At 46.0% G+C, this 218171-nt stretch overlaps 2 protein-coding genes across 4 annotated transcripts; one reads left to right on the top strand and one right to left on the bottom strand.

Moving 5' to 3' along the window:
* The first annotated feature begins 471 nt into the window (after positions 1-471).
* On the top strand, positions 472-114283 carry LOC121067197 (sine oculis binding protein homolog). 3 transcript variants are annotated; one of them, XR_005818150.1, is made up of 9 exons: positions 472-645; positions 9419-9557; positions 11443-11628; positions 22913-23064; positions 61450-61545; positions 91606-93560; positions 109109-109435; positions 111143-111211; positions 112270-114283. XR_005818150.1 is itself a non-coding variant. In XM_040551379.1 (7 exons), the coding sequence occupies exons 1-6, from the start codon at positions 550-552 to the stop codon at positions 93556-93558; spliced, it is 2622 nt and encodes an 873-aa protein (XP_040407313.1). In that variant the 5' UTR covers positions 472-549; the 3' UTR covers positions 93559-93560; positions 109109-110372. The 3 variants fall into 3 exon arrangements, 2 of the variants coding, with proteins under 2 accessions (XP_040407313.1, XP_040407314.1); XM_040551379.1 differs by lacking the exons at positions 111143-111211; positions 112270-114283 and having other exon boundaries at positions 109109-110372; XM_040551380.1 differs by lacking the exons at positions 61450-61545; positions 111143-111211; positions 112270-114283 and having other exon boundaries at positions 109109-110372.
* A 31183-nt stretch (positions 114284-145466) lies between these two features.
* SCML4 (Scm polycomb group protein like 4) lies at positions 145467-187443 on the bottom strand. Its single transcript, XM_040553398.1, has 7 exons — positions 187237-187443; positions 181732-181861; positions 179339-179539; positions 176095-176289; positions 158717-158983; positions 150476-150621; positions 145467-146115 (listed from the first exon to the last, which is right to left on the bottom strand). Exons 1-7 carry the CDS (start codon positions 187435-187437, stop codon positions 145990-145992), a joined length of 1266 nt encoding a protein of 421 aa, XP_040409332.1. The 5' UTR covers positions 187438-187443; the 3' UTR covers positions 145467-145989.
* Between the last annotated feature and the right edge of the window lie 30728 nt (positions 187444-218171).

Raw genomic sequence — 218171 nt, forward strand, 5'->3', positions numbered from 1 at the left:
GCAAGCCCCGCCCGCCGCCGCCGCCGCCGGGCCGAGGCCGGCCTCCCTCCCCTCCTTCCCTCCCCTCCCCTCCAATCCCTCCCTCCCTCCTTCCCTTCCCTTCCCTTCCCCTCCTTCCCTCCCCTTCCCCTCCTCCCCTCCCCGCGGCCGCCCCCTCCGCGGCAGCCCGCCAGCAGCGCCACAAGCAGGCGCGGGGCCGGCTCGCTCCGCGCTGCCTCCCGTGCCCGCCCCGCGCTCTCGCCGCGCCGCTCCCATGCAGGCCGGCGGCGAGGCAGAAGATGGCTGACTCGCCGGGCCACCCGCCGCCCCGACCGCCCGCGACCCCCGCCCGCCCGCCGCCGCCGCGCTCCCCCCGGGCCCTCCGCGGCGCCGCCGCCTCCTCCTCCTCCTCCTCCTCCTCCTCCTCCTCCTGCTGCTGCTGCTGCTGCTGCCACCACTGAGAGCCGCCCCCCCCCCCCTTTCCCCTTTACACCCCCCCCCCAAAGCCCCTCCCGGCCCCCCCAGAGCACCAGCAGCCATTTCATCTCCACCACCAAGTAGGCGCAAAAAATGGCAGAAATGGAGAAAGAAGGGAGACCTCCCGAAAATAAAAGGAGCAGGAAGCCGGCGCACCCGGTCAAGCGGGAGATCAACGAGGAGATGAAGGTAAGGTGACTGGGACGGGGAAGGGAAAGGGGGTGTCCGTCCCCCCCCCCACCCCCGGCACCCCACCACCTCTCCTCTCCGCCGTGCATGGAAATGAAATAAGAAAGGATCTCTTGTCATTTTTTTTTTTTGTAGGATGCACTGAATGTGTCTCAACTCCGCCTCCTGGGCTGAAAACAGAGACGAATTCACAGGCTGCAAATCCTTTTCATTGACCAGCTTTGATTTATTTATTTTTTAAAAAAAAACTCTCCCTCATTGGGCTTTTAAGCTCCTTGGGTGCCAGTCATCAGCCCTTTTTTTTCCTTCCCCCCCCCCCAATAACCATCCCCTCAGGTAGCGGGGGAAGCCCTAAAGTTAGGAAAGAAAGGGCCCTCTTTTAAACCCCGCATTTCTCCCCTTTTTCAGTAGCCAGCTGCAACTGTGTAATTAAATTGTCAAAGTGAAACGCTACGGGCTGAGCCGCGCATCTTCCGTGCACTTGAGCATGGAGACCCCTTTCCTCTCCTCCTGCCTCCTCCCCACCCGGCGGAGGGGAGCTGGAAGGTGGCTGGCCCAGGGCTGCATTTTTGGAAGCCCGTTTGTGGGTCGCAGGGCTGTCCTGTTCATTAGGAAGCAGTGCCAACCCAGCTGTGCTCAGAGGTAGCGCTTGAGGCGGCCGCTCCAGATGTTAGGATGGCTGCGATTGCACAGAAACACATTTCGGGGTTTCTTGTATCAGGAGGTTGCTGCTCCAGGCTTGACTGGTCCTGTTTTTTTTTTTTTTTTTTTTTTTTTTGCGCCTGTTTTTCCATGCCTGTTCCACCTCTTGTTTGTTTTGCGTCTCTGATTCCCCAAAGTTGGGAAAGGTGTATTGCGAGACTTCAGCCAAACTTGTTGTTTAATGCGCGTATAAAGTGATTAAAGCAGTGTTAGTCTGGCTAGGGGATCAGGCTGCTGTCATTTAATCTGAATATGTCATTTATTAAAAGACTGATCGTAAGTGGAGGTCTGCCCGGAAAATGTCACACGTTCGCATAGTATGTATACTATATAGGCGAGTATATAAATATGCATGATGTCTAGTGAAAATATCTTTGCTTTCCGGAGCACTGATCTCCCCCTGTAAAATTAAGCAGGAATGCACGATCCCCTCCCCTGCCCCTCCTCTGCACACCACTGGTTTCGGAGCGGTGTCCTTTGCTGCTGGAGGCAGGCAGCGTTGCTCGTTGCTCGTGCTGCCCGTGCACACGGTGCTGTGTACGCACAGGCTGCAAATGTGGACGGGAGCAGGAGGGAGCGGTGCTGCGAACAAAACAAGGCACCGCTGCCCTGCGTGGCGGTGGCAGCTCTTTGGAAACAAACCGGGCGAGTTTCAAGCGTTGTTACGCTTTGCGAGATGTATGGCACATCCTATTTTTGGGCTCCGTACGGGCGCCGGGGAGTGAGAGTCGGTGCTGTTGTGGTCCTGCATGGTTGTGAGGGCTGCGGAGGGCTGCAGCACGGGGCACTGGCCCCTCAGAACATGGCTTAATGCGATCTATACGGATTGCAGCTTTTAAGTTTCATAGGTTCTAGGATTACAAATTAGCTAATTTTAATCAAAACATGTGAAATGTTATCCTGGCTGGATATAAAGGCTGACTGTGCTGGATCCTCTGGGTTTGTTTTGTTTACTTTGGCTGCAGGCACACTCAGCGGTTTGGGAGATAGTTGTTCTTCTACAGTATAACAGATGTTTGTCTGAAAGGGTGAGGAAGAAACAAAAACAACATTGTGTGAAGGAGAAAAATTACACAATTTTAAACTAATGCTTTGGTATTAAGCACTGGCATTAGCCTTCGTGCAGAGAATTTCTCTTTTTTAATCATTGGTAGCTGCTTAAGGCTACAGACCTCAAGATTTCAACTGAGTTAGTAATTAAAGGCAGATAGAAACAGCCTTTTGAACCAGTCGGGTCTCTGGTGGAGGGCGAGACAACCGATGGCAGAACCCCCCACAAAACGCAGGCCACCTTACAGTGTAAACGCTGCTGTTATGCTGGGAGACGGCATTTTTAGTAGGACACTTGGCTGCTATAATCCTAGAAGGAAAGGAGGGTGAGGGGGACAGTCTTATGAATTTCTGGCTCGTCGAGAAAGTTAAAATCCTGCACTTTCTATTTCCTGATGAGTTAAGATGTCTGGTTGTTCTTCGTAAACCCCAGGAATACAATAATGTAACAAATTGGTTGCATTGTGCAAAATGTGTGCAGCAAAATGACACGGGGAACACAATGTGCCCTTGTGTAGGTTCGTATCTGTAATGTTCAAACAGCCTGGCTGTTTCCCTTCATCTGAACTGCTTTCATCTGGACCAGTGTAAAATAAGCTCTGGTAAGTAATCACGGCAGAGCAGAAAGAAAGGAATGTATACAGCAATAGACAGCCTAAGCTGTAAAAACTGTAACCTGAGTATCAGCAGCAGATCAGATATCAAGGCTTTAAGGTAGGGGAAATGAAAGAGATGAAGGGGAGGAAAAGACGAGAGAGGGAATGGAAAAGTCAGCCTGGAAAGTGAAGGAGAAGTAGGAGGGCCCCCTCAGGGAAATTTGGCTCAGGGATTAGGGAATTTTATCATGGTGTACAGTGACCTACTCAGGTTTCAGCCCACGTTGGATCGAATTGCCTCCCTTTGCTAGCAGAAAGAAAAAGGGCTGGTGTAGATGTGATTTTTTTTTTCTTCGGGTAATAAAAAGGCCATTGGTACAAGTGTCTATTTTAAGTACAGCAAATGCAAGGCGCTATGAATGAGCAATAAAATTACCTCATCACGGAGACTTCCTTCAAGATTTGCTGTTCGATATAGTCGGATATTTACTCAAGAAGGTTCGCACAACCCAACTGCTCGCGCGTGGTGTACGCCAGCACTGGTGGCACCGCTCGCTTTGACCGCGGCCGGGTGTTAGTGTTGCTTGCTGCTACCTTGTGCCAGAGATTGAGTTACATTTTTGTTATCACTACCGTAATGTACACGATGGTTATAAGAAATTTTAATTTGATACATTGTTGTGTGCAAAAAGTACATGACTCTGCACAGTTTTCTGATATTGCGTTTCAATGAAAAATATATTCGGGGGAACTGGTTTTGTTTCTTTGTGACCTTCAGTCACAGCCTTTCTTTTTTTCTAATGTATTTTTTATTTTGTCCCCATTCCTTCTTAGGATTATGCTTTCCATTCCCCCTGCCCAGAGGTAGCCTTACTCATCCCACACTTTGGAAGGAGAGCAGAGTAGCTCTGAAATTCGGTTGTGTCATTCCTCACGTGCTGGTGAATACCAGGATGCCCAATAGACCCAAAGCCAGCAGAATCGGGGAAGCTGGCCCTATTTCAAAACTTCAGATTTTTTTTTCTGGTTTGATTGATGAAAGCGCTTGTGGAGGCTTTCACATCCCTCCCTGAACCTAATCCCGTTTTTCACCCTGCTGTCAGGCAGCAGTGCTGCTCGAGGGCAGCGGCCGGGTGCGCTGAAATCCCATGAAATGCACTGGGGTCGATTGGATATGTTGCAGCAAGTGGGTTGTACTGGAAGTTCCCCTGAACAAACAAGACAGTGCCTCCACATGTTCAGAGTCTCTGTCAGCTGAAAAGCTGTAATTTCACAGGGCTGCTCCGTGCGCCCAAGGAGTTTACCATCTATAAATATTCTCAATAACGAATTCGGATCTAAAATTGGGCTCCATTCCTGATGCCTAGAGCTTAAGGCAGCCCCATCTGTTACAGTTTAATAGTAAACTCATCAGAAGATATTTCAGTTTAGCGTTCTAATATTCCCCATTTGGCGTTTAAAAGCACTACCGTCAGGATTAGGAAAGCGGTGGAACAGGCACGGCCGCGCCGTGCTCACAGCGAGCCAGATAGCTGCGGACGCTAAAGAGATTTCAAGGAAACTCCTCCCTTCTCTCCTGAAAAGCAAAAAAACACGTTCGCGAAAGTGGAAAAGCAGACAGACTTTATCGGCTGTGGTGTTTTGGGATACCGAGGCGGGTTTTACTGCAGAGCCCGCGTGGAGGTGGCTTTGTGGGGTGGCTGTGGAGGGGAGATGCGCTGCCGGCACAGGGAGCCTGGCCTACCTGTGAGGGCTTCCCCGCCCGCCTGCCTTGTAGGACACAGGGAATTATAGCACCCCCAAAATTGTCTTGCTGTTAGCACAGAGGTCTAACCATACTGTTCAACATGGCGACAACATAAACACGCAAGGCTGGCAAAAAAAATACCACAGAATCGAGTTTGCCTCATGAGCGCAGGCACATTTTTATTTCCTCCGTGAGGTGAAAGCGAAGAGCGAATTTGTGGGGCTCCACACCTGGCGGGTTGTGCATGCAGGGAAATGGAAGGGAGCCACTGCGCTTCCTCCGAAATCTGAAATAAACATTCGGCAGTAAAACCTAGAAGAAAATGAGTCTGACAGACTCGTTCCTCTGCGCGCTTCCTGCCTCCGCGTTTGCCAGGCCTGGGTCTGTGAGGCCAGGCCTTGCCCCCTGTGGATAGGGTTCGTGGAGAAGGAAAGGCAAGAGCTGTGGGATGGAAAGAGAAGCACGGTTCAGCTTCAGAGTGTATTAATTAGTGAAAAATTGGGAAAATGATGCATTGCGACAAAAAAAAATCAAGCCATAGGTGTACTGTTACGACGAAACAAATGCTAAAGCGGAAATGAGTGTGATTATATTTTCACTGCCTCACATATAAGTCTGCCTCACGAAGGAGAGAAACCACAGCCTGGCCAGTCAATGCACTCTTCTTCGTCTTTCCCGTGAATAGGAAGCAAATTCAAGTCAAAATAACGAGTATAATGGTCGGTTAGCTAGCCTGGCTCTTCCAAAGGGGAGGGCATTTCTGCAAGTACAAGAATGGAGAGCTCATACAGTTAAAACATGCAAATTACACATTGTCCCGTGGGAGGGATAAGTGGTTTGGGACCTGGTAGGGGGCAGAAATTGCTGTCGGTGAGGAAAGGGGCTTGGCATGTGACCTCCTGGCAGGGTATTGTGAGGCTCAGTGCTGTCGTTTCGCTGGGAAACCTGTGAATCTGGGCTCCCGGGTTCCAGCCGAGCAGTGTGATGGCTGAGCGGGGATTTGGGGATGATGGTCAAGGTTTTCCGTGGAGTACTGGTTGTTCATGGCATTTCAGCCCTCTGGCAGGGATTTAGAGCTGTGTTGGCAGCCTCTGTCCTGCAGACCCTCCACATCCTTTTGGGGAGTGGGTCTGAGAGCAGGCATGGGCTAGCTTGGTGTCTTTGCTCTCCTGGTCCTGCAGAAGCTTGGAATCACAGCTCCAGGCACATCCTCCATCCTGTCACCCGTGCTTGTCTTCGCATCTTGTTTGGCCTGGGCTTTGGCAAGTCCATCGTCTCTCACTAGAGCTGGTTCCTCTCTAGCGTGCTTCATCACTGCTTCTTTCACTCTCCTGCTCCAATGTCAGGTCCCACATTCTTGCTTTCCTCAAGCACCGTGGTTACAATCATCACCCTTCCTTTCAGCAAGCCTTTGAAGCTTGTACATCTTTCAGTAAGCTTCAGCTCTGCAGGTGCAGATTGTGTGTTGATCGTCTTGCTTCCTTTCCTTAACTTCAACAGCTGAGCCTCTCCCCACTCCCTGCATTCACACAGAGAAAAATTGTCTCACCTCATTATTTGTATTTTGATTATTGCCACCACACTGGTCTTTACACATCCCCTCTCATTATCATATCTTGAATCTGCTTAGGCTGGGCCTACCAGTGATATGGAAAGAAAAGAGAAAGTACGGAAACAGTGAAATGATGGTGGTCAGCTTCAGGGCAGGAGCTTCAATGAGCACTTGACCTGTGTGACCATCATCTAGATGTCAGACATCACTGTGGATGGGTATTTTAATTAGGAGCCTGAAAGAAGGTGATATTGTTGCTCTGTGGATGCTCATCTATGCATGGGAGTCAGTGTGGAAAAAAATTAAAAATCCCACATTTCTCAGCTTTGACCATCAGCTTGTTAAGGATGTGATCATCTTCTTGGTTCAGTATGTACAGAGTGCTCTGTAATGGAGCCCCGGTGTTAGCCACTGAGAGAACAGTATTAAGAGTGATAACCGTCATTGTAATAGGTAAGACAAACTATGAAGGAGAATGGCTTAACTTTTTTTTTTTTTTTTTTTAATTCAAGCATCCTTGTGGAGAAATCACTGTGTGAAAAAGATACTTACTATTGTTACCGCTGATATGTGACCTCATTATACTCTCATTGAAGTTAATAGCAAAGACCCTGCTAATTTCTTTATTTTGTACGAGTCAAGTCTCTATTATGACTAATTTCAAAATCAAATGTATTTTTTCTCATTATGACTGTTCATTTTTGTGCATCACTCAACATGAACAGTAAAATGAGGCTTGAAAGGTTCTAAAGCTTTGTGCCACTGCAAGCCCAACAATCACTGTGACGAGGCTCTGAAGAGGGACAGCAGCTTGTTGCAGCAAAGAATAAACATACACAGCCTTGCTTACATATTCCTTGACAAGTAATTAAAAATTACTCATTGTCTGAGTTGATCAACGGTGCAAATAAAACACAAAGCATCCGCAGGAGGCAAATTTAGAGCTACTCAGTTAATTGGGCTGCATGGAGCCTAAGTCAGGCAGCCTTTTGTCAATTGGCCTCCACCTTGCTGGATTAATCTCCAGGGCTGCGTCTCCACAGCTGAAACGTGGCAGAGCAAGGGAAGGTGACGGAGCTTTCCTTTGGGACTCCACGGACCCCCTCAGGTCATTCTGGGTGGGCTGCACTGGCCAGGTTTCACTTGCTGTCTCTGGGTTGTTTCAGTGCTGGATTCCCATGGGGTGGAGGTGGGGTTATTGCATTTGGATTTTCAGCACTGAGAAAGGAGAAATCATCTCAAAAAATTAAAACTAATAAACAAAAAACCCTTTAGAAAAATGTTTCTGGTGTTATTTAAAACACTCACTCACCAGCATCATTTACATGAGAATTTAAATACCTATTTTAGAAATGGGGATGGGTATTAGCCACATTACGCTGCAGCGCACTCTTTGTTGCAAACTGCAGTGGTCTCATAGTTCAGATGTAACAGGCTAGCATACCTGTAAGGCTGAAACTGGGTGCAGATGTGGAGTGGTGCGATGTTTTCTGGCAATTTGGGGCTGCACAAAAGAGCCACAGAATCAAGCCTTCCAGCGGGAGGTCAAGTGAAAGGGGAAAAACCAGGGGAATCGATGCTCCGTGGGTTTATTGTTTTGGTTTTCCTTTTCTCGGAAATCGTATTTGTAGCACAGTGGCACAGGTGATACTCCTGGCAGAGTATAAATGGCCCGTGCGTATTGCTTATAGCCGCTTTACCAGGGTGACAGGAACACCTATGCAACCCCGTGTGATGAACGAGGCGACAGCGGCGTGGCTCGGATGGTCCGGGGCAGGGTGCCTGCTGCAGCTTGGGATCCGGAAGCAATTAGGATCTGATTAATTTTATTTATTTATTTAAATGACTTGAGGATTGCTGTGTTTCTATCATTAGGCTCGCTCCCACTCAAAACCTAAGCTGGTGCTGTTGCTAGAGAAAATCTAGCAACCTGTGGATTTGGCACACGGCATTTATTTTGGATGGGTGTCATGTTCTGCTTTTTCTTTGCTGATAGCCAGGGTCACAGGAAGATTGCTAGTCAGGATCGTTATTTCAGATGTCAATATTTTACGGTAAAATCAAGTTTGGAATTTGTTTTAAAGTAATAATAAAAACACAGAGAGACCAAACTGAAAGTCTTTGTTTGTGGCTCTTTCGTTTCATTTTACATTTGTCATGTTACTTTAAGCTGACCTTTGCAGTGACAATAATTCATTAGCCAGTTTCCCCCAGGAGTTTCCTAAACCCATAAGCCGTGCCTCCATGGTACCATGCAGTTTCACAAAGCTTCATTGCCTGGCTGCAGGGTTCTTGACTTACTCCACTAAATCTCCTGGCCCGGTAATGAGCATTTTCCGCAGAAATATTTTTGACACATGACCTGGAGGACATGTTTTCTAGGGAAGTTTGAGAGTTATGACAGTCGTGTTCCATGTTTTGCATTTCCACACAAACATAAAATGTAAGCACGCTGCTGCTTGGAAATTGTTTTGAAAATAAATATGGCAAAACAGAAAAAGGGTTTTCTTAAACAAATGTAAGAGATTTTTATGTGAAACACTGTGGTAAAATGCCTTCATGGTAAAGAGTTTTTAAGTGCCTTTAATGTGCAGGGGTTTAAAACTCTGAGGAAGAATGTCTTCGATGTGATTTTATTTCATTTGGTTCACGTGCATCTCCAGGAACTGTAATTGTGTCGGTGACCTCCTCCAGCTGAAAAGGCTGCAGCGCAGTAAGATTGATTAACTGCTGCCTGAAAAAATCTTAGTTTTCTGTTACTCATATCTTATATTTCTGCTGCAGTCTTAAATATTTTATGGTAACGCAGACACATTTTTGTGACGAATGTATGATAAAACATTTCCGACACTGAATGCCAGAGCAGAAAGGCATAAATAACTCTCCTTTTCATTTTCTTTAAATTACAGATGTATGAGTCTTTGTCATAATTACATGTGCCAGTCTGAGATTTAAACGCATTACACTTTATACACTTGACTTGTGAAATGCACATTAGTCTTTGAGGAGGTGGGACAAACCTGACACTTCCTCGTGTAGCAAAGATACCGTTCGATTTATGTAGTCCTCCCTTCATTCCAGATGGTTATTGATTACATAAATAAGTAGGTAATTTTTCTCTTTCAGAACTTCGCAGAAAACACTATGAATGAGCTCCTTGGCTGGTATGGTTATGATAAGGTTGAACTGAAAGATGGAGAAGATATTGAATTCAGGAACTACTCTGCAGATGGGGAAAGCCGCCAGCACATTTCTGTTCTCAAAGGTAATGAGATTTAATGTTTCTGTGTCCTCGCAAAGAAGGATTAATACCTCAACCTGTCTGAATTGGCGGGGACTAGGGAGCATGTTCTGCTGCTTGCTTTGTGGTTGATTTAAATAAAAATACCTGAGAGTGCCTCCTAGTAAGAGGAAGCCAATAGGGTACAGGGAAAATCACTTAACAAAATTGCTGTTGGTAGGCACTTAGTAACACGTCTTCACAAATAATACCTTTTGTGAGTCAGCTGAAAGTCAAGTTCCTACGGTACCAATAAACTGCTCGCCACTGGAAAAAGAGAGAGAGTTTTCTTAGCGGTGTGGATTTAAGGAAACCCTTTTGCTTTCCAAACAAAGGTTTTTGGCTCAAGGCTTTCTAAAATCCCAAAAGGTTTCGAGCTGGGATATTCACAACTCATGCAAGAAACATCCTGAACATTCATAAAAGGCTCCTCGGTGATGTTTGTAATATGCCGTGTTCCGCAAGTACTTTACAAGTTCTCAAGGGGTAGAGTTTTTTTGGGATGCTGCTGGATCTTCACACGATGTGATACGAAATTACTCACCGTGCAAATGATGGGATTCAGCCTTTTTTTTGAGTAGTTCACTTGCTGCCTTCTGACTCCTCAGCCCCAGCAGGTAGGTAGGGGCTTGTGGTCAGCGGGAAAAGGAGTGTAGGACGTTGCTGGATCTTGGCTTTCCCAGCAAGGGTTTCTCAGAGGTGGGGTATAGAGAGAAAACTGCAGAAGCTTTTAGGGTACCACTTGTCACTGCACTTGCAGACAGCAGTGTTTGGGCTTGCTTTCTGGTGGCAAGCAGCAGCATTGTACTCATTGAGTGTTGCAATGAGTACTGATACCAGAGAGACCAGCTCTGAAGAAGAAATGGCTAGAAAAAAGGTGGAAAAATTAGAGGTAAGGTGAACCAATTGAACTGTGTTAAAAATGAATGTTTGCATCTTGTTAGTTGTGTAGTAGTGACATTGTTGATCAATATTTATATTTCATCGAAAATGCAGTATCGTTAAGCCACCTTTGAAGAAACTTATTTCAGTGTAGTAATAGGATTCATTTATTTATGTTTTCCTAAATAGATCTTCTATTGAATGCTTTGTGGCTCCAGGCTATGCCTAATGAAATCTGTGACATACTTTTTTTCTATAGGCACATGAGACAAATCATATGTTTTATGTACCAAACAAAGATGTCGAATACCTGTGCCAGGTAGAGATTTTTGGTGTATGCAGTCTGTGGGAGAGAAAAAAATGTGTTTCTTTTTCTGAGTGATGGGAGGAGAGAGAATAATAACAGTTAAGTCCTACCCCATAGCTACCTGAGGTGCATTAGAGAAATTCCTACAAATACAAATCCAGAAGTGCTTTGGGATTAAAGAATTAGAATCATGACTGTCATCATTACATGCACACTTTGCTCTGATTTCAATATTTTGTTCCTCTGTTTAAATCCTTTCCACTACTTACTACTCATTGTATTATTGAGACGAGAATTAGGAATTCTTTTATTTTTCAGTTTATGCTTCTTGCACTGGTGAAGCCACGGCATGCTGAGTGTGATCACCATGAAAACAGTGCATATAAAGGATAGGAATATGGAATCATTGACTAAATAAGGCAGGCTGGAGATATATATCACAAAATAATCCCACTTTTTTTTTTTAATATAGTTGTTTTTAGTGTGACTTTGATTTAAAGAAATGGAACATGTTCGAGGAATAATGGAAAGTATTCATTTGTTAAAGGGGAAAGTATCTGTATTTTTTGTGCACTCTTCTTGTATTAGGGTAAGTAATGTAATGAACAGGTTGGTGAAAGTATCAAAGCATCTAAGAAATATATTTGTCATACTGTACAATGTGTTCTTTGTGTTTTACAGAAAATTCTTTGCCAAAACCGAAATTACCCGAGGACAGTGTTATTTCACCGTACAATATAAACACAAGCTATCCAGGGCTTGCCACAGGAAATGGACTTTCAGACTCACCAGCAGGGTCAAAGGATCACGGGAATGTACCTATTATTGTCCCATTAATTCCGCCACCTTTCATAAAGCCACCAGCAGGTAAATCCTAATGAACATTTAAAAATGATGACTGTCATTGACACGTGTCCTGAGATTGCTAGGATGTGACTTAGCTGTAAGAGCGCTTTAATAACCAGCCACAGGGAACTTAAAGACAGGGTGGGGGAGTGACTTTCTTTGTTAATATTCTTGAAAAACTTCTGCAATGCAGTGTCAACAGACAGGCTCTTCTGCTGCTTGTGACACTCCGCAAGCTGGATTATACTCCCTCAGCACTTGAGCAACATCTGCTTTTAAAAAAATTATATTGTTTTGATGAATAAAGCCTTTTAAGTAAATTAATGAAAGGTGATTAAATTAAAAATAGGCTCCAGGAGGGAAACAGTGAAAGAGACAAAGCCATCAAATCAATATCGTGTCTTTATATCAGGTTAACAAGCTCATCTTGGGAAAACTGTCTCTTGATTCGCATTGAAATCCCTGACCATCGTCTCTTGAGGGTTTAATGTGATCTTGACTCTACCCAGGAGACTCCAGTGAAATGTTTTACGTTTTCATTAGATTTTTATCAGGAGTGATTTCATAACATGCCATTCCTCGGAGTTTATGTGAAAAATGATTTATTCTGCTCTGCATGCTGCTTACCATAATCCGTGAAAGTAACTCGTAGAGCTCCACTAGGGTGATTAATTGCGGTGGTATTGTTTGCTGTCGTACACGGTGCGGTAATTGGTGAATGTAGGTAGCAGCAGGCTCGGTCCCGCTTCTGCAGAAGTCCCTGGGTGTCATCTGGCTGCTCGTGGGTGACCGAGGTGACCCGTGGTGCCTACTGAAGATGCTGGCCTGCTGCGCGCAGGGAGTCGCTCTGGTGACAGAGTCCCCACCAGCCTCGAGGATGCTCCTGCAGAGGTAGAGCAGCTCATAGGGCCAGGTCCCAGGGGCAGGTGGTCACCTCTGCCCTTCACTGCACTTACTAAAGGTAACAATAAAATACTGGTCAGTCCAACAGACGGTTTGCCCATTGATAGCGGCGTGACAGATACAGTGGCCCCTCCCAAATTATTTATATGCCATTGAGTTTTTTCTCCAAAGAAGTATCCTAATATGCTATGAGTAATTTTCAGATGTTACCCAATATGCGCTCCGTGCCAAAGACTTTTCATCTATTTTATACGGTATTTGCTAATTACCAAAGCTATTTGGGCCCATTCCTGCAGCCCTTACACAGCTAAAGATCTCGGGCCATATGGGCTGGATCCTCAGCTGTTGTTGATTTGGCCCTAAAGCTTTAATCAAGGGCTTGTGTCGTCCCAAGCTATTTTCTCCTCCAATCTGAGTCATGAATGAATCCAGAATGCTGAATTTGTGGTACATGAACACAAGGCTGTAACATGCATTGCGCAAACTGCCACAGCGACTGGATTTTTATGACATCAAACAAGCAGGAGGAGATGGAACGATGAAGTAGAAAAACAAATTACTGCAACAGTAGTTAAATGGGCACAGGGGAACCTTGGCCAACTCAACTGCCTTCTGTTCTTTGCCCGTCCACCTACTGCTTGTGGTCCTGCGTTCAGATGTACCCGTAAAGGTAGTACACAGACAAGGCTTTTCATAAGTATTCTCCATCTTTAGGTTTTTACTTCATTAGTTCATAATGAAAATCAATGTTTTACTCTCTTAAAGGATATGAAATGCATAATCTCTGCCTCCTCTGACTTCATCGCACGATCAGTAATGAGCACTAGATTACCATGACTTCTGAGCAAATGAACATATTTATCTCACCTTTGGCTTAGAGAGCAAAGTTTGGGAGGACTGGAGAGGGAGGAGAACCACAGCCTTTGTGGGATTTGCAATAGGCACACGTAGTAATTGCTGTGTTTTATCTTAGGGCGTAGGAGCCCTAGTCATGATCACCCCAAAGAGCCTGCAGTGAAGCGTAAGGCAAGAAGCAACGGGTCAACACAAGTAGAAAAGGGAGTACAAAGGAGCCAGGAGAGCCAGTGTGCGAGGCAGTGGTCTTGGCACCGCACTTTGACACCGTTTTGTGGGCACTGCATCAAAGCAGAGAACTTCAGAGTGATGCAAAGCCAGGCAAGGGTAACTGGGGGGATGTTTTCTCGGAGCCCCTCACAAGCGTGGGGGCAACCTGGGGAGCAGCACAAAGGTACTTACTTGATTGTGCAGGCAAATGAAAAAGCCTGGCATCAGTGATTGCTAGAGCTGAAAGTCAGCATTTTCAACGTGGTGGGGGCAGTCTGTGACTGGCCTGCTGGGACAACAGGACCAGCTTGTGTTTGGTGGAGTTAATAAATGAAGAAAGGGGACAGAAGGGAGCAGGCAGAAGGAGTCTAAGGGAAAAGCTGGAAAACTTCAAGGTTAAAATGCTAGGCAGAGAAAGGGTTCTTTGCAGCATGTTTGGCATGGACAAGGCTTAAGGCAGGCCAGAGGGAAAACCAGGTAGTAATCCGCTGCAGAGACTGAGATGTGAGATGCTGAGAATCAGGATGAGTCCAGTCTTTGTGGATGGACAGGGAGAACTTTTGCATGTTGCATAGGAAAAAAGTCAACAAAGTTTAATTCTAGCTCAAAAGAGGGTGCCCACAAATGAAAATGATGGATAAATCATGAACCTTAAGGACGGGAAAGATGATGGTGTGGTCTACTGTTACTAAGCAGAGAATATGGAGTGAACACTCAGGGAAAAATATCAAGACTTTAATTCTTGCCATATTGATCTTGAACTGAAGGGTCAGTACCCATAAAGAAGTGTCAGAGAGACAGGCTGAGGCAGTCATTTGGACAGGAGAGCAGTGGTCTGGAGAGGATAAGCAGATCCAAGAAACAGCCACAATGAATTATTAGTTGAATAATTTTTGAAGGTAAGATTCTGTAGAGGTAAGGAGGAGAAGAGAAAGAGCAGAGCACTGGGGATGCTCACAGGAGCCTGAAGGGAGAAATGAGACAGATACTCTGTAAGGTGCACAAATGTAGCAATTGCAGAGGTAGAAAAAGCATGGGGGAAAGACACATCTTTCCAAGGAGGCAGATTTAATTCCTAATATCAGAAACAGCTACCAGCTCAAGGAGGAGGAGGAAGGAGTACTGGTCATGAACTATGTCTAGGAAGCAGTCACTGAAGATTTCAGCAGATTAGGTCTTCCCTGAGTGTGCTGGAAAACTTCAAACAGTCTCCTATCTACACTTGCATTTTAAATGAAGAGGCTAAAACTTTGAAGAGTTAACAAAATAACCTTTTTCCCCATCATTCTTATTTTATGACATTTTTTTTTGTTTTGAAAACCAGATCATTTTGAGCAGTGTGAATACAATTCATCTCCAAGCTGTTCTGCTTTCTGTTTTAGTCAAATGACAAATTAGGGAAAATTTGCTTATACAGTCCTGGAAAACATTAGACTCCCACCTGACCAAATACAAACGGCTCCAATAGAGGTGTTCTCTCCTTGTGGTACCCTAAGGTTACACCCAAAAAAGGCTGGGTTAAACACATGGGCCCTGTGTGGTGCACGGGCCATCCACAGGTGTGAGTGATCTTCAGGCTTAGTCTGGAGTACAACCCGTTGCAACAAGCTGATACTAAGACGACTTCTGCCTGGTGTTAGAAGATTCTTACTTTCTACAAAGCAACCTAAAGAAAGTATTTTTTTTCAAATTAAAACAAAAAACCAAAAAACATAAGAATGGTGAGGAACAGAAATGCGGAAGCCAGGAATGATCTGGAAATAGCAATACCACCACAGCTGTGCAGGGTATATGATTGTAGTGTTCAGTACCAGCCAGCCCAGTGTTTGTTCTGCAGCCATTAGTGCAGAGAGGAAATCTGGGAGGGCGCCCGGTGACTCTGCCCTTCTGCTCAGACAAGCGTGGGCATCTGTTGTTGCATGGGATGCAGGATGGCTGAGATCTAGTCTTCTTGGTTTTAGAAGAATGCGAAAGAAGAATGCAAAAAGTTCTTTAAATGCAGGCAAGAGCACGCTCCCTCCTTCCCCCAGCACCTGCTGCAGGCTGCAGTGTCTCCGTTTCCCTCATCCTTGGTTTGCTTTCCCTCGAGATATTCGTGACAGTGCCTCGGTAGGGGAGGATGACTGCTATTTGGCCCAGCCTTCGAGCTTGGGTGTTGTCAAAGTGTCCCCCCCACGTAGGTGCAATGTACAGAATACATCTGCTACCCACAGTGCTGCAAACAAGCCCCAGCTCCCCCATGGCAGGGCAATGGGAGTTAAGTTGGTGCATCAGCCGTGCAGCTCCTGGGATGCAGCAGAGTCCCTGCCTGAAGAACACTCTGGAGCTGCGTGCTGTAAACTGTATCAATATTTAAATTATGTCGGAGGGATCTAAAAGCATAAAAGATTTTTAAATGGTAGTTAGCAGGGCAGTAAAGCCGAATCCCACAATTATCTGTCTGAATTCACCAAGGAATTGGTTCTATGACTGCATTACCAAGAAGGCTTATTCCAGGCAGAACCCAGTAGCAGTTTCCCTTAAATAAAGACCACATTATCAGACCTAATTAAGCCTATATATTGAGGTGACTTTCATTTTACTGCACTCTGGATCCTGCTTCAGTATTTTCCAAATCTTATTCCAGTTGCTGAACAGTTTTAAGATTTCTTTAACTGCAGCTTTAGTGCTCTGATAAAGACCACCACAACAAATCTTAGTCAATGCTCTTCAAATACTTGCTTTGGTTTTGGTTTGAAAAATCATCTAATTTACACTGCTCATAGGGTTATTAGTGCTTGTGTTTTAAAATGCCAGTGGTTGCCCATCAGCCTGCCTCTTCTAGCCCGTTGTTGATGTCTTTTGCTCTCTGTGGAGGGCTGAGTGTTTCCCTTGTGCTAAAAAGAAAATCACAAAGTCCACATATGCACTTTAATAGCATATATTAAAAACGCACAGGGAGTTCCCCCTCCATTAGCTGAAATAGGTGCTTTTTTCTTTGCATGTTTAAAACCTGCCTAAATGCCAGCTTTTATTTGTGTTGGGCATTCAGCTCTTGCTGAACTACGCATGAGAATACGCCTCAACCCATGCATAGTAAACATAGGCAAGCCACAGTTCCCCCAAATGAGTTTTTGAAAAGAGCTGGGACACTTGACTTTCTTGGCAGAGCAGTGAACTTTAAGAGACTGGGCTTTAAAAGGAAATGCACTATGGACCCCATGAGGTATTTCCATGGCCATGGCAGCAACAAGCTTTCTGTTGTAAGCCCTGTTTTTTAATCTTCCTCTCATAATTACTTTTTCCAAGGTACTTCTTGTACCTTGAGTTTGTCACGCACCCCATCTGTTTAGAGGAGCAGTACTTAACAAAGGGTTCTGCAGAAATATTGCACACATTTTGTTTGTTCACTTTTTAAATTTAAGTTTAATCAGATAAAGCATCTTGGATATAAGAAAAAGTATGGAAATGGTGCTTCTACTTTGCATGGGCACATCTGCCTCAGGAACTGCTTGGAGGTGACAAAATCCAAACGCGTGCTGCTTGGTTGTCTTCAGTGGAAAGCCAGAGTGCCAACCAGGTAACTCAGGATTAACCAGTATGAAATCCTGACTGGTCCCAGTGGGAACCACAAACACTTACTGCTGATGCTGCACATGTCAAGTTAAGATCTTAGTCTTCAGATCTTTTTTCAGCTTTTCATTGGAAAGCATTAATGAAAACAGCTATAAAATGTAAAGATGTGTGCTGGTGGATTGGGCGTAGTTCCCAGCACGGGGCTAAGGGACTGTTCTGGTGGATTCCTTAAGCCTACCCCCCACTGAAAAACTGGGATCCAAACTGCCAGTGTGAGGGGGTAGGATGCAGCAAAGAGGAAACAGGGTTAAAAATAAATAGATAAATAAATAAATAAGAAAGCAGTAGTGGTGAGGCCTGGCTGCTGATATCCGTGGTGGCAGGAAACTCACATGCCAGGAAGAGTTGGGCTGCAGGGAGGCACACAGGAGGATGGGCTGCCAGAATATTTTCTGTATCAGGTCACAGACACAACCCCAGCCAAGGCACAGGTTCCACATGGACTCGCTTAGTCTGGAGGATGTACCCTTTGAGATCTCTGTCCCTGACCCTGCGTCCTCATCGTCCTCATTCTGCTCAACATCACCATTGTGGTACTGCAGGTGGGCACCTTCAGGAGTAATTTTTTCTTCTTGCCAGAACAATCAAGCGTCTCCTGCTGAATTTATTGCAAGGAAATGTGGAAAGTAAGATTTTGGAGCACCTGTCCAGGGATCATCGTAATCTTCAGGATTAGAGCTGTGACTGCATTTAGTTTTGTCTGGATTCATGAAACTAAAGTTGAAAATGCCTATCAGTGAGTTCAAAACAGTATTAGCAGAATGTTGCAGCCTTAAAGTTAGTAAACGGATCGGGGTTTAACTCCAGAATTGTAGGGATTTTAGGATCATCCTGCTGAGCACTGTAGGCCCTGCTGGTTTCCCTAGATAAAGGGACAGAGCTATACATGATGGATTTGCTCTGTTGTGCTCGCTGCCTTCCTTCCCTTCTCCCCACCTCTCCGAATTACAGTTCCATATAAGATCAATTAGTCTAAACTGCTGCTCATTGGTTTTAGAGGAACAATTTTCTGCAGCTCCTTCACACTGGTTTGAAAGGAAAAAAAAACCAAACCGAACATTCTGCTTAATTAAGACCTAAAGAGGCGGTGCAAACTTTTGATGATTAATTGGAGCATGCTTTAGACTGATGCATATTTAGTTATTATAATGTGATAATTTTATCTTGTTATACAAACTGCTCCCTTTGGGAACATGATTTAACACTGCAAACACACCGTGTTTATTGCATTGTTCATTATGAAAAATACACAAGAAAAAAACCACAAGGAGATGTATCTGAGTAGTATCTGTGCAGTGGGTGCAGGGAGTACTTCTTCCACCTGTAGTGACACAACCCGGGGGCAGAAAAAACACGGTATTGGAACTCCCACAATAGTTCTTCCTATGAAGAGTGGCTGGAAATTCAGGTCTTGTACTACGTGTGGAAGGAATACGCCTTCCTGTTACCTGATGCGATTGCAGGAAACAGCCGTGGGGATATTCTGCTGAAAACTCAACATTACTGTTCAGTGTGGCTCTGACAGCTCCCCTTTGTCTTACCTGTAGGAGTACCCGTGCTATCCCTCACAGGTGTGACGGATCTGAGAACATGCTCAGCACATTGCAAGAGCGGGTCATAAAGTGGCAAGCCTAGATGGAGAAAAAAATCGATTGCTTTCGCTTCAAAATGATCTGTCCTAAGACTTGCAAATTTCGTTTTTGTACTTTACAAACGTGTGTCAGCCTAACTTACGTGAGTCCTGAAAGTGGTGGTGAGTGATCTTCATCAGCAGAGCTGCTCCAGCGAGAGCTCAAGTGGTGGACATGGGCGTGCTGTCAGGGTGAACTCCTGTTACTCAAGAGGATATATTGGAGATATTCAAGGCCCGTCTGGACGCCTACCTGGGCAACCTGCTCTAGGGAACCTGCTTTGGCAGGGGGGTTGGACCCGATGATCTCTTGAGGTCCCTTCCAACCCCCACAGTTCTGTGATTCTGTGATATGCACAGTGAGGCTACCAGCAAAAGTTTGTGTACACTGGAGAGCATTGCCATGTCATACACCTATGTGATTATCGAGAAGAAGCTTTCTTAGTGCAGACCTAACCTGAAAGAGTCATAGAATCATGGAATAGCTTTGGTTGGAAGGGACCTTAAAGCCCACCCAGTTCCAACCCCCTGCCATGGGCAGGGATGCCACCCACTAGATCAGGTTGCGCAGGGCCTTGTCCCACCAAAAGACGTCAGAAGAAAGATTCAGGACGTGGTCTCGAACTCAAGCAGTCTCAAACTACTTGATTTGAAATTCCCCGCTGCCCTGCATTCTTGTCCCAGGTTCTTCTTGCTGAGCGTTGCAGATACTGGGATTTGATACGTTTTCCTGAAAGAAAGGCAAGAGTCTGGTAAAGTGATTTTTAAAGAATTTGGACTTAGGAAACAAAGGTCTGTGAAAAAGTGAGAGGAATCTTATCTTGAATGGAAAATTTGAATTACTGGTTTCGGATTATTCCAGTTTGTGTTTAGGAAGACTGCAATTAAAGCACCACCCTTTGGCTTTCCTTATTTCACACAATCTTAATGGATTTTTTGAAAGTTATTGCTTCCCACTGCTGTGGATTGTAGTGGTAGAAATACATGGACTATTAATTTTCTGTTAATGTTGCAGTCCTCTTTTTCAGTCACTAAGCTTAATACATTGTTGTGAAACATCCTGCAAGTATTTTCACAGCTTCTGCTCAGATCTCATGTAAACACCGTCAAGAAGGAAAGCACACTATCAGGTCTGGACCTTTATTGTCCCTAGCTGTCATCCACATACCCTGCTGCTTAAGCCTTGGTGCCTGGCTCTGTACCTATCCCTAGTTAGCTTCTCTTAAAGCTAAAAGAAAGGAGTTGGTTTTAGAGCAAATTCTCCTCCCACTGGGCTGCGCGCGGCTCTTGCTGGTGATCCTTGGGGAATTAGATATTGGATATTCTCCTTTTTCACCTGCTGAATTGCATTACGAGGAGATGCAGTTGCATCAAAAATTTAGTTGGCCAAACCTACACCTGAGAGGGCAGATGTGACTTAAAAGTGATATATCATTGTGCTTTTCCAGGGAAAGCATGCCGTGACCCCCCAGCGTGCAGGTAATTCTCTTGTAGCAGTGTTCTGGAGTCTTATAAACGGAAGAGGCATCTACATTTATTATTACCGTTACTGTTAAAGGGACTATATTGCGTGTGACTATTTTTTAACGACTTGTGGAGGAGGGAGTAGAAGAGAGAAATAATTGAAGTTCTTCATATTTAGGCAGACTCCCTCCACTTTGCCCTTCCTCCTTTCAAAACGATGAAAATTTCGATTAATATTGATGATGCCTTCTGGATATCAGCTGTCTCTTCCTGGAGGTGCAGGCAGTGGCTGGTAGTAGTTTGTGGACTGTTTTCTGCTGTTTTATTGACTGCCACATCCATGGGCCACAAGTTAAGCGATGCTGAGCAAGGCATCATCCCTCCCCTCTCCTCTCCTCGCTGGGGTCTGTCTGAAAGGAAGCCTTTGGCAGAAGGAGGTGGATGAGCCTTACCATCCTGCATAACATCACGCAGAGAAGTGTGTGATGTGGCTTTTCCGTGTGTACAGTTGCTGCTGGGATGCTGTGGACGATTGCGTGCTCTTACTGATGGTCCATGGGAGGCAGTTAATGTGTGACCATGTGCAGGAGCTGAATGGCAGCTAAGGTTTTTCCCCTCTTAAGTCATGCATGAAAACTCCTGAGAAATCCCTGTGGCAGAGCTCTGCTTCTCCTTAAAACTGTGCCCAAGACAAGCCGGCCTGCTTCAAAAAGAGGTGCTCCGGCACCTGCTGTGCCGGTGAACTCTCTTTCAGCTCTGTAATTTTCTTTTTTCATTAATGACAGTTATTCTCACCAGTAATGAAGGCTGTTATAAAGGTATCACTGGTAGATCTATTTTCTGGAGACAAAATACTTCTTGTCAGTAGGAAATACAGGTTGCTGTTACCTGAACCAGGAGGCTGCCGGCTGTTCTCCTTCGGCTCGCAGGCTCTCCTCTTGTCCCGGTGCATTCAAAGGGGCAAGCTCAGTCTGTAAGGAATTGCTTGGTTACGGTGCAAAAGCAGCCGAATCGGGACGCCTTTGTTAAATCTCGGTACTTCAGATGGCTCGGGATGAGAATGGTAAGAGCTGCCGTGCTGTGCTGGGATAGGCAGAGCGAGGCTGGCACGGGGGGAATGCTGTGCGATGCCTGCCCCCCCAGATTGTGACCCCCCCCCCCCCGAGTCCTGGCCAAATTGGTTAGATTTCCCTCGATATTCGGTGTATTAAAGCATTTATAATATTGACAAATCCCACTAAAGAGTAAATGATGAAATGCATTAAGCACAAATCTGTGTTACAACTTAGCCTTAAATACGGCTTTAAGGGTAGATGGTCTGATTAAAACTAAAAGGTCATTTTTTTTACATTGTACAATTTTATTTGTAGCTGTAAATCATAACACAGTTTGTGGAAGGAAAAAAGTTATTAAACTGGCAATATTTATTCCGTTAAGGTGAATAAAATGCGGCACGTAGTTCTGAGTTATGACAGCTGGGGAAAGGAGCCAAATCACTCTGCTAAAAATTAGTTTGCCAATAATTTTACAGAATGATGACAGTGTAGCTTCGAAAACAAATCCTTTATAGGGAAATGGGATGGCTGCATGACAGACACTCTGAGCCATGAATTCTCCACAGCTCATGGACTAGGAACTGCTTTAACAATTAGTCTTCGGGGACTTTTTTCCCAGCAGTTAGACAATGGCTGCTGCCTGTAACCAAAAGGTCGTGCTGTACAATAGAGTGGACATCGGGACAGAAGAACTCTGGGTTTTGAGTCAAACGATTCCTGCTGACTTGCTGCAGTCGTCTGCCCAGGAGGCTTAACTATTCCCTGCCCCTGTCTGTGAAGCTGGCTGAGAATGATGACTGCACAAGGATGTCGCTAGGACTTCAGTAATAAGTCCAGTTGTGCATCTCAGAAGGCATACACGTCACATTCACAACACACATTTGAGAAGAGCTTGCTCAGGGGGTCTGAATTAAAATTTGGCTGATGAGCATAAAGACCGGGAAGTAGCCTGGCAGGCCTTACCGGCGCTGCATCTCCATTCTTGCTCAAGTCTGGGTTTTGGTGACTGCTATATTCCAGTGAAAGCTCCCATTTTACACACTTGTCATTATTGCGAAACAGCACTGGAGTGGGGCACTTCATTTCCCTTCTCATTTAACAGAGGGCTCTTGTTAGAGACCTGCTTTGGTGCAGTACTGTCCAGGCGTGTTTTGTCACCAGCTTGCTAAGCAGAATACCCGAAGGGCCTACTGCAGTGGACTGTAAGCAACAAGAGCAGAGCAGCAGGACTTACTAAGCCTCTGTTCCTGGTTCCTTATTTAATAAAGACTTGTGCACTCTTACACATGCTGAAAAGCTCTCGAGACTTCCAGAGCTTTTCAGCAATGCACCGTTTTTAAGCTAATAATCTTTTCCAGCCGTCCTAGAAGCTCTGCCAGTCTGCTAAGCCTGGCTGGCACAGGTCACCTGTGGAAGGAGCTGGAAGTCGCAGGCAGGCACATTTCCACTCCCAAACACTGAGAGGTTAGAAATAAGATGAGCCGGTGCCGGTTGTATCTAAGAGTAAGTGTGCAGATGTCTGAGGAAGGTGTTTGCATCTCATGTAAACATTGTTCTTATATTTTTGTTGTAGAAGATGATGTGTCAAATGTACAAATAATGTGTGCCTGGTGCCAGAAAGTTGGAATCAAGCGCTATTCCCTGAGTATGGGAAGTGAAGTGAAATGCTTCTGCAGCGAGAAGTGCTTTGCAGCTTGCCGAAGAGCATATTTCAAGAGAAACAAGGTAAGAGAAATAAGGAAAGATGTAACCTGCATAGACATAGCTTTAATTGGGCCCAGCCTGGGTCTCATTTAGCATCTAACAGAAGCTCTTTTCTTTTGTTTTCTCTGTTTCACCCAGTCCCTCCACTTTCCATCTGTATTGTCTGTTGGACTGTCAGCCCTTTACTAACCTTGTTTCTTTCAGTTTCCTTCAGCTTGATGCTTGGGTTTTGTGAGAGTCAGTGAGTTTAGGTAATAATAAACAAGAACATAAGAGTCCTGATTTGGCCTCAGGGTCTCAGGATGCTTGCTGCACACACACCACTAAGAGGAGGCACCATGCAATAGAGCAGAGGGTGGCTGCGTGTGACTGTGTCAGCTTTACCAGGTAGTGCAAGTTGTGTCACAAATTCCATGACAGTGGGATCGTGGCCAGCAGGTAAATGCTTTTAAGGCCTAAGTCTTGGCCCCATCGTGATAGTGGACATCTTCCCACCGAGCCTAGTGAGCAATAGTTACATTCTTTTAAAGTGTACCGTGGCTAATACATGATCATAGCTGCAAAATTCAGACCTTACATAGTTTTTGGTTTGGGGTAAGTGATGTTAGAACATCTACAGTAGCATGAAAACCCCTCCTACTCAATTTAAATTTAACTTTGTCTAAAATTAGAATGTAATCCTAATATCGAATGCCTACAAAATTGCTGTAATCGCTGAAGTACAGTGCCTGAAAATGCCCTCTAGGCCACTTCAGCAGCTGTTTTTCTGCAGCAGTATGTGCGATATGTCATGTAAAGAAAAATAATGAAGGAGCACTCCAGCATTTTTTTTAGTTGTCGAAAAAGTAGCTGTGTCCTTCTGGTATTTACTAGTGCAAGAGGAGTCTTTGGATAGCCTTTATTGTCTTAGAAATATTTATTCTTCATAAAACCCTTTACATCTTGGTTTTCTGAATGATACTGTTTTCCCTCATGCTACAAAACATTCAAGGCCTTTCAAGTTGCAACAAAATTCAGGTCTCCAAGTCTGGTATTTTAAATATGTGCTGATAACAAATAAACACATAACACATGTAGATCCTAGATTCAAGATGCACTGTTATAGCAAATTACCCTCCTTTGTAAATTTGGGTCACATTCTCCTGCCAAAAAAAAAAAAAAAAAAAGTGCCTGAAGAATTAGGTTGCGAAGATCAGTAGAGTGGAATTTCAGTGGCAGTCTTGGAGAATCAAGCTCATAATGTCTACTGGAGCAGACGGGCAAGTCAGAGTCACGTGGAGTCCTCTGCCAGGAGTGGTGTTTACGTCTTCTGTCTAGAAGTGCAGAGGAGGGAAGTACACGCCCCTAGGATGCTCCTCACTTCAGAATGAGTTCCCATGTAGTGTGTGTATGTGCACGCTTGCACACTTACGTGCATGCTGTTCAATGTCTCTTGCAGTGTGACGGACACTGGGATAACAGGATCCAGATCACAGTCAGATGATGTGCCCGTGACTTTCAGTCACAAATTGGCTTGAGTAAAATAGATCCTAAGAGTGGAGGTGTTGCCAGTGATCCTACTTAGGTGGTCCTGTATATCCAGCAGCAATAAGCACCAGATAACTCGGGAAACCTTGAGAAAGTACATCCAGCTGATGGTGGACGCTCCTTAATGTATATCTTAGATCCTGATATGGAAGGTTTAGATCCCCTGCTAATTAAAAATAAATCAATGTTAACATAATGCATAGGCATACTTCAATGTTTTACTAACCCATGAGTAGTATGATTCAGTAATAGTTTATGGCCATGAATTCAATCAGTCAGGTAACATGAAAAAGTTCCCTTTTACCTAACTTAGAATTTATTACCTATGTGCTTTGTTGGATGTCTCCTTGCCCTTGTATTATGAGAAAGGATGACCCAGATCATCTTATTTCCCCCTTTTTTCTGTACCTCTATTAACTTCTGGAAGCTACACAGTTCTGGATATTTTCCTCATCTTTTCATCCAGAAAACTCTCTGTACCATTTATTATTTAGTATGTAGCTAAATAAAAATAGATGTTCCTAATCTTTTAATATAAAACTATATCCCAGTGAAATGCCCTATCCTTCACTAAAGAGGTCACAAATTAACAAAATGTCATAGAAGACGACTTGATGAAACATGGCAAGATAACATAAAGTCAATAATGTTGGTTGCTTTGTTGTCTCTGCTTCAAAATAAGCCAGTGAGTCAAATTTTCTCCCTCTTTGCACCTGTGGGACTGGTAATTGCACAGAATCCAACCCAGCTGGGGAAACCTGGAGCTGCCCATTGCATGTGTATTTGTGGCATTAAATGATCAGAGGACAGAATATTTAGGAAATGCAGTCATTAAATTAGGACAGGTATGGGAGAATTCAGCAGACCCTCGTGCTTCTTATTTTGCACTTCACCTGTTAGTAATAGAGCAGAGTGTTGAGGAACAGGATCGAAGGAACAAGGCTGCGATAGTTTCATATTTAACCGCTGACCTTTAATCTGTTAGTACTGGTGCAGCAGCGTACCTGTCTTCTCCATGAGTCTAATGCTTATTTATGTATTTGAGAAAGTTACCCTGCTCCACACTTTCTCACTTTTCAAACAGAGGAGTAAAATAGTCACGTTTCACCTGCCTTATGTGTGTTTTAAACAGCGGACCTCTGCAACAATATAGGGTTGTATTACATTAAATATGTACAGCTGCTGCGTTTCAGGGAGCTGATAGGACTTTGTGGTCACTTGGTTTAAGGCTTGAATTTCCTAATGGATCATGCTGAGCAGTCTTCCCTTTCTCACTCAGATGAGAAGTGCTGCAATAAGCACTTGCTTAAAACAATCAGGCTGTTTAAACAGTAAAAATTAAGTTGTTGCTGATGTCTTGAAACGCCACTAAGTAACGCTGCAAATTCCACACCCCTGAATGCCAATCGCTGTGCTCAGAATTAGGATTTTTGTCGCCACCTTAATAACGAAATCCTCTCCCATAGGCAGGGCAAGTGTGCACCCCCAGAGATTCCCAGCTGGGAGGTGTGCATCCGTCCCTCCGTGCCACTCGAGCTCCAGGCACCGTCTGGGTGCGTAGTCAGGGCTGATGGGGAGCTTCGTGGCCCAGGCTGGGAGCTTCTAAGGAGAAAGACTTGCACAATTGGAAGTTGCTTTTCTCGTAAGAAATGCAGATTTTGCCCCGAGTATCCTGCAGTCATGACCATTTAAAATTAGCCGTATTAGCAACCATGCCTCGCAAGAAGGGAAATATATGTATTTTGCGGTTATAATGGCTCTCCCCACAGACTGTAATTTTATCTAAATTACTAGAAATAAATGAAGAAAAAATTGATTTTTCTTACCCCTTTAGGCAGAGAGTGAATTGTTTAGACTATACTGATTTAGAAGAAACTTCCAAGTGCCACATTCCCCCCCCCCAACAAAAATAATCAAAATCTAAATTCTTATTTCTGTTTGGTCTGGTATGCATAGTCAAATATAGATACTGAACTAGTGCATAATGATAACCTGTTGTGCATAATAATACCAATTAAAAGAAAGAGTTGCGGGAGAGGGAGCATTTCATACCAATGTTTGTAATTGAACAGATTTAAGACTGGGAGCTGTTCTGATGCTCTCTTCCTAAGAGATTTAGGTTTATAGGCCAACTAATATAAAGTTAAGCACCAAAGAGGCACATAAGGGCAAAAAGCATTAGACCACCAAGTTTCAGAGTATTAAATTTAAAGGGAACTATTGGATTCATAATTGGATCCAGTGAGTTTGAAGCCTGAAAAGATTAATTTTGAAATTAAGTTTATTGAATCAATGGGTCAGAAAACAAATTTATTATGACCAAATGGCCAAACCTAGCACAAGGACTGAATTCGTAGAGGTTATAGGCTCTGTTCACAGGTACAATAAAGAATAATTTACTTGATTTGACTAAGATCTCGGAGAAGAAGTGGCTGTGGGGTTGTCAGCCAATATTTCATATTTGACCTTGTCCCTGCTTTGCGCTGCCTTACCATCAGGAAAAAAAGGTGATAAACGTTTGTGCTTACAGCACAATCAAGTTTCATTTGTACAAACAGAAAGGCGTAAATCAAAGAGGGAAAGCAAATTGCTATTTAGCAGCACGAAAACGTACATGGTGAGGGGTCTGTTCCCCCTGTATGGGACAGGGATTCGTGGCACCCAGCGTGGGTCGGCAGCGAGCAGGGGAGAAGCTGCCTCCCCTGCCCGCCGAGCAGGCTTGGATGCAGGCTTGGGAAAGGTGTCCTTCCTGCAGACCATCCGCCGAGGCAGCGTCTGGCTTTGCCCGAAGTGGCAAGAGGTGTTCCCATTGCAGGGGTGGAATGAAATCCCGGGCAGGGTGTGCTTTACGCTCTCCTGTCCCATCAGTGTGGCAAGGGTGAAGGTGAGCAACCAAATGGGGCTGTAGGGAGTCACAGGCGTTTCTTTAGTCTTCTGTTCCTTATGTTTTCAATTTATATTTCAAGACAATAAACTGCACACAGCATCGTAAAGCCTTAGTACTCTTGCCTGAATAAGTTTTTGGTTAATTAATATGTAACAACATGTGATTAGTATGGATATGAATATACAAACACATACTGAAAACTGGGAGTAAACAGAAGCTATCATTCCCCGAAATTAATACTGAGGATTGTCAGAGAAAGTTCTCTTGATTTCAAGCTTAATTATGCAGGCTAACAGCGAATAAGAAATATTTAACAATCTCCCTGCTATGTCAGTGAGTAATGGCAAAAAATGTTACTCTCGTCTCTTTCTTAGGCACCTGCAAAATTTAATTTGTAAAATGATGATCATTCACGAAAATTTTGAAAATCGCTTAAAGCAACTTGATTCGAATAATGCCCCTGACAAAAAAAAAAGAAAAACTTAGCTGTTACATCTTCCTTTAGACTCCTTTTCCATAATAAGCTTTGAAACACATGGGGCTCTGAATAGAAAACCCATTTCTCCTGGAGATTTAACTTGCATTAATTAGGTGTTCAGAAAGGTCAGTGCAGAGCAGGTGTCCTACCTGGTTTGCATGCAAGTGTCTTTTGGTTTTACAGAGCAGCAGAGGAAGGAAATGTAATGAAGAGTTGACAAACTTGCTCGTTCTGATGTGGGTTTACGTAGGATGTATGCGCGTGGCTTTACGTGTGCTCGTGTCTGGATGTGCACGCATGCAGGTGCGAATATGCATATCTGCCACAGAAGCCAATTAATAAGGTTTCTTGCTCAGGCTTGAAGGTGGAAGGGGAAAAGGATGACAAGCATCACCATAGCTGTGATTGCTATGTTAAGATACAAATGAGTGCTGATGAGTGAATTTAGATGAGACGCTGAGTCTGCAGAGGAAATAGTTTAAGCGTGGGGCACAGTTGCAAACTTCTTTGAGGAACTATCTGGGAAAGGGGGGGAAGGAAAACATCCTCCCTCAGAGGATGTTGTTAAAGTATGCGAAGGGTAGAAGGCCACAGATGGCGACCCAAAAATCTGGAGCAGACACTGAGATAAACAGCAAATCCCGAGCCATGAAAGAGATGGGTGGCGTTAGTCAGAAGGAAAAGTGTGCAGCATTCTCCAGCTGTTATCAGCTGGCCTTTTTGCTTACTGGATACTGAAACCAGAAGGCTCGTAAAATTCCTTCCCTAAACCAGAGGAAGGTTTTTCTGTGGTTCGAAGAGGCGAGGAAGTTCCAAATTAACCTGCAGAGAACATCAGTCAGCGTATCTCACTGCTCACCCACACCAAAGCAAAATGTATTAACACTGCTAACGATGAAATGCATCAGCACCTGACTGATGCCACCAATGCCTTAATGAAGGGATCTGGCAAACCAGCATGCTTGTCAGTTTGCAAACTCGATGGACATTTTACTGTCCATCTGCTGCCATTTAATACTGTAAATTTGAATCAAATTCCCATTGTCTGAATTGCTAGCAGGTATCCAATACAATTAAAAGGCGTGTTCACTTTTAATTTTAACCACCATGTCACATTACATCAGTCGTGTCGCATGCTGGCTACTTGGGCTGTATCGAGATGAATGTGCTAATTAGGACCCGAGAACCTGCTGCCTCTTGGACAGCAGGCGTTTGATTCGAATGAATCGACCAGCGTACGCGAGGTGTCCTCGCATCAGTTCTGGACAGCTCCAGTGATTGCATCTCTCCTTGGTGCCAGAAGCAGGCTCTGTTTACGTGCAGATGTTACAATAAAATACCACTAATTGCATTAGGACTTGACTAGAAATGCTTTTAAGGTTTTCGTACACCGGGTGTACGCAGTTTAGACTAATGGCGTGGGTTTAAATAGGGAGATGTTGTGGCACATTGATACTGGAGATGTGAAAGGAGTTTCTCTCTACCAGATATGTCCTCAGAGTGACTGAGGAAGAAAGATTGCTGGTAGCTATTTTTCTGGAGATTACTAAAGTGTTTTACTGAAGTCTTAAATCACTTAGATGAATTTTTGGAAGGGAAAGAGAGATGCTAGGGGAAAAACAGACATTTTGCTTTGTTAAAAAGTTTGGCAAGGTAGGCTTCATGATTTGTGTCCAGAACATTTTTATATCACCAGGGGGTTTTTGATTAAAGCGTTCAGATGCATAACAATGATGCATTCAGAAAATGAGCGGATACAATACACTTGGGTTCTTACTTTACCTCTGAATCCCTTTGGCTCCGATGTACGTGAGCTAGACAGTCATGCAATAAAATACCACTCTCCCCTGCACTCCAGTCCACATTGCGTTAGATTAGCCCAAGCTGCCTTGACCCCATATAAATTTCTGCACCTTCCAGCTTTGTTTCCACACGATCCATACAGAATGAGCATCGAAAACGGTGCTTATTCTGATGAAAACTTAGGGTAGATCTCCAAAGTGAATCTAATTTGCACAGATTATATTTGATGCCACTTTTCCCTTTTGCTGATGAACACATCAATCATTAATACTAATAAGAGCTGGGCAAATAATGAAATGCATGTTAAATAATGTGTTTGTTCAAAAATATCATGACATTTGAATAAATTATTGGCTTAATGCATCTGTTCACTTCCCAGTCAGCTCATTAACTTAGGGAAATATTGAAAAAGTAGCTTGAGTATTTTTTCACTCTCTATATATTTTTATTTAAAAAGCAAAATTAAGCAAATATGGTTTTCCAAAAATATGTTTGGATTAGGAATGCTGTTGTGAATGACACCCCGTTGATCACACTCCCGAAAAGATGCTTGGAGTATTACAATTAACCACATAGTTTAACTAGATGCAATTCTGTTATTTCTGGTCCTTTCTTAGGAGCACCTGTCGCTGTTGCAATTCTCTCCAGCATTAGTTAGTGGCTGAGTAATTTGTGCAGGTGAGGTGGCAGTCCAGGGGAATGGTGACGTGTTGTAAGCTGCTGGTCTGTATTTAGTTACTCTCTCGCTCTTCTGAAGCGGTGACTTCCCTCTCCATCACGCACAGAAATCTTGGGTCAAATTCAAGGATGAAACTGTGGCAGACCAAAGGAATAAATCACACTGCATGTCTTTTGTCCCCTTCTAGGTAGGAAAGTTTCATCCCTTTAGCTTTGTTTGCAAACACTTACTGGTTTATGGGAAGATGGAAGAAGCCCGTACACGTTAACCTTGAATTTGGCCTCATGAATCTCCACGAGGCTAGGAGAGGCCAAATGGATATGATTTAGAAGCTGCCGGAAGAACAGGAAAATCTACTACCGGGAATTGTTAGTTAAAGTCAGCTTCTTGCCGTATATCAAGTAGTGCTTGATGTGCAAGTGTTAAACTTGCTGGAGGAGCTTGGTGGTTTTTGTAGGGCAGAAGTCTGAAAATGTCAAATATCTTTCCTGTAGAAAATCATTTCTGCAATAGTAAAAGACTGTTTGCTGGCCAGCTAAGTGCAATTACAGGCTGCTCTCTGTCAAAAACCCAAGCATTTATAACTCACCCATTTGAATTTAAATTGGGCTGAAAGTAAACATATGTTGCAAGTTGCCAGCCTGGATGCAATTTTGTAGCTCGAGTAAATGTACTCATCTGTTTAATAATTTTTCGAAGCAGTCATAAAGTATCTGCTGGTTTTGGGGGTGGGAGGGTTTTGTGCCTGTATGCGGCTTCAGATGGTTTTGGTTTATTTCATCTCTTGCCTAAGGAGCCGGCGGCCAGGCTCTGCCTTCGTTGCACATAGGGGTGCTTGGGTCGGCGGTGCTGGTGGAGCTGCTTTGGAGGTTTTGGAGTGTCCTGGGCAGGTGGGGACGTGGGGACGTGGCTCCATCTCCACCCGTTGGCTTGGAAAGCAGAGCAGAGAGGCCCTCTGGCTCTTAGCTGGGCTTTGCACGAGGAAGGAACTTCGGTGTAGTGTAACAGCCCCGTGCAGCTTCACTTGGGAGAACATGGGACCATTGAGGGGCTCAGCTCCCCCCATTAGCAGTGGCCTAATACAGGACTTTTCCCCGTAGCACACAGATACAGCTGCTGTGTGTCCCATACGCCTGTGGCCCTTCCCTCCCCTGAAATTCAGACTGCCAAGTCAAACGTGAAACCCATAAAGTTATAAATCAAACAACAACGCAGCCTCAATTAACCTTATTATTTTCAATTTAGCCTCCACGCTTTCATTGTTGTGCTGCACAGCACTACCAGACCAGGTGGACGAGAACTCCTGGAACTACGCACCATCAAACATTTGGGTGGGAAGGGACCTTACAGACCATCCAGTCCGTCCCCTCTGCCACGGGCAGGGACATCTCTCACCAGATCAGGTTGCTCAAAGCCCCATCTAGCCTGACTTTGAAAGCTTCCAGTGATAAGTCTGATATAAGTATTAATTAATATAAGTATTAAAAGATTAATTTAGGGATTTAAAAAGAAAAATGGCATTTAGATGTTTATGAGGAGATGGGTTTGAATAGTTTCATGGCCTGGTGGGAATGGTCAGCTTCAACTGGCTGTTGTCAGTTGGTTGATTTTTATGTCTCCATTTGTAGGAGCAATGTACAAGTATCAGTGTTTTGGTAATGCAACTCTTACTGAGTTTTGTCCAATGCATAGGCATTAAAACAACAGGTGAGTACACTCCTAGCTTCAGTACCACCATACGGTAACTTCATCCTGAGGAAAGGAAGGAAGAGGAACTCTGAAGGAGAAGGCCCTGAAATAATGAGGAAAAGGGTTAACCAAGAGAAAGTTTTAAAGAAGGAAAAAGAAGCATTGAATCACTCTGGAGGCTATTTAAGAACACCATATTAGATGCACAGATGGTACATATACCTCTGAGCAAGGAAAAAGTAGAAAGGGGAGAGTAAATCTGGCGTAGTTCTGTGAAGAAGTGCATAAGCTTAAAGGGACACTGTCAACTGAAAAATCACACTTCGACTGGAAAATTTGTTACCTACTACTGTTGCAAACAACACCTATGATTACTGTAGCTGAGAGATGTGACAAAAAAACTCGCTCTGCTTTTTGGTGGGCTTACTTTGGGCTTGGTCCAAATTGCATCGGCGTCAGTGGGTGACTTCCCATTGATTTTCCTGAGCTTTGGATCAGGCCCTGTGCATATTTGACTGCACATTGTGTACAGGCCATTTCAGTATTTTGCATGCGGTCTGCTTTCGCATTGTTTCTGTGGTTTTTCACACAGCAAGAGAGGAAAAAACATTTTTTTCCAAATTGGAAGCGTGTTGGTTAAACTATGGAAACGCCAGTGGGGTCCCAGGCACACTTGCACCAGAAATACCAAGTGTGTGACTTTTTTAAGACAAAGCTCCTCCTTCAAAAAATCTAAAGACACGATCAGATCAGTTATAACAAAAGGTCAGTTATAACAGGGAAATTAAAGGAAAGACATATATACACATCTCTGTAGATGGTGTAGAAAAAATATCTCTATTAAAATAAAACAAACATCCCCTTTTAAGTCCCCAGCTCCCGTAGGCCACCCAGCAGTGACTCCGGCCCCTTCTGAAAGAGCAGAACAGCAGAAAAGTTAAATTAATTTTCTGTGTCCACCTTCCCCACAGAGGATGATGGGGAAATTCCTGTTCCAAGGACACTTCACAGGAAATCAGAGTGTGGCCTTATAACAGAAATTGATGTCTCTTAGGAGGAAGTTACGGAGCAACTTCAGCAACTCGAGTGCAGTAAATCACCAGGACCAGATGGTACTCATCTGAGTGTTCCTAAGGAAATAAAAGTGTGAAGCAGCAGAGATATTGACAAGGATCTGCAATATATCATTAAAACCAGCAACTGTTCCTGAAAATTTGGAAGTCATTTATCTGGTGTTAGAAAGAAAGAAAGAAAGGAAGGAAGGAAGGAAGGAAGGAAGAAAGAAAGAAAGATAAAAAAGAAAGAGATAAGAAGGTTGCTTTCTTCCTGAGCATTGGAAATGACGTCAAGAGTTCCTAAATAATTTTAATTTTAGTGGTGGAAAGGCAGAATAAGGTAACTTTCAGCTAGACATGACCTGGCAGGTTGTAACCCTGTAAAGAACATTGTCTGTTGTAAGTAGACAAAGATATTTAGGTGAACATAGCATATTTGGCCTCCGGATCACGTTTGCTGGATAAGGTTGTTTATTTCTGATGCATTATTTGATGTCTGTGGGTATCTTGATGCGAGCAATGAATGCGTTTTGGCACAGCAGCATACCTCGGTCCACATTTCCATACGAGGTTGGACATTTCAACACGAGGCTGATTGCATTCCGCAGGACCTGAGAGTAGTGCCAACGCAAAAATTACTTTCTACTGCTGAGGAACGCTTTTATATGTGTGACAAAAGTTTTTAATTCACTTTGCTACAGAAAAATTAATCGTTTCTAGAAAAAAAAAAGTTGGATTTTTTAACAAAATGCAGATACTTCAACACGAAAAAAACACTTAACCAAATGCCCGCTGCCTGCAGTTAAACCATATGGGCAAGAAATAACATGGGCGTACAGAGGTTTTGCCAAACAAACACAGCTAGTATGTACACACATGCACGCTAATTAGCCGAGGGAGGGAAATTAGAAGTTCTAATGGATTTGGAATTTAGTAAAGCACTTGAAATAGCATCTCATGAAATCTTACCCTCAGATTAATTCAAATTGCTTTGGATGTGAATGCTGTCAAGCGGCCTGTAAACAGGCTCAAGGAATACAGCAAAGGGTGGTGATAAAGAGCAGCGTATCAGGTTGTGTGGATAGAGAGGTACCGCGGGGACGTGCGTTAGGTTGGTCTTGTTTCATGTTTCATTAATGATCTCCAGGACAGAACGAGCAGCGTGCTCGCTAGCTCTGCAGACGGTACTGAGCTAGGAGGAGTTGCAGATACCAAAATAATTCTCTGGAGGAATTAGAAATAATGAAAAAAAGCAACTAAATTGCTTTTGCTTTGACAAAAGCAAGTTAATATACCTAGGGAAAAGCCCTGAAAGAAATACTTGGTGGAATGAGTAAAGCTGGACAACAGGCTGAAGCTGAGGCTAATTAAAGGTAATAAATTGGACCGTGCAGATGTAGTGGTAGTTAAGTGGCCATGGCCAGGTCAGCAGTGTTAGGGCTGTAGAGGCTAGCCACGTGGCTGGGACACGTGGATGGAGCAAGGAGCAGCGAGACTTGGAGGCAGCGTGGACGGGCAGGGCTAAGGAATGTGCGGTCCAAGGTGATTTAGGGAACGGGAGGGTGCTAAGCCTGCAGAGAAGGAGGAGAAGGCTGGGAAGAACTTCATCCATTGCAATTTCAGTGTATAATAATTTGATGTGTGAGTACGTGCAACTGTGGCCCGAAATCAGTGGCTTTGCTGGGGATGGGATGGCGTGAGCAAACCCCAGCAAGCACCATGACTGGTGCCGGCGGAGAGAAGGGATGCTTTGTCTTTGGTGTGCTTTTTGTCTCCTGCTTCTGCAAAAACTAAAGGGTGACACTCACGTTCAGTAGGCAGTATTAATTCCTAAAATGATAGTACCAGTTTTTAGACTTAACTAGGGCTTACGTTAAATAGTTGCATAGTTTTAATAAAACCGATGATTATTAGCAAAATACATAGCTAGGCCAGGAAAGACAGGAACAAAAAACAAACCTCATCCACCAGAGATATTGCCTGCCAGGCCAAGCCTCAGATGCATCCTATAACTGCAAAAATTATAGGATATTTTTCGCTCCTTCCTTCAGCTGTTGGTTGCTGTCAGGCGCAATTTGCTAGGCTGGGTGGATGAATGGTCTGAGCAGTATGCTGAGACCTCATCCTCCGAGCAGAGTGCTTGCGCTGGTGGCGTAGTGAGCTCGAGGGACTTGGTGCCATAGTCCAAATCTGCATTGACATGTCCCATTTGGTTGGCCAAACTCGTAGCTGGTGTGAGCAGGCATCGCTCTATTAATATCGCTGGAGCTACATATATCAGTTGCGATTTTGGCCCAGGAACTGTAATAGCTCCATGTACCTTTTACTTGATCTGGAGAATCTGTGGATTTGCTGTAGTGTCACTGGAAATTTTTTTATTATTCTTGTTAACATGAAAATATTTGGTCTCACTTGCACTCATCCTCAAATCTCTCATTAAAATTGGTAATGCAGTTATCTGTGTCACCGCACTGTTCTTTTGAGATATTCTGAAAATTCCCGTATTTCTTTATATTTACTATTGATGCAAATATAGAAAGTACAGGAGACTTTTTATAAACAGATCAAAGCAGCATGTGAGGTTGTGTTCAGTCTTTCACAGTAAGGGCTATTTTTAGAGGGGTCGTGTAGAACTGACTTTAATTCACTGTATCTGTACATTTCAGTGTAAAATGTAATGTGCAGATACCTTTGTTATGTTAAGCTTTTCCAAAGAACACAACTAGAGATATTAGAACACGTTGCACAGTTTGTAAGGTGCTTCCTAAAACTGATTTCCTAAAGGCAGCTAATTACAATGGTGGATCGAATGGGGTTATTTTGAGCTTTTTATTTCTTCAGCCTTGAGCTTAGGTTTGAATATCTCAGTACAAATTGCAGAACAGAATATGCAGTGAGGCAGTGATCACCAGAGTCAAAACAAAGGAGGTACTTTGGGTGTGCTGATGTCAGGGGCAATGATTCCACTGATGCCAGCGGGGTGATAATTGAATCCAAAGATACAAGGCACTGGTGATGTTTTAACAGGAAAAATGAGGAATTAGGTATTTCTCTGTGTGCATCATGGTCTACAACTAGCACTATTTGCTGATAAAACTGGGTAAGATACTTTAAATTTAACCTAATTTATATTAAATAAAATAAAGCCCAGGTGTGCCACACTTACTCAGGCTGGATAGCTCTTCATTCTCCAGTAGCCCAAGGCAGTGAGGTAATGTGCATTTTTCCTCCTTCACCATTCTGCCTTATCCTTCCCCTTGCTATATTAAATTGAACCTTCTTAGCCTTTAGAATGCAGCTGCCAAACTTTTAACCTCCCTCTGGCTGTGTCTTGCTGTATTTCCTAACCTATTTCTGCATTTTCACCGGCGAGGTTAGGATAAGGTATGCATTCGCTCTTCTATGTTGTGTTCCGTATTTGCTGCATGTCTTGTATTGTCTTATGGATGCTTTTTATTTTTATTTTTTTTTGTCGAAAGGTGCCATTTAGATTCTCTCTCTCTTTTTTTTTTATGTCTGTATGCTTAACAGGGCTTAAGTTACCACCCCATTAAACAGTCATTTCTTCTGTGTGATTGTGATTGCTGGAATGTAGGCTGCTATTATTAATCATCTTGCCATGTGCACTGTTACATTAATCATGCGAGGAGATGAGAGTGTGTAAGTTTGGGTCCAGCAGGATGACAACTTCTTATTCGTGGTGGCACGAAATTCAACTCAAGGACTAAGGGAATGACTTTTTACGAGCCATTTCCATGTTTGCCAATTTCGAGCCCCGCTCTGTGCCACCCTGCAAGGCTCTGTGCTGTTTGTGACCCGTGTGGACGTAGGGATTTCATGAATAAAACATGGGGTGCGGGAGCAGTCAGAACAAGCAGATTTGCGTGTCGTTTTTGCTGGGGTTCAGCAATGGATTTACCCTCGAACACAGCCACAGAGAGGATGGTTCTGCTTCCCGGGGCCTCACGCTGTGCACGCAGGAGTGGCTGCAGTCGTGCACGCAGGGCTCTGGAGCTGCTCCCCCTTTGTTCCCACATCGCATGTGCTCTGCTGTGTCCGTGTGCCTTCACGTAGCCCTACAGGAAATCTGCTTTCACGCACAAGGGGAAGAACGTCTAGCGCGTTTTCTGCACATAAGCGTATTCTCTGGGGAAGCGTGCTTGCGGAGGAGCGAGGAGGACAGTACAGCTGTAAGCAGTCTGCTCGGAGATAATCAGAGCCCCAGCAGGAGCACCCTCCGAGCACAGCTGCACAATTCCCTTTGCTCTCTAGAAGGCACTGCACCCTACGTGCAGTTTCCAAGCTACATTTAACACAATTGCCCATCAGCACTTAGGAAGCAGTTACCACAGAAACCCAGCAGAGACCAATTAGTCACATGATTAAATTAATTAAAATAACCCAGGGTATCTGCCATCTTGCTTCTTTCTGCTACACATAGCGCATGACCCAGACAGAGCTGTAATTGGGTGGCATCATTGTGCCTTTTAATCCTAGAATCGTCTTCGTACTGTAGTAGAGGTGGTCTTTGATTTCTCCTTTTCCATCGCCCTGCGTAAATCCCTTCCCAGAGATCCGCGTCGCTCCCTCGCCGCGAAGATGCATTATTCCTTTTCTGTGGATCTGTGCTGTTGCACAAAAACATTCTCCAACCCCCTCAATAAGCCAAGTAGTATCAAATTTACAAAACATCAGATTTAACAACAGCGAGATTTGTTATGTTTGGGATAAGAGGATTTGGAAACATTTTCAATTGCGCAGTTAAGACTTTTGGAGGTCTTTAATGACAGCTCTAACAATACTTGCCAGAGAGAGCTCTGTAGTATGTATTAGCACTTGACCTGAGAATTGTAAAGCACTAAGAAAAGGCGGTTATGTTGTGTCTTCATTTCCCAAGTAATTCTGTTATTACAGTGGGGTGCGTTTAAGTGGAACAAGCTGTCGGTGTTGTAACGCTGCTTCCTGGGAAAGACAGGCAGCCCGGTTGTTTCCTCGGTCGTTTCTAAAACCTAGAAGCACACAGCCTTATTCTAACGGAGTAAATCACTCCTTTGTCCTTGGTCCTTTGGCTGGCCTGAAAATGGCATCCCCCAGACATCCGTGTCATCTAGGGTTTCCTTCTATTATACCAGTGTCATACTTCTGCATGCACGCAAATCATCTTTACCTGAAGCCTCATAAAACATGGGACATTGCAATTTCCATCTCGTCAGAGATTTCCTGGTGACTGCTCTGAAGTTACCTTGATCCACGGCACCGATGGGAAGAAAAAAAAAAAAAGAGTACTATTTCTGGCCACAGAGTAGAGAGCAGCTTGCCTCTCCAAAGCAGATTCCGTACAAACAGACTTGACAAAATAGCATGCATAAATTACATGCCTCTGATGCATTAATTCGTGCCTAACAGAGCAAGTGGCAACAACGCCACATTTACAATGGACGAGTATAAGATGGAAGAAATAAAGTCCGTGGGTCTTGTGTATAAATAATCAACAGTTATAAAAATTGTGAATATTTGGGAAAAAAGCTAGCAGGCTTTGTGTGTGCTATATCGCTAAAGAACCATACGCAAACACATTTGCTAGGCGTAGCTGGCTCTGAGTAGCCCTTCGGGAAGGACGTGCGTGTCTGGCAGTGCTGAGGCACGGATGCACCAACCTGTGATAAGGTCTCATCGTGAAACGAGGCCACCAGGGTGATGGCAGTGCCATAAGAGAGTCTCCACCGAGTCACAGCACGTTTCCTGAGGGGCAGCAAGCCTCGTGCCAGGTATAATGTGGTTCCATGATTTATGGAAATTATCCCTGCTGACCAACAAACATCACCTGCATCCAGGACACACACAAATTACCAGGTGTAAATGAAAGTAGTGCTCCGAGCGTTTCCATTTTCCTCGTGCTTTATTTGTATATTGTCATATGCTCCTGCAGTGTGTGCAATACCTGCTGAAAATAGCCCCTCGTGTAATGTTTGATAACCCTATTTTTGCAGTAAGTGACAATAAGGGCACTGAAAAAGAAATTCTCCATGGGATCACCCAGTTTTACAAAGGAGCGGTCCTATGGCAATTGGCTGAATTATGCTTTTATAAAACTGAAGTAAACTATTGGGAAATCTGGTTTGAAGATTTTAGATGCAGCGGCCACATGCTGTTGTTTCCAGAATTAAAAAATGTCCCATAAATACACTCATAAAAAGGACCACAGGAAGGATGCTTTCTTTTTCATATTTGAAGTACTTCATCAACAAACCTGCCTACTAAGTCCTGAAAGCTTTTCTTCCTTTATAACTCAGAAGAAAAGAGGTTTTTTTCAGACTAGAGAAATGAAAAGGTTTGACTGCTGCTTCTTGTCAGGCTGCATAAAATAAATGTGTCTGAGAGCAAAGGACAGGCCCTTCAGTAAGAGCCAAAGTGATGGCAAAATTTTAGATGGCTGTTTGGAAGTTTTCACTGTAAATAGGAGGGGAAGGGGGTTGCTTTGGTGTGTCCTTGGTATGGGTTTCTGGCTAAGGGTGTCTAGTTTTTTCCAGGGAACAGACGGGCCCCCTTAGCCGAGTTGTATGAAGAATGGTGACGGAAATAAAGGGTCCCTCGCCCAGTCGTCCTGGGTTTTGTAAAGGAGAGAACAGCGACTAAAGCGGGTCAGTACCTGCCCCTGTGCCGTGTCTGCATTGCGGGGAGCTGTGCCACCCTTCCCCAAGGGGTGCTTGGGGTGTTCACAGCAGCACTTGTGCAGTACGGTCACCGAGGTGCTGCCGGGACGGGCACTCCGGCAGCGCGCAGATTAGAGGTAGGGATTACAGAGAAAGAGGAGTACTGGGGAGTAAAGAACATAAAGTTTCAATTGTGGAGGTCTCGGGCAGTGGGAGGTTTGCAAAGGACTTCAGCGGGATTCCAGGCTTCCTTTATGAGAAGGTGAATAAATTATATCTGCCCTCCTTGGAATAGAAAAGGGGAGGATATAAAAGGAAACTTGATGAAGTGCAAGCAATTTTAAAATAGCTATTGTGAATAAATGTTATAAATGCGCAGCGTATTACATGCCAGAATAAATGAAAGCAAATCAAGATAGCACAAGAAGTTTGGTGGAATACTTTGTGCTAACCGCAGTGGCAGAAGCAACATGTAAGGAGCTGTATCGCAGCGATTTGATTTTTGTTGGTGTTGTGAACACCTCATCAGTCAGGAACGGTGATGGTCTCAGCTTGACGTCCGTGTCTGGGAAAGGCAGGGCACCTCTGGCTCGCTCCTGGTCAGGCTGAAGGCAACAGGGAGCCCAAGTTGAGTGGCAGTAAAGCAGTCGGTATTTGGCTGACGTGATTTTAAACAGTAGGAATGGATAAAACATGTACTTCTGAATCATTTATGTGCGACATTTTTGTGCGGTAGAGGACACGTAGGAGAGTCTTCAGGCCCAAGTAAATAATCTGATGCAATACCTTCAGCACATGAGGAGGAGTGCAGTGCCAATGGGAAGAAACACAGTGCCCTCGCGGAGTCAGGGAGAAGGCAACATAGATGAGAGAAGGATAATTTGGTGGGGTTCCTTTTTGCAAGAAGCCACTGCTGCCAGTTCACAAAGCTGGGGGACCTACCCAGGATTTGTCCATTCCTAATCTCTCCGCTGCTTTGTATGCCTAAAATGGCTCTAACGTAGAAGTAGTTAGGGCAGAAATAACCTCCTGGAGGCCATCCAGGCATTTCCCTACATTGCAGCAGGGTTTGCTTAATTTAATCCTAGTCTATGCTTATGGCAGTATTAGACAAAGGCATATAATAAATAAATAGCCTGAGAGATCGCAAGGAGGTACTCTCTCTTTTGATATATTTCGAAAGCTTTCTTCCACTCATTCTTGAAGAAGTCCATATAGTTTATCAGAATAAGTAGAATCTCACAATTATATTTGTGTACAGTATGAACTGTGTAGGCTATAGAGCTGAATTCTGGTCATTCTCGTCAGTTTATCTCAAGTGATTTTAATAGATTAACTATTTATTTTGGAGCAGCTGTATTCACAAGTGGGTCATTGCTTTAGGCATGGACCTGCTAGTATGAAGAATGTTGCTGGTATTCTTGATTAGAAAGGGTATATGTCTTTCTGCCAAACGTCTAACTCAGAGGGAGGGGAGCATTTCCCAGTGAGTGGGGATAAAAGAAGAGAGGTAGGGGTGATTCCAGATAAGGCAGATGCAGGTTGTTCTGACACTGAGGCAATTTGGGTAGGACCCAGTTTCCAAAACCATATCCTGTATGGCTTGTGTCATCGTTCAGGATTTATGTGAACTGGATGGGAGTCATTTGGCTGTCGCTCGTTTCTCCAAAATTCCTTTGTCCGAAAGCTCAGCACTTTCTACTTTCTCAGCAACATTTTCATTAGTCTTGATTTCCTCTGCCCCTCCTTCTCTGCCTCCTGCCGCCAGCTTCTGCGTACTCACTGGACTCTTCCCGTTTGTGGTACCTGCTCTGTGGGTCTGCCCTCATGGGTCCTGCAGAATATGCCACTAACACTGGGAACTCTGCAAGAAATCAGAAAAAAACTTTATGAATTCTGTATCTCTAAGACTTTTTTTCCTAGAAGCACTACATTGTCTTCTAACATACATTTATACCTATTCCTCATGCTAGGAAGTGACAGTGACGGTCCCTCTTACTCCCCTATCACTGTCAGTAGATTCATAACATGATGGCCAAATAATATGGCCTGCCTTGGGAGCTGTGCCACTGCAAGTGGCAAGGGGCAAATGCACAGTGTGTACATGTTTACATGTTTTCAACAGATTCTTAGTAGTTTTTCTCTACGTTTCTGCAGCAAAAAGCGTTCTCGGTGAGGAGCAGAGAGTGACTCCAGGGAAAGTTTTAGCTTGTAGATGTGCTCTGTGGATTCCCATGCCCCTTTTGCTCCCCAGCTGTGCCCTGGGCTTCCCCCTAAGCACACCTCCTGGTTCTTTTCCTTTCACAGCTCTTTGGGGTCTAAATCCTGGCCCTTTCAAAGGTAAACCTCAGCTGGCTTCCTCGGCAGCAGGATTTTAGCCCAGGCATCCCTGTAGAGCAGATGCAGAGCCCTCAGTGCAGGTGGGTTTGCCTTGCCTTCTGCTGGGACCAGGCAGCGATGCAGCAGGCTCGGTCAAGAAGCAGCTTTCCAGCTAGTGCGAGAGAAGATGCTGAGGACAGTAAACCAAAATACGTCAGTTTTATTATCTCTGCCTTTCTGAGCCACTCACAGCACAGCGTGCTCCTCTGTCAGTTCCACTCAGATTAAAAAACACAGTGGAGTGTCTCTTTTTGTGCTTCTGGACAGGAAATCAGAGAGAACTTAGATACCTGATATGTATATGAAAAGATAAGCGTTGGAGTTTTTTTCTCTTCATTGAAGTGTGTTGCAGAAAGGAACAGTTGTCATGAACTATCTGTAAGATGGTTGCCTTCTCCAGAGAGCTTATTACCCTTCATCTTTCATTACCCCGGGTTATTTACAGGTAGCGTATTCATTACCTTGAACGTTCCCGCGTGCTTGTACGAGCGTAGGGCGTAGATGCTGGAAGACAGGCTCCTCGGTGCGCAGAGCCAGGGTTTTCTCATTTACCGTTTTCGTTTCACTGCACCAAACTGTGGAGCTGCAGCATAAGCAACTTAGGACGGATTTACTCAGCGCGAGAGACTGAGCGAAACGGGGAGTTTTGACTGGTCAAATTATGTGTCATGTTAAAGAGCCTTTTGTCTCCGTTCAGGCTTTCTGAAACAAGACAAATTATGATATTTTCCTGTTAATTTCTGTTAATTTCTTTCCTTAATGAGTTTCATTAAAATCAAAGCTTCCGGAAGACTGAGCCATGACAGCTGTCTAAAGACTGTTTCATTTGCTATGGGCTGTTTGGGCTGAATAATTATTTCAGCTTTGTGAGGATTATTTCTTTAAATAAGAACAATGATACTCTGTTTGCGAGGAGAAACGAGTGCTTCGAGTGATTTGGTATTGCCGGTTTGTACTCGGTGGCTTTCAGGAATACCTGGGAAAAACACATCTCCCTCAGTCCGACACGTTTTTTAATGATTTCGCTGACGGATACAAAGGCAGCTATTTCAGCTCGCAGGAGAGAGAGAGCTGAGATTTTATTGAAGTAAATCAATTCTTCGAAAGAGAGAAGGGCTTATTCTTTGCCGTTGCCTTGCTGTGAATGTGACCCAAGAACGAAAAGTCAAGTCTTTCCGTTTTGCCATTCATCAAATATTGCTACAAGCTGCAGGCCTGATCCTTTGGTAGCAGAATGGCAAAATAATTCAGTTCTTTTACATTTCCCATACTGTAAAATCTGCATTTTGCAACTGTTGCAGTTAAAAAGACGTGGCTTTTACGGTGTGGTTCAGTCTGCTTGCTGCGCTGACCGTGTTGTTTTGACACGGAAATTCTGAACGCAAGGGGTGGGAAGATGGGAATCGTACAATAGCCCACTGCATCCAAGTCTGAACTGGACACTCACCACCTGTTTCCGCGAGCTGTTGCACTGAATTCCTCATCAGAGTTGCAGAAAACCCGGCTGGTTTGACAGAGCCCGTGTTCATGTCGTGGGGCTCAGATTTCAAGGCCCGAATGGCAGATTTTTGTTTTGGGAAAGGGAGCATATTCTGAGATTAAGGGACCCTCTCAGCTTCCTAAATCCCCGCTCCCTGTTTCTAATCCTGTGTCCTTCTTGGGGCTGATTTTGTCACAGAGCTCCTGTTCTTTGGAGGACAGAGGCAAGCGACCTCTGCTTAAAATGAGAGTGTATTTAAGAAACGGGTTACGCAGAGACGGCGCCTCCACGGTGGCTCTGCATGCCATGCATGCTTTCTGCATTGACCCAAAGACATCTTGGCCCCATCAGACGACTGGGAAGCGACTAGATGACTTCCCAGCTCAGTTAGCATCAGCAGGGTAATGGCCAGGAAAGTCTGACACACAGATTTTTATTGCCATGAATGACAAAGTGCAGCTTAATTTCTGAATCACAGGTTGATTTTATAAGACAGACAGAAGCGCGCAACCTTACCGCCCCGAAAAACCACCACTGTAACAAAAAATGAGGCTGAGCCGCAGGAGGGAGGTCAGGTTCATGTTGGTGCCGTGGGGCTGGTTTTCCCCAAGCTGCCTGCTGGGTGCCAGGGGCACGGATGGGGTCAGGCACTGCAGCTTTGCGAGCAGCAGGGAGCACCGGGAGGGAGCAGGAGGATGCCCCACAGCCCTGCCGAGCACCACGGTCGTCACCATGGCTCTGGAAGGAGTAAAAATGTTTCCTTTTTGCTGGGATTTCCAAAAGCGTGTGACGAAATTAAGCAACCAGCTTTCCCGAAGGGAAGTAAACAATGGGTTTTGTTTGCTTAACGTGTGCTGGTTGCGCTGGGAGCCCGAGTGACCTTGGGGGAGCGGGTCGTGCTCGCTCTGGGCTCCAGCACTGGTTATAAATCGAGAACCCACATCGTAACTTCTTTCTGTAATTTCTTCATTACTGTTGGGACATGATTTTAATGGGGAATTTCTTCAAGAAATCATCCCCTCTTAAAACTTTCTTCTGGTGAAAAATGAATATAAAACATGTAGTTCTGGCTGGCTTGAAGAAGGCTGCTTACTCACTGATAGAAGGGACAGAAGAGCTGCTGTGATTTTCTCCTCATGTTCATGTTTATGTGATCTTCCTCTTACTTCCATTTTTTTTTCCTTAAAAAAGCAAACCAAAACAAGACGGCCACTTTTCAGTCTGCCCCTTTATAAGCATCCAGTGTTGAAAAAGCATGCGTTTATAAAAGTACACACACAACTGCCTGTTTGCTAGTTCAGTCTCAGAACCCTGGATTTAGTCGCTGCTTGATCTCAAATACTATCATTATAGAATCAGTCACATCCAAACGCTTTCCCTAAGGGACGTGCTGTACTTCCCATCAGTTGTTGGCTTGTTTTGCACTGGGAGTTCAGGACCTGCCTCTCTGCCTTTGCTGTTTCATTAGGTTTCATGGCGGAGGGTTCACTCCCAAACCAGGAGAGCTGTCTCAGATTTGCTTAGAGCACTGCAGCTTCTATGTCCTTGCAAAGCAAGCCTGCCCTGTGGTGCAGGCTCTGCTCGGCCGCCTGGTGCTCCACGGCTGAAAGGAGCAAAAAAATTCCCTGCCTTTCTTGTCGGGTGGCGGGTTTCAGGAGTCAGCCCATCTCCTGCATATTGGGCATGCATAAAGGGTATAAAAGAGCCGTGTGCTTTGTTATCACCGGAGGATCCCCTCGGAGGAACGCTGAGGGTTTAGCCTCCTTCCAGAAGCATTGGTTGTGTTTTCACGTTGATCCCCAAGAGTCAATAGCCTGGCAGGCAAGCTCCAGAAGTCCGTGCTTTCAGCCTGGGTGGGTGAACCTGAAACACAATTATTTTTAGTGTACTTTGTGCATGGATTTCTAGCTGTCTCTCAGTGATGTGAAAGCTCTTAATTGAATGTAATCCATGAAAGATTTACCCTCCTGATCAGCTTTCTAGCAGGAAGTGATTTTAACTCATCAGATTCCAGCTGTTCCTTAAATCCACCCAGCCATCGAGCCTGTCAATTTTATTGTGAGTATTGCAGTTCTGTTTCCTGCTGAGTCCGAGACCTTGGGCCCCCTATTCTTCTGTTTTCCGTATGAGTCAATCCATTGAATAACACAGGTCTTCCCTGGTGTGTGGGGAGATGAGCAAGGATGTGGAAAAAAATGGAAGTTGGTCTGATCTAGCTGATCCAACAAGGGTTGTTGAAAAAACCCTTTTCAGCTTTGTTCTTAAAATCCTTCTGCTTCCCGCAGTGACCCTTCTGCAGCAGCCAGCTCTTAATGCCCAAGAGGGATGAAAAAGGATTCAAAAAGAAAACAAAACCGCGTAGACTTTTGTGAGCTCTCAGAGCATTTGACCAGCCCCAGCTACATGTGGCAGCTCCACCCTCTCTTGAAGCAACTCAGTTGTAGCTGTAGGACGTGGAGAGTTGGCTCGAGAGTTTCCAATTACTTCTCACAAACAGCGGAACTAAACCTAGAGGTTCACACCCAGCTACACGTAGATGTGCACGACAAGGCTTCTGTGTGTTTTCCTCCAAAACATCTAAAGAGAAATGGCATATCTTGGCACAGCCTCTAGGTTTTACTTCTTTTCCATCACTACGCTCTCCTTTCCGTGGCTCTGTGCTGCATAGATGTTCCCCATTACACCTCTTATCACAATGTGTGGCTGCCCCTAGTAAGAGACTGGGGATTGGGGGATTTCACGGAAACCAATGGGGCTGTTGATGGCTCTGAAAGACCTGGGTAGTATAGCTGTTAAAGCTGTAGCATCAAAGTTTGTTAACCATGTGTCCAAGGCTGGTATTTTCTTTTAAAATAAACCCTAGTTTTAATAAAGAAAATGTTACGGGTCCTGCTGAGTGTCTAGACAAAATCATTTCCTAAGGTCTGTAATTTCCCTTCCCACTCATGTGTTACAGGGAAAGTGCCTATGTAACTAGTAATACTTCAGCAAGCTCCCATTCCAGTAGTGTTGTTTTCTAGGATGCTCTTTTGTAATCGTCTGAATTCCTTTGAGCAGCTCTGCATTCCTTAGATGGGGAGGGAAAGTTTTAAACTTCTGCTGAGAGGCATCACGAGAGTGGTGACATTTCTGGTTAATTCATGTGTTTCTATGAGTATTGTCTAAGTTGCATTGCTTGATAACCATGCAATCGAACCCAGAAATGCAGGAAAGGTAGAAGAAATGAACATTTGGAATCAGAATGAAATTTATCTCTCATAAATCATACTCATTATATTTGCAAGCTTACTTGCAAAGCTTACTTATATTTGCATATCTGTGGGTTTGAAGTATAGTTATTTCATTCTGGCCCAAGTCAGGATATTCAGAGTTGTTGAGTTTCAAGAACACTGAACTTTCTCACAGCAGAATTCAACATGTGGAAAAATTGTTGTGGTGTGAACAGACATCCAGAAGGCCAGAGAAGCTGTGATCTCTTACCTATCCAAGAGCCCTTTAATGACAAACCTTTCCTAGAGCATGTCTAAGAAGAAAAGCTGCTCCATGTCCAGTGCCATCAGGAGGTTTGCATATGTGTGTTGCCCTTCCATCTCTTGGCCAACATGTAGTGTAACCAGGTGCACTGGCTGTGCATGTTAAACTCAACCCCATGTCCCTAAAAGCCTGTCACCACTTTCAGAAACTATTTATCCACCTTTTTCTGAAAGTAGAAGTGATAGCCCCAACGAATTTCCACAGGTTACTTTCAAGTTTTGAAAACAGATCCCAAGCTGCCATCTCCAAAGGAAATTTCTAGAGCCTGACGACAGAGAAGCAGGAATGACCCCAAACTCCATCTGAAGTCAGCCTGGCAGCCCCTGCATCCCGTAGGCAAGGTTCATGGCTCTGTATGCGAAGGCCACCACCTCTGTACCAGTTTCTTGAAACTATTCAAGTGTGGGAGCTCTTGTACCGTTGTTGCTAACAGCTCGTGAATGTGTCCCTCGAGAATGGTTCGCCCTCCTTTTGGTTTCGTGTGTAGTTTGGCCAGGGTACAGTGTGGTGACTTGTTCTGCAAAGAAGAATTTTCTTTTGTTTATGTTTCACAAATGTATTGAGCGTCTAGCTTTTTGCATTGTGAGAAACAATGCGTAGTTAATGGATAGTTAATAGCCACATTTTTGGTAACATAAAAATACGAGGGGTTTTTTTTGGTAACAAAATACAGCAACTTAAAAACGATCATATGCAATCTCAGTCTTTTTTTTTTTTTTTGAGGGGATAAGTCCTCGTCATTTAGTATCTTCTTATATAAGAGTTGTTTCAAACATCTGATTATCCTTCATTGTACATTTTCTGATACAATTTCCTTGAATACAGACCTTGGCCTGATTTTAGGGAGGAGCCTGCCATGCATTTTTGAAATAATATTTCAATAACATTTGAAAATAGGTTTATCCGATGTGGAGATGGAATTAAAGCTGGTTGCTGAAAATGGACTAACAGCAGCAGCAATTAATGCTCAAGACAAGAACTTGTTATTTTCCCCTTCCCTTGCTGGTATTTCATGTCATTGATAGGAGACGGGACAAAATATCTTGCTGAGACTTAAATTGCTGTTCCTTGTCTGCCTGCCCCCGGTAGCATGACAGCCACGTCTCCTTTCTCCTTGGCCATGCAGCAGCCAGGGAGTCACCGATGGGGCTGGGGAAGAAGGCCGTGGATGGGGGTGATGGCAGAGCCACGCGGTGTGCTCCCATGGGATGAGGCAGACAAGCTAAACTTAGCCAGGGGTTGTATTTCGTCCTCCCCGGCATGGAGGGGAAGCACACAGGTCAGCCCTGGCAGCTCGTGGGTTTGTTCCTAGGGGATCAGGGAAGAAAAGTGATGTCTCCATTTATGACTTTTGTGTCAAGGCAGACCCTCTGCATCCTAAAAACACCATCCCACCTCGTGTTTCCCTTCCCTCTTTTGCTTACTCACCACGTTTCCTCTGCCTACACTTACACGCACATATGGAGTCCATCAGAAGGTCGGAAAGGAGGTTTACTGTGATCTCTCCTAGCTCCGTGCTGTACAGCGAGACATACTGCAAAATCCAGTAGCTGCGGGCATGCAGGCCAAGCTCGGTTATCAAACCTCTCGTACACCGGTCCCACTGCCCTCAAGGCAGGTCTGTAGGCCTGGAAGGACTGATGGCCACTGCTCCTCAGGTCGTGCTCGAGAGCTTGATACTGGCCACTGCTGGAGACAAACCTGGCCAAGGGGTCCTTAGATCTGACCCAATGTGACTGTTCTTCCTCAGATTAAAATAAAGACTCCCCGTTTCAAGGTTGTAGTGGAAAAAAAAAGCCTACACAGACATCTGGCCCAACCAGTGCAGGAGAGTTTCCTACCATATGTTTCCACTACCTTCAGTCCCAAGAGCTGGGGGAGTAGGAGGCACAGGACTGAGCACAGCTTGAAGGCTACTGCGTTGGGCAAGGAAGAGAGCTGCTACTGCGATGATTGGGCTTGTGCCCGTGGCCTCCCCACATCCCTCCCTAGCTCCGGCTGCCTCCAGGCCATGGGGGGCACTGGGGGTGATTTGCACACTGTAGGCCGAGTTTCGGTGCTGGGAGCTGTTGTCCTACAACAACACATGCTTGGGACCCAGGGCAGCAAAAGCCCATGACATAAAGCTGGGGCTGACACTCCCTCCTTAACTTGAGCCGCTCTGCTTTTCATCACGGTGCCAGGAGTTGTCAGCTTTAACTCCGGCTTTTTTTGGCTTGTGTCACAACCTAATAAGTTATAGGCCAGCTTCTCCTGTCGATGTTTTTGCTGCACAGAAGGCTTCACATTTTGTAAGCTTTTACAGCACAGCTGTGCGCGGAGATAAAACAGAATGTGTATACAGTACAGTATGCATTCAACTGATGCACTAGATTCTTCCCACCATATGTATAGAGTGGTGTGCATTTCACTCCGATACCTCACTGCCAAAACTGCCAGAAGCAAATAAACAAATGGCGGAAGAGAGACACCATATGACGCAGTGCCAGGCACATGACCTAGACTTTCAGAAAGAGACCCTGGCTGCTTTTAAAGGATTATAGCAGTCCAATTTTTTTAAACCTCGCCTCTGCTGTGTGAAGTTTTCTGCCACTGTACGCTGTGAAGCGTGCCGCTTGTTGGAGAATCTCGTAGATTTCCCCTTCCCGTTAAGCAGCTGATGTTTCAGCTCCTCGTTTCCACTTTCTTCGGTGCCAGTCATTCCCCATCAGATTTTAAAAACAAGAGGAACAATGGAGTTGCGTGAACTAGTCTAATTCTGGAAGGAATGTGACTGTAAAAAGACATAACACATGCAATTAGGGTAATAAGATTAATAGTAATAATAGCAACAATTCAACGATTTATATATAAACAATGCAAGTGAGGCAAATAGTTGTTCCATCTCATTCCCCACAAAGAAGTCACTAAGTTGCATTTCACAGAATAGATGGTGAAGATGCCTCTAATAAACTGACATGAATGCTAATTACATGGTTAGACGTAATTAATTTAAATTATAATTCTGTTCCTGGAACTCACACTTTGAGTACAAAAAGGGAGCTCCTTGGCTTCTCTCCTTTCTGACCAGCTAAAGAAAGGCCAACAATGGCCACTGCTGCGGTGCTCCTCTTACAGTGGTGCCGGGAAGCACGCACTGATCGTCCTGCCTGTTGGCCTGCAGGCTCAGCCTTGAGCATCTGAGTCTGAACAGGGCTGAACATCTTTCAGTGAATATCTTGCTTGCCCTCACCTTTGTCTAAGCTCAGCTTTGCTGGTGAATGTGCGCAGGCACGCAGGTGCCTCACTTTAGAGAAGCTTGAGGCGCAGACTGAAGCAAAGGTCAAGACCTTCGCTGTGCTTTAACATACCTGATGTCTGGATGGAGGCAAAAGAATTGGGTCTTGGATTTTGATGGGGTCAGGTATGAAATAGAAAGTTACGTCATTTTTTTTTTCAGCTAGCAGCAATATTCAGTAGAGTAACAACGTGCTTAAAGTGTTTATTTAGAGCTGTTTCTTTGCTTGATGCTTTTCTACCTCTGTGCAGTGGTAGTAACAAGAGCATAGGTTTCCCCCAAGCCTTGCTGTCTCCTGCTGTAAGATGTACTGTGTCCAAGATGAATGCCTCTACATCTTGGTTAAACAACAGGGAATTAGTGGAGCTGTACGTGGAGGATGAAAGGCCAAAGGCCATATTTCTACAAGTTTCTCCAGGCTTTGCTTAGACATATATGTCATTTCAACTCTGCCCTAAAATGAGATACATAATTCTCTGCGCTGGTGACAGAGAGTCAAGCTTTGGCATTACAGCCTGGGAGTAGAGGAACACCAGGAGCACCTCACTGTCCGAGCATCGCAAAGCCCACCTGGCTGCCTCAAGCACAGCCCTTGAATGGAGGAGCAGGGGGCAGTCACTGTACTGGGGGCTGCTGTGATTTTGGCAGCTCCCAGGTGCACGCAGGAACGCCCTAGCCCCGTCTCTTTTCTTCCCTGTGGACACAATAGCTCCATCTTTGAGGAAAACATGACAGGATCACCTGTGGCAGCAAATATCAATAGGTTCAACTACGCAATGGGTATACTCTTGAGGTGACACTGAATATTCCATCGGTCAGAGAGGAGACATTAAAGAAGGACAGAGCTGTAAACAAGTCTATAGTCTAAGTGTCTGTTGGAAGTGTTGAACAAGTAGGAGTTGTGTAAGAGAGCATGGGAGAGGCTGTGGGAGCCTGTGGAAGCTTTGAGAAGCTGATGGTGCCCCCTGAAATGGTAGGGGTGGCACGGATGTGCTGATGCATACCCATGAAGAGACAGCAGTGCTGGGAACGTGTGGGAGTCCAGTGCAACCTCCAGGGATGCTTCTCAAGACAGGAGCTTCAGGCGAGAAGCAGGAAAGAGTAAATCATGATTACAGGAGAGGTGACAAAACAGCAAAAAATGCAGGCCTCTGTAAGAGGCCCGGCAGGTCTGGCTAGGGAGAGAACTAAACAAGCCGTTTGAGACAACGCAGAAGACAAAGAAGATGTTGAATATGTTTCTACCTGCTCCTTTTTCTAGTGGAGGCATCTTCAGTTTTAAGCCTGCCTTTAAGAGGTAGAATAGCATATATGTATATATATATATATATGTATTAACAATGCACAAAGTTGAAAACAGGACTGTAGTCAGACACTGGGGTTCGAAGTAAACTGCTGGGAATGGATAGCAGTGGATTCCTGTCAGCGCAGAAACCTGGCCAAGGATCTACCTCCAGCTGTTCCCCGTGGAAGAAGGTAGTGAGGGGAACTGGGAAGAAAAAGGTATTTTTCAGCAGATTTCATCTTACTGTGACAGAAGGGAGAAAACTCAGAATGGGACTTTTCAAATCCCAAGGCAAGCTGGGAAGATAAATTATAGTTGCTTGCCTGAAAAGGTCTGCGCGCCCTGAACTTATGGGCTTGAGTAGACAGTTTCCTGTTTTTAGGCATGATATATGTTACTGGAGTCTCTCCGGGTGATAGAGGGTTGCAATAGAAAATGGAAAACACAGGCAAGTTATTTAGAAATAACTTTTTTGCCTGTATTTGGAGCAAGCTGAGAGGTGTTTGAGTTATGTCCTGTTTGTCAGTAGGAGTGTAGCATCCTCTGTGCCCATAACTTTAAAGAAAAGTGGAAATCCTGGAAAAGGGGGGGGGCTTCCTGATTTGTACTACATCCACCTGTCTTTGAAAGTAAAACTTTGAATAAAGGCCTCAAAAATGGTGGCGGGGAGGGGAGGGAGATGTGCTGTACGTGGTGCTAGAGCCAAAGCCGGCGGTGGTATCACGGCCTCAGTCCCCGACCTCCAGCTGGGGTGTCTGGAAGGATAATGAACGCTCCTCACCACCAGCCAGGTTTTGCCTTTGTCCTGCTTATAACTGTCACTATCCCACCCTTTATTGCAGCCATTCATCATCGGGAGAAAGGCTGGGAGATGATATTAAGGTTGTAGGAGATGTCATTTGTATCAAAGCTTCCCCTCCTTTCTTTTCACCCTCTCCTTGCCCGTTCTCCTGCATATGCTCCATTCCTGTTAGGTTTTGCCCTCCTCAGCAGACTGGTCATCCCTTCACCCAGCTCGTAAATGATTGCTTTAATAAATATTACGGCCCCCCTCCGTTTTCATGTGTGAATGGCCCAAGTGGCATGTCACTCGTAGCCGAAGCAGGGAGAGATTTCTATTTTCACACTTTAAAAGGCCACAACAAATCCAGAAATAGGTTCCTGCCTGTCTGGCATTGATCACAGCTTAGTGTTTATCACTGTGGAGTAGCTCACAGACGCAGCCGATTTAAGGGAAAGCTTTACCAACCGGATCTGGTCATTGTTTTTCCTTCCCCGCATTTATTCAAAGCGCTGAACTGTTTATATACCACAAAGATGGGAATTAAGAAAAAGGGTACGTGTAGAATTTGCCAGCTGTTGAAGTCTTATTGTTATCTTCTGTATCGATCAAACCCGTTGTCTCTTAATTGGATATTGACTGTTGTGAGGCAAATAAGGCAAGCTGTCAGAGAGGGGAGGGATGGGGCGCGAGGTTTATCTTAATGGTATGTTGATCATTGCTAGTCTATAAAAGCCAGTGGGAGAGGAGTTCATTAAACCAGCCTGCAATTGCTTTAAAAAAAAATATGCTCTGAGTCAAGATGATTAATCATATATGTGATACCACAATCAGAGAAAATCCGCATTGTTGCTTTGGTATTTACGATGCTGGAGCTTGAAATAAGCAGATGCACTGAAACAAATTCATTAGGGACAGCGATTTGTTTGGTCTGTGAGCCTTAGCTAACCGTAACCAACATTCAAGGATTTTTAAAATTTTTTTTCCCCTGTGTTGTGTTTTGTTTTTCTGCCTCCTTGCATTTCTGGCAGGCTGATTGGAAATGCGTGCTTGCCCTGCGCAGGAGCCTCTCTCCTCTGCGCTTGGGGAGTCCTGGTAGGAATGGCAGCGGGGCAAAGGAATACTTGAGCTACCTGACAGTGAACCTCACAAAAGGCTCTGGAAAATGCTTTTATCCCATAAATTGTAATAAGCGAGGAATGCGAAGAGGGAGGGAAAGCTTGTCGGGAGCGATTGGCTGCGCCGGCGTGAGCTGCCCATTACCAAAATGGAATCTGCTGGGAAGTCTGTAGTATATTTTAATTTCTTTCCTGGCTATATTTTAGTCTGTGTATTGAATAAGTTGCAATAACTGTCAAGCAGAGTCCATTAGTGTCTCCGAATCGGGCCTGCCATGAATCAGAGGGGAGATTAGCAGGATAGGCTCACTTTTATGAAGGTCCCATGCAGCTGTGACTTGTCGAAGAAACGTTCAAAGGGGCAATAAACAAAGTTCATTTCGAATTATCTCAGTGTGATGCGTTTGTTATCATATTTATTCTTTGACAATTCAGGACTGGTTATTAAAAATTTACGATACGGGCAGAGGTTTGTGCAGTTTGAAAAACGAGCGCTCGCAGCAGCCACCTGAACACACCTCGTATATCACCGTGCTGGCGGCAGGAGGGCAGCGCGGTCCCGGGGAAGCCAGGAAAGCTGCAGAAGCTGCCTGGTTGGTTATTATCCAGGAGAGGAAGGAAAAAGGTGCCTAAGTCTGGAATGTGAAGGGAAGAGGAGGCTTAACGGGGAGTTTGAGAGCGGAGGCCAGTTCCCAGCTGGAGTCTGGGCCACCTTCACCTGCTGGGGGGCCCCAGGCGCTGAGCTGCTCGCTCCTTCCTCGTGGGGTAGTGGTCCAGGGCAGCAGGTTTTCCTTCAGTCGCTCTTTCAGGATACACTGAAACTGAAAGCCATCATCAGTTTTGGCCAAGTGTTTTCTAACTGATAGAAGGAGCTATAAGCGTACAGCACTGCAAGCTCTATGAGAAGAAAATCCCGATATTTTCCCAGCAGGATGAGTGAGGAGTCCAGCAGGAAATCAGGGTTCTTCTGCAAAGGATACGAAACAAAACTGGGGGAGAAAAAGGTGTACTGAATCCAGAAAGCTGAATCTTTTTTTTTTTTTTTTTTTTTTTGTGTGTGTGTGCAAGTCTTGAGTGACTTTTAAACACAGTAGGATGAAAGTTATGAGTTTAGCAGGCACTGGGGTAGTACTGTTATTAGTATTTCCTTTTGATTCCCTTATAATATTACCTACATTATAATAGAATTTGCAGCTTGCATTTTAAATACAAACTGTGGATAATTTTGTACCATGAAATTGAGTGAAAAATTTGATACATAAAGCTGTACCATTCTGAGACATAGACCTTGGAAGAAAAGCATTATTTAAAGAAAGAAAAGATCCATAAATAACTGTTTATCAGATTTGCAGGCACATTTGTTCAGAGTTTTTGGTGTGCTTCAGTTATGCAAGAAAATGAACGTGACATTCTTCAGTTGCTTTGACAAGGATAATTTCAGAAACACTGCCCTATCATTCCACAAATTGGCACCTTCTCCTTCTTTGTCGTAATGCATTTTTCTGGGGCAGCTTTTCTCAGCAAAACTGCCTGTTTCCCAGGAGTTTTCACACCTGTTCAGAAAGGGACAATGAGGAGGAGTGGGATGGATTTAGTTAGAATAGCAGCTCCGACCTGGCGACCATTTATTTTTAAAGTCAGAGAGCATTTCTTATGTCAGCACAGTGGAGGAGGTTGCAGGATATTCGGAATGATGCATTTTCTCCTGTTTTAATCACACTAGCCAGATCCCTGCCTCCCTCAGTCATTTCCACACCAAACCTTTTCCTAAATGTGTGGATTTAAAAAGCCTTTCTAATCCAGTCTGCCGTCAGTGCTGTTGTGTCCAGCCTTTGCATTTGCTTTTGGTAGTTGCAGAAATTAAATGGCAACTAAAATTTGAACAAAGGCTGGAGTCTGGGTCCAGGTTCATCAACGTCCGTCATGGACATACCACAGGAAAGCATCAGCAACTCTTTCCAAGAGGCAGGCTGACCAAAGGGTCCCATTTCTTGTTGAGGATGCCTGCAAGGAGTTGAATCCCAGGCTCTGCTTTTGGATGGCCTCTTTGCAGGGACATCTCCCTTCCTTCTCTGCGATGCTGCAGCTTCACTTGCTCTGAAGGAGAATCCAGCGTGGTGGAGTCAGTGCCGTAATGTATGGGAGCCAGGAGCAGCTGAGTGCCAGGGAGAGCTTTCGAGGGAGGCTTTGGGCAGATCCCAGCAGCAGAACGGCACAGAGCTGCCTGCAGGCTCAGTCCTGATGCTGATGCTGCTCCTCTTGCCTCTGCTCGCTGGTGACTTCCTCCAGGGTAGGCGAGACCTGGGCTCCCGGCTTAAATGGCGGCGCTGAGGGTGTGGGAGAGGGGCAGCGAAAGAAGCTAGCAAAAGCCCTCCTGGTTTTCTTCCGTGCCCTTAATAAAGAAGTTACAAGAGGGCACATTCCCAATTCCTTTTTTACTTTGTAGATCACCTCCAGCAGACAGATTGTCTCGTGGACCACTTCCCCTCCCCTTGGCGATCAAATGACATTCCTGCGGTGGCTACAGCAGTTGCTTACATGGAAAAATAACATTAGGAAAGTATTTAATGTATTTTTAGCTGTCTTTAAATGCATTTTAGCAGCTGGAAACAAGGGGAGCTAGTACCACATGACCTGCGGGCTCTCCATAGACCACCACCGAGTGCTCAGAGAGCCGCTAGCGGCAGGGAGCCCCCGGGCTGGGGGGCAATGAGTAGTGTGGGCACCCTTTGTCTGGGCAAAGGAATTACAAACATAGAGGTTAGTGGGCAGAGAGCAGCAGCTCAGAGGGGCAGCAAGCTAATGGACTCTGCTCACTCCAAAGCTCTGCGATTTGGGAAAATCCTGCAGTCCTTGTAAGGAGCAAACGTCCTGTAGAATATTAGCAGGGGCTTCCCCAAGGGAAGGACTCGCTCCCCAGCTGCACAGCACTGGGGTGTCCTCTCCAGGCTGTGCTCCTGGCCAGGTTCCGCTCCTGACCCTGGGCTCCCACCAAGCCCCAGGCCAGGCCAGGGCGAGTACGTTAACATTTCTGGAAAGAATATGCTCAACAGATGGAAGCTGAGTACTATTTTTACTGTTGCTGGTGCAGTGAATGCAGGGACCATGTCAATTGATTATGTGGGACAGCAGCAGTCCACAGGAACTAGAATTTCAAGGATTAGGGTCTCCCCAAGGATTGCTTCGGCTTGCAGCAAGATGTGTTTGGAGGAGGAGGAATTCCTCGCCCCTCTGGCCAGAGGGATAACCTTTGTGGCGAAAACAGAAACCGGGCTTTCTGCCCCCATCTGAGCCAGCCTCCCAGGACAACAGTGTTAGGGGCGATGTGAACTTCCTGCACTCATCGCAACGGGATGCAAGCCTTGCAGGAGTTGTCTGCACTTCGGTAGCAGTGGTGTTTTGACTTTCACGGCTTTTTTTGTCCTACCGGAGATGCTCAGATAATGCCTGCCTCTAATACGTCTGGGGGTGACTGTCACATGATTCACCCATTTTAAAGGACATTTAGGGAAATTAGGTGGCAATTTTATACTGAGTAAGCAGACTAATATTCTGTCACTCTGCATTACTCAATCAGCCGTCGCTCCAAGAAATTAGATGTTAGGTGTTTTCAGTTAAGTGGCATTAAACTTTTGTGGACCGAGCAGTAGGATTTCATGGCAAAAGCATTGTCCCACTTTAGTGAAAGCTTTGCATTAACAAGTTCCATCTTAATAAATTATTCTGTTCAGCCTGCCTCATGACTTACGCTATCTTAAGATCCTGCCCTTAATATTAAAATGCAAGCACAGATTTCCTTTCCCAGTACTAAGGCTGCGTGAAAAGACACTGAAGCTAAGAAATCCCCTGTCTGCATCAAGATAATTTTTCTCTGAGAAGGAGAAACAAATATCCATGCTGAAATTGAAGCACTGTGGAGAGGAGGAAATTCTGCTGTAGATTGTTCTTCCTCCTTCTTGTTAAAAAAAGAAATCTCGACTTAATATATAGTCTGTTTCCAAACTACTGGCATCTTTCACAAATATAGGCTGCTTGGCTTAGGAACAGATAGCACAGTTTGTGTAGCCAAAGATAGTTGTCATGATGCACTTATTAATGAGTACACATATCTCTGAACATCAAATGCTGTGCTATTTTCAGAGAGGTCCTTTCAGATCTCTCTCTCTCTGTTCTTTTCAAAATTATTTTTCCTTACCCTTCCTGCCATCTTCCTTCAAAGCTCAGGGGCAGGAAACGGCAAGAGAAGGGACCTGGGAGAGGAGATGTGCTCATCCATCCTGTTTCCCCAAGTCAGGAGCTACTCCGTGCATGTCATTCCTGACAGATGTTCGCCTAATCTGCTCTTAAAAACCTCCAGTGATGGGCCTTTGACAGCCTCCTTAGGCAATCTACTCCAGCGCTTTGCCGTACCTATCATTAAGAAGGGTTTCCTGATATCTAACTTGCAATTAAAGGCCGTGATTTCCTGTGCTACCCGTCATCACGCTGACCCTGCAGTCAAGCCAGCTCCACCAAGGCGGCTGTAGATCTTCCCTGCCATCAGCACGTCCTGGGTAATGTGCTCTCCTCTGCCAGAAGTCCCTGGCGTGGCGATGGCCAGGTTTCCCTCTCGGACCCTATCCAGCTGGCCAGCTCAGGCTATCGAAGGGGGAGACTTGGAAGTCCCAGGCGAGGCACTGCCGTACAAAAGTTGCAGCAGTTTTCTGCTGATAAAGCTGAGAGTGCTTACCATGGGTCCCAGGGCTCAGAATAGGTGCTAAAACCTTTTTTCTCCTGGAACAAAATGTGCTGTGAGAGCAGTCGTACCATACATTGCGTACATGCAATCAATTGCATCTAGCGCTTTGGGCATGCATTTTTTGATGAGAGCATTTCTGTAACAATTGAGGAGTTTAAAAGCACTTACAAAATCACGGAGATGACAGGTTAGGTTTGCTTTTTTCCCCCCAGTTGCTTCCTTTTAAACAATAGCACACAAAATACATCCCACGGCAGTGGGGCATGCTGGAGAAGCTGTAGGTGCCAACGTGCTGGGAGCACAACAGCGATGCAGGGGGGCTGAGGCAGGTGCTTGCTGGCGTGCAGCAGTGATTGAGGGTGAGCCAGTACAGATACAGGCATATCGCAATATTGCAATGACAAGATAAACTCCGAGCCACTCATAATACACTTCTAACAGCGCTGAACGTTTTAAGAGTATTTCCTTCTACAAATTATTTACAACGGGAAGACGGTGGTGATGAATTCATGTAAGGCAACAGGGGAAATAATTCTGACTGCTGAGGACAGGTATTTTTTACCACGGAAAGGAGCTAGCTGAGTATGCTTTTGCTGCCTGAGTAAATGACAGCAGTATGCAGCTAAACTGGTTTTAAGACAAGGAAATTTTGGTGGCATCCAGAGTTAAATGATACGAGGATAGGTAAGCAGGGAGCGTGTTGCTGTCAGCAGAGGTGATCAGCCTTTGTTTAACCAGCAATTTTGGCAAGTGGGTCAAGGTCAGTGGGGCTTTGTCTCTGTATTTTGACACGTGCACCGCAAACACCCTGATATCCGTTTCACGTTGTGAGGCGCGTGCGCCGACACGGTGCCCCCCAGACAGGCTGCGATGTGCGGCCTGGCACGTGCACGGCATCTACCACAGTGCCAAGGCAGGGTTTCGGGAGTCTGGGGGCACCGGCAGCGCTCCGGGCCCCATACAACATCCCTGCCCCAAGTAGGGTCCCGCCTGTCTCCCGTCACCTGGCCACGTGCAGGTTTTTCTTCCTCCACGAGCGTTTTTGCTGGGCTGGCAGCTGCCTTTCTGTTTGTGCAAGGCATTGCTGAGCCGCTCGTCCCCCCGTTGAGTTCTAGCTTGCTTGGAAGGGCTTCAGCGAGCTGGCCATGTTCTTTCAGTCAGGAGAAAAAAGGACAAAGTTCGTTTGCAAAATGAGCTTTTTTATTATTTTTTATGATTATTGTTTATGAAACACTTTCGGATTTGGACTTGGTATTCCACGTGGTATGGGAGGTAGCTTTATTGCGTGGGAGAGGTCTTGGTTTCAAGCTAACAATTAGAAGAATACATTTCAGCCTTTGTCGATAGAAAAGTGATTTCAGGTGCTCGGGAATGCTCTGCCTCTTCTTTGTGGTTCAAAGGAAAAAATTTTAAACATTTTCCACCCTGCAGCCATTGAGGCAGTGAAAGACAAAACCCACAAGCTGCTCTGATACGTACGTAACAAGCTACTTCTCAGCTGCCCGCTTCTTGTAATAATACACAGGTGTAGACGCCACTTGAAATATACTTTTGGAGAAGCTTGGCGCTTTTAAAAATTGCATTATCTCCACCGTGCAGTTTGTTAACTCCGCAGGACGGCCAAGCAGAGGCCCGAGGCACAGTTGGTGTAGTCGATGAGGTTGAAGGGCGTCACGTTTTCCCGAACACCCCCAACGCCGCCAGCCCGCCGCTCCCCTTCCCCAGCCCTCCTCTAGAGGAGAGGCAGGAGCCTCTCTGGAGGCAAACAAGCCGCGCAGCGCGCGAGGTGCAAATATCTTTCACAAATGCCAACGCTAAAAACGTCCCCGCGCCGGGAGTGTGACACACGGCGAGAGGCGGCAGCTCGCGCCGCACGAGGCGGGGACGGTTCGGCAGCGCTGGCACCGCTGAGGTGCCGCGCTCCGGCCCCGCGGCCTACCCGGCGGTCCCCACACGCCACCCTCACCACATGGCCTACCCAGTGCCCCCCGCCATGTCCCCTCCTTGTCACCCCCTCTCCCAGCCCCGCTTCCAGCCCTCCACCCTCCTCCCCCAGCTCATCGGGGCTTATTTAAATAAATAGGCTGGCGGGGAGCCAGGATCTCATCATTTTAATGCAGTGTAAAACGGAATGTGCATAATTATATGCGAGCCATATGCGAGGGAGACAGCTCAGCTGCGAATTTCGGGAGGCTGCGAGAGGGAGAGAGCGAACAGCCAGGGATCAGATGAGACGGAGCGGAACAGAGTGCAAGTGTCACCCAAATGAACAGTGTAATGAGCGCGCTGCCGACACTCCTCCTCTCATCCACGTCTCCCTTTCGCTTCAGCCCAAAACCGGAGAGTGCTGTAGACGAGGAGGCAAATGCTATCTGCAAGCAGTGTTGCTAATGGGCTCTGTTAATGTCTCCATTTAAACTTCGGCTTTCTTAATTAACAGTGCAGCTCCAAATAACCAGGAACTTTTAATGCATCTTCGTAATTAAATATTTTTACCGCCTTTGATTGAAGGATCGCTGTTCTTGCTAGATGATTGCTCCTTTCAGGACGTCGCTTAAGCACGGGGGGGGGGAGTCCATTTATCCACAATAGTGCTACATGTAAATTACAAAGTATGAAAACGTATTTATTTTTTTTGGCCTTGATGTTAAACTGAAAATACATTATCTAGGGATTGCTTACGCATGTCAAAAAGTTTAAACGAGTACGTATGTAATGTAATCCTGAAAAATGCAATGAAGTATATTGAAACCCTGAAGTTACTCATGGTTTCCAGCTCACATATTTCATTTGGGGTTTGTCTTTTGTTGTTCTAATTATTACACTGCAATGAATTTGCATGTTCAACCTACGCTGTGTAAGAAAGCAGCACCCCAAGTTCTCATATCTAAAAGGGGTACTGCGTATTTAAGCAAACTTTTTAATAATGTTGTGTTTGGGGATTCCCGTCTGTTTTAATGATCTGAGCTGTTATGCTTTTAGCTATTTTTTTTTCCTTCCATTATTTGTAAGTCCCTAAATAGGCCATTATATTTCCCTTCAGGCTAGAGATGAAGATGGACATGCTGAAAATTTTCCCCAGCAGCACTATGCTAAGGAAACTCCAAGACTTGCCTTCAAGAATAACTGCGAACTACTTGTAAGAATAACATACTTACAACAAGTCTAGATTGTTACTTTAGCACAGTGAAAACCGTTTTTTTTTTCTGAAAGGCTTTTGTTCATTATGACATACATTATGAAATATTACATTTTTTTTTCTTTTTTTTTCTTTTTTTTTTCCTGTTTAGCATTGTAATGCTAGTTCTGGTATCCGTGAACAATTTTAAGATCTCAAATTGCTTGAAAATCTCGTGTATTTGATGACAGAACGTGAGCGGCCTTGTGGCACTGCCTGGCTCGGCATGGTGCATGGGGGCAAGCTGGGTCGGGGGTGGTTGGCCAAGCTGGGAGAGCCTCCGAGGACCCCCAGACCTCAGGAAAGCCTCCGAGGTCCCCCAGACCCTCCAGACCCCTCGCCCCCATCCGCCCCCATCCACCTCCCGGCTCTGCATCGCCTCGGGCGCCTGTGGCTGTGCAGGGCTGGCAGGCAGCGCTCCCGTAGGGCTCAGCTCTTCCTCCACCTCCCAGCCCTCTCCTCGCCTCTCCTCTGCTGCGGGGAAAGAGCGAAAGCCAGGAAAGCACTGACGGGGAGCCTGGAGTGTTTACGAGCCGAAGGAGAGCCGATATCAGCTGCGAAAGGATCTCTGTTCCAAGGCAGGGTTAATTCGCTGTTCATTTTAGCATTTGCAGCTAGGCAAGATTAAAAGCAAGCAGGAATGCCTATTATATTTCTATTAAATGAATCTGTTGGGACCTAATGTTCTTGATTAGCTTGCGAAAATGAGTGCTCCACGATGAGTTTTTCTGTTTACCTAAAGTAAACAGAGAATGAATTGTAATATATTTAAAAGAGATTCACACACTGCGCTTGAAAATGGAGTCTTAGATGAAGCGGTAGGTCTCTCCCTCACACTCGCTTTTCTTCTTGGCCGCACCTAGGTAAAATGTGTCATTTGGCTAACTGGAAATATTTGCAGAGAACTGTAATGCTGGGTTAGATTTGGGAACAACCCACAGCGCCTTTTTTCTAACTATAATGCACGGGAGGGGGGTGGCGGCGGCAGAGCAAGCTGTGCTCCCACCGCACCAAAACCCGTGCACGCCTCCCCTGCAGCAAACACGGGACCAAACGCCAGCCTTGGCCCCCCAGGTGGGGTGTCCAGGGGAGCTGAGCCCCTGAGCTGGCATGACCCAGCATAGGAACCAGCCCCAAGATTGCTGTGGTTCATGAGAGATGCCCAGACTCTGCCGTCCCTTTGAGAAGGGCTTGGCACTTGTACTGGAGGACCATAGGCTGATGTACCCCCCAGAACATCGCCGGTGCTAGGCCAGCCCCTGCTGGGTCATGACAGAGCTTTCAGCATGTTTAGAGCCACCTGTGTCACTCAGAAGGGTCAGCGGGTTCCCAGCATAGTTCCCCAGACAAAAAGAGCTTTGAACCTTACGACCCGATCTTGCTTCCTCTTGAATCCTTTGCGAAGTTCCTGTTGGTTTCAGGGGCAGCAGGATTGTGTCCTAAGGTGAGGAAATGAGACAAACACAAAAAGGGATTCCCCTCTGTAGTCACAATTACTGTGCCAAGTAAGTGGAGCGGTTTCTTCAAGGCCTTGCTTAATTACTGTGCCCCAGCTCAGGCCAGGTCTGAGGAACCATCGCAGCCCACCACGTGCCCCTGAAGTCAGCAGGGCTTCTCAGTGTTGCAGGAGTTCAGGGCTAGGGTCGTGAGACAACACAATGGCATGTATACAAAATAAGAAATGTATTATTTTGACTGAAAATCTGCTTTATCTTTAGTGCAAGCTATCAAAGAACCAATTAACCCCCCTTGTACTATTAAAATCAAGCATTCTTTCGGTGCCCAGTTAATTACTCCTCTATCAGTATGCATGTAAGTTACTGCATTGTTATAGCGCTTCTGTGCCTGGCAAAAGCTCAAATCATCCAAGTTAGTCTTTCATGTGCTTTTTTGGACAAGTTTCAGTTCTTGTTTGAGGAAGTAATAAAAGCAATTTGTCATAGCTCTATTTTTCCTATGCTATTGGAAACAAAATTGGCAGGGATGTAACCTGTACTCAATTTGCATGCGGGGAAAAAAAATAGACAAATGATGAGTATATACCTCTGCTATCTTTAAAGGTGTATTTTAGGAATTTTCAGAGAATATACAATGCTGGGCTGTGATGATGGCTTCGGTGGGGGGGATCTGGTGTTATTATTTGTTGAAGATGCTCCATGTTTTGCAGAGAGGTAGTGGTTTTCCTTCTGTATTTGCACTTTTCTGGAAACAATGCTATTATTAAAATGTGCTTGAGAGTCAAATGAATTGCACGGGAACTGGTCAGTAAGACGGTATCTTTCTCCTGAAGGCTAGTCAGTATTCCTGTGTTTTTACTAGCAACTATCTCTTCGGGTGGGGAGAGGGAAAAAATACGAAGGAAAGGAGTGGGGACAGCTGCTTCCTCTAGAAAATATTTTCCAGTGCTAATACCTTACCCAGGCTCTACCAGTGCCAGTCAGATGCTGACTTCTTGCTGTTCGAGGAGCGAATAGCTGAGATTTTTAAAGGAAAGAGAAACTGAAACTTGTTTGTGCTTTTGAGAACCAGGAAGTCCTTGGAGTTTTCTTAGCGCAGCTGAGAGCAAGTGCTGTGATAGCCTGTCAGGTGAGCTGGGAAGCCGAGGCTCAAAAGTGCTTTCTTTGCTTTAGGGTTCAGCTGCCATTTTCCGGCAAGGCTTGCTCCAGTGAGCGCGGGCTGGGGAGATGCTTGCGCTCCGGGGGCGCTGCCAGGCGGGGTGCAGGGGCTAGGCGCTGATGGCTCTGCACGCGAGGAGCCGCACTACACGGGCTGCATGCTAATAGCCTGGGTCAAGGGCACCAGCGAGAGCTTTAACTCCTGAGTACTTGGAGGGATTTGAAAGCGCAGCAGCCCACGGTATTGCAGGTTGTGTGCTTTCTTCGTTGCTCGTACCTCGAAGAAGGAGGTGCTTTGGCTAGAGAGGTGCTGCTCAGCTATGTGTTTTTTTTTGAGAGAGATAGATATGAAATAGGAAGAAGAACAAGTTACAATTTGGGCAAAATAACCCCCTGAGTGCTTACGGTGGTTGTGTGCATTAAGAAAAGCAGAGACAATTAAAGATCTTGGTTGGCATAGAAAGCCATTATGCAGTTATGGAATTAGGCGAGGGTATTCATGCCCCGTGTTAAATCCAGATATGCTCTGTGTCACGCTGTGTGTTGTAGAGCACGGAAGGCAAAAGCGGATGAGATGCTCCAGTCATTGAGGACATAAAATTTTCCCTGTGAGCTTTTCAGCAGCTTTGAGGATCCCGTTTTCTTAAGGTTAGCTACCCATGGTAAATACTGGGAACTGCATAATATAAAATTTCTTTTTAAAGAGCCGGGCCAGCAGGCTGTTCTGGCCAGCCAGCCACCCTACTGCCATCGGCACTGCCTCAGTATTTTAATTTCTTATTCCACGAGTGGCTGGAAGCTTTCCCTTTAGGCTGGAAGCTTTCCTTTTAGGCCCATCTCTTTGCTTCCATGCGGCAGAGGCAGAATTCAGTCCTCTGGAAGCTGATTGTAAAAGAGCAGTACAGTCCAGCGAATAGTGGATATGGGCAGAGAGATGGGATTAGCTGCTGAGAAAGGGCAGGCCAGGATGAAAAGGCCACTGAAAAGACCGCAGCCCCAGCCCCAGCCAGCTGAAATTCCTCAGCCATTGCCTAGAGAAAGGGAAAATCCATCTGGCACCTACCCAGGTTAGTCAGGGTAGGAAGAGCCATGCTTGGGTGCCTTTTAACAAAAGTGGGAAAGAAAAAAACCAACGGCTCGTCCTTCCCCCCTCCTGGCTGCCCAGAATATTGAGTCAAGGTTTCAGAGCGGCGCGCTGCTGTATGAGCACAGGAGGGCCTGATGGGTTAAGGAAATTAAACGCCAGGTTGCTTTCCAGATCATTTGTTTATGGAGATGATCCGAGTACCACCCACCACTCTGGGATTAGATGTAAAGTAAGTGAATAACAAAACAAAATATAAACACCCTGAAAAAAAATTCATTTCCAGTCCCACACCCAGCCGCGATCCGTGGTTTTGCTGCAGTAAAACCGTGGTCTTTTTCTCTTTGAAATCAAAAAGTGTGCTCCTAGCAGTTCTGCTCGGGGAGGATAAATTTGTGACTCCAGCGTGCGATGAATTAGGAGATAGTCTTGGTGTTTGGAGGCCGTTATGTAAAAGACACAAAATGAAACACGCTTGTTATTGGATTTAACGCAAACTCACCCACAGCCAGTGATCTTTAATCACTAACAAAGAGAGGGAGAGAGAGCTCTGAAAAGACATCCAGCACAAATACGGGCAAAACCCGAAATGCAGACCCTACGAGCAAACCCTACAAGCAGATGCTCGTGGCGTGTGGCTGCTGCTGCACTAGAGGCAGGGTCAGGAAGCATGGCACACACGTGGGACCCACGAGGGTGTGACCAGGTCGACTTCAGGTACACCGTGCTCGAGCAGGGAGATGCTTTAATACTTAGCAGGCTGGTTTGGGAAAGCACGGAGGGTGTTTGTGATTGGATGAGTCCGGTGGCTTTTGTAGTCCTAGCCAAGGTAAATGTAAACGCGCGCATCAGTGTTCTCTGGAGGCCACGAGGGTTTTGGTTTTAGAAAGCAGGGTTTGGATTCTCCTTTTTGAAGGTACCTAGCCTATCTGCTGCTTGCTGTCAAGCAAAACTGCTACCAGACGTTGCTTCAGCACTAAAGGGAACTGCCCGTCAGTGCGCTTACAATCACAGTGCCCTCAGGGGAGGACCGGATTAGGGGGCAATAGTTCTGCTCATCCCCTCACTTTCCCTTCCCCCCTTTCTTGTTGTCCATGCTGCCCCCTTATTCCTAGCGGAGAGAAGAGCAAAAGCAGAGCCTACCTGGTGTAGTTCTCCCTACTGCTTTCAGGTTCAAACCAGCAGAGGGAGAGGGAGAGCACCTCCTCGGCCTTGTCTCCTCAGCCTCATCCAAGGCTGGGACACCAGGGCTGTCTGACCGCAGCCCCATGGCTCACAGGGCCATAGGGACACCTCCAGCCTTCAGGGCATGACCCCACTTCGGACATTTTTCAGCCGCCGATGGAGAGCCCTCCGTTGGCTTCAGGGCCTTTGGAGCAGGCCCGGTGAGCTGCCAGCTCTGGAACAAAAATGCCAAGAAAAGGAATTGTAGCAGAGAATTGGTACTGATGTTCTTAAAACCTCAATAGTCTTGGCCACACGAAATTCAACCTTTCTTGTGACTGAAATAACGGCGAGGCTTTGGTCATGCTGTAGCCTCATCGCCTGTAGCATTTCATTTTCAAAAGCTAAATTGCTCATGAGTTATAGGAGAACATTTGAAAAAAGAGCGTCCCCAAAACCCCACCAAAAGTGTAGATGATGGCCCCGTGCTTTGTAGGCCCTGGGGAGCTGGAGGAGGTTGCCATCTTTTCTTCGCTCATGCCATGTTTAGGACTCTGCCCATGTCTGGTCCAAAGCCCTGTGAAATCAATAGGATCCCTTCCCTAAATTCGCAGTGGGCTCAGGATCACACCCTGTGTTCTGCAGATGAGGAAAGCCAAACGACTGCTCAGAGGTGCCTTCCCCCTCTGTGACCAAAAAGTGCTGTAGGCTTGCAAACAGATCATTGGAAGTGTAGCAAACGTGATCTTTACTAATAATATCTAAGCTGAAGGCTGTGATCAGAGACAATGGGCAGCAACCTGCAGAAAATACACCCCTGCCAGACAGAGTAGCAAGCCCGATGTAGCAGCTTTCATGGAAATGAGACCCACACCTCATTTCTTTGGGGCTGGGGGTCGGCCGTCCACAGCACCAGGCAAGGTGAGGCCTGCCCAGGCTCCTGCAGCGGTGGCACGGGGTGGCATCGTCACATTAGGATGTGACACTTAGCACTCAGTGAGCACGAGCTTTTCTTTCCTCATAAGGAGGCAGTTTTCTAGTTTTTGACATTAGCGTTATTATTTCAAAAAAAAAAAAAAAGAAACACTCATTTGTTAAAAAGGAAAATAATTAAAATCCCATTACTGCTCCAGTTCTGTCATCTTCCTTCCCAGAACCAGCATTAAATATTTTATTAATAAATGTGCAATTAATGGTGACCTCTGAATAATTTCTCCACCCTTAATTTCTCCTCGCTGCAATGCTGTGTTTTATTGCTCTATTTTTACTTTTCCTTTTACTCTTTGCTTTCCTCATTTGATGTGTTCACTGAAGTTATAATTTTCATATTAAACATGTTCTCATTGAAAAACTGCTTTTTCAAAAATGATTTTAAAGGAATGCCAATCTTTTTATTGGCTGGGAATTTAAACAATTAAGAAGTTAAGAAACTGTTAGCTGAAAATGCATTTTAATGGGCTGTTTTTTTAAATAATGATTGCAATAAATTTAAAGGTAAAAATGCGTGAAAAAAAAATAATTTAGTTCTCCTCCCACCCAAACCTCTATAAAACTGGAAAAAAACCACACAGGTTTGTATCTCTTGGAAAGAAAACGAGTTGTGAATCGTAGCCTTGCTTTATGAAACTGGCATTCATAACCGATTTAAATAAAATTCAGACAGTTTTTATAGAATGTTAAAGAATAAAGATTTGCCTTGTTCCAAAAGGAAGTGAAGTGCGGTGAAATAAAATTCATCACATTTCCTTCCTCCCAAATTGGAAATAAAATTCCCACAGTCGCCCCCCAGAGCTATAAATATTTTCCTTTTGGGGTATGTGCAGAAGGGGCAGACGACTCCACAGAGGAGATGTCATGGGGCACCCCGGGAGCCCTGCACACCTCTGTACCTGGAGCACCAGGGTCAGTCCTGAAAACTGGCTCCTGGTCCTGGTCCTTGCTGCACCTCTACCTCAATCACACGGGTTCAATGAGAATGGGGTTTGTAAGGTCCGAGAAGATGCTACATGGGCCGGGGGAGTGTCTGTCAAGCTGCAGTTGGCTTATGCCTCGTATTGCTGAATACATTGCCCTCCATGTTAAAAAGGACAAGAGTTTGAAGAGATATTGCTTTGCCATCCTTCAAGTAAAGAGAGCCAATGTAAGACAGCGGGGTTTTGACAATCAGGAGCCGACGCTCTTTTTAGTTCTCAGAATTAAGGCCGAGCCTGTGGCAAGCCCCTGTCTTTGGGAACCCTTAGCACCATGTAGGGCTTCCAGGAGTGATGCCCCAACAGGGCAGGTTAACTTCACACAGCTACCTGAAGGCACTCCGAGGAAAGCCTGTCTGCAAGGAGTGTCCTCTCTGTAGCAGGGTGCCGTTTTTACATCTGTGACATGTATTGTGGTACATCAGTGACATGTATTTATTGTGTCGCTTTCAGGATGGGGGGAAAAAAATCCCAAAATATAAATCCTGCATTTTATTACGGAAGTTAATACCAATAATTACTTAAAATTTAATGAATTTCAGTTCTCACTTAATTGCTTTTGAGTAGTTCACTTAACTTATTAAAAAGAAGCAAGGACATACTCATTTAATGAGCAGCAGAAGCCTTGGCCTAGCATCTGCCTACATTCTCTTTTCAATTAATCAATTATAGTCCAATGGTGTGTAATTACACATTAAGAAAGTTATTGGATATCTCAGCATGGCTGTCCCAGGGGGCTCATGAATACACTAATATAACACACCTGTAATGACCTGTTCTCAGATCTGCAAATTGCTCCCATTTCTCTCTCTCTCTCTCATTGCTAAATGAAGATGAGAGCAATTACCATTAACTTTTTGAGTCACATCTAGTCAATGAGAGAGAGAAAAAAAAAAAGAGCCCTACCAGCATTCATAATAAATCTGCCTTTTGGTGCTGGGTGCTGCAGCAGCACCAGGCATTGCGCTGCTCCGGGGGTACCGGGGTGGCCAGGACCGAGCACGCCCCTGTAAGTGGGAGGAACAGGCAAAATGCGTCTGGTCACATCCAGGAATAATTCACCCGGCGTGCTTCGGCTCGGGGCAGACTCCGGAGCTGATCCCTATGCAGAGGCTCTAAGTCCGAGCATAGCAACTAAGCCATGTTGCTGTTGTGCCCGGGTTTTTTTCGAGCGCTCGAAAGAACAAAATTTACTATGTAGTGGCACAAAGGCTGTGCTTGTGCGAGGGGATACGCTCGCCGATGCTCCCTTATTAATGCATAACAAATGAAACCGAGGAGAGGCTCTTAATCTGCATAATGAAGTCTGACAGATTCTAAATTGGTGATTGAGTCAACTGAAGGGCCCAAAAACACTCCGTGGAAGCGAGCTTTTGATGGCTCCATAAGTCAAATAGGGGGTGATATCTGTCAACATTTTTATAAATGTTGTCTTGCACAGCGTGATTTCGATGCGCTGCTGTCGCTCTCTCTGAGAAGCAGTGTCTGTTTCCCTACACGAAGCGTTCTTGTTAATGCTTTCATTTCTAGATGGGGATCTTTCAGGTGGGTGTACATGCAGATTAACACACAGGAGTATCTTGAGCACAGCTGTTCCTGGCACACAGGGTCCGTTTTGCTCGTAGCAATCTGAAGTCAGATGATTTCATACGCCTTGCACCACACTAGTATTTGCAACTGCAGTGAAACCTTCATCATGCTGGAGGTTGCGTCCCTCTGTGAGGACGGTGTGCCTTGTTGTAGGTATCCCACAGGGTGACACTGCAATTCAGGTGGTCAGACGTGGCTCTCAGGTGCACTGATAGCTGAGGCGATGGGTATTTCACTCTGGTTCCCACCCGTGACCCGTGTCTTCCCCGTCCCACAGCACCCTCTGGCTTAGGACACGCTTTGGTTCACGTCCCTACCTGTGGCAGCATCTCAGGGTTCAATATCAGGGCCAAGCTCTCTGTTCAGGTCCCGCTGACAGTAGATGGAAGAAGGTAAGCACCTCCAGAGCGTGATTTCCTCAGAACAATCAGGTGCGGATCTAGGATTGGTTAGAGCACCTCTAGAGGTGCCTGCATCTGCCCATTAACTAGATAAATACTTTCCATGTGACACCAACATTTTCAGCAGCTCTAATTGTCAGTTGAGCGGTGTATTTCTGCATCTGTACAACTCCAAGTTTGCTCATAGAGCCATTCAGTTCAAGCAGAGGACTCTCTTGTAGGCTTAAAGTTATGTCTGCTAACTTTAGGTTGAGGTGTCTACAGCTTTGGAATGAGGATGCTGTTATTTAATTACTTTTACATGCAATTGGAGATGGAGATTAAAACGTTAGAAGTGCAAAGCGATATCTATTATTTAAAGTTGTGTGATACTCTGAATAGCTAGCAGCAGCACCCTTGCTGTTTGCAGAGAGGTTCATTTATTATGAATTGTTAGCCGACATAATGGTGCAAAGCAGGTTCCCCGCTTTACTTTGAGGTGTTTAAAAACAATTTGCCTGCACAGGCAGTGCACAGGAGCTGAAACAGGCAGTGTAGATCCCACAAAGTGATCAAACTGTGCATGTGTACAATGTTCTCAAATTCTGCTCAATGCACAGCTTTGTTTATACTTGGGACCCAAATTAAATTCTGTGCTTGGGTTGCTTTTTCTTTCTTTTTTTTTTTTTTGATCTGTGCATGAACGATCAATTAAAAATGTTTTAAACAGAAAAAGGAACCCAATTATATTACAGAGCTTTAATACACAGTACAATATTCTGTTGCACAGGCTAGTTAAATATGGGTCCTCAGAAAGCTGTCAATTGGCCCTTAAGTTGTTTAGATTTTGCACGTCTGATGGGGAGGAGGGTGGTATTTCATTCAGCAGCAAAAATTCATTTCTATTTGTATTCCCCGCAAGAGGCTGTAACTCTTTGCATGTCACGTTCCTAATTGAGCAATAAACTCTGCATTGTACTAATACTTTTTATTATGAGGAATAAACACGCTTCTTCTAGACAGGCAGAAAAATAATTGACCACCTGTGCCCAGTCCTGAATGAGCATTACTGCACATGCCACTGAAATTAATGTCAAGATGGGGAAACAGTCGTTTTCTGAGAGGTTTCTTTTTTTTGTTTTTTCCTTCCACCACGGAGCTCGCACACCCGCTACGTGTCCACATTGTACCAGGGTGGATTCCCAGCCGCCAGGGGAGTCACTGCCCCTCTCTGTGCCGTTGGGATCCCAGCAGCAGCTTCCCTTCTTAAATGTATTAAATAGGGGGGGCAGATTCTGGTTTGAGCCTGGGATGCCTTTACATCCCCCCTGTTGATAGGAAGAAGTCTGAAAAGGTGGTAATGGCATTTAATGTACCCCCAGGGTGCCTTTCTGCTGCTGGAGTGGTGTAAAGGGGTCTCCAGTTGAGGAGAATCTGGCCCAAACACAGGTCTGTGCGCTGCTGGAAGATAGTGTCAGGACGGTGCTGCTTGGTCGTACTGCAGCCGGCCCAGCACTGAGTCGTAAGGGGTGAGGGATGCTTGAAGCTGAAACATTAGAGAGCTAATAGACTGAGGACAGAGGAGAGGTAAATGCTTGTCTTGTCGGTTATTCTTCACTTTCTGTTAATAAATCTCACCTCTCAGCTCAGTCAGCTGGTATTTGGGAGCCAACGGGGCTGCAGCGAGCACGGAGCAGGCAGGCAGTGCCCCAGATGTGCTCGCACAGCTGGATGGCTCTGCCCGGGGAGGAGCCGCCTGCACGGTGGGTGCACGCACGCTGTCGCAGGGACAGGCTTTGTGCAGGCTCTGGAAAACATCTCCAGCTTCATCGTGTGCGTATTTCATTTTTTTTCCGAGAGATTGCAGGAGGCTGAGCTGTGCAAATGTTTTTCTCCCCAGAGGGTTTGCGCAGCGCATTGCCACTGGGCGCTGCGCTGTCATCCTCCTCATCCACCGTGCCGAGCTCATTTAATGAGGGATATGTAGCTGGTGTGTTTGCACAGGCCAGGAGCCCAGCTTTTTGTCTCTTTTTTCCTCCAGCCACAAACCGGGGCTGAAAGCTGAGGCCTGGGTGAGTGCCAGCTGTCCAAAGGTCGCCCCAGATTAGCTGTGGTCAGCCAAGGGAGATAACCAGAGGGCCTGGCTGACCGCACGGCCCCCACATAAAGGGGGCCATTTCTCTGCCTTTGTTACCAAAATCCTTCCCTGGGACCTAGCCGAAACGTCAGCTGCCTGAAGTAACCGTGGTCTCTGCTGGAGAGCTGCCCTTTATTTTTGGAGCCTCCCTTCTGTGTCAGGGTGCCCGCACATTGCTGCCACGCTGCACCGCCACAGCCACGTCCTGGTGGGCAAAGCCCCAGTCCTGCACCAAAACCCTGAAGAGAGAGAGAAGAGAAACCCAGGCAGAGAGAGAGAAAAGGGCACGCACGGGCTTTTGGTGAGGACAGGGAAGTGACTTCAGGTTGCTGCGACGCCACGCGAGTGTTGGATGCCTTCCTGAGCACAGCGTACCCAGGAGGGGGAGGAAAACATAACGGGTAGAGAGGGGTGGGGGAACGAACACCTCCTGCAGATGTGGCATCCAAAAAGATCCCCAGACAGCGCGACTATTTTTAGCAAAAGTGCAAACAGTGATAGATGCCACGGGGCTGCTGTCACTAAAATTTGGCTATGAGCAGCACATTCATATTTAAACAAGTCAGCTTTGCAGATCGAAACGAGCAAACGCTGTCTCTCTGCTCGCTTGCTTGTGCAGAAGCCATCGGCTTCGCTCCTTAACCCTTCACATCGGGGTCGTGGCGATGGATCGACTGCCTCTCCAGCTTGTCCGCAAGGCCACGAAATGCTTGTGTCCTGCACGCTGCTATAGGCTGCTCTTGTGCGACGGTGGAAATAGGGATCTGGGCCTGCCCTTGCAGAGGTAACATCTTGTGCACAACGCTGCCATTCTGGTAAGCTCGCTTGGCACAGTTTCTGCAGCCGAGCGCATCCACCGTGAAACCTAACCCTGAGACGCCCATGAATAAAATCACACAAAATCAGGAGGGCTGCGAGATTTCAGAGAAGCCTTTGAACACAGGGGGCAAACCGGCAAGGATGGAGCTCCTGCAGCTTCTCTCCTGCTTACCGTGGGCTTGTGTCACCTCTGGTGAAAGGCCTCCGGCTTACACCAGCATTGTATTTGGCCAATTATCTTATTCAGGTATCTCGCAGATATCTAGGTCTTGAAAAGGTCAGCAGCAGAACACGGCTGGGCAGCAGCTTTTTTGAAGCTATAGGACTGGAAGCTTTGCTTCTAGCATCATTAGAAAATAATTGCCTGTGAATGTCCAGGGATTTGAATCTACATGTGGAAGCTCTGGAAAGGAGGGCAGGAGGGTTTAAAACGTTATTGAAACAGCTGCTGCTAACACCGCGCCTGCTGCAGCCGCTGAGCAGCCAGAGCAGAGCACGGCTGCTGCCTCTCACCTGCCCCGGTGCTTCGGTGCCAGCATCTCGTCCCCCTGCGCTTGTCCCCAGCGTGAGCACACTCCTCCGTCTAGAATTCATCCTTTTTTATTTTTCTTGCCCTTTATTTATTTATTTATTTTTGTTTTCTGCTCCTTGCAACATTTTCCTTAGGTCTCTCTTCCCCTTCGGAATGTTTTCCTCCATTACCAGCTCCCTTTCCCTCAGTTTAGCTATCTTCTTCCCCATGTCCACGACAAATTGCGTCACAGATTTTTGATGTCCCCAATTCCTGTGCTCTTTGGCTCCTTGGTTCTGCTAGCTGTAGAAAGTCCCCTTCCCTAAATGCTCTAAAGCCCAGCTATTACTAAATGGGGTTCTTAGCATCGAAGAGAGACCAGGCTGTTGTCTCCTGCTATGCACAGCTTGATTTCTCGATATATCCAAACTGTGAGGCTTGTGACTGAGCACAAACCATGAGTTTATTACCAGGAAGGTGGCCGTAATGCCCAGTGTTAGTCCAGCCCTTACTGAGCTCTGTTGCAGCTATCGCCTGTCACTCCGGCCAAGTCCCCTTATCTCTCTTTGCCTCTGCTCCGTGCTCTTACAATGGAGATACTTGCACATCTGAAGCTGATACAGAATCGTGACAATAAATTCCTCCTGCTTGCTTTGCCCTCATCTCATCCCTTTTGCCCACACCGTTGTCGGCTGGGGTATGACGTCTCCAGCTCAGAACAGCCCTGCCCAGGACAAAGCCTGTGCTGGACACGGGGTAAAGGATCTGTGAGAGTGTCATACCTGCCAAGTTGTGCTAATAGCACTTTATTTCTCAGATACCTCCTTCTGAACACTAGCGTCATTTAATTATTGTAATGTTGCAAATTAAGGTGCCCACACACAAATTCAATATAGCTTTAATTATCATACGTGCGGTGCCAATTAGGCACACACCAAAAGCGAGCGGTGCATTTGTGATTTGACAGCTGATTTATTATGGTTCACCTCACACACCTCAGCCAGCGCTGCCTGAGTCAGGGGCAGAGAAACCAGCCCTTTGTGCACAGACAGCTTGCTCCTAACCCTGTGCTTCACAAGAAAGCAGCAGCCAACAAAAACATTTCTTCTTAAAATCCAACGGGGAGTAGTTTCAAGGTATTCCCTCCATCTCAGGGAGGGAATGCAGGGAAGGTATGGTTTTTGGTTGGCTCATAAACATCCCCAGAAAAGGCACCGAATGCCGTAACATTCACACACGTAACGTGTGTCAAAAAGGCTTCAGTGAAAAAAAAAAATTATGCAGGGATGAAAACCCAGCCCGCAGCCAGTTTAACCGTGTTGGCCAAGACAGCCAAGATCTGCGGGCTTGCGTTTCAGCAGCTAGGGGCACATCGTCTTCCCACCACATAATTACCACGGGTTTTGATCTTTAGGTATCTCCTAGCGTTGCATTTCTCAATCCTGGTCAGTCAGCCTTGCTTTTTGGGACGAGAGCCACGGTGTCCCGCCTTGCTGTGCAGCTGGGGCACGCTCGGTGTCCTCCTGCTCTCCCAGCCTGGGCAGGGCCCTTCCTCTAACGCCGCGCTGCTTGCCGTGCAAGCAGCTCATTATCCCAGGCATTTCAAGGCTAATTTATAGGACATTTGGTTGATTTGCATAAGCCAGCCAGTACACAGAAGATGTCTCCACAATAAAGTAGCATGCCAAAATCAGGATTTATGTGAAAACATGAATTCTGGGGGGGGAAAGGCATTTTTAAGAAGCTGTTATTAGCGCCGATCTCTAAACCAGTATCTCTGATAAAAGTCACAGAATCCTGTCTACCTACTGCACGTGAAGCTCCCATGTAATTTTCCGCAATGAATCGTGCTCGCCTTTTTATTGAGCAAGATGGGTTTTGATCCTTAAAACAGCCTTGAAATGTGAAGGCTGTGCACTGTTGGCCTTGTCTGAAAGGGAAACAAAATCCCCAAACGGGATCCAAAGGGAAGGCTGCAGGTTCGGCCGTCGCAGCGAGGAGCCTGGCGCGTGCACTGCTCTGATGATGGCGCTGACACCAGCAGCACCTTGAACCAGCTGACATCTGAAGCACGGGTTCTGCCTGTGCTTTGAGTTAGCCGGGCCTCGATCTCGTGGCATCCTGCTTTTCTCTCGGAGCTGACCTCGTGGTCTCTGCTCGCGCAGCCCCGCTTGTGCTCTGCTGCTTGGAGATGCTGGGTTTGAGCTGCACGGGTCACAGGAGCAAACGGGAGAGTCGTCATTATGGGATCCGGTGGCTGTCCTTGATTTACGCATTATCGTTTTTTTAAAACAATTACAAAATAAGAGCACTGGGAGAAGTGTTTTAAGCGCACCATTCCCCTGCAAGGTGACAGTGTAGGATTGCCACGGAGCAGAATGGCTACTGGCTTTCTTTCCATGATTTCTAACACCAGACTGCTTCACCTCCAGGTACAGATGTTTTTTCTCCCTTCGTTGCAAAGACCGCCAGGGATTTGAAAGCAAAGTCGGTTTCTTTATTCTACCCCTAATACGTCTTCTGCCATTATGAGGCCTCTGAAGAGCACATTAAGTCCATATTTACCCCTGTGCAATCTAATTAACTTCCAGAATAACTGTGCAGGTGTAACTGAGATCTCAGTTTGAAGGCAGCTTTGCTCCATTTATTATAATTGAAGGAACTGTTTGGCCAGCAGCATTTCTATTAGTCGTAATTCTGTTTGAAACGGAAATAACTTCGTTGTACTTTCGGACTGAGTTTGCAGGAATGCCAGCTAGAATTGCATAAGTGAATGCACATATATCTGCTTACTTATAAATAGGAGCTAACATGAGCTGGAAATCACGTGCACGATAAACATGTAATCCTGCTGCCGTTGCTGCAGATTCATTTCCCAAGGCAGAGCTGGGGTTTCAAGAGCCTGTTTTCAGCGCCTCATTGTTTCAAAGGTCTGAGCAGCACTGGTCATTTGCTTGGGTGCATCGTGTGTAGTTCCAGCTAGGTGGAAACTGCAGGGTGTATAACACCTTCTTCAGCTTGAACCTGAAGTAAACAGAGGGAAATAACATGTCGTAGGAAGAGAAGTACTGTAGATAAAGATTTGTTGTTGCTGTTTTAGGTCTTGTTACTGTATCTGTTATTCTAGCTTTTGAAATTAGTTTTTTTCAATTGCAGAAAGGTGTTAATTTTTTTATCAAATTGTACTGCAGGTTACACAGGACTGATCACATTAGCCTGAATGTAATGGGTATGTTCAATAGGAACAATACATATATATATTTTTACTCTTTTCTAACTCAAATCACTTTTTGCTATTCTAAGGTGTTCGTTAGAAGCACATTTTTTCCTCTGGGGATTTACAGCTTCTCTTGGTGTTTTGATTACTTGTGAATAACTGATAGAAAACCCCTTACATGTGTGTCTGTGATGTACAGCATTGAGCCGAATTGGATTTTGACTGATCCCACATATCCAAAGCTACTGCATAGAACAGGAATCATTTGTAATGCAGTCAGACAACAAAATCTTCCTTCTGCAACTTGACTCAAATTTGTTATGTGTACAGCTTCATGAAGTTCAATAGATGTAAATACAGATTAATTATTTAAAAAGTAATAGGAAGGAATGAGCTTCCAAACATGTAGTGTTTAATTATTTAAAACCTATAATGGAATTTCAGCCCTCGTGCATACCTCAGATCTCTCGTTGTGCTTGGGCACGTCCCCACCTCCCAGTCATCTCTCTTCCTATATCGCAGGGTGATAAATGTGCCGGGTAAATGTGAACAGCAGTCGATATTCCCAGTCATGTCTACTGGTAAATACGCTGCACTAAACTCTGTCTTCCTTTCCCCCATTACTGTATTGCATCCTGCAATGAGCATTTCATATAACAAGTTGTGTTCGAGTGTGCAAGTGCTCACACGTGTACCTCACTGCAGAGCACCAAATCCTAAAGTCTGGGATTGGGCAAAGCCCCTCGTGATTGCCGATCCTAGAGTGGAAAGAGAGCCCCATGGTAATGTTGCACTTTGTTCATGTGATGGTGGTGATTCAAGGACCGCCCTGTGTGATGTGCCGGATGCTCTAAACACTTGCAGGAAAACCTGATCCCCATTTCAAAAACCTCATGCTCTGAGTAGGCGAGCCAAGTAAGGGGAAGCCTTCTCCCCATTTTAAGAGGAGGATTAAAGATACAGAGTGAAGGTAAAGAACATACGAGCCTGTTAACTTGCTCCTTCTGTAATCAGTGGAGAGAGAGTCTGCTGGGACCAATTCCGAGGTTCCTCATTATGTGGCTGCCATGATCCACCCTCCGGAGATGCCTACAGTCTGCCCCGGAGCTGGGCAATCAAAGTCAATGCCTAAAATTGGGCCATCCACATTATTTCACTCCCTACCCTTCCCCCCGTGCAAAGTTACTCAAGGATTTTCTGTTTTCTTAATGCCAATCTGGCGAGTCCTGTCTCAGCACCTTACCTACCTTCCCTTCCTTCTTCTACTGCTGGATGTCACTGGAGGAGAAGCACTCGACCCAGGGTTGGTGTTAAAATAAATGTAAATAAAAGCCCTTAAAATAAAAGCAAACGTTTCAGTTGCATGGAACAACCATATGGCAAGGAGTCTGTATGCGATGACCACTGGTCTTCAGTTGCCAGCCAGGTCTCGGCTGGTTTGATGAGCAGCATTCCCAGCGAAACAACAGCTGCTGCCGGAAGGAAATTCTGCAGGAAGGCCAGCAGAAGGAGAAGGGCTGGAGAAAGCTAGGTGGATTTAGTCCTTGAGGAGGAGTCTAGAGGGCACAGCACTTTGGAGAGCCTTGCATGCAGTCGCTTGCAGGGTGAGGGTTTAAATGCATTAACTTCTTCGGTCCTGCTGTGCATCTTCCGCATAGCTGCTTTGTCGTGCATGTTATGCAGTGAGAGAATCATCTGCACGATCTTCCGAGTATAGCAGTGTTTGCCATGATGTATTCACGTGCGAAAATCTATGCAGTCGCAGCCTGCATCACCCACAGAGGCCAGGAGTGAGTGCATTCCCAGCGGGATCCCTCTCACTGCGCTCCTTACCGAATAGCGTGCCTGGTGCCTTGTGCCGTAACGTGCCCTCCTTGGTGAGAAGTTAATGCCTTGTGCCAAATTCAACTCTCGGTTGCGTGGTTCAAACTGAAAAAACGACACTGGCTTCGGTGGCGTTATCCCAGGTTCATCCAGGGCTCGCTAAGAATAGACTTGGTTTATGTAAATAGCCGGGAGTCAGGTACGCGCCAGTGCTGAACACTGCTAAAGAGAGGACAAACAAAGTGTATTCTCTCTTTTCCTTTGAGTAGGAAAGACCTAGTCGGACATTTTTCTCACATTACCCTACCTAGAAAGAGGTAGGTGCAAACCACCGTGGAAGAAGGGGCATTTCCCATGGCTCGAACACCAGCAGGTGCTCCAGGCCTGATGAAGCACTGCGGCAGGCAGTGCGGGATGTGAGGGCTGGCCCTCTGCTGGCCTGGGTCACCAGCAAAGCTGGGGGCTGCCCCCACCGACACGGCCAGCAAGTGCTGTGACAGCAGGCCCGGCTTCACGGCAGGAATGGCCTTAGTAAAACAAGAGGGGCATCGGTGGAAGAAGGCTGGGAAGCTTTCACACACATTGCTTCACCATATGTTTGGCTCTAGGCTGCAGTTTCAGGCCTTCATAACTCCTCGTTTATTATTTTTAAGACTAAAATCCTGGAAAAGAGTGGTTTAAGATAGCTAGTGGCCATAATAGTCATGGTAAAATCCTCCTACCAGCGACAGAGTAAACATTTCTTTTTCCTTTTCCCTTTTCCCTTTTTCCTTTTTCCTTTTTCCTTTTCCTTTTCCTTTTCCTTTTCCTTTTCCTTTCCCTTTCCCTTTCCCTTTCCCTTTCCCTTTCCCTTTCCCTTTCCATTTCCCTTTTTCTTTTTTCTTTTTCTTTTTCTTTCTTTTTTTTTCTTTTTCTTTTTCTTTTTCTTTTTTTTTCTTTTTTTCTTTTCCTTTTCCTTTTTCCTTTTCCTTTTCCTTTTCCTTTTCCTTTTACTTTTCCTTTTCCTTTTCCTTTTCCTTTTTCTTTTTCTTTTTCTTTTTCTTTTTCTTTTATTTTCTTTTTTTCTTTTTCTTTTTCTTTTTTCTTCTTTCCTTTTCCTTTCCTTTTCCTTTTCCTTTTCCGTTTCTTTTCCTTTTCCTTTCTTTTTCTCTTTTTCTTTTCCTTTTTCTCTTTTCTTTTTTCTTTTCTTTTCTTTTTCTTTTTCTTTTTTTTTCTTTTTCTTTTCTTTTTTCTTTTTCTTTTTCTTTCTTTCTTTTTCTTTTTCTTTTTCTTTTTCCTTTTTCTTTTCTTCTTCTTTTTCTTCTTTTTCTTTTTCTTTTTTTTTCTTTTTTTTCTTTTTTTTTTTTCTTTTCTTTTTTTCTTTCTTTTTCTTTTCTTTTTCTTTTTCTTTTTCTTATTCTTTTTCTTTTTCTTTTTCTTGTTTTCTTTTTCTCTTTTTCTTTTTCTTTTTTTCTTCTTTCTTTTCCTTTTCCTTTTCCTTTTCCTTTTCCTTTTCCTTTTCCTTTTCCTTTTCCTTTTCCTTTTCCTTTTCCTTTCTCTTTCTCTTTCCTTCTTTTTCCTTCTTTTGCTTTTTTCTTTTCTTTTTTCTTCTTTTCTATTTTTTATTTTTTTCTTTTCTATTTTTTATTTTTCTTCTTTTTCTCCTTTTTTTCTCCTTTTCTTTTTCTTCTTCCTCTCTTCCTCCTCCCTCTCCTCTCCTCTCTCTCCTCCTCTCCTCTCTCTCCTCTCCTCTCCTCTCCTCTCCCTCCTCTGCTCTCCTCTCCTCTCTCCCTCTCCTTCCTCTCCTCTCCTCTCCTCTCTCCTCTCCTCTCCTCTCCTCTCCTCTCCTCTCCTCTCTCCTCTCTCACAATTTGGAGGACATGCATGCTGTTGCTTTCCCCACCTTTTCTTTTCCCTGTCCCTAATTTCAGCCTTACCTGCTCCATATGGCAGTGCCTAGGAGTGAGTCTAGCAGTCGCTCAGTGGAAGCCTCTCTGAGTCTGTGACTTTGTGCTAAGAGAAGGGGAAGGGGAGCCGGGACCACACCAGCGGGCTCTGGGTTTCAGCCAGGATCCGAGCTTCAGAGCAGGAGGAACTGGAGGGATGCAGAATGAGGCCTGTGTGCGTGGCAGAGTGATTTCATGTGCTTGGCTTCATCTTCTCCAGACCCCGACTCCAGGGGAAGCAGGAAAATGAGTTCCACTCTCCATGCCCAATCTGCAAGAGATGGGACACATCTCGGTCCCGCTCTGAAACCAATGTGACAAACTTTTCCTTGATCCAGGCACATTTTGGATCTGGCCCAGGGTTGTTCTAATCAGATGTGGTTTCCAGAGAGGAGGCTGCTCTTTAAGCTGGGGTGCGGGGTGGTGCGTACCATTACCAACCAGTAATTCTCCAAGTGTGAATCACAAGCAGTCAAATCTGGAACAGTTTTGACTCCCTTCAAAGCCTTGTAGACCAAAACCCAGCAAAGCTCCTCTTGGAAGGTTTTGATCTTTTTTTTTTCATCCATTTTTGCTAACACTCAAGTCAATCTTTCCCTAATCAAGTCAATCTTTCCCTAACATTATTTTTCCAAGTAAGCAGCTGATGTAGTCCCTCAAGGATTTTATATGTTTGGGAAAGGTGGGGAAAAGTGTGCAGGGGGTCTGCGCCAGGTAGGTGGTGAGAGTTCTGCTGCAGCCCATGCTGTGGTAATAATGTATATTTTATAGCACATGGAGCAAGTGGTCCTGGCCTCTAGATGTTATTGAATGATAAAGAATACCATGTAATAATAAAGTCTGAAGATCCCCGACCTAGATAGACAGGTGGAAAATATATATATACACTCCACATATATACATTTGTATGTATATATATAGTGCAAAGCACCCAGAGACTTCTATTCTATAAGCCTCTTGCTTGTCCAAGTATAAATCAGAAGAAACAACACGCAAATCTGTGAGGGTTACACCACAGTGAAATGGCAGAGGTGAGAGGAAGAATTAGACTTAAAACTCCTTATTGCAGGTAAATAAAGATTTCTCGAGGTTTCAGATTGCATTCCTACTTGCTGTTCTACAGACTTATGATATTTCAAATCTGGATTACAGTAATATTTTCTGGACCCAGTAGTGTTACATTTAAGTCTGAGTGATTTAATGGGTGTTCAGTGGTGATTTCAGTCCAGGTGAAGTGGTACTGGCCTCCAGCAAAGCCTTAGGCAAAAGCATCATGTGTTAGCAAAAAACATTAACCTGCCCCTCAAACCTCCTCATTATTACATTTATAGTCCTGTCAACCATCTTATGAGCCACTGGAAGCATAATGGAGGGGGTTTTATTGTTATTTTTATATTCTCTTGAATATTAAAAGGAAAATATATTGGAGAAAAAATACATATAAGATATTACTAGATATAAATTCTAGACAGATGAGCCACACGGGTTATTTTCTGTCTCACAATGTTACTTTGCTATATGACCAGAATAAAGTTTTGTTCAGAAAAATAGGGTGAACATGTTTATTCGGGTATTGAATAAGAAAGTGAATTAATTAGAGAATATAAATCTTCATCTGGCTTCTTAAGATTTCTGCAGACATGGTAGCATGAGGTTGTTAAGAGTGAAGATTTTGGTCATTTTGTAAGGGAGATACTATTCAAGGTTACCAGAGTGCCCCTCTCCTCTTTTGCCTTTGAGTTTCCTGTGCTTAACAGCACCTGTAATTCTCAAAGCAATTTGCTGTAAGCATTTGCAGTGTTAATGGCTCGCAGTTTCCCTTCATTTCTGTGGTTGCTGGGGCTTGTTGCAGGGAGTGCTGGAAAGCGTGCATGCTCCATTATTTCCTCCTTTTCTGCTGGTTGACATCTGCCCTGCAGAAGAAACCTGCACTGGTGTTCGGCCCTGTCCTGCAGCCCCTGGGTGGGAGCGTGGGGCTCCAGGGCTGGAGAGGAAATGCATTTCCACTCTCTGAGGGAAAGGGAGATGGGGGGGATGTCCTAGTGAAACCTTCCCCTGCTGCCCCAAAGTGGTGGCAGGCATGAGACACTGTGAAGAAGTACTTACAGGCCCCTAAAGTGTTTTTTCCAGCCGCTAGCTTTGTTTTCTTTCTTTTGGTTTCCTGAGTATTCAGCGCCGACAGTCCTTGTCCGCTTCTCAAGGTGTTTACAGCACTTCTCACTGCTCGTGCTTTGCAGGGCTTTAGCGGCAGCAGTTTGAGGAGGCACTTCACCGTCACCTTTAGGAAGAAGCAAAGCTCTCACTGTGGCGTGAACAGCTTAAGGATCACAGAAAAGGAAAATCACCTGTCTGTAGAACGGCACGTACTGTGGTTCACCAAGACTCCCAGCTCCACCTACTCAACGTAGCTGTTTCTGGCTGCTCGGTTTTCTCCTAGATCGTTTCAGGAACAGGGGAAGTTTAGGAATGCACATCATGGGAAGTCTTGGCCTGGAAGTGAGTCTTCAGGCTGACCGTTGCCCACATAGCCCGAATCAGACTGCTTGCCACTGGTCTGCCAAGCTGACTTCTCCCAATGCCACCCACGGAGTAAGGAGCAGCACGGTGCAGACACTCAGCTGACTCCACACTTCCCTGCCCTCAAATCTGGCTTGCTAATAACGAGGCTACAGACACAACTGAGTGGTCTCCTGCCCAGCCAGGCTAAGTCTGGAAGAGGAACTGCCTCTTGGCCTTTTGGTGTTGGCGCAGCACCATGCAAATGTTGGGCTGCTGCTTGCAGATCTGCATCAGCCATCTGATGAGCTTGAGGCTTGAGGGCTGCTTGAGACCTGAGCTTGGGGCTTGGTGGCTGGAGCTGGGGTTTGCTGTGCCCCAAAATCTTTTGCACGTTGTGGGTCTGCTCCAAGGCCAATTGACTTGACAAGGTTTCTCAGGTCCTCCATTATCCTTGGAAAGGGCATTTGGGTTCTTGAGGCATTTCAGAAAGCGTGAGCCTTGGTGAGACAGGTCGTCTGTCCTGCTGAGGGTGTTTGCACCCCTGCCTCTCCTGTTCTTGCCCTTCTTTCATCTTCTGCAGCATATTAATTGTATTCAGGGCTTATGTCACTGCTGGAGTGATGGCCATAGCCATCAGTAGTGAAACAGCAGTATGGATGTGCCCTGTAATCAGCTCCTCTATAGCATGTGTGTAAAAACCCCGCATTACAGATTTTAAGCTTTAAACGCTATTATTGTCCCATTCTGTGTTATTTCAGACAGGAAGGTTTCTGGGGAGAAGAACTTCCCTCTTGGCAAATCCCACTTCACACTACATTCATTTTCCCTGAAGTTTTGCCCACCGTATTGTGGGCTTCACCACTGCTTTCAGATCCAGAGTTCTTACTGCGGTTTCAAAGCTGGAAACACAGAGCTCAGCTGTTTATATGCAAAATCAAATACGTAGCCACTCTGATGAAACGAGAACCAACCTGGGTTTCCACCGGGCATTAGCATAACTTACATTCATTGCTTTTGGCCATAAGCACTAAAAAGCCCTTCAAAACAAAGGTACACAAGTGCTTTGAAAAGACTATGTTTTAAATAACACAGATGACAACTGCAATGATTCAAAAATGAAATCAGTTTCTCATTAGCCATTAATTACCAAATAGCTCTATTTTCTCCTTATGCTTCATGTAGCTTAAATTTTTGCATAATTAGAGTGAAAAATGGAGACAGGGTAGGTCTTGCATGTAAATGACAGAAATTCAGTATTCACTCCTCAAAAAACTGCAGTAAAGGTTTTCAGGTAGAAAAGTTTAGGAGGGTTACATCATCAAAAGGAAAAGCAAGCGAGCAGAAAAGCTTTGTTCTCTTTTAAATGGGGAGGTTGAAAAAACTTCAGATTTGTTGCAGGACGGTTTTAAGTTGTAGTCGACTGCAGTGTTCTGTTTTGTAAACTGTTTTTGCACAAAGCTACAAACATTGTAAAAATCTGTTTTCATTCACACCTAGCATTGCTACGAGCTGTATTATAACCACATTCACAGTTAGAGCCTGCCTCGGGGTTCCTTCGCAGCAGGTTTCAGCTGGAATGACGTTTTTTTTTTTTTTTTATAATAATCATTCCATTCAAGTGGAACAATCGTAATGAAAAATTATCATGAGGCATCTTGGGCAGAAAAACCCTGACACAATAAACATGCTGAATGCTGTGCAATAAGCACGCTGCAAATGGTGATTGAGCCTGGGTAACTGCTTAGAGCCACCATGCTGGATGACACCTATTATTTGAGATTTGGTGGTGAAAGAGCATTAATTCTTAGTAATGGTGGCTGAGGCATGAACTTTGGTTACAGTTGTCTTGAAAGTAGATGCTGTGAACTGCTCCTGGCTCTTGGTACAGTTTGTATCCCTCCCTGTGGGCCAGCACACCGTGCTGGACACACTGAGCTCTGTGTCCCCTCCCCAGGCACTATGTCTTTCTCAGGAGGAAGCCTTCCTGTGCAGAACAGGTCCAGGGGCTGCATTTTGGAGGAGGTTTGGGTATGGAGACACAGGACACCTCAATGAGCAATGGCAGGTTTTGCAGCTTCTAACGAGGCTGCACCCACTCTGTCACTTGGTTCAGTAACTCAGACGGAAAAAAAAGCACAACAGCATTATGAAAAGGAAAAAAGCCTTTCAGTTATGAATTTGAATTCCACTGTGCTGATTATTACTAACCTCTCAAAGGAGTTTGTCTTTTGCTGTTGTCTCTGGGTGGAGCACACCCACCTCCTCCTCCTCACTCTGACCCTGCACATCTGAGCAGAGCGTGGCGTGTCCTGCTGGAGATCTCCACGTGCTCGGTTTCCCAGACGGCACAGCAGGGTGCCTAGCTTCTGCTTCTTAATATTCATCTTCTTTCTGAGTCAGAAAATGCTAAAAGGGAGCTTGGGCGCCTTGGAGCTGAGGCAAACACAGCTGAGGGTGCCCTCCTGGCCCAGTGGGGCTCTGAGAGAGCAGCTCCATGGGGCAGCCCACAGGAGGTACATGGGGTGGGGATGAAGTGTCGGGACAGACCTCTGGGTGGCTGCTGCTGCTTGCTGCAGGAGTCAGTCCGACCCAGAGCTTCTTCCTGCTCACAGGTGTTGAACTCATCAGTGCTCAAGATAAGGCTCTTGGCCCAAAGCTTCTCCATGCTTGGTCATGCAACAGGCTGCAGAGATGGGGCTGTGTGCAGGATTTAGCACCCTGGGTGGGATCCATGAGGGGATTTGCTTAGAGATGACTATTGCCTTTTGGATGGCTTGCTCTGAAGAGAAGCTTTGGTGGTGGAGAAAGGGAGGAAGGCTGGGGGGCAGCAGGAAGACACACTGCCCAGCAACCTGGGGGGCTGGGAAGGGGAGCTGAGGGAGGTTTTAAACTCCTTCACCCTTTAAAGACAGTTAGGCACCTGGTTCTTCAGGACATGCAGATCTGCTTTCTTTCCTTTTAATACACTGAGATTTTCTCTGGTGTCCTGCTGGCAACGCTTCACAGCCTTGCCCTGCTGAAACTGGGTGGCAAGGCACTGTGGTGTCCATGCCACAGCCTCTGCCCTAGGCTGGGTGATCTGGGCACAGGGAAGTGGGGCTGAGTTGTGTGTGAGAGTACTGGTGTGACTCTTTTGGATGTTTGCTAGAAACCTGTCTGCATTTCAAGCCACTTCCTACTATTTACATTGCTGCCACATCCAGCCTTTGGCAGGCTTCAAAATCCTGAGAGCCTTTGCTGAAAATATGCTTTAGCACACGTATTTCTTAATGAAATAGTGTCTGATACTAGATTATCATTCAGAGGCTGTTGGTGGATGGCACTAATGGACGAACTTTGCACCTGCATTTGACAGCTGGTTAAAGCATTAATTACCCCACGCCTGAAGGCCTAGGCCCAGCCCTGTGCAGCGCTGCAGGACGTCCATGTTGTGCCCATGGGTCACCTCGCGGCCAAGTCTGGACATCTCTGTCAAAAGAAAGATACGGATGCCAACGGGAACAGCTTTCATCCCCACTTTGTGTTGGAGCAGGATGAGCGTCACAGGATCCCTCGGCCCCGGCTTCCTTGGTGTTCCTGTATCGGGCGCGAGTCGTGTTTCTGCTGATGCGGTGTCTTCCGAGTAGCCCCGCGGTGTAGATTGCCGGGCGTTTCACAGGAAAGCGGATGAATGATATCAAGTCATTGAGCTTATAAGTAGCACACTGGCAACCCGCCACTAAAATATAAATACATTAAACGTACTGAAGGAAATGTTCATTCTGTTGTTTAGCGTTGGACATGCCCCAGTTAGGTAAATTCAATCTTCTTGAGGGTTGTTGTGTTACGACTGAATGAGATAGGCAGTTATCTCATTACCGATCTTCCTGTCATTCAGTTTTTGTGCTTTGGCATTTGTGGTCTGCAGTGTGCTTGCCCCAGAGCAGTGCTGTGAGTATTTTCCAAGGGAGATGGAGGTGCTATGGGGGTCTGGCACCACCTTGCAAGGCCGGAGCCTTCATTTCTGACATCTTCACAGCCCTGTGTCCCTTGTCAGTCACAGTTCTAAGGGTGACACCTCCTTTTGGGTAGAAACGTATGAGATGGTTGGGTTTGTTAGGAAATGTCTGAAACTCGTCATTGCAGCGTGTATTTTCTCAGTCCCTTCAGAAATGCCCCAGCCTCATGCCTGCTCCCGCAGAGGCCGGTGACCAAGCTCTTGTTGGCCCCAGGCTGAGCAGGGTCCGCTATTAAGCTCAAAGCTGGCTGACTGCGATAAAGAGGGGTCTGTTCATCGCTTTCATGGGCACTGGGTCAGACCTGATGGCCATGATCCCGCAGCACCAACTCTCCTGGCCAACCTATGGCATCCGGGGGAGCTGCTCCCACGTGGAGGCAGAGCCAAATCCTATGTGGCATTTGCAGCCCCTCTGCGCCAGCTCAGCTCCCCTCTTATTGTACGGTGAAGGGGAAAGGTAAGGCAGGAAAAAGGAAGTGAAAGGAATAGATGAACAGAGAGGTTTTGAGCTGCTTATGAAGAGTGATGATGCTCTGTACGGAATGCAAGTACTTAAAAAATAAGACATTTGCTGCGTATTTTATAGATAAAATGTTATTGTATTGAACTGAAGGATATATATGTTTCACCTATCACATCTGAACTAATCAGTGTAGGCTTTTAGAAGAAGCCTGTAATTACTCTGAGCACGTCATTAGTTAGATGTGAAATGAATGATATTACTCTATTTTATTACCTCTAGTGATATAGCCGTTTGTATCATAAATTCATTGACCTCATCTTAAATGATCAATCCTGTAAGACAGACTTGATTCATTAATTCTTAAGTGACATTTTTTCTCCTCCAGTAATTTCCTCCCCATGGCAGGGACTGTTTTTCTGTGTTTTAGTGTGGTATTCTAAGGTGTCCTATTGCCTGCACAAGACATGCGCATTTTATACTGGTATCTTAAGTAATCTGCATAGACTGATTGCTCACATAAATAGATACAAAAGTAGTGAAACACATAGATGTAGTAGAGAGACATTTCTCACCAACATTAACTCCAACACTTTGGGATGTTGCATAAAATCAATGAGATAATGATGAGATATTTGGCCCAGCCAGGATGTTCAGAGGAACAGAATTATTGCCTTTAATTTCTGTGGCTTTAATTAATTTTATCTAGTGATAAAATATACAGAATGGTCTGTGATCAATATGTGAGGGAGGCAGGCAGACTTCAGAGCTTCTTGTACCTCAGCGAATTATTGAAAACAGGAGAAATCCGTAGAGAATTTCTAAGCAGGATTTCTAAATATTTTACCCAGGAAGAGAAAATATTTGTTTAGCTTCCAGTGACATAGGAGCTCACTTGAGATAAACAAATCAATACAGCAATAAAACATGAAAGTATTTCAGTGAATTTTCCAACTGATAACTAATAAAATTAAATGATTAGAAAAGAAGCCACAAGTGGTTTTGTTTTTGTTTTTTGCTTTTGCTTTTGTTGTATTTTTCTTTCAGGCTGCTTAATTAAAGTCACCGAGGGGCCCTTCCTAGAAAGATATGGGGGCTGTTTCTACTCTCTCCTATTTATTGATGCTTCTTTAGCACTGGGCATACAAGTTCAGAGCTGGTTTGCTTCCTTTGCCCTGATGGAAGGGCAAGCCTTGCCTGAGCCATCCCAGGACTACACCCAGATCCTGTGCAGCAGCCGCCTCTGGGACCACTCTCCTGGTCTCTCCCCTGCAAACAGGCACTGCTCTGATGGGCGCTGGGCTGGGGTGTGCTTCATCCTGCCACAGCCTGCCCGTGGAGACCCCCTGCTTTTTTGCTCATCCCATGCAGTAAGAGCCTACCCTGCAGAAGCAGTGCAGTGGTTTACATCCCAATACTGTACATGCAAAATAGATAGTGTTTTGTTACTGCAGTAGTGAGCTTTAGAGCAAAAATTACTTTAAGGTAAATCCAGGAGCATTACTGAGATGAACGGCATCTTATTAATTCACGGCATAGACTCACAAATTCCCCTTTTGTCTGCTTGGAAGGCTGTGGCAAGCCAGAAAATTTCAGGAGGTCAATTATAAGGTGTTTCCATCAGCTCATCCAGGGATGGGGCGGTGTTGATTTGCCGGGCGGGTGGCAAAATCCATCGCCCTGCCAAATACCCGGGATGGTTCAGTGCCCACGGCCACGTATTTGCGGCGAGGGGTTGCAAAGCCCCCGTGCTGGCTGCGCCAGCGCTGATCCCTGCTGCGGGAGCCGAGGGAGAGCTGGCGCCTCGCAAAACCCCCGTAAAACCTGGGCAGACTTTTAGCAGGCTACGTTGTCAGTGTATGCTCAGCGCAGGGGTGGCCCCGCTTGTAACACACTTTCTTCCTTGTGTGGGTCATTGTGGGGGGAATAAACCCGCAGTAATGCTGCCAGAGCACCACGGGGCTGGGCACCCTCTGATTTATCTCACATAGCACCGCATGCCTGTGCCCAGCCTGGACCCGGCATTGCCATGCTTCAGCAGTGACTTCATAGTTGCTATTTCTCCAGTAATTATTTAGTTTGATTTAAAACTTGGGATTAAAACTTCCCGGTAGAGAAAGGGAGTGTGTGCATGAATGGGGCGGGGAGGCAGGGAGGGAATCGAGCAGCAACCAGACTGGGTAACCCAAAGGTTGCGCAGTCAAAATAAGCGGTCTAATAGCCTGTCGGGGGGTGTGCATGTGTGCGTGTGTATATATATATTAAAGATATATTACTGAAAACTCAAAAATGTCACCACTGTTTATATTAAAGGAAAGCTGAGAGTTAAATGAGATGGGTAATCAGATGCCCGACATATGTTGTTTTGAATTGTTTATATGGCCAATCATTATTAAAATTAATTATCCTTTTAATGCAGTCTTTTCACAATCATATTCCTTTTTTTCATACAAAAGATAGTCATTTCAAAACAAGCTAATATTGGCTGTTTGGAAAAGGCAGAGCAAACAATACCGTGATGTATTCTGACATGGTCATAGGCACAATGTGCTGGTAGAAAGCACCACAAATCTCTGTCAGTGGAGTATTTTGAGAGCTAATGTAAATGACAAAAATGGTTTTTTGTGTGTGTGCGTAGAATTCTGTCAAAAAAGTAAGGCACTGAAAAATCTGACATCTGTTTATCTGTTTATAGCTATGGCAAGATTACTCATATTAATTCTTGTTTAAAATGCCATATGAAGGAAAGGCATTTGTGCAAACAAGAGTCATATTTGAATTGTAGATCATGTCTTCACCATCTGTGAGAGCTGTTGGTGTTGCAAAATTAATGTGTTAATGAAATCACAATAATTTCTCTGAAGTAATGGATTCTGAAGCCTAGAATGACTATTTTTTGAACTTTGGTGTCTAGTGGTTTACAACTGGGAAAACCTTTCACGGCTTAATTAGTTCTGCAGCCTTACTTTAAAAAAAAATAAAAAAAAATTGGCTGTGCCTTTACCACACCAATAGTGACACAGAAAAGGATTAAATGGAAAGGAGAAAAACATTAAAAAAAAAACACCCGCAATGCAAACTTTTTGCCGTAGTATTTGAAAAGTTGCTAAATAGGCCCTTGCTTGCCAAGAAGTTTTACTCAAAGTATACAAAAGTGGGCAAACAGCTCCGAAAATAATTCCAGCTTGCCGAAACATCACAAATTGGGGTTATTTGAACCTTACACAAATTTCCTGACTGTTTCCAAGTTACTCCTTGGACTAACGGGCAAGAAATGAATGAGTGACTGATACTTCTGCTTTGTGATGCCATTTTAAAATTCTGCACCTTTTCCAAGTTACTGTTTAATGCTATTAATACAGTACAATATGATACAAAATATTAGAGTGTGCTACAGTTTAGCAGAAATGATTTGCTTTCATTTCCAGCAACTTTCAGAGTCCTTTCCCAGTTATCGTACTTACTGTGTAACATTGCATCAGAGATGGTAAAGGTGTGCTTAGATTACCACTGAGGAGTAATCACAGACATATTCAGATGGATTTTGTATACATACATACGTATGTTATAGCAGTTTATGCCAGCTGAGGAGTCTCCTCTGTGGTATAGCTATAATATATGTAATGTACTGTATATGGTAGGATTGAGACCATGGTAGCATTCAGTTCTCCAGTATTTGGGGGGAAAAATAGTTTTCACAAATGTAACTATTATTTTTCTGCTAGAAAAACAATGTATTTAGAAAACAACTGAAAAATGACTTTAAAAATATCACTATGAAGAGAAGATTGCTTTTCTTGCCTGATCTGATTTTATTACTGTGTTGTAGGTATGTGACTGGTGTAAGCACATAAGACACACAAAAGAGTATCTGGATTTTGGGGACGGGGAAAGAAGGCTTCAGTTCTGCAGTGCAAAATGTCTCAATCAGTACAAAATGGACATTTTCTACAAAGAGACACAGGCCAATCTTCCAGCTGGACTGTGCAGTACATTACATCCTCCAGTCGAAAATAAAGCAGAAGGCACTGGGGTACAGCTGCTGACTCCAGATTCTTGGAATATACCGCTAGCAGATGCTCGGAGAAAAGCCCCATCCCCAGCGTCTGCAGCTGGCCAAATTCAAGGTCCTGGACCATCAGTGTCTACCACTGCCTCTCCGTCTGACACTGCCAACTGCTCTGTCACTAAAATCCCCACGCCAGTTCCCAAACCTATTCCCATCAGTGAGAATCCAAATATTCCACCAGTTTCTGTCCAGCCACCTGCTAGCATTGTGCCTCCAATTGGTGTCCCACCTTGCAGTCCTCCCATGGTGATGACAAACCGTGGGCCAGTTCCTCTGCCCATATTCATGGAGCAGCAAATTATGCAGCAAATCCGTCCACCATTTATCCGCGGGCCGCCTCACCATGCCTCAAATCCTAACAGCCCTCTGTCGAATCCAATGATCCCTGGAATCGGTCCGCCACCAGGTGGTCCCAGAAATATGGGCCCCACCTCTAGCCCCATGCACAGGCCGATGCTCTCCCCTCACATCCACCCCCCCACAACCCCTACCATGCCTGGGAATCCTCCGGGCTTGCTGCCGCCTCCCCCTCCTGGAGCTCCTCTGCCCAGTCTTCCCTTTCCCCCCGTCAGCATGATGCCAAATGGTCCTATGCCTATGCCACAGATGATGAACTTTGGACTGCCATCCCTCGCCCCGCTGGTGCCACCCCCGACTCTACTAGTGCCATATCCTGTCATCGTCCCTTTGCCCGTCCCCATCCCCCTACCCATCCCCATCCCGCACATCAACGACTCCAAACCCCCCAACGGTTTCTCCAGCAACGGCGAAAACTTCATTCCGAGTACCTCCAGCGAGACGCCTGGGGCAAAGCCAGCCAACAGCTCCTCATCCCCTCGAGAGTCGAAGCAAGGATCGTCTAAATCCTCCGACTCCTCACCGAGCTGCTCAGGCCAGTCCCTAAACCAAGCTCAAGTGCTTCAGGAGCACGGTAAAAATGAAGTTGTTGACTTGACTGTCAGACCTAGTAGTCCCGTGAACAGTAAATTTGGTTTCCCCAGCGTGCTGCAGGGCCCACAGGACGGTGTGATAGACCTGACGGTAGGCCACCGGTCTAGGCTGCACAATGTTATCCACAGGGCTTTACACGCCCAAGTGAAAGTCGAGCGCGAGCCTAACAGTGTTGTAAATTTGGCTTTCGGTAGCTCAGACAAAAGGAACTGCAGTGACTGCAGGGACAACTGCAGCCCAGTGGACTCAAAAACGCTACCGTGCGGTGACGCGGCTCACTGCTGCCCCGTCTCCTTGGCCTCTGGCACGCCGGGACTGGAAGCCGGAGCGGCGGTGTGCAACGTCATCGTGAACGGCACCAAGAGCACCGAGGGTTCCAAGAACCCAGAGCCGCCCCAGGAGCCCAAAAAGCCCCAGCCCCCAGAGGAGCTGGCGGTGAGCGAGCTGGAGTCCGTAAAGGAGAACAACTGCGCGTCGAACTGCCACCTCGAGGGGGACGCTGGCAAGAAGAGCGGGGAGGAGCCCCTGGCCGGGGGAGACAAGCAGGACCCAAACCTCAACAATCCAGCGGACGAGGACCATGCGTACGCTTTGCGGATGCTGCCCAAGACAGGTTGCGTGATCCAGCCTGTGCCAAAACCAGCAGAAAAGACTGCTATCGCACCGTGCATTATGTCAACGCCAATACTCAGCACAGGGCCAGAGGATCTGGAGCCACCATTGAAAAGGAGGTGCCTCCGAATTCGAAATCAGAATAAGTAAAGGTTTGTGTGACCGCTACTGCCTTCTGTGTGAGTACAATGAGTATTTCCAGGTTGGAGGCCGAGCTCGTGTGGATGTGGCCTTTGTGAAAGATACAGATTCCGATTTATCAGCACTTTCAGAAAACTATTGGTATTTATGCTTTGATATTGTTCTTTGTGTTGTATTGCATTTGTACTTGTTAGTACTCCATCCATCAGCAGCCTCATTACGCTTCTGCTCACAGAACACTTTGTGGCAGTGCTGGCTGTGTGTGGTGTATGTCAAAGTCAGTGGTTTTCTGCCTAGGATATGGCTTAGGTCTGGGCCATTAATCTGCTTACTTATTCCAGCTGAGTTACGCAGCAACTCAAGCCTTCATGATGATGATTGAAATTGCCCTACAGCGTAGCGTAGAGCAGGACGCCCCAGCTGCTTACTGCTAGCTCGGATCCAGTTGACTTACCAAATGGTCATCTCCAACCATCTTGCTTTGGTCTGCCTCCAGATTGTGCCCTGGCTTCCAGCCGGGCTGTTCTCCAGGGGTGAGTCCCCCTCCCCGAGCTTCCCTTTCTCCGGTGTCGGTGCTTCAGGACTGCCTACTGTCGGACCTGCCCGCTGTGGCTTAGCTCGAGAGGCACTCGATGGGCAGAGGGCAGCTGCGGCACGGCCTGCCCCATGGGGCTCTTCTCTCTTACCTTGTCTTTGGCAAGTCTGCCCCTTTAGAAAAGCAGTTGAGGTTTCCCTCAGTCCCACGGTTGGTGTAGGCATACAGCTCCTTGGAGGGCTGCAAAGCGAGGCAATATGGATAAGTCCACCAACAAGTGTGGCTTGGCCAAGGACGATGCTGCAGAGGCAGAATCCCTTCCTCCCCCCTCCTTCATTCCTTATTTCCAGCCTACTGAATCCCTCTGCTAAAACAGCGCCTTTATAAAACTGTTAGTTTAGTACATGTCTGTTGCTTCAAACCTGTGAGCAAGAAACAAATGTAGTTGCATTTGTTTAGATTCACAAGCATGGAGAGCTTCTTTCAGGAAAAGGGAAAATGGTGGGTGTTGCAAGAAATCTGTTCAGCAGCAAAATGCTGACGTTTTGCCGGATGTGGCTTGGTGAGATGCCAGATTTCATTACAATCCATGGAATATTCTGTAGCCTCCAGTAAATCCCTGTCCCTGGTAGCACAAATAGCGACTGCAGCAGTGCAATATGAACACTGCCTTGAGCAGCGTGGCGTCTCCAACCTTAGACTGTGCATGCTGTGGGAGCTGGGATGCTGCAATATCTCCCTGCTCCATCAGTGCAGACTAATTGCACCATCAAAGGTACTGCAGTGTAGTCAGGACTCCCTTTTTATTTGTTACTGTCGCATTCCCTATTCTGGCTGCAGTGCCGGAAACGTTACCCCCTTTGATCACACGCAGTATTTATTTACTTTCTTCGGTGGAACAGAACCATTATTCTTTGCTCTAGGCATGTGCTGACACATTTAAAAGACACATTTGTAAGAACAGAGGAATTCTGTAACTTTCTTGGACTAATAACCAACATATACAATAACTCAGACGTCGAATGACTATTTAAGACCTTTACACTCTCTTAGGTGCTGATGGTAGGGATTTTCCTAAGCCCCTCCAGGTACGGATGGACTATATGTCCATCTATTCTATTATTTGGCTATTTCAGCAGCAAGATCTTTTTTGCAAACCCCAGCGTGTCACCTTTGGAGCTTGAAAAATTGTCTCTGCATAAATGTACGTGTGCTTTTACCTAGGGGTAGTGATTTGATCTAGTGAGAAGCCCACTGCTTGACTGTATCCCTTTTATTTAATTTTAGGACAGCCATGGTTAACACGTCCCTTCCCTTGCTCAGGCTCCCCATAGCTGTGTTTTGTTTCAAGCCGGTGCTAACAGACTTGCACATTTGCGTGCTGACTCTGTAGTTAAGACAGGCTGCTTCTTAGCGTGCGTTGACTTCCACATGCCCACTGCTTGCCTGGACCACCCAGGCTGCGGTAATGCCACCTCTCTGAGGTCCTGGTCCCAGGAGGGCTTTATCGTCATCCAGAGCCAGAGTCTTTAAACTCAGAGAGAGCTCTGGCTTCACTGAGTTGTGTTTTTTTTGCCTGTTGACACAATTATACATGACATCGGGGATAGTGTTTGACAGAGAGAGTGGGTAAACTGAACAGACTGCAATGAAAAGACAAGAGGGATGCTTTATCACTGAGGTTATTGTCCTCGGCTCTTTGTAGTCTCTAAATGTCAATAACTGCCACTTTGGTTATCCTCAGGAATAACCATTTTCCCATTCACTGACTTTTACATATTCCTTTGTCTCGGTGTAAGGATTGTCTTACAGGAAAGTCTTCAGTTTGCCAGGCAAGATTAATCTGACCCGATATAGACATCGGTAACGAAGACGCAGCTGAGCTAATTGTCTGAACTCCCTTTAAAACCAGCCTAGAGAAACAGGCACTTCAGAGAGACAGTTGAGCTCATCCGGAGTCGACAACTAAGACAGCCGAGATGAATTGTGCCCTAGGAGCGCCTATTTCTCTCTGCTGTGAAGGAAACCAAGGGTGACTGGCACAGATCTCGATGTCCCCATAGACACTGGAAGTTAAGAGAGCCAAGGCCCAGCCTAGGTGTCTGTCATGCTGCTGTGCACGTTGTGCAATAGCTCAGCGTAGCCCAGCAGTGGTTATTAGGCTGTGCTCATCCCTCCTTCCTCCCCAAAAAGAAAAGAAGTAGCCAGAATACACATGAGACCAGGATCTTTGTGTGTTTCAAGGGAAAGAGGATACCCAAAATACGCTGCAGAAATAAACAGGGTGATAACCATCTCATTCCAGCGGGTACCTCAGTGAAACGTGGGTGGGTTTTGAGTCTCTCAAGGCACGCACAAGTGATTTGTGCAGCCCTGATGACTGATTTGAGGTGAGGACTCTTTGGTTTCACACAGAGCCCTCCTTTTGCTAGTGGTGATAGCCCGTCTGGGAGGGCCATGGGGGCTGCCTGTATTTCTGGCCTTCAGGAAGCCTGTCTGTGAAAGCTGCGTGGGGCTCAGAGCCTATCTGTGTCTGTACAGAGGGGATGAGGGGGAGGAACAGCATCAGTGCAGCCCTGTGCCACTGCCTGGACCTCCACCGTTTCCATGGCCTCCCTGCCCAGGCCCCGAGAAGGGTGGGGGTAAAATCCAGCTCCGTCAGCGATACAGCTGTGGGGAACATCCCTCACCAGACTCCTGACCTGACAGAAATTCTAATAAAACACAAAGAGGGTAGGCTCTGCAGTACTAATTGTGCTGACTTGGGCCCCTGGAGTTGTGCATTGTACTGGCCATGCTGATCCGGGAGAAGAAAACGTCCGGGGAGTTTTCTTTTCTCCTGCTCCCCATCCCCCAGCTGGAAAGTCTGAACACATTGCCATAATGTGCAGCTTTTCCTGGATTTTATTTCCTGTCAAATTGTATGAAATGAAGGAAATTAGCCAAATATTTTTACGCTAGAGTTCTGGACAGACAGATTGAATTCGTGTAATGGCAACATGGACTCTCTAAAAAGGAATCAATGCAAGCATGACCCTTTTGGGCGAGTTGCCAAACTCCAGATTATTTAATGTACCAATTACTTGATTATTGGAAGTGCTAATCAGCAACATAATCCTCGATGTTAAAGTTTAGTCTCTCCATCAGGATGTGGACTGTCAAGCTGTTCTAGTTTGATGCAATTCAAAGAACCAGCAAAAGATGTCCCAGTGCCAAAGTCCTACTATGATAAAGCAATGAAGCAAGGAAGACTATTCAGTTGAGTGCAGTTTTTTCAAATTTGAGCAACAAGGGTTTCTAAAATTAGTGTTAGTGTCGCCTACCCGTGTGCTGTATGTCCAGGCAGGATCAGTTTTAACCCCATAGTTTTGGTGTAGGGCAAGGTTTCTTAAGCAAATAACTGAAAATGCTAAGGACTGCTTGGCTTTAACATAATAGTTATGGTAAACTGAATGGAAAATTAAATGGCACAGGCTAAACTCAAAACTAGCTTCTCTGTGTGTGTGTGTGTGTGTGCGTTGACTGGTCCTGTGTTGGGGGCAGAGGGGTAAGGAAAGGAAGGAATTTTCCTGCTTGCGTAAGCACAATTTCTCCCAAAAGTAATGGAAATAGTAGGAGTATGGCCACCTACCGAGCCAATCCATATGTCCTGGGGTCAGCATCTGCTGAGTTATAGGCCCAAACTTCCAGCTGTCTAGTCCATACATTGTAGTCGTAAAAATGTACAACGAGCAGAATGCTCCAGTTTAGGGCAGAAGTAATATATATCCCACTGTGAACTCCCCTGCCCATAATGGTGCAGCACAAGATTTCCTGCTCTGGTCGGGATTCCTGAGGCAAGGGCCATAGCTATTAACCTCCCTTTCTGCCTTAAGAGTTTTTATAGCTCCCCAGTCACTGTAGCATCTACCTACCAGCATCACACCCTGCCCTCGCTGCTCTGACCAGAACAGAATTTGACCCTAAAGGTATGCTTGAAAACAGATTTTATATATTTACACGCATTTTTGTGCCAGTCATCTTTGTCGACACACTACTATGGGCCAGAGCCTTAGCTAATTTTAACTGGATGTAGTTCCGCTGATGCTAAACTAATTAAAATCAACAGTGTAATCGGACTCATACACTTAACACCTACTCTTCTGGTTCAGAAGTTTTCCTTCACTGGGCATCTTATAAGCCTACAGAATTTTTCCATTTATTCTAAGGGGGAAAGGAGAGACTGTTAATACCACAAAGCCTTAAACACATTTGCTTGGAACTGAAGCTTTGCCCTTGAGAGCTGCCTGGCTCTAGCAGGGTGATCTTATGTTTCAAAATTGCCTGGGTAGCTTCTCAGATATATTAAATCAGAAAAGGGTTTCCCAGAAAAAAAAAAAAAAAGAAAAAAAAAGAAAAAAAGGCTTCTCAAAATGTTGAAGTATAAAATGACATACTTGCAGAGCAGCTTTCAGCTCCCACATCTTGCTGACGGGGTGTGGGAGCGCTAACTTCCGTCTCAGTGGCAGTAAATAGCAGGCTTGTGGTACGGTGCTGTAGATCACTGTACATGCCTTGAAATCAAAGGAACAAGTGCTGATTTCTGATGGGCTTCTCCTGCTTTTCCATAAAACCTCCCAGGGTGTATATTTTAAATATGAAATCTGATTCTTGATCCCAGTTTAGAAAATAGCTACACCTGGTCTAATTCACAAGGCAGTGAACATCTAGAGCTCTTGGCAAATAAAACACAGGGCCAGATCTTCAGCCAGCAGAGAAATGCCATAGCTCAATTAACAGACCCACAGGAGTGTAGAGGGCCTCTGGCTCCTGGAAGCTGCAGCCGGCCTGGTAGCTCCCAGGATCTGGGGCCATTGACTTCAGAGGTCACTGCAGTGCTTGCTTATTAGCATTGTCTTGTGAAATGACAATTGTTCGGACTGAATTAAGCATCTCATCCATGCCATTCTCTAAGTTGGTAAAACATTACTATTGAAACAAGGAGACACTCATAATTGTCTGTCAGGCTTTAAAGACTGTCCAGGCACTTTAATACATATAAGCATAGAACAGAATCAGAGAATATCCCCAGTTGGAAGGGACCCGCAAGGATCACTGAGTCCAACTCCTGCCTCCACACAGGACCACCCAAAAATCAGCCCGTGTGTCTGAGAGCGTTGTCCAAACTGCCCTGGGGAGCCTGTCCCAGTGCCCGACCACCCTCTGGGTGCAGAACCTTTCCCTAACCCCCAGCCTGACCCTCCCCTGTCCCAGCTCCATGCCGTTCCCTCGGGTCCCGTCGCTGTCCCCAAAGAGCAGAGCTCAGCGCCTGCCCCTCCGCTCCCCTCGTGAGGGAGCTGCAGGCCGCCACAAGGCCTCCCTTCAGCTTCCTCTGCTCTGGGCCGAACAAACAAAGGGACCTCAGCTGCTCCTCATACATCTCACCCTCCAGGTCCTTCACCATCTTTGTTGCCCTCCTTTGGACACTCTCTAATAGTTTTATGTTCTTCGTATACTGTGGTGCCCAAAACAGCACATACACTCGAGGTGAGGCCACACCAGCACAGAGCAGAGCAAGACAATCCCCTCTCTCAACCAGGTAGCAATGCCCTGCTTGCAGCACCCCAGGGTATGGTTGGCCCTCCTGGCTGCTAGCGCACACTGCTGGCTCATGTTCAAGTCCTGCTGACCAGAATCATCAGATCTCTTCTAAGGGCTAATCCTCCTCTCGTTTAAGTCAACGCAAAACAAATTTGGCTGGATTCAAAAGTGTGGGGTGTAAAATGGGCATAGGGGGAGGCTAAGGCTCACCATCAGTGTGTTCTTGTGCTGTTAGCTACCAAAGCCAGTGGTGTACGGAAAGTTTACGAGGAAAAAAGTACAACTCGTGGTTAAATATAGAGTATATTACAACAAAGATCACAGTAAAACAGATGACATCCTTGTAAAAATATAATCAGATTGCCTTTACATTAGGAGGACAAGATCCTGGAGAGCGTGTGTCTGATTGCCACTGAAATCTGATAAGGAGCTAAGCACCCCATTGCCTTTGAGAAGCTTGACCTTAAGACAACAATGGCCAGCTTCAGAGCTGAGTGGTGAACTCTGAAGAACTGTGAAGAGCTTGTAAACTGTTTCTCAGTATCATGAGCAATACCCGAAAGTGGATTAAAGTGAAGCAAAACACTTTTGAGGATGGTGGTTGTGAAAGAGCTGGACATAATCAAGCAGTGAGCAGTAGATTTTAAGAAAAAAAGTATAAATTCCTGTTCAAAAAGCTATGGGAGAATCAAGAAAAGCAGAAGCACAGCAATTTGAGCAAGAAATCAGGAGGAAATCAAGATTATGCCAAGCAAGATTTTCTGAAGCATTGTTTCCAGATTACCTACTGAGTCCCTCCTTGTCTATTTTTTAGGTCTCCTATGGCAAAACAGGGAAGTTCAGCACATTGCTGGGTGTCTCCACCAATTGGGGCCTCACAGCTGAGTCTTACCTGAGCTGTGACCTTAACATGTTTACACTTTCTTGATAAGGAGCTGCATTTCACTCATGGGACCAGAGGCTGTGTTTGGAAGTGTGTGCAATCATCTCATGAGAGATGTGAATCAAAGCAAACTCCAACATTTTACAAAACCCTCACATACTCAGCATTTGCTTCTGCCATGAAATTAACAGCTAATTAAATGTCTGGGCTTGATCCTGTGAAGTATTTGGTGCACTCAGCTCTTGGTGCCTCTAATGAAAGCTGAAGGCTCTCAGGACGTTACAGAATGAGGTTGTGTCTCTGACTCATTTGCATGGCTTTACTTCCCCAGACACGATTCTGGTATTTGAAAAGAATGGTATTCCTGTACAACATGTGTCTCAATTTGTAACGATATCCTCCCTGCAGCTGGCTTGCTTTTCCAAGTGTTTCTGAAACATTACTGTCTTAAATTTGAGCCAACCTACAACAACAAATTATCTAGAGGCAAAGAGGCTGAGCTGCGCTTGCTGAGAGGACACCCCCAGCCTCTGCTGTACTCCCTCTTCCAGCCCTGGTTTTGGACTTGAGGCTGTGTAATGTAATCATCTCCTGTGAAAGCACACACTTCCCTCCACCTCCTCCCCTCTGACCCCCCCCCCTCAAAAAAAAAAAAAAAGTTTTAGGGATTGGGTAGTGCAGAATAAAACAACTATCGAGTTGCGACCTCTCTGGAAAGATCTGCATCCCATCATTGGCCGATTGATATTTAAACCTATGGTTAGAGCAATTTTTAGCTATTTATTTGGAGCCCACATGGTAAAATGCAGAACTTTGTGTCATTATGATCTGCTGCCTGCTTATGCTCCAAATATTTATAAGGTTTCATGAACCACTTGTGCTGCCACTTCTAAGTTTCTTATTCAAAGGGGAAAAAAAAAACACCACTTTTCCACAGGAATTCTCCAATTGAGAGATGCTGAAAGGCCGGTGTAAAAGAAAAGATGAGGTCACTGAAGATTTGAATTCTGACCCTAACTTTCAAAGTACAATTAAAATGTCACTTCTGTTTTATTTGAAGCAGCTTACCAATTATTGCTGGACGAGTTATTGCGGTGGTGAAAATGTTTCTGTTTTCCTGGGGTTAAGGAGGAAGTGGGGAACAGGTAAAATCTGAAACACCGGTTGGGTCTGACGCAGTTTGTTGTGTGGCCGGCAGTGCTGGGGACAGAAGATGCCCTGGGGTGCCGGGCACTGCACTGGGGTGGATGCCAGCTCTCACCCACTTGCTCCTGGTGTGTTCTGGGCAAGCTTTTCCCTTCCTTCCTCCACAGTATAATCTGCCTGACATTTCGCCTGCCTGAGCACTCCCCTCTTGCCCTTGGGTGAGTCTGCACCTGCTCTTGCTTAGGCTGAGAAGAGTCAGGATGGGGCCATGAAAATCAGGGGTAAATCTGCAGCATCCCTGTGCTGGGTGATACAGCTCCTCACCCAGCCTCTCCTATGCCCAGCAGCTCTGCCAGCAATGGCACAACAGGATGGCCACCCCAAAGTGGCACCCAGGTCCTGCTGCCGGTTGGCACTGGGCCTTTCTTGCCTTCTCCCTTCACCACTTCCCTGGTCCTGCCTTAGCGTGGCAGCATGAGGGGCCGCAGCCCCTGGCCCCACGGACATCCATGCCAGCACCCAGTCGGTCAGAGGGTCATTCATGAGAAAACACTGATCACTTCCTGGTATGGGAGGCTGACACGTTTCACTAAAATGATGCTTCTGAAAAAAATTAATGGCATTTCAGATGAAAACATCAGGTCCGGATGTAAACCAGGTGAGGAGGACTCTCTCAGAGAGGTATGGGGCTGTTGCTTGGCAAGGCCTGCTCTTACCCTTCATCGTCCTACACACTGCTACCCACAGTTAATCTGCCTTTTTTTTCTGGCTATTTATCTGGTTTAACTGGAGCAATTGGCTTGGATAAGAAAATTGAGAAGCACCTTACAATAGCCAAAAGTCTGGTGGTTTGGACCCACGGGAGGTTACTGAAATTCAAGTTTAAGTTTCTTTTCTGCGTTAGACAAAATCAGAGACTTAAAGAAGGGTTATCACATCACAGTGGTTGCCTGTTTTCAGGAAAGGAGAGGAGAAAGTGTCTGGATTTGGTTTTCCTTCTTTTTTATATAAAGTTTTTTTTTTTTTAAGTTTATATGAAGAAAATATTTACAGAGGTTCTGGGGAAATTGCTACTATGAACAGTAGAAAGTGATGTAGGTGAATGGTATGGAAAGATGACAATGGCAAGGAAACCTGACGGCAGCAGTGATGCTAAAATGTGGGGAATCGCACCCAAATGTTCAGTTTAGCCCACCAAGACTGGTATCTCCCTCTATCCACCTTGTCTGGTGGATAGAGACGCTCTTCCCAGGTATGTTTTGGAGCATCTAAGGTAGCGCCTGCTCTGGAGCACCTCTGGGTTTGGGAAGGCGGACAAGGACACAGTGATGTGGAAACAGAAGGTTAAGATGTTGGAGCAAGAGTTCCTGGTGAGCTCTGTTTTACCTAGGAATACACAGACTTGATGGGGAGGGGATGTGCCCTGTCCTGGGGCTGTGCAGAGCAAGTCACACAGTGCAGCTGTGTTGCTGCTTGGTGGTACAGAGAAGGATTTACAGCAGCCCAGGCCATTCACCCCAAGTGCGTGGCTGCTCCCTGCTAAGTTTTGGGAATCCTAATTCCAATGGCTATGAAGAAGAACTGTGTGCTTGCCCAGACCAAGATTGTGCTCCTGTTTTGGGGAAGGTTTGGAATGATTGTCACCAACGTGGCAGAGGGCCGGATTTCTGTCTCATCTATCTTCAGTGCCACCAGCTGCCTTGTGAATTCAGGAGTGTGGAGCCTACATCTTCTTGGTCACTCTAAGGGTCTGTTCCACAACGCTGATTCCTTTGCTTCCTCTTTTTAAGATGTGCATTTCATCTAGGCTGTGCAGTAGCATAAAAAAGACCCTGGAACTGGATTTCATACATTTCCTTGCTACTTAACAAGGGCATGGTGACATGCATCCCTGTTCCTAATGTCACTAGCTAGTGTGAGGGTTCAATTTAACATACTTTGAATGAGTTTGGTGAGAGAAGATACTAAATGTGCCAGCAACGGCCAAACATAGACGTGAAGTAGTGAAATTTCCCTTGAGGCTTTTCAAGGAGTAGGTGCAGGGAAGCAGGAGCTAGTGTATAACAGGCCTTCTGCTTTCCAGTTCATGTTTCTCTCTGTAGGTTCTGCTCTGACTACAGAGTGAGCGGACACCACTGCAGAGCATCCTTGCAACAATTTGACCACAGAGGCAGGGGTGACCAAGTTGTCCCTAGCGCTGCTTCTGCCAAGATACATAAGGAGGGCAAACCCAAGCTTCTTCCCCGGTGCATTCCTTGAAGTCACAACATCTGCTCGGAATACAGCTCTTGTTTCAGTAGGTGGCAGAGCCCAAGCTGTGTATCTGACCCAAAGTCAAGAACGATCCATAGCTTGCAAGAGCAGAGCAGAAGGAAAACACCACCCTCAAAATCAAGGGATGGTGCATAAGGAGTTGAGTTGTTATTCCATTCGTGCTAGAGGCTTCCCCTGACTTCCCTGACTTTTGCAATGTGGCATCCCTTCAGTTAGTTCGTGGAAAGATAAATCATCAAGTATTCAAAGGGGAAGGTTTTAATGAAGAAGCTTGAACTGCTTTAAGAATTGCTAAAAAAAAAAAAAAAGAATAAATTATAGAATTCTTACAAGTAACAGATGACTCCAGAGTGTTTCCAGGGCTGAGCTTGCTCCCATGCTGACTTTAGCTGCACTCTTGTGGTTTATTTTCAGAGCAGTTTCCCTGAGAAAATAATTGCAGTGCCTTTTCTCCAAGGCCATGCATGTCCCAGATGAACTAGGCCTCTTCTAGCACATCAACATTCATTGTCCGGGTGAATTAACTGCTGTGCTAAATGATGGAAACTCTGCCACACCAGCCCACATCAACGGCTGCCTCACCCCTCCCCACCCAGCATCTATTTTTTTCCTGAACAATATGATGTGAATCTGGAGACAGAAATGTTCAATGGAGCGCAGAATGAGGGGGGGAGCAGCCATGGAAAAAGACTCTGTGTGAGTGTACGCGTGTCCAAAGCCATGTCAATGGCATGGCCCTCTGAGGAGGTGGGACATGATGGAAGCAGCTCTCTGGCTGCTGTCCCTGCCTGCAGGACCGTGCTGCCAGCGTGGCAACACTCGGCTTATGGGGCAGCACTGGGAGCAGGCATGCAGGGATCAGTGCTTGGGTTTGGGGGCAGAAGGGAAAGAAACTGCTCCAGAGCTGAGCTACCCATCTCCTCAGCATGGAGGCATGGAGCTAGGAGCACCTCCAGCAGCTGGCTCTACCAAGCAGGGCCACGCTTCCCATCACTCTGATTGCATGGGCAGCACAGGAGGGAGCAGCACCTTGAAGGAGCTAGGTAGCTGCAGAGAGAGGGACGAAGCTCCCTGGGAAGGCTTTGCCGTAGTCATCAAACTGCCATGCAAAGCTGTAACGCTGTGCTCTTCTGGGCAAGGATTGAAATCCTCACACATAGGGACATAAACCAAAGATGAAGCTCTGGGGTGGTGGAGCGTGCGTCACAGCTGCCCGTTGCTCCTCAGGTTAAGATGCAGCTGCAGAGGGCATTAGCACAGCTCTCGCTCACTGTTCATAGGAGCACTGTGTCGGCATCTAAGCCCGCACAGGTGAACCTCCAGGTTACCTGCACTGAGTCTATCTGCAGTAGGGGAAAACAGGCAGGCTTAAAAAGCCAGCTGACTGCTCCAAGCAGAAAGCATTGAGAACTAGGGAACATCCTTATGCCCTCCTTCCCAAACTGCTTATCACCCTTCATTATGCCTTGCCATTTGAGACTGATTAGTGAGGGATGGAAATTCGTTTTCATTGATGTATGTTAAGAAAGGAACAGGCAAAATACCTGAAGTGCAGAGTGAGGGTTCATAGAGAGGCTGCAAATTTTGTTTTCTCTGCTTCTCTTCCCCTACCCTGGAAAGTGAGGAGCCTTCCTACTTGTTCTCATTCTGTCCTCTTCTCCATAATGCCGTGTGGGGTTAGGACTACACCTCTGACTTCTGGGTGGTTTTCCCTCCCCAGATCAACACAATCCTGTTTAGTGCTGGAAAGCAGGCAAAACCCAGTGCGTCCACCTCAGGGCAACTCACATAAGCTCAGCTCCATGGCTTTATAATTACCAAAAAATTGTCTTTTGTAGCTGACAGAATCTTTCTATCTGATCAGCACTCTGCTGTGTGTTGGGTGCAAGTTCAACTGGGGTGAAGAGCATATGTTTCTCTCCTAAAAAGTAATTTGTTGGGGGGGGGGGGGGGGGGGGGGGGGGGGCAGATATAAATAGCTGATTTTATTGTGCTGGTCATGCACTCTGGTGTTGGCACGAGGTGTAAAGCATCTGACTGTGAAGTGGTGATGACTAGTATGTTCTCATTTCTTTATAAAACTTTGCATGCTATGCCTGATATGGATTTTTATTCTGTCACTTGATTGCTATGAAGATGCATTCATCGAACACTATGACTGTCACGTGAACCAATCAATAGGGAAGATGCTTCTCCAGTCTGCACTCTATCTGCAGCAGGGGAAAATAGATAGGCCTTAAAAAGCCAGCTGACTGCTCCAAGCAGAAAGCATTTAGAACTAGGGAACATCCTTATGCCCTCCTTCCCAAACCGCTTATCGCTCTGCACAGTGCCTTGCCATTTGAGACTGATTAGTGAGCGACGGAAATTCATTTTCATTGATGCATGTTAAGAAAGGAACAGACAAAATACCTGAAGTGCAGAGTGAGGGTTCATAGAGAGGCTGCAAATTTTGTTTTCTCTGCTTCCCTTTTTAGTTAATCTCAGAGCACGATTTCAAGCCAAAAAGTGACAGAAAGCAGTAACGTACTTTATGGGGAGTACTCAGGAAGTGGATACATCCCAATTCTCAGTCTAGTTTTTCTCCTCAGCACTCTCTGTGCACAAAGCTGCACATCCCTCTGGGCACATTGCCCTAAAGCCCAAATGTTATTCCTTAACCTTGATATAGTGGCCTCCGTGTTCTGGGAGTTTATGCTGGTCAACACAGTCAATGTGCCTTCCAGCCTCTGCTTTGAGAAGGGCGGAGATTTGGCAGGGGAATAGAAGCGCAGTGATGAGAGGAGTCAGTGTGAAAGGGAGATCAGGGAGCAGAATGAGAAGGAAAACGTGACCCAGCACCAGCATTAAGTACCTGAGTTTCAGTTTGAGACTTTAGGGAACAGCGGATCCCATCCAAGGTGACAGAGACCAAAGCAACTTTTGTAGCGAGAGAAGACAGTTCCTGCAAACAGTCTGCATGGTCAAGTGACAAGGGAAGCAGAAGAAGAGGTCATGGCATGTTACCCAGTAGCCCCTAGATAAGCCATAAGGAATTTAAAACCACTGTGTTGTTTTTAGTTCCATTAGATTGATGAGAAGATGATTTTTTAAAAACATTATTCCAAAGATTCTCATGGTCTTGGCCTTCACCACTGGCAATGCTTACCTTATTTTAGGGGAGCTATCATGCAGCTTTCTGAAAGGCTCAAATCAATAAAGTTGTGTTTGCTCCACTGTTGTTCACCCAGTCAAAGCACCAGTTGGCTTCACAAGGGGGTTGTCTGAATAAGTTCTGTGGGATGTGTCCCCTTCGTGTCCTAAATAAACGAGAAAAGAAGCCAAACTAGGCATGTCAGTCACTGTGCTTTGCTGGTTATGACCCCTCAGCACGATAGGCACTATTGTGGTGTAAGTGGTTGCACGCCAAAAGACCAAGGAGATCATGGGGGGCTCCAGCCCGATCTCCCTTACCCTAGCCAGGTTTTGCTGTCTTGAGCATCTGTCTTTCGTTTGTATGAGTAGGGGAAAGGCCAAGAGGGGCATCTTTGGTTAGTATGTGTAGCATGGACAGTACCTGTGGGGAGTTAGCTCTGTTACTGGGAGATGTGTATTTGCATGAGAATCATAGAATATCCTGGGTTGGAAGGGATCCACAAGGACCATTGAATCCTTCTCAGTGCCATGACCACTGCCCTGGGGAGCCTGTCCCAGTGCCCGACCACCCTCTGGGTGCAGAACCTTTCCCTAACCCCCAGCCTGACCCTCCCCTGTCCCAGCTCCATGCCGTTCCCTCGGGTCCTGTCGCTGTCCCCAGAGAGCAGAGCTCAGCGCCTGCCCCTCCGCTCCCCTCGTGAGGGAGCTGCAGGCCGCCATGAGGCCTCCCCTCGGCTTGCTCTGCTCTGGGCTGAACAAACCAAGGGACCTCAGCTGCTCCTCATACGTCTTGCCCTCCAGACCCTTCACCATCTCTATAGCCCTCCTCTGGACACACTCTGATAGTTTTATGTCGTTCTTATACTGTGGTGCTCAAAACTGCACACAGGTCTCGAGGTGTGGCTGCACCAGCGCAGAGCAGAGTGTGACAATCATTTCTGTCAACCAGCAAGTGGAGCTGTCTCCTGGTACTATCTCAGATTCTCCATGAGACCAATCTGCCCTGTCCAGCTGTGCTTACTGACTGTGCTCTGTCACGCCTGAGAGCCCATCCAGCCCACTCTTCAGGTTGTCCCTGTGGAGCCCTGGGTCTTGCATTGTAGACACAGCCCCTTCAGCAAGGAATGACAAAGGGTGAGCCATGGGGAGAAGGTTTTGAAACATTTCTCTAATGCCCATGGCTGAAGTGCTCTGGGAATGTTAGTGCTCTGGGAGCAAAAACACTTGGTCATATTAAATGACTCTGCACAAGATGAATAACCAGCCTGACTGTGCATGGTGCTGGGAGCACTCCTCATGAGGGAGCTCTGTCTTTCAGTCAGAGCAGGGGAAAGATGGCAGAAGGGAAACCCCAATTGTTATTTGGGGGGCCCTAAGTGAAATATCAGCCCAGCTCCCTGCCACTTGGACTGCACTACAGACAGCTTTAAAAACATCGGAAGAATTGGAATAAGCTGCAATTTTAATGTTTGAAATGCAGTTTTCAACTGACTTGAAAGCGTTGGGGGAAATCTGGGTTTCTGGGAGGCATCCAGTTCTAATGGCAAAACAAGTGAGCTGCAAGGCAGGCTCTGTACCCCATCCCATCACCATCCCTGGTCCAAATGTGTCTCCTCCTCCAAGTCCATTTCCCTACCTGTGCAGTGCAGACAGTGATACCTCCAAGCTCTGTAAAGCACGGTGAGATCAAGGGGTGAGGGCTACTACATAACTGTGATGCATTATTATTCACCCGTGATCTTGTGGAATGAAAGGCGCTCTATGAAACCCAGAGAATGAACTATTATTATATCAATTTACAGCTTTTTATTGCAGGGATTTCTGCATCCTCCCTTCCAGCCACCTCACTGCCAGGGCAGCATCACATACCGATGGCCCTTGCAGCGAGAGGCAGAGCAAAGGTGGAAGCGGTGGGGCTGTGTGAGCTCAGGCAATGCCCACTGTGCCTGTGATGAATCCCATCCCATCCCACTGGCACTGACCCTGTCTCCTTTTCTGCTTTGCAGGAATGCTCACCGACAGGGTACCTTGCATGGAGAAAGGGAGCAGAGCAAACCACGTCACTCCACTGAACGACACCAGCTGGTCCGCTCACCATCCCCTCTGGCTAAAAGTCAAGCAAATAAAGCAGCTTCCCATCACGAAGTCCCTCCGAGGAAGCCTCAGTCCCACGGGTGCCTTTGACCCAGAAGACAGCACATCATGGACCCACACAGTGTGCTCAGCATTCCTGCGACCACCCCCTCTTCTCCTCCAAGGAACGCTTTCTCCTCTTGGTTTCTTGCTGCGGGGATTTTTAACCCTGGTTTCAAAAACCACATGGACCAACATAGGTACTTTTTCCCTCCCTGACTTCAAAGTTCAGATATTTGAGACTGGACAGTGATATGGATTTTTTTTTTTTCGAAAAACTGCTGTGGTTTTGCTGCTACACTAAGAATCGTGATTTGCATTGTATGGTTTTGGACCTATTCAAGTTTTGATGGGGGAAAGGGGTAATACTGGAGTAGCAACGCTTCAGAGTCATCTCTGTCCTACCCATGATGCACTTTTAAATGAAGAGTTAGAATATTTTATTGGCTAATATACTTTCCTTGTTATTTTTACAAAGGCCACCTTTATCCTTTCTAATGCCATATTTTCAGTGTTACACTTTTATGGCTTTTAATTTTTGATTTGACAGATGTAAGAAGCAGCATGAATAGTTTATACTGTGGTTTTTCAGAGACTGAATGCCAAGAGAACTCAGTAAATGTTTATTCTTCTCAGCTTTCTCTTTAAATTCCCCTAAATAGCGCCCCATTTGGGAACAGAGCAAGAGTGTTGAACTAAAGACCAAAATTCCCTCAAGGTGTAAAATAATCTGAGGGGAATATTTGCTGGGCGTCACGAAAGACTTGGATGAAATTTCAACCCTGATGGTTTTCAGTGATCCAGGAAGGCAGTGAGACAATCTCTCCATATGCATAGCCCTTTCATGATAATTAGAATGGTATGGACAAACCAATGAAAACAAGGGTAAAGTGAGAAAGATCCCCCATGATTCTGTTTCACTGTTTGCTTTCTCCTGTCATGGTTAAGAGAAATGTGCAATTCGATCCTCAATCAGTGGGTGGAGGATAACAGGGTAGAATTTACTTGTGTGCACTTGTACAGTTGTAGCCAAGAGTCCAAAAGTACACTAGAGCATGTTATACTGGCACTGAATTGGTAAGAGAGTCGTGGAGTATCCCATTCTGACAAATACAAAAAAAAAAAACAAAAACAAAACAAAACAAAAAAGAAACAAAACAAAACAAAAAAGCAACAAAAAAACTAAAAAAATCCACACAAAAAAATACAAAAAAAATAAAAACTAAAAAAAATTAAAAAAAAAATCAGATCACCTTGTGATTCAGTGTAACTGTTTACTAACTCGAATAAAGCAATTGTTCACTCTCAAGTGTTCAGAGCACACCTTTTCTATAAGGCTGCTGCGGGGAAGTGAGGAGCAATTTGCAGAAGCAGTGTCTCTGATGGTTTCAGCGGTGCTGGGAGCAGGGTATCCAAGTCAGTTGAACCAGAGCCTTGTAGTGATGGTGCACTATGAGCACTATGTATATACTGTATTTCTATATTTTCCTTTGTACAGATTCACTTAAGTCAAGCTACTGTTTTACAGGTGCTCCTTATTTATTAGAGCTGTGAAAGCTTGGAAAACACACCGGGCGAGCAAGCTCGCTTTTTAAAAAAAAAAAAAAAAAAAAAAAAAAAAAAAGGGCAGGGGGGAAGTCCAACAGCTCCTGAGTCTAGGGAGAGAGTTCAAAGAGATACTGATGAAACATCTTTAAGAGAGCAAGAAACTAAAGCACCCTCAGTGTGCTCTGCTTTCCTTTTGGGCTTGCAACAATTTTCTCTCTCCCTGACTGGTGTCAGATTTATTAAAACAAAATAAATCTCCAAGAAAAAAAAATGCACTTAAATGTGCTGTTGTTTTATTAGTATTATTTACTTTTTTCTTTTTTTTTTATTTTTATTTTTTATTTTTTTGGTGCATGCAGTTATTCACTCCTCTACCTGCCTGGTCACAGATCAAGCGAAATTCACTCTGAAGTCTCAGAAACATATGCGTAAGTGTTCCTGGAGGCTGTGTCTATGTCCCTTCCATTTTTGCTCCTCTCTCATCATCTCTCAGCTTCTGCAATGTTCAAGGTGTGGGGAAGAAAAAACAAACAATGCACTTAGCAGTGCAGGGTTAGGCCCTGATCTTAAAGAAGAGCCCCATATGGATGCTCTGGCTGCAGCTCTGCTCATTTCAAGGGGATCTGTGCAAGTTTGCTCACACCCATGCATTTGGGGCCCGTGTACAGAGTGTGCTCCATGTGCCTTTTGTAAGGATGTAGGGTTTTTTATGCATCAGCTCCCCCTGAAATCAAGCCTAGGCTCTTCCAAGCACCAAACTCCTCCCAAATGCCCCCAAAACTCTGCAACAGCAACATATTTGCAGGCCCTGAGCTGTCTTGCAGAAGGCTGTTTGCTTCCCAGCTCTTGGCTGGCGCTGCTGATGGAGGAGATTGAAATGTCCGGTGAGCTCTGTAACTTTTTGACTGATTTCATTAACCACTCATGTAAGGAAAACAACAATAGCATAAGCACGCCTGCTTGGAAGGGCATGCAGAGCAGAGCTTGTCTTCCTAGTAAACAGCTTGCTACATCTCTATTTGTTCATCTGAACTTGGCTGTAAAATGAAGGCCGTGTGTATTGATTTTGCTTTTGTCAGTGGTCCAGAATTGTTAGCACACATTTTCACTCCTCTGAAAAACAACAGACTCTTTAGAGAAATCTTTCTCTCTTGTGAGCCGCTTTTTCCAGAAATGGAATCAGCTTGTCAAAAACCATATAGAGGTATAGAAAGCAATCTAGGCTGAAGCTGGCTTTGTGCATTTCATGTGATCACAAACTTACCTGAGCTTTCCTGAAAATTTGCCTACATTATGCTTTTCAAACGACTTTCCCCAGAATTCAGAATCTGAGCTGACTTAGTTGAATCAGTTCATTGTTTGCTATTTTAAAAATATCTACAGCTGCGTATCTGTGGAGAAATCTCCAAGTACACATAAACCTTCAGTGAAATGTAGACCAAATGGTATGATACATTATGCAAAAGAAACCTGCTTTATTTTTTAGGCCAAATCCATCCCTTGCATAATGCCAACAAAACGAGTGGAATTACACAAAGGATGTGAGAAGGTCCCTTGCAATTAACAGGAGCCCAGCAAAGGGATGCAGAATGTTGCTCACTCGCTGCTGACATTATTTATTATGGACTAAGACATAATAATCGAGCCAAGCCTTTTCCTGGAGAACTTACCATCAAGGAGCCAAAGAAAATCCCAGTGCACGGGGAGATACACGGGAAGGTTCCTGCCTGCAGCAGAAACGGCTCCAGCTATTGCACACGTGCAGTTTTCAGACGCAGAGGCTGTGTTCATGAGCAGAGGAGGCAGCTTTGCCTCAGGTCCCCAGCAGCCAGCCTTGTGTGCATCCCCTCATGCTGCCGGGCAGAGGGGGAGTTTGCTGCAATCGAGCCACCCCGGTCCTTCTGCTGGCACTGAATTTTTGCTGTCAGCAGGAGTCTTGCCCTTGCGATAAGAGGGGGACTTCATGCTGCAAACGCTCTGCATTAATCACCCCTGGTGTTGTCTTAGATGGGTTTGAGGGCTTCGTTTTTTTTCAGAACTGCTCCACAATTCAGTATGTGGTTAGCCCAATTCCATGAATAAGAAGGTCCCATAAAATGAAAGGATTTAATGCTTTTTCCGTGCTAAATGATGGAAATAAATTTGCTTTGTTCAAATAAGCACCACATGCCAAATTTGCAAGGATGCTTATCCAAGTCCGATATCCCATTCTGAGGTCCTTATTTGGACACCCAAATCAACACTCAGCCAAACACATGCACGAGGCATTTCAGTGCCATTTGGAGTGTCCATATATAGAACTGGATGCCCTAACTTCATTGCCTTTGTTTTAAAAATAGGCCTGGAATATGTAAAGGCATCATTTAATAACAACTATGACAAACATGCGGTGCTCGAACTCGGAACAAATTTGCCTGTGCCGGTGGGGGCAGGTTGCTTCCCCTAGAGTGGCTCTGGATTTACAGAGGTTTATTTGAGAAAAGAGGCAGCCCTTGAACTGCTCTGCTTTCCACTCCCACCCCAACCTGACTCTATGTTTGGGATCTGGGAGGACAGGAATGCGGAACTGGGGCAGCATCCACGTGCTGAGAGTCATGGGAGAGTCAGAAATCGAGTTGAATCTGCTCCACATTAACTGCTCAGACGTCTTGAGATGGGTAGAACATCTTTGGGTTTGCACACATTTTACCTGTCATGTATGTGGTACTGGGCAAAGAAATGCCACGGGGCATTGAGCACCCATTTTCCACAAAGCGTAGGACATACCAGGAAAACAAACACAGAGAGAGCTGTGAAAAAGCCAGCTGAAAACTGCTCCTGGCTGCTTTCCTTGCAGTGACGGTGGGAGCACGGCCCCTTGGACCTGCGGATGCTTACTGCAGAGCGCTGCAGCGCCTCCGAGGGAGATGGGGGTCTCTGACACAGGGATGCTCCTCAGCCTTTTTTGGCCAAGTCAAGGCCTGTCAGGACTTCTACTTCAGTGACACTGTGAGAAACTGACCAAGCCACCAGGCAAAAAAGAGTAACTTAGACCGCTGATATTCTCTTTTCTTGAAGCTGTTCCCTGGTGTCTCTACCATTACCTATCAAGTGGAGGAGGTGAGTGTCCCAGCCACTTCACCTGCTGCTCTCCTCAAATAGTTTTCCAAGAAGATATAAATCTGAGAGAGATGGAGCCAGGTGCACTGACCAGGACCTCTCCTTATGAATTAGGTAAGTATGTAAAAGTTGCATGTTCCTACCTGGGATGCCCGTGCACATGGCTTTCACGGGAGAAGGGGCAGCCTCACCCTGCTTCCTATGGGGCCTGATGGCATGGCATCCACATGGCTTTGCTTTGCTTTGCTTTGAAAGACCTTGCTGGACCTAGTTAGGAAAAGGCTTGAGAAAGAAGCAATGCTGTCTTCTTTTCTAGAAAACTTTGTGATTAGACAGCTTGCTGGGGGACTGGGAGACTCAGGTCCTTTCCCATTCTTCAGCTACAGGAATCAAGCCCATACAGGCTCACACAAAGCAAAGTGTTGAGAGAGACTCTCGTCCATTCCCATGTCCCAGGCCAGGACTGATGAGATATAAACTCTCCCGGCCTGCCCACTGGGACATGAGCTATGCCAAGAAGGGCAGAACCACTCTTCACTCCTTGTGGAGGAGACACAAACCCAGCATCTGCAGGGCCAGGGCAAGAGAGCACAGCCCTCAGCTTAGTGTTGGAGGCTCTCTCCTGCAACAAGGATGCCTGCTTCTGCTCCCAGAAGGGTTTCAGAGCTGCTGCAGTAAATACTGATCTATTACAAGGCAAAGGGAACCTTCCCCAGCCAGCTGAGGGCCCTGAAACACAGGGTCTGATGGGGACCATTTCAAGGATTTGCAGAGGAGGCTCTAGAGGGGATGATTTACAGCAGGGTCAGGTAGAGGAGCTGACACAAAGCCTGATTTTTTACGTACACCTTTTTTTTGTGCAGCAGCACCTCAATCGACCCACCAGGGTCCTGGGCCCACCATCCTCCAGGCTGCCAGGGCTGCAGAGCAAGGCAGGGAAGTGCCCGGGACCGCAGCGGCTGTGGCAGTGTCACCCCATTAGCACTGGGATGCAGGTACCAGGGATGCAGGAGGCTGACTGATTGCCTTCTAAAATGGCCTTTGGCACAGCATCCACGCTGCTGCATACATGGGATGTAGTGTTTTGGGGGGAGTCGGGAGCATCCCTCTGTCTAGCTTGGGGGTATCTTTGTAGGCACAAGCATAAGCAAGTGCCCTGGGATGCTGGGGATTGCTGGCTGCTGCGTGCCTGCTGGAAAGCTCCAGGGGGATGATTTACGGCAGGGTCAGGTAGAGAAGCTGACACAAAAGGGTCGGCGAGGACGGGTGCCAGGCCACAGGCTTCTCGTCGGTCGACATCCAGGGAGCGGGGCGGGAAGGGGGAGCGTGAGTCGAATTCCTTAATAACGTGAATTATAAAATCATTTCCTGTGTTAGGGGTTAGGAAAGAGAGTGAAGGACCCAGAGATCTTCCAAACAGAAAACAGCTTTTGTTAAGGCTTTTGGCCTAAGGAGTTTGGGGGGGTGGGGTGGGAAGGGAAAGTGCTGGCACATTTTTGGCTTGAAGCCTCAGACAACATATTTTTTATTCTAGTCTTTATTTTTCAAAATAAAATCATTGCAAGGCAGCGACAAAGAGGGGGAAAGAGGATGGAATTAGGGGAATAGTACCCAAGTATTTCCCCTTTCTTTCTGTTCCTGCCATTATTATACAGTGTCTCCTTTATTATATACAGTAGCTGGATTAGCCCAAAGGCTGGGAATGCAACGAGATCCTTTTATACTTATTGATCCTTTTTTTTAGAGAGATTGTTTTCATGAACGTTCAATTCACCTTTTTTTTTTTTTTTTAGCTTTTTAGTCTAACTGCTACACATTTTAACCTGCTTCTTTGTGAAATGCTAAATCCATCGGTAGGTTTTAGTTTTCCTGGTGTAACTTTTCAGAAATTGTATATCTGCATAGCAACCCCACTGCAGGCAGCTTATGTCACGGTATCACATGTCAGAAAGATGAAAAGAACTCCAAATCTGAGCTGCTCCACAAACTTACGTCCCTGATTCTCGGGCATATATCTTCTGTACTTAATATAAGTGTCAGGAAGGCAATTTCAAGGCCAGAGAGGTGCAAAGTTTTATCTGGTAGATGACACAAAAAGGAAAAAAAAAAAAAGGAAAAAAAAAAAAGACACATGACCTCAGTTCAGCCTTGTGTGGACAATCAAATGAGAAACAAAGATTGTCTTTTTCCTCCCCTACCCACTCCCCCCGGCCCCCACCTTCCCATGTCCCTGTTGTCTGCTTCCAAGTGCAACTTGAGCCTGGATCCTGAGCCCAGTGTCCAGATTAGAGATTGTTGACTCAGATTTAGTGGTGAAACTTGAGCCGGACCCTGCTGATGGCATAGCCTTGAAGGAGCAGGTTTACTCCAAGCCAAAAGAGAGATTACATGTCAGACGAGAGCCTGCCTTTTCTTTATCACAAACTTCCCGATCTCCTTCTGTTTTAATAGCGCTCCCCCCTCGCCCTCCCCCCCCCGCCATGTGCCCACTTTCAATTTCTTCTATAGGGTGTCATAAATCAGGAAATTAACAAGTGTGTAGCTGCCCTTTGCCACAGGCAGAGACAATGAGCTTTCTGTGTTTTTAACCAGTGGGTAGCACTTAACATAATCAATGGAGAGCTACGTGCAGAAAGGATGAAAAATTGGGTCTTGGTCTGACCACTTACAGGGTATTTCTCATCACCCAGGCAAGCTGCTTTTATGAGAATATGACATGCCCTGGAAGCTTGCTCTCCATTTTGCAGGAGAGTCATTAAAAGAAATCATTACATGTTTTTTTTTGTTCCTTGGCACACACACTGCTTTTCCTTGGCTTCTGATTTCATCCATCTTTCAGGCGCTTCGTGCCTTTAGTAATTTATGTGCAAGATTTTTCCAAACCTCCAAATGTTTTTCCATTTGGCAAACTGTGTCCTGAAGCCTCCACAGAATGTAACTGTAGAGTTTTCTTGTACTTCAAAACATGAGCCCTGTTAGCACAAAGATGCATCTAATACTTGTAATCCTGTGCACAAAAGCTATAAATTCATATAGGACAATCAAAGATGTTGTTCCTTCTTGCCAGTCTTCACCTGCTTTGTTGTTGTAACCCTTTACTTTATACACAAAAGAAAAAATTGTCTACCAGCATTGTTGTTTTCTTTAACTATAGTTTTTGGAAGCTTTACGATACCATATGGAGAACTATTTTATTCTGCTGCTGGTGGCTTTCTCGATACTGGCTATAAATTAGATAATTTTCCCTGTGTCTGATAGCCTGCACTATCAGTCAGACACATTTGCTCTCACAGGAAAATCCAGGAGAATTTGATAGAAAGTGATAACCTTTCCATCATACAGAACTTAATAGAAAATTTTATCCCCACTCTAAGACTTAAAACGGTTGATTAAAAAAAAGGAAAAAACAACACGTGGTTTCCACCCTCCATTAAGTTCATGGGCTTGCAGGCTGTTTTTTTACATGTCTCCTCACCTTGCTTCTGTCCAGCCCCCCTGCGTTCTTCTGAGAGGGACATGTACCAGCGGATATGCTGGCTGGGATCTTTGAGGGTCCCAGGGGGACCAGGGGGTCTGGGGAGGCTGGCTGCATGGGTGCCCTTGAGGAGCTCTCCCAGCAGGATGGGCAGGGGCTCAGAAAGCTGTTTGGTTGATGTGAGTTGTACTCTGGGCTGCTGCGGCTTTCTTCAGGAATGCAAACCCAAGGGGAGACTTCATTAAATGTTTTTTTTATAACGCGGTCCAGTGAGTGACATCCCTGAAATGGCAGGGTTCAAAACCACGAGGAAAGAGATCTGTCTTCTGCCCTCCACGCACATGAGAAAATATCAGGCATTGAGGATCAGCCACAGGGCCTTTTCTTGTATTTGTTTATTTTTGAAATCCCTGAGTAGTTTACAAGGTTGCACTACAAAACACTTCCATTTGTCGAATAATCCCAACTGGACTAAGTTCCTGAACAAAGAGTCTGTTTTGCCAGCAGAAATGGGTCCAGATCAGGCCTAACGTATTATTTTCACTGAGTTGTGCTCCATCACTCCTTCTCAGCATGTACTGCCCTGCTTGCCCTGGAAATAAATGCTCAGTGAGACTATAGAATAACTGGTGGGATAAGTATCTTCTACAGTTGTTCACCCAAACGACTGCATCTAAACTGAATTTATATGGCAAGAACTGTGCATGTTTCACCGAAGAAAGGCCAGATCTCCTCTCAGCTAGCACAAATCCGTCGACTCTTTCAGAAAGAGTCATTCCTAGTCTGCTCTGGTATGGGAGGGAGGTGAATCAGAGCGGTGTCAGGGACTTTACTTTTAAAGGAACGAAGGTGAACACTGAGTGTTTGACAGCCCAGTCCTGCCTTCATTTACCTCTGTGTCAATCCACAGTAACTAGAGGGAAAGGTCGGTGGAATTGTTCCGCGATGGAGAACAGAGTCTTTTCTTTTACACATTTCCTTCTTCAGCCTGCTGAACTAGGGTGACATTTCTCTGAGATGCACATGACATCTGCATTAATAGCAGAAGACGTCATTGTGATCAAGGCTATTATGGTGAATTAATTGCTATTATATCACTTTAAAATAAACTATTCCCCGACTAAATCAAATTAAGGATACTTTATCAGTGTAGGCATGAGGCACATTTTCTTCTCATAATTTATTTCCTCTTAAGTGACTCTAGATTTTTGTTTATCTTATTGGGTTGATAAAGTACCCTGCGCAGTTGTCAACACACATTAAAAAATAATATCTAGCTGTCAAGGGAGAGTGTGCATGGGAAACACCAAGGACATGGGGATAACAAGCCGCAGCATTTTACTATTTCTATGGCTCTTTTTTTTTTCTTCTTCTTCTTCTTTTTTTCACCTAGTTTTTATTTTGGACTGGCTGAGAGTTTTTCCTGCTCTCTCAAACTCCTCCACATTGCATCCAGTTTGCTCTTCCAGAACTGATCGACTCGTACAGCAGGTCACCACCCCTGCTGAAATCAGCCAACAAGCCGACCATAACCCCAGCAGATGTTTGCGGTTTATAGGCCAAATGAGAGCCCTGCAGACCAGCGAAATACCAGCACCACAGATGTGGAACCTGGCCACTCGACACGAGCAACACAAAGCCCCATCCTGCCCAGCAGGGCTGGGACTTCCAGAGGAGCAGAAGGTCTGAGAGACTAATTAGCCTGCAGAGCCAACACGCTGGCCTATGCTCCATCATTTTGATGTGTGCAAAGTCCTTTAATGAAACGCTGCATGAGCAAAGTCAGATGAGGCCCCTCCGTAACTTCACCTCGGAGTCTGGCAGTCACCCGGGTTCGTCGTGTCCCCTCCGCGTGCCAGCCTGCTACGCCAGGCTCTGCTGCTTGCCCCAGCTGGGTTGGGGCCGGGCGGGCGTCCTCGCTGCCACAGCCGGGACAGCTCCTGCGGTCTGAACACAAAACGAGGAGAAGCTGTAAATGCGGCACCACCGAGAAGATCTATTTTTGTAAAGTCATAGATGTTTCTGGTAAATAATGATGAAGGGAAAGATCAGCAGCTCCCAAAAGGACAACAGAGAGATGGAAATGGCATAAAAAATCCACTGATTGGCTCTTTTGTTCAAAGCACGTTATTTCTATGCCAAAAAAGCCAAACTTTGTGCTTTCTAACTGTGACAAGATGGATAGATGTACCCTTTGTGGCTAACATCAGCTCCTGAAATCTCCCCATCTTTCAGGATGTCACTGGAGTATCGGGAAGGTGTGGGTCAAAGAAAAGCAAAGGAAAAACAGTGTTTTTAACACATCTGCAGGCAGAGGCCATAAACCTGTGCCCATGTCTTTGCTGATACAAAGCACATTTCCCTGTGTGCCATTTTCTGGGCCAAATAGTTTAAGATGAAAGAAAGCCTACGAGTTGCCCTGCTCTGGGGCTCGGGGGGGGAACAGCTGCGGCTCGGCAAGGTCAACAACCAGAGCCTGGTCGCTTTTTTTAGCAATTTCCGCATCCTGGGATAAACGAGCCCACACCCCAGGCCGCCCGCTCAGCACGGGGGACGCAGAGCACCCAGGCCGGCCCGGGAGGGAAAGGCAGCCGCGGGGCTTCGCCCGGCACCGGCCCCCCTTTACCGGAGGCCGGCCACAAGCCCACTCCCGGGGCGGCCGCGGCCCCCTGCCCCGCCGAGCCCACAGGCAGCCGCCGCCGCCGGCTTCCCTCGCCCGCCGCCGCGGGCAGGCATGCTGCCCGGCAGCCACAAGGTGTCAGCCGCGGGCCGAGCCGGACGGCGGCTCCCCGGGGTGCGAGGCCGCGGCCATGCCGGCCCCGGGGGTCCCGGTTGTGGGACACGGGGCTGGGTTCTCCCCGCCCAGGCCGAGCGGCCGGTCGCGCCCCCGCGGGGCAGGGCTGGCGAGAAAATGGCTGCCCCGTAACCGAGGCTTGGCTGGGGCCGGGTGAGGGGTCGGCGCCCGTAACCACTCTCTCCCTCTTTGGTACTTCCCCCTCTCTCGGTGGTGTGGGATGACAGAAATAAGTGCATTATTCCTGACTCCTCCATTCATCAGAGGTGCCAAAGGGCCAGTTCATTGCAAAGGCTGCAGTCTTGCGCTGAGTTCTTTAATCGAGATTTCAAGGGAGCTAAGCACTTCGGTAGGAATTAGGCACCTAAATACCGGCAGAGGCTGAATCTGTATGGTTTAGGAGCAGAACTGCCACTACAAACCTCTAGGACCTGTGCTGCTATGTTGTTCTGAAATCGCACTGCATCAGGTGGCCCCATTCAACATTGTGGGGCTGCAGAGTTTTACACCCATTGTGAGCAGGTGAATTTCTTGCTGGACTGCTCAAACAACACACTTGGATCTCCAAATAAATGATCTCACACCGAGGTCCCCGCCATATGAGCCCTCTCATTCCTGTGAGCAATCCTCTAGTCTTCTGTTCCCCAGGCTGTGACGCCCTGCTGGGAAGCCAGCACACAGGATCTGGCAGCTCCAGCAAACCTGGAACCAGTGTGCTGGTGGACTTTGCTAAAATTACCCCAGTATTTTGTTAAAGTGTAGCGGTTCTGTTGTAGAACAGCATGCATAATACTTAAAATAAGTCCCCTTTTATTGGTAGGAGACAGGAAACAACAGAGTGATTTACTTATTCCTAAAGTATGTGCCTAACTCATGGAAATTTTTTTTCCTGCTATGTGTAGTTATTTATGATGTCTAGAGAGAAGCCAGGTCCCAAAGTAGTGTTCCTTGTTCCCTAGGTAAGGAGCAGGAAACAGATTTCTTAGCTGTTCTTTATGAACTCTAGAGTTCATTTCAGATTGACATTCAGCTCTGCTGTGAGTAAACCTGTGGCTGCCCCTTTGCAGGATTACGACCGGCTGAGCAGTGCCTCAGAAAATGCTTTGTCTGCATTGAGAAACATCAGTCCTGGAAAACAGTACATTTTCAAGGAAACAGTTCCAATCTGAGCAATGTTACCTGATCCAAAGAATTGCACATGATGAAGATTTTTTGGATTATGTCTGTTAGTCCCATATAATTTCAAGATGATTTCTCCATGGTTCTCCTTTTGTCTTAAGTTTGCAGACAAGAGGATGATAGCTGCTTCCCCCATGTATGGCCTGTGACACCTAGAGAGCAGAGATGATGCTTTTGGCAGAAGAGGCCACATTGCAGTTAACAGTAAAGTCTCCAGGACATTCCATTCATTTCCATTTCATTTGACTTTGGGTCAGACTTCTATGTCACTGCTTTTACTCTGTTCTCTGAGGTATTTGTGCTTAAAGAAGGCCTCACTAATGAAGTTTCCTTTTCCCAAATAAAGAGCTACATGTAGATTTCCTGCAGAATATATACACCATAGAAACCAAATAAATAACAACAAAAAAATGTATAAATATGCCTTCTTGTAGCATGTCATGGGTCCGGCAGGATGTACAAAACACCGCTAACTTAAAGAGAAACAAATAGAACAAACTTCATTTTAGGATCAGAATTAGCCTAAATTGAGCATAGGAAACAACTCAAAAGATAAAAAATAAACTCAAACTGACTGTTTCTCAATGTCCAAACAGTTACTGTTTGAAATGCAAACAGAAATAAAAAGTTATTTCTGCAACTCTAATAAAAACATAAAGGGATAGTAGATCTTCAGTAGTAGTCCTGCATAATTCTTTGGGATTTTGGTGAAGGGCAAAAATGTTTCTCTGCCAGATCTCACCCTGATCTTGCCTGAATCCCTGACAGTCCTGTTAGCTTCATCGTGTTTTCAACTTTCTTCTGAATAAGGGAGAAACCCATCTGATCTTGCTCTGGGGACAACCATAAGCAAAACAGCATCATGGCCCATAGGTCACGTATGCAAAGGTCTGTGCATCTTTATATTTCTAGGGCAGGCTCTGTCCTATATTGAATACACCCTTCCTCAGCAGCTGTGAAATAGCTTCAGACAGGGCCGAGCTAACGAATTGCCTGCTAATGCCCCATCTGTGCTGATGACAGTTAGTAAAGGCATGGGTGACAAGGTAATTTTTAATAGGATGAACGATATGTCAGAATACTAATAGGGCACTAAAAGGAGTGGTTTCCAGGGGAGTCACCTCATTGCTCAAGTGAGAGAGGGGACTATTCCCTCTGGCCCTTTCCTCAGGACTCCCAAGAAGTGTCACGTATAATGATCCAAATCCCACAACCTCCTTTGAACTGAGGCTTAATTGAGGAAAGTGCTTCAGAGCAAAAGAAGTCAATCCTACAAGCCACTGAGCTTCCTGAACCTCACTAAGTTTAACTTAAGCCCTGCTGAGTTTGGTAAGACTTATTCAGCTGATTAATGGTTAATTATTTATTTTGCCTAAATAACCTCTACAGATGACAAAGCCCCTCAGGGTCACAGACTGTCCAAACAGTAAGGAAAGGCAATTCTAGGTCCAAAGAGCTTGTTGGCACAGCATAAGGTAAATGACATCCACTACCTGTGGACTGGCAAAGTAATACTAGGAAAAAGTATGACCGTGCTGGTTTTGAGCTAGAGCTGTTCACCTGACCATAACCGTGGGAGAAATAAGTGGATAACAAAATGGGTAACAAAAATGATTGGAAGCATGAGCAGGCTTCCATGCGAAGGGAGATGTGAAAGGATGCAACTTTGGTTTTAAAGAGTGAAGGGGCATAACTACGAAGAAGAACAAAACAATGGCAGAAAGAAATTAAAAATCAGTACAAGGTTTTTTTTAGCATTGCATCAAAACCTGAAAAAACTATTGCCACAGGACTTTGGTGCCAGAGGAATTTTTAAAAGGGTGACATGTGTCTACACAGGGAAGAACATTCAGAGTTATGTTTTCCAGAGCACTAGCCAGCTGTTAGCTGGTTGTGACTGGCAAAACATGTAGATATATTCGTGGTCTTGGCACCTTCTTTGGATGCTCCTGGTGAGTGACAGTCAGAAAGGTGTTACGGTTTGAAATAGACTTGGAGGTTCTAGGCAATTCTTTGGGGATAGGACAACCACTTGCATGAGACAAAACCAGAGCAATTCAATCCTGTACCTACATGGTGATAAGCCCTGAAGGTACTTACACTCATTTTTTTGGCACCCTCAGTTTGGAGTAGTAAGTTTTATTGACAATATACTTGAAATACATTGGCAAAATGTGTCCTCATCAGATTTCTTCCAAAGAAGAAACCTTACCATCTTTTCTTTTGCAAGGAACCCCAACAAAATTAATGGAACTATTCACTATTAAGGCTTGTTAATGTGAGAGCACATTTGCTTTACAGAAAGCAGCTGCAAAAGTCTTCTCTTACCAGCCAAAGATTTATCTACCTAACAAAGATTTATTGCTCTGAAGCGAAGGTTGAAATGTGCATATCTGTATATCCCAGTAATTACAGTATGTGTCCTTTCAATTGCTTCATATATCTAGGCCTGTGAATGGCCTGATACCTGTATGTCAGACAGATGTTGTGAACTGAACCTCTAAGAGCCTTTGTGCTTAAATGTAATGTTTTCCCAGGGACATGCCATCACTGATATACCTGTTTTCAATATTAGTGTCATCCAAATCACGGGTAGGTTTGCTAAACAGTAACCAGTTATAATTTCACGAATGATAACTTTTATTATCGTTTTAAATTTCCCTGTAACCTCTGCCAGCAGCCACAGCTTCTTGTTCCTAACCCCTCCTGGAAGCTTCTAGCCCTGACTTGGAGTAGCTCTGCAAAGGTTGCTGTTGCTATTTGGTTCACCCTGGCAGAGGCAGGGATTTGTAGGAGGGAGGCTGAAATGTACAGGGAAGGGGAAAAGGCAGAAGCCTTGTGTCAGGCAGCTTCTGACACAATAGAAGCTTTCTCCACCAGTGGCAGATTTGCTGTTAGAAGATCCTTTACACATTCCTTCCCATGCCTCGGTCATGCTGGATGCAAAGTCAACTGTTTGTGTAGCAATACTCTAGGTGTGGGGCCAGAAACCTCCGTTTGAGAAGAGAGGAGGAGAAACTCGCAAATGATCATTGTTTTTTATTGCTTTATTCCAAATCAATGAACAATTGCATTTCCAGAGCAAAATTAACAACTGAAAACCTGACTCAATCTGACTCGATCGTGACCGATAGTTACCAAAAAAAAATCTATGTATGTAGATATAGATCTATACTCATCTGTTTATAGAGATGTAAGAGTTATACAGCTGTACATGCAGTACATGCAGACATGAAAATATGAGATGCCAAGCAAGCTCAGACCTCACTGTTGCCCATGGGCAAAAGGACAGTTTTTACTCCTGCTCTGCCTCTCATTGACAGGGTCTGGGCCTGCGTGCATTGCTCCCAGGACAGTGACAAGAGGGCAGTTTTATAGCTACTAGACCTGCTTTTTCTTTGCCCTCGGTGGTTGCCTCAAGGCTGTGGTGTTTGCACAGCTTTGTCTGTGCCTGCCCTGCAGCCCTTTTGGCCCACAAAGCTGACACAAAATTTGACGTTCTGAAGGTGCTGAGACCAGAACTATGGGGTCACGGCTGCTCAGCCCTCATTCAGCTCAGGACTGTGCGTACCTACCCCAGCTTTGTTTTACCCCTCGGGCATTTTAAGGTGTTTATTACTCTTGGTGCTAGGAAGTTTGAGCTCGTGACTGAGCTCTACAGGAGGTCAATGCAGTGTGGGACACCCTGTGGGCAGTGGTATGTGAGCACCATCCTGTCACTAAGCTAATCCAAACCCACGAGACCATGTAGTCCAGCATTGGCCTTGAAATTATATGGCCTGCCCTGTGGCTGCCTGACTTTTGGCTGGCTCTGAATGCAGGCAGAACAAAATCACCTTTGCTGCTCCATGTTGTGTGGTTGTACAGGCCCTGAGCATGGCCAGATACTTTGGGAAAATAAGGCTTGGGGTAGACCCAGGGCATCCACTTTAGCTGGGACAGCACGGACATGCCTACACCATGGGTTTCCTGCGGTGGTCTCTGAAGATTGGTAATGGGGCCGCGTGCAATGTGTAGGTAGAGGAGAGACCCCCACAAGAGAGAAGGATGGTCAGCATGTTCATGGGGCAGCTGCCTAAACCCATCACTTGAGTGCTGGCAACAGAGGTCTTTCACCTCTCCGGCACTTTACCAGCAGGGAAGCATGATAATTCTCTTCAGAATCACAGCTCTGAGGTCTCTCTTGAAATTATGCACATTATAAGATAATTAGATACATTATGAGAAAGAAGATTTTTAAAATCAAAGCAGATTTTGTCTCTTCATGTTGCAAACCAGCTGACCCGGTAGATGAACCTTTTACAGAAAGGGCCGTTGGTCATGTCAAGCAAACACAGAGCTTTTTGGGGCCAAGAGTGCACCAAGAGGCTCTGCAGCTTCCTCTGTCTGTCCTGGAGATGGTGCAGCTCTGTCTCCTCGGCTGGGGTGGCTCTGTCTGTGGCAGAGCCATGACAAGCCTTCCTGGGGCCTTCCCCACTTTGCCTGCGTTTGGGCTCATGTTCTTGACCCTGCTGGTGCTGCCCTGCGAGGGAGGACAACCCGACAGCTGAGGGTGATGGAGCGGGACGGGGTTATTTGTCTGGGCCTCTGGCCCTGCTGGGAGTCCAACAGCTTAGTGCACAGCTTCTCTGTCTCCTGCCAGGCGAGGCTGAGTGTCCTTTCCATGGAAACTTGGCGGGTGACGGGACGGCGGGTCCAGGGAAGCTGTCCAGAACGGCGCTGCTGGTGCTCAGGGAACACCAGGCCAGGTCGCCTGCAAACCAGGAATGTGGAGAGCTCTTGTCTTGGGCAAATCTTCACAGCCGGGCCGCTTCCCTGCCTGGGCTAAACTCTGGGGAGAAATAACCTTCTGATTTACACATGTAGGCCTCATCCAATGTGGTGCACGTAGGAGAAAGCCCAGCCTGGGCAGATTAACGCTGTGTCCATGAAGCAGCAGGGTGGCTGCAAGGAGATGGACACTGCCTCCTGCCAGCCTGGAGCCACCAGTGATGGAGCTGGAGGCTGGCACAGGTATAGGAGGGTCACCAGTGTGCCCAATGTGCGGTCCTGGGGGGCTCAGCCCTCCGTTAAATAGCCGGGAGGACAGGAAAAGCCCTCTTTGGGTTAATGCATCCATCCCAGCCTTGCTTCAGGAAAGTTTTCATTAGGGCTGGAGTGTTAGTGACAGCCACAGCTGAGGCTGCCAAAGTGTTTCCATTATGTTATATCTCCCTGTTTTCACTTGCTTGTGGCTATCCAAAAGTTTCACCTAGAAGGCTGAAATTTTCCAGGCCTCCTCTCTACCCAAAGGTGAAGAGTTGTTTTTGGAAGGTTGGAGCAAAAAAAATGAGGGAGAAAAAAAAAAAAGATTCATCTCTTTTTGAAATGGCAGCATACAGGCAGAGGTGATAATTTAAGAAAGCAAAATTTAATAAAAGCAAACAGAACTATTGCAACCTCAGAAATGAGTGACACTTTGAAATTTGGATGAATATGCAGTATTTTATTTCTTTTTTTATTTGAATAGGTCCAGCTGACTTTCACTTGGTCTTTTTTTTTTTTTGCTGCGTCCTTCCCTTCAGCTCCAGGCATATTCAACCAATGCTGCCTGCCCATGGCTCCCTCTGCCTGCTCCCTCAGCTCTCTCTCCATGGCTTCAGGCTTGGCACTGGCTCTGTGACCTGAAACTCCTCACAGACCCACTGAGCAGGCTCGGTGGTTCCTGTGACCAGCACCTTTGTAGTCAGCCTAGTGACCATTTTTGTCACCTGAGCATCGATCCCATGAGGTTCAGGGACCTCTGCTGTGATGGGTTCTGTGGGGATGGGTATGGAAATTGCAATATGCTCCTTGTGGAGTTTACTGACAGCATCTATTCAGAACCATACATGGTTTGCAGACAGTAGAATATTATATATTATATTGCATGGCCATGTAGCATGAAACTCTAGGTAATAAATTTACAATCTAAAAATCAATTAGCGTTAATAGAGTTTTTATTAGCACCAAGTGTAGGTGCTTTGATTATTCTGATAAGTGTGCAAAACAGAGAAGTCTGACACTAAATAATCTGTAGCAATTCATCACGCTTTTTAATTCAGTTTGCTTCTTAAACTGGGGAGTCTCTTCCCCAGATTGTTCATCTGAAGTTGTTCTAAGCTAAACAAGGGTGTCAGTTCTACGTCTATGCAGATGGTGTACAGAGCGATACAGTTGGCTTACCATAAACCAGTTCAGATTTGAAAACCCACACTTCACAGTTCTCTGCAAAAGAAACAGCCAGTGATCTCATTAACATTTCCAGTAACCGCTAAAGGAAACCCAGAGTAATCCATTCACTCTAATGGATTTTTTTTTTCTTATATAACACATTGGCTTGGAGGTTTTGCGTCGTTTTTCTTTGGAGGAGATAGAAGACCCCTGCTGCTTGTAGCTATTGGTGATGCTTCTTGCACTCGGGCAGTAACAGGATATGGTTTTGGCTGTGAAGGATCCATTCTCAGTCCCTGTTGATGATTGGTGGTGGAGCCAACAAAAACACCTAAGTCAATAAAATCAAGGCCAAGTCAAAATGCTTCAAATTGGATAATTAAAACACAGGAGATAGATGGCTTCACAAGTGGAAATGAAAAATTGGGATATGGAAATTTAGAAAAGAAAAAGACTACAGAAAAGCTATCCCCTTCCTGCCTCCCCCACACCCGCAATCCACTGCGGTTTTGTTGTTTTCAGATGAGGACTTTCTCCGACTCACACCAGGCTTAGCTGACTATGTTAACTACTTAGGAGGAGATTTGTAAACGACCTGTTTCATAACAGTACTGAAAATTTTAAGATCTGACTTTATGTTCCTGGTCACTGCACAAGGCCCCAGAGCCCCGTAATTTGTGGGTCTACAAAGGAAAAGATCACCTGAAGCTTGCTGATAGGAAACGTTATGGGCTCATCTTAAATGTTATGCCCCTCCAGGGCGGATGAGCTCTATAAGCTGAAGGAGGTGCTCTATTTGAATTAAGATTCACAGCCCTAAGCCTCCTAGAACTAAGAGATAAGCCTGCTTGTTCAAAACCTCAGAGGAGCAAAGTCCTTTCGAAAGACAACCTGGTGCCATGGTGGCGGGTCTTTTATTTGGCAGGTTGGTGGCTAGATCACTTGCTGAAGTGTGGAATAAACCAGAATAAATCTTAGCCCAAGTGATTCAAATCTATATCTTCCAAGAGAAAGTTTAAAAAATCCCTGCCAGACTAGGCCCTGCAGACAGGAGAAGCCAGAAGGATGCTTATTTTGTGGAGAAAGTTCCGAGGATCACAGTTTGGGACCTTTGTCCCTAATGTAGTAGTAGCTGTTCATGGCTATGGAGACATCAGTCATGACAAGGGCAAGGCTGGATTCCTCGCAGAGGGAGGATTGTGTCAGCATGAGGACTCTGCAGGTAAAACTGGAAGGATCTCAGCATCTGTTCATCTCCTGCCTCTCTAGGATAAGCAGGTTGTGTCGCTTCTCAGGGGATGGGTGCAGATAGGCACTCTTATGTGTATATATATGTATGTATATGTTTATATGCGCATGAGCCTCTATATGACACAATTTGTACTCCTTCACTGTGCCTAGTTTTAAGCTTACGGCAGCTGAGACTCAGGTGGATACCAGCACATGAGAAATATTGTGTAAAACTGCTCATCAAGAGAAGAATCATTTTAATGTCCCTTTTCATGTAGGTAAGCTGAGGCAAAGATCAGGTAATGGGACCAAGGAAACATTAAGCCTCCTTGGCTTCAGGAAAAGAAAAATTAAGAACTGCAGTGGAGGTCACTGGCTTGCCCTGAGGCTACACGTACCCTTTCATGTTGTACAGCCGCAACAGAAAAGGAGTTCTCAGCTTTCTAGACCTGCTCCCTGGAACTTGAACTTCATGCCTGTCAGCATGTCCTGGTTTGAGGTAGAAATCTCTCAGCTGAGATCCTGTTTCCTAGACACAGATTGTGAAAGAAAGATCCACCTTGAAGGGGATTTTTCCGGTGGAAAATACAAAGGCGTAAGAGAAGAACCAAGCTGTTTATCTAACTAGGGGGAGCGAGGGAGAGGAAAGTCATGATTTCAACAATGTTAATGGCTAAGTGAAGGAAGGATACAGAGGTGCTAGCAAAAGAGGGAAAATATGTGCAGAAAATGTAGAAAGTAGAGCACGGCCAAAAAATACACAGTTCCACCCAAAAGGAAACTGTACATAGCTCTAAGACATACTAGAGAAAGCAGAAGATGTGTTAACAGAAAAGAAAGTGGAGAAGAAAACACCAGACATCACCAGCCGGCATCATCTTGACTGAGAAATTCGCAGGCAAGTTCTTCAGTGCCAAGAAAACACAGCACCGGGAATTCAAAAGGCGCTTTGGTAGCAGGCTCTGACCCCCTGGTGCTGAGCCCTTCTCAACTTCTGACGGACGCCGCTTGCTGGCAAGGGCATCGCGGCACATGCAACGTGTTCGGTATTCTCCTGGGCCGCATAAGCTTCTCCATCAAAATAACTGCTGTCTTTCAGCTTTTTCCCTGTGAGGGAATAAGCTTCCCTTGGACCGAAGCGCAATATTTCCTGTCTGCTGCCTGCACGCCATTACACCATCTCTCCTTACCCGGGGGACCGTGGCTCTGTCTGTGCTCCAGAAAGGGTCTGCCCTCCAGCCTTGGAGACAAACGGGCCATCGGTCCTGAGCACAACCTTGGTAGCACCAGGAAGGGAACACCCCCATCAGCACCAATGCCAAGGGCTGCCTGATTGCGCCCACCCGTGCTCAGCGTGGAGGCTGAACTATTTGCTCCACAGCCAACATGCATGAACATCAAGTGTTCATCCGTGGTTGCTGCTGCTGGCACGTGTCTACCTATATGTGTGCACTCATTTCTATGCAGATCTAAGAGTGCAGGGCAAAACCCTGCTCTCTCCAATAGCCAAATAAGTCTGGGGATGCTGATGAAGGTAGCAGCAGGGTACCAGGGGTGGAGAGGCGCGAAGGCAGCAGGCTGTCATATGGGGTAGTCAGGAGAGGTGAGGTGAGGCTGTTGGGTCCCCGCAGTGACTGTTTGGCACTGGAGGGAGGAGCTTTGCCTGCAGCAGCTGACTTTTGTATAGCTGTCTCTAGGAATGTAGATAAAGAACACTTCATACTGGGAAAAAACAACAACTGTCTAGTTTGCTATTGGCACTTTTCACCTTCCATTTCTGAGCAACTGACTGGACTCTGAATTCAGCTGTGTCTGGGACAAGGAAAGCAATTCCAAAGGGACTGGTAATCAAGGAGTCCCTGCAGCTTTCTAACCATAATAAAGCACATTCTTTTACTCTTCTTTGGACACTTACAGCAAAAATTCTGCTCTCTAGTAAGAGAGTTGAAATCTGGAATGTCTATTGCATCAGTGGAAGGAAGCCAGGCTTGCAGCAATGTAAGCGAGTGAAAGATCTGGCAGACAATCAAGATGCAACATTATAATGAAACTTTGGGGTTGTTTCCTTTTTAATTTTGTCCTAAGCGGCTGGTCCATGTTCTGCTCTCACTTTTTTATCTGATGGCTGTCATGCAGCAGCAGTGTGCCTGAGATCAAACTCAGCCCTCTAGGTTTCCATTCCCCTCCTAAATATAAATTGCAAGATGGCAATAAATACTGGAATAAAAAAGATATGTAATTTCAGTGACAGAGAAGTAAATTGGTGCTGAATGTATATGACACTTTTTCAATTTTCCTCTTGTTTTTCCTGATAGCATTTTGTGCTAAACATTACATTTGCAGATGCAAAATTTAAAGAACTCTTTATCTTCAGCACTGAGAAACATAACATGTAATTTGTGGCTTCAGCCAAGAGTGATGGCCTTATTAGTAATGGGAATTTACTGATTAACTGCTGTTAGCAAAACATCATCTTCAAACCCGTTAGTCTGAAACTGGCAGCCGCTCTGTCGGCAGGAGCTTTTTTATTTCATCTCGGGGGAGTTCTGTAGAAATATTTCTCATTTAAACAGCTTTAGCCTTGGCCTTTCAATAATTTTTATGGTCTCAACTAATAGGTTAACAATTAGTTAAGAGCAACTATCAGCTTAATGTCAAGTCATTCACAGGGAAAAGTTCAAGGAGAGAAGTAACGGTATTTCAAAAGATGGTTTATTTTCGAACAAAGAGCTCCAATCTGTTGGAGGAGACAGGGATAAAAACGAATGCACGAGAGAGGTTGAGAAACAGGAAAGAAAGGTGTGGGACCCATGGAAAGCCAGGAGAGGGTCTGCTGAGGAGCAGGGTGTGCTGGAGTGGCACCATGGTGCCAGGGGTTATCTGCACTCCTGGCCCCCAGCCCCACTTGGGGAGGCTGTCACCGGCACGGCAGCATGGGGGCACGTGTTTTGTCTGCAGCCTGGCAGGGCTTCGCGCCCTGCAGCATCTCACAGCTTCTGATTTATCTCTGGGGTTTGATCCCTGCCTTCCACCCACCCCTGTCCCTCAGACCCAGCTCTCCATCCCTGCTCAGGATTCCTCTTTCTCCTTCATGCTCTTTCGGCACTAACAGGGCATTGAGCGAGTGCACGAGGGATATGTCTGTTCTTCCTCTGAGCTTCTGTGCCAGATGTCACCGTGGTGTATAAACAGCTGGTAAGGAAAGTCCTGCTCAGCCGTCGGTGGCATGTGTGCCATCAAAATGGCATTGTCAGATAGATGTGTTCATTAGGACCAGTCTCATTGTCAGGGCATGAATGTGGGGTGCGTTTTTTTTTCCTCCAACAGCTCTCACACAGACAGATCTTGGAATCATTTACGGGGTTGGAAAAGTGTGTATCGTTGCCTCCAAAGGACATCCCTGCTAAATCTCTCTGATTCTTCTCATGGATGTGCAGAGTGAGTCAAGGGCATGGGAAGCCACTCCTGTCTCTCAACAGCTTTTTCCAGCTTAATCACTCACCTTGCCTGGACATATTTCTGACCAGAAGTTTTCCTCAAAACACAGGCAAATGAAGATCCTTCCTGGACATGTTCAGTGTAAGTGATGACAGGAGAGGTGGGCAGGCTTTCCTTGCAGAGACCTGAACAGGCTGAAATGCCCTTGGTACAGAGCAGCTCAGTTTTGTCTCGTAGTACCATGGGGGCTAAATAAAACCTGATCACCTCCCACACCTGGGCTTTTGGAGAGTAGGTTCCTGACAGAGGTGTGAGAGGTGGGCAGCTGCATGAGCAAATGACTGAGTGGTCCTGTGTGGAGCATCCTCTCATATGGGGAAGGACGGTCAGGCTACTGTTGGCATCACACTGAATGATTAGGGAGAGAAAAGAGCCTGCTATACTTACATAGCAATTATAAAGTGCTTACAGATCTTTTGTTTGCTTTGGACTACAAGCTCAGGCACATGGTGTTTATATATATGTGTATATATATATGCATGCATGTGTATGTTTTTATATATACGTGTATATATGTTTTTTTTTCATCCATTGCCTGAAGTGTAACTCCTATCCTGTGAGCTGGGCAGGGCAGGAGTGCTGATGTCTTGTTTCCCTGTGTGATTCTTAACGGAGCTGGGACGTGAGCCCCAGCTGGGAGCTTCGGAGAGAAGAGCAAAGGAAACTGCTGCACGGCCCGTGTTACTCAGTGATCTTCGAGGTCAATGCTGGCTTCCTGAAGTCCAGTCTACTCCATAGGCTTCTTATAACCAGAGGAGGAAGCTTTTTCCCTCCCCCCAATATTTATTACAGACGGTGCCTGAGCTTCGAACCAGGAGGACTGAGCACTTTGCAGGCACATAAACCAACTATGAAGTTAAATCACTTCACCTTAGAAGCCAGGCTCTAAATGACTTCACACAGCTCCTGCATATATTCAGTCTGAAGGAAACCTTCCTTCTGGCTTTAAAGTCTGGAGATAAAAGAGCAGTCTGGTGAAAAAAGGCAAATTTCTCATAGCCAGAAGAGCCCAAGTGCCGCAGCCCGTTGTTTAGGGCCACGAGGGAGGTGTGTGACCGAGGTCAGGCCTGATGTATGAACCGGGGCCTAGCGCAGCGATCTGCTGCCCATCCACGTGGCACCATGACAGGGGAGAGGACACTGTGGCCATCAGCAGGAGCTGGCCCAGGGCTTCCTGCTGACTTCGTCGAGGCCTTTGGCTCTCAACACTGGGACACGTACTTTCCTGCTCTTTCTCTTGTCCCCTGAATGGAAGCACAAGCAAGAAGCCACATCTGGGAATGAGCAGCAGCTGGGTTGCTACCTACCTCACAGGGCTTCATCCTTGGTCTCAGCACAAAAAGGAATGGTGAAAGGAAAGACAACTTCAAAACATTTTTTAGAGTCTACCTTATATTCAGGGTTCATAAAGAGGGGCCAGAAATCAAGGGGTGACCTGAACCCACTTTTCTTTGCTATCATTTCTTGGATATGTGCAGCTACCTTTTCAATAACGCTAGTTTTTGCAGCTGATTTCTACCCGATTACGGAGAGCAATAAGAAGATAGGGCCCAAAGATTATTATCCAGCGGCCTAGTCTCGCTTTCACTGACATGGATGGCAAATTGACTTCAAGGGAAACTTCATCATGCTGTAGTGTTGATAGCATCATAGAGGAAAGTGTAATTAAAGGGCAAAAAAGAGGGGAATCATTCACTGCAATGTATTTCTTGGATAGCTAGAGCTGACTCTACTTAACAGGGAAAGCATTTCTTATTTTCTAGGGGAAGTTTTTTAATAGTAGTTGAGCTGAGATTTTTTTGGCTCTTTTTCAGGCTTTTTATTGAGACATTGCTAGAGTATTCCACTAGCTGGCAGTGTATAAAGTGGGCAGATCAACCTTGAAATATTATGGTCTTGGGACAAATTTTCTTCTTGTTTTCTCCCCAGTGCAAATCCAGAGTAACAGTAATGACTTCAGCTGAGCCACTTCAGTTTTATATCAGCATAAATGAGAGCAGGGTCTGCCCATGTAGATGCAGCCTGAGGGACTAGGCATCTGCCTGTGTGCTGCACCCTTGCTTCAAATTGACACCCTACCCTTAATTCAGCGGAGAACCAAAGAAACTGCTTGCCCTGCAAATGAGCATTGATGCTAATGTATCACAGTGGAGATTTATCAAGAAGCTGACACCTCGGTATCCATCTCTTATTTGCATAGCAGAGAAATGTGAATAAAAAATGTGAGATTAGCTCTGCACTGGCCAGGGTAGGAGGCAATTCTGGCATTAGCAGAGCTGCAGACTCAGCCACAGGGAATTTGATAGGTAAAAATGCTTTGTGTGTCCATAAGCATGACACATGTGTAAAGGCTGAGACCAGGCACTTATTTAAAAAATACAGTTTATTAGATAAAACATACATAGAACCAAGTAAATCCAATTCTTTATTAAAAATACAGAAATAATTTTGCAATACTAAAAGAAAGTACTGGCTTTTTCTAGGAAACATAAATCTGAAAGTATGGGACATCCTTGCTTTATCATAGCTGATCTCCCTCTATTCTACATTCTTAAACATACTGCATCAAATTGTGAAACCCAAGCAAAACTCCGTTGTACAAAATTAAGTATGTTAAGTCCAGTAACACTCAGTTTAATTAAGATGCAAACAGTAGCATACAGCACACAGAACAGTAAATATACAGCTATACATTAAAACATGCCTCTATATAGTGATGGAGAATCCACTGGAAGGAGTAAGTTACAAATAATAAAAAAACAATGCCTGCAGAAGCAATAGAAGAATCACAGTTTGACACTATGCTTGCAAAATGGTTGTGTATGTACTTAGACACTGCGTATGTTAGGAGTGGATAAATTGGACCCACCGATACAAAACATGCTAATTCAACAGTTACCATTTTGTTAGGATGTGTGAATACATATGACATGTACACACGGTGGGCAGGTGCATATCTGTGTACGTACATCAGACCTGCATGTACATACACATAGAAAGGCACACACCTCCACAGCTGAAGACAAATCACTTCAATAAAACCCTTTAAAGTGGGATGAGAGTAATACTAATATGCTGCTTGTCATAATCGTGCTGCTCTCGGGCTCCACACATTTTATTCTCATGTTATTCTTATCCATAAGATCCACATTCATTTTACCTCAGCTCTCCATTGTTTGCATATTTGCAAAGTGCATACAGAACTATTCAGTATAATATAATGTTCACTGTTGGAGATTATTTATTAGGGGAGGTTTTAATAGCTGATAAACAGCAAAGTATTAAAGGGTTTGCTTTGCTTTTTAAATAAGTAGAACTAAGGGGCAGATGTCTTTTCCCTGATTATTGTTAGCATCATATGGTAACCCTGGCATAATCAACAATATATCTTGTGTATCATCTTTAGTAACTGTTCTTGATTGAAAATGGAGAAGACTCACATTAGGAAAAGTCATTGGCATATAAGCTGTTTCTGTAACCCCCAATTATTTAGCACCTCCTGACAATAATGGCAAAATAAATTAATGCTAGAATATTGTGCTAAGTAAAATGAATGGATAGCAGAATGAGCATTAAGTGAAAGAATTACAAAGACTTGACAGAATTAGAAAATATTTAGGCTCAGAAAAACACGTCAAGTGGCCAACTTGGAACAAAGCTCAAGACACACTGAGGTCAGTGATGTACAGGTGTGTGCTTGGCATTAAACGTCACTGAACTGCACAGCTGGACTGGGACCCCAAAGCGTTCATGGGATAAGATGCTTTTTTGCTTCTCTCTCATTGAAAGAAAGAAAACCAAATCAGTACTAAGGCAAAAGTGTGCAAAATAGAGAAATCTTGACTTTGACTCTGGTGGGGATAGACTGAATTTATATTCACGTGAGAGAAGCAGCAGCCTGGGCAGGTTTACACAGCAGGACAGGAGCAAAACACCCTGAGAAGGGGGATGGTGCTATGCTTTGCAGATGGGGTAGGAGGCACCATCAGCGGGCCATGGACACAGACTTTTCTTTCCACTGGCGCCCCAGACAGCATCACTCATGTCATATAGTCCACAGGGCTGCCGTTAGCAAAGTTACGCTGCTGGTGGAATAAACCCAGCTGCCTTTTGCCATCAGGAAGAGCTGGAGCCTGGTGGCACTGGTGTGGAGTAAAACCAGGCAGACTGATGAAAACATGTGAAAGAATCCCAGCCATGGACTTCCAAAATAAATATGCCTTATACAGACCTTACACTGAGTCACGAGACCTAAGACTGCAGTCAACAGCATTCAAGCCCATAATCTTATCACTACAGCACATTTTTATTAAAAAAGAAATCTCGCTATTTATATTCTTTTTTTGTATACACACTGGCAGAGGAAGGAAGCCTGGTGAGCGAGTGCATGCCAGCTGATTTCTCTGCTCAGAGACCAGTCACGGAGGAGAAGCCTGTGCCGCATGCTGGACAGGCTCCTGCTAGCTCCTGTGGGATTTGGATGAGAGCAGTCACAAACGCATTTTTCGAATGATGTGAGGTGTGGAGACGCTGTCTGTGTCAGTATTAAGTGATATGGACTGTAATAAGTTTGGGAGTGGCTGAATGCAAGGCAGTGTGTGTTTGAACCCTTGATTATAAATAAATTGTTTGTATATTCAGATTTTTTTTTCCTCTCTGGCAGATTTTGTATATGCTTGACAAAAATAAAATAGCTTTATGTATTTGCTTGATGTGTGATGCCCTTTTCTGAAGGTTGTACAGTACCATGAAAGAGATGTTGTTCGCCATTCAAGGAGGACAAGATTAGTATACAGTAGATAGGTAAAAAAGTCCAAGATTGTAAAAATACCTGCAAGATGCGATGAAAGCAGCCCTGCTTATCCAGCTGCTGCAGAAAATGAGGCTTATCTAGCAAATTACAGATCATATTAAAAATCAAAGCTAACACACTTTGAGTCCAATTAGCAATAGAAAAACTGATAGCTGTGCATACATTAAAAAAACCCGTGCATGCTTCACTAGCCTTGGAAGCTAAAGCTGAGGAACTGGAAGGGAGCTCGGAGCACCATTAAAAAAGAAGTGTGAGCAGGACTTATGCTGTTTTGTGGCCTGACTTAAGGCTGCCCCTTTCCAGCTGGAAGAGCGCTGTTATGCTCTCATCCTTCACACTGTTTGGAAACAGGGACTTAGAGCCAAAATCTGATCTCATTCCCACTGTTAGAAGTATGCAGTAGCCCCACAGAAGCTACAGTCATTACTCTAAACTCGCACTTGTGCATCCATGTGTGAATCTGCCCTGCGTTATTGCACGTATTTCAGTATGAAGGATGATGCTGTACACATTGCAACGCCCGCTGCCACACGGGTGTCCTCACAGTGCTTGATGTAGGCTTACGAGCATGGCCTTCCCTCACTGCTGATTTCATCTGTCCCACCTCCGCCTCCCAGCTGGCCAACACCACTCTTCTTCTCCCAGCTGGGTGGCTCTTTTCCACCTCCTGCTGTCCTTATCGTTGGCAGTGGGCACCTCTTCTTTCCAACCAACTCTCCGATCCAGGCTGAGGGCAAGCTGGCCCCTCTCCAGACCGTGGGAGTGACGCTGGTGGCTCTGAGCTTGGCACGCAGGTTGCCTGCACCTGCCTAATGGTGTGCCATTCACGGGGGCCAGGCTCGGCTTCAACATGCATCAGCAATGGGGCAAGAGCTGAGGATTCATCCCAGTGAGCAGTGTATCCGGGTCCCTTCCAACCTATGAGCATTTAAGCTGCTTGGACATCAAGAGGCAGCATGGGGAAAGATGGACGTAAGAGGGGAAAACTGCACTCACCCTGTGTAAAAGTGCTGAGCCTTTAATGAGGTATTTATTGCAAATAGTAATCAGCCAGCTGGTTAAAAACCAGCCTCAAAAAGTGCCCTTCATGCTGGTGAACGAAAGCTGTGGAAAGCTTTTTGTACAAGATAAAGAAGAGGTAAAAAAATACAGACAACCTAATTCAAAGATGTTGGTGTGTGGTACTCTGTCACAGCAGAACTGGTCCTAGGATCTCCTGTAAAGGGCACTTGGTTGAAAGGAAAGAAAGGGTTGCAGAAAACTACAGAGAAAGAGAAAGGGAAAACAAATTTGAGAAAGGAAGAGCAGAGAAGAGCCATAAGGTAAAGAAGATGTTGCAAAAAGAGTGAAGGAGACAAATTTGTGGTCACTGAAAGATGGAAAGGAAGGAAGAGAAGAAGAGATCTTGCCAGAGAGGACATGAGGAGAGAAAAAAAAAAAAAGAAAAGAATATAACTACAGTGGAGGAATAGGAAGGGAAAGGGCTGAGAAGGTTCAGGGGAAAGGACTAGAGGGCGGAGGATGACTAAGAGGGAGAAGAATGCTGTCAGGATAAGGGACTAGACAACCTTTAAAAGCCTGTGTAGGTACATAAAGAAGGTGTGTGCAAGGGCTATGTGAGGAGCAAGTCAGATGTGGACAGCAGAGGGAGAAAGGCTGGGATATGGTGAGAGCGGATGGTCTTCTGGTTAAGGCACTAGATTCAGACCAGAAGGTCTGGGATCAGACTTCTGGCTTCACCAAAGGTGATTAACAGTGTCGGGAAGGAGGCAATAAGGTTCCCCTTCATGAAAGTTTTGCTTCATTTTTCTCAGTCTTCTGCTATTTTTACCATATGTGTCTGGAGGAAAATTCATGCCATTGACTTCTATCAGGTTTTAACCTTTATCTGGAAAAGGGAAGGAAAACCACCTCTAGCAGACCCTTCCCCCTAAGTTGTCTCTTTGCCCCATGAGGCTGTCAGCTCTCCAGGGCAGGCTGAGTCCCTCATAATCCATCTGCACAGCACTAGGCACAATCTCTGCACAGCATTGTAACACACATACCTATAGTATGTTCTGATAACAGCAGCCTAACATGCCTATAGTTGAGCTGTTAGTAGTGTCAGACACAGATCTCATTGGTAAAGATGTGGAACAAGTCTACCAAATTTACAACAGTGTCAGTGGAAGACTGGAATTTAGATTGACTTCTTGTAAGCACATAGACTGTATAAACAAGAGACTTTCTTTTACTACAAGATTTCTAAGAGGAATAAAATGAAAAGATGGTAAATATTAACCTGCTAAACAGCTATGACTGTAGCTGCTTTTTGAAGCTTTTGTGCCACAAAGGAAATAAAAAAGATCTTTTTCTTTTAATACTGTCTCATGCCAAGCTTGTCAGAAGCCTTCTGGATACTACAACATATTAGCAATGCCATGAAGAAGACAGATAGGTTTTAGAAACAGTCATTTGGTTTCAGTGGAACCTGGACACATGGATCAATTCACAATACTGCCACTACAGCAAATGCTCAGGGCCATAAAACACATTACAGATCAGGAAACCGTCAAAGTGAGGAATAAAATTAATCACTAGTCTTTCACTGGGTTGGATTCACTGCAATTCAGAAGCCCTTTCCCCACCCCTTCTCCCATGTTTCACCGGAAAGACACTGAAAGCTGTGAAACGGCTCCATTCTGAAATGTCCTCATCTCTGTATTTATTGGGGTTTATTTTTTTTCGTATTCCCCATCCTTTTAGAGATCTCTGATAACAGGATGTTGGTTGCCTGCATTTTGTGCTCAGAAAGAAGAGGACAGCACGATCCCAGTCCTTTATACCACCTAGGGAAAAGCATGGTTAATAAAGACATACTTCTCTATTCAGGGAAAGATCAGTTTCTGTATGTGCCCTGGAAAAGGGCACAAACTACATGGGAGCACCACTGAAGCCTGTGACTTGGCCATTTCTGAAGGCCATCCTTCCTAGCTGCTCTACTCTTCTTTTACTTCACTCTCTGCACGGCCTGTCCATGCAGCCAGGCAGGCTTCTCCAAGCAACGTGCACAGACACACAGACACACTCACAGACACACATATACACCCCTGTCCAGCCTCAACTGCTGCTTTTTGGCAGCTGCCCATAGGCCGAGAGGAGCAAGGCTCTGCAGTCAGAGATGGAGACTTTCCTGAAGTCCCGTCAGCCATCCCCGTTCGGTTGTGGCATTGCCAAGAGACTCAGCTGTTTGAAGTATGATGAAGTGCTGTAGATGCTAAAGGAGCCAATAATTGTAGGTCACCGGGGTTGATTTCGAAAAGTTTTATTTTTAAATCCCACTGAGGGCTTCGCCTCAAGAACTTGTGGAAATCTCTCAGTGAAGTCATGTTCAGACCGGGGCGAGTTTCTGCCGAGCAGCACGGCTGAAATCCTCAGCGCTTTGCTTTGCTGCTAAGCGGGAAACCCAAACCACGCTCCTCAAAACTTGTAGCTACAACCCAAAATGAACAGGAGAAAGTGTCAGCATCAGGTAGATGTGCAGCTGGAAGAGCTCTCTACCAGGAAGCTAGCAGAGCTCCCGGGAGCAGAGGAGCGGGGCTGGCTGGCGGCGGCCGTCTCCGCTCTTTGCAAGGGGGGATGAAATAGCTTGTTAGGCTCCAGTTGCTGCGGGACAGGGCTGAAGCTTGACCTGCTTTATGCGCCAAGCCCTTACGAATCCAATAGGAAAACTTACGTGGACCTCGGTGGGACCTGGTTGGCCTAACGTGCTTTATTTAGCATTGCGAGCGAGGGAAACATTTTTCTCGAGCTTAAGTTGAGAGATTCTTGGGTTTCAGCTGAAGCCTTGTGGTGGCAGTGCATCGCATACCATCATTTCTTTCTTTTCCTTAAGTGAATCTTTATTTCTTCCACACTTAGCCTCCGACCAGCACCTCTATGCCCAAACCCCAGTAAATCTGGCTGGCGGGCGACATCAATCCCCTCGGACCGACCCATGCACACCCTGACCTACTCGCCCCTTCGGCTGCAGGCACCTGGTGGGGAGCTGGGGCTCGGGGAACAAAGGGAGACGAGACCATAAATTCACATCCGTGTAGCTGTAATGCTGAGGCGAGGGGATTTGCCGGAGCTGGTGCCAGAAGGAGCGAGCTGTGCTAGAGTCCATCGTACTTGTGAAGTACATATGTGATAATACCACTGCAACCACAAAAGAATTTACAGCAGGAAGCATCACAGCTGTTGCTTATTAGCATTAGTACAAATTACACAAAGCAAATTGTTAGCAGACACGTTTCCATAATATTTAACTCGTGGCAGCGAATAAAAGCGATTCTTTCTCAAGCAGAATTTTAGATTTCCAAGGGAATGGGTTTCCAATTGTCCATGAAGGGACCATGGATTAGAAGGCAGCGCGTGACTATCGCAGGGACCTGGAGGCAATGTGTGCGCAGATTTGCCTGCTTTCTCAGGTAAAAGGGTGCAAATTTAGGACTACTTTTCTTGGTGTGAGAAGCAAAATCCACACAGCTCCAGCCAACTCAGTTACCAGTGGCAGGGGAGCAGCAGTGCGTGGGACCTGCTGGAGCTGTCGTGTTAAGGCTTTGCACGCAGAAACGTTTGGAAGGGGTGAGGGAGGGGCTCTTGCTGACCTGATATTTCCCTGAATTTTTACCCCAAAGTGCCTATAATGAACTATTTCCCTAGCAACCCCAAGCCTGTTGATGTGGAAGCAGCATGAGCCAGCGGAGCAATCCTCTAACACCAGCTCAGAGGGGTGGGTTGGTGGAAAGCAGAGACAAAATCTGTGTAGGGACGGACAGACATGCCAGTGGCTGATTTTGGCACTGTGGTACCTGCCCTTACCCTTGGGTGCCTCCTCTGCTTCTCTCCTTGCTGCTTGGGAAGAGCCAAGCCAGGGAAGGGAAGGGAAGGGAAGGGAAGGGAAGGGAAGGGAAGGGAAGGGAAGGGAAGGGAAGGGAAGGGAAGGGAAGGGAAGGGAAGGGAAGGGAAGGGAAGGGAAGGGAAGGGAAGGGAAGGGAAGGGAAGGGAAGGGAAGGGAAGGGAAGGGAAGGGAAGGGAAGGGAAGGGAAGGGAAGGGAAGGGAAGGGAAGGGAAGGGAAGATGTGTTGCTGGAGTCCTGGTCCTGCTTTCCAGCTTCTGCCTCTCCAATGCCACGCTCCCATGCTGTTATGCCCATCTTGCCTTGCAGGAGCAGTGCTAAATGCACCAGGCGATTGTTTATGCCCCTGCCACTAACCCCACAAGGGAATTGTTCATGCCTAAAGTTCGTTGTCCATTCTCTTATTCTTTTGCTGATTATTGCTATTTTTGCTAATAATGTTCCACTTGGCAGCCATCCTTTCCTTAAGAAAGAAAGATGTGTGACTCTTGAAGACTGCTGACAACCTATAGAAATTCAGCAATCAATTTAAGGGCAATAACAGCCCAGAGTGATGCTTTACATGCCAGTCTCAAGGGTGCCTGGCTGCATTAATCATGCTGAGCCGAGCTGCTAACACTGCAAAGGCCGCCGTGCTCCTCAAGCAGGAAAGTGGGCTCAGAGCAGTGGAAGCGTTCCCATGGGCATTTCTGGAAGCTCAGTTAAGGCTGGCAGGGGAGGGAGGCATTTGTCAGCGTGGGAGAAGAGGCTGTGACAGCGGGTCCATGCGAGGGCGGATGGGAGAAGCTGCTCTGCCTGGGACCACTGGCTCTGCTGCTCCTCATGCTTTGCAACAGGTACCTCAGCAAAGGAAGAGCTCTCCTCAAACCCTTTGAATTTGCTCATATTGTGTGTGTGTGTGTGTGTGTTTAAAGCAAATGCTCACAAAGCACTGAGGTTGCTTAAAGCAAGCAAAGTGCCTCCTGATCCAGCTGTGAGTGCTGAATAGCAGAAACCAGGCACATGTAGTGCGCACCTGGGGGCCCGCGCATCCACCCACCTGTTTGCAAGAGTTCAAAAATACAACTTGGTTGGAGGCAGGCTGAAGTGAGAGCTGTGAAGAGGAAAGCAAGCAAAGCAATTTGTACTGGCAATGTCTAAAATAGCAGCTAATTGAGAGGCGGGTGACATGCCTCCTCTGACTCTCGAGGGCTTGTTCCCAGGAAATGGCCTGACGCACTCTGCACAGCTTAACCACCCTCCCTGGCAAGACTCGAAAGGGAAAAATTGGTTATTAATAGCAATATTACTGCAGTAATGTTTGCCCCCTAATTGCCTTTTGGTGAATAAACACACAGTGAGGGATTTCTTTTATAAACTTTACTCAGATGTAAAATGAAGTCCCTAAACACCTCCCCTGTAAAAGGCAGTGCATTAAATATCATGGCCTGAATCGTCCTGTCATGCCTGGAAGTTTCATATGAAACGAGATAGCACCACTGACCTAATACATTAGATACATACATGAAAACTACATCAGCACATTACATGTATGAACATCACTGCCACTAAGGAATCTAGAAATACTGCCTTGGTGTTACTGGGCTTCGCAGCTGCAGTCTCTGCAGTGGGAAGGTGGAAGATAGAAGATAGGTGAGACATAGAGCTGAATGGGAATGACTCTTTTTCAGGAAATTATGTAGCTCTGTTTTTTTTTTTTTTCCACTCTCAGAACAAAAAGTGGGGTTACAGACTCTTCATGAAAATATAATAAAAGGTAAAAATCTTTTCTAAACAAAAATGTTTCATTTCGAAAATGTCAAAATGATGTTTTGACGTTACCAAAAACTACAGTTTCGGTTAAATAGAATTTTACATTTGAAAGTGACGTGATTTTACGAAGTTTTGCTTTTGACAAAGTTGTATTTTCCAGCATTAAAGCCATCTGATAAATTCTAACCAGCTCTGACTACTTGGTACAGCAAGGTGGGTTTTTAAGTGGAGGAATTTAAATCATCTTTTGAAAAAAAAAAAAAGGGGTTAATTAAGTTCCAAGGTAAGGGGAAATGTTTGTCAGAGGACATTCTGAAGGTAATATTACTAATACAGCAATATTTTTTATGTATTTTGGGGATCTTTGTGGGAAAAGATTCATGTTTTAAAAATGCAAGAGTGGAAAATAAACTGCACAGTTTTCATGTTGATGTAAAGCGGCTTCTGTGTCAACCAGATATCTGACTGAACAGATGTCCATTCCGTACCACATGGACACAAAGAGACGCAGGTGGGGGTCCTAAGAATCAGCATGTTTAGGGTCCAGTATATTATGTCACTGGGTAATACATGACTTTTCATTTAGCACACTTGTTCAGCTAATCATCTGGGAGTTGTTTCAACATGAAGACAAGATTTGCTGAAAACTGGTCCAATTTCCAATTCCAATTCTGCAAACATGTGTAGGCTGCAAGGATTTTCATGATTAGGTCCTGAACTGGTACCTTTTCATAAGAGTTATATTCTAGCAACATGCATCAAATTGAATTGTATTCCATTAGTATTTTTGGTGATATCCATACACAGCCTCGGATGGCTTGACATCTTGTATATTATCAGGCTTCCTTTCCCCAGTTCAGTTGAGGTATGCTCTAAAATAACCGGCATGACCAACAAACATTTGCCACCACTGCTTGTCATGCACCAAGGGTTTAAACCTCATGGATGTGTCCCTTCATAATCTTTATTTGTGAAGGATGAAGTTGAGGACACCCCACAAATTGCCTCCTTGGCCTTTGACCTGTCCTTCTCCTGGCCTGGCTGCACAGAGTATCAACAAGCAACTTTTAGATTTCAGTAAGAGGCAGGAGGGCATTACTTTGAATCCACTTGAGACTTAAAGCTCAGAAAAACTGCATATGTGCTGAAAGCAAGCGTGCATTGCCCTCTGCAGCAATGCAATCAGGCACCGACCCTACAGCATCTGCCCCGGACCTGTCCACAAGCACAGTGATGTGCCTTGCCTTGCCAGCTTCTCATGGGGAATGCTCCCACTCGCCCCCCTCACTTTGCAAAAGCACAAACGAGACCAAAAACAGAAATTCTGCTTTTTCTTAAAAGAGTGCCAAAAACCATACGTCGGCCAGAAAGGAAGGGAGACGACAGCTGAGTACGCCAGACACCATGGGAGCCATCCACCCCCTCTTCGGCTTAACGGGAAACATCCTGTCAGAAATGCTTTCTGCATTTGGGCTTTTCTTGAAATAATTATCTGTAAACGGTGACGGCTTATCCTGCTGGGAGCCTGCGATTCCTTGTCAGTATTTAGAGATGTGCTGGCTGGGAGAGTTGTGATGGTCAAAGCTCATCAGACAGAAAGCACCGTGTCATCAGAGCTCCAGCCCCAAGTCTGTTAGGGCTGCTCCCTCTAGTGGGAAAAAGTACTTCGGCTGCAAAAAAATCCCTCAATCCCACTTTTTTTTATCCTTTTTTTTTTCTTTTTAAATTTTCTTTTTTTTTTCTTTTTTTTTTCTTTTTTGGCGTTTTCTTTCTTTCCTTTTTTTTTTTTTTTTTTCATTTTCAAACTGCAGAATTCAAGTTTTCCAGATGATAGTGCAAGACACAGGGTCATTCCCATCAGAAGACAGAGGACCAAAGGCCACCCTTTCCCCAAAGCCTTGAGCACCGGCGGTGGAGCTGGCACCCAGCGGTGGCCCTGCAGCAGGTGCAGGAACCTCGGTTTGTCTGCCAGCAGTCCTCAGCATACACCGTCGCTGTGTTTGCTTTTGATTTCCCACTTCTGATTACAAAAATAGGACTTACTATAATCATAATAATATCAATGGTACAAAATAAGTATATACTTTTTTGGCAAATTATTAACACAAACAGCCCAAAAGCTCCCATTGGATTAAAAAAATTGTGAAGATGCACAAATGTTAAAAAAGGCAAAGTCTTTGTTAAAAAAGAGGGGAAAACAATCTGCAAAAGAATGCATTTCTGTAAGGCAGCATGTTACCTTTAGTTTTCTGTCTAGATTTAGGTCAGGTTCTGCTGTTGTTCAAGAAATTGTTAGAACTTGGTTTGCTTGAGCTTATCAATGTGGTAGCACAGTTTCAGCGCAGGTCCCAGTTTCAGCCCCAGGTATTTCATGATCATGTCACTTTTCAGCAGCAACAAAGCATTGCCATCAATCTCCTGGTTTGAAAAGAGAGAAAGAGAATCAAAATGTGTTAACCTCCCTTCCAGCACTGCGAAAGCAAGACAGCAGAGCTGCGTCCTGACACATTAAACAAGGTGAATCAGAAACAGCATGTCTTAGACCAGAGCTGGCTGAAATGTCAGGAATTCTGAAATTTCATTAAAAAATTGAAAGCTAAGGTAGGATAAAAGGAAGCTCTAAAGGAGGCTTTAATCAAATATTACTTTTGTTCTTCAAGGAGCTCTAAGGTTCATCTATGTTTTCAATTACTTGGCATAAAATCATGAGGATTTTTATTTTTTAATTTTTAAATCAGGGTTGCTCTAAACCCAATTCTGAGAAAAAACAGTTGAACTTGAGAGAAAGGAGTGAGTGATGGAGAGACAGAAGGATGTGGCCTCATGAACTGCTGATAGCACACCCTCAGTTCCAGCTTTGTCCCTGATTATCTACACATTTCACATATCCCCAGTACTCTTACACCCAGTGATATATATATATATATATTTCTTGAAATGAAGACAGCAGTAACATATTTAATTGGATTTATTAACAAAATTTATTCAAATTTAATTTTACCCTCATCTAAGTGGTGGAAATTGTCACCAAGTTCAGCTCTTTATCCCAGACCTGTTGGCTTGAAAACCTTTTGTAATTACAAAGTGCTTGTACTGAGCAGAGGATAGCACTGATGCACAGACACAGGACACTGTCTTACTACGGACTTTCTTGTGACTGTACAACACAGAAGCTTTCAAATACACTGTCCTTTCTTGGACCCTGAGCTTGTCTGTTTTTTTCCCCAGCTATATTAGTGGATCTGCTTAAAAATACTACCTCTCCTCTCAGTCTCCACCTCCTTACTTGGATCATCACAGCTAAAACATAACTAATGCCGTGTGTGTGCATACATATAAACAAACACGCTAGTGCCGTATATATTGTATTCTATATTTTTGATGGTCACGTCTTTCCTCTGTGATCCACTACCTACTAATTAAGCAATACTATGGATCCTAATTTGCCCTGATCATTATTATTCCATTCAGCAGGTGATTTAGCTGATGAGCAGTTAAGGTCACTTTCTGATTAATTCAATCAATTGATGCTCTTCATTCTGCAACCCCCACTCTATCCATTACAGGAACTCTTTTTCCTCCCCCTCTCTTTTCCATTATTTTAAGGAAGTTAAGGAAAGGAAGATTAAGTATTGCATATAATTAATATTTGCTTAAGAAAGAAAAACAAACTCCTGGAACTGTGATGCCATAAGGTAAAAACTCTGTCAAGGGTTTGGTGTGACTGCAGCTGTTTTTAAATGTTGAGTTCAGCATTTTATTATTTCCTTTATTATTACTGTGTAGGGGTCAAAATTAAACTCCATGACTAGAGTATGCCAGAGGGAGCATTCATATCCAATTAAATATCCCATATTAGCCATGTCCCCGTGCAGATTGTTGGCTCGACTTCTTTTTAGTATTACTGTGTCAGCCCTTTAAAAAATAATTTAAAAATTGAAAGACTCTATAGCATGGTCCCCAAGTCTGCAGTAGCCCCAGCCAGCCAGTCTTGAATAGGCTCTGGAGCTGGTAAAATTCAGCGTGCTTAATTTGTACCACATTAGTTGAGATCTGGCCCACTGCAAGTTAGGATATTGCAGGACAACATTGTGGTCCTGCAAGGGATGGGAGCAGCAAATGTATGAGCTGTGAGATAATGATACAGTGGGAGTAAACATACAGCTTCCACATGCAGGAATGAGTACTACTGTGTTTGTGCTAGCTTTTTGCAGAACTTGGTCTGAGGACACTGCTCAAAAAGCAGAGTAGCCCCTAAACAAGCCCCGTGCCATGTGAACAAGAATTGCACCGGGCTGCGGATGTCTGTGGGTGAGACTTTTAATGAGAAAGATGCAAGTCCAGATCTTCATGAGTGTTTAAGCAATTAATTATGAGTAAAATCAAAAACATGAGGATCTATATCTCAAATAGGAATAAAAAAACTTTTTATTTTTTAGTGCTCCACAGTCTTGTGAACAGACACCAGACCTCGTAAGGCCACCACCTGTAACAGGAGCGCAAGTGGCAGCTCAGCAGTCAGTGCCCCTACAGTTGATATGAAGAAAGTCTAGGGAAAGATGCAAGCTCACAAGTGTGATGTCTAGCACTGGCAGAGACAGGTTTCTCTTTAAATAAACTGTATTCATTATGTTAAACTCAAAGGTTTTTGTCTCCTTCATACATGCGTTTGCCAATCACCGGCCATAATTAAACTGTCAGACCATAACATTTCTTCAAGCCCTTCCAGCCTGAATTTTCTACCTGCTAATTCCCTTCATAGCTCTTTCTGCTCCTCTGTTTCCCTTCCCCCAGCCTGTCTACCATGGCCTGCATGTTGCTGAGAGAGCACTGCATGGGGCTCTCACACAGAGCTGCCACCAGGTCCCTGCCAGGCCCACGGATCCTTTGTATGACTGAGGGGAGGTCGTAGGCAGTTTCGTGGTCTTGGTGGACCCTTCAGGAGCTGTCTTGGGTGTCTTGGAAAGAGAACAGGCTCCTGCTCATGGTGAGAAGAGCAGAGCCAGAGCCACGACCATCCCGCAAGGCACGCTGTAGCTGTGACCGATGCAGGCGACACCTCCCTGCTGCTGGGAGAGCCAGCTCTGGGCACTGTGGTCAACACCCAAATGGCTTCATGCAGCAATGGGAAAGGGATCTGCCCACATGCAGGATACCTCCCCCACCCTTCCCTTCCTCGTGGCCCCACCACCCTTTTCCTCCTGCTGTCGTAGCTGAGATGAGCTGACTGCCAAAGTAACACTTCCAGGTGATAGCTGGGCCTTGTCAATGACAGTAAGTGCTTCTAAGTAAATTATGCACCTGCTTCATAGAAAGATTGAACATACAGGAAGATATGGCTAAGGTTAATGGACTAATCACTTGTCTCTCACCTCTGAGGTCTCCATGCTAATCCAGATGAGATTTGAAGGCTGAAAAATTGCAGGGACATATATAACTCGAACGCGTAATTGAATTGAGTTGTGTGGTAATCTTACCCAGGTTCTCAAACCTGCTGCATATTTTACAAGGAAGCCAGTGATAAGTAGAGCCCGTAGGTGCCGGGTGCTTCACAAAGGCTGACGGGGATGGTCTTTAGGGGCAATTTAGCTTGGTCTCCCTGGTCACAGAGCAGCAGCAGTATTGTGGCATGGTATGCTTCGGTGCAGCTGGCCCAGTGACCGCCCAGAGTGTGTCACCGCCCTGCCGCTGTGTAAAAACACGCAGTGCCATTCTTTGCTAGGAGTGGAAACTGGACAAAAATGGTGCTTTTGCACAGTATCTCACAAGATTAAACATTTCTCTTCTTTGCAATGTACAGGAATGTCTCGCAGACCATGGCAATTCTCTCTCCATCGCATGCAGGGCTCTCTCCTGGTGCACAACCCCTTCTGATAGTCTCAAAACTCATGCCAAAGCAAGTCTGCATGTGGCTTAGTTATCTGCCTCATGCCCACAAGATCAACACAGGCCATGTTTTCATTAAACAGCTGTGCAAATCTCACTTCTCTGCAGAAGGCAGGGAAAACAAGCTAGCACCCAGCACGTAAGCACAGCTTTGGTCCTAGCATGACTGTGCATGCTCTGTTGTTCTCATCCCAGCACACAGTCTCAATGCCCAAGGCTGGCGTTCTGATTTGGTCAAGTGATGGAGGAGGCTGGGAATGCCATTGGATGCAGTGCTACCAACACCTTATGCAGCAGCAGAACAAGGAAGTCCTGATCAGATGTATGTTTACAGTCCTCTTTACTATATCATATTCTCCAGTGAGTCAGCAGGTCTGTTAAATTTGGTTATGTAGTTACATAATTCAAAAAAAAAAAAAAAAAAGCATCTTGGCTCTTTTGGGCTTCTACTGCTAAATATCTAGAGACACATAAAAAACGCTCTTCAGAGAAGAATCATAGGTATCATGAGAATAAATTGTCATTGAGGCAAGGCTTTCTCGTGCCAATCTGACAATGAAAAATGAACACTAGATCCTCTGTGCTTTCTCTTAGGTTTAGCATAGTAACAATTTATGCTGGCACACTGGGAACAAATAGCAAGCATTTTCTAAAGACATTTGTAGGAGCTTTTCATTGAACAATAAGTGAGCTCTTCTTCAGCACTTCCTCCCTCCCCCCCCAAAAGTGCTGAACCCCTTGCAGGGCCCTGTGTTCAACCGGGCTGAGCACAGGCACTGCCTCTAGCAGCCAAAGGCAGGCTGTCAGTATGAGACATGCTGGCTATCTGTTGGGACTGCCTGTCCACTTCGTTTAAATTCCCCCAAAACACCAAGGGCAGCCTTTTACATACGTGTTTTCTGAAGAGCTCCACGTGGGGACCTAAAGCATGAGGGTCTGCGTCCTTCACGAACCAAACCACGTCATCCACAGTCCAGGTCAAAGGATTCTTGCTTGATGGCCGAGCCGAGTCTTGTCGTTCTGGTGAAGGACTTGAGGCTGTCAGTACAAAAAAAAAAAAAAGCCAACAGCAGTGCATTACAATGGCATGCAGTGGCTTCCTTGGTTTGTGAGCATGCAGCAGTGCAGCAGCCCCATGTGTTGGATGTCAGATCTGAGTGTATCAGCCTGAGATGGTGGGGCGGGGAGAGAAGGGGTCTTGGCAGTTTCAGATCCGGCTGCTTACTGGGAGACATGATCCCAGCTGGTGAATTGTGTTAAAAAACATGAAACCCTCAGGTTCCTGCTGGGGAAGGAAAAATGTGCCAGCTGCCAGGCTCTTAAACTGAGCTGCCCCTGCTGTCTGATCCGCAAGCAGTGGGGATTTTGGCTCAAGAAGACACCACCCTCCCACCTGGAGAGAAAGCGCTTTGGCACTAAACAAAGGAGCTTGCCATTGAGTGTGAAGACCAGAGGATAAAATCAGACTTCAGCAGATAAGTTTTTTCTTTGCATACAGATATTCAGACTTATTTTGGAGCTTAGAGGAGGGTTCCTAGTCAGTACCCTGCTAATCTTAGTCTCACACAAAGCTGAGGGTCCCCAGTGAATGTTGATTTGGAGAGCTACTAAAACATGCGAAGATGAACATTGCACATGTGATTCTTTAATGGTACAAGCCCTGGATGATTTAAGGTCACTTTGGCTTGTTGTAGCTCTAAATCAAGTGAAAAAAGGCACATTGGAATGAAAGTGCATTTATGTTTTTATCCTGAGTCTCTGCAGAACTATAAATCTTAGCCTCCATGTGTATATAATTTGTTCACACACACCCTTATGTTGCTTCGCAAAGAACTACATTATGCTAGGTTACAGGAAAGCTGCTTACATTTGTTTGTATCCACACAAAGCAAACTGTACATTAGCAGGTCACAGCACATAAACGTATAAGATGTTACTTGCCCAGACCTGCTCGTCTCTTTCTGTTAAGGCCAATTTTCAATGAGAGTTGCAAATGATAAGTAAGCAGACACTACAGAAGGCAGAAAAGAAAGCAGAAGAGTGCAAACAGAGGCAGACCACAGATACCCAAACCGTAACTTGGAGAGGCCCTGGGTAGCCAAGAGGGGAATCAGAATGGCTCAGAGCTGCTGAGGAGAGAAGGACTGAGCCCTCCAGAGGAATCCTGAGCTTATAAAGATCGATAAAATGTATGAAAACACCACGTGTGGCTCAAAACACCATTGTAATGCCTGTGACCAAATGTAGTGGGCTGGGTTTGTGGCTTATGTAAATCATGTTGATGACTTCAATAGAGCTGTGCTGATTTATGTGAGCTGAGGATCTGCCCATATATGCAAAATAACAGCTTTATGTGCATATTGGTCCTTTTTTTCTCGCACCATCCTCGTCCCACAGTATAATGTAATGGGGTATATTTTGCAGTTATGAAAGATGAACTCCAGTAAGCAGCAGTGCTATGAATGTGTAAATCTGGTCAATGGGCTTCGTAATGGGATGTGATGTAAATATCATGATAATTATGCTCTCATTTGCTAAGTCACTGTTCTGGATATAAAGGACAAGGAATAGCTGCGGGTCCTTGTAATTAGACGGCGAGGACTGGTGTTCATACGGACTCACACGAGCCTGGGCTCTGCTCACAGAATAAATGCAATACACAGCGGTACAGACACCATCTGGACTCTTTGGCATGAAGCGATGAAGACAAAGAGTATGAAACGAATGGGGCAATCTCGGCCAGCCCCTGGATCATCAGTAACATCGAGCGAGTTTGTCAGGGGCGAGCGGGAGAACCGAGACTTGCCTTGCAGGCAGAGGAGCAAGTACCTGGAAAGGGGATCCTGTAGCTTAACTTGCTTGCGGCATGATCTGCTGCTGGTCTGGTGGCAGCTGGTGCGGGGAGATGTTGCCCCTGGGCACCTCAAACCAAGGGGCAGGGGGAAAACCAGGCTTTCGTGAGCCAGTGGAAAAATAAAGAGGGGAAAGGTCTGGCTGTGCCCAAAGGATTGCAGAAGTTTCCACACCACAGCCATAGCGTGGTCTGGGGAGATGTTGTGCACCCACTGAGGAGCACAGTTTTCCCCTTAAATTCACACAAATACAAAGAAACCCGGAGGACTTTCATGCCAGATGAAGGGAGAGCAGGCTCTGTCCCAGTGACTGCTGCCCAAAATGCACAGCTTGCAGAAATGCCAGGGAAGGGCAAAGGGGAACAGCGAGCCCTTGGGAGCAGCTGGGGGCCTTTCTGGATATGAGAAATGTTGGTAATAAAAGAAGGGGGTGAGGAGGAAAGGTTGAAATGACAGGGGAACTCTACTCACTCCTCTGTAGTCTAGCAATCAATAGCATAAATCAGATTTTTTAAAGACAAATGTATAAATGACCTTTCTAAAGAGACTACATGGCCAGAACTCTTCCAGCCTCCAGCAAGTAAAGATAACCCTTTCAAATCCCTTTCTGAGATATAATACATCAATATAAACACGAGAATTATGCATAGCCATAACTCTTCTTTATTTTAAATCTGTATTTACCTACCTGGAGCCAAGTCCTCTATTCCCTGCTGCTTTTTCATGCATTAAGATGTGTTATTTTCCTGGTGTATAAGCGACTACCTTTAAATGCTGTTAGTAAAACTGGGATACTGTCAGTTTGCAGACAAATTTCTTGAATGCATTTATTAGATGCTGAGGCTGGAGCAATCTGTTTTTGCATATATTTTAAAATGTATTTTTTAAATTTACTCTGGCTTTTTAACTTTGTAATTTACACATTAGTGCAATTTCTTTATTTCCAAAAGAAAATAAATCATTTCATGCCTACACAAAGGCAGAGGTTTTATGTTTCAATAGCATCACCTCGGTAATACTATATTAAGCACAAAAGTGTTTGATGGCAGCAGGGCAAGTACTATACATTTTTTTCTTATCAGAAGGTATTCACACTTAACCTAAGAATTAGATAAATGAGGAAGTCTCATGTCTCCCGGGTATCCTATGCCATTCTGTCATCAGAATTAATCAAGATGATAATGAATACTCAGATTACAAAGAGATGGGAGTGCTCGGGACCAATAATTATTTTTAGAGATTGTAATCTAGGTCAAATCCAATTTCCTGTTTTTGACAGGTGGCAAAAAATTTGTCAGATTAATGGAATGGGATATGGAAATTCAGGTAATCAAAGGGAAATGCTTCCCCTCCTGCCTGCAGCAGTGCCAGGGGAAGATGGGGAGGGGGTTCCCCTCTGGGGAAGGCTCTCGGGGCATCCCAGCTGAGACCATTGCCAGGGATGGCTGGAAAAACCAGGTCAGCACCCAGTGCCCAGCAAGGATGATGGTGAGCTAGATGGGCTTGGTGCAATGGAGCCAACGTCTGAGCTCTCGCCCACATTTCTGTTTCCAGACCTTCCTGAGAAGGAGGATGGAGAGAGGGAGAGCCAACAGCCGAGTGGCTGCAGAGCCGTGGTGAGGAAATATGACGCTAAAATGGAGTTAAAGCTGTGAAAGAAGGAAAGATAAATAACAGACTCCCTAAATATGTTCTTGGCAAACAGAGCCCAGAGGGAGTGCGGCCATTGATAGAGATAAGAGTGGAAAGGGAGTGACAGATGAACTTTAATATTGCTGCAGGCCTAAATGATTTCTTTGCCTCAGGGGAAGGGGGTGGGAATGAAATTTTAAAAGGTTCTCTCTGATCGCACTGGAGCAGATAATAAGGAGCAGCAGATCCACTGAAAGTAAGCCAAAGTAGCAGGCCCTCAAAGGCATGGAGAAATAAGAAATACTTTTTTTAAAAAAATCCTCCCACTGCAAACAAGGGCAGGAGGAAGGATTTGAAGGAGAGGCTTCCTAAAAGGCCAGAGTGCACCATACTGGAGAAGATGGTTGGAAGGAGGAGGATTGGAAAAGCAGGCGGGTGGAAGAATACAATTACAGGAGGGCAGGGGAGGCTCAATGAGCTGCAGTCAGCAGAGAGGCACGGAAAGCAGACTGCGTTTAACACCTCCATGTATGCTGGAAAGCCCCTTGCAGGAGATGTCTGCACAATGGCTATTGTCCCCTTCCCACCAGCGCTGCACCTGTGTCCTGCAGGGGATGGGACATGGTGGCCACCAGAGCCACCCAGCTGAATGAGACAGCCATAAACTGGTGACAAATGTTTACTGGGGCTTTTCTTGCCTTGTTTCTCTTTTGCAGTAGAAAAAGCAAAAGAGCATCTCACCGAAAGTGTCAAACCTTTCTTGTTGTAAATGTCCTCACAAAATAGCAGGCAGGCAGCACTTGCCAAAGCAGTGGGACCAGGGTTGGGCATCCCGTGCCACTGCCTGGGGGAGATGCTGGATCCACCTCCCCACCCCAGGTGCCTGCAGCATTACTCTGGAAAAAGAGAAACTTCAGCCCCTGCACCCCCAAATGTTTTCAGGAAATGAATGTATTAAGCAAGCAAGGATTGCCTCTTTAACAAAGGCCCTCAGGTGATAATAATTAACTGCTAATATTGGATAATAAAATCTGCATAAAGCCAGCAAGCTACAGGGCAAGGTTAAGGTTATTATGTTGTGCTTGAACACAGAATTCTTCGCTCTTGGAATAAAGGGTTTGTTTGTCTGTTACATAAGCAAGCTTGGAAAGGTTTAAGGTTTATGATGTCCTTGACTATTACTTCCCTGATTTAAGAGCTTCAATTTGGCAAATGATGACAGAAAAGTGCATGTTTATCTGTTAGCAGCCCCAACTGGTTTTCTGAAATGACATTTCTTTTTTTTTTTTTTGGTTTGGAATTTTTTAGCATAATCAGAGAGAATTAGGCATCATGCTTCCAATCGCATTAATGAGAGCTTTGAGGTTTAATCTCATCCATTCCCCTTGAAAAACATTTTCTGCTCTGCATTGAGATATGTTTTATGGTTATGACTTTTTCCATGATATTTGCACACCCTGATAAATAATGCATGCTATTTTTCAAAAATATCCGTTAAATAAAGAGGACTGGCTTGAGGTTTTGGAGAGAAATCCTTCCTCTTTTTGATGAGTCCTGCCTATCCCTTCCTTGTGAGTATGCAAACTGAGGAGGATTAGAACAGATACTGGCATGCACCAATTATTCATCTTTGTTCGCTTATGATTCAGCAGCATATAAATTGTCCCTAGAAAGAGGAAAAACACATGCAGAAGCATCACAGTGAGGGTGCAGATTCCTAAGACCTTTGCAAGAGAGATTTTGCCAAGATGGTAACCAAACTCCAGTGTAGCTGCACCAAGGTAGTCTCAGGAAGATATATATTTAAAACGGCTGGGATTGCCAGTAAAAGTAGAAGGAGCACAGTAGGAGAAAAATATGATAGCTGTGAAAAAAAAAAAAATACAGTCTCTACCTTTAAGGAGAAGCAGACAAAGCTTTGTAGAAATCTATGGTGGGTATTCCAGCGTTAGTGAGTTGCGCTTTGGAACCGATGTTATCACAAACAGAGAAGGATTAAAAACCAGGCTGTGCCTAGAAGCAGCACGGTTTCTTTAATGCCAGAAGGGACACCATAATAAATCTGTGGGCACCTTGACTTCATGGTTGTCACTGTGTTACAAATCACAGCCACTGAAAACTGCCTAGCCTTAGCCAAGAACAAACAGCTCTCCTCTGCTTCAGAGGAACCAGCTCCTGCCGTGGGCAGCGGGAGCCTCTGCTGGAGTCTCCAGAAAGCAGTTGAGAAGTTCAGAGGCAATGGGATGGTGGTGGTACAAACATGCACAGGCTGTTGGTGCTGATGGACAGAGGTGCACAGAGCACCTGGAATATAGGTGATTGCCCTTCCTCTTGTTGGAGACCTTGACAGCAACCCCATTTTTGTATGGGATTGCAGGTACCTGTATGTGCAGACCCTAATGTACAATGGATGATACTGGGTCTAAAAAATTGTTGATACTTACAAATGATATCAAGATATTAATAACATTTTTTTGGTGGTCTTCAATGTATATCTGTCAGCTTTAGGGAGCCATTGCTGTTGAGCTGGCTAAATATCCCAGAGGTCCTAGATGAGCTAGTCTTTGCAAGTGTCAAAACCATGCCCCATGAAACAAACAAACAAACAAAAACTAAACTAAACAGTTTTGGGATAAATCCTTTTATCCCAAAATACCATGTCTAACAGCTTGTAGCTGCTTCAAAGATGCCCGAACATCACAAGTGTCCAGTCTAAAAGCAATGTTCTCATCTTTGCTTCTCAAACTGCTGCAATATGTTTCAAGCTAGGGAAGTATAAGAACCTGCAAAGCCTATAGCATGGGCCCTCTATGACTTTCCTGTTGATTTAGTTCTGGAAAAATTGCCTGCCATCTTTTAGGCTTTCATTTTGTAAAGACTGCAAATTTTGAGGGGAGTCACAATAAGAGAGATAGAGCTGCCTCCTGAAGTTTAGCTTTCCACTTATGACTCTGATGAGCTTGCACAAGACATTGGCCAAGTCTGGGAAAGAGTGACATTCACAGTCGGAAACAAGAAGGGAAAGTAATGCAGATTAGCAAGTTAAGGAGCCCTGTTTTTAAACCTCAGTCTCTTGAACACAGATTCAAACCCGTGATACCAATGCTTTTCTCCACACAGCATATTTTTAAAGCACAGGAATTTTACCACAGTATTTTTTGGATGCTGAAAATGTGCAAAGAATAGTTTAGTTAAATATTAGCTCCTTGCAGAATCACCTGCAGTTTCCAGTTGAAATGCAAGGCAGAAAGACAGTGTAAGGAGATAATGCTAGACAAAAGGATTAGGGGGAACCAGCGAGGCTTCTGCAAGAGGGAAAAAAAAAAAGCAAAACCAAAAAAGAACCACCCAGAGTGACAGTAGATTCCATTAATAAATGAGGAAGGGAAAAAATTAATGACTTAAAAATGGCTGAGACACTCAACTCCATTGTTAGATCTATCTTCAAGATGAAAAATGCATAAATGAAGTTTGAATAATTAGTAAGGGGTGAAGACACTATTCAAATCACTACTGATAAGGACCTTTTAATTGAGAAATTAGAAAATGCAAAAAAAAGACAAAGTTAGCAGAAGTTCAGATAATTACCTAACCTGTTTGATGAACCCAGGTCATTTTTGGGGGTGAAAAAATCATTGCTAACAGGGAATATAGCAGTAAGCTGGAGAAGGGCAAATACAACCCAGGTTTAGAAACCACACTTGCCACTGCCATGGCCAATTTTCTCATGATATCGTGAACTTCTGTCTGCCTGTCTGTGTGCACCCTGTCCTCTGAGCTGCTCTGCCTTACACCAGGTTGCCCTTTTAGTCCCACTTGCTCCCCTCACGTCATCTGTCAAAGGAGTTTTCCTGGAAGGAAGCCTACTCTTGTCACCGAGCCCCATTTTAAGAAGGCTTTGCACCAGCAGAGTGCACTTGAAGAACAGAGTGAATGACCCAACAAATCTAAATCCTATCAGGAGAACTGGGCAAAAATACAAAGAGAGGGCAGAGGAAGCGTTATTGAAAGCAGTGGTTCCCATGGCATCCCTTGAATCTGCAGATAAACTTCTTGCGACTTTGCTTCCCCAAAGGATAAAAAAGCCTTGAGCAGTAAGCTGGATGATTTCTAAAAGTATGTTTTGCTGGGCAATCTTTTTTCAAGTAAAGTCTGGCGTGGTTCATAATTAAAGGGGCATGGTGGGCTATGCAGCTAGGAAGCAAAATCTTTTGCTAAATTGTTTGAGGTAGGCACCAATATTTGTGTTTGTTCTGCACCATACCTTGTACACAGCTGGTGTCGTACCATTAACAGGTACCTGTCTGCAGGCTGTATCAATCTTGGGGAGGAATGCCTTATGTATTAATATTTATATCTGTAAGTTGATAATGGCAGTTTTGATTGCCACTCGATTATACATAATACATATGTTTACATAATTAATAACAGCATTAGAAAACATTCACCATTTTACTTAATGATGAACAGATTGATTTTGTGTTTACATAGGTTATTACTTCTCCTTCTAAGTGAAAGCATGCATTGTCTGTGTGGATGTCAATCCAGGCGCCCCTTATTAATTTTCCCGGGAATTTGGGAATGAGTTAAGACTCCAGCATGGCACCATCATAGTAACATGCATTGCTAACAGGAAGATATTATATTACCACTTCTGTTTCCTTCAGGGTAGGTCCCGTTCCTTGTTGGGCTGGAGATCTGGTGCCGCAGGCCAGTGGAGGAGGACCCCCCTGAAGACGTCTGGGTGGGACGATGGCTACAGGAGGAAGAGGAGCCTCCAGCAGGACGTCCATCTGCAGGACTCTGCCGCGTGGCATACATGGAGCCCATGCAACTGAAGGCAGAGTCGGCAGGATCCACGCTGTACTGCTTCATGTGCACAGGATCGACCAGGTAATCCTCAGGTATGACCGTTTCTGCTCAGCAAGCCAAGAAAGAGAAAGAAACGTCAGTAAAATGGAACTAAAGTTTAGCTCTATGTCCAACTTTCTGTACAGACAGCTGGACAGGAGGGGCAGAAAGATACAGAAGGCATCCTTGTTGAGTATCAAGAAACAATAAAAGGAAGCACAACCACTCAGAAGTCAGTAGAGTCGGTAGAGTCACGATAGAGAAATTTTGGCTTGATGTGACTCATCTGTGTCATCAATTTAGTGTGATATTCTCCCACCATTGTCTGGTGGGAAGGCAAAGACAGGTCCCACTTCCTTCAAGGTGCTCCCTGAACACCACCAAGTCTGGAAGGCTGTGCAGCTATTGTTCTCTCTCTGTCTTTGTTTCAAAAACATGCAAGTTGAAAGGAAGAAAGAAGAGCAGGACCACAGGACAGGGGGAGCTTGTAGGTTAATAACGCCTGGCAGGCAATTAGGAAGGAGTGACAGTAATAAACCAAAGTGTTCTGGCTGCAATTATGAAAATTCATCAGAAAATATTCTCGGCTGAAGACATCCATCAGGCCCAATGTTCTGCCAGGAGAAGAGGCTTGATGGCTATGAGCACTCCCAAGTGTCTGCTTGCAAGCAGAGGTGCATGAGTCAGTTTCTCAGATGGGTGCTGGCATCACAGATAGTTACAAACCTTTTATCTGGTTCTTCACCTCTGCTTTGCAGTTTATGCATTGTGTACGTGGGGTAGGTATAATATTTTGCACTTACAGACCTGTTTTACAGAGCTATAGCCCCCTTGGCTGGGGGTCGAACGGACAGGAGAAGGTTGAGGAGCCTCAGGAATCACAGGTCCAGCCTCTAGAAATACTTGGAACCTGCACTTTAGAGGTTCCCACTCAGGCTGGCTGAAACGAGGTGTCAGCATCTGGAAAGCAGGGAGCCCACAGATTAGGAAAGTGCCTCCCGTTTGCCCCATGAAGTTCCTCTGAGCTGCCAAAAATGCCCCAGTCCTGATTGTGCATACTGTCCCTCTAGAGACATCTGAGCAGGGTGAAATTACCCCTGTGGTGTGGCACATCTTCCTTGCCTGAGCTAGCACTCTCCTGAGGTATTGTGTAGCCTTACTGAGTAACAGGAAAAATTCATGCTGTAATTTTGCTGCAAGACCCAAACCCCATTGCTACTACATGTTGAGGCTGTATATAACAGAGTTTTCCTTTTAAATTACATTTTTACTGTTTTCCTATGAAAAAAACTCCTTGGTGGCTGCATGCAATTGTTGATGTTAAACAAACATGATTTAATCTGACAACTCAAATACACAAAAGTTGCACCATGCCAGCATCCTGGCTTGTGTGTCGAGCTTCTGTTACAGGGTTTCCTGACTTTGCATTCACTTGCTGCTCCCTCTTAAAACTTTGGCCCATTCTGGGCAAAGGCTGGACTCACTAGAAGACAGCCATCAGATCTGAAGAAGAGCTGTAAATGTAAAGTTTCCTCACTTTGGGGCACTTGCCTTTGTAACTACAAATAACTTTCCTTTTATAATGCTTCTTTTCCCCTTAAATAATTTGGATTCTTACTGAGTAAGTTCTAGTATCCTAATGTTTTCTGCTAGGGGTTTCTGAGCTTGATTCTCTCACAAATACAAGCAGGGTGTAATTCAGTTGAATTCAGTGGCGTTCAGCTAACATAACACAAGCATGAGAGAGATGGGAATCAGACGTTATGAACCTTTCTCCCTCGCCTCTGACAGATGCCAAAATTGTATAGCAATTGAGCTAAATACCTTGCTTCTCAGACCCCTCCCAGTAAACCAAAGAAAATCCAATCAAGCCTTCTCATTCAAAGGAATTTAATTACTGTGTAGAACACTTGCAATAAAAGCCTCTTATGCATAAAGAAGACAGCTCTTTCTGTAGCATCCTGCCTGCACCACATGGAATAATTATGCCTCTTGTGAATCATTACCTCTTTATTCCAGGAAAAGAATGCTCTTTTAATATGATTACAATATGAAGAAGATACAGACTATCCAAACAACAAACAGCATATTAAAACAGCCCTGCTAAATAAACAGCATACGGCTTTTATTACTATGGATATAAATGACTCCTAAATCTGCAAGTGGACACCCGGGATTTTTTACTGGTGTCAGACTCCCTCGGTAATCTGTGTAAAATAAGACCTGTGTGGATGAAGTCTCCTGATGGAAGGACACCCAGGAGTTTTGTATGAGACTAGGATGAGGAACCAGATGCCATAATTTCTGTTCCCAACTCTGCCTAAAACTCTTTTCTTAATCCAGGTCAATTTGTTCCACCTGTCTCTGCTTTGGGCTCAGCAACTGGAGCAATAACACCTGTTGCCATGGACCAAGAGCATTACTGCTTGAAACATGCCCAAGCTGAAGGTGCTCTGGCAGTTTGAAAAGTGTTTTTTCATGTCATTAGACAAGGGGGAGCAGGAATTGCCTCACACAGCCATCTCCTCCTGAGTCATCTCCTCCTGACTAAGAGAAGCTCAGGAGGAAAGGCAGTTCGCAGACTGGGAAAAAGGAGACTTTGCATTCAAGTGTGTGTGGCTAAGGGTTTTAATTCACACATTTTTAAAAGGTGCTGGTCAGCTTCTGCGCTCACTGCTAGTGTGGGCTGCTTTGTAAAACTGCACTGGCTGATGCAACTTGAGCCACCACGTCTTCTAGCTGGGACGTATCAGTCAATGCTTGGGGCCACCCTCACATGCAGCATTTGGGGAGGGGAGGTTATAATGTCTCTCTTCATTTGCAGTCAGGACGTGCTGGGTGGGATGTGGACCACAGCAGTGGAAGTGGGAAGCACCCCCAGGTGCTTCCATCTCGACGTCACCAGAACAGACAAGACTCAAAAATTACTAAAACATAGCATGTTCACCAATATTAGGAAGCTAACGAGCTAGGAGATAACATTAAAAAGCCTCAATCAAAAGGAGCTGGAGAGTCTCCCAGCTAACAGAGTAGCAGAAAGCTGGAGGATCAATGGGCACAGTCTGTTGGGGAGGAGGGATGGTAATGTAAAAATCTTGGCTTAAGACAGGCTGCCTAGCTGGCAGCCCATGGCCTGTCTGGCCATGTGTGCACCAAAGCCCTTGGTGAGCCAGCTGCCCCTTGCCCGGCTGTGCTTCACAGGCTGGGCTTCCTGGGAGCCCCCCACCATGGTCCCAAAGGGAGGGCACCCTGGGCTCAAACACACTCCAACACAGCTCCTGTGGATGCAGTGATGACAACTACATCCAACTACAGAGCCACGGCATGGTTGGGATGGGGAGGGAAGGGACCTCTAGATGTGTCCAACCCCACCTCTCAGTCACCAATGAGATAGAACTAGGCTGTTCACAGTGGTGCACAGCAGGACAACAAGAACCAACAGGCAAAGATTGAATAAGATATTCAGACTGGATGTAAGGAGAAACCTTTTCCTTGTGAAGACAGCGCTGCAGTAGCAGAGGTTGCCCAGAGAGGCTGTGCAGACGCTGTCCTGGGAGGTTTTCTAGATCCAACTGGACAAAGCCCTGAGCACTCTGGTCTGATCTCATAGCTAACCCTGCTTGGGGCAGGGGGCTGGAACAGAGACCTCCTGGTGTCCCTTCCCACCTGAATTATCTTCTGGTCCTTGGATCAAGATCTTCTCCACTCAAGTAAGCAGCCACAAAGAGTGGAGAATGACCATGGGGAAGGCTGATGTACAGGGCCCACGGCCCTTACAGTGGCACGGGAGGCAGCAAGAGGGACAGACTCCACTGTCCAGAAGCTCACAAAAGACTGTGGAAGCTTTCTGTGTTCATAGTTCTCCAGCTCCCTGTTTATAAAACACGGAAGCTGCATGAGCTGCAGCTCAAGCAGTGATATGTATCAAAATAGCTGCATTTGGTAAGCTCCCAGAAGGCCTTGTAAAGTGCATGGCTTTCACAGATACTAATCCCACTTTGACCAATTAGAGGAAAACATATTTTCTAAGACAATAGAAGAAAACATAACTCTCCATTGAGGTTTAAAATGCAACAGTTTCATAAATCTGTAGCTTAGCCCTTCTGTATTCTGTTGCACTTCTGTGTTTTATTTTCTAGGTAGTCAGCAGAAGGGCACACAGTACTGAAAAATTAGTATGCAATGTTTTAAAGCACGGTTTATGAGAAAGCTGTATTGAGCCTTTGCTTTGAGCACAGTAGTCTCCATTATAACTTTACACCACCTGAGATGCACAAGCCATTTTGAATTAGTTTTCCTGTCCAGGAATGGTCCACAGGCAACTGGTCTGAAAAGTGCAAGGTTGTTACATCTAGCACACCTTAAAATGTAGCAAAGGAGGAGAAAAATAATAATAATAATAATAATAAAAAAACACAAACAAAAACAAAAAACACACCTATTTTCCCAATTTAAAAATTCAGGCTTCTTTAGCTGAGATTCTTAAACTAGCAGTCTGCACGTTTCCCAGCCAACCTCCTGAAGACGGGTCAGCAGAAGAACCTGCATCTCAATTCCCAGTGCTGCTGCAGACCTTTGGGGTGACCTTGGTCAGGTTATCCACCACCTTTGGACTACACTTCTCCATTAGCATGAAGAAAAGCAATTGGTTAGTCATTTTCCTTGGGGGTACATCTCTATGTCACTGCAGGGTGCCACGTGGATGTAACGCTGCATGTGTGAATGCAGAACACATACAAGGGACCTTTCATATTGTCTGGGAATAGAGGCACTCCAGAAAGAACAACAACAAAAAAGTTTCCCGTTAGGAAAGCAAATGAAGATCAATCGCAAGTCAGGCAGGAGACGGAGAAGAGAATATATCTAGGAAAGACGATCCTTAGCTGATATTTTCCTGGGCAGATATAACCTTTCACTAAACCCAGGGCACAGGATGGAGGTGGAGGGCAGTCCCTGTGGCCAAGGGACAGCCTTTCTCTCTGGCAAGCCAAATGGCCCAGGGGAGCCAGCACCAGAAAAGGGGCCCTCAGCCCCCCCAACACTCCTCCTCCTCCCACGTGAGGGCATCTTCCAGGCTGCTCCCAACACAGCCGCCTTTGGCCACGCATGGGCCACTCCATCACAGAGGCTTGCTGAGGTCACAGTGGCCACCACTGCCCTGCCTTTTCTGCGGGCCCTATAAAACAGGACCCCTGCCACTGGCCCACCACTCGCTGAGCTTCTAGGCGCTCTGACTGCCAGCTTGTGCAGCAGGAAGAAGACCCGAAGCAGTAAGGCGAGAGGCAGCCCTCGTTGGTGTGAGAGGACAGCAATGCAGTCCCCGCAAGCACCAAGAAAGAAGGCAGCTGATGAGAAGGAGAAGCATCATGGGCAGAGGCAGAGCGCTGGCGGCACAACAGACACCAGTGCCCAAGGGAGCTCTGCCATGAAGCCCACAGACACCTACAAGCGGTACCATTGACACCACAGCGACGTGGGGAACAGGCCGGACCCTCAGCCATCCAGCAACAGGGGGCCTGGGCCTTCCCAGTGGCGCAACGGCGGCGTGGGGAGAAGGCAGGAGCGTCAGGCAGACAGCCGCGTGGAGCACAGGCATGCCTATCGTCCACAACAGAGTGCGGGACCCAGCCATGGCCATAACACAGACAGCAGCATCAGACCCACAAATGGAAATGAAGCGAACAGTAGCATGGGACCGCGGCGTGGAAGCGGACGACCGTGTGGTCCAGCACCCCGGCCTGGAAACTTCCTGGATGGAAGGCATCCCGTGCGGCCTGTCCCAAGAAGGGACAGGCTTGGTCATCAGCCACTCCGGGCCATGCGCAGTCCTTCCCGGCGTCCATACAGCGACTGCAGGCCTCGGCCCTACCATTGGCGCAACAGTGGCGTGGGGCAAAGGCAGCAGGTTCAGGCAGACAGCCGTGGGGAGCACAGGCGTGCCTATTATCTGTACCACAGTGCGGGACCCAGCCAGGGCCATAAACCAGATGGCAACTTTGGACCCATGCAGTGAAATCAACCTGGCAGTGGACATAGGTGTGGAACTGGACAACCCCGTGGTTCAGCACTCCGGCCTGGAACCCTTACGGATGGAAGGCATCCTGTTTGGGCAGTCCCGGGCAAGGACTGGCTTAGCCTTCTGACCAACACCAAGGAGCCCATGGAGGTGGATCCACCAGCAGATGTGGAGGAACCGATGGAAGTGGATCCACCTCAGCCAGAACAGACCTGGGACTACCGCGGTGCGTCTTTGCTCTCTGCTATCCGAGCACAAAAACAGCGTCGCAGGAGTGCCCGGCCAGCCCCCTACTCATCGTCGCGCAGGCTCCATCCCAAGCATTAGCTTGGAGCCCCCAAACACCATGGACATCCTGCAGGCTTGCCTGCAAGACGTCCTGGCAATAAACCACTCTGTTGCCAATTCTCAGGGGTTGTGTGAGTGCTTCTTTCCCATCCCGAAGCCCTTGTGCCAGAGGTGGCATCCCTTCTGCACAGAGCCTCGAGGAAGAGCACAAGAGAGGACCCAGCTTCCTTCGGGCTGCTGCGCTGGGGTGACAGGAGGAGTCCGCGAGGGCCACCATGCACCTCTAACATTTGTGCAAATAGTAGACTGAGGGGTGAAAATAGGAGTGTGTAAGTGATTATAGGTGTCTAATTTCTTATCCTAGGAGTGAGTTTCTCTAGCTGAATAATTGGTAACGACAGACATGGAGAAGGCTGAGGTACTCAACAACTTCTTTGCCTCCATCTGCACTGGTAGACGGGCTTCCCAAGTCTTTCATTTCCCTGAACCCGTAGATGGAGGCTGGGGAAGCAAAGTCCCACCCACTGTAAGTGAAGAGCAGGTTCGAGACCACCTGATGAATCTAAACAACAGGTACAGGTCTATGGGACCTGATGACATGAATCTCAGGCTGCGGAGGGAACTGGCTGATGTAGTTGCCAAGCCTCCATCATAGCTGACGAGTCCTGGCAGTCGAGTGATGTCACTGGTGAGTGGAAAAAGGGAAACGTCATGCCCCTACTCTTCAACAATTAAAACAAAGAATTGAACAAAGAACACTACTCTTCAACAATTAAAACAATTAGGAGACATTTCTTCTCAGAAAGAGTGGTCAGGCATTGGAACAGATTGCCCAGGGAAGCAGTCGAGTCACCATCCCTGGGAGTGTTCAAGGAAATCATAGAATCATAGAATATCCCGAGCTGGAAGGGACCCCTAAGGATCATCAAGTCCAACTCCAGGCTCCACACAGGTCTACCCAAAAATTCAGAACATGTGACTAAGTGCACAGTCCAATGCTTCTTGAATTCTGACAGCCTCTCCTCTCCTCTCCTCTCCTCTCCTCTCCTCTCCTCTCCTCTCCTCTCCTCTCCTCTCCTCTCCTCTCCTCTCCTCTCCTCTCCTCTCCTCTCCTCTCCTCTCCTCTCCTCTCCTCTCCTCTCTGCAGCTTTCCACACCAGCAGCCTCACCCTTTTTCTATTTTGCCAGATATTTTGTGCCTTCCTTTTCTGCTTTCCCTCCTCCTGCATTGCTGACCTGCATAGCCATTTCCTCCACAGGCATCTACCTTCTCCCCATATCATGCTTTCATTCACCTGGCTTTCCCTTTCCTGATACCTTCTGTGGGTTCATCCCTCAACTGCTGCTTGGACAGCAGAGCCTGGGGTCAGGGCAGTGAGCTGGGGCCAGGGGCCTCGTTCACAGTTATTGGGGCATGTCTTGCACAGGGGCAGCTACCACAGGGTACCGCCTGCTCACACCTCGCCCTGGGAGGATGCACAGAGGGCAGACAGACACCTTGCTTTCACTGCCGGTCCCAACAAGGACACCTACTACAGCACCCTCCCTCTTTGCCCCATGGGGTGCTGACATAGCTGGGGTCCTGTTTCACACATTGGTAGCTTCCTAGGACAACAGCCCTTACTTCTGGACTAGTGCTTCTGTGTTGTTCCATAACCATACTCCACCACCTGCAATGTTCTACCATCTGTATTAGCTCTAATTAAATTCCCCATTAACTTCTTTTCCTCACAGTCAATATAAAACTTCTTTCTCTCTCTTTCTTTCTTTCTTCTCTCTCTCTCTCTCTGCCCCACTCTTCCACTGTTTTTTCTCGTCTCTTATTCCCAATATTACTTAGTGATGGGCTTTGCCCTCTGACCCCTCCCTGCACCTTTTTAAGTGTTACCATATATTTTCTATAATGGGTTGACCAGATGTGAACTCAATATTTTAAGCAGCATGATATCATAGCTTCCCCAGACATCTCCTCTCCCCCTGCCAGGGCCAGCTTTGCCTCATCTCCCAGTCATTTTGAGAGGAGCTAACCACAGCAACAAAGTCCCGTCGAGAGACTGCTTGTATGTTTTTACCTTCCCTGTATTTTGTACATCCTGATCCTTGCCCAGCTCCCTGCCCAAGGGTGGGTGCCGTGGGGGAGCAGAGGGGATGATTTTCAGCAGCAGTGGAGAGTCCTGCTGGCCAGCATCATGCATTTAACTCCTGCCCTGGTATTCAGCTTATTGATTTGCCTTTGCCAAGAAGTGGGTAAAGGAGATTCAGGTTCTGGACCAGGCAGTTTCTCACTCCAACATTTCTCCAGAGAAACAATCAGATTCCTCTGGTTCTCATTAACAGGCTCTCTAAATATCTGTATTTCTTTTCCTTTAGTTGAGACCAGTGGAAACACAGCCTTATGACCTGTAAAACTCTTCCATCACAACACGCAGCCATGTCTTTTTGTCTTTAGTTACAAAGCTTGGCACAAGTGGCCAGACACTTTGGGTCCCTGTAAGCAGTCATCTTCAAGGACGATTTCCAAAAAAACCCTACATTTTTGTCTAATGAGCTCCAATTATCAGTGGTTAGAAACCCTGCATCTCAGCCTTCATGTAAGGACAAGTAACTGGGAAAAATACAAAAAGCAAAAAAAAAAAACAAAAACAGAAATAACCACTTCAGGTGAGTTTAGCCATCAGTTCAATCTAGTGTAAGCTGGAGAGGGAGGGAGAAGAGAGATAGGAGTAGTATTTAACAGCGTGAAGATATGCCCTGGTTCTGAACTGCTATCTTCTATTTTAACATCAGCTCTTAGAAGATTAAAAAAAATAACTTTTTCTGTGTCTGCCAAACAGCTTCGCATATTTCCAGCCAGTCAGAAACGGACCATGCACCTTATCTGCCTTGTAGCTTGAGCCTACATGCATCTATCTGAAGATAAGAGCTTCCTGTGATGGATTAAGACTTTCCAGCTCATCCTGCCTTGATTTATTCTGGGATGACAGCACCATCCCCTTCCTTTTGGCTCCACCGCCTGCCCAGACATGCAGCATGATGAAAACATGAGGTCACCCTTTAGCAGGCTTTCCCCTGGCACCTCAGCACCTCTCTGCTGCATGCACACGCCGGGCAAGGACCCCATGGCTTAGCTGGAAGGGGAAAGCATTAGTGGGGTAACTGCATCTGTAGGGGAAGAAAAGGGGGTACTCGTCAATCTGAACAGGAAGATGTAAATAAGCCTCATCTATTTGTAAATGCGCTTTGAACACTGAAACCATGATCACACTGTGGGGATAAAACCTGCCGTGAATCCTCAGGGGTTCAGTCTGAGGCTTTACTGCACCACGCATCACCTCGCCATGCCCCAGCTGCTAACGTTTTTTGGGAACTGAAATGCAGAACCCCCTTGGGAGAAGCTGCCAGTCAGTTAACGTCAAGAATTGAAATTTTTTAGAGAATTTTGCAAAACCCAATGTTGTCCTGATTACAAGGATTTCAACTCAGGCAATTTTTTTCATTATTTAAACAATTTCCCCTGAGTATTTGCAGCCTAGACAACAGCCACATTGTGTTTAATGCAGTATGAAACTGGCTGGGAACAGATCAACATGGCTTTATTGTCCAAACCGAGTAAAAAGGTAGAGTAAATTTGCAAGCTAGCTGCTGACAAATAAATTAGATTTAATAATAAAAGGTGCTCGTGTGTATAAATAACCCACAGAGGATTTTTTTTAAGTGCTTGGGGATGACTGAATAAGTGCCTTGTGTTGCAGTGGAGACATTTTAGTCCTACCTTACAGTGTAGGCAAATTGTTAAGTACTGAAAACCCGTGAGTGCAGGTGAAGGGATTTCAGTGACATATGGACCCAGACTTTAGGAAGTCTTCCTTTGGTCTCCTCCTTGTGATTTCAGACCCACTCCTCCATTCCCTTTCCACCTCCCTCACCTTTATGTTACAACAGGGTGTACTTCACGAAAAGGAGATTTATCAGGGTTGCAAGGCTTTGTGTCTTAGCGTAGCAGTAGTTCTGCACTGGCAGAGGGAGACGAGAGGCTGCCATCCATCTGTTCTGCCTCCAGCTTCCAAGAGTACCTGGGGCTGCTCCTCTCTCCAGGCAGTTTGTGAAGCACCCTGTATGCTTATAAATCAGCCTTGATAAGTCACAAAAAGCTGTGTATAGAAGAGACTGTATGAAAATGACCACGTTATTTGGCAATTGCAACATGTTGTGTGCTGACATCCTCTGCAGATAAAGTGCTGAATGCATTTCTGTTGTTATCAGCATGATGAGTCTCCCTGAATTGTATGGTTAGCACTGGCTTAAAATATTTAACAGCGATGTGTTTAAAAAAAAATTACTTGAGATATATTATGTGAGATGTCTACAGTGAAGCACAGTAACTGCAAAAATAAGCTATATTTACCCATTAATAACTAATAACCTCATCCAGTAATTAGGTAGAGCACATATAAAGTATAGGCCTGTGCATGTGTCTATCTATACACAGGTGTAAGATCTCTTATGAAGTCTGTGCTTCATTTCTCTCTGCCCAATGCTGTTGCTCAGCTGGACTTTCTGATATTTCTTCTGGGATTTCTTCTGCGGTATAAACACAACACAGCTTGGCCCTAAAGCTTTACTTCCCCTTCACAGATCCACGAAGAAGCCCATCATAAGCACTTTATGTTTGGTGATTCCCCAAACCTGCATCTCCACTTCATTTTCAGTGAGAGGTGGAGACATCATCCCTTGCCCAGCTCCTAGCAGTGCTCCCATCACCTTTCACCTTATGTTTCTCGTTGCTGCCCACAGCCTGCACCATCCCAACACCAGCACCCAACTCCCCTTGGAGTTGGACTCCCCTTGCAACTTGCTTCTGATTCTCTCTTAATTGCTTTAATCTGCTCTGAACTCGTTTTGCCAACAGATGAATGTTCTTCAGGCAGATGCTGCATGTTACTACTCTCCGAAAGGCACTTTGATGTACTCTGTATAATTACTGCTAACAAATAAATCCTGGGGAGCACTGTTGATTAAACCGGGACCAAGAGTTTTCAAGAAAAATTGGGTGTTTTATTTCCATGGAAGTGGAAATGCAGTTGTGTCGTGTGGGTTTCCATTTATTTGGTAGCAAAATGGAAAAGGAAAGACTGGAACAGAAGACAGATGAAGACAGATAAAGGAAGAAGACCCTTTTAAGCTTTTAATCTAAAAGGTTAAAAAAAGAGGCTAACGTGGGGGAGGATGAAAAACGGAGCTAAAAAAAAATAAAGAACATCCAAGGAAAATTTAGTAAGCTGCCTGAAAAAAAAAAAAATCTGTTTTGAAACCTGTGCAATGAAAATGGCAACTCTCATATCCCCTGCACTGCCAACACCAGGCTTTCCATCACCCTGGATGTGACAGCAGCCCTGCAGCAAGAAGCTACACAACCAAATTGCCTGCAGCTTCCATGGGCTAGCAGAGGACACGTTGACACATTGCATGTGGCTCCCAACAAACTTACCTAGCACGGCTTGAACCGGCACAAGGTCAGGACCTTGAGGATCATTTTCTCCTCCCTGGCATTTTTCACTATCGGTTGTGGCCTGCTACCTGTGCTACACCTATTGATCTGACTGCATGAAATATGGATTTAGTGGATAGCAGATATTTGTATCAACATTTTACAAGTTTAGCAATGGAAATTCATGTTTCGACTTTCATGTGAGCCATTTTAAATCAAAGACTGGACTCCTTATTTCAGATATCTCCTAAAGGAATAATATAGCTCTGCAGACATTACCAGCTAAAGCATAGTTAAAGATACACCTGAAGCTAAAGCTGAGTTGCAATCACACGATTTACCTGACTAGGGCTCTAGAAGAGCATCTATGTTTCCCCCACGTGACTGAGCATGCAAGGCTTGAATTAAATGCTTATACCCAGGGGTGTTTTCTTCTGTAGTGGATATCATCTCATCCATCATGCTTCATGCATTTATGCCCATCATTTCATCCACTTTCCTTACGCATACCCTTTGATAGGGGAAAAAAAAAAAAAGGATTTATTTCTTTTTTTTCATTCTCTGAACTTCATTTCATAGCCTAGCTCCCCGCTTCTACCCTGCACAGCTGCTGCCAGGGCCATCTCCAGCACCACCACTTCTTGCACCGTGGCCCTGAGAACATCCCAGGCTGGAGGACAGAAGGGCTTTTGGGCTTCTCCTCATCCACAGCTGGAAGCAGAGTGCTTAACCACCTGGCTTTGAAGAGGGCTTTTCCAAAATGGGGGATTTTCTTCCACTCCTTCAAGACTGTAGAGGTACAGCAGCCGGGAGGGAAGGAGGCCTGCCCTCGAGCTGGCTGCTGGATGGAGATCTGCACACAGCTTCCTGCCTCTGTCTCCACAAAGAGATACAATTTTATAAACTTTGAGGTTCAGAAGGGGACTTTTCCTTCATTTGTGGGTTAACAAACAGTAATCATACACCATAAGGGTCAGAGAGGTCGGTTTATCCAGTTCTGTCAATTCTGTAGAGTTTGGGCAAATTTTATTACAGGTCAATTTCATTTCTCCCATCCATCTCTTATCTTTCTTCTTGTCAGGCCAGGATTTGCCCCTTGGTGTACTGTTCTTTAGTCTTTCTGGGTTTAAAGGGCCCAAACCCAAACTGTATGACTGCCCTTGGGACCCCCCAGGACCACTTCCTGATGTCCTCCTTCCTTCACCCTCCTGCCTCACTGCAAGCTTCAGATCAAACTCCCTGAAGCCCAGACAAAGATTTGATATTAGACTTCACTGTGTATGGATGGCTTGTGCTGTTCCTCTGCTCCTCCTTTAAATGTGACCTTAATATTTTATTTATTGTTTAAAGGATAATGTTCATGGCAGAGGAATATATGAGGCAATAAATGGCCTTTGCAGGTAATTAAACACTGAAGAGAGCCAAAGCTATTGATAGCCATAAAAACCATCTATTCTGAGTGTGCTGTGAAGCCAGGAGCCCTGTTCCTCGTAGCATACAACAAGACAAGATTAAACAAGTCACAGTACTTGAAAAAAAAAAAAAAAGACAACATTTTTCTTGCCCTCTCAGGGCTTGAAATTTCTGAGCTGCTGTTTATGTGGTGCTTTGAACAGGAAATATCGAACGTAATAATACGTAGTTTTCTATCATGTTGCTCTTTTTCTTCTGTCAGTTTTAGCAGGGCTTTGCATGTGGTGGCAAGAATCACTGCCCTCACTGGACAGAAGCTCAAATAAAGGCACAGCAAGGAGGGGTGACTTACCCATGCAATCAGTAGGAAAGTCTCTGACAAAATCCAGCTCTGACAAAAATCCAGTCTCTGACAAAAACACAGATCCCAGCCTGATGTCTTGCCTGTTGCTCACGCTCTTACAGTGCCTTCCTACAGCACTTCTCAGACCACCTTTTGAGTGCTTGTACATAGGAGGAGCCCACCTTCCTACAGAGAGGCACTGCTGTAACAGAGAGCCTCTACCTCTTGCTGTGCTTCTGCTCCATTCGGGGCCCTACCTCCAGCCACTAGCACAAGAAGGGGTGCTCCTCTCCTACAGACAGCGATAAGGAACACCATATGGTATCTTTGGGGTAGATATGGGGTACCCCCTCTCACACACACACACTAAGGACAAAGATACATCTGCTGGCCACGGGAGTCCTTGGACAAAGAAAGATTTGCTGCAGCTACTGCTTACACGCAGCCACGCTCTGCATGAAGCACAACTGTCTAACAGCACGAAATAACCAAAGCCCAAGCTTCAGGTCAGGAAGAGCAAAGAAAGGATTGACCCAAAGGGGAAAGCAGAAGCTGTTTATCAAGCCTGATGATTCCCACATAAGCCAACACCCCAACACATATTTTGAGAAACTTGCTTCGGTTTCTCTGCCCAGGATTAGGCTGGCAAGAAGTTTTAGGGCAAACATGGTTTCCTCAGGAAAATAGCACCCTAACGTTGCATAGGTGCATGCCAGCAGTATGTGGGTTCTCCAGAAATGTCCTTTTGCCGTGCACACACCCAAGCCTCTATTGGCTCAGTGTGGGAGGACTAATGAAAGCTGAATGAAGAGGGTGTGGATGGGAACACTTAACAGGATCCCTGCCCCATTAGCTTCTCATCTGTGTAGCCCCTGGCACACTTTAAGCATTATCTGCAGAGTTAACCCAGATCTTGCTTTTGTTTTAACTTAAACTTCACTACCAATCATGTGGAAAACTCTGGGGTGAGGGTGTGGAGGAGCTTTGAGCCCTGGTGCCATGGGGACAAGTAACATCTCAGGCTTTGCTCTGATGCAGACCTGAAGCCAGCCAAATCCCTGTGAGTCCTCCCACAGCAGCCCCCACAAATTGCTCTCACAGCCCCCCAAATCTCCTTACAGCTGACACAACCGCCCAGGAGACAGAGCAGGGGGGAAGGTATGTCCCCAGATGTGCCAAGACAAGGCAAGCCTCTGCCTTTGGGAGGGAGAACCTCATCCCAGGCGCTGGGTGCCGTTCCTAGGCACGTCAGCTCTTGCTGCAAATGATCCACACATGCATCAACAAATCCCACCTGGCCTGTGTGCAGCCATTAGCATCTGGCAGCTCCCTGCGAGCAGAGGTGAGTAATGGCTTAGGGGCATGTGCTTCAGGGCAAGGTTAAAAGGTGGCTCCCGTATGGTGTGAGTGGATTAATATGACTGGACACGACGCCGGCCTCGCCTTTCGCATCTGCCAGTGTAAATCAAGAGTGACTGCACCGAAGTCAATACACGTGTTAAATTCATTGGCACACAGAGGCTGAAAGGCATATGATATTAAAAGAAAGAACATCTCGATTACAAGCTGGAGTACAGACACCATGAAAAATGGGGCTGCTTTGCATTTTGCATGGCTTCCCGTGGTGCTTTGTTATGGCCCTGCACCTTGCAGGAGAGACCTGTCCCAACAAAGGCTCTCTCGGAGCCATCTGCATGAAGACCTCCTGCTGTCCTTGGTTATTGCCAGTACAGGGAACCCCTGTCCCTGTTCTGTGTACAGAGGGGCCCCTGTGCCGACCTTGCTGCAGAGAAATGCTGGCTCCCAAGGGGATGGAAAGGAGATTCAGGCCATGCAGCAACACAGAGAGACTCAGAGGCTCAAGCTCCTGTGCCTAAACCTGGTGTTACTCCAGCTATTGAATACAGCCTGTTATTACGAATAGGAATATTATTTGTCTGCCTGTACAAAAAGCAGCTTCTGAGCCTATATCCTGGGGCCCAGTGCAACATTTTCTGCACCTCACAACCAAGCTGCCCCCCTTGCTGTTGTTAAGCCCCTTGCTCTGCTGGTGACAAAGTACCAGGGAGAGCAGCAGCCAGGCTGGGATGAGCTGTGAGGCATGTGTGATAGCAGGACCTGGCTCTCGGCAGTCCCTTCCCAGAAACCTGGACGTCTCTGAATGTTATTTCAAACATGAGAAAGGAAAAAAAAAATTGCTGAAGAAATGCTAAGTGCAAGCCAAAGCAGTAATCTACAATCAGTGTCTCTTGTGATGCAGGATTAAAGTACGCCGGCTTGCTAGCTGTTCCTGTGTCTCCTTCAGCTATTTCCCAGGACTCATTTTCCACTCTACTGTGGTGCTGCTGACAGCAGAGCTGTAAAAGCCTGGGAGCCCCACTCTGTGCCCCATCCCACTCCCAGGTGAGGGAAAGGAGCCCAGGCCAGCACGTGCCCTGCCAAAGGCAGCCCCAGCCCACACTGCCTCCAGGAGGGCCAGTGACTGCCCCCAGCAGTGCCTTAGGGCACCCCAGCCTTGGGGTTAAGGTCTTTCCCTACATCTACATCCCCTGCCTGCTCTGGGACAAAGGTAATGCTTTGCCCCTTCCTCAGTAGCTGGGCAGAGCCAGTGTGGATGGTGCCAGGGGTATCTGCAGTGAAATCATGTAGGAGGGGAGATGCTCAGAGTGTAACAGCCATGGTGGAAACTCCAGCAGTGGAGTTGCCTTCCATCACACACAGCATTGCCATGCAAAAGCAAAAGCAAAAGCAAAAGCAAAAGCAAATACAAATGTAAATGCAAATGCAAATGCAAATGCCAGGCCTGCTGAGTGTCACTCACTCTGTGCTACTGAAACCCCTTGGCCTCTCAGAAACATTTGGGTTGCTGCAAGTGCCCTAGTCTAGAGGAAAACAATATTGCTTTTCAGTGTGGGCTCCTTTGTTTCCTCCCTTACGTGTAAGAGCAGCAGCTGGATTTCTTTGCCCAAAAAGGAGGTTTCTGCACTGTGTGCACACTCCCTGCTCTCAGCTTTGGTGCATAAAGCACACTCTGCAATTCTTCCTGGCAAACAAACAATCTGTGGATAATAATTGTGGACACAAAACCACCCTTCTCTCAGCTGCCAGCATATAATTGGGTGTATGAGAGAGAGCATGTGCTCCCCAAGTGCCCACATCACCATTAAAGAAAGAGAAGGCACAATAATTTAAGTTGGGGTGAGGCCTGCCAGTGAAGCAGAAGCTCAGGGCCTTATCTTTGCACCTTTCTTTCACTCCCTTTGAGACTTCTACCCCAGGGCTAGATATGGTTGAGGAGGCGAGAAGTTACGGGACAGAACTGACATAAACATGGACACTGGGACCACATGAGCCTTGCTTCCTTAGGAAAAGAGATAAAAGAGGCAAATAAATCCAAAATAGTCTGAAAATTATCCCTGTCACTCCTGGGGCTCCTCAACACAGAGGTTCTCAGCTGAAAGCCTCCTCTGTAGCTAACCAGGAAAAACACTGCAGATCCATCTGTCTCCCTCTGGAAAGATCCCATGGGGATCTGCAGTTCTCCAGCATACGCAGGACAGGACCAAAAGGAGAGAGTCTTCTCTTCTGCCCCATTAAAGCTTGAGCACAAGTTGATCAGGCAGCCTACCTGCCTCCATCCGTCTGTTCTCATACATCTCCGGGGTTTCTGGCGCGGTGCTGTACTGCTGGGAAGGCTGGTTGCTGAAGAGGTTGTCACACAGGAGGCTGCGACAGAGCTTCTTCAGGAAGCGCAGGACGTACCCGATGCTGTTCACTGCCAGCAGGCTCAGGAGATGCTGCTTCCCCTCAAAAGAAGCTGAGACTGGAAAGCAAGCGAGAGCAATTCAGTACCCAGCAACGTATGGATGGGGGTCATTTGAGAGCAGGGAAAAAGATTTCATACCAGTATTTGTCTCCATGTCTTATTCCACCCAATTACCCCACCTGAAGTACAAAACAAACTGGAGGAGCTTAAGGAGCTGAGTTCATGTGAACCACATTACCTTCCCCCAGAAAGATGCAGCCAGGCATGGGCAGCAGTGCAAGGATATCTAATACATGCATCTGACTGAAAAATGTACTGTATGATCAGAAGCAGGCAATTACAATGCAAAACCCACGGTTTTAAAAGAAAATGGGGAGACGAGAACTAAAGACATGTCTGTGAACAAAATATCAGGGTTTTACTGAAAAGAGGTCTGCCAGACTAAATCAGGGATCTTTATTTAGTGATATAATAACATTATAGACGAGGGAAGGGTGGTAGTTCTGGTCATTAAAGTATGAGGAATCTTTTGTTAAACTGGAAATGATTGCTTATGAGAGGTGGGTCAGGAGAAGCCAGCAGGCTGTGCCAGCAGGAGAGCCTTCGTGCTGGGGAAGAACTGGTAGTGGTCCATGCTGGCACAAAAAGATTTTGTTGCTTTACAATACATAAAGTACAAGGCAATCCATCATTTTTTGAGGGGCTCAACAAGACCTGACAGGAGAAGAATTGATGGGACAAGCTCACTGGATGCCCACGAGCCACCAAAGTAACACATTGATGAAAAAGGCAAATGTATTTCTAGGAGAGATTGGACAAGACTTTTCCAGGAGAGACAAGGGAGTGTTAATTCCTGGAGAAACCTGAAGTGTGCTCATAGGCATCATTCTGGTCATCTGGGCTCAAAAAATGTGAACTGATGCTTGTGGAGGTGCACAGGCAGGCCACAATGATGCCCAGGGAACAGAAAGTTTCCCTGTGGCACTGCTGCCAGCACCATCTCTGCTACATGGTGTCATGGGGAGACCCCTGCAGCCAGGACTCTTTTCACCAAGAGCAATCTTCCTCGCATTGTCGAGAGGACCTGAAAGCAACTCTGTGCTTCAGCCTAGCAGGATGAGGGCTGCTCTCTAGAAATACATCTAAGGTTGAACTCGAGGGTGAGAGCAGAGCAATTAAAATTCCTGGACAAAGCTGTCAGGGAGTATATTTAGCCAGGAATCAAAGAGGGCACAGGTCCCAGCCATCAGAGAAGTGGGGGGACCACCACAGACCCAGCAGGATCAATGGTAGCAGGACACATTCAGCTATTAAAAGGTTTGCAGGGAGGTATGGTATGGCTGCCTGAACTCCACCACCCAGGTTTTTTCCATCCTCCAGTTACTACTGCTGAGTCTATGTTGTAGTCTTCAGCCATTACCTTGGCATGGCTTCAGAGACTTTTCCTGCCAGCCTGGGCTGCCACAAGGGATTGTGCTCCTCATCCAATCTAGCATTTGTGAGCTGAGCCATGTTAAGATGATGACCACAGCAAGACCTGCCTGTGCTGCTGCTGGGCTGGGAGGGAGCTGCAATCTCAGAGCCCCACCATGGCCAGAGGGCCATCATGCCTCCTGGATGGTGACTAGAAGAGGTGAGAAGTTTGGAGTCATGTTGGCCAGGTGCTTTTAGCTCAGGTACCTGAGGCTGGGCCAGCTTAGATGAAGACCAGCATTTGCCAGGCTTGGTGCACAATGTGTCTCTCCTGCTTGAAATTAAAATCATATACACAGCACAGAACCAAGAAAAAAAAAGTGCACTAAATTACTTCAATCTCATGTTTCTGTGAACTAATCTGGATCATTCTCAGAGTATTCCGAATGTCCCTTAGGGAAGGCACACCTGTGGTTAGAGAGCTCAAAAGATAATTAAAGGAGAGGGAGAAAGTGGTGTGGATGTGCTGTTCCCACACAGGACACAGACCCTGCACGTGGAATTGTGGTGCATGGCTTGAATCAATCACAGCAGCTCTTTGGAGAGTGTTGTTCCCACACACCTGTCATTTCACTTCCACTGCATCCCCACATGCCCAAACAGTGTCGTGACACAAACCTCCTGATGTTATTAAAAAACGAAAAAAGTTCACGTTCAGTCTGAGAGCCATGCCAGGTGACTCAGCGTGGGACACGGGAGACCTTCTTGACAAAGAGAGAAGCATCACTCTAGGACAATGAGAAGGTCCTCATGGACCTTTCTGGGACCATTTCCTCCTGGGAAATTCTCTCTGTTTGCTCTGATGTGTTTCTGTAGTGCCGCTCTATAGGAGGCTGCTGCAGGACTCCTGCAATTCCTGCAGCTGAAAGCAGATTTGGTTCACAGCCTGCAGCAGAAGGACACACCAGCAGCTGAATCTTGTACAAGCTTTCCGTCAGAGCAACACGTGGCCTTCACATGGGCTTGCAGTGCTGCTCATCACTGTACAGCTGCATGCAAAGCTCAGCTACTGGAGGGGCCAGAGGCTCCCAGGCTTTCCTTATAGGAGAGGTGCTCCCATCCTTTGATCATTTTTGTGTTTTTCTTGGACTCTCTTTGGTATGCCCAGGTCTCTTTTGTACCGGAGGGCCCAGAACGGGGCACAGTGCTCCAGGTGTGTCCTCACCAATGATGAAAAGAGCAGAAGGACCACTTCTCTTGATCTGCTGGTGATACTTTACCTAACACAGCCAAGAATACCATCAGTTTTCTTATCAGCAAGGGCACACTGCTGGCTCTTGTTCAGCTTGGTGTCCAGCAGGAGCTGCAGAGCTGCTTTCCAGCTGGCTGGTCACCAGCATGTCCTGGTGCCCAGGGTTGTTCCTCCCCTTGTGCAGCACTTCTTGCTGAACTCCATGAGGTTCCTGTCAGCCCATTTCTCCAGCCTGCCAAGGTCCCTCCGGGTGGCTATGCATCCTTCTGGTGAGTCAGCCATTCCCCCCAGTTTTGTGTCACCCACAAATTTACCAAGGGTGCACTCTACCTCACCATCCAGATCATTAATGAAGGTGTTAAACAGAACTGGACCCCATACTGACCCCTGGGGTTCTCCACTCATTAACAGCCTCCCAACCCCTGTACACGAACACTGTACCTGACACCATCTCTCCTCCATAGCCCTGCTTGATGAGCGAGAAGACGGCCTTCTGCTGGAGGGCACAGTCGATACAAGCCTGGACAGCCTGCTGCAGGACCGTGGAAGGCCTCTCGGGCCCAAAGTGCTCCGGCAGTTGCTGCACTTTTTTTCGGTCGAGGTAGGGCCCCAGATTGGCTTGCTTGTTGACGTAAATGCAGGCTGTGGGCACAAAACACCACCATGGTTATTACAAAACGGCCCTGAGAGCATCTCAGCAAATGCTCGGTTTATGTGTTTCCATTAATTTCACAAGCTCTTTCATTCATTTGTGAATTGTTGCCATTTGTGATGGCACGGTCAGGCTTCCCTGCGCTAATTACCCATTGCCTAAGCGAAGCGTGCCGAGCTGGGGCCCTCGCTCAGTGTCACAGGCTGCACACAAACTGTGTCACAAACTGCACACAACTGCAGAAGCTCCCACACGTCCCCTCCGTGTGCCTGGGCTCTACTCTCTTGCAGGCTACCCCGTGCATGCAGATGGTGACCAGAGCAAAGGCCCAGGGAGTGCAGGACAGAGGCAAGCAGGGTGACCTCACAGCAACGGGTGAACTCTAGCCTGAGGTGTTTTGTTGGACTTTCTTTCATTTATTTATTTATTTTCTTTCTGTGTGTTTTCAGGCACCCTTCGAGAAGCATTGCTCTGAGCTTTAAGACACTGTGGTTCCTTGCTGCTGCTGCCCGTGATGCCGCTGTGGTTTCTGGAGGGTGATTTCTGGGGTCTATGCTCTGCTGCAGTGCCATGTCATGGCCTGTGGCAGCTTCCTGACCCTCCATGTCCATCCCAGTGCCCTGCATGCTGCTGAGGGAAGCAGCACAACGTCTGCAGCCCACACCCTACCAGGGACCACAGCTGGGTGACGGTGCCACACTCAGGGCTGCGAGGGACTCAGGATGATGCATGAGGTGTGTGCAGGCAGTTTTACTCAACGCCATCAGGCCTGCCTGCAATAGCCAAAAAATCATCAGTCTCCTCTTGCTCGCATGAACTTATTTAAGCCTGGCCAAGGCTAACTGTGTCTCAGAGGCATGGAGATAATGTTGTGGTAACTACAGGCTACCAAGACACAGCCTGAAGTCAGGCTAAAGTGAGACATATTATAATAGCTGGCTGAGTGCACTGGAGCTGTCAGCTCTCAGACAATATAACATTATCCTCTGACAGAAATCGGATATGTGACTAAAAAACATCAAGCGGTGCGGAGGACATGATGACAGCTGCGTAAAGTTGGAAATAATTTACAGTTTGCATCACCGTAATGAAAATCTAATGCGACTGTCACAGCACGCTCTGCCACCACATCTCTCACCGAGCAGTAGAAGGGGCTTAGACAGTATATCCTAGGTACACAGAGACACAATAGTGATCAAACTTAACATTACACGGCACTTCACCCATTCAGAGCACTGAGCAAACCAAGGGACAGCACACCTAGCACGCACGGGTCACAGGGAGTCAACAGAGTGAAGCTCTCCTGCTGCCAAACCCCACCAAATCTGCAAAAGCTAGCTTGGACCTGCTTCCATCACCTTCATCCTTCCTCTGGATGTAGCCTTCAGGCACCAAGTGCATCTCTCAGCGCAACGTGAAATGTCACTCGGCTAGCATTTGCCAAGCACTTTGCCGCCTTTGAATGCGAAGGGACAAATGAGAATAAAATATATTATTATCGCCGTTGTCACCATGCTTAGTATCATTTTGCTACCAGAGCAGATGGAAAACTTCTCCTCTGTGCATCCCAGCTAAGAAATAATGGGATTTATATGTTTAGTTTAGAATTTAATGTTAGCTAATCCATTTCTCTGCTGAAATCTCAGGGTAAATCAACTGTCTTGTTGATTTTCTTGTCATTTACATCAATTTAAAAGCACTGACTTATGTTTCTTCTGGTATATTCTAAGATAAGCAAAAACAAAACAACAACAACAAAGACTACCAGCAGAAGTGACCAGGTCTGCTGTTGCTGTGAGCCACCAGGGTTTAGGTGCTGGTTGACCTTGCCTCTGCCCTCCTTCTCCCATAGAGGTAACAGACACTCGCCGTTCATGCTGGTGTTTGGTCCTGTCATTGCGACACAGCTGGTGGGATGAGTGTTGGGAATACACTGGTAATATTTATGGGATGCTGACTTCCACATTTCAAGAGGAATGGGTTCAAGGTCTGTACCGAACTTGACACATAGCTGTCAGAACACAGTCCTGCAGGACACGTCTGCTTTGTGTGACTGGCCATCAGTCTAATCGGGAAAAATCCAATTTTCATGAGTTCTGCTCATTCTGGAAAACACAGCAGCTGGCTGCCAGCCCATGGGACCTGCTCACCCCTTTGCCATGGTGTGCTTAAGTCTGCATACCTGTGAGAGCCTGCGGGGCAGTAGAGTTGGGGATGGTCGCTGCGTCCTGGGGGATCGAGCTAACATCAGGCTCCGGCGTGCTTCTCGGCGGAGAGATTGCTAAGGGAGTCATCAGAACACGAGACTTCAGCTGCAAAAAATAACCGGGGGGGTAACAAAAACATACACCAGATATTCCAGTTTTGCTCTGCACATGTCACTCCCTGGGATCTCCCACCCATGAGCAGTCTGCCATGGCATCCCCTTCCACGGGAGCTCTGCCCTTGGTAGGATGCAGGAGCCCTCAGCCTGGCTGATTTGCAGCAGGCAGCGATGCCTTCAGCTGTGGGATGCAAATATGATGCCACCCACGGGGTAGTTATTTACTCCTGAGCAAATTGGGTGTAAAACTCTAACAAATCAGAGCAACAGCATTTTACAGGCCGTTTCATGTGGGTGTAAATAATTCCCCCACGACTCGGAACGGGGCAGACTTGGGGTCTTTATCCACATCATAATTCAGGACTAAATTCTGCTCTTGCTTACAGAGGTGTAAATCTTGTGTAGATCCAGCGACACCGCGAGGCTACTTTGGGCTGGCACCCGTGTAAATAATATCAGACCATGGTCCATAGTGTGCTACTACCCAGTAGTAAATACAAACTGCTGCACCATTACAGTAATCTTCGTGACATGCAGCCCGGCTTGGAGAAGTGAAACACAGTGGGAATTTACAGCACAGTATCGCCATGTATTTTAGGTAGAAATTAAGGCAGACCATTAGCTACAGACCCAAACCTCCAGCAAGTTCTGGTGGGGAGTAGAGGTTATTTTGGATAAAGATATATGTTGTTTGTGATTTATGATTGCAACTGTGCAAAATAAGCATCACTATTTCAGTGTAAGCAAAAGCAGAAAGGGGAATGGAGAGGGAAGACTACTGGACATAGCACCACCCAAGTGAGATTTTTATCATTATATCTTTGGGATTTTGGACCATTCCCCAGGTACTGGCTTATCCCAGCAAGAGCTTCATTAAGAAAGGATTGAGGGTCTCTCTTGCTTTCAGTAGCACGGTAGCATGTATGGGGATGGTACCTATCAAAGCAAACAAAAATGCCATCTTTGTTGAGATGCATGTGATTTTTGCCTGCCAGATCTCCATCAAGACCTTCTTAACCTTGCTGCTTTACAACGTAGCCACAACCTAGAATTTCCCTCAGAGCAACCCCTGTGAAAAGGTGGGGACAGTAAGCCTGGATGGAAATAAAGGTTTCATTTTCCTATGGTGAAACAGGCAGATGCTGCGAAATTTCGGGTAGCCCTTATGCTAGGCTTCTGGTCTCAATTTTGCTTGTACACATCTATATGTACATAATAAACATATGTATCTGCATGTGTGTTTATGCATAGCATACGCACATTTCTACGAGTACATACATCTGTACATAGATATATACACACTTTCACATACATATATATCAATATGCACACACACACACGCACACACACATCCCCACAGATAACAGGTCCCGGGCACCTCTGGCTGTGTGCTGCCCGTGGGGCAGAGGTTTGCCAGCATCCAGCAGGCAGCTTCCTCCACCTGGTCCTTGGCTCTTGGAGGCATAGGCAGGCTTGTGTTCAAGAGCAAACAAACAGAGGGGAAGACTTGTGTAAGCTCACCAGCTTGGAAGCCCCTTCTTGGTAGTTTGCTGGTGTAGTGAGCAATTTACTGCAAACTTAATTGCAACAGTATGTACTCTACAGCCTCTCGATACAGAGGTGAATGCCATTTTTATTAGGGGTAGCAGACAATGTTCCTTCCTTCAAACAAAATAAAACAATGTCTGATTACAGGAGACAGTGCAGCAGCAAACACGGCTTAAATATCTTCTGGACACCAAAATTCAGAGCAGTCCCTGTGTATCACTAAGTGTATATCTCCAGATATTTACTTCAAAGTTTTCTTTTTCTTGGACTGACTCTTCGCTATCAAAAAGCCAACCCAATCCACCAGCTGACTGAGAGCTTGGCAGTAGAAAGCACAGACACACAGAAGTGAAAAAAGTGAAGTACAGAAAAAGGGAGAGTGAGGAGACAGAGCAAATCTGCCAGAGCACTATGGGAAGTCCTTACAGTAAAGCATTTGAATCTTCTTTTGAATATCAAATGCCACAGGTTTTAGTATGTACAAAGTGAAATAAAAAAAGGCAGTTGCTCTAAAACAAGGCATTCAACCAGATCCCTGTCTTACAGACCTTCTACCATGGAAAATAGACCAGAGGAAGCTGAACAGAGAATTAGGAGAGAAAATAAGTCCATCTGCTTCAGCAAATCATAGAATCAAACATTAAGGTTGGAAAAGACCTCCAAGATGATCTGGTCCAACCATCAACCTACCACCAATGTCACCCACTAAACCATATCCCTAAGAACCAGGTCCAACCTTTCCTTGAACACACCAGGGATGGTGACTCCACCACTTTCCTGGGCAATTCATTCTAAGTCGTGGTGCATTAGATGTAGCGAGATCATGGGCTTTCGTGCTGTTGATACCTGCTGCATGCTTATCTGAGTATGCAACCACTGTGGCACGGAGGACCCTGGTGAGCCCTGGGGTTTCTGGTACGACCTGAACACACTTACGGAGCAGTCAGGAATAATGCAGTGGTTATTTCTGTCATCCCACACCAAAAAGAGTGAGAGAGGGGGAAGAGTATTTCCCAGACATAGCTTTTCCTTCTTCCTCTGAACAGGTTCTCTGCCAACACGGTTAATACTATACATGGGAAAGAAATAAGATGTACCTTGAGGCAACCTGCCCTGGTACTTCTCTTAAACCACGTAGACCACAGATCTTCATGGCTCTGAGTTCCTGTGCACTGGTTGTCCCTTGTCCTGACTGCAGGACAAGGCTGGGGCTCACCCTGTCCCCACCAGCCTCACTCCTTCCAGCCAGGAGGGCAGAGGCACCTCCTTCTCACCTTTTCTTCGTTTCACACAATAGCTTTCTTCACCGCAGCAGCTGGTGCAGGGGAGTGTGCACACAGCCTCCCACATCCCCAAAGTGTTTTGCGGTGAGCGAGGCAGGTAGCCTTGAGGGGAGCGTATGAAACCTTGAAATTCAAGACTGTATCATACGACAGATGAATAAACAGGGTGCTTGCAGGTGGTCTGTGCGGTCTTAATCCCAGCATCTCCTAGTCCTGAGTGCTTGTTTGTCACCATGAATTGTGACTTCCATCTTTCCCTCTCTGGGCACTGCCCACGTGGGCACTGCCCCTCTGCTGTCTGTCACTGTGACACCCTCTAACACCGCTCACACCCTACAACCAGGCAGCTCTGGGGGTGCAGGGAGCGCAGCACATCCTCCCCTCCTGCAGCAGCAGCAGCCCCAGGTGCCAGCTCCTCCTGCTTCCAGCCAGGGCAGCAATCCCAGCCCATCCACCAAGCTATCCTGGGGCTGCCGGCATGGACCTCTTCCTAATGAGATTCAGACAGTCAGAAAAAATACCGCGTTTAGGGAAAATGTAGTGGTTTACGGCAAATAGCTCAGCGTCAGGTACAAAATAATTTTTTTTGGAAAAACAGCTGATGAAATTTTATAACCGAAGCTGTGAAAAAATAAAGAGGAGAGTGGGGAAAAGGTCTTTGCTCTGTGGTGAAGAGTGATGAAATGTCAGTTTAGGAAGACACAGATATTTGCTTTAATATCAATGAAAACTGACAATGGGTCATCTGGCTATAAAGAGCATGTGATTAAAAATGTCTGTTATTCACATCTCAGTCAAAATAAATTTAAATCTCGGCTGTAAATTCCTAGTTTGCTAAAAATTCAGAAGTCTTTTTCCATCTGCTCTGTAATAATTCAGCTATCTGGTTGCTATAAAGAATTTGGTTGTCTGCCATTTGGGCATGGATTCATTTTTTAAAATGCGTCTAAGTCTCCTGGTATCTGAAAGTCATACAATTAGCGAGCTAATTAAATCAAGCTCGAGTTACCCATCAAAAAATGCAATCTTTGACTTGTGCTCTGGCAGTGTTTTTCATGGAGAGCGGTTCACTTCAGCTGAGCGCACCCCGCACAAAGGCTCCTCTCAGAAAAACGTTGCTTCTGTGTACGAATCCTGCAACGCAAATAAATAACACGGGGCCAGATGCCTCGGATGTTACAGATCACAAGTGTCAGCTTCAGAAACCTCAGCCATCAATTATAAAAGCATGCCTTGCTTCTAGCTGCCACTCACTGGGAAATAACATCATCCCCCCAGTGATGTCTGGCTGACTGGACGCTGGTCCAAAGCGCGATGTTACAGCAAATGTGAGCCTGCCTTTTAGCTTCTCCTGCGTACAGATGTGTGCTGCTTGGCAAAAACGCTTTCTCACAGGAGGAGGGGTGCGTTTGCGGTGGAAGAGAACATGCTCCCCAGATATTTTTTTTCAACTTACAGATCAGTTGTAAATGCAGGTAAAAGAAATGGAGGGCAGCAGGACATTCAGGGACACGAAGGCTGGGGTCTGCTGAGACTTCACATATAAGGACACTGTGAGATTTGGCAAATCATTTAATCATCTCAGGGACTCAATTTCACCGCATCTCCCAAGTGTTATTATCCCAGACTCAGATGGTTTTGATCTAAAGAGCCTACAAGTGACCCAGCAATACCGATAATAGCTTAAATTATTGGTAGCAGCAGCTAACTGAAGTAAATCAATTCAGATGTTTCCATCCCATGTTTTTAACCTAATAATGAAGTGAAAAATAATTTCTTGGTAAGTATTTCCATACGCCACATTTTACAAAACACCAGAGCAATTGCCCCTGTCTTTGCTTGGACATGTGGTTCTCTCTTGGACTGCTGCTATACAGTTTTGGGGTAATCCAAAGAGGGATACCGAGCCTGCTGCTGGGGCAGTTCTCCTTGGCCAGCATCACCTTCCTCTGCCACCCAGCAGTGACTGAGGGAGCCTGGGGCTGCCCCCTGAATACACTGTTGTGCTACTTGCTCTGGCAACAGGAGCTCCGGCAGCTCTGATCTGCTAACATTCAGCAATTTGCTGTCCTTGTGAAACAGACGGTGCATCTGTAGCAGTTCCTGGTGAAAACCAGGAGTGTGCACTGCAAACACGCACTGTGCACCTACCAAGTGGCAGAAAAGGATGGAAAATAACACAGTGATTTACTGGCAGCAGGACCCCTCGCTCGAACACAGCTCTTTTTCACTCCCTGGAGTAAATTCCCTTCCTGCAGCATCACAGTCCCGTCTTCCCACAGGCTGAGGTGCTCCCACACGTTATTTCCAAACACCTCAAATTAAAACATTTTTAAACTTCTAAAAGAAAATTTCCTCTATTTTTTCAGCAGCTGATGTGGAAGAGAAACCTGCTTCTCTTGTTTTCCTTGCGTCGCTCCACCCAACACTTACACAACACAGCCTCCGTTCCTCCACTGCACCTGAAATCCTAGGGCAAAACCCACTACAAACAGCAGGAAGAGGAGAAGGAGCGTGAAAACCACATATCTACCTTGTGCCCGGGCTTCCTCCCTCTCTTCTTTGGGATCTTCACGAGCGGCAGAGCCCCAGCCGGTGCGGAGAAGAGGTTGTGCACAGCCACCTTGATGGGTGACGGCTGGAGCGGGGGCCGCCCTCGCTTCCTCCCCGCTATGCGGGGGGACTGCATGGCCCCGGGGTCCCGGCTGGCGGGCGGTGGTGGAGAGGCACTCATGTGCCCAGCAGCTGCAGATCAGCCAGGAGAGGGGGAAAAAGAAAAAGAGAAAATAATTTCTTACTTATTTTTCTTTTTAAGATTTTTCTTTTCAAGGTTTTTCATCTGGAGGCAGAGCAGTCGCACGTTTTCTCGCGTTGTCATTTTGTCATTTATTGTTGATCATAAAGCGGTGACAGATGTGCTACAGGCTTCTCTCTTGTGTGCGATTCACCGACCCCATTCAGCTCAGCTTCTCCAAAGAGAGACCAACCCCATGTCATGCCCCGTTCTCTCCTCTGACCGTGAGTACAGTACAGGGAACTGGTTCAAGTGGCGAGGTCTCTATAAGAGGTGGCTAATTGTGAATCCCACATTGGCAGGCTGGCCCTGCATCCTGCAGATGAGGTGATGAAGGCACAATGAAGATGATGATGAAGAGCTTTCCCACAGCCCTTAGATAACACCTTTGTGTCTCTGGTGCATCCTCATTTTGCCATCGCCAGTGAACTGGTGAGAAGCCAGCTCAACTGGTGAGCAACGTGCTCTAAGTTCAGTTTCCACCCTGTTTTCAGAGGGGTTTGGAGGAGAAGACCTCCCGCGGTCCCTGCCAACCTGAACTTTTCCAGGATTCAGTGCTCCTGCAGATCCTGACCTTGGAGGTGCTACCATATACAAAACAGGCTTCCCTCCGTTTCCTGTGCAGTGTTCCCAAGCAGGGAGGCAGAGCCTCGAGGGGGGACCACACGGCTGGTGGCACAAGGTAGCCACCCAACAGGAGGACTGCCAAACCGTTCCTCTCTGCAACGTTATAGCATCTGTTGCCGTGCATGCTAGCAGTGGGCTTTTGGATGTACTCCATCAAAAGCTGTTACTTCATCACAACTCCGTGCAGTTGACGAAGTTGAGCAGGGGTAATGGAGTGGAATCTGGGCCATTTCCCTCTGTCCAAGTTTTAATAAAGAAAGCAAATACACAACCATACGCAGAGTATCAAGGGAATACACAGCATTCTTCACGGCTCCTGGCAAGGGTCGCATGCTAACAAAGGTCAATAAAAAAAACCCTGCAGAAATAGGTTTTCAAATGTTGGTTTGTGCAGGCATCTGCTTTCCTGAGCGTGGACAGAATACTAGCCCAGACCCAGCCTGCACGCATTGCTAGACAGAAGCATATGAGCAGTTCTCATGCTTTTATGATAAACCTTGAACAACTGACATTTTCAATTGCATGCTCCCTCAGGCCAGTGTTAAAGGAAGACTCCCTGCTTTACACTTTTACAGAACCAACTTCTGGCCCTCTCGCTTACAGAGGACAGCCTGAAGATGTGGTCCAAGAGCATCCTTGAAGCTCAAAAAAGAAAGCAAGCAGAGGTTTGTTTATTACTACAGACAAGCACAGATTTTTACAACATCTACAAACTGCAAAATCAAATCTGATAATTTCAGAAGCCAGCATGATTGGACTGAGTCAAGCTGACATTGTGGGCAGCAAAAATGGGGTTGTGCTCCCGTGTGGTGTGAAGGGTACCACTCAACAGGGACTCTGTCTGGTGGGAAGTGCCTGCAGCAGGGGATTCCCTGTCTTAAAGGTAAATATGTTTTGTCTGGTCACAACTTTGAAAGCATGACTCAGTAAGAAATGATTCACTCTTTTGGTTTTACCCATTCAGTAGTTTACAGTGTCTGTTGTTGGAGGAAAAATATAGAGGGCTCCCAACCCCCAGTAAATGCATTTATTTGCAATATATTACAAACAGATTTTTACAATGGCATTAGGAGTATCTGCTCAGTTCAGACAGATCCATTATATATGACGAGAGTTACAGTTTGAACATAAATTTTCTGGTCCTTAACATCAGCTGTCTGAAACTCTCATGCAAACACTGGATGTCTAACATCAGATTGGAGAAAGCACTGTGTGACAAACCTGCAGCATTTAATGTATTTTTTTTTTTAATTTATATATTTTTTAAATTTAATTTTTAATTGCCCAGGGGCAATATGGTTGCGTTTTCGAGGTATACTCAGTCAGATCAGGAATGGGCTGAAAGCCCGCCAGGAGGGTCTGATTTTTACCAAATAAAAGCCTGGTGTGACTGTGGAGACTGCAGTTTCAGGGTTAAAAGCATCAAGCTCACCACAGCAGGAGTCAAATGGAAAGGCTGTCTCTGTCCCGAGCATCACCACTTTCCTTCTGTCTACAGCTGCATGCATCTTCCTCCCTGCAGTGCTTTCTGAGTGATACCCTCTGTCTCTCTCCCACCTCCCAAAACACAACGTCCCCTGGCTGTTACATTACAGGCTAGCTGTGGGCAGGGAGTCGAGCAGGGAGGGGAAATGTGAGGATTATGCTGGATTTCGCAGCCTGGCAGAGATCAGGAGGGCCAGCCCAGCCCAGCTTGCCCCTGCCTGGGGAGGAGCAGTGGTTCCCACGCTGCTGGCAGGCTGTGGCCCATCGGACACATTAAACATGTGGCAGTCAGGAAACACACTAGATATTAGCAGTCACTATTTTTTCATCCCCTATCCTCTGCTCTTGAGATGTGTGGCACTGTGCACTGGAAAAACCTCTAAAGCTCCTTGCCACACACAAGAACCAACTGGACTGTGCACACATAATCTCGGTGAAATGCATTTCAACTGGTACAGCAGAACAAAAAGTCAACCGCAGTATAGAAGCTGTCGTTACTGCACTTAATTATAAACCCAGCCATGACTTGGTTCTCGTTTCTTTTATGCTAAGGGAAGTATGAGGACATCTTGGGTGACATTTGCTGTGCTACTCTGCTGCAGACCCTGGAAGGCGAGAGTGCTCTCCAGCAGTAGGGAAAGAGAGCAGAATAAGTAAAATTTACCTCTATGTCATGGTGGGGAGTGGCAGTATGACCTCCTCTTACAGCCAGGAGAAAGCTCTCAGCCAGGCTGGAAAAACATGCAAACAAATTGTGAGTCTGCCGGAGAGATGGAGGCACCGCTTTTGGCTACCCTGAGGCCAGCATTTCAGCCCCAGCTTCACTGGCAGAGAAGCCCCTGTGGGTTTCATTGCCCACACTGCCTTTTTTTTAATTGATTAGAAACTTTTCTCTCCCTTTCTCAAAGTCCTGCTGGCTTCAGTGTGCTGGAAGCCCTCCCAGGCACAAGGCAGCGCTGAAGGACCAGTCCTAATTTCATGGTTTGCAGCTGATGGGGTGCCAATGGGATGTGACAGCTGGGTCCGCCTTTCTGCCACCCCAGCAAAGTCAAGGCATCCCCTCAGAAGGACTTTCCCCGGTCCTGCTGGAGGCAGCTCGTGTAGCTCTGACATTGCCACCATCTGTTCTTGACCCACAGCCCAGCTCCTGGAAAGCTTGGTGGCCTCCTAGCAGGTTCAGAGAACCTGATGCAAATTAAGGGCGAATTCAAGGAGGCAAATTGCAGGCTGCTGACGAAGGCACCTCCCCAGTTCAGGAAATTGCTGTGGCATGAATAGTTGGGGATAGTATCTGGGGATGGAAATCTGTAGCTTTTTGCCCTGTCCTTGTACTTTTTCTAAGGAACTAGCTTTGGACAGCCTTCAGCGTGGTGAAGCCTCAGTCTGACCTGGGTCTATCACTCTATACTTAGATTAAAAATAACAGCAGGAAACTGTTTTACGTTTATGGCTTCTCTTCCCTTAATGTAGGGCTAAACACAGAGTGACCTTTCCTCGTCCTCTCAAGCCATAGGACCTCACGATTTTATTTCCAGCCCTGCCTTCCTTATCTCCCCAACAGGTCCCAGGCAGGAGGGTACAGGGGATGGTGAGCGCTGCAAGAAGGGTGCTGCTTTGTCCCACCCTGGGGATCCTCTCCCCAGAGGACCCCAAGCAGCTGTGCATGCACAGCAGCGTGTTTCTAACAGCCCATGCTTTGCAACGTGCTTGCCCCGCAGCATGTGTTGGTATACAGGCTGTAAGACTGGCAACACAGCTCACCATGCTGGCGAATACACCAGGGAATGGAGGTAGCTACAGTGCGTTTCCTACTAAACTGAGGACTTTTGATGGACTGCGAAGATCTGTTCTTAATAAAAATAAATGCCTGTAATAAATGCAGCTTTTAACCTGCGCTCCAGTAACTGCAAGGGCTGAAGGTAAAAATATCACATTAAATTTTATGTCGGTAATTCCAGAGGATAATCATTTTAACTTGGTTTACACCAGGTCTAACGCAAACCCATTCCTGGACTGGCACAGTGACAATGCATAGGGAAGGAGGAAACAGTACATGCCTTAAGCCAAAGCAAGGCACAGAAGTGCAGTCGAGTAGAAAAGGTGCTCACCTCACAGCAGCTGAAGAATAATTCCCTTCACTCCCAGTACAGCCACTGGTCCCAGCTGCAGGGACCCAGGAATCCCAGGCCCAGACATCCCCACCAGCACTTGCAGCCCTGCCTCCACCTCTTGACTCCTGCACGTCTGCAGCCCTCCAGTTTTGGCCACCTGTCTTATGAGATGTCAAATGTACACAGGTGAGAGCAAAAGACATTTGTTAATATCTCTGTGTTTGTGCTTGTCGCCTGCTTTGCACCAGCCAGCCTGAATGTGGCTGGCATGCTGTTGTCTGGCTACTTGCATCTCTGGAAAATGGCATTTCTCTTTGCAGCTAGCTTCACCCCTTTTACCTGCACCTCTCCAGCTGCTGGATGTGCCGCAGGTTATGCTGCAAGGACAATCACATGGTGCTTATTAAATAATCTGCCCATGGATCCAAAGCAGAGTTCAAACAAGAAAACACCCTTTTACGCTTGCATTTATATTCATTCCCAAACATGTCTGAATGCATCAGAAGGCCAGCAGCATTTCTGCCACAGGTGTTTTGTGGGTTTCTTTACAGTCGTGAGCAGCAGTACTTTCAGGCAGAGCCCCGTGGTCGGCTCATTCCTCACTGCTGAGCACAGATCCTGCTGGGCTGCACTGGGCATTTTCACTGCTGCTCTGCTGGGGAACAGGGCACAACTGGAGCAGGGTCCGGAGCTGCACCCTGCCCTCATCTCCCTCTCATGTCTGAGTGCCTTAATGGAGGAGTAGAGAGTGGGTTAGGCAGAGCAACAGCTTCTTCAAAACTCATAAAAAAAGCATTGATGGTGTCTGCTCCTTGCCTTGTTACTAAGAGCAAAAGAAAGAAAAAAAAAAAGTTTCCCAGTGTCATCTTACAGCCTGATCGCTCTCTTTTTTTTTTTTTTTTTTTTCAAGTTCAGTCCAAGGCAGTGACAGTGCTGTCCTTGAGGAGGTGTTCCTTTGAAAGATAGCACCCTGGTGACAGCAGGTAGGGCAGTGCTGCCTGCCCCTGCTCGCTCAGGTTTGCTTAATGAGCCAGAAGAACCTGGAAACCCTTGTGAGAATGGGACCCCCAGGAGCAGCCGAGGCCAGCCTCGCCTCTCAAGCTTACCTTTCTTCATTTGGCCTGACGTTTTTTGGCAGACTAGTAGCCCGTGGCAGGGAATCAGGGAGATGAGACTACAGGGAGCAAGTGAGCATGGGCAGGGAGCACCGGAGGGAAGATCGGAGGATGGATGTGAGAAGGCCACGTGAGTGGTAAGGGTTGCTCTGCCGAGGGGGTCAAGCCACCTGTGGGCAGATCAGGCGGGAGAAAACAAAGCGAAGTCCCTGTCTCTTTTGTGAAATAAGGTGCAGCAGTACCACTTCTGACAGTGCAGAGAGACAAGAAGAAAAATGGGGCCTGGACTCAGCCTACCACCTCAACAACCTGCAGCAGATGGTTGAGCTCTTCTTGCAGGTCTTCACTACAGGCTGTGGTTTATGATTTGCAGGGCAACGTCCCAGTGAAATAACAACCCTGCATCAGCCTCTGGGTGCACCTAGGTGCTGTTTTGGTTTGTTAAAAGGAGTTAAAATCCTCTCCTCTTATATCCTGATGATAGCACAATGTAGGCTGCTGGTGGAGCAGCCCAGGAGCGAAGGAAATCTCCTTGTGCAAGCACAGAGAGGCAGGATGGAGAACTGAGGTGGAGGGCTGAGCACCTTAATTTTAGTGACTTTTATAAAAGTAGCTACTCCTGCGGACTTACAATCTCATGATGGCTGTCGGCCAACCCCTCCTGTCAGCCTTCCTCCACTTTGTCTCCTCACCTTCTCCACCTGGCCTCCTCTCCTCACTGACAGACTGCAAAGCTTCCTCTTCCTCACCTTCCCTCAAAAGGAGGGGGGTCCTCTCCTCATCACTTCTGCAGGCTGCTACCCTATCTCTCCTCAGGAGCATCTCTGAGGGTGTAGGGAGGTGAAATGGAGGCCTGCCACCTTTCTTACCTGCAGTCAGCTGAAGATACCACCTGTAGGCCTGCTGCATGCATCCCTGCTGGCCTGCATCTGGCTGTTTTCAGTCCAGGACCAAGCAACTTTCCCAGAAAGCAGGAGGATGGTAATGCAGAGCACACCTCTCTCTTCTAACCCAACCACCAAATACGATCAACAACACCAGGATCCTCCAGCCTCAGTTTCCTTGGTTGAAACCCTGGATACTGGCAAAGCAAAGATGCCCTGGGCATCTGTTTTTAATCAATTAGGTGACGCTGAAACAAATCTTTTCTTAAATACATGAGTGTTTGTAGCCCTGATAGGACTTCAACCCATAAAACCGAGGCTGATTCTGAACCAGAAGCAATTAAGTTTAAATTGGGGTTTGTATTTTATCGAGTCCTGCTTCACATATTCAGTCAAGCAGTGGCTAGTTCAGACGGCCTTGTTTCTGATCACACATTTTGCCTGTGTGATTTACAGGTTGCTTTGCAGAGGTCCCCTCCTGCCATTAGCTTTGTTACCAGTGAACTTGCACAGTTAACAAGCCTACCCTCCTTGAACTAAAGGCTCACAAAGCAATCTTATTTATCTACAATCTTCAGACCTGTGAAGAAAGCACCAACTTCTCTTTTGAATGCAGTCACTTTTTTTCTCATCTTCTATGCTTCACACAGAAGACAGAAGCTTTCATCACCAATAAGCCGCAGACCCTCTCTGCTCTCTGTTAAATGTTCAGGGGCAAAGATTTGGAACAAATGAATGCAAAATGAGCAACATTTATATTATGGCCATTTCAGTTCTCCAGCTGAGTCTGTAATTGGTTGATACTCATATTTTTTCCCTCTTGCTTGTCTGGCAGTACTCTGGCCTTTGCTTTTATAGCTGTTGGCTTTTTTTTTTTTTCTCCCCAGTTTTCTATAGTTTTTGCAAGCAGTGTCTGCAATAAATGGATAAGCCTCACAAAGTGGCTTGCTCACTTCCAGGAAGAATCCAGATATCTAGGTAATTTCCCTGAAATACTTCCAGTGTTTTCCTGAACCATCAATGTATTGTTCATCCTGCAGAAAAAAAAAAAAAAAAAAAAAAAAAAAAAAAAAAAAAAAAAAGGAGTTTGATATTCATATTGTGCAGAAAGAAGGACCAGACACCTAAGTCTGAGAAGGCCAATGTATTCAGGTCAGATGTAGGGAGACAGGGAGGAAGAAGAGGCAATGTCCCTACACACCTCATTTGCCCCCTCACCACACAGAATCCCTCCCGAGTGCATTTGGCACAGGACGAGATGAGGACAGGTTTTGTACAAATTCCTGTGGGGATGATGGAGGAGAATAAATAGAAATAGGCAGCAGAGAGTAAGTCTCACCACTGTGATACAACCAAGCAGATGTGCAAGAATTCAGGATACCTATCCCGATTTGCCTGGTGCACACTACAATGAGAGATGGCTGGGAATTTTCCGAAAGCACAGTGTACAAGATTATTATTTTTTAAGAGAACATTTTGCAGGAAATCACAGGGTACAACAAAACTTTTGTCAGAAAAGTTTCCTCACATCCAGGTAGAAGGGTTGGATAGGAGTGACGGGGGTGGCCTCAACCCACCTAGGCATCCCCAGCACACGGGAGCATGAAATTGGTCCCCACCACACTCAGAACTGAGCAGGAATCTCTTTAACAACAACTATGCTACTAGATAAAAGAGGAGCAGGACTAATGCCCATCTCCAGAGCATCCACGTGGCTAAGGCTGGCCCTGTGCAGCAGGCCAGGGAGGATGCTAGCAGTAAGCAGGGTTGGGAGCTCTCAACCTTTTCTATTTGTAAAAAAGGAGACCTCCAGCTGTGTAGTAAGAAATACAAACTTTATAGCGGAAGACAGAAATTGCCACGATGAGCAGCTTGAGGTGATCTGGCTGTTCTCTGCTGGCATTATTGCCTCCTGTGCTACTCCAGACATTTCTTTATTGCTTGCATACTGTTCTCCTCAATTACTTTACCAAGTAAATGCACTTTTGACACAGAGACAGCCCTGGTCCTGGGTACAACCCCCACCATTCCCTGCCTTGCTCGAGTCCACAAGAGTGACTAAAACTTCTGTGCTTTGCTCCTTGTTAAATTATGTCTACTGAATGAAATCACCAGGGCTAATGTGTCCCTATTTGAAAAAGAGGTGGGAAACCCCTTTCCCATCAAAATCTGCTCTACAGGTGGCCTGAGCATTGAAGAAACCATTCGCTCTTTCTCCTGCCACACAAAAATTGCACATATGCATGCACACAGCAGCTTTTTCATTTGTGCTAATTATATCCACATCACAGTGAAGCCCACCAAACCTCCTCACTCTGTCCACGGCCCCACAGGCAAGCAGGGATGCGAGCCACCAATAGCCACCGGCCGCCGCACTGCGGTGGGATGGGCACAGCACTGGCATGGAGCGGAGGGCTGGGACACGTGAAATGTGGCCGCAACTCAGAGGAGCTGGGAGCTGCCTCAGGAAATAAATTGACCCCCTAAATCTGAAGAAGTGATATTACAAAAGTCAATAGGGAAATAACTTTTCTTAGACACAGCGCAAGAATTTCACTCATTTCTCACATAAAGTTATCCTTATTCCTTAGGGATCCACTGCACTTTTATATTACGTTGTGAGCAATAATACTTATAAAAGGTCCGTCCCTTTCTGGCATTAACTGGAGTAGCTCTTAGGTTTCAGTCTTTAGAGACTTCAGGGACCACAGCTTCTGAAGATGCTCCAAGCTTTCATTGCTATGCATGGGAGACACGTTTTTATTCAAACCACACTTTAACGTTGGAATCAGATGATATAAATAAAAGGATCCTGAACTTAATCATTAAGCGCAGGAATGAGAAAAGCATGTGCATCACTGCTACAGTCCGCTGTGTTAGCCAGGACTAGACAGTCACCCCACCGCCACCACTTCCTGCTTGAGAAGAAAAGCTCTGGTGTGATCCAAACCCTTCGGTAAGCTCACATGGGTTCAGGAGGGAAACCAGAGCCTTCCAACACAATTATCTATTTGTGTTAACTTAAATTAACATATCCACCTGGCAAGGTGACACACAGTGTCTGAGATGTATTCTACTTGTGTCACAAGAGGCAAGGTGAAGCCATTTGCTCGTGCCCCAGACCCCTGGTGGGACCAGGTCCCAGCTGCCCCACTGCACACAGTACAGTCAGATGGCTTTGGCTTCCCCGCGGACAAACACCCACCAGCCACCCTCCTGCCCGAGCAGCCTCTGGGCTGGCTGGACGGGGTTGCTGGTGGTGCTTTGGGCCATCAGCTGTGATTCATGCTCTGATGCACCCCACGTGCAGGCTCGCTGTCCTCATGGACACCAGATCTGCCTTAGGGGGAGGCTGCAGGTGGCTCTCAAGATGCTTAGCAAACACATCTGGAGTAGAAGCGTGCTGGGAAACTACAAACATCCTGGACCTCAGACCGTGGGAACACCAAGTGGCAAGTTAGTGAAGCTGGACCAAGTGTGGCTGGGGAGTAAAGCTTTACTGACTGCAGCTGGTCACTACAGCACACAGCATGCAAGAGTGATATTTGCCACGGTTTGACTGTATCATTAATTTGTTTTTAAATAAACACGCTACTTTCACTTTTCAGAACTTCTTCTGTACATTTCCCCCCTACAATGAGTCACTTTTTCCTGTTTTCTGGATTATTTTTACATTGTGTTTGGCAACAACCCTCTGTTCATCACCTAGGAACTTTAAAACGAGAACAAAGATGCTGCAGCTGGCTTGTGTGTCATCATGTGTATACCCTGGGCAATACATCCTGCAAAACTGGACTGATTAAGCATCTGCTTTAACTGCTTTGAGCTTTTTTTTTTTTTTTTTTTTTAAAGAACAGAAAAAAAAGACATGAGATGAAAGGCACCATTGGATGAATTTTCAGTGCTTTTGTCCTTGCAAATGCTGATCAGAAGGCACACTCCAAACAAGCTCTGAGGGCAACTAAAGGAAAACCTTCAGGTTCATTATGGAAACTGTTCACAAAGTTCAGCCTGCCTGTAACTCCAGCACTAACTGGTGAGAGCACTAGAGAGTAGTAGCAGAAGTCATATATGCTCGTGCCATCCAGTTTAAGCCTCCAGAAGAGTGGTCTGGGACCGGAGGGGAGTTCATATTGTGTAGCCACCCCGTGCACATGGTGCTTTTTTCCCCATGACACACAGAATTGCTTAATGGTTCTTGAGGTGTCATTATTTTCATTTTTTATATGTCTGTATCATGAAGTTGGCAACACAGGTCCAGCACAGGATGGCGATGTCTTCCACTGTGGCTACATTTCGTCCAACTCCTTGGGACAACAATGCAAGTAGCAAAGACAACTCACAGCTCCACAGCAATGCCTGGTGCTGCCGAGGAAGAAATGTCCATGCACACAGACTCGGGCACACCGTACCCCTGATGCTGACAAGTCAGCCACTCGTGTCATGTTCTGATTTAGCACTGAGGCTTTCAGACATGGTGGCAGTGAGTATCTGTGTCTGAGGACTGTCCCAATATGTGAATCACAGGAGAACAAACAACACATTCATGACCAGTGGCTCCTGATTGCCTCTGGAAAGGAAGACCTCCACTGCCTGCCAGGCACAGCATGTGCTCCTTGAGAAGCACCCAAGGTGCCTACAAGAGCCTAGTGAGGAGGGGGTGCACTCTCCTCCCCCGTCCTAAAAATATCTCTAACCCAAAGGTCTTCATAAGCACTGCATAAGAGGTCCTGGTCACCTTTGTGACTATTTCTCACACTCCCCTGCAGAATAATTTCAAAATTGTTCAATAAAAGATTCCAGCTTTTAACACTTTTCTTCCGCCAGTGAGAAAGTACGAGTGGTTATAAGACAGATAAAGTATCTGCAGGTCATAGTTCACTCTGCCCACCCACACGTAGGTGATGGGGACATTATCCGGAGGCAAGTAATCCTTTTTATTGTTTTTTGTGTCACCACATCATTCAGGGATGTATTATAAGCTCTTTGGGGCAGTACAGTGTTTGAAACAATTGGTACGTATCTCTTCATGAAACTTCTCTGAAATTACAAAGGACAGAAAATAGCAGGTTGAAACGCTCCTTGTATCTCTCTTGGAAATCCAAGGTGAATGCCAATTGATCAGGGGTGCTTAAGATAGCAGTAGTAGGACAGGCAAAGTGCCCCACTGCAAATGCCTACCTCTGAATCTCAACGCCCAGTGTAAGACTCACTCTCTAGCATAGTAATTCAGGTGGGACCCAGCGCCACCTGGGTCATCATTATGCCCCAGACTCTTTGCCTGAAGCTATTTCCTCCACTCAGCGTTTATCCTGTTTTTGCCCTCAAGCTTTCTTAGCTCCTTTATCACCACTCAGAAGAGATGACTTTATCACGCTTCACGCTGGGAGATCTTCTACACTTGCAGGGAGCCTGTGAGGGACCGAGGCACGGTGCCATCCACAGTGCATGATAAATGGAGCCCTGCAAATACCAGGAGAAATTTTATTTTCCTTCCACTTCACTCCTACTTTGTGCTCCCTCACGGAGGACACTCTCTTGGCCTTCCCAGTGCACCATTTCTCTCCCGATGCTTTAACACCCTTACTCTGAGCAGCCCGTGCTGCCCTTTCTAGCAATCACCAGGCAACAGGACTGCAGCGTCAAGTTTCCCACTGCCCCAAAATTAGCATGAGAAACAAGCACACCAGCTATAAGCGCAGGCAAATGTGACCTTTTCAGAGGCTGACTTTATTTATTTATTCTGTTGTCACTCATTTCTCTGTTGCCAAAAAACTATAAGACAAAAAGTGGTGGGCCGTCTCCAGCAGTCCATCCTGCATGGGGATGTAGCCATTGGCTGTGGGGGACTGCTGTCTCATGGGACTTTGCAGAGCTACATATGAATGAGTTTAGGAGAAATCCCTCACCTCTGAATTAATCACAATATACCACCCACCAGAAGCCTCAGTTGGTCCTGTTCTCCATTCTTCAGTGGGGAATGCTCTCGCTTGCCCTCCTCCAGACCACGCACACAGAAATTTTTTTTTTCTCCTTGGCACTGGGACCTTCCTTCACTTTTCCTGGGGAGGTGCTGGGAACCCTGGCAATAGGTCACTCGCTGGTGGGACGCAGCAAGTCAGGACCCTCACCAAAGTCCCCCCAGCAGAAGCCCTCGGTTTGGTTTGAACGTTGCTTGCACCAAGGCACGGGATAGCCATGCTCTGCCCTGGCTCATGTTTGTTTAAAAATAAAATAAAATAGAACCAGTAACTGTAGGAATTCAGGAAAGGAAAATCAATCAAACAAAAACAAACAAACAAAAAAAACCTTAACAGTTACCTGAACTTTGGGGCTCATCAGCAGCAAAATGTTATTTTTGCCCTCTGGGCAGGAGGCAGCAAGCTGCTCTCAGCCTGGGGGTCCTGTGTCTCCCCCGGGCTGGCAGGTACAGGGGGGAGATAAGGGAATAATTTGCTTTTTATGAACCTCTATGGCAAAGCCTCTCCTGCCTACCAAGGTACATAAATACCTGCATCAACCCTTCCTGTGAGACTTCCTCCTATCCCGGGAGATCTCAGCTGGCAGAGGGACATGAGGCCTGGCACCAGGTTGATGGAAGCTCACCTGAGCACACCTCTCGTTTCAGCGGGGACAAGTAATCCTGTTTCTTCACTGGCTCAGCATCATTCCCTTTTGTCAACAGAGACTGCCACTGCTAATGGTGTAAAAATAATGGCCGAGGGCACAAGATCAATAATAATTTTTGCAATATTGTCTCCCCGTTTAATAACCTCATTTAACTAGAAATCATCTGTGGCAACTATGTCAGGTAGATTTAATATAAGTTTCAAAACACCTGGGATTGCGTGAATTCTAGCGTCTTTTGTTAATAAAATGCCTCTGAATTTTAAGGTTTGTCCTATGAGTCCATTTTCCAGCCACTGCATGGAGCAAGGGACAGAGCATGGCAAGGGGCCATCAAAATGAGAGAGCCATCCATGCCTGTGGATGGGCTGCACATGGATGGGCCCCCTCTGCCCCTGCTGGCTTCTTACCCCAAGCAGCAGGAGATGCAGAAATGGTAAATTCAGACCAAAGCCCTGCCTTTGAGAAGTGGTGTGGCTTCACCTTGCTGGGATTTGCGGGTTTTCAGTTCCAGTGCTGTAGGCTCCTTCCGACACTCACTGCGAAACTCGGTCAAAACCATCCGGCTCCACATCTGCAGTGGTAGGAGGTCATAAATAAAGAGGCCCCAGTGCCCAGCCTGAAAGCAGGCACACATTTGCAAAGAAATAAAGCCAGTATCTGCTCTGCTTGGCACAGCCACCCTGGAGACACAGTGACAGATCAGTAACAAAAAGACCCTCGCCCCGAGAGAGGCCAGTGGCACCTGGCTGCACGTCAGCAGGGACCCCCCTGCCCTCTATGAGAAGGGCTTTGAGATGCGATCAGGCTCCCCTGCAGCCCACTGAAGCTTGAGGGACTGCACAATATCCTACATGAGCAGCACCCTACCTCTCCATATTTTAGGGGAAACTGAGTACCAGCACCAGAGCAGTGTTTTACATCGCTGGGTATCCTTTTAAATGACTAAACGACAGTGAGTAAGATGTATTTACATACATTATTGCCTATTCCCCCATTGGAAGACGATTTGTATAGATAACTTCCATTAATGTTAAAGGGAGTCATTCACATAAATCCTAAATATGTTAATGGCCGACTAGCCTCCTCTGCATAGCATTTCGTGGTGCTGCATTTAGTGAGCACAGTATAAGCGCAGCTGACTTAATATGCAAATAAATTCAAGTATTTACTGAGCCATAAGAGACAGTTACTAGGCACATCTCTCATTCATCGTTTATACGGAAATAGACGGAGGCTGCCAGACAAAATCAGGTGATAAATGCTATAAACATTTTTTAAGGCGACGCGGGGAAGGGTACTGAGTCCCCAGATACACATAAGTAATGGTCACAGTTTCTTGACAACATCCTTTCTCCTGTTTATTTTCACTCTGTGTGTGTCCACTGCATACCCACACTGATGCCACTCCTTGAGGCATCGCTGTTCCCTGTCACAACACCAGACTCTCTCCTGTCCCCCAGGGACACAGCAGGGCCATGGTGACCTGTCCCTGGTCAGGGTCCCTCACTCAGAGCCTTCTCGGCACCTGCCCAGCTGCAGGAGCGGAGAACGTCCTCCTGGAAGAGTTGGCTACCTGCTGTGACTCACTCTTCTCCTGGCACCAAAGTGTGGGTGCCTCCTCTGACAGAGCCTAGGGCAGAGAAGGGGAGAGAAAACTTTTGCACCTTTACTTCTCATAGATATTCTCTTCAGAAGCTTCACATGGCATCTGAAAGAGCTTTCATAAGGTCTGTGATTTTCCAAGGCAGAGGAAAGATATCTTCTGTAGTAAACAGATCTTTAAAGTGCATCAGGTACTGTAGTACTGAAGTCCTCCTTCAGTTCCTTTTGCAAGATCTTGAAGGTGCCATGTCAAACAGTTGTGTCTTCCACACATGGAGGATGATGTGGAACTATCATTGCTTTTTCCTAATGGTAATAAATCAAGTAACATTGATTCAGATGTTTACTCCTCTGGATAGAAAACTAGGAAAAATCCTCTCTCTATTGCACAGTTCAACTGCTCACCTCATGGCGGCCTGCAGCTCCCTCACGAGGGGAGCGGAGGGGCAGGCGCTGAGCTCTGCTCTCTGGGGACAGCGACAGGACCCGAGGGAACGGCATGGAGCTGGGACAGGGGAGGGTCAGGCTGGGGGTTAGGGAAAGGTTCTGCACCCAGAGGGTGGTCGGGCATTGCGACAGGCTCCCCAGGGAAGTGGTCATGGCACTGAGCCTGCCAGAGTTCAAGCAGCATTTGGACAACGCTCTCAGACACATGGGCTGGTTTTTGAGTGGTCCTGTGTGGAGCCAGGAGTTGGACTCGGTGATCCTTGTGGGTCCCTTCCAACTGGATTTTATGGTTCTGTGGTTCCTGTGCTACATAGCATATTCATGGCTATATGCACATGCCTGTATTATGAGGCCTTAGGTACTATGAGTCTCCACAGCACTCTGCTGGGCTACATCCGTATCAAAAGTTGTGAGGCTTTTCTGTAGGAATCCCAGCAAACTAGCAAACACCCTAGGTCCTTCCACCATCCCTGGTGTCAGCTCTGGGCTGGTGTAGTTTTCCAGGCTGGAGGGCGCAGCAGTGCCAGTGCCAGTGGGATGTCATGACAGGCAGGCCTGAGCCACTGCCTAGGCTCATATTTGACCTTGGGTCACTCAGCTCCATATAAAAATGACAGCAGAGGAAAATATTAAACAGTCTCTGTCCCTAATGCTGAAAAACCTCTTGTAATGTTGCCCTGTGGGATTGTACCCCGTGCACCCCTTTCCCTGTTCAGTGGTTTCCTCACATGTTAAGGAAATGTCTGAGCATTATCTCTGGCTAGCTTTGGAAAGTCCCTCCCTCAGTCTTTGCTCTCTCCCCCAACACAGATATTTCCCTCCCCACTGTGTCCACAGGTGCAGATAGAAACAAACCTATGGCATGGACTTTGGAAATCAGATCATTTTATACATTAACTTTATAACAAGTAACCCCCACCCCAAACCCACTTGCACTTTGAGGGTGATTTGGTGGCACTGGCACAGGGGACAGGTGGTTTCATTCAGAAATAACGTAAGAGGGTCAGGTCACCTGGAGAGCCTAGTTTAGCCCAACATTGCTATTCAGATACAGAAACCTAGATTGATTTCTGGATTGTCTGGATTGACTTAAAGTGTTTGAATGGCATGTACTCTCTGGCCGTGGGTTTGCAGACTACCTAAACACCAGCTGGAGCCTCTGAGGACGGTAACCACCATAATTCTCTGTAAGTCTGCTTGTGGCGCAAGAGGAGGTCTTTGGTTAGAAACTTACCTGCACATGATGTCCTCTCCACGGCTGTCCAGTAGAAAGAAATCATTTGGAGCTAATGTTGCTAAAGGCTTTCATGTCGCCAAGGAGACTGCTGCATTATAGGGCCATGGCTTCTCCCTCTTGCTGGCTGGGTCAGGCCAACACACACCAACATGGTGTACACAGCCAGCTACCACCAGCCAGCCTGCTCCTTCAAAGAAGTCTCAGGGGACCTGTTTCGCCACAATATTTCCATGTTCAGAAAGCTGAAGCCCACAGGTAGCCCTTCTGGCCGTGGGGGAACTCGCTCTCCATAGTCTTCCCCTGCAAGTCCTGGGGCACGGGGACAGCACATCTCCACGTGCCGTTAGATGCAAGCCAGTTTTGAAAGCAAAACCGCTCACAGTTTGGGTAGGTATTGAAATGCTGTGTGGGGGATACCTGAGGGAGGACAAAGTGCAAGACAAGAGTCTTCCCTGCACCACCCAGCAGGTGAAACATGCCGTGCTTGGGGGCACCTCACTCACACCACACGGGGTGGTGGAAAAAGCTAGGGTGAGGTGGGGAAGAGGGTGAAGGAGGGATGGAAAGCAAACCCCGTCCTTCACATCCTGCACCCAAAATGAATGGAGCAAGCTGAACAGTTGGAGAGCAAAGGGCTGGCATTTACAGCAACGTTTCTCCTGCAGGATGGGAATCACCTCTGAAGATGGGGTCAGGATAAACTGCAGGGCAGCAGCAAACTGCTCAGTTCAAGAGGAATTATTCATCCTTCAGCGTAACATAATTACACATCCAGACTGTCTCTGGGCAATTCTTTATTCTGGCCAAATTTGCACTAGTTCCTAAAGGGAGCAGTCAATCTTAATGAATGACTTACAGTTTCATCATCTTTGTAAGGTTTTATTAGAAAAGTAGAATATCAGAAATTTACATCTTTAATTAGTAGATTTTAACCCTAGCTTCCCTGCACATCTCCCTTTCTTTTGTCAATTCCTTCATTCTAATCAATAAGAAAACTTGGTGCAAAGATGCTTCCAAGATTGTGGATTATTTTCAATTTTATTAATCAATAGCAAATTTAGCCACTGCCTTTAATGCGTCCATACATTGTGATCCTGTTTCACACAGCAGCGTGCAATCCCCTTACACAGATGCACAATTTTGAATTATTTTTTTTAAGACAGCACAATACAGAGAAAATTTTCTTCCTTTGCACAGAGAATCAGTTCCTCATGAGGCAACTTGCTATGACAAAATTAATACACGTAACTCATTATTTCCCTTTCAGGTGAGCCTGGAATATCCTTCCTTGCACACATACACCAATAACTGTTCAGTCACTCTGCGAGCACACCGGTGTTGACCATCACCTATTAATTGCTGTAGGTGCTCGTTATGGTCAGCAGGAGAGCTCAGCTGGGAGTGCTCTATGTAAATGCAGCTGACTCCTCCTTTGCACCATTTTAAAGCTGTAGCTAGAGAAGTAGGGCAGGATTTCAGGGAGCCAGGGTATTTCTTCTCCTCACCATCATGCTTTTCTCTTAAAAAAAAAAAAAACATTGCACTGTATGACGTACTTTATGAAAGTAATCTAAAGCCCCTGAGGATGCCAATAGGTCTTGACATGGCCAGGGACGTGGAGGACAATCACATCCCAGCATTAAGCCCCCATGGGGCTGGTGATGGAACAGGCAGGCGCACCAGCCAATGGACTTGTGTGTTTCCTGTTCCTGGGCTGTGGACAGCAAACCATCCCACACCCTGCTTCCTCGCCTCTCCTTGCTGTCAGTGCCCTCTTCTTCTTTATTTTATTACCTTAAATTCTGGGGAAGGAAGATGTTCAACAGAGACCTGTGTAAGGTCAGTTCTCAGCTTGCTGAAGCTTGGAGTGTCACCCATGTACCGTGACAGCGTGCTCTATAGTGTTTCACTTTTAAACTTTTAAAAAATATTTCAAAATACATTATTCGTGGTAAGCACAATGATAAGAGAAGGACTGGGGGAAAAGCCTCTCACTGCAATTTCTTCTTTTCAGATACCACAGCTCCCATTGAGCACCCATACCAACAGGTGAGAAACCTCAGAGCAAGGCATTCCTAGCTCAAGAAAGAAAATTGCCTCTTTCTGCCTGCTCTTTTCCCCAGAATATGAAAGTACCAGAGTTAAACATTGTTGCTAAATGAAATGATCACAATATCAGAGTTACTGTGCTACATCGACAAAGCATTTATCAACTCTGCAGAGTTTTTGACCTTATGCAGCACATGTACTTTTTCTGTGGTTGGTAGTTTTGTGGTTTTTTTTTTTCTTGCCACGCTTCCATAATCCACTGCTAACAAGCTCATGTCCCTGCCAGCCTCTCTAACCCGAACAGCATGAGCATCAGCCAAATAACTTTTATGATGGGGCAAAAGGGTTCTGCCTCATTGGGAAAATCAGTGCGACATCTTAATTAAAATGAGAAATCACCTGCAGCCAGAGAGGACTGGGAGACCCCTGACCTATGCCAAACCACAAAACCTGCACGTTCACATCTGCCAGCCACATCCTCAGCTTGTGTTGTACGAGGCTAGAGCCAAGGGAATGATGCTGACTTACACCAACACCCGGCTGTGTGTAGCTGGACCAGGGGCTGGCAGCACATCATGAGAGGGATGCTGCGAGCACTGCTGTGGCACAAGGACACTTTTTAGATTGCATCCCTGCACCCACAAAGAACAACATCCCTGCAGTTTCCAAGTATTTATTATTTACCCCCCTCCTGTGTGCTCTACATTTGTCTCTAAATGCCCATTCTAAAAGCCCTTGGTCTATCCTTGAGCAAAGTGCCTTCAGAAGCCTCTTGAATTAAAAACAGGCTGAAACAGAAATCCCCTCCCCAAGCAGAGAATTTCAACAACTTTCCCCCTGCATCTTGCCAGATGCACTTCACATCCCCGCGACAAGCCCCATATGCACCAAAACCAGCCCCAACTCCGGTCCGCCAGCTTACTGCTGTGGGATGAAGCCAAGGCAAAGCAAACCCCGCTCGCCCGCGGCCTCTGCCATGTACCAGCTCCCCGGTACCAGCCACGGAGTTACTCACTGACCCACGCTGGCCTTCACCCTCGGCGAGCGAGGCGCTGGCTGCGGGATGGGGCTGGGGATGCAGCGGTGGCCGGGGACGCCAGGGAGGAGCTGGCAGGGCGAGCAGGACGTGCGTGCATCTCCTCCGGGCGTGGGGTCCTCCCTCGAAGTTATCTGGGAAGCACCTGGAAGGGCAAAGAGACATAACTCTGCTACTCCTCGGGCTTGAAGGAGAAAGCCGGCGCACAGACAGCACCGCTCCCTTCGATTTTGCAGCAAAGGGCAGCAATTCGACTGAGCATCTGGTTGGAAGATATGAGGAGATTGCAGTTAAACTAATTGCTCTATCAGCTGCACTAAAACCCCAGATCTGTGGTATAAATACTGCCTGCTAAGTATATTGCAAAGTAAGTTGCTTTTAAAACGGCGTTTACCTGGCAGGAAAAAAACCAAACCAAAACAAAACAAAACAGAAGCCCCACTTGGAGCAGGGTTTGGAGAAGCCAGACGCTGCCCTGCAGCCTGCATGCTCTGCAGCCACAAGTGTGCACAAACTCGTGCACGCAGGTGCTGCTGGCACGGCACGGCACGGAGCAGCCCTGCAGTACGCGCTGCTGACCTGCTGCACCTTCCCCAGCACATCCCGCTCTGGCACCGGTTCCCAAACTGGTAGGGCTGGGAAGGGTGCCTTTGGGGATGGGTGCCAGGACGGCAGCGGCACCCGGCTCTCCCGCAGAGGGTCTCCAATCTAGGAACTGTAAAGTTAGCGTGCAAGTGGAACGAGGACTGCTCGAACAAGGCTGAAGAACAAGAAAATCAGGCAGAGAAAAATAAGCATGCTTTCCCCTTACCTATTGCCTCTGCTCAAACACCGGGCAGTGTCTTTAGAGAGCCTGGGCATTTGGAACCACAGGGCAGAGGACTTTCGGCACGTGCACCCAGAGCCCGGCAAAAGCCATCTTCTCCCTGTCTCTTAGCACAGTGCAAGCCTCCAGCAGCTCAGCTCTCCAGCTGCAAACATCTCATTAGACTAATGCATTCAGCACAGGCAGAAAACTCGATTTACCATAGCTACAGCAATGAATTTCCATTACGATGACAGCTTCAACCACATCATGTCCGGAAAACCAGCCAACCACTGCCTTTTAAAGAACACACACATTTTACACGCAGAAAATGAGGGCCCGTGTGCCGTGTCTCCTTTCTCTTCCCGGCTAAACGGAGAAAAAATTGCCATGTCTGTATAGTTCAGAGCTCTGCAAGCCAAAAGGTAAAGGCAGCCGGACTTTTTTTCCCCACATAGCAGCAGCTTTCACAGCAACGTGCGGTGCGGTGCAACAAGCAGAACGGGTGCTTGCAACATTTCTACATTTTACCTACCCCTCCTCTGTTGCCATAGAAACCAGCCTGTATCATCATCCCTTTGTCCCGATCCTGCAGCAATGTGGCCCAATACCGAGCTAACGTGATGGGCAGGACCGGGCGCTCCAGTTTCGGACAAATTAAACGCAAACTGGGGGGAAAGGGGCTTGGGACCTTTTTGCCGGCAACACCAGGAGCACGTGGGTACTGCAGTGCTCACACTCGCACATCTGCACACACGTACACGGAGCCTGGAGCTCAAAGATATATCTTACAGGTATGGCCAGGTGATGATATTCATAATACTTGGAGATATTGGTCACCATAGCCGTGCTGTTGCACTTGGGCAGGATGCAGGACTGGATTTTCACTGCATTTTCAGCTACTCACCTTTGAGAAGGCACCGGCTCTTTCCTATCTATCATACCACCAGCAGCTCTTACTCCTCACCCCCACAGTATAATACACATAATAAATAATGATCATAATAATCCCGTCACGCTCCATTGACTGTGCTAGATGAAATTGTACCAGCAAAGGGGCTTGTGGCAGTTGTTTGCGAGTGTCGCACAGCTCCCCGCTGCCCACTTCACACGCTCACAGGTGCTGTTACCTGGTATTTATTGCCAGAATGTGCTCCTCACCTCCCTTTATTTCCACTCCTGTGAATGCTTCCTCAGATGGGCTTGCAGCCATTGGTGCTGGTTCTGCTGTTTTTGTGGTCCCTGTTCACTGGTTCTGTGCTAGCCTGGCTTTGCTGGTTTTAGGGGAGTTACCGGTGACCCATCACCACAGATGATGGGATGAGCAAGCAGACGAGGAAGGAGGAGAGGAAAAGCAAGGCACCCCGACTCCTGGACCCTTCCCATCAGTATCAGACGATGCTCTGGTGCTGGAGCCGTCCCCAGCTGCGGGGAGGAGGGCATCCATCCACCTGCGGGATGGCTGAGTGCTTGGCTGTCTCTTAAAAGAGGAAAGCTTTGTACCCCTAAAGATAAAAGAATTGCGGTTTGGAGAATCAAGGCAGCGTTTTTCTTTTTTGTTTCTTTTTCTTTATTTGTTTCTGCTTTTGCTTTTGTTTGCATTCAACAGATAATCTTAGGTGTGAAAAAATATATTATCAGCAGAGAACTGGAACAACCATTTTCTGTCTTCCTCTGCTGGTGTCTGAAACCTGTGGTGCTTGCAAAGGTGCTAGGTGAGGAAACACACAGCTCAGCCTTCGTCCTGGCAAAGTCCTGAGATCCCTCTTTCTCCCTCTTCTCTTTATTTGAAAAAATCAGGGCCAGTGGGCCAGCGCTCACAGATTCCCCAATAAGAACGAAATGGAAGGTGGCTGTCAACCCATGCAAATCTCAGTTGTAAGTTCCCTAACAGGATACATGGGGAAAAGAGTGATTAAAAAAAAAAAAAAAAGTAATCATGATGCCAGGATCTTTTTAAAAGCCTGTCTTCTCTTTTAAACTGTTCAAAATTTTGACCGTGACGCTCTTAGCCATCCCTGTCGCTTCCCATTTCCTCAGCAGGCACGATGCTGCTGTGGCTTGTTGCACCCAGCGCTGTTATTTGTGTCACACGATGTTACCAGTGTCATCCAGCGTGGGCACGGCAGCACAGCACAGAGGCATCAGCTGCAGCTTCTTGCAGAAAATCTGATATTAATACGGTGCAATACAACAGCAAAGTGCTGGGGAGGGGATCTGGATTTTATTTATTTATTTTTTACTGTTGTTTTTAATGCCATGCATGAGTTTGCAGTCCTCAAAACGCATCTCCACTGAGTGCAGAGCAAGTTTTGCTCCATTATGGATGGCGGGTTTCTTTAGACTGGGCTCTTTGCAGGGTTTATTTGATGGTAAAAGTTTAAATTGAAGAGTTTTGTATTTGGGGTTAAAACAAATAGCTGGTCTGTAGGGCTGCACAACTTCCAAAAGCAAGAGAGGATGAGATGGCATTGGGGGATGGTTCAAAGCATTTTTTTATCTGAGATGGTTATCACGTCTGTAACAAAAGAAACAGAAAAGCCCCCCACCAACAACAAAAATACAAACCTGGGCTCCCTTCTTCACTGCGTCCTCCACTCCCCTCTGTGCTCGACTGAGGGGCAGTCTCAGGTGCCCATAACCATCCACACTGGCAACAGGGAATAAGGAGGGGAACAAGGATGGGAACAGCGCTGATCCCACTGAGGGCTGAGCAGGTGCCAGATCCTACCCTCACACCATCCTCTTCCCCCATCTGCACTCCCTTGCAGCCCAGCGCCGTGCAGGATCACACCAAATCTCTGTCCCAGGCAGGAAAAGCACCGCCGACGTTAATAAACTCCCACAGATTTTTATTATAATTAGATTTTTATATTATATTTATATTATTTATAAATATATAATAATATATATATAATATATAATTATATAATATATATAATATAAATATATATTTATATTATATTTATATTATTTATATATTTTTATTATAATTAGATTTTATATATTAGATATATTAGATTTTTATTATAATTAGATTTTTATATTATTTTATTTCAAGCATCACCCTGTAATTTAAACGATTTGATTCTTTAAACAATTACATTCAATTACCTGCGGATTTCCATGAAATCAGAAAGCATTCAGGTTAAGTGAGAAAGGAAATTAAATATCCCGAAACAGCCTAAGCATGCGCAGCCCTGCCTGGTACATGGGCATGAGATCAGCGAGGCGGGGGCCCGGAGCATTTCTTGCTGCCATCAGCAGATGCTTGACCGTGAGGGTGACATTGGTGACATCCAGCCCCTGGGTGACCGCTGCACGAGGGTCTTTCAGGGCTGCTGCCTGCCCAGGTTATGCCCTGTATGTGATTTTGCCCGCATCTTTATTAGGCATTTCAGTTTAACGAGGTTTTTACCCATAAATCTTTCCGGATGCTGAATTAATCATGCGACAGCCACCCTTACCCTTCTCCAATCCCCCCACGCTCGGGGAAATACAGTTGGTTAAGGTACGATGCGATCTGGTCTAAGGGAATGAATTTAAACAATCACCTTAATTACAAAAGCACCAGCATCTTTCAAGAAAACAGGTCTCCAGGGAAGGCATCCTTTAATAAGTCCTTTAGATGCATGAAGCCGGGAGGGGAAAGGGGATGTGCCTCCTGCCCACCGCCTTCCCCCACTAAGGGGGGACCACAGCACCCCACAAATGGCACTTGGGGTGCAAGAGCTTGCCCAGAACAACGTAGGCATCCACATTTCATGTTTCTGCTTCTGAATGAAGCTTCTGAGACTCGGCAGTGGGCTGCAGCAATGTGCTCACCAGGCTGAGCTGAAGATGAAGCCCAAGCCCCAGCATGCCTCAGAGAGGCAAGGGACAGCTCCCAAAATACACGTCCCAGCCTTTGCCCCACCCCCCCCCCCACCCCCGCAGCTCCACAGCACCTAGTCCTCGCCACTTCGCCCCTGGCTTCAGGACACGGTTATTTCCCAAATCACTAAATGTCAGGAGGGGCTTTGTAATTTGCCTGGTTCTTTATTACACTTATTGATTTTAAAATATTTTAACAGCTCGTTTATTGCTGTGTTAAAGAGCTCAGAAAGGCAATAAAGTCACACGGCATCCTTAGCAATAAAAGAAATAATCTTTTAGATCTGCAGAAAGCATGTCTTCTCCTTTCCCTTCTCAGCTTATTTTAGGCAAAAAAGCAGGAGTGACAGCACCCAAAAAGTTGAGTGCCTGGACAGAATTCCCCACAGCTGAAGCAGGCAGGTGCAATAAGGTATGATAACCATAGCCAGAACTGGAGCACCAACGCAGCCTGCTGCAGCTAAGGAACAAAGAGCCCTTTTCTTGCCTCTGGGTTAAGGGCCATGACACCAATGTTCATTTTTGATGTTTTTATTTACGCAGCAAACTTCCAGTGGACCACATCTGCCTGTCCAGTGCTAGCAGTGATGCTTAAAAGCTGATGAGCCTGCAGGTGTGGCACAAGGAGGTCATGCCATTCACTGTCCTGTTGATGCAACCTGCATGCCCCTGCTTCCAAATCTGTTCCCTGCAGAATATATGCAATGTTGCAGCATCATACAGCACAGGGTCTTTGCTCAGCACAAGCTGAGCAGATGCTGGGAAGAGCATCTTGCTCCAGAAACACTGAAGCGATGGCAATTACTGCATCACTCTCCGCGTGAAGATCAAGGAAGAGTCAGGATTATTTTTTGCACGACTTTCCCTTGCTAATTATATTAGCCATGCCTGACAAGGATAAGGCATTGAAAAGCTGAATTAGAAACTCTTCACTGAGTACGCATCAGAATTGTTATTTGTGAGGCAACACACTGAAACGTCAGCTTTTTATTGTAAGAACCACAGCAGGGCACAGAGAGAGACATCCCATCAGGGGAGCACTGGATGGGGGGAAAGAAAGTTCAAAGAAAAAACAGAAGAAAGGCTGGGATGGCAGCCTGGAGAGCGCAGGGGGCTGCAGAGCTGCCCAGGGAGCCCCAGCACTGGGCTCCCTCCTTACAGCGGCTCCCACCATGTACCTGCAGCATCCCATGGGCTCACATGCTGCTTCTGCAGTGAAAACCCGGTCATTCTTCTACCACCATGGAAAACAAAACAGTTTAAATTGCATCAGGGCACCTTTCCTAAAAACATACCTTTCTTAGGCAGCATTTCCTAAATGGGGATTTCTCTTATTCTGGGAAATTTCTAGGATTTGATTAACCAGCATCTTAGCTCGAAGTTTTGGCTGTCATATAGAGAGGGACTGTGAGCTGGGAAGCGCTGCATTATGACAAGTGAAAGGTATCTATTTTAATAAATGTCATGATAAACAAAAAATTCAATGGCTAGTTCAATGAAATGATAACAGAAGCAACAATCTCAACATCTCTTTTTCCAAGCACCTTTCTCCAATAACTCATCTCTAGTAGCATAAATGGACAGAAATAAAATGACTGTGCCTGGGCAGTAGTTAAAAAGCAAAATACTACAGATTTCTTTTTTTCCACTTGGGTTAGTCTCATGTCTTGAAGTCATTTTCCAACCTAGGGCTTCTCCAAGGCACATCAGCCACCAAACACCCACAGCCATGCTGGCAGCTCCCGGTTTCCCTCTTGTGCAAGGTGCCTCCTGATTTTGTTCCTGGGCCACAAGGAGGATTACGCCCAGCCCCACTGAAGGGATGCTCGCTTCACAGCGCAGGTGACCAGAAGAGAAGCAGTAGCTGGGTGCCAAGTCCTGCTGTGGACCCTGTCTCCTCCCTCAGGCACTGGAGGCTGCCCTAGCACCAGGGAAGCCGGTGTTGTTCTCAGCCCCTCCAAATTTGGCACCCTGAGAGCATCTGAACATGGAGATCGTAGAGGAAACAGCGCCACAGGTACTGGACTGGGGGGATAACAGCGATGCACACCACACCTGAGGGGGTGGACACCAAGTCAGCCTTTCCTACCAAGAGACCCAGCCCCAAAAACATGTCCTCCAACCATTCACGGCTACAGCAGGCAGAGGACAGGGCTGGGCAGCAGACACAGCGACACAGGAGCATGCCCCACACTGACCACTTGCTCACACACCTGAGGCAAGGTTCAGGGGCGCCATTTTGTGCGGGGGCGCCATCTTGTGCAGGAGGCCCGGCAGTACCAGCGCCTTCCTGCAGTGACCACCTGCAGAAACATCCAGGGCCACCAGCTTTGGTTTCTTGCCATAGCTGAAAAGGCAGTAAAAATATATACCTCCACATAAGACACATTTGCATACTCATTTTTCTTAATTCAATAGAAGAAAAAGGAGTAAAATCAGTCACCATCCAAATTCACTGTAATTATCTCTTTTTCTCTTGGCAAGCGCTATTTTTAGTCTATATGCATGCATAGTCATACTATAGTATAGCTATTTTTTAAATTACATATGCCAGCATAGTTTATAGATTTTAATTAGCCAGGGAGTTGGATAGCCATCATCAGTCAGGAGCTGTATGTTGTTTGCATACAAACTCAGTAGAGAAACACCCCACACAGCATCTGCTGGTACCACCAAGGATGGGAAGAGCCTCTCTGGTAGCCAAAATTCGGCACAGACTGCCGCCTGTCAAATGACAGGACTACCATGCAAGGCAGCCTGGCTCGGGCACTCAATCCCTGCTCACTGCACTCAGCAAAACCCAGCACAAGGAGGAGAAATCGGTGACAGAGCAGGGCTGCCGCCTACCCCAGGCATCAGGTTTGGTTTCTGGTTGGTCTGCACATGGAACAAAAAGGGACAAAGTTATAGCATCACAGGATGGCTGAGGTGGGCAGGGACGTCTGGAGGCCATCTGGTCTAACACCTGCTCAAGCAGGGACATCCAGAGCTCTTGCCTTTGACCACATCCAGGTGGCTTTTGAGGATCTCCAAGGAGGAGACTCCACAACCATGCAGCACTTTTTATTACACAAACAAACAAAAAACCATCAAGAACAACAACAAACAAACAATATTATCAGTGACCAGAAAAACATCAAAGCCCGTTTTATCCCTCAGAAACCTTTGAGGATAATTTTTATATCTGGATTTTATTTTACTGGTGGTAGTGGAAGTACTTTAGTGCAGTTTTAGTACTTTAGTGCACCACAATGTTGCATGGAATCAGGAATCGCCAGACAGGCTCTGCTGTCCTTCACCCATGTATAGTTCTGCAAGGACTTGTCAGTTCCTGTCACAGCGAGGCAATTATTTGACCTAGCAAAGCAGGTTTAAGCTTTGCAAGAGGCCTCTGTTCAATGCCAGAGATGGGACAAATTTTCTTTCCAGCTGCGGAATAGCTGCCAACAGAAGAAGAAAAGAGAGCAGAATCAAAGCCTGCTTCACAGCAGTTATCAGAGCTAGTCAATTAATTGCTCAGAAGTTAAACTTCAGAAATCATATTATAGTTATAATAAAACTAATCTAATTTCAGTGGTGATGTTTTTGAAATAAAAGGTTTGATTTTCGGGTTTTCGCTACGTTTCCCCACCTCTGCTATTTTGACACTTCCATCACTTTTCATGCTGGCATGATACGCATACCAACAAGCTTTGCCTGTGCCTAACAAGCCGAATTATTTTATCACTGCCTAGCCTAAAACCTCGCATCTACAGAGACCTGGATTACAAAGGCTGGTGTCAGCCCCTGTGTTGGTGCTGTCGTAATATTTAACACTTTACACTTACATGGAGATTCAAAGCAATGTGATGTTTAATTGCTGTCATTCCTGCAAGTCTCCCAGGCTCACATTTGACCAAGGGGGCTGTGCTTCCCTTTTAAGAGATGCCAGGGTTTGAACAACACAGCTCTATTTTTTTGTTTTAATTGGCTTTTAGCAGCGAGCACAGACATTGCTGTGCTGTGTAGGGCTTGCTGGGTAGCATGTGGGCAGCTCTCTGACCTGCAGCCGCTGGTGTGGATGCCCTGGTGATGTCTCATGGACTTTTCTCGAGGCATCTCTACCAAGGTCCTTCTAAAGGAGAAGGACAGAGAGGCGCCAGGCAGGGCTGGTTTCTCCAGCAGGGGAGGGAGATGGATGCCTCACACCCTGCCACAAGGCTGAGATATGGACCAGATGTGCTAAAGGCACTTTTTTTGCCAGCAAAAGAAGAGCCTGTGTAGAGAAGTCTCTGTATTTTAAATCACCAGTAATTTTTAGCATTCATACTATATATTAAAAGTGAATTTGAATGTAAAATATAATGGGGCAGCTTTTCATCATCTGAATGAACTATTCAGATGGTTCATTCTCCTGCTGCAAAGGAGAAGGAAAAGAAGAGATCAAACCAACCTAACAAATCTACATCAGGAGGGAACCATAAAAAGATACAACCAGATAAAACCTTACATAAGGAAGTTAACTGCGAAGAGTAAATCTTCATAACTTCAGGAAGAAGCACCTGCGCCCAGCAGTCACTTCTGCCACGTGACATTTAAAGGGAAGCTAAAGACATAAATGAGGTTGTTCGAATCGTCTCATGACAGGAGCAGGGTGATGGGAAGCTGCTGCCTGTGTGTTCTGCATAGGACCAAGAGAAGAGCAGGTTCTTGTGCATCTGAATTATTTTGGAGGGACAACACAGCTGGGCAACTCAAGCAGATCAAGCCACCAGTGCAAAATGAAGCAAGGACTATCACATTTCATCTTTTCATTTCAGGTGACCCAAGTGATTGTCACCTGGGCCTCGGAATCTCGCCACCCTGTCATGGGCAGCATCTATTTTACAGCCATTATAGCCTAATCTCATCTAATGTGATTTACACATAATAATTAATGGAGCTTCAGCTGTAAGGAAATTGGTCATTCAATTTGAGTTTAATTTACTGCACATGCATATATTAGGAAGCACGAATTCCGTAGCTGTGATCAAGGCATGGAGAAATGATTGTGTGCTGTGAAGGAAAAAAACAAAACACCCAATAAACAATATGCTGCTGGCCTTCCACTCCTCTTACTCTCCTGAAGCACCTCGATGGGAGGATGGTACACAAATAAATCCAGGCATCTCGGCATTCGGAAATACAAGGAAAAAACATCCACATTGCTACTGCTATCCTATTTCCCAGCTGTGGGAAACATCAGACTGGCATGTAAGTGACAATTGCCTCGTTCTGATCCCTGTCTACATTTGGTGTGTGTGTCTACCAGAGACTGGGGTGGGTTGAAGTGTGATGGCTGCAAAACAGGGTGCATCTGTGGCGTGCACATGAACAACTCCAGTGATGGAAAACAAACTGAGCTGAAAAATGAAAGCTCCACAAACTGAGGTGAAAAATGAAAGCATCCAGTGGCACAATTTAGGATTCCTGGAGAGTTTCAAATGGGTGAAAGGAACAGCAAAGAAGGTAGGTACATACCTGCTCCCCACTCCATTTGTTTAATTATTAATTAGTTTTTATTAATAAAGGAACAACAAATGTTTCTCCTGCAAGCATTCAAAAGCTAATAAATATACACAAAAGGCAAAAAACACTGGCTCAAGGCTACAAGACTGAGTACATTTCAACTAGGACATTTGGGGGCATGCCATTTAGGCTTCTGGAAAGACTAATTATCAGCAGTTTATTCAAAGGTGGTCCTCACATACCAATTTCCCAATGGGGGTAAACCCATGCCCCTGCCTATGGCAGGGGGGTTGGAACTAGATGACCTTGGAGGTCCCTTCCAACCCAGGCCATTCTATTCCTGTTGATTTTACAGGAACAGCCAACCTCTTTCTAAGTTGCTGTTGAACTTGGCCCAGTAAATCTAAAGACAAGTACATCCATCAAGGCTCAGCAATACCAGAACTATTATTCATTAACAAATACTGTATAAACCTTTACTCTTTTCCACTGGGGGGGGGGGGGGAGGGGGGGAAATCACTAAGGTCTAGATCTCACACCTCAATTGTCCCTAGATTGTCCTTACAAAGAGTGCTCTGCCTTCAGCAGAACACCAGCTCAGGGGTTCCCACACCTGTGACCCAAACCCTTTAACCTGTGAATGCAATTTCATCCAATATTTAACATCAGCATTAGATGTAAAAAAAGTTTGCTGTTCCCAACTGTGATCATACCCAACAAATTCCCAGAAGTCACCACTCTGTGGGTCATATTGATTCTTTAGGGTGAAAATAAAATATAATTCTAACTCCTGCCAACTTGCCTTATACATGTTTTTTCCAGGTTCTCTCTCCAGAACATATAAACATCTCCAGCTTTGTCGATGAAGCTAGTTATGTTGCTTGCATGAAAAGGAAAGCACTCAACTTATTTTGAAATGAAGGTGGATGAATTAAAAACAATTTCTCAAGGTGGACCATGAAGTACCTTTGTACCACTAAATCCTATGCAGGCAATGTAACTCCCTTGTTCAATTCTTAAAGCATACATGTGGAAGGGTTATACACACTGAGAAGTTGAAAGTGCTTCTTGATTCAACACACATTAAGTTTAGTGTATGTAATTTGGCTTAAAAATATTATAATTAGCCTTACAATCTATTATGCTAATTAGATTTATTATAAGTTTCATTGCTGGTAACTGTTCCACTACTTGACTGAGTGACAAAGCTAAATGATTTCAGCAGAAAATTATTTCTACCAACTAAATAGCTTCTGTGTGGGCTCAAGTTGCACGTTAAAACAAGT

The sequence above is a fragment of the Cygnus olor genome, chromosome 3 (genome assembly GCF_009769625.2).
Source record: "Cygnus olor isolate bCygOlo1 chromosome 3, bCygOlo1.pri.v2, whole genome shotgun sequence".
In the NCBI taxonomy this organism is placed as follows: Eukaryota; Metazoa; Chordata; class Aves; order Anseriformes; family Anatidae; genus Cygnus; species Cygnus olor.

What these genes read in the sequence shown, in the direction of transcription:
- SCML4 (XM_040553398.1), bottom strand. Translation starts at nt 187,437, where the DNA reads ATGAGTGCCTCTCCACCACCGCCCGCCAGCCGGGACCCCGGGGCCATG. An exon ending in TGCCCCGCAGGCTCTCACAG is followed by an intron (nt 179,540 to 181,731) that starts GTATGCAGACTT and finishes TTGTGCCCACAG; the next exon opens with CCTGCATTTACGTCAACAAG. An exon ending in CCCTGAAGGAAACAGAAGTG is followed by an intron (nt 150,622 to 158,716) that starts GTAATATAATAT and finishes TTGTACTGACAG; the next exon opens with CCTCAAGTCCTTCACCAGAA.
- LOC121067197 (XM_040551379.1), top strand. Translation starts at nt 550, where the DNA reads ATGGCAGAAATGGAGAAAGAAGGGAGACCTCCCGAAAATAAAAGGAGC. An exon ending in TTTCATAAAGCCACCAGCAG is followed by an intron (nt 11,629 to 22,912) that starts GTAAATCCTAAT and finishes TTTTTGTTGTAG; the next exon opens with AAGATGATGTGTCAAATGTA. An exon ending in CATATTTCAAGAGAAACAAG is followed by an intron (nt 23,065 to 61,449) that starts GTAAGAGAAATA and finishes ATTTCCCTTCAG; the next exon opens with GCTAGAGATGAAGATGGACA.